The sequence below is a fragment of the Callorhinchus milii genome, unplaced genomic scaffold (genome assembly GCF_018977255.1).
Source record: "Callorhinchus milii isolate IMCB2004 unplaced genomic scaffold, IMCB_Cmil_1.0 Scaffold4, whole genome shotgun sequence".
NCBI classification, from domain to species: domain Eukaryota; kingdom Metazoa; phylum Chordata; class Chondrichthyes; order Chimaeriformes; family Callorhinchidae; genus Callorhinchus; species Callorhinchus milii.
The window spans coordinates 60,592,672-60,826,192 of NW_024704745.1; the positions used below are offsets into that span (position 1 = coordinate 60,592,672).

At 40.8% G+C, this 233,521-nt stretch overlaps 4 protein-coding genes and 2 long non-coding RNA genes across 9 annotated transcripts; 4 read left to right on the forward strand and 2 right to left on the reverse strand.

The window, feature by feature from the left end:
- Positions 1 to 450: 450 nt before the first annotated feature.
- LOC121848925 lies at positions 451 to 29,691 on the reverse strand. 2 transcript variants are annotated; one of them, XR_006085069.1, is made up of 4 exons: positions 29,613 to 29,691; positions 14,659 to 14,755; positions 7,754 to 7,828; positions 451 to 1,058 (listed from the first exon to the last, which is right to left on the reverse strand). It is a non-coding gene; the product is annotated as an uncharacterized LOC121848925 (long non-coding RNA). The 2 variants fall into 2 exon arrangements; XR_006085068.1 differs by lacking the exon at positions 29,613 to 29,691 and having other exon boundaries at positions 14,659 to 14,887.
- A 1,028-nt stretch (positions 29,692 to 30,719) lies between these two features.
- LOC103172583 (neuronal PAS domain-containing protein 2) lies at positions 30,720 to 111,241 on the forward strand. The gene is made up of 21 exons (XM_007885332.2): positions 30,720 to 30,820; positions 62,567 to 62,620; positions 65,978 to 66,126; positions 73,870 to 73,961; positions 75,128 to 75,217; positions 75,612 to 75,732; positions 77,818 to 77,931; positions 84,059 to 84,177; positions 85,251 to 85,333; positions 87,955 to 88,061; positions 90,177 to 90,324; positions 93,118 to 93,202; positions 93,463 to 93,604; positions 93,915 to 94,021; positions 97,758 to 97,847; positions 99,420 to 99,578; positions 102,799 to 102,987; positions 103,377 to 103,558; positions 103,916 to 104,008; positions 105,747 to 105,933; positions 109,971 to 111,241. The coding sequence occupies exons 1-21, from the start codon at positions 30,792 to 30,794 to the stop codon at positions 110,121 to 110,123; spliced, it is 2,493 nt and encodes an 830-aa protein (XP_007883523.1). The 5' UTR covers positions 30,720 to 30,791; the 3' UTR covers positions 110,124 to 111,241.
- A 1,722-nt stretch (positions 111,242 to 112,963) lies between these two features.
- rpl31 (ribosomal protein L31) lies at positions 112,964 to 118,934 on the forward strand. Its single transcript, NM_001292892.1, is given in 5 exon segments — positions 112,964 to 113,018; positions 113,652 to 113,758; positions 115,670 to 115,795; positions 116,944 to 117,056; positions 118,868 to 118,934. Coding segments are annotated over 4 exon segments (378 nt in total). The 5' UTR covers positions 112,964 to 113,018; the 3' UTR covers positions 118,900 to 118,934.
- Positions 118,935 to 119,585: 651 nt separating this feature from the next.
- On the reverse strand, positions 119,586 to 194,358 carry LOC103172556 (TBC1 domain family member 8). Of its 2 annotated transcripts, XM_042333875.1 has the most exons (20): positions 194,002 to 194,358; positions 164,228 to 164,338; positions 159,967 to 160,085; positions 152,131 to 152,359; positions 147,321 to 147,561; positions 143,253 to 143,460; positions 141,792 to 141,986; positions 140,887 to 141,057; positions 139,751 to 139,901; positions 138,520 to 138,734; positions 137,733 to 137,850; positions 135,510 to 135,795; positions 135,264 to 135,393; positions 133,167 to 133,265; positions 131,537 to 131,605; positions 129,378 to 129,618; positions 128,871 to 128,936; positions 127,480 to 127,569; positions 124,120 to 124,220; positions 119,586 to 120,182 (listed from the first exon to the last, which is right to left on the reverse strand). In XM_042333875.1, the coding sequence occupies exons 1-20, from the start codon at positions 194,126 to 194,128 to the stop codon at positions 119,760 to 119,762; spliced, it is 3,390 nt and encodes a 1,129-aa protein (XP_042189809.1). In that variant the 5' UTR covers positions 194,129 to 194,358; the 3' UTR covers positions 119,586 to 119,759. The 2 variants fall into 2 exon arrangements, with proteins under 2 accessions (XP_042189809.1, XP_042189810.1); XM_042333876.1 differs by lacking the exon at positions 128,871 to 128,936.
- On the forward strand, positions 154,489 to 159,035 carry LOC103172546. Of its 2 annotated transcripts, none has more exons than XR_486971.1 (3): positions 154,489 to 154,616; positions 155,275 to 155,394; positions 157,228 to 159,035. It is a non-coding gene; the product is annotated as an uncharacterized LOC103172546 (long non-coding RNA). The 2 variants fall into 2 exon arrangements; XR_486974.1 differs by having other exon boundaries at positions 154,489 to 154,575.
- Positions 194,359 to 211,483: 17,125 nt separating the features above from the next.
- cnot11 (CCR4-NOT transcription complex, subunit 11) lies at positions 211,484 to 228,036 on the forward strand. The gene is made up of 7 exons (XM_042334624.1): positions 211,484 to 212,136; positions 213,744 to 213,908; positions 215,221 to 215,373; positions 216,717 to 216,919; positions 220,859 to 221,061; positions 225,554 to 225,650; positions 227,122 to 228,036. Exons 1-7 carry the CDS (start codon positions 211,818 to 211,820, stop codon positions 227,317 to 227,319), a joined length of 1,338 nt encoding a protein of 445 aa, XP_042190558.1. The 5' UTR covers positions 211,484 to 211,817; the 3' UTR covers positions 227,320 to 228,036.
- The last annotated feature ends 5,485 nt before the right edge of the window (positions 228,037 to 233,521 follow it).

The window sequence follows — 233,521 nt, forward strand, 5'->3', positions numbered from 1 at the left end:
TTATGTTATTGTGAAAACAGTGAACGTGCTGCTTCCACTACTGTTATTATTTCACAGGAGGTAGGCTAGATGGGCCAAATGTCTATGATTCAACGTATGCTTAAAATGAAGAACATCCATATTTTATTACTTTTTGAAAGAAAACTAATAATAGCAACGATAACATTTTATTTTGTGATCCATACACTGAAATGAATTTGCAAAATTAATTTTACTTAATATAGCTTATTTAATAAACTTATTTAAAACTATGACAGAAAGCAAAACCTAGCAATGAGGCTTCAATACTAAAAATAAATGTAAGCAGAATCTTTTAAAAGTGTTGCATCCACAGCATATATTGTGCAATCAACCATTAGTAAGTAGAGGTAAATACTTGATAAAAACTCTTCATAAAATTATTCCCTCAGAATTATTTTTGTTCTCCAGTATGTCGATCGGTGATGTACAGGAGTGCTCTTGAAATACATTTATTTGCAGGAGGATTGTTAACATCAGGATCAAATTAATGGGATTTGTGTTGCATATCATTCTGCTAATAAACCTGTTCTTATTATTCTATACTGTATTGGCATCAAACTATGTCATTGTTAATTGCAAGTTGTTGTTGTTGATCTGGGTAATAACATAAAAGACCCATGACTGAACTAATTGGAATAAAGGAGAATATTATTTATATCAATCGTCTTATGCTGTTACTGATTAAAATGAGATAGTACAATATGTCTTCTTAAGTGAATGTATCCTTTCATGGATATGTTTCTCTATTTCCCTAACCTTCTACCTTGCTTGAGCTGCACAGGCTCATCTGTTATAGCTGGGAGATGTGAATCGCCTACTGCTAACCCACTGCCAACCCTACAATTTAGCTTGTCAATGTTTCATCTTTTCCAGAGTGGCATGGCTGGGATCGAGAAGTCAACCTAGTCTGGCTTGGGTTCAGACTCCCCTGGCTCGGGATCAGACTCCGCCTCTGTCAAGCGCTCCAGGACGTTACCTCACGTGAAGGGTGCTCTATATATGCAAGTTGTTCTAGCGTTGTCTCTCTTATATGGGGTCTATTGTGTTAAAGCAGAAAAATAATACCAATTAACTTTCCGTTCATTGACCGACCAAAACAGCCTTAGTTTTCAGGATCATACACAGAAAGTGAACCCTATTATTAGAATATGTTCAACATGCTTGATAAAATTAGTTACGCTTTTATAGCACTGACGATAAGTGAATTGTCACATAAAGAGGTTGCACTTGACTACACAGTGGGAATATCAATAGCTTCAGGTTGTAACTTAATGGAAGCACAGTGTGTTCTTTCCAGCTATACGGAAAGCTATTGCTTATTTGAACATAAGCTTTCTTGACTTGATATATTTAGACTGACAGGTTAACGAAAGACAAGGTCTGTGTAACTTTGAGCAGCTCTATTGTATATAGTTGTGACAACCTTTTAGATACTGGAATGTTAAGGTTGATATGACAAATTACAGGAATTGTGAAACAGTTTCAGTTGTGGGAATAAATAAATAAATAAATAGGGGATTATCTGCAGATGATACATAGGATTATTTCAGCAGGTGATAAACATCATGCACAACAGATAATTTGTGAAGTCATGTAGCTCAGTGATTAGAGCACTCGCCTCGCAATTGAGTGACCTGGGTTCGATTCCCGGCAGGGCAAAACCTTGGGCAAGTTTCCTTGCTCCACACGCCTGATAATAACCCCTCAAAAAAAAAACAATAATAATTTGGTCACCCAATCCATGACTGTTTGTGGAACACTGCTATACGCAATTGGCTGCTGGGTTTCACCCACAAATATACAGTCAATTCACTTCACAGTATATTCTGTGAAGCGCTTTGAGAAATCTCGAAGACGTGAAAAGTGCTATATCAAATGCAAGGGTTATTATTTATTATTCTAATTAGCCTCATAGCTTCAAGATAAAATTCAACATCAATTAAAGAATTCAGAATATATAAAGTGCTGCCTTGTTATTTTAACAATATTTTTGATGGAATCTGAGTTGTCCTCATTCAATTGTGAAAGCTGAAAGTGAAGATCAAGTATTCTCAAATCAGGTACAATACTGGTAAAAGCTTCCTCTGAGGTATAAAATAGATGAAGGTTTCATGACCTAAATTTCTTGATTGAGGTCTGTGGATATCAAGTTTGACCTCAGTGGATATCAAACAAGAAATGTAAACAGACAATGAGTGTTATTGACTGATTCTGCTTTGGTTGTTGTATTATGGAAAGCCAAAACTCAGGTATTGTTGCTTTTCAGATTTCTATCTTTTATCTATTTCATAAAAACTCATCAAAGTGTTAAAACAATCAAAAGAGCAGATGGAAAAGTTGAGTAAGTATGAACATACTGCATCAATCTGAGATGAGAAACTCAGGAAACGGCCCTTGTTTTATAATGTTGTTTTCCTCTGTGAGTTTCCAAAGCTCAAGGTTCCTTCATCTCGACTTTAAAAATGAATTCTTTCATTTTAAATACTAGAAACTATCATATATGAAACATGTTTTTCCATAGTTAATTATTTATCAAGGCTGCAAAATCCCTCTTCTTTGCTTCTTTATATATTCTCAACTCCTTAGCCACTCACTCACCTCCCAGTAATGTAGTCCTGCTGCTCTTCAGATGGTCACTAGGAGGTGTACAAGACAAGATACATGACAATTGTCCCTGTTATTTTGACATAACAATACTTCAGATATACTGAGAAGCAGGACTAGAGGGTATAGGTTCAGGGTTGTAAAAGGCAATTTCAGATGGACATCAGGAAGCATCACAGGACAGTGGATAACAATCCACTTGGTTGATATTTCCCATACTTGTAGGAGTCCTAAAAATAATAATAATTTGGTCAGTCAATCCATTACTGTTTGTGGGACACTGCTATGCACAATTGGCTGCTGCATTTCGCCCACAAAATACAGTCAATTCACTTTATAGTATATTCTGTGAAGAGCTATGAGACGTCTAGAAAATATGAAAAGTGCTATATCAAATGCAAGGATTATTATTATTGACCTCAGGGTTTTGAAGCCTATTTTAAAGCTCCAGCTGCAGTGCATCTTTGATCACCTAACTGATCACAGATCAACATCCGATTACGGAACTTTCTACTTTGCGTGGCTTATTGCTGTACTGGATGCTGCCTAAGGATTATCAGAGACGCTCGGAATATTTTTCTCTTAACATGTAGATCTCGCGTGAAATGAATACACATGTACTAAGCATAATGGTTATCGAATTTATATCACGAAACCAATTACAGTAGTGAACTTTCCAGGTATTTTTGATGTGATCCCATTGTTAAATTTAACGGCTGAAATAACAAAGGCAAAAATATTCCGGATAAAATTAAGACTTAAAGTGCAAACACTGAATCTTGCACATATTTATGTTCCCTGACAATGCAGTTAAATCTAATGGCAAGTGAAATTTCACCTTTTTTCTTTCCAACCTTGGTGATGGACTTTGACTTTTCACAAGATTTTGCAATAAAGCAATTACACATGCACACCCCAGATAAATATTCCTAAAGATCCATATTAATATATTGGGATGATCATTCAGTTGACTAAACAAAGGATTAAAGAGGTTTTGCACTCCTTCAACTTTCACAGTGGAGTTGTGCCAACTAGGTTAATTTGTGTAATCTATGTGAGACTCTCCTTAACAGCCAATCTATCACACTTGCATGAACAGTAGAGTAATAACAGTACGACAGGTCTATAAAGTGTGGGGTTCATCAGTAATAATCATTGTTTTTTTTGGTCAGCTGGGTATCTGATTAATGCGGAAACTCATCACCATGCTAAAGAGTATCCAATCCAAACTGAGAATTCAGTGCAATCCAACTATACTGGAAATTCTAGAGCTGTTTATCGGAATGGAATATGGACTCTCTCCCTGGAGAGATACATCCTGCTTACCTAATTCCAGAATGTTTTAGGCGCAGGTTGGTGAGAGCTAAGGCTTGGGGACCCCAGAGTGCATGTTGGGGTCCTGCTGAAGTGTCACCAACTAAAAAAGCATGGCTTGCCATTAATAGCACTGCCTGGCAAGCTTTCCCGCTGCTTGTCCAGCAAGGACCTCCAATAGCTTGCAGGATTAATAGGAGTTGAGTGACTGATCTGCCCTCCCTAGTCTTGTCGATGAGCCAGGCTGGCTGTGCTGTCATCAGCAGTGCCCTGGAATACTGCAGCCCAGCCTGGTTTAGTAACTGGACTACTGAGACCGCCACAGAAAGCTGGCTTGATTCTGACAAGCCATTGCCAAACTTGTCACCTTGGAGCCAGTTCAGCTCCGAGGAGACATCGCTTACCTCTCTTCAAGGAGGTTAATGAACGTTGGTCATTTGGCATCCGACAAGCATGAGTTTGAGCCCTCACTAGGTGGGTGGTAGCTACAAGGAGCTCCTTGCAAGCTTCCTGGTGGCCAACACAGCTCAGCATGAAATGCATGAGAGCATTGCCACCATCTTCCTGCTACAACTCGGACACACATCTCTTCCCTCTGAACATTCATCCATGATTCCAGATATCAATAAACATGAACAGTAGAGTAATAACAGTAATAAACTTTCACAATATTTACCTTTCAAATAGTATGATTAAATTGCATTGCATTCAACTAATAGCTGCCTGATACAGAAGAGACAGTGCCAATCTGGCAAATGAGAGAGCAGATGAGGGAAAGATGTATCTGATGATGGGATCAAGTTGTAAGCAGAGGCAGATTAAGCTTTGGTGGGCCTGAATCCCCAATTTTCATGTGTTCTATTTATAAGTAATGGGCTCAGTGGCAGATTGACTCCTGAAAGGGCTCGGGATTGTGAAGTAAAATAGGGGCGGCTATTCGCGGGGGACTTCTGGCAGCCCATCATGAGAGCTTATTGCAGCCAATCATGGGAATGCTTGGGAAATTTCCTGATTTCCTGTATAGCCAGTCCAGCACTGAATGGGCCCCTTCTGAGCCACAGCCCCATTGTTAATTTGCCACTCATTGGAGGTGGTTGAAATGGTAGAATATGATCTGTCAGATCATATTCTACCATATTCTACCAGGGTGGGGTGTACTATAGGGCGTCTGTATTAAATTTATAAATGTGAGGATGGGACCCAAGCCTTGGAATTCCATCTAGTCTTAGACTTTAAGACCATTTGTCTCAAAATTTAAGCAATGAAATTGCAAGCAATTGAAATTAAAATCATGTTTCATTTGGAAGTCAGTTCTTTTGAAAAACTGTGGAAAAACAACTTCCAAATTAAAGCTGAATTTAAGAATTTTCCACAGTAATCTTACAGGGCTAATACCAGGTGATTTTCAGGTCTACAGTAAGGCATACAAATTTTCCAGTTTAGTGCAGTGACTATAAATGACTTTGTCAGCCTCTGAACATAGTATATTCTTCCCAGTGACAAAATGGATGCTGTGTATCCAATTGACGTGATGTAAAGTTCCATTTTAAAAATCCTATAATTTTAAGTACATGTTAAAAATTCAGTCAGAACTTGTGAATCTTAGCTCAGATAAAATCAACATTATACGTAGAAAATCAGAGGAAGATTTGAAAAGGTTGCATTGTAGAATACTATAATAGTAAAAGGTATTAAGAATGACTTATTTCAAGCGAAGCTGCGTAAAAGTATTGAAAATCTGCCATTTAAAGCAATCTTCTTTTAAAAAAAGACCAAGACTCCCAGGTGGTTCTGTGAGTTTATCCAGTGATTTACTGAGTAATGGAAAACAGGAAGCAAGGGCTGACTTTCCTTTTATTAACTAGAGCATCAATAAAAGCACTACAATAGGCCACAAACCTTAATAATCCTTGCATTTGCAGTAATGGAAAGCACTCCGGGATGCTACCCTGCGTGAAGTGCATTATGTAAAAGCAAGCTATTGGAAAGAAAAGTCAGCCATGGCTCCTGCTCCTGATTGCACTAACACAAAACTCCCACAAGTGAAGCACATTTGGTCATTCATTGGGAAAGAATACGATTGGCTCTAGTTGTGATGCTCCGTACAGCAGAGTGACCATATGTCCCCGATTTCTGGAGACAGTCCCTGGATGAGGTATTGGTTCCTGGACAAATTTGCCTTGTCTTGAGTTCAGCAACAAACTGAGCAAGAACAATAACATTCTAAAACAGATGCACTCATCAGAGAAATGTAGCCATCAATCCAATAAGCTTCTCCAGTACTGCCAGCATCAGGAACCGTGGTGAGTTCAACTTTTTTTTTACATGTCTCCAGATTTGGTTACAAAATATGGTGACACTACAGTCAAAAGCCTCACTCCCTGTGAAGGTTCACATAAGAGAAATTTGATTAAAGAACTGAATTATGGTGGCACTATACCCAGTAGAAGAAAAATTGATGCAAGGTATTTTGTTAAAGAAACTCCATCACTCTACTCTTCACCTTTGTAAAAGAAAACATTCAATCATTTAAAACTGTATAATAAGACATTACAACTAGATGATGGTTCAATATACCAGTGAATCATCACTATTCTTTTGTGCTCTTTAATACAAGACACAACAAGTGTGATCTATTAAAACTATATGACTGGCCAGATTGATTGCAACAGTCCTTTCCAGTCCTGCAGATTCCTTGTTCCCTTCGATCTGCAATTCCTAATATTTTTAGACTTCCTGTAAATTTAAGGATTTTGTACAATGTCACTCATACTCTTGAATATGTACTGGCACAGATCAATGTCTATGGCAGGTGTTGCTCCAAAACAGTTCATAGCACTGTCAAATAAATTGCTGGAAACACTCGGATCCCTTCATATTTAAAATGATGAAATTTAAAAATGTTTCAAGACTTGTATATTCTAGCATTTATAAGCAATTGTTGTCAAGTGTAGTAACTGCCATATTGTCATATAGTGTCAGGCTCGGTTATGATGCTCTCTACAGTCAAGTGGCCTGTCGACACTCACTGCTCACAGGTGGCCTCTTGGATAGGGGAACAGAGGGCTTCATGCTCTCAGTGAGTGAGAGAAAAGTCACATATCTATCACAAATAAATTCTCATAAACTTAGTTTGATTTGGAATGAGTAACCCTGAACACTGTATTACAATAATAATAATACTTTCATTTAATATAGCGCCTGATCACTTCTTTGAGACATCTCAAAGCGCTTCCCAGAAAAAAACTATAAAATGAATTGACTGTATATTTTGTGAGCAAAATGTGGCAGCCAATTGTGCACAGCAGTGTCCCACAAACATCTGTGGACTGAGTAACCCAATTTTTTTATGCCAGGAAAAGCGATCTGCCAATTGACTAACAACCTACTTACTGCTTGGTAAACAGGCATGTGGAGTAAGGAACTTGCCTAAGGTTTTCTCCACCCGGTAATCGAACATCTGCCAAAAATGCACCACACTACTAACAAACATTGGACCATGATTAAATACCCCAATGTGCAGTTAGTAGTAAAAATAAAAGAAAGTGAGTTTCTGTATTTGACTTCTGGTTTGTGAATACCAGGATTGCAAAAATTGAGCCCCAGTAATTTACAAGGCCCAAGTGGACAAAGTCCAAAAAAATGCCGGTGAGGAAAACATGAAACAGGTAACGTTAGCCTTTTTGAAATTAGCAGTCCTGGGATTCACAATTCACTGGACCCAAATTTTGAAAACCAATATTCACAAAAGAGAAATTACAATTAATGCAATAAAAGTAGCACGAGGGCTGGTAAGATCAAATTAATTGACAACCATTTGTCATTTGTAGCCATCGGAGAAAACTTGGAACATACATCTTCCCAGGATTTGGAGGGCGGATTAGAGGATCTGCAAAAAAACGACAAGTGACAATGTGACATCACAATCAAACGACAGAACCAGAAAAAAACTTTAAAAAACCTTAAATAAAAACCATAATACAGAGTGAGAGAGAGAGGAGAAAATGGCATGGCAGTTGTTGTGCGATGATTGCAGTATGTGGGAGTTGATGGAGGACAGCCTGAGCCCGGGCGACTACATCTGCAGCAAGTGTCTGCAACTGAGGAAGATCCAGCTTAGAGTACATGAGCTGGAATCTGAGGTGCAGACATTGTGCAGTGTTAGGGAAGGTGATAGCTTCCTGGATAGTTTCATCCAGGAGACAATCACTCCCCTGAGGCTCAGTAAATGTATAGATCCTGCTACTAGTCAGGGACAGGACAGTGTGACTGACCCCCGTCAGGCAGGTCAGGGGACCCCAGAGAGAGTGGTGGAGAAGCCTAAGGCTTTAATCTTGTCCAACAGGTACGAGGTACTTGCAACCTGTGTGGACAAGGAAGTCTGTAAGGAGGAGGATGGGCAAACTGACCCCAGAATCTCAATACAGGAGGCCACACGTGGAGGGAGCGAAACAAAATGTAGTTGTGATAGGGGACGAGACAGTCAGGCGGACAGACTCTCTTCTCTGCAGTCACAAAGGTTCTGTTGCCTTCCTGGTGCCAGGGTTAAGGTCGTCTCTTCAGGGCTGGAGAAGAATTTTAAGCAGGAAGGCGATGATTCAATTGTGGTGATCCACATAGGAACCAACAATATAGGTAGGACTAGTAGTGACGATCTGAGGAGTGAGTTCAATGAACTGGGAATGAAATTAAAAGGAAGAACTTCCAATGTATAATCTCCGGATTACCACCTGAGCCACGGGCAAATTGGTACAGGGACAAACAAATTAAAGAGTTAAATGCGTGGCTGAAAGAGTGGTGCGGGAGGCAGGGGTTTAGTTTTATGGGCCACTGGCACCAGTATTGGGGGAAAATGGAGCTGTTCCATCGAGATGGGCTCCACCTTAACCGAGCTGGCACCAATGTTCTGGCAAAACGATTAAATAGAGAGATAGACAGAGCTTTAAATTATTAAGGGAGGGAGGGGGGGAGGAAAGGTTAGTTACAGTTAAATGTAAACCCAGTAAAGGAACAGAGTAGCCACTTGGGAGATAAAGAACAGAGTGTGTCAAGTAGGGACAAAAAGCTCAACAAAGGAAATGGGGCATTATCGAGTAAGGCAAATAGTAAGAAGTCAAAATTCAATGCGCTATATCTGAATGCGCAAAGCATTCATAACAAGATAGACGAATTGAGTGCACAAATAGAGATAAATGGGTACGTTCTAGTGGCTATTACTGAGACGTGGTTACAGGGAGACCAAGGGAGGGAGCTAAACATTCCGGGGTATTCGACGTATAGGAAAGATAGGCAATGTGGAAAATGAGGTGAGGGGGTTAGCCCTGCTAATAAAGGATGAGATAAAAACAGTAGAGAGGAAGGATTTTAAATCAGAAAAGTCAGCATGGGTGGAGGTAAGAAACAACAAGAGGCAGAAAACACTAGTGTAGTTTATAGACCTCCAAACAGAACTTATAGTATTTGGCAGGGTATTAATCAGGAAATTAATGGAGCATGTAGCAAGGGTAATACACTAATAGTGGGTGATTTCAATCTTCATATAGACTGGGAAAACCAAATTGGTAAATGTAAATTAGAGAATGAGTTTATAGAATGCATTAGAGATAGTTTTCTAGAACAATATGCTGAGGAAACAACCAGGGAACAGGCAATCCTAGATCTTGTGTTGTGTAACGAAATAGGGCTAATCAACAATCTGGAAGTTAAGGTTCCTCTAAGGGAGAGTGACCGTAACATGATGGAATTTAACATTAAGTTAGAGAGTGATATAGTTGAATCTGAAGCAAGGGTCTTAAATTTAAATAAAGCCAACTTTGCAGGTATGAGAGAAGATTTGGCTAAAATAAACTGGGAAATTAGATTTAAAAATATAACAGTAGACCAGCAATGGCAAATGTTTAAAGATATAATACATAATTCCCAGCGATCACATATTTCCTTGAAAAATAAAAATACCATGGGAAAAGTGGTTTAACCTTGGCTAACTAGAGAAGTTAGGGAAAGTATAACATTAAAAGAAGAGGCCTATAATACTGCCAAAAAGAGCAGTAAACCTGAGGATTGGGAGAGCTTTAGAGAACAGCAAAGGAAAACCAAGAAACTGATTAAGAGGAAGAAAATGGAATATGAAGGTAAACGAGCAAGGAACATAAAGACAGATTGTAAGAGTTTTTACAAATACATAAAGAGGAAGAGACTATCAAAAGTGAATGTGGGTCCATTGCAGGCAGAGACAGGAGAAATTATAACGGGGAATTTAGATGAAGAAATAGAACTTAACATATCTAAATTTGCAGACGATACGAAGATAGGTGGAAGAGTAAGTTGTGAGGATGACACAAAAAGAATGTAAAGGGAACTATACAGGCTAGGTGAGTGGGCAAGGTGGCAGATGGAGTATAACGTGGGGAAGTGTGAAGTTATTCACCTAGGTAGTAAAAATAGAAAAGCGGATTATTTTCTAGCGTGGGAGAGACTAGGTAGTGTTAGTGTTCAGAGCGATTTGGGTATCCTTGTACACCAATCACAAAACGTTAGTATGTAGGTACAGCAAGCAACTAGGAAGGCTAATGCCATGTTGGCGTTCGTTGCAAAAGGGTTAGAGTACAAGAGTAGGGAAGTCTTGCTGCAGTTGTATAAGGCTTGGTGAGAATATTGTGTGCAGTTTTGGTCTCCTTATTTAAGAAAGGACATACTCACCTTAGAGGGGTGCAGAGTAGGTTCCTGGGATGAGGGGATTGACCTATGAGGATAGTTTGAGTAAACTAGGCCTACATTCTCTAGAGTATAGAAGAATTAGAGGCGATCTTATAGAAACCTATAAGATTCTTAAGAGTCTTGACAGGGTAGATGCCGTGAGACTGTTTCCCCTGGTTGGAGAATCTAAAACCAGGGGTTATAGCCTCAAGATTAAGGGTCAGCCTTTTCGAACTGAGTTGAGGAAACATTTCTTCACTCAGAGGGTAGTGAATTTGTGGAATTCTCAACCCCAGAAGGCTGTGAATGCTCAGTCCTTGAACATATTGTGGAGTCTTGTAGCTCAGTGGTTAGAGCACTCGCTTCGCAAGCGAGAGATCTAGGTTCGATTCCCAGCAGGGTGAAACCTTGGGCAAGTTTTCTTATTCCACATGCCTGATAATAATCCCTCAAAAAAACAATAATAAATTGGTCATTTCAATCCACGCCTGTGTGTGGGACACTGCTGTGCGCAATTGGCTGCCACATTTCACCCACAAATATGCAGTCAATTCACTTTACAGTCTATTCTGTGAAGCGCTTTGAGATATCTAGAAGACGTGAAAAGTGCTATATCAAATGCAAGGATTATTATTATCATATTATTATTATATTTAAGACTGAGGTTGATAGATTTCTAAAGGATAGAGGGATTAAGGGATATGGGGATAGGATGGGTAAATGGAATTAGGTTAGAAGATCAGCCATGATCTTATTAAATGCTCGAGGGTCCGAATGGCCTATTCCTGCTCCTACATCTTATGGTCTTATGGTCTTCACACCACTGGATGTTGCTTCTGTTATTCATAAGTATATTTTATCAATAGAAGGAAAATATTACCTATTCTTATTTTTCCATTAAGCTTCCCACTGACTTCTTAATTTGACAACACGTTTGCTATTATCAGCAAAGTGCTAACTCCTTTTGTATCATACTATTTTTATGACATCAAAACCTTTCGTTAATACAGTAGTAACACAAATAGAAAATGTAACTGTCTATCTATGCCATTTGTGATCCAGTTGATTTGTAATCAGAGCTATTTCAGAGCTCTAAGGGGACTGCTATTTGCTACTAGAAGCGCATTGTTGACATTGGGATATATCAAATGGCAATCACTAGAAACATTTATAATTTCTTTACTTGCTTATAATTGGAAAGTAATGTATTTTATAATGGAAAATCCCATTATAAACAAGGGATGGGAATTATGACATGAAACTATATTTATAGTGTTCAAAATGGGAAATACTATTATGAACAAGTAGCAAAAGGTTATTAGTCCCAGCATATGATGCACAATAGACCCAGCTAATTAACAGTTTGATTTTTGATTTGTTTCTGTTACCATTTATAATCTGCGAAATGAAAAGGTTCTCTTTTAACAGAGCAAATTTCCATAAAGCAATATATTTCGATCAGATTTTTATTCAGAGTACTGGATTGAAATGTCTAGTTTTGTATAGCTTACATTTCTTGCCATCAAACTTCAGACTGATTTTTGAAGTGCACTCGTTGTGTAACTAGGTAAGTCAACAGCCCTCAGGCATGTTTGCAATTCACTACTAACTAGGTCATTCTTTCTTTTAAAGCCAGGTAAAACCTGTTCTATCTGTAAGCCAGTCAGATTGGGCAACACAGAGATTAATTCAAATTGGCACCTTATCCGTTGGGTACAGATCTGAATGAAGTTGCTATCTATGCATACATTTCCATTAAATATTTGGTGTTATGAAGTGTTTTTTTTAAATAATATGTAGCGGTAATAACACAGGCATGGATTGATTGGGTCAAATGGCCTTTTTCCCGACTGTATAGTCTACATAAATCTATGTAAATAACCATTTCAGGGGCATTGTTGTGCGTAAATTAGCTGCTGCGCTTCACTTACATCTATAGTCACTACAATTTATAGTAAACCCAATGAAGTTCTTTGAGATTGCTTCCTGATATGAAAGGCACTTTAGCAAATGCAAGGATTTTAAAAATTAAACCCCTGTGTATTCCTTAGTTTAATTTCCTCGTTGATTACTAAAAAACATCTAGTCAGTTGAGGATAACTATAATGAGTACTAGAAAAAGTAAGAGAACAAATAAAAAAACAAAAAAACGATAAAAAATAGTAGATGGAATATCTTTAGGGTATAAATGTAGTAAAAATATTATGGAATATTTGAAAATAACAGAGATGATTGTTCAAATCAGTTTCCATTAACACAGTTTGTTGGCAAAGTCCAAAGCAGTTATTGTAGCTCAGGAATCCATAATGTGTCAACATGTTACAAAGAATCTCAGAAACTAAATGCAGTATATCCATACCCTGTATATGTAACAACAGGACCAAATGGAAACACACATCCAAACACACTCAAATAAATGAGACAAGAAATAGTCAAGGCTTTAACGGCTTGAGGTTCCACCTAATCTTACCTGGCAGCCCATTTTTTCGTAAACTAAGACCGTGCAGAATTTTGGAAAATTCTTCAGTTCAGAAAAAACTTCTTTTAAACAAATGCAGAAAACTACTTTCCATATTAAGATTGAATTTAAGAACTTTCCAACAATCTATGTGATCTTAAATTTTAAGAAAATGGCTTTTCAGTTTAAGACTAAATGCAATTTCTGGCACCCCACCTTTCGAAATTCTAAAATCATAGAGCGAGAAATTTATTTTGTCACTAAGTGTAGGGCCTCTTATTAATGTGATCTAATTTGCAATGTTCACAAACTTGATTTGTAGAATAAATTGCAACTTCTGGTTTGTTAAATTTGATTTACAAAATGCAAATCCTGTGCAAATTGTGAATCCCAATTTAGCAACATCTGGAATAAATGGGATTTTCTAACTACAAAGCCATTACTCTTAACGGTAAAAGGAATTTCACCCCCATGAATTGTATCTGACGCCTGGATATTATAGAAAGTGAATAATAATAATAATAATCCTTGCATTTGGTATAGCGCTTTTCACGTCTTCTAGATGTCTCAAAGCGCTTCACAGAATATCCTGAAAAGTGAATTGACTGTATATTTGTGGGCGAAATGTGGCAGCCAATTGTGCACAGCAGTGTCCCACAAACAGTCGTGGATTGAAAATGACCAATTTATTATTGTTTTTGTTTTTTGGAGGGATTATTATTAGGCGTGTGGAGTAAGGAAACTTCCCCAAGGTTTCGCCCTGCCTGGAATTGAACCCAGGTGTCTCACTTGCAAGGCGAGTGCTCTAACTACTGAGCTACAGGACTCCACAGCAATGAAGCATAAACCAGGAAACTATATACAAGCTAGAAGTAGTGAGTGGGAAAAAGCTTTTTGAGAGTTCTAGCAATAAAATATATTCATTTTTTAAAAAATCAGAGATCAGGCGTGGTTACGAGCCACTTATATTAAACCACATCAAAGGATGGCAGAGGGCGTGGAACACATTTATTTAATAATAAGAATACAATACAAAATTACATTTGTATAGCGCCCTTCACGTCGGGAGGACCTCCAAAGGTGCTGGACAATCAGAATGTCAAAAAGATTACTAATAGCAAAGGGGGATGATCATGCTTGGTTGCCATGCCCTTTACAATCAAGTGACTTGCCGACAGTCAGCGCCAAGGTTTTAAGTATGAACAATGGCAAGTTAGGCAGAGTACCAGAGGGCAATCAATACCTGTGGAACCACACCCAAGAAGAGAAGGCCAAAACAGTTTATAATTCTTGCATTTGATATAGGGCTTTATCACACCGTTGATATGTCTCAGTGCGCTTCACAGAATGTATTATAAAGTGAATTGACTGTATATTTTGTGAGCGAAACATGGCAGCCAATTGCGCTCAGCAGTATCACACAAACAGTCATGGATTGAGTGACTAAATTGTTTGTTTGTTTTGAAGTGATTATAACCCCCAGAAAGCAATCTGCCAATCAACTATCAATCCGGGTTCCTACTTGCTGCTAGGTAAACAAAAGGGTGTGGAGTAAGGAAACTCACCAAGGTCTGCCCCCTTCAGGAATCGAAGCCAGGACCCCTTGCTTGCGAGACAAATGCTTTATCCACTACACTACAGGACTCTAGGTGAGACATATATCTGTGCGAAAATATTAGAAAAATAAATGGACTATATAGAAATAGAAAAATGTAAAAAGGAAAACATAAAGTGCTTTATAGAGACAGAGTGGAAGACTGAGCTGAGCGAGAGATAAAGAGGGTAAGTAGAAGCCGGCCAAGCTCAGCATTGTTAAGTTATCTGAACTTCCAATCATTTATTCTTTACATGGATTCATGTGATTTAAAGGCATCTTGCCTCAAAGAATTCATTCTCTCCGTCATTTAATGTTCAGTCAAAAAGTTAAGGTTTTAGATGGGTTTTGAAAGCAGAGAGAGAGAACAAGAAGGAGGGATTTAGAGTTCCAGAGCGCATGGAGTAAATTGGATGAAAGCTTGCCCACTGATGATGATAATAATAATAATAATCCTTGCATTTGATATAGCATCTTATCATGTCTTCGAGACATCTCAAAGTGCTTAACAGAATATACTGTGAAGTGAATTGACTGTATATTTTGTGGGTGAAACGCGGCAGCCAATTGCGCCCAGCAGTGTCCCACAAACCGCCCTAGATTGAATGACCAAATTATTATTATTTTTAAAAATTTTGAAGGAATTATTACCCCCAGAAAAGCAATACGCCAATCGACTAACAACCGGGTTCCTACTTACTGCTAGGTAAACAGGCGTGTGGAGTAAGAAAACTTGTCCAATGTTGTGCCCTGCCCGCGAATCAAACCCAGGCCCTCTCGCTTGTGAGGCGAGTGCTCTAACAATAACAACAACTACTTGGATTTATATAGCGCCCTCCACGCCGGATGGCGTCTCAGAGCGTTTAAACCACTTCGCTACAGGACTCCACCGGGTAGGATGAGGTAGAGAAGCAAGTGACATGAAGAAATCCTAATTTGGTAGAGTAGGGGGAAGAGAGCAGATGAGTGGAACTTTATACAGAGCCTTGTGTGTGAGGGAACGTGGGCAGAGAGAATGGAATTTGGGATCAGGAGCTTGTGGAGGGAAAGCGAGAGTTGGGAAAGCCAGAAACAGGGTATTGGAGAAGTAAGTCTAGAACTCTTTATAAAAATATTCTCTGTATCAGGAGTTTCTCTGCATCAGAAGACAGTTCAAATGAAAATTACTGATTGACTTTTTAATGAAGTAGCGAAAAGTTAGTTCAAGCTCAGTATTGTTAAGTCATCTGAACTTCCAATCATTTATTCTTTACATGGATTCATGTGATTTAAAGGCACCTTACTTCAAAGAATTCATTCTCTCCATTATTTTTTTCTCTGCATCATCTGGCCGTGAACTTGACTGAATATGTACTGCAAAAATAAGGTTTTGATCTTTAAAGGTAGACCTGATTCTGTTTCAACAAATTTCTGATTCACTTCACAACCATTTTGCTCCCATCCATTCCTTGCCTTCTGATCTATTGAATCAATGTCCTCTGTGGTACATTGTGAAAAACTTTACTAAATGAAGTTTTAAACATCGAAAGGTACTGAGTTCCCCTTTCTAGGAGGTTTTGTTTAAATGTTCAGCAAATTTGTCGGGTACAATCTCTCCTCGTAAAGTCGTGCTGACTCTCTTATTAATTCATGTTTTTCAAGGTAGTTCATTATTCCCTCTTCAAGGTTTCCCTCTAATGCTTAACAACCACCACAATAAATTGCATTTATATAGCGCCTTTCAAATTCATGTCAGCCTTATTCAGTTGTTAGCACCCTCCCTTCTGAATCAGAAAATTGTAAGTTCAAACACCATGCCAGGATTTGAGTTTATAGCCTAGATTGATACTCCAATGTCATGCTGGGGAAGTATTGCACTGTCACAGGTACCATCCTAGAGATGACATGATAAACTGAGGTGTTGTCTCTATTCAGGTAGACATTAAAGATTCCATGGTACTAATTCAAAAGAAAAGGAAGCTTCTTCCATTGTCCTGACCAACAATTCCCACCCCAAGATAAAATATTAGTCATTCACTTGATGGTGTTTGTGGAATATTGCTGTCTGAAAATATGCTGCCATATTTGCCTACAAAGATACAATCACTACACTTTACAAAATAAACCTCTGTGAAGCACTGTGAAACATTTTGGCACAATATCAAATCCAACAACAATTATTTACTTATATCAAGTTCACTGGCCTGAGGTGCTGATAATTATTTTCAAAGCCCTTTATAAATTGACTTGTGTCCACCTTTCTCCAAATCTCCAATGATACCCTAAAGAGGGATTAAGACATTTTATAAAGCAATTACTTAAGTACCCTAGAGTGCGCCTGGTATTTAGTCCACTGTTAGTAGTAGTAATTTAAGATATCTGCTGTCCCTTGGTCACTCAGTTCCATGTTATCTTTGAAGTGTTCTAGTGGTTCTACTATTTACCTTTTGTTTTAGGTCATTCGGGTATCTGACACATGCAGAAACCCATCACCATGCTTTAGATTATCCAAACCAAACTGAGAGTTCCATGCATCCCACTTACACAAGGAAATTCCAGCAATGTTTGTTGGAATGGAATCCGCACTCTCTTTCTGAAGGGATGCATCCTTTCTACCTAATTCCAGAAAGTATGAGGCACAGGTTGGCAAGAGCTTGTGGACCCCTGCTGGTTAGATTCCAGCAGTTGGAGTACTGCTGGAATCTAACCAGCTAAATCACATAGCTTTCCATTGAGACACTGCCTCGCACGCTTTCCTGCTACTTGCCCAGCTAGAACGATCCTTCCTGTTAGGGCTTTACCTGATTGCTACAAATATATATATTTTACCGTGATCCACCTTTGTCCATATTTTTTTGCTTCTTCCTTGCTGTGCTTCATTCTCAGTGGTTTATTGATTTTCTGCATTTTCTGCAATTCTTGAAACTATTTCATTTTCTTCACTTCTAACAATGGGTTCCAGGCTAGCTTTCTTAGTTTCCACCTCATTCGTTCAAAATCCACCATTCTAAAGTGTAATGTTTCTGTTGTGCTCATTCCCTTCCCCATCGTAAACCTGAGTTTCAACGTATTCATGTTGTGACCGCTGTTTCCACTATAACATTGTCTATCAAATCCTAGTATGAGAATCAATATCACCTGTCTCCATGTTGTATCCCTAATCTTCTGAGAAATGGAGAAGTCCAGTATCATATCAAGAAATATGTTATTCCTTTGACTCAATTATGGCAGGAAAGTTTATTCATTCATACAGCTAGTAAGTGTATTGAAACACTGTAATAATAATAATAATAATAATAATCCTTGCATTTGATATAGCGCTTTTCACGTCGGGAGGACGTCCCAAAGCGCTTCACAGAACACACTGTAAAGTGAATTGACTGTATATTTGTGGGCGAACGCGGCAGCCAATTGCGCACAGCAATGTCCCACAAACAGTCGTAGATTGAAAATGACCAATTTATTATTGTTTTGGGTTTTGGAGGGATTATTATTAGGCTCTGTGTGGAGTAAGGAAACTTGCCCAAGGTTTCGCCCTCTGCCTGGAATTGAACTCAGGTCTCTCGCTTGCAAAGCGAGTGCTCTAACCACTGAGCTACAGGACTCCACTTTAATATAGTGGAGTCCACTATTATATTATTAATATAATATAGTCCACTTTTATATAAAGTAATATATTTCTTAAAGGCAACTTCATTGTACACAGACGAGAATAAAGAGATAGCATGAGATAGGACTCTGCCCCTGGATAACACAGTGATAGGGAAGAGTGGTAAAGTGCTGATTCACTCATATCAATTGGTTTACCTATTAATAAAAACATGAGATTCACAAGTTCAAAAAACGTTTCTCATCTGTTACTCTGTAACTCAACTAAATACTATTTTCCTAAATAAATTCTTTCCTAGGCAGAAAAGACGAGAACCTGTGATATGAGTCATAGGCTACCTTGAAATTGCACTCATACAGGGAAGATTACTTGACAGGACTCAGCAGTTTACTGAAAAATAAGACGCATTTACCTGAAGCACAAAACTGATGACCTGGGCCAATAGAAAAGTGCGGCCTCACTTTTCCCGCAGAATCCACTACAAATGCACTACAACATCCCCCATTTCCCTACAAACCTATACACACAGTGCAATAGGCCTGCTCCTCTCATGCTGTTTACTCGACGCTGCTACTGAGGGCGGAGTGGCTCCAGTAGCACATGCACGGTGTGGGGAGTGTTAGGATTGCGGTAGCAGCGCGAGCGGGAAATCGGCTTCGCTCGCCACCCAGCCTGAAGCTGAGCTCCTGCGGCAAACTTTTGGTAAGTGCTGTACTATTCACATTAATTTTTTTTGTATTTTAAACTTAACTAAATGATCAGGAACTACATGCCTATAGTTTTAATCCGGGTTGTTTCATAAAATGCATCCCTCAATAGCACCAATCAACCCTCCGCAACTTTCCACAAAATCTGTCAAATGCCCTGCAATTTTTAGCAAATATTTCTGCACTTTTCTATTGGCCCAGCTGATGACCTACACAGCAAATTAGTTACAAAGGGCAATATAAAAAGATAGGAGGCCATTTGAACTACAAAACCTGCTCTGCCATTTTATTAGTTCCTAACTGCTATCTATATTCTTAATCCCATTTCCTTGTGCTTTCTGAATACTTGCCAAATACCCATCTCCTTTTTAAATCTCTGTGCACCATCAAGCCAATTATCCAATGTTAATTAATTGCAATATTTCATATGAAGGGGAAATCAAAATACTTCTTGTTCAAACTATGTCTACTTGGTGTAGAAGCAAATTGCATTGTTGTCGCTCCTGTTATTTATATGATAATAATTCTTGCATTTGAATTATCACCTTTGAGACATCTCAAAGTGCTTCACAGAATACACTATAAAGTGATTAACAGTACATTTTATGGGCGAAACGCGGCAACCAATTGCGCACAACTATGTTCCATAAACAGTCGTGGATTGAAGTGACCAATTTATTATTATAATTTTTTAAAGGAATTATTACCCCACCCCTAAAAACAATCCACCAATCAACTAACAACCAGGTTCCCACTTACTGCTAGGTAAACAGAGGCGTGTGGAGTAAGGAAATTTGCTTAATATGTATAACATTTATAGCGTACTAGAAACAAAATATATAGAATCATAGAATCATAGAATTACACAGCACAGAAGCAGATCATTCGGCCCATTGGGTCTGTGCCGGCTCTTTGAAAAGAGCTAACAAATTCAATCCCACTCCCCTGCTCTCTCCACACAGCCCTGGGGACTATTAATCTCAAAACTGAGATTGATAGATTTCTAAAGGATAGAGGGATTAAGGGAATGGGGATAAGGCGGGCAGACGGAGTTAGGTTAGAAGATCAGCCATGATTTTATTGAATGGGGGGACAGGCTCGAGGGGCTGAATGGCCTACTCCTGTTCCTAATTTCTATGTCCCTATGTTCCACGCATACTTGTCCCTCTATACATATTCCCTCTATACATTATTTTCCTTTTCAGTTAGATCTAAAAGATGGAAGATAGCTCATTTCCCTTATTCCGTGGGGGGACAGAGACAGCTGCTAGCATGGAATGATTGCTCTGGATCCTAAGATACAAAATAATTATACAGATAATAATAATCCCTCAAGAAAAAAAACAATAATAAATTGGTCACTTCATTTCACGACTGTTTGTGGGTCACTGCTGTGCGCAATTGGCTGCCGCATTTTGCCCACAAATATACAGTCAATTCACTTTACAGTCTATTCTGTGAAGCGCTTTGAGACGTCTAGAAGACGTGTAAAGCACTATATCAAATGCAAGGATTATTATGATTATATTGTTATTAATTGCCATCCAATGTGGTCATAGTGTAGCTCTTGAGTGTGGAGATGCAATACTTACTGTGCTTATTGTGGTTATTTGAAAATAGTGGGCAAAATGTTGTTTATTACAAAAAATGTCATTAACTTTTTAAAATATTTTCTAGCAAAAATCAAATAATTGTAACAGACTAACATTTTGGATTACAGGAGGACTGTTTAAAGGTTGCCGAACATCTCCAACGATATTAAACTCATAAAATGGTATAAATGGTACAATAAAGTCAAGTCTGGAAGTTTTAAAATTTATAATACCACTAAACAGATGTGGAGATTTTCAAACAACTTAACAATGAAAATGTGCTCCACTAGGTATCAATATAAATAACAAGTAAATTGCATTAACGTCAAGCTGGGTGTCAAGGAAACTGATTGCATCAACAAGAGCACTTTGGAGGTATTTAAATGTGGGTGCAGGCTCACAGCAGTAACTCTATACAGTCAAAAATAGGGACACACAAAGAGAGAGCTCCAATTAATCCTAGACAAGGAGGCTGACCTGAAATAACCCTCACACTTGGAAATGTAAAAGAAAGTCAGACAAAACTTGAATTGTACAATGGTATGCAAAGTTAATCAAGGAACTATTTCACAACATTCAGTAAATGTTAGGCTTAGTGAAAATAGCGCCTAAAGCTATCACTGCATTGTTCACATGTTGCATTTCTTATATGGGTCAAACTCAGTTATAAATGTTTACAGCTAGACAACTAAAAATACCAACTGAGCTAATTATTAGGCAGATCTCACCACCTACAGCAAGTCTTGCCAAATCTGCCCTTTCCTGAAATTCTCAATCATTTATAATACCACAACTGTAAGTCCAACTTGGACCAAGTCTGATTATTTCCAAAACAAGGCGGTTTAAACATTTACTGTCATTTGTATTTCCTGTTGTAAAGAATTTATTGTGCAAAATTAATGGAAGAATCTCGAAGGGATCCATCAGCACACACTATGTAGAATGATGTGTAACCTGGATGATCTGCAGCTTGTGGAGGGAAGAGTTGGGACAAGCAGGGAGTTTGAATAGTATAACAGGAACAACTACATAAAACTCAATGTCAGGAATGCATTAAGCCTTCCTAAAATCTGTTTAAGCTAGGAGTTTAAACATAATAGTAAAAGCCACTCTGATGAGAATAATGACATTTTTCATCATTGACGAATACAATAAGTTACTGTAAAAATTACAAAATCCAAATTCACTTGCTTATTACTTGAAAGTAATAAAATGACCCCCCTGTTATAGTAAAAATATGAATGTATTTTCCCTGATTGGAAATCGGTTGCTTCTGATTACCTAATCTCATCGTAGATTGACTGATCGTCTTAATTTAAAAGCAATAATTTCAATTCAGCTACAAAAACATGAAGCCTGAATATAAGAAAGGTTATTTCAAAGTGTTTTATGTAATCAGTTTCAGATCAGGCTCAGAGCCTTAAAACGTATTATCTTAATTCGATGATTAAGAATTGTAATACATAATCCTTACATTTGAAGTCAGGAGGACATTTCAAAATGCTCACAAGATATAAGTTAAGATTCAGTCATTATGTGCATTCTGTAGGTGAAAGCAGCAGCCAATTGCACACAGCAATATCCCACAAACAACCATTAAGTGAATGCCTATTTTTTTTTAATTTGGGGGATTGTTGGCAAGGACATCAGGAGAATAGTTTTTGAATAGTGCCATGGGATTTTTAAAGTCCACCTGGATAGGCAGACAGGACCTAGGTTCAATGTCTCATCCAAAGGATGGATTTGTTGATTTTGAATGTCCACAGCAAAGTTCAAGAGGGAAGTAGACAATTATATGAAAGTTAGAAGCTATAAGGGGTATGGGGATAGGGAAGGACATTGAAAATACAGCTTGCTCTGAGAGCTGGTGCAAACTCGATTGGCCAAAAGTCCTCCTTTTGCCCTTGGAATCATTCCTTTTGTTCTGTATAATTTCTGTCTTCTTTAGATCTCTCAAGTTTAAATATTGTTTCGCCCACAAAATATAGTCAATTCACTTTGCAGTACATATTGTGAAACGCTTTGAGACGTCTCGAAGATGTGATAAGGCACTATATCAAATGTAAGGATTTTTATCATTACCATTTGCCTACCAAGAGCTCCACTCCTGGACCTCTGTAATGTCACTCTTAATTTGGCTCCTGGACACATGAGAATATTCTGGAGTACAGTAAACGGTCTAGTGGCCTCTGACCTCCTCTTGCAGGAGGTGAGGTTTCATTGGCACGGATTACCCTCCAGTACCAAAAGTGACCGTTATTCATGTGTGAGCCATGGCAGTGAACGTCGCCAAGCCACTCGACTGTAAAAAATGACACGAGAAGCCTCACCTCTCCTCACCCAACTGCCAACACATGCCACAACCAGTAGAAAGTACTATAGAGGGACCAGGAGCAGGAACACTAGCTGTTTTTCCTCCCTAACCTTGGCAAAGCAAGGGACAATTCAACCTCCCCATGCAACACTTGAGACCAGCATACTCAGAATTGATTTAAACCAGCAAGCTCCTAATCTGTAAAATGCAGCTGTCTGCACTACACCACGGTGCTGCGGAGAGCAATTCTTTAATATTCTAAAGTTTGCTGACAATACTAAACATTTGGTCAGATTCATAATAGAGTAAATAGCACTCACAAAGATCTGGAACAACTTAGCAGATGCTTCAAGACTGTGATTTTAAGGTAACCAAAATAATGCAAATAGGAACAGGACAAAAGGGAGTTTATTAACAGAGATAAAAGAGGAAAAGAATTGGAGTCTGATTGTTGAATCTGCAGTCAACAAAGATTCCATCTTAAGGGCATTTGCCTGTAAATAGAAATAAGTTATTCTAGCCTAATACACATCACTGGTGAAGCCACGTTGGAATATTAATATTAAAGACAAGAAAAAGTCAACTAAGGTTGCCTCTGTATTTTACAGGAATGTGGGCTCTGTGAAAAATGTATTATTTTACTTGAAGCTCAGTTGTCATTTGCTCAGTTTCCTTGATGTGAAGTTAGAAATTACATGCTATTTTTCGTGTTGAAATTTTGTTCTAAATAGCTGATAAACTGCTACGTGCACAGCAGTGATATCCTGTGTTGATTTGTTTATAAATAAACATTTAGTTCCTACAACTATCATTCAACCTTGTTTTAAATATTTGGATTGCACCATAGCTCAGGCAGCATTTTGTAAAATACTTATTTTGGTTTGCCAAGTGTCTGATACATGCTTGAGTATCCAAACCCAACTGAGTATTCCACATATGTATGCAATCTTTACATGGAAATTTCCCTGATCTAGAATAGATTGCACACTCTCTCCCTGGAGGGCACAGCCTGCTGACTTAGTTCTGGAGAATACTGGCAAGAACTGCAGCTTGGGAACCTCAGAATGAGGTATTGCTGATGCTTAATCAGATAAAATTGCATATCTTGCCACTGAGAGATCTGTCTGGCAAGATTCCCATTGCTTGTCCAGTTAAGACCATTCTTCCCATTAGGACTTTGGCTTGTAGGGTTAACAGGAACTGAGGGAGAAGAATCCCTGTCTTCAGAGTCTGGTCTGCCCCTCCAAGAGCTGTGGGTGAGCCAGGCTGGCTGATCTGTCATCAGCGGTGCCCTGCAGTACAGGACACTTTGGCTCAGGAACCAGACTATTGAGTCCATTACAGAACATTGACTCAATTCCAACATTCCAATGCCAAGAATACCACTGTAGAACCAGTCCAGCTCCGAGGAGCCCTCTCACCACACTCCTTGTAATAGATGGCAAATTCACTCATCAATTTGTGGTGGGTAGAGGGGGTAGGAATTATCTCTCTTTCTATTGCCGCCCTTTCACCCCTCCCCCCCCCGACACCCCCCACCCCCAACGATGTTATTGGCAGCAAACCATTCCTTAATCTCATGAGAACAGCCTTATAAACATTTACAGAGGTTATGACTTTGATACTTAAGGGGTTAAATCAGAGCTGCAAACTGCAGGCGGTTCCTGTCAGAAGCTCTGGTGTGCAAAACATGGAACTATTCATAGAACTATCCATTTTCCTGTATTCTAGGAAAACTGATGTTACTGAATTAGAGTCCTTTTATTCATCAGCATATGACTCATTCACTGAACTGTTCTCACCTCTAGGACCTGGGTTTGAAACTGGGCCAGATTTAAGAGATAAAATTCTCCTTTTTCTCTGCTACCTGTAAAACTTCTAGATAAAACCAGTTTAGGATTCTAGCATTTCAATTATCATAGACTAATAATAATAATAATCCTTATATTTAATGTAGCGCCTTTTCACGTTGGGAGGATGTTTCAGAACCCCTGCACCCACAAAATATACAGTCAATTCACTTTAAATAATATTCTGTGAAGTGTTTTGAGACGTCTCAAAGATGTGATACGGCGCTATATCAAAAGCAAGGATTATTATTATTCACAGGATATACTATATAGTGGAGTATTTTGTGGGCAAATGTGGCAGCTAATGTACCACAAACAGCCAAAGAAATTTTAGCTCAGAAGAGTGTTGTTGAGCTCATTGTGATGGTACAGTGCAAGCTCCCCACTAAAGCAACTCTATTCCCCATATTCCTCTGCTGTCATCTTGAAACAATTGATAGCACTCCTGCCAATGGATTAGATCTTGAGCTCCTAATCCGGTCTGACAATTCCATGCAGTACTGCCTTACTTCTGATGAGACATTAAAATAAAGTGCATCAACCTATACAGACCCCATGGCACTATTCAAAATTAGGAGGGAGTTTACCTGCTTTCCTGACCCACAATCCTCCAGATAGGGGGTTCCCTTCATGGCTGTTTATGGGACTCTGCAGTGCATAAATTGACTGCTGTGTTTGTCTAGAAAACACAGTCACGACAGTTGACAACAATTACCTGTGTAGTGCTTAGTGACAGCTCTACATTAAAGGTTCTTTATCAAATACAAGGATTATTATTCATTTATGTCTTTGTTCTTCAAGTCTTTTAAATATTGTAATTATCTATTTAATTATACAAATAACCAATGAGCAGGAATACAGAATCACTTTTAATCTTATTCATTGGTGGTTAACTAGATAATTAGACACGGATAAGCCATGGGCTACTAGCCCAACCTGCATTTTAGACTCCAAACTCATTTTGAGAGTTCATAAGGACAGTTGATATGGGAAATACCAAATCTACATTGGTACAATAAAGGTGTCTTTCTGATATTAGGATTAAGGTGAAATTTAGTAGCAGAGATGGTTTTGTTCTGCCTCTTTCTATGTTATGCCTTACCCAGTTATGCTTGCTTTCCTCTTATGCTGAGTAACAAAAGTGGAAGATGATGCCATTCACCTCCATTGATGTCACTCACAGGATAAGCACAGGTATACCAAAAGAAACTTGAAAGAACTGGAGAGATGAGAGTGTTTGTAGAATATTGATGTAAATTCATGTTCCCCATATAAGTAGTTCACTGACCAAGAACTTAAGTACTGCAGATATTTAATGTGAGACTTCAATCTCTAGCTACCCTGCTGCATGTTATATTTGGCAGCTACCATTGGATATTATTACTGATCCTGTACTCCAATTACTGACTAGGTAGTATTTATAACAACAACAACTTGCATTTATATAGTGCCCTCCATGCCAGGTGGCGTCCCCGAGTGCTTACTAAGCACTTAGAGAAATTTGAGCTGATCAGGAGACGATGGTACATGTCTTTTTCCTGTAGCTTTCAATTTGTCAAAGGTTTTGAACAGTGTAAGGAAACAGATACAAGATCAAATTGTTTCTGTGGTTTTATACACTTGTGGATTTCCAAAGACACTTAGATTGATGTTACTGGGCTTGATCTGGTTTGTGGTGAGGAAGAGGAAATCCACACGGTTTTGTGAAAGGTAGATCATATCAAAGTGACCCAATAAAATTCTTTGACAGTCGTGGTAGAATGTGTGACCAATGTGAAATGGATTCTATTCCTGTTCAATTGACACGAGTGGCATGCAGCATACTATTTTATTTGGGGGCTGATGGCCAAGACACCAGGAGAAACTCCCTTCTCTTTTTGAATAGTGCTATGGGATCTTTAGCATCCACCTGAACAGGACCTTGGTTTAACATCTCATCCGAAGGACGGCATCTCCGACAATGCAACACACCATAGCACTGCATTGGAGCGTCAACTTAGACTATGTGATTCCGATGTGGGGCTTGAACCCACAACGTTCTGACTCAGAGGCGAGATTGCTACCAACTGCGCCAGAAGAGCATGCAAACAAGAGAACAAAGATAGGGAGGGCAAGATCATGAAGAAAATTGCAGGTCAGTATGAAGATCTTGAAGTCCATCTGCAACAGTAGGGAACCAGGAGAGTGAGCCTGGTACAGAACAATTGCATTACAATGTGGCCGCCTAGATGTCAGGCTCCGTATTATAACTAAACTCAAGAAAATGGCAAACTTTCAAGTCACTGCTGACGTCATTTCCTGCACGTTGCATATATCCTTCCTATGCTTAGACATGGCCAACTTCTAAGTCATTACGTTGACTTCACTTCCTGTGTACTGTGTGCACAAAATGCCCCTGACAATACTTCCTTCACAAAGGGATTCTTGTGACACTTCCACTAAAAGCTTAAAGTAGAATGGGATTAGATTGGGCAGTGGGATTGAATGAAAGCTTGCTCTTAGAGCCAGTGCCAGTGGCCAAATGGCCTCCTTCATGGCTGTAAAAACAAACCGCCTTCACTTTGTCTCTTCAAATGGTTTGCCCCTCCCCTCCCTGCCCAATCACCTGTAGTGAACCCTAGGGCTCCATCCTTGGCCCCCTCCTCTTCCTAAGCTCCCTCTTGGGTGATGTCAACCACTGGCACGGGGTAAATTTCCACATGAATACGGATGACACACACATCTACTTCTCCTCCAACTATGACTCCAGACCTGCCGATGTTCTATCAGCTTATCTGGCAGACATCAGGGCCTGGATGAGTGCAAACTTCTTACAACTAAATGTTGACAAGACGGAAACCATACTGACTGGCTCCCATCAATGTCTTCTGTCCTGTGACTCCAAACTCCTCAACCTTCCCGGCCTATCCCTCAGACTTACCGAACCAGTGCGCAACCTCGGTGTCAGGTTTGACCCCTGGCTGTCCTTCCTTCCCCACATCTGGTCCCTGACCAGTACCACCTTCCTCCACCTCTGCCACATTGCCCACCTCTGACTGTACCTTACCCCAGATGCAGCCAAAACACTCGTCCATGTGTTCATTACCTCCCGATTCAAGTTTTCAAATGCCTTCTTCCCGGTCTCCCCAGCTCTCCTGCTAATCCAAAACTCTGCCACCAGCATACTCACCCGCACTAAACTTTGTACCCCCATCACACCAGTTCTAGCCAGGCTCCACTCCACTCTTCCTCTATCCCTCCGTCTTGCCCCTTCCTTCCCGATCTTCAGGTCTCACCTGAAGACCTTCCTCTTTGACCGTGCTTATGGTCACCTCCCCCTCTCCCCAGTTCACCGTTGTGCTCTGCCACTGTCAAGCGCTCTGGGACACTACCCTGCGTGAGCGATGCTATATAAATGCAAGTTGTTGTTGTAAATCTCTATGATTCTATGTCTCCTGAAGTGACGCGAGTCGCATGCAGTATACACAAGCACAGGAGCTGATGTTCCTGTTGTAGTATCATTTTAACTTCAGTTCTCTTTGCTTCCTCCGCTCAGCGGGCTCTGGCCTGCTTCACGGCCCCCACCCCGCCTTCCCCACTATTGGCGGGTGGGCCTTCAGTCACTCTGCCCTCACCCTCTGGAACTCCATCATGCAGTACCTCCACCTCACCCCCTTCCTTGCCTCCTACAAGACCCATATCAAGACCCTACTCTTCAACCATGCCTTTGATCACACTGCCGTCCACCCTCCCCGACCCCCAGCTCGGGTCCAAAACACCCGACTGTCCAGCAGCTTGGGTCGTCCTTGGGAAGGCGCTATCCAAATGTAATTTTTGTTTGTTGTTGTTGTTGTTGACGTCACTGGCAACCTGACAAGCCGGAAGGCTGCCATTTTTTAGCGTACATCAACAACAACAACTTGCATTTATGTAGCGTCCCTCACGCAGGGTGGGCGTCCCAGAGGGTGCAAGAAGCTGGCTGGTCCACAGTATACCCACCTTAAGAACAAACCTGTCTCATAAAAGGGGGTTGGAATGCAGTAACGTGCGAACAGAGCCGTCGGTGTACAGGAGAAACATTTGGATGAGTCGGTTACATCTTCCAACCGTGCCGCTGAACAGACCGAAAGGCACTCGATGAATCATGTTAAAGAAAAGGTCTCGACCCGTCTCCTCAACACGCAAAACTCTCTGCGCTTAACTCCCCGTGTCGCTCATCTCTGGTTCAACACCCGGTGCGAAAGGCGCTTTACAAATGCAATTTGCTGTCGTTGCTGTTGTTGTTGTTGTTGTTGTTGTTGGACTGCCCTTCACAGACGTGAGACCCACTGCCCAGCACCATAACAACCATGTTCTGTTTACCCCTGAGACAGGCCATGTTAAGTGATTACGTGCAGATGCAATCTCTTTGTTTTGTTTACAGTTCACTTCCAATCTGGAGAGCTTTTTTTTAAAAAAAAACATACACATATATGGTGACAGCGAACAGCCACTCTTGCGAAGCGAAACCCTTTGCAAAGCAAATAATAATAATAATAATAATAATACTGTCAACTGCATGGAACAGCAGCCCTCGGCGACTAAGCTGATGATTGCTTTATTATTTTTTTTGCAAATGTCGCAACGTCTTATATAACCACCGGTTAATTCCAGCGGAATGGCGGAAAGGAGAGAGAGAGAGGGAGGGAGAGAGGGAGGGAGAGAGAGAGAGAGAGGGAGGGAGGGAGAGAGAGAGAGAGGGAGAGAGAGAGAGGAGAGGGAGAGAGGGAGAGAGAGAGAGAGAGGGAGAGAGAGAGAGGGAGAGGGAGGGAGAGGGAGAGAGAGAGAGAGGGAGAGAGAGAGAGGGAGAGGGAGAGAAAGATTGAGAGCTGAAGTTGTAAAAGCACTGACCTACTTTCTAAAAGAGAAGAGAGCGCACTTCTCACTGTGTGTACAGCGTCACCGGAGCTGTCATTCCCGGAGCGAACCACAGGCGGGAGAGGTGGGGAGGGGCGGGGAAGGGAGGGGGGGGGGGGGGTGGACCCCGGGTCTGCCCGGGGACCCCGCGCGGCGCCCACCTTCGCCGCCCCTCACCCGGCGGTGGGGGTTTTGATGGCGTGTTTTTTTATTCCACGTTTGCAATGAAAAACGCTTCCAAAGGCGCGGAGAGAGAGGCGCCGTGAAATCCCCGGCGCCGGGTCCAGGCTCTCCTGACACCTCCCCCCCTGACACCCCCCACACTCCCCCCACACTCCCCCCCACACTCCCCTCCCTGCCGCAGTGAGCACTTGGCTCCGCTCCTTGGATCCGCGCCCGTCTCCTCCCCCCTCCCCCCCCCCCACACACACACACACACACACAGGAGCCAGAAAAAGGTCACAGATGTTTGGGAAAATATTTAGGTCAGTGGATCATTTCCTCCACTTCTAGTCGGACAGGTTTTATTTTTTCTCTCTCTCTCTCTCTCTCTCTCTCTCGGGAGCGGGAGGGGGAAAAGAATCAATCCCACATCTGGTTCCAGTGGGGGTGGGGGGGTGGTGGGGGGGAGGAGGGGTGGGGGGTGGGGGGGAGGAGGAGGGGTGGGGGAGGAGGAGGGGTGGGGGGTGGGGGGTGGTGGGGGGGGAGGAGGGGTGGGGGGTGGGGGGGGGTTCGTCTCTCTCGGACCTTCTGAGCGACAAACACACAGAGAGCCGCACTTTACATAAGAGGAGGGAATACGAAAGCAATTGCGTGACTCGCAACCGGTGACCGACTCCTCTCTCTCTCTCACAGTCACTCACTCCCTCCACTCACTCACTCATCACCTCCTGTTATCTCCTGAGATGCGGGTCCGCGACTCGCCGGTTTGTTCCTGCGGTGAGAGTGGCGAGTCCCCGCTCTGACCGACCCGACCCGGACCCGACCCGGACCCCGGACCCCGGACCCCGGACCCCGGACCCCGACTGCGCTTTCTGGGCGATGCTTTTGCAACATGAGATACGACGAGAAGAAGTCATGTAGAAGAGCGCGTTACTACCTGTCCCTTCCCAGCCGCCCGGTGCCGCCGAGTCACAGCCCCCGCATCGCCTCACCCGACAGCAGCAGCGAGTCGCCCATGTGGAGGTACCCAGGAGGTGTCAGCAGGTAAACTTACCCCGACTCCTGCACTCCCCTCCCTCAAACCCCCCCCACCCCCACCCCCACCCCCCCCACACACACACACATAGGGAAACTTTAACATTGACTGGACCAGGTGCGTGCCTTTTGCAAGGTGGTGGGGGGGGTTGTGGTGGGAGGGGGTTGGGGGGTGGGGGGGGGTGGTGGTTGGAGGGGGTTGGGGGGGTGGGAGGGGGTTGGGGGTTAAAAGCAAAAATGGGGAAAAAAGAATCAAACAATATCCGGCCTCGTTCAAATATATAAGTCCATCACTGTTTGTAGCTGTCAAACAACTGATTGTCTTTTAAATGCTTTTGTGTGAAATGTTCACTTTAAATAAATATAACTCAATATACGTATACATTATATATATCTCTATACATGTATATATATATATATATAATATTGACACTCTTTGACGATTGAATGTCCTCCTCGAATTTGCTAACGTGCACCGTGGAGAAGCTCACACTGTGCAGCTGGGTGTCGGATGCTGTGCCTGTCCAGCCCCGCCTGCTGTTACCAACATTATATTAACACATCAAAAGCCCTTGAAGTTTGCATTCATCTTTTTTTGCGTCTTTTGCAATTGCTTTGAAAAATTGGAAATCATATTTTTTGGGTTTTAGATCCCCCCCCACACACCCATTGCTGTTTGTGAGTGATCTGCAATAAATCTGCAGTTTATGTTGAGTGTCCAAAAACCTGTGTGTGAGGTGGCTTTCAGCTGTTTAGGTACCAACCAACCAAACGTACGTGTGTTGAAAATGTTGGGACTGTAGATAGGTCTTTTAAGCCGAGTTAGGATCCCTTACATCTTACTTTCATTTTATAAAAAATGTTACAAGGAAAAAATGTCACTTTAAAACACGCGACTTATCGTACGTCTTGTCTTGCAAATGGAGTTGGCTATTTTAATTGACATTTATTTTCCTATTAAATTGGTTATGACTAAGTGTTTGCAGGAACTGATTGGGTCCGATTGTCGCTCTTTAAGATTTATTGTGTTTCGCTTGGCAGGATTTGCAGGAGTCAAGGAAAGGGGTTTTAACAATTCATTTGTTTCCCACAAACATCTCTGGATTTTACATCTTTATTTGCTGTAGCATTTGCTGAATGTGCACATATTTTCAGGGAGTAACATGGTAGCTGGACCATTGCTTGGTCAATTAATTAACAACTTTTTGTCTGGTCATTTTTAATGCAATGTCTGAATGTAACATACATTTCTCTGTTTAAAATAACCTATAGATTTTCCCCCTGCCTGAGTTGTAATCCTTCCTTACGTTTTTTGCCCTGTTCGCATATTCCTTGATAAAGGAGAGTTTGAAGATCTGCCTCTGGATCTTTTGCTGTGCACTCTTTATCATGCATCGAAATGACTTGTCCTCTCTCAGGGGAAATGAGTTGTCTCTGCTTGAATTTTCCCAAACCGATGAGCAGAGATCAAAGGCTGGGGAACCCACACTGTACTATGTCAGTGCACCAACATAATTACTGCTGGTCATGCACAGTCTTGTTAGTTTGGGCTTGATGTAATTGTCCATAGGATTAAAGTTACCGTCCATTTATTAGTTTATCCACTGTGTTTGGATAAATTAAAACTTACTACTGAATGAACTTGTGGATCTTGTGCCAACTGACGGTTTTATAGTAAGCATAATATTATTTGGGACATTCTAAACTCCAAAATCTGCCCATTTTAGGGCTGTAAATTGAGAATCAGCCAGCTTTGAATTAAAATAAAACATCTAAAATGTGTGTTGTTTAAAACCAACATGAGAGGGTCAAAAGCATAGAACATTGAAATTTTAAGGTGAAGCTAATGCATCATATTAGATGTCATCTGCCTTTCGTGTACCCCACTTCTTCCTCCACAGTTCTGGCGCCAAATATTCGTGACTCTTAGCACTTAATCTCCTTAACCTGGTTGCTACAAGGCCCTCAGTAGCAAGATGACTAAATCTTAGCACTAAATTGGCTCTTTCTCTCAGTGAAGAAAGGTGAGTGTAGAAAGTGATAAAATTCACACCTGTGTCTAGGAGAAAGGAGTGCTCTTCTGTGTTTAGAGTTAAGAATATAATAATAATCCTTGCATTTGATATAGCACCTAATCATGTCTTCAAGACATCTCAAAGCGCTTCACAGAATATACAGTAAAGTGAATTGACTGTATATTTTGTGGATGAAACACGGCAGCCAATTGCACACAGCAGTGTCCTACAAGCAGTCGTGGATTGAGTGACCACATTATTATTATTGATTGTAATTTTTTTAAAAAGGGATTATTACCCCAGGAAAAGCGATATGCCAATCATCTAACAACTGGGTTCTTACTTACTGCTAGGTAAACAGAGGTGTGTGGAGTAAACAAACTTGCCCAACGTTTCAGCCTGCCCGGGAATCAAACCCAGGTCCTCTCGCTTGCTAAGCAAGTGCTCTAACCGCTAAGCTACAGAATTTACTCTTAAGGCAAAGAAAAGAGAATTTTATTTTTGCACTTGGCTCCTTTTCTATCTAGAAATTTCCGATCCTGACAGAACTGGAAGTGTTCCATTCTGCAGCAACAACATCCCAATATGTTGATGAGAATCCCGCTATATTGATGAGAATCCCACTATGTTGATGAGAATCGCCCACAAAATATACAGTCAATTCACTTCACAGTGAAGCGCTTTGAGACGTCTCGAAGTTGTGATAAGGCGCTATATCAAATGCAAGGATTATTATTATTATCCCAATATATTTGGAGGTGGGGAAAGTCCAGACCGACTGATCTGACAGGACTGACCAACCAACCTGAACTAAGGCACTCACAACTAAGAGACACGTTTTCAATTTATTATGCACACAGTTGTTATCTTGCTTGCATTTATCTTGTGCACCATGAAAGTACATTCAAAACATTTTTTTCAGCTATATTGCATTTCTACTTACTAGGGTCTTTCTCATATAAGAAAAATTAATACTTTATGTCAAACATTCAGTGGCGTACCGTAATGTTTGAAAACATAACTCATTAAATTATGTGAAAATGAGTATCTATAAAACACATGACAAATATATACGGTGAATTCTACATTGTAGAACAACTTTGTTAAAGGTAATAATGTTCTTAAAACACAACTTCATTGTTACTTAATAATTGCAGTATTATATCCTATTTGACATTGTCCAGATAATCTCCAGTTTGAATACAGTGCTGGTACCTTTTAATGTTTGTTAGCATGGTGTAAATGGTTTGAATTCCTGAATTTTGTACTTAATAATCACACCAACAGGAAAATCCACAAGTCTAGAGATGCTGCAATGTAAATCACACACAGATTACAAACTGATGTCTATCCCAAATGATGACCATGATTTACTTTAGAGCCTAGCTTGCAGCAGTTATTTTTAACGTTTATTATGTTAAACCTCAATTTCCTACTCCCCATCCACTATGAATCAATTAATTTGTCACACTCTTTACTTAGGGATATATGGCACAGGCAGAAATGGAGTGTGCTTGGTCATACTGTGCATGTATTACTGAAGGCAGCATGGCCACCAGTAATGAAAGCACACTGCTGAGAACCTTTTAATGTAATTGGGGCCACTCTGGTGAAATTGGGATCATAAACATTGATTGAGATTAGATTTAGGATCCAGCATAAATAAAGTATTAGTTTCTCAGTTTAGTAGTCACCAGAGGTATATGTTTCTCCATTCTGCCTGCTGTTCAAATGAGTTTTACCATTTCTTGAGCAGAATGTTAGATTCGCTGATGTCACCAAATTGAAGTCATGGCAAATTCTAACAGGAGTAAGTAATCCATGCATAACATGGCTTGCATATGTGGGACTTTGTATGGTTTGGATCTTTTAAACTTGGTGACAGGTTTTCAAGTGTGAACCATATGAGGGATGTAAATCGTGGTGTCCCCAGGGGTTAGTGTTAGGACTACTGCTTTTATCCATTTATATGAATGATCTGGATTCTGGTAAGAGGAACACAATTTCTGATTTTGTAGGTGGCACAAAAATAGAGAGCTAACAATGAAAAAGATTGTAAGCAATTTCAGGGGGATATAGACAGATTAGTTGATTGCGCAGAGAAATGGCAAATGACATTTAATATAGATAAATATGGGGTTTAAATATTCTGGGAAGAAGAATAAGAGAACACATATATGTTGGATGGTAAAATATTAAAAGGAGAAGAAGAGCAAGGGGACTTGGGGGTTGATGTAAATCAATTCTTAAAGGTGGAAAGGCAGGTGGACAAAGCTGTCAAAAAAAGCTAGCAGAATCTTGGGTTTTATAAGTAGGGATAAAGAATATAAAATCAAAGAGGTAAAGCTAAACTTATATAAATGATTAGTTAGACTGCATTTGGAATATTGTATCCGGTATTGGTCAACCCTTTTTAAGAAAGATGTCAAGGCGACCGAGGTAATGTAGAAGAGATGTACTTGGCTGATACCGGGGATGAATGGTTTGGCCTATGAGTGGAGATTACAGGAACTGGGACTTTTTCCACCGGAACAAAGAAGGTTGAGGGGTGATCTGATAGAGGTCTTTAAAATTATGAGGGGCTTTGATAGAGTTAGCAGGGAGAAATTATTTCCACTGGTCAGTGAGTCAGTAACTAGAGGACATCAATTAAAACATTAGAAATGAGCAAATGGGGAAGTTTGAAGAATTTTTTTCACACACAGAGTAGATAGGATATGATATATTTTACCGGGAGCGGTTGTTGAGGCAAAATCCAAATTGGTTTCAGGAGGGAACTAGAGAAATACCTTAAAAAGAATCCGCTTCAGGGATATGGGGAAAGGGCAGGTAAATGGGACTGAAAGGATTGCTCTTGAGGGAGCCGGCACAGGCACAATACTCTGAATGGCCTTCTTCTGTGCCGTAAAATTCTATGTGTGAGACACCTGACTGACTAAACAAAAAGGAAAAAGATATGCTAGCTAGTTGTCAAATAAACTGGTACAGTTTTGAATTCTATAAATAAGAGCATTGGAAAAAATGCAGTATAGACAAGGACAAGGTTGTTCCTCAGTTGAGGGATTTCAATTATGAAGACAGTTTTAATTTTTCACTGGAGTTGAGAAGGGGTGACCCAATGGAGGTCTTCAAGATTATGAAGTTATTACAGGACATAATGGATTATATCCAGTGATCAGTGAATCATTAATGAAAGGGCACAAATTAAAGATAATCCACAAGAAGAATTAATGGGACAATTGGAATATTTACACAGTGGATGATTGGAATGTGGAATTTGCGGCCACAAACCAATGTTGAACTGATTTAAAAGGAGAATTAGATAGATAATAATAATAGTAATAATAACAAATAATCCTTGCATTTGATATAACACCTGATCATGTCTTCGCGACGTCTCAAAGCGCTCCACAGAATATCCTGTAAGAGGATTGACACAGCAGCCAATTGCGCACAGCAGAGTCCCATAAACATTCGTGGATTGAATGACCAAATTATCATCCCCGGAAAAGCGATCCTCCAATTGAATAACAACCAGGTTCCTGCTTACTGCTAGGTAAACAGGCATATGGAGTAAGGAAACTTGCCCAATGTTTTGCCCATTTTGCAATAGGAAAATATTAAAAATATAGGGAGCAATCATGAAAGTGGGACTTGGATAAGTGGAGAAAAACATTAAAACAATCTTGATGGGCTGCGTGTGGCCTGTTTCTGGGCTGTAACATTCTTTAGGTTGTAAATTACAATGTGTGATGTGATAATCATTACGTGTACTAATTATTACATTCTTAATAAATGTGATCAATAACAGAGTGGGGACATGGTACACCCATAAGCAGACATCATTAACCAGCCTTTGTTGACTGAATTTATCAACTATGTGGTACGTCATTTATTGCAAAATTCATACCTATGATTCTCTCTGACCTTAACTTTTGCAAGCATGCTTCCTGTAGAATGATGGTGACATTTCATTAATTCCCTGACAGTGTTACATGACAACATTACATGAGATAAATGATGGTTAAATAACACAAATTAAGGATTAACAGAAGTTTAAGGAAGACATTTGGTCAGTGAAAGAGTGAGGTAACAGAAATAAGTGGTGAATTCTGGGGAATAGTTTCTGGGTTCTTTAGTCCTATCGCAATGCATACTGTAAATCAAACTGTCAAAAGCTTGCTTCACAATCTGGCAATTTTCTTACTATGAACATTCAATCATGGCTATAACTTCCGCTTGTCAGCAGTATATAAGTTAATAAATAGCTCCAGTGCTGATTATCCAGCAAGGCATTTTGTCAATGCCATAAGCAAGTTTTTGCTGGAAACAATACTAATAAAAAGGAAATTATAGCTATGCTATAGTCTAGGAAACAAGGTTAAAGCTTCATAATGCTTGAAAATTCAGCCCAATTTAAAATCTTCTGTGTTTATTGCAGATTCGCCCACAAAATATACAGTCAATTCACTTAACAGTATATACTGTGAAGCCCTTTAGATGTTTTGAAAACGTGATGAGGCTCCATATCAAATGCAAGGATTATTATCATTGCTTGTAGCATAGTGGTGGTTTGAGATCCTTTCATTTTTAAAAAAAAAAGCTTTTTCATCTTCTACAATTTGTGTTAATTATCTTATAATCTTGGGTAGAACAACTTTCAATATTATTATAATTCTTCATTGTAATTGACCTTCAAATAAGAGGTTCTGGGTTGGATTCCCTACTGATTCCTCTTAGCCTTTATCTTTTCATGGGTGATGGAATTAGTCGATATTCGTCTTGGAAGGGGAGACCTGGGTGATTTGATAGAGGTGGGTCTACCTGGGTTCAACTGGCTCCTGGGAGGCTTACCTGAGAAACCAGGTCTGCAGATATCCAATGGCAACGTTCATAGTTGATCAGCCTGACTCAGAAGTGTAGACATTTTCAAACCTGTAAGTAAAAATCTAATGGGTAGGGTCATCCTAGCTGCACAACCAATGTGAAAATTAAGAGTGCTTTGCATTGGTGAGCTACATGATTGCCATTATTTTATATTTTAATATATGCATGATTTCTAATCTAGTTTTTAGCAACAATATCTGCGAGTGGTGATTATGATTTTTCCGTGTTATTACTGTTATAATAAATGTTCATGACAGTTGTCCATGTTGGTTACGCAGACATATGATCTTTAATGCCATTGAAACAGGCACATAACAGAATGCCATAATCAGTTGACATACAAATTTGGCTTATGACAGATATGTGAAGGTTTGCTCTTCTGATAGTGTCAACATTTTCTGGTTTGTATATTGATTATATGGTCATGTTTTTGTATTATTCTCTTTGAAGTCAATTTTTTCAATATCTACACAGTATTTAGCATCACAATTGAGGCTACGAGAATTTTAATATTCACAGTGTATGCAATAGAAAATACAGAAATCTGAAAGTTGTTTTGAGGACAGTTTACCTCAGTATTACTATTCATAAGGTCCACAAGAGATATTAAGGAATGCAAAGTATGTTTGTCTAATTATATGTTCATGTCCTTTGAATGTGAAGCCTGATGACTTAAAATAGCTCTGCCTGGGTGTAATAAAAATAGAAAAAAATAGCTTTGGCTCCAGCTTCCTGCTTGTGCCCTCCATTCCACCATCAGTGGCCACTCTTTCAGCCACTATGCCACAAAACTGTGGAATACTCCCTCAATCCCTCTGCCTTGCCCCCTTTCTTCCCCATCTTTAGGTCGTGCCTGAAGAACATCCTCTTCGCCGTGCCTATGGTCATCTCCGCCCCACTGGCTTGGCATCGTGATTTGCCACTGTCTAGGGCTATGGGACACTACCCTGCATGATGGGCACCAGATAAATGGAAGTTGTTGTTGTCAGCCTTTCACATCGGGAGATGTCTCAAAACGCCTCAGAGGATATATTATAAAGTGGAGTGAATAATTTTTTGTGCGGGTGAACGCAACAGCCAATTTGCCCAAACAATGCCCACAAACAACCGAGAAGTATATGACCAATTTTATTTGGAGAAATGTTGGCCATGACACTGGGAGAAACTCCCAACTCTTTTCCAACAGTGCTATGGGATCTGTAAACTCTATTGAGCAAGCAGACAGGATCTTAGTTTAATGTTTCATCCGAAAGACAACATTTCAACAATGCAGCACATTCCAAGCACTGTATTGGAGCGTCAGCCTGGATTATGTGAGCTCTGCCAAAATCGACATGTTATAATACCACTTACAAATGTATTGAGTCCTGTAATAATGTTACTCTCAGAACTACAATTCCAGTTTTGCTGATTTATGAGCTCCCTTTTGCTATTCAAGCTAATACTCAGCTCATTTTTCCAATCGAGCAGCTGATTTACCATCTAAGTGTCCCGAGAGAAGATCCTGTCCTTCCCCTTAAAGGAATGCCTCCAATTCATCAATATGGAATGCTGTTGGGTGAAGAGACATGTGACAAGACTGTTTCCGTGATATCCACCCTGAACATAAATAAAAAACGTAAACAATTGATGTGCAATAAGGCTCAGAGACCCAATCTCCAAGCATAGATGGATGATTGGGTCACCTCTGTTCACGACCAGGCAGATCTGCCTTTACTGGCTGTAAATACACTGAGTTTGGGAACTCCAATCAGTTCCTCATCAAGCAAGCATGGCAAAACGCTTTGCAGTGTTGGATAGGCAGTCAAGTTGAGGGTGGGAGCCTGGTGGGGTAGAGAGGGGAAAGATGATTGAGAGAGGATGCAAGTTGAAAGGTCTTTGGGATGGAGTTCTGGGAGGCGGGGGCCAAAATGTCTAAAGGCCTACTTGCTGATTGTGGGGTGGATACAGCAGGGGACATGAAGCAGCCGCTGCTCATTGACTGAAAGGAGCAGCTGAGATGTTGTGGTTGGAGGAGGTCATAGTAGTAATTTGAGGCAACACCGTGCATCTTTTTTTTTGGTCAGCCGGGTGTATGATACATACACCTAAATACGGAAATTATTAGGCGCAGGTTAGCAGGAGCCAAGGTTTGGGGACCTTAGAGAGCAAGAGCCTGGAGAAAATAACTTGAAGACACAGTCCAGGTAGGTAAGGATTTTGACAGTGTATGAAGCAGAAGAATCTAGGGAGAGCGCTCCAGACGGCAGAGCAATCTGGAACTCTGAAGGAAACCAGATTCCAAATTAAGATTGAATTTAAGAATTTTCCAAAATTATGCACAATCTTAAATATTAAAGTAATAATTTTATGGCTATGACCTTGAGGGTCTTTGGTCCGCAGGAAAGGGAACTGTGGCTGTTTTTGATTTCTCCTTCCTAGCAAAGAGCCCTAGCTCCAGGATGTTTGCATCTTTCCATAAATTTAAACTATTCCAGAGATTCCAGGATCATTTTGTATTTCACTAATTAGACCTGAACCTGTTTAATGCTTGTTGGAGAATATGCATGATACATTTTTTTAAAAATCCCTCATTCAAGGTACTGTTGGTGAAAAGCAGTCCCACATGTTCACAGAAATGTACCTTGAATGTGCGGGTGTGGAAAACAATGTATTGTAATTTCAGGAAGATTTACAATACTGACATGTGTCTGAAATGGGATTTTAAAACTTGAGTTGTCTGCCTTGTCATCCGGTGAACAATTATTTCAGTATGCACCACTGTTGCCAATCTATCCATTTACCTGTCCTTTTTGCCGCCCAATGTATTTAGACATGTTTGGAAGTGTCTCATCATATTTCAGTAAGACTTTAGCTTTTTTCAATTATATGTACCTTTCCTGTGATCTCAAGGTAAGGGGAATCTTTGGGTGTAGATAAGGAGATTTGTGCAGGATCACTAGCTTACTTTATTTTACAATTAACCTTCACTGACTTGAGACATAAGAAGGGGGAAACGAGAAGTCCGACTGCATTTGTTTAATTGACTTAGCCTATTGGCTGTAATGCTGCAAGATTTGTGCTATCTTTGTATGATAATTCAGTATTTAGACAATTTGAACAGACCAAATGTATCAAAACCACATATTTTTCCACAGTTGAAAATGTTTTAATGTGTATGTTTATGCTTATAGTGTGTGGTATATGACAAGATTGAAATGCTTTGAAATCGTTACAGACTCCTGTGCAGAATTAGCATGTATTTCATTTGTCAATTGGGCACTATACTGTTGTGCACAACCCAGTAATAAGCATTGGCAAAATCTTAGGAATAAGTAATCTGCCAGACACTTTTAGCCAAATAATGCTATTTGGTGGAGATGGGAGTCTGAATTACAAAATTAGATAGAAAATGTGGCCGGAGGTGGGAGCCATTTCTTTATATTTGTTGGTTGGGTTTTCCTATTTATTTCCTCTTTGCATTGGTTCCCACTGGATAAAGATGCAAAACTTGTTGAATTTATGTTTTATTTAAAAATCCATTTGTAATTGGGATAAAGTGCAACTTGTAAAAGAAATAGAAACAAGGAACTCGAAAGTGAAAGGAACCAGATCAATAATCAATGAAACAGAAAGAGAAACATCAGTAGGTTGAAACCGTAAAAGAAAAGAAATCAGGAATGGAAATCAGACCTAATTATCAAAAACAACAGAATTAAAAATGACAAAAAAGTAGTTTATGCGTTTAGGCTAGAGATGAGTTGGAAGTGGAGATGGTATTCTAATTGATGTTATACACAATAACATTTCGTTTTTATTTATCTTTTGGTCAGCTAGGTGTCTGACACATGTGGAAACCCATCACCGTGATTAAGAGAATCCAAACCAACTGAGATGGGATGCATCCTGCTTAACTAATTCCAGAAAGTATTAAACACAGGTTGGCAAGAGCCAAGGCTTGGGAACCCTAGAGTGTGCATTGGGGTACTGCTGGAGTCTAACCAGCTAAAACCGTATAGCTTTGGCTCTCAGTGGTATGAATGGTTCAAGACCCAGACTACCAAGACTGCAACGGAGGGCTGGCTTGATTCTGACATTCCGTTGCCAGGCATGTCACCTTGGAGCCAGTTCAGCTCCAAGGGAACCCCGCTTACATTTCTGTAACCTTAACAAGGTATGTTCAGGGTGGTGTGGTAGCACATGGTGTTACCATTGTTATTCTCTGTTGTGCCCCATGCTGTTTCTTGGAAAGTCAAAGTATGTGTGAGGGCAAAATGAGTCTACAGAGAGAGTGAGTAAAGGAAAGAGAAAACGCATAAGACAAGTCTACACAGGCTGCACTTTGGCACATCTTTGTACTTAGTTACAGAGCAGAATTAGGCTTGGAGGCAAGTGGCCCATTTTATGAAAAATTTACACTGGAGTTAAGTGCTAAGTTTTGAAATAGCAGACACTTACAGCACATCATTCAGCTGCTACTACGTGCTGCCTGGTAAAATGAAGATTCTTTAATAGCCAGCCATACAATCATGAGTATGGCAGTATTTTGTTTTAGTGAGCACTTTAAACCATTGTAACATTTTGAAATGTATACTTCAGTTTTACTTTATTTTGTTAACCATTTGCACAGTGTGAGTGATTAACATTTCTTCTTGTGCACTGTGAAGTTATGGATTTTTTTTATATAGTCGGTAACAAGAACCTTATTTGATTTTACCAAACTTAATTCCAATGTATTTAATCTATTTTAATTCATGATCAAATCATACAGATCTATAACTTCAGAATGATTAGCAACAAAACAGAATTTGTCCTTGAGTTTGACCTTTTTTTTACCTAAAAACATTTGCTACACTTGACAGTAATTACTCTAACTTACTCTTACTTTGTGACAATTGGATCTGGTAAGGAGCTATCAAAATTCAATTTTTTCTTTCTTCTTTAAAGCAATGTTAACCTTGTCTGACCAAATTGTTCCCTTATTACTTGCAAGTTTAAGTACTATTGCCAGAAAAGGTGAGGCATTCACCCACAAACTACATGGTCATTACAATTTTTAAGTAAGTCCTGTCCTCCTAAAATGAAAAGTGCAAAATTGTTATTATTATTAATAATGAGATATTAAGTTTTTTGTAACAAAATAAATTCTAACTGTTACAAATCTGCATTAAAATTCATTAGGATGTCCTCTATTACCAGCCATAAATTATAGAAATATCAGAGGGGTGAGATCTTAAGGTGATTCAATCTGTGCTTTTGTGCAATTTTCAGGGATACATTCAGAGTAATATTGGGTAAAGTGTATTAATAGATCACTTATGTGCACTAATAGTGAGAGAAGAGACTGGACAGATAGGTGAAAATAACTTGAGAGCCAAAAAAAATTGTACAAGAACAGATGTATTAGCATTTCTTGGTGAGCCAAATTGTTAACTGGAGAATACACAGTAGACACATTTGCTAATTGAATAATGGCTAAATTATCATTTAGTGCTTCATGGAGTAAGGCTTGCAAAAGTGGATTAAGGGCTGGAACATATATAATGTTATGGGGAACACAGGGCACTCAAATGGAAAGGAATTTAGTAATGTAACAGATTATGGTAATACATTTATAGAAAAAAATAGGAATCCGTATCTGTGCAGTGTAAATATGATTTTGTTACAGTGATTGCCCTATGATATGAAATGTTAGGCGAAAAATGTCAATACAATTTCACTGACAATCTTTCAATCTTCCAATGATGGTATTTTGAACTATGGATCTTAGCCCTTTAACTATTTTTTTCTTAAAATGACAATTGGGTGGATTATTTTATATTGATTACATCTATAAAAATTAAATATTGATACAGGGTGCAGCTTTTCATGGACTCCGTAGGTTTATAAATATATGTGAAAAACTCGTAAAGTAATTATGCCAGATTTGTGAGATTATTGTGTACAAAGGTATATTTCAAAACAAAGTCTAATGTACACAACTGTCTGAAGAAATAGTTGTTGAAACCATCAGAGAGGCTGAGCAGGTAGATTTGTGACCAGCCTTCAGGAGTTTTTCAACTTTCCTATCCAGTGTAATGAAATAAAAGTCCACCTCGGGAAAAATATGACACAAGGGTACACTAACCGTCATTAACTTAACATGCACGGTGAGGTGGAAACGTTGCCCTGACTACAAAGATACGTTGGAGATTCTGCAAACATATAGATGGAACTTATGTAAAACGGGAGTGTTAACCCCAACATGCAGACAGGGAGATGCAACTCTGTAAATGAGGATATGTCAGAAGAGCTGCACTATTTGGGGTTGGTAAAGAATCCCTAAATACAGAAAGGGTTCGACAGGCCATGCCTTGGGAGATTTCATGCAGTAGCATTGAATGTTAACAGCTAATGAAACCAGCAGATACATGTAAAGTACAGTAAGGAAAACATGTTCTTGGATACTAACTGGTATACAGAGGAACAGGAGATGGACCACAGCACCTGAAAGTAATACTGTACAATCAGTCATAAAGGAAACACTGTACATTTCTGGTCTTCAGAAATTCTGCATTGTGAGAAAGAAACTAGAGATGGGAAATTACACTACAGTTTCAGGTATGTTTGTCACAGCTTCTGTATCTCTGAACAGCATTGTGGCTTAACATTGTATCTCAAGTGTGATAGATACAATCTACGCAAAACAAGTAATTTTACCTTTACGATATAAGTACAATTTTTTTTGCCACTCTAGTGAAGTGAATATTAATAATTCTTACATTTGATATAGCACTTTTCACGTCTTCTAGACGTCTCAAAACGCTTCGCAGAATATACTGTAAAGTGAATTGACTGTATATTTGTGGGCGAAGATAGCCATGTTCAAATAATTCTGACCGAACTCAATTGCTTTCTCCTCAAAGCAGATACACCTGAGAATCTGGCTTAGGTACAAGTCAGAAATAACTTGAGCTTTCCAAAGCACCCATAGCTGAAGTAATCTCCACACCACCAAACACTGTGAAAGACATTTTGTTTTTATAGCTCCTTATTATATCAAAATGTCTTGAAACACTTGATAAATATGACAATCATGTACAGTGACTTTTATTTCTTTTTGTAAGTAAAGCTGTTTAAACACAGCAGGCATTTACACTAGGAATAGTATGCAAAACACCCTAATAATAATAAACCTTGCATTTGATACAGAACCTTATCAGAAACCAAAACATCTCAAAGCGCTTCACAGGATTTGCTGTTAAAGTGACAATGTATTTTGTGGGTGAAAATAATAATTCTTGTAATTTAGTATAGTACTTATAACTCATGTGCCTATCTATGGTCACCTCCCCTGGTTCCTTCTCAGCCCACAGGAAGTAATGACCTGGAATATGGCCATTTTATCTTCCTATGAGTTGGTCTGCATGTTGACCGCTGATGGTAACTCCTCTAAAATTTGGGATATTGGGGGGAAGTAAATGTCAGGGTACACACTGCAACGGCGCTATAAGTGATCCCATATTATAATGAAGAACTGCTAACAGGGTTCCATTGTAATGTTGTTGGATCTTTAATCACCTGAAGTTCAGGCAGACAGTTTTAAGGTTTATAATATTATAATAATCCTTGCATTTGATATAGTACTTTTCACATCTTCTAGATTTCTCAAAGTGCTTCATAGAATACACTGGAAAGTGAATTGATTAAAGTTTCATCCTCAAGACAGCACTTCCAACAATGCAGCACTCCCTCACTACCTCACTGGCGCGTCAAACTAAACTATCAGTTCTTGAAGTGAGGCTGCAAGTCACATCCTTAACAGCCAGGATCAATTGTGCACCAAGCAAACATTTATCACAAAAGCAATAACCTAGGATTGTCAGCATGTTAAATGCACCTGCATCACAAGCATTATAGTAACATATGAGCCATTAGGTAGCAGAGAGACGTTACCATAAATCTTAGAATGTTCTAGCACAGAAACAGGCCATTTGGCCCATCAATTCTGCACTGGTACTTTTCTTCACGTGAGTCACCTGATTTAATCCCACCCTCCTTTTCTCATGTACTTTAATATTGTTCCTCTTCGAATTTCCAGCTAATTCTCATTCAAAAGAATCAATGGATTCAATTTGTAATTGGGGTCTCGATACATTGTTCAAAGGGATCGCTACAGTACACTTCTATTGCTGAAACCTTGAACAGGATAAGGTAATACCCTTTTTATCTTTTGACATTCTGCTATTTCACTGCAGAAGCCTTACTTTGCGAATATTATTTACGTTCTTTTTAGAACATTTTTAGATGGACCATTTGGAAAAAAAAGTTATGCAGTAGCATATTACTGCAAGTTTACTTCCAAAGGAAAACACTGTAACCAGAGCATTACAGTTGGCCTGTCATCATGTAACCCTCTTGTTAAACTGACCTACTTTTCGTATTTGCCAGCAGCAAGATAATCTTGTTTTATAGCTACCAGAGGGGGATGGGATCAGAGAGAGGTTTTTGAACTATTCAAATTGCAGTTTTGACTGAAGCATGTGACCACAATCAGTACCTGAGGAAGGTGTTGCATTGTACAAAGCTATACAAAGCTGTACAAATCGTTTTTTTTTAAAAAAAGACACATGACTTATTAATGATTTATGATTTGAAAGATACATTTCATTTGGAGTTTATTTTGCAATGGAATTGCCAGATACTGCATTGGAATATATATATTCAAGTCCCCATAGCAACCTAATCCATCCAGGCCACGTTATAGTATTTTTCCAGTGTTATTTTTGTTTCCTGTATAATTTGTATGATGAGTATGATTTGTATGATCATACAGTGGTTTTATCACTGAAGAATAACATCAGATACAATTTTCCTTTATTCTTAATACTGAATGAAAGAAAACAGGAAACGTGGATTATTCATAAACTGCCCTATGCTCAGTGTATTTCTGCTAATATGTTTCCCCAATGCAACGCTGCTGTAAATTAAGTATTTTGTGGAGAAATTCTGCAGATTTCCCAGAGTGAATTACATGACATATTTATATAAAAGAACAAGTGATGAATGCAAGGCTCAGAGCTGGTCAGTAAATATTTACATTTTCGTTTTCAAATGTATTATTCCATACAGTTACATTTTGATAATGGCAAATTTGTGGCAATGCTCTTTGATACATTAATTGTTACCAATTTTGCTCCTTATGTAGTCTGCAATAGTACTATTTTTATTTCCTATTTTATTTTTATTTCCTATTTATGTGCTCTTCTGTTTATCGTGGCCTGTTTATTTTATATGTACAGTATATATGTTGTCGGGAATTGAACCAGCCCTCTGTGGTGGTCTTGATAGTCCAGTTCCTGAGCCAGGCAAGTCCGCAGTATTCCAGGACACTGCTGATGACAGCACAGCAGACCAGTCACTGGGAGCAGGGAGTCATCCCACTCAGCTCCTGTTAACCCTGCAAGCCAAAGCCCTAACCCATAGGGCGATCCAGCTGGACAGGCAGGAGGAAAGCTTACCAGACAGCAATATCAATACGGTTTTAGCTGGTTTAACTCCAGCAGTACCTCAATGCACACTCTGGGGTCCCCACGCCTTGACTTTTGCCAAGCTGCACCTAATACTATCCGGAATTAGGTAAGCAGGATGCATCCTTCCAGGAAGAGAGTGCGCGATCCAACAGTCTATCTCTGGGACTTCAGTGTGTAGGTGAGCTGCATGGAAATCTCAGCTTGATTTGGATACTCTTAAATATGGTGATGAGTTTCCACATGTGTCAGACATCCGGCTGATTACCCCACCCAAAAAAAATTATATAAATTTGTATATAATATTTCTTGTCTTTCTTGTTCTTCAGACTTTTGTTAGGGAAATGATATGTAATGTTTAGAGAGACTTGAGGGGGAAAGAAAATGAACTGTTGTTAGGAATAATAAGGTGATGCACATTAAATCTACTTGAAAATGCTATACCAAACAACATGGACAGACAGGGCACAGAGCTACTGCAGTTTAACTAAATTATGTCTAAATTGTTAAAATTAGTTTGGGGAGGGAAAGGGACGTCCACAAAAGCTCTGTGGAAATACCTTTAAATGAGAGTCTGCTTTAGGGCATCTACTGTTATTTTTTCCTGTGGCGATTGGCTGCATTTGCTATCACTTAAGTGAAATAAACAGATGTGCAAACCTCTGGGATTTCAATCTCGTATGAGAAAAGGTTGAATATCAAGCTGTATTAAGTTAAAAACAAGAATTTCTGTACCAAAATAAAACTGCAAAAATATGTTCCTCGTTTACCATATTTGGTTATCAAAATAGTTGAGTATTCTCTGATAAGTTCATGCTGTATGACAAACTTATAGAATCTCAGTTATTTCCACACATTCACAATTTGCACACTTTATGTATCAGTCTGATGCCTAGGAATGCATTCTTTCAGCACAGAGAAAATTCTTATTTATTCTTAAGGGCTACAAGATATTAGAAATATTTTGTCACATTTAATAAATGAGCAAGAGTGCAATAGCATTGTGGTCAATATCAAATGCACTAAAAATACAAAACACCCACCACTGTTTTTAGTTTATTAAAGACCGTGTTGAATGTCATGAGGAAAACTAAATACAGACCATTAATGCTGAAGTGGCTCCATTGACCAATCAGTGTATAATATCAGGTTAGACTAGCATTAGAGAGTGTCGTGAAGAAGGTGAATTTTGCGTGAAGGAGGCAAAATGTTCAGTAATACAACCAATAAAGTTCTCATCATGAAGGGTGGGGTGGGGGGGGTGGGGGTAAGCAGAGCCAAGCACTGGTAGGTGGCTGCAAAGCATGCTGTGAAGCTGCAGGGAAACAAAGGATAATGTATTGCCTTGAGACTATTTTTGACTTGTACTCAATTTACAGTATGCCATTTTAAATAAATATTGTACTCAGTGGTGTTCACTCATAGAATCTGTTTAAGCAAATTGCCCAGCCTGTTATACTTACATGGAATTTCACAGTACTGTATAACTTTGTTTAAAATGTTATAAATCAAAAGACAGAGTTTTTTTTTAAAAAAAGGCTGGATGTCAGTATTGGTGAATATTTAAAAATATTAATTTTTTCCACTACTGACTCTCTTTCCTTGGCAAAAATATTTAGTAAAAACGTTTAAGTGTAAAACAATAGATATGCAGCAATTTCATTAATGGCTTCAGATGCCAGCAGTAACTGCAAAAGTAAAATGTGAGCTATTTTATAGTCCTGGGGTGTGACTACAGCTTGAAAATTGTTGCCATGCTTTAATTCTGTTATTTTTTATGCAACGGTAAATTGGATGTTCTTTGGAGCTTGTGAGGTTGGTTACAGGGACGTCCTCCTGACGTGAAAAGCGCTATATCAAATGCAAGGATTATTATTATTATTATTATTATATTGTTTGGTTATCTTATGTGTGCAATAGTTGCACCATGACTCCCAAAATGAAGGATTCATAACTAAGACATGATCATTAAGTTTATCAATGATAAACTTGATAAACTGTGAGTGATTATAATCCACAATTGATTACTGGGAAATGGTAGTCAGCCCACGATTAGAGAAATAAGCCTGTTGGGGAGTATATTGTAATAGACAGACTTTCTCAACACAGTTCGAAGGATAAAGTTACACTTAACAGTTACTGTCTTATACTACTGAAGCATTCATGTCCTAACAGTATCTGAGTTTTAAGATGTTGTGTACTTGAATGAAACCAACCTGTGATGTCTCTCATTTTATATGCTTATGAAGCATTAGTGTCTTTTTTGATCTGAATTCAAGTACTGAGTAACTTGAATTGAAGCAATATTACTTCTGGTTTGCTGAGTGAATAGTGTACCAAGTTTATCTTGGAAGAAAATAATTAATAGTGTAATTTGTCCTTCGAACTGTATTGAGAAAGTCTGTCTGCCTCAGTCACCTATGCTAGAACTGTTACTTCTAGCCATTTTTAGCATTAACTTTCTCTTAGGCAAATAAATATGAACAAGAAAAAGAATATCTTGCAGATTCGGAGAAGCAATTAATTGCATTGCCCAATTCTGTTTTACAAATAGCTAAGGGGATCTTCCTGGGCATTTCTAAAGTTGAAAAACACAAGGGCATTGTCCTGAATCTTGGTAACCACAACAGTTTCAGGAGAAAAAACAATAGCTACAACATTTTGTACATCTTATTTATGACTGTATAGATGGTTGCTGACTTAAACTTCTGCAAAAGTTGTAAATAATTAGCAAAATAATGGGGTAAATTGTGTGTTAAATGCACAATCACTACACTTGACAGAAACTTTGCGAGGCACTTTGATAGGCATTCAACTTTATAGGCACTATACTGAAAATATTATTGATATTATTGATTTCTTACATTAAAAATCCAGATGTTTGCAGAACACTCCGATTTGAGCCTTTTTTCTGAGCAGAATTCCCTTGAGATGGAAGAACACCCTTCTAGGGAAGAGTCCCTACACAGATTTCTATGCAAGTTGGGAGGATAAACTCATAATCTATACTCGGACAAAAGAGGCAATGTGAACATTTGCTTACATATTGTGTAGTCCTCTTAGGGGGGCGGTAAACAAAATCCTCCTAGTTTACCGCCCGCCCCACCAAACCTCCTGGCTCCTTCCTCGCTGATATCTCCTCTCTCCTCTCATTCCTGTCCCTCTGCAGTGAATACCTGCTCATAATGGGTGATTTCAACCTCCACCTAAACTCCCCTTGCACCACCTCCTCAGATTTCACTGCCCTCCTCCCTAAACCTCACCCTCCACATCGCCAATCCACAACCGTGGCCACTCCTTCAACCTCGTCATCACACATGGCCTTGACATTTCCGACCTGTCAATCATGGACAAGGCCATCTCAGACCACTTCCTCATCTCCCTCTCCTCCCACATCCCCCTCCCCTCCTCCAAGCCCTCCATTTTTTTCCACACCTGGAAAACGCTTTCCCCTCACAAGTGCCCTCTCTTCTTCGGACTTCCTCTCCCTCTGGCCCTCCCTCAGCTGTCAAGGTGCTGAATGGTCTTCTCTTCACAACCTTCAATTTCCTGTCTCCCCTGAAATTCAGGGTTTCCAAGCCCAACTGCTCCCCCTGGTACAACAGTCATCTCTGCTCACTCAAAACACAAACCTGGATGCTCGAGCACAGATGGCAGAAATCTGGCCTCGTGATTCACTGCCGGCTGTGGCTCGAGCACCTCCACACCCACTGCCTCTCCCTTTTACAGGCCCAAACTGACTTTAACTCTAAAGTCATCCTGGAGGCAAACGACAATAACAATCCAAAGACGCTGTTTTCCACCGTACATCACCTCCTCCGTGCACCCCCTCAAGCCCCCTCTATCCTCACGTCAAATGCCAAGTGCGAAGAGGTCCTAGATTTCTTTGGCTAAAAAATTCAAAACACCGCTTGGCTGCATCGAGCTCCGTCCCCATGTCCCCTTCGACCCCACCCAGACCATCCACACCGCCTTCTCCCTCCGCCACAGCTCCTGCCACTACCCCCTCCTTACACTCCTTTGCCCCATTTCTCCCTCCTCCCGCTCAACCACAATCACCCAAATGAAGTTCACCACCTGCTAGCTCGACTCCCTCCCTACCAGCTGCTGGTCACTCAGCTCCCCCTTCTCTCCCCCCCGATGGTCATCACGGTCAACCAGTCTCTCTCCTCAACCTCTGTTCCACTCCCCCTGAAAACTGCAGTCATCACACCCTCCTCAAAAAACCACCCTCAATCCCTCTAATCTCACACACTACTGTCCCATTTCCAACCTACCCTTCTTTGCCAAAGTCCTGGAACGGATTGTTGCAGGTCAACTTTGGTCACACCTCTCTCTCCACTCTCTCCTCGAGCCCCTGCAGGCTGGCTTTCACCCTGACCACAGCACAGAGACAGCGCTTATCAAAGTCACAAACGACATTCTCTCTATCTGACCAGGGCTCCCTCTGCCTCCTCATCCTCCTGGACCTCTATAGCCCGTTTGATACAGTCGACCACGCCATCCTCCTCCATCGACTCTACTCCTTCATCCACCTTAGTGTTTTGAATCCTACTTGATCAACCGCCTCCATTTCATCTCAGCAAATGGTTTCTCCTCCCGCCCCTGCCCGGTCACCTGCGGTGTACCCCAGGGCTCCATCCTTGGCCCTCTTTTCCTTGTCTATATGCTCCCTCTGGGCGATGTCATCCACAGACACGGGGTAAACTTCCACATGTATGCGGATGACACACAAATCTACTTTACCTCTAGTACTGACTCCAAATCTGCCGATGGTCTATCAGCTTGTCTGGCAGACGTCAAGGCCTGGATGAGTGTAAACTTCCTGCAGTTGAATATGGGCAAGACGAAAGCCATACTCCTTGGCTCCTGTTAACATCTTCACTCCTGCGGATCTAAACTCCTCAATCTCCCTGGACTCTCCCTCAGACTCACCAAAGCAGTGCACAACCTAGGCATCCAGTTCAACCCCCAGCTGTCCTTCCTTCCCCACATCCGGTCCCTCACCAGGACCTCCACAGTTTCTACTTCCACCACATTGCCTGCCTCTGACTGTACCTTACCCCAAATTCAGCCAAAACCCTCTTGCATGAGTTTGTTACCTTCTGCTTGGATTACTCAAACGCACTCCTCGCCGGTCTTCCCAGCTCCACCATTCATAAGATCCAGCTCATTCAAAACTATGCATACTGACCTGGACCAAACTCCGTACCCACATCTCACCAGTTCTGGCCAGGCTCCACTGGCTCCCCATCACTGAATGGATCTACTTCAAGATCCTCACACTCGTGTTCAAATCCATTCACTCCCAGGCACCTCCCTACCTCTCCGACCTCCTCACTCCCCAATCCACCACCCGGCACCTCCGCTCAACTGGAACCGGCCTCCTGCTCGTCCCTCACACCCTCTGCGCCTGGGGGAGGGTGCAAGGATTGGAGGTCGTACGTTTAGCCACTAAGCCTCAAAACTCTGGAACACTCTCCCTCAATCCATCCGCCTTGCCCCGTCTCCCTTCTTTCAAGTCCTGCCTGAAAACGTTCCTCTTTAACTGTGCTTACGGCCACCTCCCCACTCCCCCCAGCTCGGAGTCAGGCTCCACCATTGTGAAGTGCTCTGAGATGCTACCCAGCATGGAGGGCGCTGTATAAGTGCAAGTTGTTGTTGTGTGAGAAAATGTTCACATTCATGAAGTCCTGTAGCTCAGTGGTTAGAGCACTCGCCTCGCAAGCGAGAGACCTGGGTTCAATTCCAGGCAGGGCAAAACCTTGGGCAAGTTTCCTTACTCCACACAGAGCCTAATAATAATCCCTCCAAAACCCAAAACAATAATAAATGGGTCACTTTCAATCCACGACTGTTTGTGGGACATTGCTGTGCGCAATTGGCTGCCGCGTTCGCCCACAAATATACAGTCAATTCACTTTACAGTATATTCTGTAAAGCGCTTTGGGACGTCTAGAAGACGTGAAAAGCGCTATATCAAATGCAAGGATTATTATTATTAATTGTCTGCCGCATTTCGCCCACAAATATACAATCAATTCACTTTGCAGTATATTCTGTGAAGTGCTTTGAGACATCTAGAAGATGTGACAAGTACTATATCAAATACAAGGATTATTATTATAATGCTAACCAAGCTGCGTGCATTATGGGCATTATATAAAAAATATTATTGCCTCCACAGAATTTTTGAGCAATTTGGAAAAATAATTTTTTGTTTCACTATTAAATAGGAAGTTAATTTTAACTTTTTTGATCTCTGTCAAATACTGTTTCCTTTGAGGAAAAGGTTTATTTTTAGTGATTCTGGAAGGGAGGTTTCTTTCCCTGGACTGAGTGCAATCTGCTAAATTGTGCACTATAACTCTTAAGCACCCGTTGGCAGATTTTATTCAGCAATGGGAAGAATACAGAGATTTTTTGTCTTGGTGAGGGGGAGATGGAGAAAGTACAGGAGAGCTATTTTCAAGTCAAAAGTTTTGAACATTGAAATATAAAGTTGATTGGAAACTTAATGGGACAGCTAAAGAAAATGGGATCTATTTTATTTTATGCTCAAAAGGGCACAACTTCTCCATTAGGGCACAACTGGCCCTAATGTGTATTGATTTACAGCCCTCTGGAAATTAGTACACATTAGGGCCATCCACTTTTGGCTGCTGTTAATACTGATTTTTGACTGGAGCATTATTGGGTTGCAACGTGTTATTCCTGGGCCACTCTTACAAAATGTCTATTTTATAGAGACCTGGGAGCAGGTTGACTATCTACACACCTGATCATAATGATGCATACAAGAAAGATCCTGCATATTTATAGTGCTTCATTACATCAATGTCTTAAAGCCCTTCACAAATCATTTCTGTTATATGCATTGTCTATTCCTGTAAGCAAATCCGACAGCCCATAGGCACCAGGAAGGTCCCATGAAAAGCCAATGATTGAATGACTAAGGGTAAGGGTCATCAATTCAAAATTGACTGCGAAGAGAAGGAAGCAGAAGTTAGTTGTGAGGGGAGTTAGGTCATATGGGCAGGTATTAAGTGGGGGGTCTCAGGGTCTACACTGGGACCCATCCTGTTCTTTATATATTAAAGACCTGGTTTTACAGACTCAGCACAAGGTAATTAAATTTGCAGCTGACAACAAGTTGGGGAGAAACTGTCTGATCAGAAGAGGCAGCATTAGGTCTTGCAAATAGTAGGATACGCACATGGGCTGATGATTGACAAATGAAGTACAAGACAGAAGTACAAGGTACTACATATAGGAAGTAAAAGGAGGAGGCAAGAAGTCATGCGCAAATTGTATAGTGCTCTGGTCAGGGTGCACCAGTTCTGTTCATGGCAGCATAAGGGGGCTGCTCAGGTCCTATAGGAAGTGCAGAAGAAAGTGACAATCACAAGGATATGCCTCAATAACAGAGGAATGAGCTATTCAGAATGATTAGATAATCTAGCCGCTTCAACCTTGAAAAGAGACATCTCAGCAGGCACTTTACAGATACATATAAGATTTTAAATGTGATTGAAAAAGTAAACACAAAACAATACTCTTCTCTTTTCAAATAGAGTCATGGGATTGTTAAAATTTGCCTGAACACAGGCAGACAGGTTTTTGTTTTAATAACAGATGTGAAATAAGGTATCTCTGACAATAATAGTCTGGTGTCCAGACAGAATTATCAGGTGCTTTGGGACATCCTCATTTGTGAACGGCACCATACAAGTGTCAATTGTGTTGTAAATTGTACTTTATATTACATGCATTTGATATAGTGCCTTTCACATTGGGAGGATGTGTCAAAGTGCTTCACAGGATTTACTGGATGTATAATGTAATGATTGCATTTTGAGGGGAACGTGGCAGCCAGTTTGCACACAGAAATATCCACAAACAGGAATTAAGTTAATGACCAATCCCCATATAACTTGGTCTACAACATGAATTTGTTGGTTGGCCAACAAATAATCATAGAAATCACAAAGTACTGTAGATTTATGCCATAAATCAGGAAATATTCAATCAAAAAACATTTATGTGGTGTAAAGCTACAACTCAAATATAATTGAAAAATTACCCAATAATAGTACCTAACAATTGATATGCACTGTACATTTTTCTGATGCACAATGACCAATTTTTCCAGTAAGCTTTCAGAGGGCATAAGCAGAAGGACAATAGAAATTTGCAGCACCTAAGGAGGCTATTTGGCCCATTCTACCTACTTGTGAAAGAAATATGGATAGCTCCTAGAAATCCAATTCTCAAATTCTCTTTTGCTATCTGTGGTTTATTTGATGAACACTTAAGAAACCGCAAGTGTTAGTTCTATATATTTGCTTGTTTCTGAGTGCATGCTTGTTTCGGATGTATCAAAATTTGTTGTCACTTTAGATTCTGATCATACAGAAGAAATAGCTTTTGTCCTCCCTGAATAAAGAGCTGCAACAACAACAACAAGATTTCATTTATGGAGCGCCTTTCACGTCGGGAGGACGTCCCAAGGCGCTGTACAGTGGGGTCAGGACCCGAGCAGGGGGAAATGGTCAGGGTGAGGGGAGGGAAGGGAGGAAGCGAGGAGGGGGTAGAGAGTTGAGAGGGGAGCTGAAGGCACGGTCGAAGAGAAAGGTCTTGAGACCGGCCTTGAAGGAGGAAAGGGAGGAGGCGGCGAAGGCACTGGGGGATAGAGTTCCAGAGCCTGGGGCTGAGAGGCTGAAGGCCCGGCCACCGATGGTAGGGCGGTTAGGGCGGGGGATGTGGAGCAGACCGGAGCCAGAGGAACGGAGGGTACGGGCAGGTAGGTAGGGGGATAGTAGGTCGGAGAGGTAGGAGGGAGCAAGGCCGTGAATGGCCTTGTAGGTGAGGGTGAGGATTTTGAAATCGATCCTCTGGGGGATGGGGAGCCAGTGGAGGCGAGCGAGGGTGGGAGTGATGTGATTGCGAAGTCTGGTGCGGGACAGTACACGAGCTGCAGAGTTCTGAATGACCTGCAGCTTGTGGAGGGAGGTGGCGGGAAGGCCGGCGAGGGGAGAGTTCCCATAGTCCAGCATTGAGGTGATAAAGTGTTTCAGCAGCGTGAGGGGTGAGGTAGTGCCGTAGTCTGGCGATATTCCGGAGGTGATGGAAGGCAGTGCCAGTTGTGGTGCGGATATGAGGAAGAAAGGACAGCTCAGGGTCGAACAAAACGCCGAGGTTCCTGACTGGCTTTGAGAGGTGGAGAGTGCAGCCTTGGATGCTGATGCTGTCAGCGCCTGAGGTGCGGAGGCGCTGACGTGAGCCAATCAGGAGGGCCTCAGTTTTGCGCACGTTGAGCTGAAGAAAGTTGTCTCTCGTCCAGAACAAAGAATCTTGCTCATTTATGATTTTGTTGCATCCATCTTTAGTGTTGTCAGCCTGGGTCAGTTGGTAGCATTCTCGCCTCTGAGCCCGACAACTGTGGGTGCAGCCCCAGGTTGGAACTTGGAAATCACACAGTCTAGACTCTAGGTTAACTCTCCAACAGCAAAAACAAATTACACTTGTATACATCAGGGAGACATCTCAAGGTCTTGGTGCAGTACTGGAGGTATTCTGCATTGTTGGAGATGATGTCCTTTGAATGAGACACTAATCCAAGGTCTTGTCTGTCTGTTCAGTAGACAGTAAAGATCCCATGGCACTACTCAAAAAGAAAATTGAGTTTCTCCCAGTCAGCAATCCCCTAGATAAAATTACTTATTCACTTCTTGTCTCTTTGTAGGACATTGATATGTGCAAATTGCCTGTTGCATTTGCCTACAAAATACACAGTCACTATACGTTACAATAAATCCTGTGAAGTATTTTGAGAAATCCGCCTGACGTAAAAGGCGCTGTTTCAAATGTAAGGATTATCATTATGTCTGCCTTCAAGAAAAAACAGGAAAACCTCAAATTTTTCTTCATGCCAAAATAATGGTAAATTAATGTCTTCAAGTTATCCAAAGTTGGAATTTGGACAGATGGCACTAAGTACTATGTGCATAGTTACCTTGCTTCTAAGCATTTGATGTTATTGGTTGCAAATTGGAAAGAGAAATTGAAGACTATTAAGGGGAGCAGGAGAAAGTGCACTAGGGAGGAAAAAGAGTTGAAGTTAACTACGTTATATTACAGAGTAGCATCAAACAAAAACAACATTATGATAGTTCGTCAAAGCCTTAAGGTATTTTAATATGCAAGATCACGCCGGCAGGTCAGCAAACCCTTTTTTGGTTTCCTATGAAGCGCTTTGAGACATCTCGATAACATGATAAGGCGCTAAGTCAAAATGCAAGGACTATTTATTGTTTGCTTTCCTGCCAAACACGTTTTGAATAATGACTATATACATTTTAAAATGTTTCCATTCCACAACGTGTATAAATCCTGGCTAACGCTTTACCACTGCGCTTCCTTATAGTAAGAATAGAGGCAGACTGGTAGTCTGCCAAAGTCTTAAAATAAAGTGTTGTATTTACTTAGACATTTTATTTCCAGTCAAGATCTGCACATAGAAGGGTTTGCTGAACCAAAAAATACCCTATTTAGTATGTTTAGAAGCTGCTGACTATCTAATGGAGTGTAAGCATAGCTAGACATTTCAAATGACCACAAACAAACGAAAATGTATTTTAAAGTAAATGGAAAAATGATCATCTAATATTCTGGTAAAATGAAGAGTATATAAGCTCTTTTATTAGGGCAGTAAAACTTCTGGTGCCATAAGGTTCTGGCTGTTGTACAATGGCCTGTGATTTATAACTTGGTTAATTCAGAAACTTTTCAGCTACTTGAGATCGATTTTATTTGCAGAAATACATATAGCTGGAATTTTACTTTCAAATTACAAGAGAGAAAAAAAGATTGAGAGATGTGAATAGAGATAAATACGGCTTATTGTTGAGGAAAAGTTTTTAAACATATAGTGTATACCCATGAACACTTCATACATTAAAATGCATGTTATATCTTGACCAGAACATCTTGATTAAAATGTACTTTAATATTGTTTATTATGTTAGTTTAATTATCTTCTACTTAGACAAAAAAAACTATATAAATCATTGTAATGTTAAGCTCTCTCAGGTGATTGAGTTATTTTATGGTGAATTTTTCAATGAAGAATAAATTACATATAAAGCAGGTTTTCTCTTCTTTGGTGTACAATGATGTATTTATCGGTGGCAAATGCTCTTTTGGTAATATTCCCATAAATATTTAATCTTATTCCTAAGTATTTCAGATCAAAACTGGTCAACAAATATATTTATGCAGTGTTCACTTAGCTTCAGTGCCTGAGCAGTATTGTTTCAATTATAAATTCTAATGATACTGATATTCTGTTTGTTCAGAATCTTAATAATAATAATAATTATTCTTGCATTTGATATAGCGACTTATCATATTGCCTTATCATATGTTAAGTGCCATTGTTAAGTCAAAGTTTTGTCATCGTCAAAACATCTAAAAGCACTTCACAGAATTTACTGTAAGATGTAGTGACTGTGTATTTGCAGACAAACATACAAGCCGATTTGCACACAATCAATCAAAAGAGCCACAATCAATTTTATCTGGGGTTTTGTTGGTCTGGACACTCCTTCCTTTTTGAGTAGTGCCATGGGACTACCTGTACAGACAAGCAGGACCTTGGCTTAACATCTCATCCGAAGGACAGCATCTCCAACAATGAAGCGATTCCCCCAGCTTTTAAATGAAGTATCAACTTCAATTAGAACCTCAAGGTCACAACTGAAGACCTTCCTCTTCGACCGTGCTTACGGTTACTTCCTCTCTCCCCCTGGCTCAGCGTCAAGCTCTGCATTGTCAAAAGCTCTGAGATGCTGCACCGTGTAAAGGACGCTATATAAATGCAAGTTGTTGTTGTATTCAAACTTAGCAGGAAAATGCTTCTAATAACCTGCCAGGGCAGTCTTTCGGTGTGATTTAGCTGAGTTTTTTTTAGCTGAGTTAGCTGATTGTTGCTGTTATATTCTCAACACTCAATGTGTAGAAAACTCTTTTATTCTCAGCTCACAAGTTACAAATCAAATAATCCAACCAAAAACCCTCTCGTCAGTTCTCCCTTTCCTGCACCACAGCTTCAGAAAGATATATGGGTGCTGGAAGGGATGCAGTGCAGGTTCACCAGAATGTTACCAGGCCTAAAAGGGTTAAATTATGAGGAAAGGCTGTGTAAACTTGGATTGTATTCCTTTGAGGTTAGAAGATTGAGGAATGATATGATTGAGGTGTTTAAGATGATAAAGGGATTTGATAGGGTAGATACAGAGAAGCTATTTCCTCTGGTGAGGGAATCCAAAACAAGGGGCATAGTCTTAAAATTAGAACCAGACCATTTAAGAGTGAAATCAGGAAGCATTTTTTCACTCAAAAGGTGATAGAAATCTGTAATTCTTTCCCCAAAAAAGGCTGTGGATACTGGATCCATCCATACCTTCAAGAGTGAGGTCAATAGATTTTTGGTAGGTCAGGGTATCAAAGGGATTTGGGGAAAAAGCGGGAAATTGGAATTGACAGGATTAGTTGAGGTTCAGATCAGCCATGATCTAATTGAATGGCAGAATGGGTTTGAAGGACTGAATGGCCTACTCCTGTTCCTATGTTTCTACCTCCTGATCCCCTTTCATTGGTCCTAATTAATTGGTCCTTATTTTCTTAAAGGGTATCCAACATCTTCTCGTTTTTGGTTTCTTCTTTTTTTTCTCTCTCTGTGTCTTAATCTTGTTCAATTAGTCTCCGTGCTGGTTTTACTACTCTTCCTACCTGGTGGTTCTCGATGTTTCTGCCACCCTCAGATCTTCCTTCTGCTCTTCTTTTTCTTCCTCTGTCCTTCTTTGCTGTATTTCCCATGATGTTCTTCTATATCACTTTTAATCCAATATGATCTTGGGTTTTTGTCCTTCCAAATTTCTCCTTTCCTGGTTCAATTTGTGGTTTCCCTCCATTTCATTTACGTTGTTCAATTGTTGTGGGATGAGACCTACTCTTAATGATTTATCCGTGTTTTCTACAATTACCATGGCACTTACCCAATCAGTGGGTTGTCTACTTGTTTTTATCTGGTCCTTTTCCATTTTATCTAACGTTTCTTTTAGTCTTTTTTTCAATGCTTCTGGCACTCTCCTAAGCAGCAGTATTACTGGTTTTACTCTTTCTTTTAATCTTATTGTGTATTCACTTTTCATCAGTCCCTTTTTACCAAAAAATTGTTGATATTTTTCCAGTATTTCTTCTGTCTCCATTTGTTTGTAGTCTTCTATCTTCACACTCTGAATTCTTTTGACCAACCCCATTTCAATGATACCTTGCAGTCCGAGTAGAGTATCGGCTTTTAATTTTAGAATGTTAAACTTGTATGATCTGTCTTTGTGCACCACTCTATAGCTACTCTGCCCACTGACTCAATCTGTGCTTTATTGTAGGCCCACAGTCTGCTCTTCCCCTTTTCTAAGTTGTCTTTATTGGGTTCTCCCAGCTGTATATTCTCTTCTAATGACATTACATTGGCCTGAGCTCCTGTATCCAATTTGCACCTTAATCATTTCCTTTCTTCTGTGCACCATAACGATATCATCCACTCATTTTCTTTTTCTATATGCAGTCTCTTAATGACTTTTATTGCATCAATGTTATACTCGTCTTGTTCAGTCACTCCGGATTTCGTATCAGAATTGTTCATTATTTCATATTGCTTTGATCTTATTTGCTCTATTCTACTTCTCTGTGGCTTATTTGGCCTTCTGTAATCGTTCGTCCTGTACGACTTTTCTCCTGGGTTCCTCTGCCATAGCTCCTTACGGATTCTCTTTGTCAATTTCTGCATTGTCTTCTGTAATGCCCATACTGATGACACACATAACACTCTTTTCCTTCTGCTGAACATCTCTGAAAAGGATGCATTAACCCACACTTCTCATATGTTTCCTCTATATTTGTTTGCCTTTTGGGCCTGTATATCCTCCATACTACATATTCCTCATCTGAATCATTCCAGCTTCTTCTGCATTTTTTTTCAATGTCCCTCATGCGTGCTTTGGACATTTCTTCTATACTAACTATTTGCAGAGTTTTTTGCAGCATTAAAATCTCCTCTTTCAAGAGCTTGCTGCGTATTTTATTATCTTTCAATCCTACTGCAATTTGGACCCTGATCATTTCTTCTCTTAAAGCTCCATAATTACATGTTTTACTTAGCGATCATAATACCACTCAGTAATGATGAAATGATTCCACAGGCCTTTGTATTCTTGTTCCAAATTTGTATCTATCTACTGTGGCATTGTTATATCCACAACAGCTTTCCCGCATGATCTCTATCATTGCATCTAATGGCATGTCCACATTTTTCTACACAGTTGCAAAGTAATCCCTTGCTTCTTCTCCTGCCACATTTAGGAAAATAGCCGACTGCTGTATTTGTGGCAATTTCTTCAGATTTGAGGCTAGTGCAAATATTTCAAAATCCCGCTCAAATCTTTGCCAATTATGACTTAAGTTTCCGTCTAACCTCAATGTATGCTGTATTTGCACATATCTTGTCAAGGCATCCAGCTCTGTTTCTCCAACACCCCATTTTGTCTTCTTTTATCATCCCTGTTCAATCGCTTAGTCTTTTACAAATCCATTCAGTTTTACTTCTGCATGTTAATTCGCAACACTCAATGTGTAGAAAACTCTTTTTATTCTTAGCTCACAAGTTACGAATCAAACAATCCAACCAAAAACCCTCTTGTCAGTTCTCCCTGCTTCCTGCTTTTCTACCTCCTACCTCTTGTGCTTGAGCAATTACTAACTTGCAAGGGATATTCAACACTCAAAAGTTTAATCTAACTTCATTGCTGTAACTAAATTTATTCCACTTATTTGTTCCTGTTTTTTTGTTCTTTTGGTGCAGGTGGGGGAAACTGAAAAAATAAAACCCTGTGTAGGAAACTGTTTTATTCTCTATTTAAATTTGACTATGCTCAAGAACATTTGATAATTGTTGTGTAAAGAAGAGGGCATGGTAATGTCATTGAATTAAATTAGTTACTTACATCTTATGCTACAGATCATTTTGAATAGTAACCCTGTTGAATTAAACTGCAGTAATACTGTCCTGTGCACGTCTGCTAAATTTCAACCATTCCCTGTTAGGCAAAATAGGGACAAAGAAGAGTTGATATTGCTGCAGTTTTGGAGAAAGATGTTAGAGGAAATGATTTACGTGAGTCAAAGGGGAGTTCCTGAGATGATGACACATTCTTTTACATCTCTGAACAACCTGGAAGTTGGTGTGTTGGTGAAGCTAGTGACTTCAATAGAAAGCTATAATGAAGCTCCCTTTTATTTTACAGAGAGAGTTGTGCAGAAGAACTAATGGATGAAGATGACAAGGACAAGGCAAAGAGGTGAGATATGTTGTTTTAGTGGAATAAAGTGAAATGAGTAAGGCTTCAAGATGTTCTGCGTCAAACTACAATTGTGGCATCTGTCTGCATTTTTCTCCTCTCCTTGCCTTTCCTGGTCATGTGAAGTTATTTTTGGCAGTCTGTTTGAACGCTTGACTAAGTTAGGGAATATAGTGGTAGAATCATGCAATGTTAATTATTTAATGCAGCCTTTTCAAAGAGGAAATGGTGCTTCAGAACTAATATGAAAAGCCTGTAAAGATTGAAAGGGTTGAATTTAAATCAGATATACATGAGGGTATTTTTCTTTTCTTATGTTCTTATTTCAATTAGGGATTGAATCCCCTAATCCAATACATTCTGTCTCTGGGTCAGATGGATTTGATGGATACATTGGTGACAACTCAGTCAAAATAAAAAGATATGGACTTTTTTATAAGGAATTAGAATTTAATTTCCTTTCATTTGGCAGGTCAGCAGTAGAGTCACAATATTAGCTTATTCTCCCACCGAACATTTGTTCCACATCACTTTCTAAGTAAGAAAAGAGATAAGATGATAAGATAATCTTTGGATTTTGCTCTGTAATGCATTTTTACTTGTATAATTTAACAGACTTGTGTGTTTAGACTCAGCAAACAGAATAGAATAGAATAGACCAGAACACATCAACAAACTCTTGTGCAGACATTGGGTGAGAACTAGACTGGGTACAGCTCTGTTAACCTCCCCAGTGCAATAGGTTGCTAACAGTCATTGGACTGAAAGTTTATACCTATTGCTAAAAATACTTTCTTTCACTTAATCTTTATAATGGGCAATCCCATCACAGTATGTTGGGCAATCCCATCACAGTATAATGCAATTCCCATCACAGCATAATGGGCAATCTCATCATAGTATACTAGAACTATTTTTATAAAGACTTAGTGAAAAAAATCACCATTTTATCAAACAACAGAATTTAGGCTCCCATGGTTAACCATGAAGAATTGCCGTTTGGTGAGGTAACAGAGTGTGGCTTTTGGAATCGTACCCTAACTAGTCAGTACCTCCAGCAGAGGGGTAGGGAAGAAAATTGCAACAAAAGATTATAACTACATTTTAGATTCAACACAATAGTAATCTCTCTAAAAATGTTGAAACTCAATTCTGATTGTTGCATCACATTATTGACGCAGGTTTTGAATAGGATATGGGTCCAACTTGGATTGATCTTATTTGGCAGGACGCAGATGGTCCCTATGTTCCCCTATTGGGTTAGTAACCTTGCACAGGTCAACATTTAGAATCCAGTACTTTTTGAATTCCTTTGGACATAAGCATTCCTCAAGGAGAGCAAGATGTGCTGGCAAAGGTTTTCCAATCCACCATCTGCTAATGATTCCATTTTTACCCGCCTGCCAAATACAGTTGACAGAATTGGATCATCTACCCCCAGGAGGTCCACTGTTTGATTGGTGACTTTATCTGCCCTGAAAGGATTGGCTGGAGAGTGGAGAGACAAAACACAGTCCACAATGGCTATGTTGTTGTTTGGAGTCACTGATAGCTCAAACACATGATTCAGATGCCAAGCAGAATATCTAATTCTTTCAAGTATTGACAGACATCTCCAAGAGCTCAATAGAGTTACATATTTAACCTGCACATCTTGATCTGCACCTAAGTAGCACTCAGTTGGTACCTTGAATGGAATACGAAGCCTGTGGTGTGACTGAAATAATGTGCTCAATTGGAACAGTCAGTCATTAAGTTGCTACCTCGACTTACATTCCATCTACCTATTAAATCCAAGTTTTTATATTGCCTCAAAGCGCATAACTGTTGCCTTTTCTCCCATTTAAGTACTTAATCATTGCCATCGCCATGCAATCCTAGTTTAATGAAAGATGTAGTGTTAGCCAAAATGTAGAAATACTCCACCAAGATAGTGAAGGTTAGGGAAGTAACAGGCCAGTTACTTCTATACCAAGTCTTGCCATGAAATACCCAATTATCAGCTTATTAGACATGGAAGCTAAGTGATATTCATCAGCATAAAGGATAGGTGGAAAGTGGCTAATATGCATCCAAAATTGTGATTTTCAAATGGAAAAAGGCAAAAATTGTACCTATCCACAAAATATTGATTCTATGCTTTTTTTGTCATTTCCCTCTGCTGATTGGTTACTTCACCATCTGAAAATCAAGCTGCAAACTGGATCGCAGACAGATAAGAGATGTGGACAATGGGAGATAAATGATGATATCTTCGGCATTGAGAAGGCTAAATCAATTACCCTTAAAATAGAATTAACTGATATTTCCCACTTATATCTACTTTGCAAGGTTACAAGACTTTGTTCCATTATAAATACTCAGCTCTTTAGCATCCTAATAACATCAGATCTGTGCTGGGGATAATCGTCTGATGACTACAAAAGTTGACAGAAGAAATTCTCTAGAAAACTCTCCTCCGCTTGCTATTGCTAGCAACTACAGATTTGTAATTAAAAAGTTATCAAAAGGTTTAATATCTCTTCACAACAAAACAAGTTGTCAGTTTCACATCTATAGAATCATTCTTAACATTTACAACAACAACTTGTATTTAAAATAAAAATACATTTGTATAGGGCCTTTCACCCCAGAAGGACATCCCAAAGCATTTCGCAGGATACACTGTAAGCTTTGCCTAATCTCTTGTACACTGTCTTTTTGTATATTAGGATGATTTAGGAGGTAATTTTTTTCATTTCTATAGAAAAAACTTTCAGCAAATCCACAGTGGATTATTTATTTCCTGTATTCCATCACAAATATTTCACTTGTGTGTCTATATACATAGGTTCTTTAGCAGCAGCTCAACTGTGAGACAGCCCACTGTAGGATTCAGCTGCAAACCATTGTGTTGATGGTGCAGAATGCAGCAGAATCTGTTCCAGGTGACCTTCAGTTAGATGAGTGAGCACCTAACTGGCTTGAAGATTGTTTGACATTCCATCTGTCAACACGAAGTTTAGAATTGCAAAGGACAACTTTAGGACAGATACCAGGATGTTTTTCTTTACTCAGACAGTAATTAACGAACAGGTTGGCAGGAAGGGTGGTTGAGGGCAGGACACTGGACTCATTTAAAAAGCAGCTTGATACTCTGATGGTAGGCTGAGTATTGTGGATGGATGAGATCAGATGGACTGAAGGTCTTCATCCAAACCAATCTTGTGTGATGATCAGATGTCTTCCAACCCAACATTATTTTAAAAAAATGTGAGAGCTGGAGAACTAATGTTCTCGTTAGTTATTTATTGGATCATACATACTGACCTGTGCTCTAGCTGACATTCTAGATTAAAATATGTTATTTTAATTTAGGGCTTCACGTAACAAGTCTGAGAAAAAGAGACGAGATCAGTTCAATGTCCTCATCAAGGAACTTAGTTCCATGCTTCCAGGAAGTATCCGTAAGATGGACAAATCTACAGTGTTACTGAAGACCATCGACTTTCTACAAAAGCACAATGGTAAGGTAAAACACACCAAGAAATGTGATTCATGCTTGTACTTAAACACTTGGGAAGTGGAGTCCCCAATGTATGGTTCAGTGATTAAATGAATCCTGTTTTGTGATTTATGATTTATGCAGCTTAGAATTGTTATAGTTTAACAACAACAAGATTCCATTTATTGAGCGCCTTTCACGTCGGGAGGACGTCCCAAGGCGCTGTACAGTTGGGTCAGGACCCGAGCAGGGGGGAAATGGTCAGGGTGAGGGGAGGGAAGGGAGGGAGCGAGGAGGGGGTAGAGAGTCGAGAGGGGAGCTGAAGGCACGGTCAAAGAGAAAGGTCTTGAGACCGGCCTTGAATGAGGAAAGGGAGGAGGCGGTGAAGGCACTGGGGGATAGAGTTCCAGAGCCTCGGGGCTGAGAGGCTGAAGGCCCGGCCACTGATGGTAGGGCGGTTGGGGCGGGGGATGTGGAGCAGACCGGAGCCAGAGGAACGGAGGGTACGGGCGGGTAGGTAGGGGGATAGTAGGTCGGAGAGGTAGGAGGGAGCAAGGCCGTGAATGGCCTTGTAGGTGAGGGTGAGGATCTTGAATTTGATCCTCTGGGGGATGGGGAGCCAGTGGAGGCGAGCGAGGGTGGGAGTGATGTGTTCCCGAAGCCTGGTGCGGGACAGTACACGAGCTGCAGAGTTCTGAATGACCTGCAGCTTGTGGAGGGAGGTGCCGGGAAGGCCGGCGAGGAGAGAGTTCCCATAGTCCAGCCTTGAGGTGATAAAGGCGTGGACCAGAGTTTCAGCAGCGTGAGGGGTGAGGTAGTGCCGTAGTCTGGCGATGTTCCGGAGGTGATGGAAGGCGGTGCCAGTTGTGGCGCGGATATGAGGGAGAAAGGACAGCTCAGGAAAGAGCCAGAGGAGTAGGGGGATAGGACAAGTGGTGTCCTTGAGATAAGGGCAACACCACCGCCACGGCGGTTGGGGCGAGGGATGTGGTGGGAGGTGCAGCCGGGTGGTGTGGCCTCCGTGAGGGGGAAGGTGTCGCCTGGGGTGAGCCAGGTTTCCGTTAAGACCATGATATCAACGTTCTCATCAAGGATGAGATCGTTGATGACCAGGGCCTTGTTACAGAGGGAGCAGACATTTTGTAGTCCGATGTGGATGGAGCGGTTGACAGAAGGGTGTGTGGGGGGGCGAGGGGGGTCCAGATTGTGAGACAGGGGTGGGGGAAATGGGGATAAGGGAGGAGAGGTTGGCTCCCCGGGTCTGTGTCCGGGGTGGCTGGCGAGTGTGGTGGGGAATGGGGCAGTCGGTGTGGCTGCTGCTGGACAGCCAACGCCGAGTGCCACGGTGAGCCCAGCGGAGGATTCCCAGGCTGGAACAGAGGGAGGTTGTGGGAGGGTCAAGTGGGGAAAGAAGGCGAAAGGGACGGAGAGAGAGGAGGAGAGAGCGGGAGAGATGCAGAAGGGGGAGGGTTTGGGGGTAGAGAGGAGGGAGGAAGGAGGGAGGGAGGGGGTGAGGGGGCTCGGGTCATAGCGGCAGCCATATTGCGCACGCGGGGACCGAGAGCGAGCGGTCAGGTGGATGGACACATTATCCCATGGGCAGCCAACCTAACAGGACCATGGTGGGCTCTGAGCCCTGGGTGGGGGGGGGGGCGCAGAGGATTTTTTTTTTTTGTTGTTGCGCGCGCACACTTCTGAAAACTACAACTATGACGTCAGCGGTTCCCCCGCTCCGCCCCCACCCATTCCCTCCTCAGCCCCACACGCTGCACACCCTGTCTGGCTGGACTCCCTCCCGCGTCGAGGTTAAATACCTGAGAGGTAGGCCCAGGCTCCTCCCCGCGCTGTCCTGGCGCCGCTCTACAGTCCTGGGTCTGTAGAGTTATGTAATTTTACCCAGAGAAGTGATGTGACCTACAGTTAGCTTCAGCAGCACTGACTGAGAGAGAGAAAAAACGCTTGTAGAGTTGCAAATAGCCTGTTGATGACCACTCCTGCTAAAGAATGGAAACCTCGGCAAGAAATTGAGAAGCGCTATAATACTTTGACATTTGTCAAGACAGCTTCACAGTTGTGGTATTTGATCTCATTATTTCTATAATTCCCATCCCAATATCTCATCACGCTATCAAGCTATTTCTTAAATGAGTCCAACATCCTGGCCTCAACCCATTCCAGTCAGGTTCAGGCTTCCCGCTACACACATAACTCTGTACTTGTCTCCCAGCAATACAAATGCAAAATGAGTCCCTGCCCTAAAAAAGGAGGTGTTCAAGAACAAAAAGGAAAATTTTGCAAAGTTAAAAATGTTTATAAAAAGATTTTTATCCTTTTGGTGATTCATTCAAATTTCTAGCACATTGCCAATTTTCTATTTTTCTCGACTGCAGTTCCATTAGAGCAGACCGTGATCAGTGATTTAAAGTAGATGGTTAAACTACAACTATGGTTAGCTTATTTGTTGCTTATTCAAAGCACGTTTCAGAATAAAGTATTTAAGTCTGTTATGCGATTTTTTTAGAGATAATTAAAAATCAATTGAGTCCCTGATACTTGATCCCTCATGGCTCAGTGAGATTTTTTTTGCTCACTATTTTGTTTTCCTGTCATTATATAGTGTGTAAATGTCCAAGGTTCGATCCCCGATTTATGCTGATTTATGGGTAGCAGTGGGAAGTGTGCGGGCCTCAAATGGCCTTAGAACCTTGTGCTAAAGAAGGAAATATGAACCAGATTTTGTGCATCTCTCTCCCCGTGGTGGAATAGCCTGCCAATTCTCACTATTGAGGCTCACAAGTGAATAATGGTCTCTTGTTCAAAGAACCTGAGGGTCACTGAAATCCATGGAAACATAACCACAGTACAGTAAAAGTAAAGAGGAAACAGCATTGTCAGGAAAGGAGGGGTGATGGGAGAGAATTGGCAAGGAAAAAATATTTATTGCCTAGTATCAATTGAAAATTATACAATAAAGTCCCTTAATAACACCCTGTAATCGTAATTCAAGATCTCTAAAAGTGCAAGTTGTAATATCCTGACTGTTTTATTGTTAGATGATTAGGGTGCAGTGTGTTAGTGCTAACACGAACCACTAACAATGCAAATTCAAAACTTACAGTTCCCTTTGCGAAAAATATCAAAAATTGACTTGGCAAAATTGCCTGCTATGTTTGCCCACAAAACACAGTCACTCTGCTTTATCCTGTGTACATCCTGTGTATATATCCTGTGAAGCGCTATGGAATGTCCTCCCAACATGAAAAGTGCTATACCAAATGCAAGAATTATTAAAAACAATTAAACTGTAATCCCAGTTTTTGATAGAATTAGCATAAACGGTTTAATAATGCAGTTACAAATAGAAATACGAGGGACAGATTGCAGTGGGTGGTATGGGGGGGGGTGGGGTGACCGGAGAGAGAGAGCGATTTTCACCTTGTCAGGAAAATTACCAGAACTTCGTAGCATGCAATTACAATAAGGACGTCAGTTTTCAGTCTAGTGGGATAATTTTCCATTTGTTCCATGAGGTTTAATCTTCCTCAAATATTTTACTTGTGAAATGTTACCCAATAGATTGAAAATTCAAGTGTATTATTGTTAGTGACTCTTTATCCATTATCTTAGTTTTTCCAAATTCTTGTAGTTGCATCTAAAATTTAATTAGGGTTGAGAAACTTAAACCGAGTACAATATTTTACTATATGCCAAGGCAGCAGAACAAGAGGGCAAATATTCAGAGTTGCACACAAGGCAATTTCAAGTCAGATTCTAAGAAAAAAAATGTTATGCAGAAGGCAATTCATGACTGAGTGAGATTACCAGGAAGGATGGTTGAGGCCTGGACTCTGAACTCATTTAAGAAACTGATTCTGTTATAGGAGGGTGGTAGGGTGGCTATTCTGGAAGGATGAATTCAAATAAGCCGAAGCAGCCTTCTTTATCTGAACCTTTCCTGTGAACTTCTGTGAGTCTTTGTGTAATGTTTGTGGGGAACTTTGCTGCTGCTTATGGCTGCTGCAGCTGCCTATAAACAATCACTACTGTGAAGTCTTATAGAACACAGTGGTTGCGATTCATAAAATCCAACCTGCTCAATAGCCAGTTTCACTGGCCTATTTCTCCTACATGCCCAACGGTTCCCACACTTAAATAAGGCCAATTGCTGGGTCATCAGACTGTTGTAATGTCACTTCCTGTGTTGCCCATTTGCAACAAATGGGAAATGACATTGGTGGTGAGTGAAGTTGGTCATTAATGTGAGAGCTGGCCAGCGCCCGAGAATCGAGTGGCCTGGCTGTTGCAAGTGAATGAAGTCCACTTGCAACTGCATTATAACTGCATTTTTTCCCACAAAAACACATAGTCACTCCACTTTATCGTAAAATCCGGTGAAGCATTTTGAGACATACTCCTGATGTGAAAGGCACTATACCAAATGTAAGGATTATTATTAACTGAATCTGCATTTATATAAAAGTAAGTTAAAATAGGGCCACAAGGTGTATAAAATTGCAAATTCTTTCAAATTTTCACTTTTCTATTCATTCTTTGGTACCTTTTCCACTACGGATTTTGGACCAATTAGTTCCATAATTCCTCAATTCAGTTTACTATTCTATTCTATTATTATGTTATTTCAGTTTAAATCATTCTATAGAGGTAGGTTCTAAATGGTTTTCAGACCAGTAACACTTTACATATGAAAGGATGTTACTTTCTTAATATATTTGAGCTTCCTAAAATAGCTATTTTTTGTTCACCAAGTATTTTGTCAAGCCATTTTTGAATAGTGTTATTAACAGTTCCAGTTGCAACGATGATTATAAACTACTTATAAACTAAAACTTTTATATTGTCACGTCCGCATTCAATTTATAGATTGATATATTTCCTGATTTTCTCTAGTTACTTATTATTCACATTGTAACCACTAGAGATAGCCACATCAATAATACTACACGATTCGCCCACAAAATAAACAGTCACTACACTTTACAATATATATACTGTGAAGTGCTTTGAGACGTCTCAAAGACATGATAAGGCACTATATCAAATGCAAGTATTATTATTACATGTACAATCCATTTGATTATTTATGATCATATCTGGTCTGTTACAGCTAATTGTCCTGTCAATGTAATAATAATAATCCTTGCATTTGATATAGAGCCTTATCACATCTTTGAGACGTCTCAAAGCGCTTAACAGAATATACTGTAAAGTGAATTGACTGTTTATTTTATAGGCAAAATGCGACAGTCAATTACGCACAGTAGTGTCCCACAAACAGTCATGGATTGAAGTGACCAATTTATCATTATTATTATTTTTGAAGGAATTATTACCCCCGGAAAAGCAATCTGCCAATCGACTAACAATCGGGTTCCTACTTACTGCTAGGTAAACAGAGGCGTGTGGAATAAGGAAAGTTGCCCAACATTTCATATGCCTGGAATCAAACTCAGGTGTCTCGCTTGCGAGGCGAGCGCTCTAACCACTGAGCTACAAGATTCCACATGTACTTGTGAATCCCAAATTATTGTGATCTTGTTTCTCAATGTCACTTTTGCTGGTTGATGTTCATACCATTTGGTCAATTTGGTTCATATCATTTTATATCAAATTGTTTACAAATTGTCCAGTGAATATATTTAGCTATGATATTATGTCTAATCAGATTTAATCAGACTCCGATTTTGCTAGGGCTGGGCATGTTGACAATATGTGGTCTACTGTTTCTAGTGCTTGATGATATATTCACATTTTGGATCAATTTTTCTCTTTAAGATCTTATTTTCATAATATCGGGTTGTAATAGATTGGTGCTGATATTATGAGAGCTTCTGTTTGGGACTTCAGATCTCCATGGTTCAAAGAGTTGTATCTTTTGTTCATATCTTGGCCTTGTTCTTTAATTTCTTTTGTAAATTGACCACGCATGATTTTCTTTTCCCATTCGTCTTTTTCTAAACAACATCATTTTCTTTTTAAGGAAAACTTCCTTGTCATGTGCCATTTTTGTTGGTTGAGATGAGCTATTTTCTGTTTCTTTTTGATGAATGTCATATTCTTGTTTGGTCTTGATTGCTTCTTTAATGATAGAAAATTTATTTTTCTGGTTTACATGTGTTTCCATCATTTTAAAATTGGGGTTTGTTCTGATATTTTCAACCAAATCCCCAATTGTTGATTTGCAATCTGTTTTAATTTCAATCAGGCCTCTTCTTCCTCCTTTTTTNGCTATATAAATATATTGTATATCAGCTTTTATATTATGTAGGCCATGAATGGTCAACAGTTTCCGTGTTTTTCTATCAATATAGATACTTTCAGATATTTCATCATCCAATTGATTACCCTAAAGCTGTAAGTTATTACCGGTATTGCAATTGCATTAATAGCAAATGTATTATTATTGTATTACCCCTCACGCTGCTGAAACTCTAGTCCACGCCTTTATCACCTCAACGCTGGACTATGGGAACTCTCTCCTCGCCGGCCTTCCCGGCACCTCCCTCCACAAGCTGCAGGTCATTCAGAACTCTGCAGCTCGTGTACTGTCCCGCACCAGGCTTCGCAATCACATCACTCCCACCCTCGCTCGCCTCCACTGGCTCCCCATCCCCCAGAGGATTGATTTCAAGATCCTCATCCTCACCTACAAGGCCATTCACGGCCTTGCTCCCTCCTACCTCTCCGACCTACTATCCCCCTACCTACCTGCCCGTACCCTCCGTTCCTCTGGCTCCGGTCTGCTCCACATCCCCCGCCCTAACCGCCCTACCATTGGTGGCCGGGCCTTCAGCCTCTCAGCCCCGAGGCTCTGGAACTCCATCCCCCAGTGCCTTCGTCGCCTCCTCCCTTTCCTCCTTCAAGGCCGGTCTCAAGACCTTTCTCTTTGACCGTGCCTTCAGCTCCCCTCTCGACTCTCTACCCCCTCCTCGCTCCCTCCCTTCCCTCCCCTCACCCTGACCATTTCCCCCCTGCTCGGGTCCTGACCCAACTGTACAGCGCCTTGGGACGTCTTCCCGACGTGAAAGGCGCTCTATAAATGGAATCTTGTTGTTGTTGTTGTATTGTAATGCCTTTTTAAGGTTAATATTGGTATAACACTTCTTTTACTCCTGGGGTGAAATATGTAACCTCTTTATTCATGAATGCCCTAAAATATTAATCAGAACTTTGCTTATTTTCTTTAACATTCTATTCTATTCTATCGGCTTTGTGGGCATTTTTTTTCTTGACGTTCATCATAATGTGTGCTTTTTTTACCTTAAATGTATTTAGGTCTGTCATTTTCAATGGGTCTGATCCACCAGTAAAATATTGTGTCTGCCCAACCAGTCTCTTAAATAGTCCTTTGCCCTCTGTCTGCTTTTAGAATACAGATTCCAGTTGTGTTCCTGAGCGTAAATGTGGTTTGAATTTTTATGTACAACTCTTCCTCTTAGCTTTTTCATAGATTAGAAAGTCTTATTTAAAAGGACAGGTTTCCCTAACAAGAAAGGATGGATTTCTGATTTCTGATTTCTATAGTTCGGGAATATACTTGCATCAGTGTACTCTGACTTTCACTTAGTGTATGTTTTCTTGTGTCACTTTTTTAAAAAATAAACTCAAATTACATATATATATATATATATATATATGCTTTTCAGATTTTAATATGAAAGCAGTATCCCCCAGCAAAGAGGGTAAACTGGTTGTTGGAGTAAGATCCCCAGAATTGAAAGATAATCATTCTCTTTTCTTTTTCCAGAAACATCAACACAAACTGAAACAAATACTATTCAGCATAACTGGAAGCCTTCATTTCTGAGCAATGAAGAATTTACACAACTGATGTTAGAGGTAATTGCATGAAAATCTACTTTAAGAGTGGTGCTCATTTGATTTTGTTTTGCGCTATGTCAGGTGAAAGGTGCAACCTGTGATTTAACACATCGCTGAATAATAATAATAAACTTTGCATTTGATTTGACATACACCTTTCACAACATGAGGACAACTCAAAGTGCCTCACAGGATTTACTGTAAAGTCTAATGAATGTATTTTGTAGGCAAACGCAGCAGACAATTTGCTCACAGCAATGTCCCATACTAAGCTGCTATCTTACTATCTGTTTGCAGTGGACAAGCAGTGCACTTAGTGAAGTAGCCATCTTAGGGCCCAAGGATTCTGATGGAATTGGGGGGGGAGGGGTGTACATCTGTAAAAGAATCCATAATTAAGACACTTGTCTACATTTTTCAACAGAGTATTAATTTGACAATGATGAATGATGGGTCGCAATTTCCTGTCCTGTGTTTTAATCTTGGGAATCGGGTGTATTGTGGACAATTCCCTAAACACAGTTTTACTTTGGAAGGCAGTTTTCTGCAATTCCTAGAGAACTGGCTTCCAAATGAGACTGTGTCATCTTAACTATTGTGTTACAGGCTAAGACCTGGTAGAATTTGGACTCCAGGATCCTAACGTGCAGAAGTTCATGAGTAGGTCATGTCTCACCGCTCAGCGGATTGCACGTTCGTGCTCCAGGGCATTATATCACACAGTGTTGTGCTCCAGTCTAGGGCACCATGTCAGACAGTGTTTGCTCTAGTCTAGGGCGCTTTGTCACACAGTGTTGTGCTCTTGTCTAGGGGACCATGTCAGAGTTCTCTGTGCCACTAATTTGACAGTGTTTTTTATGCGTTCTTTCCTTATTATACATAGTACATTAAATGTTACTTGTAACTACATTGCAAAATGTAAGTATTCTTTATACTTTGATAGTGTCAAGAAAATGTTTTAACAAAAAAAGCATAATTTGTTACTTTTGGAATGTTTGAGCAAACACTGATTTTAACAACCAACCTTTAAAAGTTGCCCCAAAATGTATCCAACAAGGAACATTGCAGGTTATTTAGATATGCTGAAAATCACTTTCATAACTTTTTTAAAATTATAGTGTTATCCATTTCTGCATAATCAGTTTGGTTGAAGAAAACTGACTGTATTTTCCTCTTCCCTACAGGCATTAGATGGCTTTATCATAGCTGTAACAACAGATGGAAATATCATTTATGTTTCTGATAGCATTACACCGCTACTTGGACATTTACCTGTGAGTAAAATCATATTTTTTCGGAACGCAAATAAGCCAGGTTCTCACACAAGGGTCAATACTAATAATTCACAACATTAAAAAAAACACTTAATGAATCGGGATCCACTTTAAAAATAAACTGAATTTAAAATAAAGAATATGAAAGAGTAATCAATGACTGGATTCAATTTATAATTGTAATTTCTTCACTCTAAAAAAATGCTGCAGATAAAATGCTGTCACACTCACAAGGATAAATATTGATAGCGACACTAGCTGTCCTCAATAATCAGGAGCTTCTTGCCATCAACACATAATGAGGTTTAACTGCATTTTTCTCCTTTAAATTGATGATTAAGCTGGGATAATATTACACCAGAACTGATTTATTCTGCCTTTTCCTCTCTTCCAGTCTGACATCGTCGATCAGAATTTATTAAATTTCCTCCCAGAACAGGAACATGGAGAAGTATATAAGTTGCTGTCCTCTCATACATTAGTGACTGATTCTGTTTTGCCAGACTATTTAAACTGTAAGTTTATATGTACATCAAAAGGCTTGAGCATTATTTTAGTTTTAACACTGAGCTTATCCCTTCAGTATTAACACCATCTATATCTGTCTATGATGTTGGGAATCAGCCTAGCTCAATAGGTACCACTCTCACTTCTGAGTCAGAAGGTTGTGGGTTCAAGCTGTTAATTGGGACTTTGAACTCACAGTCTAGGCTGACACTCTAATGCAATGCTGAAGGTGTGCTGTGTTGTTGGAGGTGCTGTGCTTTGGATGAAATGTTAAATCAAGGTCCTGTCTGCCTGTAAAAGATTCCATGGCATTATATGCAAAGAAAATGGAGTTTCCCCCAATGTCCTGGCCAACGATCCCCCAAATAAAATTGGTCATTCATTTCATGGCTGTATTGGGGACAATGCTGTGTGCAAATTGGCTGCAAATACATTCAACATCAACAACAACAACTTGCACTTACATAGCGCCCTCCAGTAGTGTTTCAGAGCGCTTAACATTTTCGGATCCTGACTCCAAGCCAGGGAGTGGGGGAGGTGACCGTAAGTGCGGTCGAAAAGGAAGGTTTACAGGTGGGACTTAAAAAAGGGGAGAGAGGGTGCAAGGCGGAGGGATTGAGGGAGAGTGTCCATAGTTTTGGGGCGTAGTGACTGAAAGCGAGCCTCCAGTGGTGGGGCGGAGATTGCGAGAGACAAGCTGAGTTTGGTCCGGGTCAGTATGGGGGCAGCAGAGTTCTGAATTCACTGGATTTTTTGAATAGTGGAGCTGGGGAGACCTGCGAGGAGTACGTTTGAATAATCCAGGTGGGAGGTGACAAACGCATGCACGAGGGTTTTGGCTGCATTTGGGGTAAGGTATGGTCGGAGGCGGGCAATGTGGCAGAGATGGAGGAAGGCGGTCCTGGTCAGGGCCCGGATGCGGGGAGGAAGGACAGCTGGGGGTTGAACCGGATGTCTCGATTGAGCACTGGTTCAGTGAGTCTGAGGGAGAGCCCAGGGAAGTTGAGGCGTTCAAATCCACAGGAGTGAAGACGTTGACGGGAGCCAAAGAGTATGGCTTCTGTCTTGTCTACATTCACCTACAGGAAGTTTGCACTCACCCAGGCCCTCATGTCTGCCAGACAGGCTGATAGAACATCGGCGGACCTGGAGTCGATGCTGGAGGAGACAAAGTAGATTTGTGTGTCATCCGCATACATGTGGAAGTTTACTCCATGTCTGCAGATGACATCGTCAAGAGGGAGCATAAAGGTGAGGAAAAGAAGGCGGCCAAGGATGGAGCCCTGGGTACCCTGCAGGTGACTGTGCGGGGGCAGGAGGAGAAACCATTTGCCGAGATGAAGTTAGTTAAGTAGGACTCGAACCGTGCGGTCCCAATAAGGTGGATGAGAGAGGAGAGGCAGTGGAGGAGGATGGCGTGGTTGACTTTATCAAAGAGATCCAGGAGGATGAGGAGGCAGTGGGAGCCCTGGTCACAGATACAGAGAACTTTGTTTGTGACTTTGACAAGTGCTGTCTCTGTGCTGTGGGCAGGGCGAATACCAGACTGCAGGGCCTCAAGGAAGGGTAGGTTGGAAATGGGATGGTAGTAAGAGATATTGAAGGGATCGAGGGTCTTTTTTTTGAGGAGGGGGGTGATGACAGCAGTTTTCAGATGGAGTGGAACACCCCTCCTAAACAATTACCAAATTTTAGAGTAAAATCCTATTTAGAGTAAAATCACTTTGAGACATTTAGACGACAAGGTAAGGCACTGTATCAAATGCAAGGAATGTTATAACTATCCAGTGGAAGAGACTTCAAAGCAATCTATTTCTGGTATTATATCTATTTACTGAGCTCTCTACCTCAGAGATGCCAGATTCTCCTCCTTGCTTGTATACACAAGAGATTGGTGGGAATCTCTATTATGGTAGTATTCCTCTGGTGAGAATCTTTGTTATATTTCAAAATTACATTACTTTGTGCATGTAGCATATTAGCACACTGACTTACATTGCCATCAGAACATTTTTCTAATCATCTGAAGAAACCTTATTTATATGGACATTTTAATAGATACAATGACAAATCTTGATTTTTTTTATTTACAGCTGAGAATTACTTTGAGTTTTGTTGCCATCTGCTTCGAGGGATTTTGGACCCAGAGGAACCGCCTACTTATGAATATTTACGATTTGTTGGGAATTTTCAGTCTTATGACAATGGTAAGTGTTTCTATTTGTAGATTGCTATGTAAAGAGAGCAATGCTTGAGATTTGTATTCATCTGCAAAAGTGTCCACTGGGTCTATTGGCATCATTGGTAATCTAATGTGGAGTTCCGTAGTGAAGAATCTGGGTTTGTTTCCCAGATGGGGCGAAACCTTAGGCAAGTTTCTTTACTCCACACACCTCTGTTTACCTAGTAGTATGTAGGAACCTGGTTGTTAGTCGATTGGCAGATCGCTTACTGGGGATAATAATCCTTCCAAAAAAAAGGCTCCAGTGTGAAAAATGGCTGGTAAACAAAATGTGAGGGCTTGGGGAGATAGCCTGCAGCTCAGGTACAAACCCTTGACTGTCCAGCGCCTTGGGACATGCTCCCGATGTAAAAGGCACTGTATGATCTAGTGAGTTAATGGATAGAGCACCATTTCCCCTTTGGTTATTTTTTCAAGCCAACATTCATTCTGAGATTGTGTGCTATTCACCAACTCATATGTTTCTGCCAGTGTTCTGAGACTGGCCATTTGTGAGGTTCCACTGGCTCCCAATCACAATTTCAAGATCCTCTCACATGTTTTCAAATCACTTCATTCCCTCACACCTCCCTACCTATCCCACCTGCTTACCCCCTACTCCACCACCTGTTACCTCCACTCAGCTGGCTCCAGCCTTCTATTTGTCCCTTGAGCCCTCTGCTCCACCATCGGTGGCCGGGGCTTCAGTCACTACTTCCCGAAACTCTGGAACTCTCTCCCTCATTCCCTCCACCTTGCCCCCTCCCTCCCCACCTTCAAATCCCACCTAAAGATTTTTCCTTTTGATCGTGCTTATGGTCACCTCCCCCCTCCCTCTGGCTTGTTCAGACTCCGCCATCGTGAAGCTCTCCAGGATGGTATCCTCCATAAAGGGCACTATATAAATAAATGCAAGCTTTTGTTGGTGAGGTGTGTGAAACCAGCCTGGAGAAACTAGATCTACCTTTGTCCTTATGGCAAAACAACTATCCAACAGCTAGGACCAGAAAACTGTTATCCCTGGGTGATGCTGGGTTATGTTTTTGCAATGTTGTGCATGCCCGTGTGGGTATAGTGCAGAGACTTTATTTAAGTGCAACACGTTTAATTATTAATACTTTCTTAGAAATGATTGTATGTCATCTCAGCAGATGGAAACGTGGGCGTATTTGAGCAAGGATTTTTTTTACACAGATGGACTTTATTCTTTATTATCTTAAATAAGCTCGACCTATAAATTAAAGTTCGCCAAAAGTAGCTTTGTGCCAGAAAAGGCGTCTCCCTGTTTTATTGGACTGTTGGAGTCTGTTTGTCTGGAATATCTGCTTGAACAGATTTGCAGAAATATCTGGAGAGGTTCCAAATAGGTCAGCATGTTCCAAATAGGTCAACGTCATTGGAAGTTCTCTTGAAATGTCTCTTTGGAAACTCAGCATACAGAGGCAATACTGACACTGAGAAGTGAACGTGCAAATGCCAAGAAGGAAAGTTGTTATGGCTGACTTTTTCTTTAGAAAAAAAAGTATTTAATTCCTTATTTCCTTTGAAGCATACACGTGCATTTCTATTAAGCAGTTGACTTTGAAAACCTACTACCAGTGCCTCATTGTTTTGGTGGTATTTTTGATACTTATAAATCCAAACAGAATCATAGAATCTTACAGGACAGAAGGAGGCCATTTGGCTCATGGTGCCTGTGCCGGCTCTTTGATATACAACTATTCCTACTCCCCGTTCTTACCCCATAGCCCTGCAATTTTTTCCTTGTAGGAAAATGCATCAAAATCTATTCCTTTTGAATTGACAAAACTCCCAAAATGTGTGCTTGTTTTATTAAGAGAACCTATCAACCCGTGAAGGAATGCAGCAAAGCTTAGCATGCAAAAAAAGGCGTATTTTTACAGATTTTAAACAGTGCATTATTAACTGTTGTTCTAATGAATCATACTTACCTCTTGTTGGGAAAAGTTCCATTCAATGTTAGGCATAGCACCATTGGCGATGCACGAGGAATTTCATCAAAGGCGGACATTGGTTTAAGTGATGCATACACAAAATGCTGAATGTCTTACCTTTGCATTTTTAAAACAAAACTTGAAGAGAGCCATGGATTACAAAATAGTCCATTTTGAAATCCTATATAGTGGAGATCACTGTAATGCAATGGTTGTCATCCATACACTCTCTGCATTATACATCAAAACAAAAAGTGAAGTTGGCAGTGACCTAATGATATGGAGTTGCCTGTTTTAGTGCAAAAACTGCCTGGTGTGCAGGCTTGTCAGGAACCTTGGTGTTCTCTTCGACCCTGAGCTGTCCTTTCTCCCTCATATCCGCACCACAACTGGCACCGCCTTCCATCACCTCCGGAACATCGCCAGACTACGGCCCTACCTCACCCCTCACACTGCTGAAACCCTGGTCCACGCCTTTATCACCTCAACGCTGGACTATGGGAACTCTCTCCTCGCCGGCCTTCCGGCACCTCCCTCCACAAGCTACAGGTCATTCAGAACTCTGCAGCTCGTGTACTGTCCCGCACCAGGCATCGCGACCACATCACTCCCACCCTCGCTCGCCTCCACTGGCTCCCCATCCCCCAGAGGATCGATTTCAAGATCCTCATCCTCACCTACAAGGCCATTCACGGCCTTGCTCCCTCCTACCTCTCCGACCTACTATCCCCCTACCTACCCGTACCCTCCGTTCCTCTGGCTCCGGTCTGCTCCACATCCCCCGCCCCAACCGCCCTACCATCAGTGGCCGGGCCTTCAGCCTCCCAGCCCCTAGACTCTGGAACTCCATCCCCCAGTGCCTTCGCCGCCTCCTCCCTTTCCTCCTTCAAGGCCGGTTTCAAGACCTTTCTCCTTGACTGTGCCTTCAGCTCTCCTCTCGACTCTCTACCCCCTCCTCGCTCCCTCCCTTCCCTCCCCTCACCCTGACCATTTCCCCCCTGCTCAGGTCCTGACCCAACTGTACAGCGCCTTGGGACGTCCTCCCGACATGAAAGGCGCTCTATAAATGGAATCTTGTTGTTGTTGTTGTTGTGCGAATCTGCAGACAGTGTGGTTCACACCGACAACAAATTATAACCAAATGCATGTTATAAAAAAGTGCATTATAATAGAAGTGCAATATAATAAGATACATCTCATCTAAATATTACTAAGGAAATGATTATAAAATATGAGCAATGTTGAGATAATGACTAATGAAATATGTTTTTTAAATAAAGGTTTGTAGAGGACTTATTTTGCATTATGTATAACATTTCCAGGTTCACCAATGAACTAAGCATCTCAGGCTATTTCATCCTGTTGTTGGGGTTTACCTAACCGAAATATGACTATTTTCTCAATCTTAGAAAATCAAATCTACTTTTGGTTTTCTGCATCCTTTGTATATTGCATCCTTTGCATCCTTTGTATATTGACGAAATGAAAAAAGGTCGCAAAGTTGTAACTTTACTTGGCGAACTATGACTGAGAGGACAAAAATAACAAACTCTTGTGGAGTATTCTACATATTTCTACTTAGAATGCAGAGAATTATTGTGCATAACAATCTTCTATCCGTGTTTCATGTTACAAACAAAATTTGGTCACTCAATTCCACGACTGTGGGACACTGCTGTGCACAATAGGCTGCTGGGTTTTACCCACAAAATATACTGTCAATTCACTTTAAAGTATCTTGTGTGAAGTGCTTTGAGACATCTAGAAGACATGAAAAGTGCTATGTTAAATGCAAGGATTATTATTATTACATTTTCTGAATAACTGCGTATATGTCAAAAATAAAAAGCTTTAGTAAATAAGGCAACAACTGGTTGAGGTAGCAGGAATAATTGGAACATCTCAATGCTTTCAATCTAAGTCTCTCCACCTCAGCTTGATACTACTTTGAAATTATGGAAACCTGAATGAAATGGTTTTATACTATATACAATACAGATTTACAATTTCAAGCACCTTTTACATCAAGGAGAAATCCCAACAAGCTTAACAGAACTTGCTAGGACCCAAGTGGGGAATGGGAAACGAAGGGGGTGGGGAGAGGAACGATGACCCAAAGCACGGTTAAAAAAGTAGCTCTTGAGACGGACCTTGGTCGGGAAGGGAGGGAAGGAAGGAGAGGGCTGTTGGGAGGGAGGGAGTTAGAGGGTTTCTGGGATGGAGTTCCAGAGAGTGGGGCAAAAGGGATGCCAACCGGCCTGTGGATGGTAATAATAATAATAATCCTTGAATTTAATGGAGCACCTTATCATGTCTTCGAGATGTCTCAAAGCGCCTCACAGAATATATAGTAAAATGAATTCACTGTATATTTTGTGGGCAAAACATAGCAACCAATTATGCACAGCAGTCCCACAAACAGTCATGGATTGAGTGACCAATTTATTATTATTTATTTTTTTGGAGGAATTATTACTCCCGGAAAAGCGGTCTGCTAATCGACTAGCAAATGGGTTCCTACTCGCTGCTAGAAAATCAGAGGCATGTGGAGTAAGGAAACTTGCCCAACGTTTCACCCTACCAGGAATTGAACTCAGGTCTCTCGCGTGCGAGGCAAGTGCACTAACCACTGAGCTGCAGGACTCCAATGGTAGGGGAGATAGGGCAGGAGAAATGAAGCATTCTGGTGCTCACTGGGCAAATGGAGCAGCCTGGTCAGTAGGATTTGAGGAGGTTGCAGAGGTAGGGTGGGCCAAAACCATGAAGGGATTTGGAGCAGAGAACGAGCATCTTGAACTCGATCTGCTGGAGGATGGGGAGCCAATGGGGCCAAACAAGAATGGGGCTGATAGGCTTACTGAGCCTGGTGCAGGAAAGGACACAGGCTGCAGAGTTCTGGATAGTATATATGCTATATGCTGGCTGGGGGCAAAGAAAGGTAGTATGTCTTATCGATTCATATATTCTGATGTATGTAAATCAAACCTTTTTTATTTACAGTCTAATTTTATTGTAAGAGCTGCATAAAATAATTTGTTAAGTTTACATCCTGACTGTTCCTGGAGTGTATTTACAAGGGAATAAATCAGGAATTTAATACTAAATATAAATCAAACATTTATATTTGATCATATATATATTTATATTTGAAAATGCCTCTCAACTGCTAAATATAATTTCATGAAACATAAAATTGGGAAAAAATTGCCAGCATATCCTATGAATAGTGTGATGAACAATCTGAGGTTTACAAGTTTGTGAAGTTTATATTTGCTGTTTTCCATTGGCAGTATTAAACTGTAATTAGCTTTTGTTTTCCTGGGTAAACTCACTTCAACATCCAATATTCCAGTTTATTTAATCTTATTAATACAGTTCATCACAGACTAAAATGAAATATTAAAAAACAATTCAAATAAATCAAAACCCCAGGAGTTTTTATAATATTAAAAAAGGTCCTAAATGATTGATGATGGTTACATTGATTTAGTGATCAGTTGCAAAGAATTTTATTCATTCTTGTCAAATGTTGTAGAAAAAATTGTGATCTTAACCATTCTAGTCTTGTGTTTAAAGGGAGTTGGATGAAATAAATAATGAATGAAGTGTGGGTGCTTGCCTATAAAATACTGGGAATTGAATATGCGATAGAGAGTCTCAAGTTGAGCCTTTCAAGTAATCTACTGTCATCATTTCTTGAGTACAGTAAAGACTGAATCTATTGTTACTATCTGGGCAGTTTCAGCTACCGTTTGACTCATTCTGTTTTGAACCTTTCAGTAAGGTTTAAAATATATTGCTCGGATTTGAAATAGTTTACCAATGCTGCTGATATACTGAATAGTAGTCGTGGTGGGAGGGTGGTTGGGTGATTTGGTGACACTGAGTCATAATTTACAGCATGGTGTGATTGGGTAATTTCAATGTATCTTAAAAATTCTCAACCAGGTTTGAGTAGTCAGGGAGTCAATCAAAATGCTGTGTTTCCAAACACTGTGATTGTTTTTCTTCCCTTTCCTACTTTTACTTTCTCCCAGCCATAACGTTTCTGCTAAGTTCAATTAAATGATTCTCAGTAAAGTAATCCACATTCTGCAATTATTACTACACTTTGCTAGGACCGTGAGATATGAATGCACCTTGTTCTTCTGATTTCAGTGCCTAGTTCGTCTTGTAATGGCTTCGAAGGTGCTGTCCAAAGGACATTTCAATCAGCACTAAATGAACAGATGTGTTTTGTAGCTACTGTTCGGCTAGCAACACCTCAGTTTATAAAGGTAGATGCAATATTCAGTTTGAATTTATGTTACAACTCTTTAAGCATTCAGATTTTTTTTCATCTTGTGTTGATCTTTTTGAATGGTAATCAGGGAACGCGGTGTCAGAGCAGAGGAACTGGTTTCAATGCTACTCAAGCATGGGCCATAGACTTGACCAAGGTGCAGCATGAATGATCATTAAAAACTATATACAGGGGACCTCGCTAACATGATTGGGTGGCTCCATGTCTCATTGATTGTGTTATAAGCAAAATGGTGAAAAAATGGCTGGTTTCTAGGCCATCGGGTTGTTCCTGGCATCATGCACGAGCATCAAATGTAGGCAACATGGAATAAGTGATGTTACCTTTCCTGTGCATAACAGACTGTGTGCAATGCAAATCAGCCAACTTTTGGCACACAAAACCATCAAAACCCAGCAGTAGAAGCTGGGTATGCAATCTTCCAGTTTGTGTGTGATCCACAGGAAACCCGCACTCTAAGATAGGCGACTAAGTGCAGTCAAAGAAGACTAAGTACTTCAAGTGCAATCTGAAAATGGGCAAAGAGGAGCAAGGCAGAGGGATTGAAGCAGAGAGTTTCAGGGTTTGGGGGCGTGATGGTTGAATGCACGACCATCAATGGTGGAGTAGAGAGAACGAGAGAGGTGCAGAAGGCCAGAGCCAGATGAGCGAAATGTAACAATCATATTTAATAGCAGTACGATCGTCACATGCAGAGTTTAAAAAAAACATTATTTGTATTGCTGCATATTCGTTTCTACAAACCAAGCTCAGGGGAATACAATGTTAAACTGTAAGCCACATGGGTGCGATAACTGTATCAAGCTCCACCACTGTTAAGTTCTCCGAAACGTTACCCCGCATAAAGAGCACTATATAAATGCAAGTTATTAGTATATGAAAAATAATTAACTTTATAATAGATTTTTATATTTTTAAAGTTTCATATTTAGTGTGAATTTTGTACTTTAGCTATTAAAATATAGAATTAAAAGGTAGCCTATGGTAAAATACTGCCACTTTTAGTGTTCATACAGTGATGTATTTACAGTGATTTATTTTACACAGGATATGTGCATAATTGAAGAACCTTTAGAAGAATTTACTTCAAGACATAGCTTGGAGTGGAAATTTTTATTTCTGGATCACAGGTCAGTGAGATCTTTTTTTTAAAAAAAGAAATGTAATATTTAGAACTAACCAATGTACTATTGGACAAACCGGGTCTGGCAAAACAGTCTGGAAACTATTTGTTCTTGTTGAACTCATTCAAGGAAAAATAACATTCAATTATATTATTTGCATGGGCACATTTTCTTTTCTTTGTATATTTACATATTGCTGAATATCTAATCCAAATATTAAGTCCACGTATGTTGCAGCCTAATTTCAGTGGGTCAGTAGGAAGTTGGATGGTTTTTGTTAGATATATTTTCTGCCCAACCATCACTTTCTCAGTGCCTCCAATGCAGGTTCAGCATTGTGGAAAACATTTCTATTAAATGAGGGCCAAACAAACATAGGAAACTCAGTTCATAGAAAGCTGATGGTAACTGATGGTGCAAGAACAATGGTGTATAACCTGGAGGCCAAATTATATTTCTCATGCATAATGTAAATAGTACATCTTGTAGCTCAGTGGTTAGAGCGCTCGCCTCGCAAGCAAGTGACTTGGGTTCGATTCCTGGCAGAGCAAAATGTTGGGGAAGTTTCTTTGCCCCACACGCCTCTGTTTACCTAGCAGTAAGTAGGAACCCGGTTGTTAGTCCAATGGGGGATCGCTTTCCTGGGGATAATAATCCTTCCAAAAATAACAATAATAATTTGGTCACTCAATCCACGACTGTTTGTGGGACATTGCTGTGCGCAATTGGCTGCCACATTTCACCCTCAAATATACAGTAAATTCACTTTACAGTATATTCTGTGAAGCGCTTTGAGACGTCTAGAAGATGTGAAAAGCGCTATATCAAATGCAAGGATTATTATTAGAAAAAAAAGTGTTATTGGCAATTTTCTTCCTCTCTGTTAATGTAGTGCACAGATGGTCAGTAATGAGTTCCAGACATATGCAATAAGGTTCATTTTTGTCATCCGTTCAGTCAATTCACCCAAGAAAAGAAAATGTAAAAGTACCGCTACATCCATTTTTGGCTTTTGTGCTTTATTCACATATTACTACCAGAAGAAACAATTGCAATACAGTTCCAAGTGTACAAGCACAAACTATCCTTAATTTAGCATTTAATTTGCAGTCATAGTCAGAGCAGCTACCGTGTGTGTACCTGCTGTACAAATAAAAAGCTTACATTAATTTAGTAGGGACACTCCAAGTTGGAACACCCTAATTGGTTACTTTAGAGGAAGCATTTCACAGTGATATACCTGACCTGGAAGCATTTGATGCACAGCATGTCAAGAATGAGAAAGTGTTCAATTTCCCAGCATTAACATTCTTCTACTTGATGTCAGAAAATGCACTGTTGTATGAGATATTTATTTTTAAAAAAAATTTTGTGTCTATAATTCGGAATTAAAGTTCTGGCAATTGATTTTGTATTGTATACAGATTGAAAAAATATCCCAAATGGCTTAATTGGTTGAGGATTTGGGACTAGAAGGTTCGGGTTTTTGTATCCCATGGATCCACTCAGCCCATCACCTTTTTGAGGTCAATAAAATGACTTTCTTGTCTAAAATGTGTCATTGGGATGTGGAGGTAAATTGGCCTTTTAACAGTGGTGAACTGGCAACTAACAGAGCCAGACAGGTTCATTGTAGTTCAAGGCAGACTTGGAAGTGTAAATGTATATTCAAACCTGTCAGTGTCCTAATAGGATGATTTTACTTGGATAACTAAAATCTGACCAATGGAAATCTTGTGATTTACTTCAGGTGCACCAGTTTCCATGCATTAACATAATAAACTTCCAGTTATCATCAGAATTCACTCCTGTTACAAAGACTGTTTAGATTTCAGTGTTATCATCCAGACTATGCCTTGGATTACACAGAATTATTTGATTGGTTGAGCAGACATTAAGTTGTGGGAAGTATGACTTGCCCATCAGTACCCCATTACAAATCAGAATTTTTTGCTACTAGTAAATGCCAGAATTAAATGCTTAAAACATTTACAGATTGTTGCTGCCATACCTTACTGACTTGTTACCTAATATTAAAAAAAGACTGAAAGTGATTTTGTATTGGTGCTGCATTTTAAATGACAATATAATAATAATATATGTAAATAATCCTTGCAGTTGATATAGCGCCGTATAACGTCGTTGAGATATCTCAAAGTGCTTTGTTCTGTCAGTCTGCACATACAGGATATCTGTTTTTGTACTCCTGTCCTGCTTAGCCCTTTCTGACACAGCAGCCTTGAGATGCTGCAGAGCTGCTCTGTTTGAACTATCCGGCAATCACTGCCAACAAAAACATGGAATGGCTTCAAACGCTTTGAATATTGGGTTTTGACTTTTTTTCAACAGGCTTTTTAAACAAAAATGTACGTGTGAGTGTCAGAAGAGACCTGTGCACATTTTCCTTAACCTTGTAAATTCATCTACATACCTGCAATGCTCATAGAAATACCTGAGATTGTGCTTTGTGGAAATTTTTACCAGATCCAATTCCGAGTTGTCGTATAATGAACCCTGTTGTTTACAAGTCCAGTTGAAAGTAACCTCAATTCTCCTCACCCCTTTTACTTGCAGGTGCACCCTACTGTTAATTGCTATTTGTAATCACACACTTTTTCTAACCACAGGGCTCCACCAATCATAGGTTACTTGCCTTTTGAAGTCCTGGGCACTTCTGGTTATGATTATTACCACGTGGATGACCTGGATCAGCTTGCAAGGTGCCACGAACAGTGTACGTATCATAGAGAAATATAATGGACTCTAAGACAGGGGCGGATCTAGGGTCGAAGGATGGGGGAGGTCAAGGATTTAGCAAACTTGATTCTATCCCTTTGCCAGACTCAATCAGTCAATGCCGTGGGCAATGCCTAGCCTTTGATTAGCATTTGATTAGCATTAACTAGTCATTCAGCTAGTCAATAAAGGAATGAAAACAATAACCCAATTGTGAAAAAGTACAGGTACGTGAGTCAGATATTGCCAACTTTGGCCAATCTCGAAGCGATTGAGTGGAATCATTAACCTCCCTGACCCCCACTGGCTCCACCACTGCTCTAAAACACTTTGATGATTCCAATTATTTAGGGCAAATCAGTCAGTAATGCAGGTAAAATCTGTAACCTTAAAAACAGTACACTTTTAAAACTACAAAAGCAATCAAAGAATTGTTTGCATTTGTGTTCCATATGTTGGACACAATACGGTGCAATTTACATTTATATAGCAACTTTCATGTCAAAAGTGCTTAACAATGCTGGTTGGGTGCTGGAGGTGGGAGCTAGAGGATGGGAACAGATGAAGTCTGCAATTTGTTGTAAGATTTGAAATTTCCAAAGATCTGGAAATACAGACCAATTTGAATAGATTTACCTTATGCTTACTTTTCGCTGCTCTACATTGTAAAATATACAATATTTAAGAACATAAGAAATTGCGAGGCGAAAGAAGACCAAGGTCCACCTAGTTTGCCTTCCACCATCCTGGCAGTCGTTTGACATGTCATGTCCCAAACTATACACTGTATCCCAAGATATTATTTTCTAGCAGAAATCTGTCTAACTTGCTCTTGAAACAAACATTTTCTGCTTCCATTGTCTCCATAGGGAGCCTGTTCCATAGGTTTACTGCTTGGTCACTGAAGTAGTGTTTCTGAAGATTTGTTCTGAATTTACCCCCTTCAATCACAGGCCATGTCCTCTGGTTCTACTGTTCAGTACAAGATAAAACAGCTAACAGATAAAATGGTCTACATTATTTTAAAAGACTTAAAGGCTGAGAAAAGGTCAGAAAGCCAAAGAATGCCTCAAAACAGCTTTTGGAGATGTTTGTAATTGTTGAGGGTTTTAAAAAGCAAATTTATTACCAATTTGTGTATTTCTGGCACAAACAGAAGTCACAAATACAATACAACTTACATTCATATAGAACTTTTCACATTGAGAGAACATGAAAAAAAAGTACACTGCTGGGTGAACACCTGAGCCAGGTGGTGGGAGCTTAAGAGGGTGAGGAGGGGAAAGATGCCTGAAAGGGTGGTCAAAGAGGATGTTTTGAGACCTTAAAAGTGGGGCGGGAGAGGGTGAGTTGAAAAGACTCCAGAATGGAGTTCCAGAGAATGGGAGCAGAATTACTGAAAGCCCACTTACCAGCAGTGCGGCAGATAGCGTGGGCGACGTGAAACAAACAGCATGAAGCAAATGAGATACTGCAGTGCATATTGTCTAATATTGCCTGCAATATTCACAATAAATCCATCTTAATCCATAAATGCCACCGATGAGATAATTCACTTTGAAAGCGCTTACTGGCCTAGTCTGTCAATGGGAAAACTCATTGGATGCTTAAAGATTCTGAGTCACTTTACAAATATCATCAAAGTTTGATTTGGTCATTTTACTGACATGACCAAATTAAATTGCAATGAAGAAGCAGCTTTTGGAGTCAGATTACTAAAATGTGGGCACCAGCTCAGAAATGAAGGTTAGGTCTAACCAGGGACAGGAAGATGTCAATTTGATTCTAAACACAAACTAAGTAAATCAGAATTAGACAGCGTAAGGAAGAAATAATATGAAATCAAAGTTGACATAGTGGAAATAAAAGGGAAACTAGGAAAGGCTAAAGAAATGCAATGTCAGCTTTTATTAAAATATTTTTGTAATATATTACAGTAATATTTTTTGTTTCTTGAAATTTTAAGCATGTGTTATTTTTTCATTGCTAGGCTAAATTCTTCCAGCGACCCAAAGTGAGGTTTGTTAAGTGATTGTGTTGAATTATAAAACTGTGTCTTCTATTTGCATACATTTTTTATGAAAACATGATGGATGCTTTTTCATTTCTACAGTAATGCAGTTTGGTAAAGGAAAGTCCTGCTGTTACCGGTTCCTGACGAAAGGACAACAGTGGATCTGGCTTCAAACCCACTACTACATTACCTATCACCAATGGAACTCTAAACCAGAGTTCATTGTGTGCACACACAGTTTAGTGAGGTATGAAAAATATATGTATTTTGTTTATTGTCTCATTCATTTATTCCATTAAAATTCACAGAAATAGCTCAATTAATTGTTATCACTAAATTGTGAAGGTTTAAATTGCACAACAAATACACTCTCACATTGCTCTCAACATGCCTTCTTCCACCTTTGCCACATCGCCCACCTTCAACCCTATCTTACTTCAAACGCTGCTGAAATCTTTATTCATGCTTTCATCACCTCCTACCTTGATTTTTTTTCCAATGCACTCCTCGCTGGTCTCCCCATTTCTACTATAAACAGAGTCCAAATGATATAAATCTCTGCTACTGTGTCCTCACCCATACCAGGCTCCACATCTCTATCACCTCAGTTCTTCTTAGGCTCCACTAACTCCGTTCCAGAAAGGATCGATTTTAAGATTTTCACTTTCAAATCCTTCACCCCCCATCACTGCTCACACCCCACTCCACAGCCTTTGCTCAACTGGCTCAGGTCTTAAGCACATGCCTTGTCCCCTCCGCTGCACCATTGGTGGACGTGCTTTCAGCCACTATACCCCAATTCTCTGGAACTCCCTGACTCAATCCCTCAGCCTTGCCCTCTCTTTGCTCGTTTGCAAATCACACCTGAAGACTTTCCTCTTCGATCATGCCTTCGGTCACCTACCCTCTCTTTCCAGCTCAGTATCAGACCACACCACTGTTAAAAGTTAAGGAAAAATATAAATTGGTCACTCAATCCACGACTGTTTGTGGGGCACTGCTGTGCGCAATTGGCTGCAGCGTTTCACCCACAAAATATACAGTCAATTCATTTTACAGTATACTCTCTGAAATGCTTTGAGACGTCTCGAAGATTTGAAAAAGCACTATATCAAATGCAAAGATTATTATTATTAATTTTGAGATGCTACCTGTGTGAAGGGTGCTATTTAAATGCAAGCTGTTGTTGTATCCATAAAGATAATTTCTTTCAGCTTTGTTAATTATTTTGTAATAAGACAATTTAAAATAGAAAATATTTGCTGACTTATCAATATCATTTGGAAATACCATCTTTAAAGTATGGTTTGATTTAGCTAAATTGGTGTAGTGCATTTGGGGGGAAAGCACGATATAGTATATAGGCACTTCTTGTGAGAGGCATTATTGTTCAGCATGTCATAGTTGACTCTTTTTGGGGTATTTTGTTTTTCTTATAAATTGAGCTTACCAGACAGCGATATCATTGGCAAGTTATGCGGTTTTAGCTGGTTAGATTCCAGCAGTTACCCCAACGCACACTCTGGGCTCCCCAAGCCTTGTCTCTTGCCAACCTGCGCCTAATAGTTTCCGGGAATTAGGTAAGCAGGATACGTCCCTCCAGGGCGAGAGTGCGCATTCCATTCCAACAATCTATCTCTTCAATTTCCATGTGTAGCTGGAATGCATGGAATTCTCCATTTGGTTTGGATACTCTTAAGCACGGTAATAGGTTTCCGCAAATGTCAGACACCCGGTTGACCCGAATAAATAAAAAATTGAGCACATTGAATGTAATAAGAGTTCCAGTATACTAGGGGGAATTTTAAATGCCTCCCCAACTTAAGCTTCATCACTTATGGAACTTGGTTTATTTGCCAATCTGGGTTCAGGCATTCACGAGGGCGGCAACTACACGGAGATCCAGAGGGATGGTCTGAACAATTTTTTGGATTTGCTATCCTTTTGTGAATTCTGCAACTAGACCAAAGATCGTACATGATGTGTTCATCCTAATAAGTTGGGGGGTGGGGTGTGGGGGTCTGTTTGTTGGGTTCACAGATCACATGTTTTGATTTGACAAAAAATGCCTTGAGGTATTTGATAAATAATGCTAAAAGTATAAAAAGTATTTAGGGAAATGAAGTACAACATCTGTTTCAGGAGCATTAGGGTTTTTTGTAAATGTAATCTTGTTGATCCTTTTTGGTCAATTTATTTTTACAGTACACCCTCTACTGGTAAAAGAATGAGTAGCTAATATTCTAGGAAGCAGTTACTGGCTGCACGATAAACTGAATTGCACATCAGTAATCCTGAAAGCTATAAGAGATATTGAACGAAGTGGGAAAATTCAAGTTTTTGACTTTTTTAAAAAAATCATAATTTTAATTAACAATTGAAGCTTTTGTGCATTGAAACTTAATTTACTGCACAAGAGCCTTTGAATTATCTGCTATTTGTGATCAGCAACAACATGGCTGAAATCAGTAATACAAAACAGAACCAAAGCTGTATTCTGCATTGATGTGCAATGGTGCCATCCCACACTCTAGCCAAAGGCTGCATTTGTTTCAAAAAAAAACTTTGCTGCTGAATATCAGAAAAAGAAATCTAAGGTGAATGCAGATTTTTTTTNCAATTCCTTGTAAATTAAATAATTTTTTAACTTAATTTTTGAATTGACTTGATGTTAATTTGCAGCATTTTTGATTTTGAAACAGATTGAGTGTGGGACAATCCTAATGAAGCGTTCTGGACTTCTTGCTGCGAAAATAGGTGCTAAATCTCACTGGAGATCCTGGGCCAATCTATAACTTGTATGACGATAATAAAATGTTACTTAAAAGTGTCCCAGTGATCCACATGCCTTATAAAGGTACAAAAAACACAAAAGAAGTGGGATTAGAATAGTTAACTCCAGTGGAGGATCTTGGACCAGCAGGGGCTCAATGGGCCTAATGACCTTTTATGCAGTTATTTCTACGATTGCATAAGTAAACTTCAAGTTTCCTTATTTCTGTTTTTTTTAAAAAAAACTTCCTTTTTAAAACTGCTATAGCTATGCAGAGGTTCGAGCCCAGCGACGACAAGAAAACGACTTGGATGATTCTGCTGCCGAGATTGTTGGTTCTTCAACACTCAAGGTATTAACAAAATCAGCCAAATATGGCACAATTGTGATGCATTGTAACTTGCATATTTTGATCAGAAATATTGAAAATGTAATCCAGTTTCTCTTTATTCTACATTTTTCATATCTTTAATATTATTAATACCGCTATTATATAAAAAGCACGTAATACATTATTACCTGTTAACATTATTGTCAGATACTGCTACAGCCATAACAGGAGGCATGAACTGCTGCCTCTATTTCATATTCATCTGCTGATATTCTCCACAGGGCCATGACTTGAGGCTTGATACTCAACAACATTTTAGCACATTTGAAGTAGATGCACCAGTGCTGCGTGGCAGCCCAACACCATCTTTATCATCTCAGAGTTCACACAAGTCCTTTCACACCTCCGTGTCTGAATCACCATGTATGTGACTCTTTCACTGTTTGAGACTTTAATGGGGCAGATCTTTTCTTCGACCTTGGTTACCACTACCAATATCAATCTATAGCATAAATATTTGAGTTTCGATAGGTTTTTCCGATATATAATGTTTTCACTAATAAAAAAATTAATTGTTACTCTGAAGCAATTTATTTAGAAATTCTATGTTTTTATAAAACTGGTGGAAGTCTCGGTACTTTAGTTTCGATACTCCTAAATATGGTAATGGTTTCCACATGTCAAAAAGTTTTTTTTTGTATAAGTTAAATGTTGTTTGTAATCTCATTCACAGCAACTCCAAGTAAACTGCTTTCAGAATCTGGTGCTCCATCTCTACAATCTACACCATCAGCGCAACAAGATATAGCAACACCACAGCATCAACCTGCCTCAAACCAGGTAGGAGTTTAATACTGTTCATCAACATTACCCATTGACAAATTACAACAACTTGGGTTTACACAGCACTCTTCACATAGGTTATCATCTCCGAATGCTTTTCTGGTCCTGGCTCAATTAGTGGTACTAGGAAGCGCATTAATTCAGGCAATAAAATTATTAAATGTAATTAATTACATTGAAATTAAAATGATTGTTTTGGTGAGTGAAGGGGAAGAAATTTATTTCTAAATAATATATTGCAATGCTGTGATATCTTGTGGCAAATGCCGATAATGATTTTATGGCCATCTTTGCAGTTTATAGTTTGTTAACTGTTCTCTTCTATACTGGGCTTGAAAAGCTCAGCTCCCTCTCTAGCACTGTTGTACAATGAAGACTATGACTGAGACTCCAGACTACTGGAGCTGCAGTAAAACTTTTCCCTAATAAAGAAGTATACATGCATACAACCAAAAGTCCATGCGTAGTGGACTATCACTTCTGCAGGAAATGTCTCTGGCTTGACCACTCTGGCTCAGAATCATTGAGCTGGAGTGTAAGTTAGACACACTCTGAGAAATAAGGAAGGGGGAAGAATTTCTGGATAATTTTATCCTGGTCACACCCCATAGGAAACTACAGGAAGGGGAGGGTGCTACTGTCAGTGAACAGAGTAGTGGGAACCTCGGAGAGGAAGAGAAGGAGGTCTCACAGACACTGGTCCTGTCCAACAGGTATGAGGCACTTGATTCCTGTGAGCACAAGGAGAATGACTGTGTGAAAGACAGCCACAATGCAGACCAAGGCACAGTGGAGCAGAAGGCTGTCCGAAGCGGGGAAGAGCAGCATAGAAATGTAATTGTGATACGGGATTCAATTCTTAGGGGTAATAGATAGCATCCTCTGTAGCCAAGAAAGAGGCCTGAAGGGTGTGTTGTCTACCTGGTGCCAGGGTAAGGGACATCTCGAAGCAGCTGAAGAGGAATTTGGAAAGGGAGGGGGCAGATCCAGTTGTCGCGGTCCGTGTTGGGACAAACGACATTGGAAAAAACAGGGAGGAGGTCCTGCAGAGGGAGTTTCAGGAGTTAGGAGCTAAATTAAAGACAGGACCTCGAGAGTAATAATCTCTGGATTATTACCTGAGCCATGTGCGAATTGGAATAGGGGGAAACAGATTAGGAAAGTTAACACATGGCTAAAATTAGGAAGAGGAATTAAAACTAAATTAGAAGAAGAGATTGAAAATAATATAAATACATTTAAGGTACAAAAGGGGAGATATAATCAAAAAACTAACAAAATTCAGAGAGGATAAAATCTCTGGTCCAGATGGATTGCATCTGCATATATTAAAAGAATCGAGGGAAGAGATAGCAGAGGCACTATTACACATATATAATAACTCATTAGAAAAGCGAGTAGTGCCAGAGAACTGGAGGATAGCTTATGTTATACCTATATTAAAAAGGAAATAGAACAAGTCCAGGGAACAATAGACCTGTCAGATTAACATTGGTGGTAGGAAAGGTAATGAAATCCTTACTGAAGGAGATAATAGAACAACATCTAGAAACGGAAAACATAATAAAGAATAGTCAGCACGGATTTCAAAAAGGAAGATCATGCTTAACCAACCTCATTGAATTCTTTGAAGGGTAACAGAAAGAGTAGACAAGGGTAATGTGATAGATGTAATATATTTAGATTTCCATAAGGTGTTCGATAAGGTACCACATAATAGACTAATGAATTTAATTTCAGAGCATATGGAATCAGGGGAAAAATAGCAGAATGGATAGCAAGCTGGCTACAAAACAGAAAACAGAGAGTAGGGGTAAAGGGTAGCTACTCAGCCTGGCAGGGGGTGGGCAGTGATGTTCCACAACGATCGGTATTAGAACCACTATTGTTCCCAATATACATTAATGATTTGGTTTCGGGAATCAGCAGCACAATTTCAAAATTTGCACACAACACCAAATTGGGGAGTAATTAATACAGAGGAGGACTGCAACAAATTACTAAGAATTAATAAACTTGCTGAGTGGGCATTTAAATGGCAAATGCATTTCAATGTAGAAAAGTGTGAGGTGGTACATTATGGTAGAAGGAATAAGGAAATCACACACATCCTGGAAAATAAAAACCTAAATGGGTAGAGAAGCAAAGGGACCTAGGGATACACATACACAGTTCACTAAAAGTAGCAACGCAGGTTAATAAGGCCATAAAAAAAGCAAACCAGGCATTGGGGCTCATTTCTAGAGGAATAGAAATGAAAAGCAGGGAAGTTATGGTAAACTGCTATAGAAACTTTGGTTAGACCACACTTAGAATACTGTGTGCAGTTCTGGTCCCCACATTATAGAAAGGATGTAGAGGCACTGGAGAGGGTACAAAGGAGATTCACAAGGATGATCCCAGAACTGAGAGGTTATACCTATCAGGAAAGGCTGAACGTACTTGGACTCTTTTTTCTTGAAAAGAGGAGGGTAAGGGGTGACCGGATAGAGGTCTTCAAAATGATGAAAGGTTTTGATAGGGTAGACATAGGGAAGATGTTTCCACTTGTGGGGGAGACCAAAACCAGGGGCCATCAATATAAATTAGTCACAAATAGATCAAATAGGGAAGTTAGAAGAAATTTCTTCACACAGAGATTAGTGGGAATGTGGAACTTGCTACCACAAGAAGTTGTTGAGGCAAATAGCATAGATGTATTTAAGGGAAAGCTAGATAGGTACATAAGGGAATAGAAGGTTATGTTAGAAGGCTTAGTTGAGGAAGGACAGGAGACTCATGTGGAGCATAAACACCGGCATAGACCAGTTGGGCCAAATGGCCTGTTTCTGTGCAGTATATTGTAATGTATTCTAATATATTCTAATGTATAAAGTTACATAAAATGATACAGCAAGGAAATAGACCATTCAGCCAAATCAGACTGTGCTGGTGTTTATTGTCCACTTGAGCCTCCATCTCGCCTCCCTTATGGATGCATCGAGTTTTCTCTTAAATACTAAAATAATTTTAGTATTCTCTTAGTATTTGCAATTTGTGTATTTTCTGAGAATCTAATCTTTATTTCCTGGAAAGTTGAAAACATATAGTGGTAAAAATTATCAGGGATCCCCTTAACCTTCTACCTGCTATTTCTGGATTGTAACATATACGTATTTGAAAAACCATACCACTGGATTTCAAGATCTACATTAGCAATAAGTGAAAATGTAGAATGAAATGTACATCTCTGAATGTGATACTGAATTATGTTTAACATGCCACTGGTAGTTGTATTAAGCATGTGCTGGTAGTTGCACAAAGAGTGGAAGGAAATTGTTAGGTTGTTCATTTATGAGCCGAAAATGAGCATGTTTAGTTTTACTAGTTCAAGGCCTCAATAGAGCTTGGGACATTAGACAAGTTTTTTTTAGTATCGCAGGATATGCTACTGGAACAAATCTTTGTTTGTGTAAAAAATTTTTAAAGTTATAGGTGCGTTGTTATACTCCATTTATAGTATGCTGTACTGCAGACCTCTGCAGTAGAATTTTCATTTCCAAAGACTTTGTGTAAATTACTTGCTTAATCTCATTTACTTGCTTATCCCTCAGCTATCCACAAAACCTATAATACAATTTGATACAAAGGGTAGAATGTGTTAGTATTTTGTTTGAATGTATCTGTTTTGGTCTACTCTTGTATTTTTACAATGAACAGCAATATGTTATTGTATCCTGTGGTCTTTACCCAGCCTTCACTATCACAGCCATCTGTTGATCTACTTTCCCAGCAGTTGTTGCCCCAGCCGACTATGACCAGTCAGCCTGTATCAATAGCACAGGTTAGAACCATATATTTCAGTTAATTGTGTGACTGTATTTTGTTCCCTTTCCTTAACTCCACATGTCATTAACTCCCACCAGGCTGATGCTCAATTGTTAACAAAGCATTCAAAATAACTACTTCATTTTTCGCTAGTTATTTTAAATGTATTTTTGTTTTGCCTTATTGTTAATTTTTTTTATCTTCCTGAAATCCTCAACTGAGAGGGTGGATAAATGACTTACTCCCATTTTTCAGATAGTCAGAGGTGTGCCACTAGCCCACGGTGACTCAACCTTATTGGATGTGCCTCTTGCCTATTATTCCTTCACTGAGATCACAAACTTCCCCCGGGGGGAAATCATTGGCATACATCTTTGTCCATTCTCTCACCAATAGAATAATTAACGAATCACAACCATAATAATAATCCTTACTCCACACACTTTTGTTTACCTAGTATGAAACAGTGATAAATAATAATAATAATAATCTTTGCATTTGATATAGCGCCTTAACACATCATCGAGACGTCTCAAAGCGCTTCATAGGCTATACTGTGGGTGAAGCGCGGCAGCCAGTTTTGCCCACAGCAATGTTCCACAAACAGCCATGGAGTGAGTGACCAATTTTATTTGGGGGATTTGCTGTCCAGGTCACCAGGAAAAACTTCTTTCTTTTTTCAAATAGTGTTATGGGACCTTTAACATCCACCTGAACAAGCAAATGGGACCTCTGTTTTATGTCTCATCCAAAGGATGGCACCTCTGACAATGTAGCATACTCCCAGCACTGCATTGGAGTGTCAGCTTAGATTATGTGATTCCAAGTCCCAAGCTTGAATCCACAACCTTCTGACTCAGAGGCGAGAGTGTTACCACTGCACCAGGCTGACACACAATGCAATGGTACTTGTCCAGCCTTATATATCAGGGCTTTGACTTGCATATCTATGCTTTCAATTGGCATAGATTAGTCATTGGATTATTATAAACCTGCTTGGCTATCCCTGGATGTCTTCTTGGAGCAAGTTCAATTCCAGGGAGATCCCAGGACCTATCCCTCCCAAGTGGACAGAAAATGGTGGAGTCCTGTAGCTCAGTGGTTAGAGCACTCGCTTTGCAAGCGAGAGACCTGAGTTCAATTCCAGGCAGAGGGCGAAACCTTGGGCAAGTTTCCTTACTCCACACGCCTAATAATAATCCCTCCAAAACCAAAAACAATAATTAAATTGGTCATTTTTCAATCTATGACTGTTTGTGAGACATTGCTGTGCGCAATTGGCTGCCGCGTTCGCCCACAAATGTGCAGTCAACTCACTTTACAGTATATTCTGTGAAGCGCTTTGGGACGTCCTCCCGACGTGAAAAGCGCTATATCAAATGCAAGGATTATTATTATTATTATTATTATAATGATGGTGATATTGGAATGGTTGTGAATTGAATTTTCTGGCTCAAAAAAAGCGCAGCCCCAATAACTTTAATTAGATTAGTCATGGCCCTTTTACACATCGTCGTCAATACCAATTTTATATGAATCCAATAGGAAGCGTTATTTATAAATTGATTTGCATATTTATGGATTTCAGCCAGCATATCATTTTTCAACGCAGCTTGACATGATTCAGTCTCTCAAAGATCAGCTTGAGCAACGCACACGCATTCTTCAGGCAAACATCACGTGGCAGCAAGAAGAACTACATAAAATCCAGGAACAACTGTGCATGGTAGATGACTCAAATCTACAGGTAAGTGTACAGTGAACTACATCCTCAAAGTCACCATCACATAAACAAGTAACAACAGTAGTTTTGAAAAGGAGATGAGTATGTTGGACTTTGTCGAAGTTAGATCTACTGTTTACATTTTACGAGTAACTATCTGAATTTAATAATAATAATCTTTACATTTAATATAGCACCGTATCATGTAATTGAGGCATCTCAAAGCACTTCACAGAATATCTGTACAGCAAAGTGAATTGACTGTAATATTTTGTGGACGAAAAATAATTTAAGAGAAATTTAATAGAAAGTGGAAAGCAAAATCTTTGTAGTTTGTTGTACATTGTTGTTTCCCAGTTGTATACATACTTACACCATCTAATGGTAAGTAAACATCAGAATCAGTGGAATAAAATGAAGGGGGGAAGGAACTTTAAGGAAAGGGGAAGAAGTTAAACTAATGCTAAATTACTGCATCTTTTTCACTGTTCCTTATTTGCTAATTTCAAATAACTCACTAATGTTTTCAAATGAAGTGTGTTTGAGACTACAAGGTAATTTTAGCTAAACTTCATCCTCACCTACAAGGCCATTCACGGCCTTGCTCCCTCCTACCTCTCCGACCTACTATCCCCCTACTTACCTGCCGGTACCCTCCGTTCCTCTGGCGCCGGTCTGCTCCACATCCCCCGCCCCAACCGCCCTACCATCGGTGGCCGGGCCTTCAGCCTCTCAGCCCCTAGGCTCTGGATCTCCATCCCCCAGTGCCTTCGCCGCCTCCTCCCTTTCCTCCTTCAAGGCCGGTCTCAAGACCTTTCTCTTTGACCGTGCCTTCAGCTCCCCTCTCGACTCTCTACCCCCTCCTCGCTCCCTCCCTTCCCTCCCCTCACCCTGACCATTTCCCCCCTGCTCGGGTCCTGACCCAACTGGACATAAAAGGCGCACTGTAAATGAAATCTTGTTGCTGTTGTTGTTGTAAACGCTGCATCACTAATCAAAATACAACCTCTGTACCATAGAGATTAAATCTTCTGATGAGACATTAAACTGAGGCAACATCTACCTGTTCTGACGGTGCAGGCGGATATTAAGATTGTAAGTCAGTAATTTGAATAATAGCAAGGAGTTCTCACGGTGTTCCTGCTACTAATTGTTTCTTATCCAAATTCATCAAAAAAGTGAGGACAGTTCAACAAATACTACTGCGGTACTATACTGTTACTATGTAAATGCTTATACCAAAGAATGGAACAGTTGCAATTTACATAATAGCATCACAAAGGCCACCAAATGCAAGTTTGTCCTATAGTTTGGGAGTCTTGTCTTGTCCAGACACATGCATGGTTCTTCTAAATCTGTGGTTTGTTAGTAGAAATAATGGGATATATTTGTGATTTTATTACAATACAGTATCGGAACTGACTAACCAAACTAAAAATCAACCCATGAGTGGAAGTTATCAACCAATTAGAAAGGAAAAGTTTACTGTTTGAAACTTGTTCTAAAAGTTAAATCAGAAAAATAAAATTTGCAATACCAGGGTAAACTGATTTTAGAAAAAGAAATAATTTACACCCTTATGCTCAAGCTTCATTTTACCCATCATTAATTGCACATGAAGGAGGCATTTGTTCCATCAAAATTCTGCAAATTTAAACCACTTAAATCTTAAAATCTACAGTGTATTTTCAGTAGCTTTTTGTTTAATGGACTGATTTTGGGAATATATTTGGTAGAATAATTAATTATTGCAAAATATACAACTTTACAACAATAACAACAAAATTGCATTTGTATATCGCCTTTCACATTGGGAGGAAGTCCCACTTTACAGTATATTTTGTGAAGTGCTTTGAGATGTCTTGAATACGTGATAAGGCATTATATCAAATACAAGGATTATTATATTATTATTACAGACTTAACTATTTATCAATCAATTTGGATTATTGATTATTTTTGAAAATGGTTGGGGTGTGCAATTGCATTTTACAGGAAAAAAATTATAAATATTGGTTAAGCATTGGTTTATCTCCTCGGTCATTTAAAAAATATTTCGGGGATTTTCACAAACCTTCATTAAGTGATTTTCCTGTCCTAAGTACTTAATGGATATAATGTTTACTTAACAAAAACAAAGGGAGAAAGTCATCCTATATAATATGATTTATTCCTGTTTTTTTCCTGGCCAAAGACCTTGCTCCTATCATTCATTACGCCTTTGGTGTGGATTAAAATGGTAACATTTCAGCATTTAGGGCAATGATATTGTATGTCTATGGCCTTGAAATTTGTGAGACTTGTGAAGAATTTTCCTACAGACCTGTTACAATTCTCTCAACCAGCTTCCAGTGCTCTGTGCTCTGTGTTTTTGGTGGAGATACTGGAACAATACAACACTCCCAGCAGATTTTTGTTGTCAACCAAAAATAACCTATTTCGGTTTGTAATTGTTCCATTGCATAACAGTTTTCAAAATGCAGTTTTCAGTCACTAGTAATGAAGTAATGAAGTCAACTATACATGAGCCAGTTCCTAGATTGATCTGCTCCAAGGTGACATGCCTGGCAGTGGAATGTTGGAATCGAGCCAGTCCTCTCTGGTGGTTTTGGTAGTCTGGTTCCTGAGCCAGACAAGTCTGCAGTATTCCAGGGCACTGCTGATGACAGCACAGCAGCCTGGCTCAACAACAGGACATGGAAGAGCAGACCAGTCACTGGGGACAGGGAGTCATCCCACTCAGCTCCTGTTTACCCAGCAAGCCAAAGCCCTAACGGTTAGGGTGATCCTAGCTGGACAAGCAGTGGGAAAGCTTGCCAGACAGCAATATCAATAGCAAGCTATGCAGTCTTAGCTGGTTAGACTCCAGCAATACTCTGGGGTCCCCAAACCTTGGGTCTGGCCAACCTCCACCTAATACGTTGTGGGAATTAGGTAAGCAGGATGCATCACTCCAAGGAGAGAGAGTGCATTCCATTCCAAAAATCTATCTCTGAAATTTCCATGTGTAGGTGTGCTGCATGGACATCTCAGCTTGGTTTGGATACTCTTAAGCATGGTGATAGGTTACTGCAGGTGTCAGACACCCAGCTGACCAATAAATAGAAAATGATTTAAAGAAGGCATTTTAAAAGTAATCTAGTAGTGTTGTTAATCTTTAAACTGAATAGTATTAAAGATCTAAATATGACTACAACAAAATGACAACATAATTTAGAATTATTGTGTTTTTTTACCTTTTTAGATATTCCTACAGCAACCAGTGTCCATTAGCTTCAGCCCATTACAGCATCCAGAGCCGCAACAACAGATGGGCCTTATAGTACAGGATCAGGTTCTACCCACACAGCCAGCAGCAGGATCAACACAAACTGGGACTAAGCAGGTGTCTTTACAACAGGTTGCAAGGGAAGCAAGTGCAGTCTCCAACCAGGTAAATTACTTTTGTGTTCACACATTTTATTTCTCATTTGTTGCATTTAGAAATATTTCAAATTGATTAACAGCAGCAAAACTAATCAGTTATCAGGGTTAATGTATTACTATTTTAGCCCATTCTATTAAAATCAATGTTAAGAATACCTATACAGACTGGTTGGGCTAAAATTGCCTGTCTCCAAGCTGTACATTCTTTGTTTAATGTTGTGTAGAAAGAATGGCCATTTGATGCTCAGGGGTATGCCACAAGTCAGTAGCTTGATATGAATCAGAAAACTAAATTAGATACACTACACAAAAAAATGTAACACACCTGTTGTTGAATTAATATAATTAGTGATCTTTGATTTTAGTATTGAAGAAAACCTATATTTTTGTTTATAGGGTCCTAAATCATTAAGAAGTGGACAGATGATACAGACCTCCTTGTCCAACCTGACCTCTGGTAGCCTGGCATTACATTTCAGCAGCCCTGCAATGTTCTCTCAGTCCCCCTTGATGACACTCCAAAGGGATTGCAGTGACAGTCATTCATCTCCTAATTTCAGCCATGATCGGCAATTAAGGTACTTACAACTTTGGTTAGGACAACAACAACAACAATAACTTGCATTTATATAGCGCCCTTCATGCAGAGTAATATCTCGGACAACATTAAAAGTTGCAAACAGGGTGTTTGCGAGACATAAGAGCAATTACAAATGATTGCATAAGTTTTAGAGAATGCTCATTTAGTGTACGAGTTATAATTCAAAACATGAATTCAGACTTGTGCATTAAATTTTGCTTTTAAATAGAGTAGTAAAAGGTGCATTTAAGGGTGCTGACCAAAGGAAGGCTCAAACAAATGTTTTTTTTAAAACAGGTAGCATATTAATGTGATGTGTTTTTATAAAGAATAAAAACATAATTTTCTTTTAAAGAATGCTGCTTAGTCAACCCATTCAACCAATGATGCCCACAACATGCCACACCAGGCAGCCCACAGAGTTCAGTAGTGCTGCTCAACAAGCTAAGTATGTCATCATTGTTTAAGAATGCAAATGTATGTTTGTAATGTCTTGTTTAATACCTCTTTCCATTTATGTTTGAATAATTTAAGAACTGCAATCACATATATGCAGTTGGAATCAATATGATTAACTCTAAATTAGAGCCACATGTGTCAGAAGTCATAATTAACTGTTCACTACCTGTCAGACTGCATCATGTAATATGGGAACCAAGAAATGGATGTAACTTGATTTTATTTCACGTTATGTTTAGTTCATTCTTTTCCTTTGATAAATAACATTCAATATGTTAAATTCCTTGACAAATTCAACTTAAAAGTATAGTCTCTGCAGACAATAACTGTACATATATTATATTTAGAATGCACTTTTTGAAGGGTTGATAAAGTATAATACTTCATCATAAATAAATATTTTAAAATTTCCACAGAAAGAATGGATGAATTTAAATGTTAAGCAATTTAACATATTAAATGTTATTTCTAAAAGGAAAAGAATGAACTGCACACATGAGTTAATCAGCGATAGTCAGTATGGATTTGTGACACGGGATGGTGTTTGACCGATTTAATAAAAATTCTTTGAAGAAGTAACTGAAAATGTAGATCAAGCAAGGATTTTGTATGTTTGGATTTCCAAAAGGCATTTCATACAGTGGTGCACAGAAGACTGACTGGTGGAGAAACTCAGGGCGTGTGGAATAGGGGGAAAATGACTGTTTAGATAGAAAGGTGGTTGTAGGACAGAAAGCAGAGTAGGGCTAAATGTTGATTTTCCCAGTTGTAGGAGAGGTCTGTGCTTGTGCCTTTTTTTTCCAAATAAATCAATGACCTCAACTTGGATATATCAAAGTTTACATATGATACCAAGCTAGGAAATATAGTGAACAGCGATGAGGAAGGCAAGAGACTGCAAAAGGATTTAAACAGATCAACGCAATGAGCTGATCAGTGGCAAATGAAGCTCTGTGAAATGAAATGTAAGGTGATTCATTTTGGTAGAATAAACTGAGGGAAGGGAGGAAATATTGAATGGCAGTATCTTGCAAGGAACTGAGGAGCAAAGGGATTTGCAGGTATATGAGTCATTGAAAGAAGCATTGCAAGTTGCAAAGGCTGTAAAGAAAGCTAATAGTCATAGGGGCATAGAGTACAAAAACAAAGCAATAATGTTAAGTTTGTACAAATCATTGGTTAGGCCACAACTGGAGTACTGCGTCAAGTTTGTGGCACCTCACCTCAGGAAAAATGTTAAGGTCTTATAGGGGGTGTAGAGAATAGTTACGAAAATGATTCCAGGATGGAGGATGATAGTTATGAGAAGAGATTGGAAAAGCAGAGTCTTTTTTCATTGGAGCAGAAAAGGTTGGGGATGATCAGGGACACACCTGATAAGAGGTGTACAAAATTTAAAGGTTTTGACAGAGCAGATAGGGAGAAGTTATTTCCATTGATAAAGGAGTCAGTGGCTTGGGCATATAGGTTTGATAGCCACAAGGGCTTAGGAGGAATTTCAGCACCCAGAAAATTGTTGAGATTTGAAATGCCTTCCTGAGCAGGATGTTGGAGTTATAGACAGACAAGTAGACAGACATATTAAAGAGAAGGGCTTGAAGGGTGTGGGGATAAAGCAGGATGTGGGATTGAATTGATCTTGTGAACCAGTGCAGACTCAATGACTCATATGGCCTCCTACTGCATTGTAGATTTCTATGTTACTATGTTAATATGTTGTTCCACAGATACCCACAAGGGCAGCAAATGCTTCAGAATCTGGCACTGCAGCAAGTCAGCAACACAACACCATTAGTCTCTAGTGCAGTGATCATGGGTCAAATAATAACACCCCCAGGATTTTCCACACCTCAGCCATCTCAGTCTCTGCCTCAGCAAACTATGCAACTTCAACAACAGCAACATTACCTACAGGTATGTAATTGGTGAGGAGCTTAATAATAATAATAATAATAATAATCCTTGCATTTGATATAGCGCTTTTCACGTCGGAAGGACGTCCCAAAGCGCTTCACAGAATAGACTGTAAAGTGAATTGACTGCATATTTGTGGGCGAACGCGGCAGCCAATTGCGCACAGCAATGTCCCACAAACAGTCGTAGATTGAAAATGACCAATTTTTATTATTGTTTTGTTTTTTTGGAGGGATTATTATTAGGCGTGTGGAGTAAGGAAACTTGCCCAAGGTTTCGCCCTGCCTGGAATTGAACCCAGGTGTCTCGCTTGCAAGGCGAGTGCTCTAACCACTGAGCTACAGGACTTGTAGATTCAACAAACCAAAATTATGGTTAAGTTAAAAATTCTGAACAAACATTTCACGAGACTTATTCTGGTTGTTTTATGCCTCCTTGGTTGGCTTACAGATTCCTTTTCTCGGCACTTTGTGTTCAATGGATTATCCACATATAACAAAAAATATTACTTTAGTCAATTTCAGAATCATAAGACATTAAATCACAGTCTTCATTTAGTCAACCACATGAATGATACACAAAACCACTGGGGAGCTTATAACAACAATAACAAAATTATATTTGTATAGTGTCTTTCACGTCGGGAGGATGTCCCAAGGCGCTGGACAGACAGAGTTCCGGACCCAAGCTGGGATTCAGGGTGGGGGAGGGGGGAGAGCAACAACAACAACAAGATTCCATTTATAAAGCGCCTTTCACGTCAGGAGGACGTCCCAAGGCGCTGCACAGTTGGGTCATGACCCGAGCAGGGGGGAAATGGTCAGGGTGAGGGGAGGGAAGGGAGGGAGCGAGGAGGGGGAAGAGAGTCGAGAGGGGAGCTGAAGGCACGGTCAAAGAGAAAGGTTTTGAGACCGGCCTTGAAGGAGGAAAGGGAGGAAGCGGCGAAGGCACTGGGGGATGGAGTTCCAGAGCCTGGGGGCTGAGAGGCTGAAGGCCCGACCACCGATGGTAGGGCGGTTGGGGCGGGGGACGTGGAGCAGACTGGAGCCAGAGGAACGGAGGGTACGGGCAGGTAGGTAGGGGGATAGTAGGTTGGAGAGGTAGGAGGGAGCAAGGCCGTGAATGGCCTTGTAGGTGAGGATGAGGATCTTGAAATCAATCCTCTGGGGGATGGGAAGCCAGTGGAGGCGAGCGAGGGTGGAAGTGATGTGGTCGCGGTGTCTGGTGCGGGACAGTACACGAGCTGCAGAGTTCTGAATGACCTGCAGCTTGTGGAGGGAGGTGCCGGGAAGGCCGGCGAGGAGAGAGTTCCCATAGTCCAGCCTTGAGGTGACAAAGGCGTGGACCAGGGTTTCAGCAGCATGAGGGGTGAGGTAATGCCGTAGTCTGGCGATGTTCCGAAGGTGATGGAAGGCGGTGCCAGTTGTGGTGCGGATGTGAAGGAGAAAGGACAGCTCAGGGTCGAACAAAACGCCGAGGTTCCTGACTGGCTTTGAGAGGTGGAGAGTGCAGCCTTAGATGCTGATGGTGTCAGCGCCTGAGAGCAGGAGGGGAAGCAAGAAGCAAGGAGATCGAAAGCACGGTCGAAGGGGAGGTATTTTGAGATGGGTCTTGAAGGTGGCGAGGAAAGGGGCAAGACAGAGGGATTATGGGATGGAGTTCCAAAGGGTGGGTGCAGAGTGGCGGAAGGCCCGCCTGCCAATAGTGGGGCGAGCAAGGCGGGGGACGTGAAGCAGGCTGGAGCCTGGTGAGCAGAGGGAGCGAGCAGGATGGTAGGGGTTAGGAGGTAGGGGGGGGAGAAAGACCATGGAGGGCTTTGAAGTTGAGGACCAGGATCTTGAACTGTATCCTCTGTGTGATGGGACTCCTTTTATAAATGTGGGTTATAAGCTCCCCAGTGGTTTAGTTGATAAAAGGCATTCTGTATCATTAAAAGGACCGTGACATCTCAGATTTGATTAGCAGTCTCTTGAGTTAGTCAATAATATTTGCATTTGATATAGCGCCTTTTCACATTGTTGCGACATCTCAGAGCATTTGACTACTCTGAAGCATTGTGACTGTGTGCAGAGTATTTTGTGGGTGAACACAGCGGGTAATTTGCACACAGCAATGTCCCACAAACATCCGTGGAGTGAGTGACCAATTTCATTTGGGGGACTGTTGTCCAGACCACCTGGAGAAACTCCTTTCACTTTTCACTATTCCATGGCATCTTTAACATCCAGCTGAGATGAGACCTTGGTTTAACATTTCATTCGGTTCCTACGACATTGCAACACACACCCAGCACTGCATTGGAGTATCAGCATAGACTATATGGGCCCCGAATCCCCAAGTGGGGCTTAAATCCACAACCGCTGACTCTGAGGTAAGAGTCTATCTCACAGCCCGGGTCCACCTCGGCACCCAATTGCTGTCCGGTTAACTTGCATTCTTCTATAGTTTCATTGGTACATAATTTCAGACTCACTTTTGCAACAGAGTAAAATGAAACAAGACAAAGTATGTTCATTTAAAAAATGATTCCATAAGCATTTGCATGTTGCTGCGTGGTTTAATATTTTTAGTTGCATATTATTATACTAAATAATAATAACCGTTGCATTTGATATAACGCATTATCACGTCTTTGGGAGTCTCAAAGCGCTTCACAGAATATACTGTGAAGTAAATTGACTGTATATTTTCTGGGTGAAATGCGGCAGCCAAATGCGCACAGCAGTGTTCCACAAACATTTGTGGATTGAGTGACCAATTTATTATTATTTTATATTTTTGAAGGCATTATCATCCCCAAGGAAAAAGGATCCACCAATCAACTAACAATCGGGTTCCTACTTACTGCTAGGTAAATAGGCGTGTGGAGTAAAGAAATCCGTCCAACGTTTTGCCCTGCCGGGAACGGAATCCAGGTCTCTCGCTTGCGAGGCGAGTGCTCTTACGAACAACAATAAAACTACATTTGTAAAGCGCCTTTCACGTCGGGAGGACGTCCCAAGGCGCTGGACAGAAAAGAGTTACAGACCCGAGTTGGGGGGTGGGGTGCGAGAGGGTGGAGGGCAGGGGGGAGAAGCAGGGAGATCAAAAGCACGGTTGAAGAGGAGGGTCTTGAGGTAGGTCTTGAAGGTGGCGAGGGAGGAGGCAAGACGAAGGGGCTGTGGGATGGAGTTCCAGAGGGTGGGTGCATAATGGCGGAAGGCCCGCCAGCCAATAGTGGGGTGAGCAAGGCAGGGGATGTGAAGCAGACCGGGGCCCACCGAGCGGAGAGAGCAAACAGGATGGTAGGGGGTTAGGAGGGAGTAAGACCATAAAGGGCTTTGAAGGTGAGGACCAGGATCTTGAACTGTATCCTTTGTGATGGGAAGCCAGTGGAGTTGGGCAAGGATGGGGGTGATAGGGTCGCAGAACTTAGTGCGGGAGAGGACATGGGCTGCAGAGTTCTGGATGATCTGGAGCCTGTGGAGGGAGGAGTTGGGGAGGCCAACAAGCTGCGAGTTTGCGTAGTCGAGCCTCGATATAATGAAGGAGTGTATGAGGGTATCGGCGGCCTGCGGTGTGAGACAATGACGTTACGGAGGTGGGGGAAGGCAGAGAGGGTCATAGCACCAATGTGGGGTAGAAAGGATAGTTGAGGGTCCAACAAGACTCCAAGGTTCTGCACTGGCTTAGCAAGGTGGAGTGTGCAACCATGGATGGTGATGCTGTCAGAGCCTGAGGTGAGGAGGTGCTGACAGGAGCCTCAGTCTGTGCTACAGCTCTCCACTGAGCTATTATTGTATTATAATGCAAAAAAATGCCTGATTTGAGCACAGACACCTGAAGGAAAACAAGTTTAAAAAAAGCAAAGCTAAAGAGTACTTCTGTAAATATCTCAAAATAATCACAGAGGAAGTGAATTGTTTTGAATAAGATGAGGCATTGCACAACTGTAGTAGCAGTAGGAGAGCTATAATTGACATAGTCACTCTGAGCAAAGGGGGTGATGAGGATTTGTTAAGAGATTTGTAAAGTGGTTCTTTGATTTTTTTTTACAGCAGACACAGGCGCCCAGTTCTTTGCAGGGTGAGCAACCAGAGCTTCTCCTTTCATCTTATCAACAAGATTCAATGGGATACCACCCACAACCTCAGCAAAGACCACATGCACAACATCTCTCTGAAACATCAAATGTTCAGCCTTCCCGGTAGCCTTTAAATACAAAGAAGAAGTTGATCTTCAAAAACATTTTTAAGAGTGATGCTCACCCTTTCTATTTAATAGTCTATTGTACATTTTCATGCCATGGTACAAGTATGTTGAAAATATGAATATTAAGGAAATATTATTAACATGTTTAGCTTTTTTTGTTCACTTGAAAAGGAAAAAAAAAGCATATTGGAAGTTTGATCATTCAAACTGGCATCAAAGGTTTCTAGATACATGATGGTTTTAACTCTGCACCTCATCTTCTTAAGTTACAATTATTCAATTATTTTCAAAAAATGTCTGCTGCTTTTTGATGTATACCTGGAGCATCACTGAAGTTAAAAAAAAAGACTTGAGTTTGTTGCATAACTCATGATCATGAACTAAATCTACAATAGTTGAACAGTTAATTTTTTAAAACTGACATATATATATATATATAGATATAATATACACAGATAAAACAAATGGACTTATGATTCATTTTGGCCTTTAAAATTTGCCATCATCTGTTGATTGCAAACTATAGCACTGGAGGAATTAAGCACTGCGGAGCACTGAAAGATGCACTTGTCTTTTTGCACAAACTGGGCTTATGTTTGCAACGTGACCTCATAACTGTTATTGAACATATCTTTGAAAATTCCCTGAGCTACACTGCCAAATTGGCGAACTTCCGACAATCCAAGAGCTGCTCTAATACTGGGTCCTCTCAAGAACATATACTTCGGCCAAATCTTTCAAGCCCTATGGGACATTCTTCATTTTTACCTTCAATGGAACAACCATTGATTTTAAAAGGATCTCTGCAACACTGGACATTAAAAAAACTGTTTACTTTGTGGTGTACAATTCTCAGAGAAATGCACTTTTTTCTGATTAGTATGTTTTTGTTAAAGTTGTTGTATTTGTTACATAAAAATCCCTAATTAAAAGTGAGGAAGGAATTATCTATCGTACAGATACTGTAATATATAGGTTATTTCTGTATAAATGATTCTTTGGAAGAAAAGTGGATATTAGTCAAATTTTGTATAAAATCCATCAATCCATTTCATATTCAAGTTTATTTTGTGAATAACCATTTTGTAATAAATAGAAAAAATGTTTGACATATTTTACAATGATAGGTGCATGCCTTCCGCCTTTCATGGCTATGTTCTATAAAATTAGCAAATTTGTCTGTGGGATACGTTGTAAACATTTAGTTGCAAACATTTGGTTTGTAACATTGATTACACTAAATACAATATTGCCCACATTTTCTTCAATCTAACCTTCATTCCTCCCTGCAATGTCAGAATCGGGCCCACCCTCTGTGGCAGTGCTGGTTGGTTGTCCAATTCCTGAGCCAGGTGGGTCTGCACTACAGCGTATTCCTGGTGACAGCCCAGCCAGGCTGGCTCATCAGCAGGACTTGTATGGGCAGACCAGTCACTGGGGTAGCGACTCTTCCCATTCAGCCCTAACAGCAAGGATGATCCTAGCTGAACAAGCAGTGGGAAGCATGCCAGACAGTGCTCTCAATGGTAAGCTATGCTGTTTTAGTTGGTTAGACTCCAACTTACAGTCCGGGGTCCGCAAACCTTGGCTCTTGCCAGCCTCTGGAATTAGGTAAGTAGGATGTGTCCCTCCAGAGAGAGAGTGCACATTTCCGTTCTAATAAACATCCCTGGAATTTCCATCTATAGCTGGAATGCATTGAAGTCTGTTCGTTTTGGGTACTTTTAAGCTTTGTGTTCCACAAGTGTCAAAGACCCCTGGCTAACCAAAAAAAATGCTCTCATGCATTTCATGCTGAGATGTGCTTATTTACCTTTGATAACTCTTACTGCTTGTATGTAAGTGTTAGATGGATCTTGCAGATACATATACATTATTCTTAAATAATTCTAATAAGTGTGTGAGAGACGGAGTGCATTTTGTGTACAGGAGTGGAGTCCTGTAGCTCAGTGGTTAGAGCACTCGCTTTGCAAGCGAGAGACCTGAGTTCAATTCCAGGCAGGGCGAAACCTTGGGCAAGTTTCCTTACTCCACACAGAGCCTAATAATAATCCCTCCAAAACAAAAAACAATAATAAATTGGTCATTTTCAATCCAGGACTATTTGTGGGACATTGCTGTGCGCAATTGGCTGCTGCGTACGCCCACAAATATAGTCAATTCACTTTACAGTCTATTCCGTGAAGCGCTTTGGGTCGTCTAGAAGACGTGAAAAGCGCTATACCAAATTGCCAGGATTATTATTATTATTTGCTGGTACGTGACTGAGTCGAGTATTTTCAGCTTTATCATTGCTGGAGAAGAAATAAATCAGGTTTCAGAGCTCGCACTTGCAGGGAAATGTAAGCCATTACTACAGCTTTAATCTGCAAAAGTGACCCGAACTGCAAACCCGTGTGAGCATCGTTTGCAGAGATGGCTCTGATTAGCAGCTGTGAGAGGCCTGGAGTCTGCGGCACTGCACACGCTCGGGGGGGGGGAGGGGCTGTCACTCAGGCAACGGGGCCGCGCGGCACATCATCCCCCGTCACTGCGGTTCTCCCGACAGCAGAGGGTGACTCGCCCACAGCCATCCTCCCACTCCCTCCCTCCCTCCCTCCCCCTCCCTCTCCCTCCCTCCCTCCTTCCTTCCCTCACTCACTCACACACACAACACCCCTCAATAAACAGCAGCGTTACTCCTTTACACACCCGAAGAGCCTCCGCTCAGAGCAGCTGCCAACCGCCATCTCTCCCTCTCTCTCTCTCCCTCTCTGTCGCGCACGCGCGCTCCCCGTGGTCACGTGCCGGGCCGGGCCGCCGCTGACCCGGAAGCGCTCGTCGCGGCGCTGGCTCGGCCTTTAGCCGCTTCCCACAAGGCCTCGCTCTTTCCTTTGCGACATTGTCCCGACAGAGTGAGTAGCGGCCGCGGCGGCTCCGCGCACAATCCGCCGCCATCCGGACTCCTGTTACCCGGTTCGCGCTGCGGTTCTGCTCGAGCGCGAAGCTACTCGATGAAGGGAACGCGCGCCCGTTCGTATTTTCTCTCTCTCTCTCTCCCTCTCTCTCTCCCGTCGCAATAAAGTCTTGTCCGGCGGTTGGATGTCGCTGGTGTCTGGTCGGGGCCTCCCCCCCCGGCCCGGTGTGAGCCTGGCGGCGGCCCCGGTTAGAGGGCCCGGGGGGGAATGTGCCGCCGCGGCGGCACCAGGTCCAGTGTCCAATGTGACCACCGGACACATTGCGTTGGAAGTGAAAACCCTTTCCCTCCTAAAAGCTGTCCGCGTGTGTGCAGTCCAGGCTCCCGGACCTTATTTACGTGGCAGTGGGGAAACTGCCTTCAGGGCACTGCATAATTGTACCATATTCAATGTTCATTTAGTTTGGGCACTTAAGTGAATACCCGTATTATTTCATGATCGTGTTAAACGATAAAATGCATTTGATATGCACTTAATGCCTTATCACGTCGTTGAGATGTCCCAAATCGCTTCTGTGGGAGAAACAGTGCATCGTTTAACTAAAGCGGTTGCATTTCCGTGTCCTCACAGATGTCCCCGGCTAAGAAAGGCGGAGAGAAAAAGAAGGGCCGCTCTGCCATCAACGAGGTGGTAACCCGGGAATATACCATAAATGTGCACAAACGTATCCATGGCATGTAAGTGATATTTAAGGTAATATTGGTCACGTGGGTGTGATTATGGTACAGTAACATGTGCATAAGTCTTATCTTTATAAATCGTATAATTGTCTTAAGTCATAGATGGAGTCCTGTAGCTCATTTGCAAGTGAGAGACCTGAGTTCAATTCCTGTCAGGGCCAAACCTTGGGCAAGTTTTCTTACTCCACACAGAGCCTAATAATAATCCCTCCAAAAAAACAAAACAATAATAAAAATTGGTCATTTTCGATCTACGACTGTTTGTGGGACATTGCTGTGCGCAATTGGCTGCCGCGTTCGCCCACAAATATGCAGTCAATTCACTTTACAGTATATTCTGTGAAGCGCTTTGGGACGTCCTCCCGACGTGAAAAGCACTATATCAAATTATTATTATTATGTACCCAAGTTTTATTCAGTTTCCTACCAAAACCCACTTGGATTTCTTTGCGCTACTCATATTTTATAAATCGCATAAGTGGCTAAATTGTGACGTGGTCTTGGTCATCCTAAATCCTAACTTGTATTTACCAGCTGCATTAATCATTGGAAATGAAGTCTTGACCAGTCACTGCATGCGCAATTACCGGCTGCATTGAAGTACTTGTGCGCAGTTTAATTATTAAGTCGTATATTATATGACTTATGCAAGTTTGCTTGTAACTTATACTTTGCATAAGTCATATTAAATGTTGTGATCGCTGATACGACTTATGCGAGTTTTATTGTGGAGCAATTCTAGTTATGGTTTTACTGAGCTTAATTCTGACCGTTGAAGTTGATCCTCTGCAGTTCTGGGAGCCAGTGAAGTTTTCAGGGGTAGTAGATGTGCAGAATCTTGTGCAGCAGAGAACTCAACTCTGCAGAAATTTGGATCAGTTATAACTTCTGGACAGTAGAATTTAAGGAGGCTTGTAAGAAAAAGTAATGGTGTTAGGAGTGGTGGCAAGCAGGAGTGGGTGTTGTCACAAGTAGAGATGATGAGGAGCTTTTCCAAAGGTGGAATTTTAGTTAGTTCAGGACTGTCAATGATGAAAGGGTGCGAGTAATTGTGATATTGGAGGCGGCGAGGTTTTGTGTAACTGAATTGGTTGTTGTGGGGTAATGATTGAGACAGGACAAGGGGCAGAGAAGTTAAGACGTGTGGCAGGGTGAACTTATGTGCAAGTTGCTGAGACTGAGGAGGAGAATTAGTGAGGAAGTTTTAGTATGGCACTAGGCCTGATAGGATTGTGGCATATAATCAGGATAGACGATGCTTGAAGATGAAAAAAGAGAGGACATTATCAGGCTGTGATCTGGAGATGAGTATTACAATGCTACAGTGTGATAGAATTAATGAGCGATTATTTGCAAGCTAAGAAAACAACAGTGTTGAATGTTTAAATCAGAATATTAGATCACAACCATGCTGCCCAGATGCTGATGTTGGGCACAAACATGGTAGGAGAATAGTTCATTTCATTAACAAGTTTGTGATTACTTTGTAGTTATTTACATTGCCAAAATGTAATTGGAAAGCTGTAACATTTTGGTGATATTAAAACAATGAAGCTTGATTTACAACTATTTTATTTTGCTAGTTCAGCAGTATGTTACCTTGCTTGCCTGTCTTCTTGGGCTGGTTATGTGGGTACAAGTGTTGGAAGATTGTCGAAAAATTGTGTTTACTTTTAGAAAGCAGGCAACTTCCATAAAACATTTATGGGAAACAATGTTTAACAAGCATAAATATTACTATTGTATGCTTAAATCTGACTGCACTATTAATGTTTTGAAGGATAGTGTGTTTTTCAAAAAATATCTGTTGGCTGACCTGCAGTTTATAAGGTAGACTTTAAGGTTGAACATTGTATTTTCCGTATTGTGACCATGAAACTGTAACATTTCTATCATGTTTGTTTTTAGAGGTTTCAAGAAACGTGCTCCTCGTGCCATCAAGGAAATCCGTAAATTCGCTGTGAAGGAGATGGGTACACCGGATGTCCGCATTGATACTCGTTTGAACAAGGCTGTTTGGGCTAAAGGTGTGAGGTACGTATGTTTAACCAAAGCTAACTTCTTAATTTGAGATTGTTTGAATTTTTGGTTAGGTAAGTTCAGAAAGCGAGTAAGCGGCTTTCTTGGAACAGCTAGTGATGCATGCATGCTTTAGTTGAAAGCAAAGTTAGTTGGTTGTGGAGGTGCTGAGAAAATACTTTGAACTTTTGCTAGTTTGCCTGTTCTTTTGACATAGTGGAATCCATCCCCAACATACATTGAGCAGAACCATACTGTCATTACAATAGAGGTTGTGTAATAAAAATCCAATAATTCAAATTGATTTCCTGTTTTGTATCCAATTAAAGAAATATTGACTATAGGAGATCCATCATGCACAGAAGATTTTTAAATCAAAATAAAGACATTTCCTGTTTCCAGACCAAAGGAGGAGGTTAATGTTAAAATATTTGTCTAAAATGTTAACTCCCTGATAATGTGATTAATTCCAAACAAAGCTGTATTCTTTCGGGTTCATCAGCTAAACAATGTCTTTGACGATTCAAATATGTGTTGTAGTTGTTTTATTTAGTATTGTAGTAGTGATAAGATTGTTCCAAAAAATCACTACTCAATACTAAATAAAAATTATGTGTTGGTTAAGCTTATATTAAATAATATAATCATAATAATTCTTACATTTCATATCAGCAGGACATCTCAAAGCATTTCACAGGGTGCACTAGAAGTGGAGTGACTATATTTTGTAGCTGAATGGAGCAGCCAGTTTGTGCACAGATATGTTGCACAAACTTCCATCCAGTGAATGACTAATTTTATTTGGGGGATTGTTGGCCAAGACACTTAGATAAATTCTTCCAATTTTGACTTTTGCCATGGAATCTTTAATGTCAAATTGAGCAGGTCAATAATTAATTATAATCGATAATAATTAAGACAGTCAATAGTGCACTTGCTCCAAGTAAACAGTATGTCATATAGTCACAGAATTGTACAGTGTTTGATTCCTCAGTTGAATCCCAGTTAAAATAGATTGTAATGCCTAACAGAAATCTTGATAGCCATATAGGCACTTGGCCCAGATTCATATCAATTACTTGATTTGTAATCTTAGATTAAATGCACTAACAGAACCAATTGACATGCCAGTACTTAATGAAAATATAACCTTATTCTTCTAGGAATGTTCCATACCGCATTCGTGTGCGCTTGTCCAGAAAACGCAATGAGGATGAAGACTCTCCCAACAAACTATACACTTTGGTAACATATGTTCCTGTCACATCCTACAAAGGTGAGGCGGGAGTTTGGAAAGAAATTGATTTTGCAGCTGCTCCCAGGGATCACAATTCCTCCTTGATCTTTTGTTGCCTTTGACACTGTCGAATTTGCTGCCTTTGACACTTCTTCCTCTTTTCTGCATCTTCGACAATCACCTGCCTCTGTCACTCCCAAAGCTGTGGAAATCCTCGTTCATGCCCTTCTCACTGGCCTCCTCAACTCTGGCATCCACAAGCTTTAATTTATCCACACCTCTGCCTCCTGCAAGCAACTTTGCATGTCCTCATCTGGCTCTCCAGCTCTCAGCGGATTAACCAAGTTCCTTACCCTCACCTACAAATCTCTACACACCTGCCTACCTCTGCCATCTTCTCCAGTCAGCAAAATCTGGCCTGCTGCATATTTTCTATCCCACTACCGGCAGCAGAGTATTCAGCTACTATACCGCCACCCTCGTGAAGTTCCTGCCTCAATCTTACCTTCAATAGCCACCAGAGAATTGACTGTGCCAGCGATCACCACCCCCCCCCCCCTCACTGTCTCTGCTTGTTATACAGTCCTGTCTCTAAATCCAAGTGGTGTGGGGATCTGAGGCTTGAGGCAGCGAGAGGGCAAGGCAAAGGAATGGAGTTGTAAACTGTAGGGCAGAGTCCTCTGAAAGTGAGGGCATCTGGGGTGAGAAGATGCTGATGGGAATAAGTAGGAGAGCCTCAGTCTTGATAGTAAATGCAGGAACTGCAACCCATGGGGCACAGCAGCCATTTTTGTAGTGTATATAATACAATAATTATCAATTATTATATAGTGTATATAATACAAGCGTTCCGGGACTCTACCCCACGTGAAAGGCATTATATAAATGTTAAGTTGTATATTTTTAAAAAATTAAAACCTCATTATTGTAGTAGGTTTATAGTAGCAACTGGTTTAAACCATATTACCTTCCGCTGTAGTGAAAAAGTTTCACCTGAATTCTAATTTCTATAACCCAAATTCATCATCCTGGCTGCAGTGCCAGTTCTGGGGATGTGTACAAAAGCCTACTAGGAATCAGCAGTGTAGCTAGGTAACTGGCAAGGAACAATACTAGCACACTGTGTGTGTGTGTGTTAAGCAGATGTTCCAAAGTAAATCAATTGATCCAGGATTTTTATATATTTATATTTGATTTCCGTCTGTGCAATACAAAATAAGTGTTAAAAAAAGTGACTATAATGGTCTTTACATATAAATAAGGAACATTGAGTTAAATGATTTACCCAATGACTAGGGGCACCAGACAAAGATCAATCTAATCTGAAGCTTTTATGGGACAGACTGAACTACTGAATCTTGGAGTTACAACTAACCTAATATTGTGAATTAGGAACAAGAGTTGGCTGTTCGGCCCACCAAGCCTCTTCTACCACTTTTGGCATATCTATTTGTTTTTTTAATTCCCCCAGAGGGCAGTGCAGTCGAGTCAAATCAAGAGTGAATTCCACACACCAAACACCAGCTGTGGAAAACATGCTTCCTTATTGCTTGTTGCTCACCCTTCAACTTATCAAATCTCTTCATAATTTTATACACCTCAATCAGATCTCTCCTCAGCCTTCTGAATACAATTCAAGTTTTTCTAAAGTTTAAAATTTGAATGTCCACTGCATCCAGTTTTGCAGTTGACTAAAATGGATGTATCTTGACTGACAAACCAGTTTCCCTTTCTTTCCCTCTTCCTCACTGATATCAACCTTAAAACTCTACTTTTTTAACTAGGTAACTGGTAAGGAACAATACTAGCACGAATGTTTGAAGTCTAAAATCTTTTCTCTTGTTTTGCAGGTTTGCAGACGGTCAACGTTGATGAAAACTGAAATGTAAATTCTTTTAAAATAAACTGCTAAAAGTGATTTTTACCTTGTCAAGTAAATTATCTTACTTGCTTACCTCCGTCTGTACCTCACACCCACAGCAGCCGAAACCCTCGACCACACCTATGTCATGTCCCGTCTGGATTTATCAAATGCCCTCCTCGCTGGCCTCCCGAGTTCCACCATACGTAAAATACAATTAATTCAGAACTCCGCCGCCTGGATATTAACCCGCACAAAATCCCGGACCCCCATCACACCAGTCCTTGCCAGGCTGCACTGGCTCCCAATTTCCGAACGGATCAACTTCAAGATCCTCTTGTTTTCAAATCCCTTCATCCCCTCGCAGCTCCCTACCTTTCCAACTTGCTCACCCCCTCAACTCCACCACCCACTGCCTCTGTTTGGCCAGCTCCAGCTTCCTGTTCATTCCTCGGCCCCTCCACTCCACCAGCGGCAGCCATGCCTTCAGTCACTATTGAAGCTCCGAAGCTCTTCACCCAATCCCTCCGCCTTGCTCCCTCCCTTACTTTCAAATCCCACCTGAAGACCTTTTTTTGATCGTGCTTGCGGTCACCTCCCTCTCCCCCTGGCTCAGGGTCAGACTTAAGTGCTCCAGGATGCTATCTGGTGTGAAAGGCGCTATATAAATGCAAGTTGTTGTTCCTAAAAAGATTTGGTGGTGGACAAAGTATACAAAAGTGAATTTATTCAAAAGTGGACACATACAATTGTAAACCTCACAGTAATTGATTGCACATGAACGTTTTCAGAAGACACATTTAGACAGCACAAAGCAGTCTTGTTTAAATTTTAAAAGTTTTCAATTACCAGCATTGAAACTTCAGAAAGATACAGAAGAACTAATGGATTGCTTGATTAGTTCTTTGTTGATACGGATTTACTTTAGCATGTAGGATTTTGCTCTTTGTATCTATGGCCTTCTCAAAAAAGTTCACCAGGCATTGTTCAGTCAGCAGGGAAGCCAAAATCTGTTCAAAAGACACGTTCCAGGCATCATCTTGGTACTGTGACAGATTCTGCTTGGTATCCTGAGTATTTCCAAACACAGCGTTGCTTGCTGAATGGGTGGGTGTTATGGATTCTCTTGAAGGAGTGCTGGGAAGTTCACCAGATATTCTGGCTGAGTTACGTAGTCTTTGTCCTACTTCTCCAATCTGAAGCAGGAGAGTGGTGACTGTAGCTATGGCCTGGTAAAGATCGTTCTCATCTGGATCTTCTCGAAACATATTGGAGAGTGTCTTGCAAAACTGGATGAATTCTCTCTGCAGAAGATTAGATTTGGATTTAGAATAAATTAGCTTAACTGAGAATGTACAATGAATAGTGCTTACATTTGGTAGTCCTTATATCAAAACAGCCAATCTCAAATTGCCATTGAAGTAAAGGACCAAATTATCTTGAAAACTGTTCATGAAGGACAAGGAGATGCTTCTCTTTTCAAGCAATCTGTCAGCTTGGTTCAGTTAGTAGCCTCTAACACAGATGGTTGTGGATTCAAGCCCCACATTTGTGACTTGAAACTCAGTTTATGCTAACACTCCAATGAGATGGTGGCGGTGGTTGAATTGTCAGAAGAGCTGTGTTTTGGCTGAGACATTAAATTGAGGTTCCATCGGCCTAGCCGGGTGGATGTTAAAAATCCTGTTGCATTATTCCTAAAGAGAAGGGAAGTTTCTCCAGGTGTCGTGCCCACGCCGGCTGTTTGAAAGATTTATCCAACTGGTCCTACTCCCCTGCTCTTACCACATAGTCTTGCAATTATTTCCCTTTTGAAAGCTACTATTGAATCTGCTTCCACCACCTTTTCAGGCAGTGTATTCCAGATCCTGGCTAATGCCCAAAATAAAATTGGTTCCTCACTTCATGCCTGCTTGTGGGACATTGCAGTGTGCAAATTGGCTGCCAAAATACAGTCATCCCACTTTACAGTATATCCTGTGAAGCACTTTTAAACATCTCAATGACCTTATTATTATTATATCAAATGCAAGGATAATTTTATTAAAATCACTGCTATCAGATTTGTAATATCCAAATGAACAACTGATGGATCTTTGGTATAAATGCTCAGTTGGCACCTCTGCAGTGCAGTCCTCAAAGTTCTAAACCACGATTTGTGAGAATAACCTGACCCAGAGGCGAATGCTACTAATTTAGCCAAGCTGACACTCTTCAATATATCCTTTGCCTGAAATTGCATTCATAGATGAAAAGCAGATTCCACAGATTACCTGAGACCCACATCATTATTATAGACTCAATTCTTCCTTTCTGAAAAAGGAGAATTAGTTTGTTTTAAAAAAAATACATCCGAGAGTGGAAAAAGTTTATTCCACCTGCATCCACTTGCTGTAATAACTAGGCTGTTTGCAGTGTACAGCCTGATCCATGTCATATCTAAGAAGTGGTTTACAGCTCATTCAGCCAACATTATTATTCCACCTGCATCCATTAGCTGTGATATTTGTAGTGCACCACAGAAATATATCACTAAAACCAGACATTCAGCCTAACTTTATATTCTGTGTTTATATTCCTCATGAGCCTCCAGCAGAATGGTGAGTGCTATAAATTATATCAAATGCAAGGATTATTATTACTACTGTAAATTATATTGTACTGATTCGATCACAAACTAAACACCCAGCTCAGGAATCAGGTATTTGTCAAACGTTATGAAGTATCATTTAATATCCGACCAAAAAAAATGTCATTTGTAATCAATAATTGCATTTGTAAACTAAACTACAAGGAATTGTGTTCAACAGGACAGAGTGGCTGTGTCAAAACAGTGTGAGGCAGCAATAAACAAGGCAAACAGGATGCTGAGCTACATTGCTAAATCAGTTGAGTTTAGATCCCCAGATATCTTTCTCTGCCTGGATAGCACCCTTGAGCGCTGCATACAGTTCTGATCACCAGTTTTGATCACAGCCCTTTGGAAGCAGAGCAGAGCATGATGACTCAGATGGGACCTCAGATGAGATGTATAACATTTTAATGGGATTGAAAAATTAAACCCAGATAAATACTTGAGGATGCTCCAAGGCAATAAAAAGGACACAGGTTTAGTTTTAAGGGCAATTTCAGGACAGATACCAGGAAGCTTTTAATTACTCAAAAGGTAATTATCATTGGAGCAGGTTGCCAGGAAAGGTGGTAAATACCAGGACACTGGACTCATTTAAAACGCAGCTTGCTCCTGCAGTGATGGTATAGGGGGCTGCATTCCTTGTACAGACTGAACAAATATTTCATTGGCAGGGGAACTGCAGCAGTTTACACGAGTCACCTGCTGGTGGTGCTATTTAAGCACAAAGGCGCAATAACATAATTTTACAATGTTGATTAACATCTAACGTTTGAAGTGCTAATATCGATGGGATTAACAGCAAATCCCTGATTAATTGTAAATACGGGAATTTGTGGTATACAAGCATTATATATCTTGTGGTGTGAGACATTGTGTCTCAACAGATAAAATAATGGTTCCATATGAAATGTAGCTGGGATTTTAGAGCATGTATTTTTAAACCTCCAAAAGGTACAGTGACTAATTTTTCAATCTCTGTTAAAAGGGAGGCGATAATAATAAACAAAAGGCAAAATATTGCAGATGCTGGAAATCTGAAATAAAAACAGAAGTCACTGGGAACACTCAGCAGGTCAGGCAGCATTTATGGAGACAGGAAAGTGAGTTAACGTTTCAGGGTCGATGACCTTTCGTGACCTGCTGAATGTTCCCCGCAACTTCTATTTTTACATTAATAATAATAATGCTTGCATTTGATATAGCGCCTTATCACATCATCGAGACATCTCAAAATGCTTCACAGAATATAGTGTAAAGTGAATTGACTGTATCATTTGTGGGCGAAATGCCAACTTTATTCAATTGTGTTAATTTAAATTTGGAATCCAGCAGAGAAATCCCCTTTTGAACAAAGTATTCCCACCCTATTCACCAATCAGTCAGGTTAAGCGGCAAGATACTACAGCTGGCTTCTAGCTAAAGGTTTTTCACTACCGTTCCACTGTACAATGATTCCAAGAACTTGAACATCATGTGAAGTACGATTGGCTCGATTTGGTAGCTGGCTTTCTGCAGTTCTTAAGAAGACTGCTTCCAAATTAAGAGTGAATTTAAGAATTTTCCATGATTCTAAGCAATCTTAATTTTTAAGACAAAACAGTCTTAAAGGCTAAAACGAGGTAGATTTTTAGGCCTTGTGACTTGGACCGACTGATCTGTTGGATGAATTCCAGAGCTCGACAGAAAACCTCTTAAGAGCGAGTGTCTAGGATAAAAGCTGGTAAAGACAAAGTATATGGAGACCACTGGTCAGAAGGCGCTTTAAGATCCTTGCATTCAGTCAACATGATGGTCATTCCCAGTACAAAAAACAAAAAGTTCAATGAACTGAATCAGATAGGCAGAGAGAAACAATCTGTGTTCGAGCCAATCAGTTTTGTTGCCTTAAATGTCACAAGAGGAGGTTGGCAACATTAACTTGAATAATAGAGCTCCAGAGATAAAGACAAAGAATGGAAACCGGCCAATCGGCCCAACCAATCCGTGCCGGTGTTTATACTCCACCCAAGCCTTTACTCATTCCTTACTCCTTCCTGTGATGGTTCAGCTTCCTCTTAAATGCATCTATTCTATCTGATTCAACCACCCACAAGTTCCTCAATCTCACTACCCTCTGTGTGAACCTGTTCTCTTTTAGATCCCCTGATCACTGTCTCATATTTGTGATAATCCATTTCAATTGGTATTTACGCAACAATGAACAGTAATCTATTTCAGGGTAGAATCATGTGTAAAATGAATACCATTACAATACCGATTATCATGAAATTAGGAACAAATTGCATTTTACATTTAAAAAAAAATTGATACTTGACAGATTCATACTGCTCTACAACGGCACACAAGAAATGAAAGATTGAGGAGGCCTGAAACTGTATTCAGAGATTTTCACAGGGTTCTATCTCCACTCCCAAATTTGGAATCCAAAATTGTCTTTTATCAACTTCAGGAACTGGGAAAATTCTCCCAGATTTCAAGTAAATTACACAATTTCTCATAGTTTAGATAGCTGTATATATGCAGCAGGAATTAACCTCACTTAACAAAGTTACACAAATTGAACAAGTTTGAAATGGGGGAAGATTTTTTTTAAAGCACGACTATACCTGACACATCAGTGGCAGATCTTTGGTGGTTTCCTTTTCTTTTCTCTTCACCAGATCTTCGAGCATCTTTTTCAAATAGTGTTGGTAATCAATTGCTTCATCTTGTTTGGAAAATAAAACTTATGTTTTAGTTAGCCACAACTAGGTAAGAAATCAGCACAAAAGTCATTTCACTGCATTTCAATTAAAACAAATAAATGCAGGGCAACGTCATAATGTTGTATTCCCTCTCTGCACCCACATACACAGTGACAGATTTATCTAAATGCAAGTGCAATACACCAAGGTTAGAAAAAAGTAACAGAGGTAAGATAAGTGGTTAAGAGATTCAAATCTTGGGTATTAAAAGCATATGAATTAAGAATATAAGAATTTGCTAGGCGAAAGAAGACCAAGGACCATCTCGTTCACCTTCCACTATCCTGGCAATCACTTGACATGTTGTGTCCCAAACTACATTGTATCAGAAAGGTATGATGTTAACATATTTTTCAAGAAGATTGAATTAAAGAGAGTCAGATTAGTTTTAACAACCGTATGAGGATGCAGGGGAGGGGAAGAAGATGCATAGGCAGGTACTCTATTTAGAAGTTTGGGAAAAACAGGAAAGTTCAAACAAGCAATAACCAAATAAGTATTGATGAAATGGAGAAAGAAAAGAAGGGTTCAAATGGAGACAATGGAGGGAAGAAATTGGGGAAGAATCACCTATCATACAACAAGGTGTGTCTCACAACCTGTCCAGGTTTCAAAGATATATTTAGAGATGAAAAAAATGGTCACTCAATCCACGACTGTTTGTGGGACACTGCTGTGCACAATTGGCTGCCGCATTTCACCCGCAAATACTGTCAATCCATTTTACAATATGTTCTGTGAAGCGCTTTGAGACATTTCAACAACATTGAGATGTCATAAGGTACTATATCAAACGCAAGGATTATTATTAATATCTCTGCATATTAGAATCAGCTTAAATCAACTGTCTTTCTTAGTTTTACATAGTGTAAATGTTGTTTGAAATTCACTGCTAGTTTTGGGGTTACTACAGGGTAATCCTGTTATCACCCAGTTGCCTAGGTCCAATGTCTCAGCGGATGTGTTGGAACTATGCTGAAAATTAATCAATTAATAAGTTCAATTAATTAAATTGAAATTAAATAGTGCACAATGCACATGACATGAAGTTAGCAACAACCTGACTACCTTTTTAACACAAGAAATTGGTGACAGTGACAGAAGACACATGCTCTAATAATAATAATCCTTGCATTTGATATAGCGCTTTTCACGTCGGGAGGACGTCCCAAAGCGCTTCACAGTAAATTCACTGTAAAGTGAATTGACTGTATATTTGTGTATATATTTGTATATATATTTGTGTATATACAGTCTGTATATTTGTGGGCGAACGGGGCAGCCAATTGCGCACAGCAATGTCCCACAAACAGTCGTAGATTGAAAATGACCAATTTATTATTGTTTTTAAACAAACATTCACTCAACCAGGCCACAGTCTAATGGCCTGTTCGGTATTTACAACAGACAATAAATCAAATTAAATTGCAATTCAATATTGTTGAGATAGGGTTTAAATACTTGAGATTAGATTTAGTTACTTCACTATACAGTAAAATAAGGAGATTGAAAAACTATAAACTAAAATATAAGCTGGAGACCCAAACGCATCAGTGCTCATTATCAGATTTTAGCTTTCTTCTTTCCCAGCCACAAAAACAAATCTAAGCCTCTTCAATATTATTGTTCAGTGTAAACTCTGCTGCTCATATTCCTTTGCTTACCAACAACAACAACAACAATATTCCATTTATAAAGCGCCTTTCACGTCAGGAGGACGTCCCAAGGCGCTGCACAGTTGGGTCATGACCCGAGCAGGGGGGAAATGGTCAGGGTGAGGGGAGGGAAGGGAGGGAGCGAGGAGGGGGAAGAGAGTCGAGAGGGGAGCTGAAGGCTCGGTCAAAGAGAAAGGTTTTGAGACCGGCCTTGAAGGAGGAAAGGGAGGAAGCAAGGCGAAGGCACTGGGGGATGGAGTTCCAGAGCCTGGGGGCTGAGAGGCTGAAGGCCCGACCACCGATGGTAGGGCGGTTGGGGTGGGGGACGTGGAGCAGACCGGAGCCAGAGGAACGGAGGGTACGGGCAGGTAGGTAGGGGGATAGTAGGTCGGAGAGGTAGGAGGGAGCAAGGCCGTGAATGGCCTTGTAGGTGAGGATGAGGATCTTGAAATCAATCCTCTGGGGGATGGGGAGCCAGTGGAGGCGAGCGAGGGTGGGAGTGATGTGTTCCCGAAGCCTGGTGCGGGACAGTACACGAGCTGCAGAGTTCTGAATGACCTGCAGCTTGTGGAGGGAGGTGGCGGGAAGGCCGGCGAGGAGAGAGTTCCCATAGTCCAGCCTTGAGGTGACAAAGGCGTGGACCAGAGTTTCAGCAGCGTGAGGGGTGAGGTAATGCCGTAGTCTGGCGATGTTCCGGAGGTGATGGAAGGCGGTGCCAGTTGTGGTGCGGATGTGAGGGAGAAAGGACAGCTCAGGGTCGAACAAAACGCCGAGGTTCCTGACTGGCTTTGCGAGGTGGAGAGTGCAGCCTTGGATGCTGATGCTGTCAGCGCCTGAGGTGCGGAGGCGCTGACGTGAGCCAATCAGGAGGGCCTCGGTTTTTCGCACGTTGAGCTGAAGAAAGTTGTCTCTCGTCCAGGACTCGATGTCGGACAGGCAGGCTGTCAGGACATCGGTGGTCGTGGAGTTGAGAGTAGAGGAGGAAAGGTAGAGTTGGGTGTCATCCGCATACATGTGGAAGTTAACTCCATGTCTGCGGATGATGTCACCGAGGGGGAGCATGTAGAGGGTGAAGAGGAGGGGACCAAGGACAGAGCCCTGAGGGACACCACATGAGACAGTGCGGGGGGTGGAGGAGAAGCCATTCGTCGAGACGAAATGAAGACGGTGAGAAAGGTACGACCTGAACCATTCAAGGACAGTGCCTTGAAGGTTGAGGTGGGAGGACAAGCGGTGGAGTAGGATAGCGTGGTCGACCGTATCGAATGCTGCCGATAGGTCGAGGAGGACAAGGAGACAGAGGGAGCCCTGGTCACAGATGGTCAGGATATCATTGGTGACCTTGACCAGGGCAGTTTCTGTGCTAACCAAATATTAACAAAGCAAAGTTTACTAATCAGGTACGTCATATGAAAACCTAATCAATACTAATAGTACGTAAATTGTTAAAATAGTTTTAGAGTTATGGCAATAGATGCTTTGTCAAATGTAGATCTTTTCTGGCAGTAAATTTCAGTTAGGAAGCAAAGTTACTCATGATGAATACATCAAAAAGGTTTGTACGTGCCATTCGACTTCCTGAAGTAACTGCTCTGTGCATTCGCAATAAAGGTAGTCTTCAGGGGAGATAGGTTGTCTTTATCATCATCACTGCAGGCTACAGAAACAAAATAGCAAGACCAAAGTCAAACATCACTCCCATCATTAAATCATTATTAATAAAACACATTGCACTGTAAGGACAAAGAAACAAATCCTAACAATATAAATAAATAAAGTAACCTGTAAAGAGCTTTCCAAGATTCACAGCAACATCCAATTGTGTTGAAGAAACACTCTGCATTTCCTCCTTAATCAAAATTCATGGCCACCATTGAACCCTGATCTACGCCGAATACTTACTCTCAGCTCAATCCAGCATCACCCTGGATGGTGAAGAGGAGGGGACAGAGTCACCACTCAGTGACCTCGCTCATTAGAAAATGTATGTGTACAGTCATTCGAATGAGGCTCAGCCATGCGGTTCTCTCCAGCTAACCAACCTGCCAACCCTCACTGTCTTGTGAAAGGTGAAAAGTGGGCACATACCAGATTGAGAGTTGCCATGAAGCTAGATGAAGAAACAAAATGACACAGGCGTATAGGCCATCTTGTCAACTGTATGTCTCACCCATAATCCCCCTCGCCTGCTCCCCATTTTGTCATGGTGCGAGTTGAAAAGAGTAACATTTGATCCATTAGAAATTTTTTAAAAATAGTTTGAAAGTATGATTGCAATAAAGAGTGTGAATTTCTGCAAAGGAGGATGTTCTTCCCTACATGAATGGCATGAAATAAATTCAAGTCATACGTTTATGTGATACGTATAAATGCACAAATAGCGAGGCAATTACACATGTCTTTAATTATGTAATTGAGGAATAAAAAGGATAACAAATAATAAATCCTTTTCATTAGTTCAAACAAAAAAATTTCTGACCAGCAATGAAGAAAAATCATGAGTAATAAATGACACTTTCATTATGATATAATGTCTCATTCGGTAACATTTCAAGGGACTCCCAACAAATGAGCTACTTTGAATAGCAGTGTCTTATCCAGGCAAACACAGCAGTTAATCTGCACCAACAAGGACCCACAAAGAATAAGATGATTTAAATTTTATTTAAATTTCAACACCTTTGGGATGTCCTCCCAACGTGAAAGGTGCAATATAAATGCAATTTGTTGTTGCTGTTGTTTTAAAAATGAACTATGTTTTTTGACTAGTGGAATGCGAAATTTGGTCACAGCATTTATAGAACATAAAAGAACATTGGATCCAGAATCCTTTGGAGTTACTGTCCAATGTATTCACATTGGTGTCTTATGAATAAACACACAACATATATCAAGCATTTTTCCAAGAAAAATACCCAGCATTTGCTTCTCAGCCTAGATTAATGTAGGACATTTTACCTGGTGGAACATGCAGTCTGTACAACAATTTGAGTTTTTCATTGAATTCTCCGTAGTACATTATATCTACAACAACAAAAAATGCCAATTATTAAACAGGTATACTCTCGCCCTGCTTCCCCTTCAACCCTTAAACAACAACAACAAAATTACATTTGTAGAGCGCCTTTCACATCGGGATGATGTCCCAAGGCACTGGATTGTCAGGGGTCAGGACCCGAGCATGGGAGAAGGGTGGGGTAGGGGTGAGGAAAAGCAGAGAGGTGGGAGTGCAACTGAAGGCACGAACGAAGAGGAGGCACGATCGAAGAGGATGTATAAACCCTATACATTTAAACAAGTTGCATTCTACAAAATAACCCCGAACTTAAAAACTTTACAGGAAGTTAAGGGTTAACAATTGTAATCTACGTTTCAGTTTTGCATTGACCAATTATTTCTGAAAGTACAACAGCAAACACACGCACATATTAGTTTGATTTGTATAAGAGATAGAAAAGTAGTTACCTAGGCCACTCGCTAATTCTCTGAAGTCAATGAGAGAGTCTGAGTTTTCATCCAAGACTCGAAATGTTCTCTGTGCCAGTACATCAGTATGTGTCCCCCACATCCAGGGATTCAGTAAAGAGAAGAGACTATGGAACTGAAAGCTATTTATTCTGTATTGTTCCAAATATGGGAGGCTGGGATCATGATTTAGAGCGGTTGTACCATATTCACCCAAATAACAGCTTAAAAGATGTTCTCGCTAAATTAAAACAAAGAAATTAAACATTAACTTGAAAAGTACTGTGATCATACATTTCCACGCAAGAAAGGGAGAGGAAGCGAGCGAGAAAGATGTTTGTGTAATGTTGTACAGTCTAAATTAAATTGTACACAATAATTAACCTTTATTCTGAAATTCATGTACATTTTGGTATATGTAAATGCATCAACAACCATGCATTTATATGTAGTATTCATACTTCACAGATTATGAACATAACAGGGCAAAACGCATCTATCTGTGTGAAACAGAAAATGCAAAGTCACTTAATAAACCTTCCTCAGACAATTTCAATTAGTCCTCTACTCCTGCCCATGTCCACCCCTATTCCAACTTGTCTACTGCTGGCACCATCTGATAAATCCTTCAGCCACTATAAGAGTTCCCTTCCAAAATATTTTTGCTTTGCACCCTCTTCATAATCCTCTTTTTTATATATATAAAAAAAGCTTTGATCAACACTTTTGAATTCCTCCCAGCTCAGGTTTCCTCATTATCCTCGTGCAGCACTTCAAAATCTCCAACCTTGTGAAAGTTGCGACACAAATTGTGAAAAATTTTATTATAATAATGTTTACATTTGGTATAGTGCCTTTTACATCAGGAGAACATCCCAAAGTCTTCACAGGATATACTCTGAAGTGAAATGACTGTGTATTTTATGGGCAAACACAGCAGTCAATGTCCCACAAATAGCCATGGAGTGAGAGACCTATTTTATTAGGGGGATTGTTGGTCAGGTCACCGGGAAGGAGAAACTCCCTACTCTTTTCGAATTGTGCCATGGGATCTTTTATCATCCACCTGAAGAGGCACAGAAGAGGCCTCGGTTTAACATCTCATTAGAAGGATGGCACCTCTGGCAATGCAGCACATCGCCAGCATTGCGTTGGAGTGTCAGCCGAAACTATGTGAGTTACGCCTGTGGGTTCCAACTTTCCTTTGCAGGCTAATAATAAAGTGGAGGGGAAGTGAATGGTCACTGTTGAGTGATGTGTCTACAGAGGTTTGTATGTCCACTGTAACAACACACAATTCAGCGAAGCATTAGTGATTGTGTTGAGACAGGAGGTAACATTTTTTACAGAGTAGCACATGTTAGCATCAATCATATTGCTGGCATTATTAAGCAATCTTTCACATCAAGGTGGAGATATGTTTATTCTATATGGTGTTGTACTGAACCAGAGGACACAGCCTGCGATTGAAGGGGGATAAATTTAGAATAAATCTGCAGAAACACTAGTTCAGTGAGCGAGTAGTAAACGTATGGAACAGGCTCCTTAGGGAGATAGGGGAAGCAGAAAGTGTTGATTCTTTCAAGAACAAATTAAATTCTGTTAAGAAATAATATCTCAGGATACAATATATAGTTTGGGACACATGTCATGCAACTAACAGGAAGGTGGAAGGATGATCTTCGTTCCCCAAGCAAATTCTTATGCTCTTATGTTGTACTGATGAATATGAAGCTTGGCATGCCTTCGAGCTGCTGCTGGCATTTTGGCACCAGTTTACTGGGTGTGAAGTGCAAGGACAAGTCATTTTGCTGATTTGTTAGTTAAATTGGATCACTCACTCTATCATAATTGGCAATTCAAAATCCCTGAAAAACAACTCAAAATGTATTTCTCAACCACACCATGTGAGGCATGCTGTGGTTTTGCTTTGATATTTGCTGGATATGCAAACAGAAATGGCCTAGAGGTTACATTTATCCAAAATGGTCTTACAAATACCACAGGGTGATACATGATAGAATACTGCAATAGTATTCTATCACGCATCACCAATACATTAGAGAATACTATTGCAGAGCTGAAGATACAACATGGATTAATTTTATGGTCCTTTGAAACAAATGAAAGGATTTAAAAAAAAAATTATATAAACTTGCCTTAAATAGATCGTAAAGTTCTCCAAGGTCTTCAGTGTTGAACGAAACATCTGGTGCCACAACTCTAAGCTGCCCAAACAACAACAAAAATCAAACCCTTAATCTTCCATCAGATAAGAAAGAATACAAGCTAACAATAATGAGGTGAAAAAGAATCCAATTATTTGACAAAGCTTATAAAACTTCAATCCCATTTAACACTTCTGCTTCCTTTAGTCTTTTTGCTTTAGCTAATTCTATCATGCTTTCCAAATTTTCCACAGCTTCTGACTATTTTCCTTATTCCAACAACCACAAAAGAATATTTTAGAGACTATTATTTAAAGAACCAATTGACTTTCTCTAGAGAATAGCTTAAGATTCATTAATAGACTAATGAATAAGGTCAGAGCATGTGGAGTCAGGGGAAAAGTAGCAGAATGGATAGCAAGCTGGCTACAAGACAGAAAACAGCGAGTAGGGGTAAAGAGTAGCTACTCAGACTGGCAGAGGGTGGGAAGTGGTATTCCACAAGGATCGGTATTGGGATCACTGTGGTTCACATTTACATTAATGATTTGGACTCGCAAATCAAAAGTACAATTTAAAAATTTGCAGACAACACCCACCAAATTGGGGGTGTAGTTAGGAGGACTGCAACAAATTACAGCAAGACATTAATAAACTTGCTGAATGGGCATTTAATTGACAAATGAATTTTAATATAGAAAAGTATTAGGTGGTACATTTTGATAGGTGGAATAAAGTGGTCACATACTGGCTGGAAAATAAGAATCTAAATGGGGTAGATGAGCAAAGGAACCTAGGGGTACACATACACAATTCACTAAAAGTAGCGACGAGGGTTAATAAGGCCACAAAAAAAGCAAACCAAGCATTGGGGTTCATTTCTCAAGGTAAAGAAATGAAAAGCAGGGAAGTTATGATGAACTTATATCGAATCTTGGTTAGATCACACTTGGGAGTACTGTGTGCAGTTCTGGTCCCCATATGATAGAAAGGATATAGAGCCACTGGAGAAGGTGCAAAGGAGATTTACAAAGATGATCCCGGAACCACGAGGTTATACCTATCAGGAAAGGCTGAACAAGCTTGAACTCTTTTCTCTTGAAAAGAGAAGGGTGAAGGGTGACCAGATAGAGGTCTTTAAAATTATGAAAAGTTTTGATAGGGTAGACATAGGGAAGATGTTTCCGCCTGTGGAACCAGGGGCCATCAATATAAAATAGTTACCAATAAATCAAATAGGGAAGTCAGAAGAAACTTCTTTACCCAGAGAGTGGTGGGAATGTGGAACTTGCTACAACAAAGAGTTGCTGAGGTGAATAGCATAGATGCAGTTAAGGGGAAGCTAGATAAGTACATGACGGAGAAAGGAATAGAAGTTTATGCTGATAGGCTTAGTTGAGGAAGGACAGGAGGAGGCTCATGTGGAGCATAAACACTGGCATAGACCAGTTGGGCCAAATGGCTTGTTTCTGTGCAGTATATTCTATGTAATTCTATGCAATATTATTGATGTTTTTAAGACTCTAAGGGATATAGTTAAATTGAACCCATAAGATGGTTTAAATTGCTGCAATCGACCATTAGAAGAGGAAACCTTTAAAAATAAGAGTATAAAACTTACCACATTTTGTTTAGTCGTATCTTCTAAGCCCTGTAACACTTGTATTCGGTGTCTACACCGCATTTGCTCAATCTGTCCTGCGTGAAGGTGTCCAAATTTCTGGATATGAAGCAAAAGCAGACAATCCAAAAAGGAACATGCACTTGCCATCACATCACACAATGTTTTAATTTCTATTAGTTTAAAACTATTGTAAATTAAATGGAATACTCCAATATGAAGGGCCAGATGAAGGGATCTTTTGAACTATATGGGGCCGTTTAAACTATGCACGCAAAATATGGCAACAATACCTTTTTAAAATACTTTCTTCCCCTGGCTTCATAGTTGCAAACATGTGATACGATCAAACTTAGTGTAAGTGTCAAATCGTGCTGAATAGACAGGATTGTGAGTTCCTTCAATCTATCCTGGATCATTGCAGATCTGAGTGAATTTTTATGAGACTCATCTTTGAGAACCAGGGTTCAACTTCAGAGGCTGTTACTGGTAGCCGAAAACGCAACTGCCACATTTGGAAATGTGAGCCTAACACATAACCGGTAAATGTTTGAAAGAAGTGTGCTATTGTTGCAAATTCAGGTAATAAACTGTCCTTGAGTGCCAAAGTTTTAGCAAAACAGAAACTGGACTGGAGATTACAGGTTAGCAGGGCGGAGGGTGGGGGGATGTGAGGTGGGCCACAGTTGTGGTGGCGGTGGTGGGGGAAGGAAAACCTAACAAAGCCTTATGAAATCCATCCCAGACCAGCAAATAACCAAACTGAACCAGAAGTCCAGTGTCTCAGACTGGTTTCTCAGTGATCACCTTTGAGAACTGTGGCGGGGAATATGGCTTTAGGATGTGTAATGTGATACATATTGAATGTCCCACTACATTGGCCCCAATACCAATGGTAGCTATTAATTACATGTCATCATAGATGTACTTCACTGCTGTTGGAAGCTAAATTCTGCCACAAAAACCTAATCACTGTAACTGTGAGAATGTTTAACAAGGAAGTACTGACAGAAATGCTGCAATCTGAATTTATGCTTTCAACTTCACACTGTCAAGCTCAACTTATACCACAAGAGTGCTAGTAAATATTGGCAGCCTGAAGACCATCCAAACTCGCATTCAAATTAGGTGATTCTGCCAGAGCCCATTATTATGGAGCATTAGCAATCTTAACTTTAATTGCTTGAACATATGATTCATCATGAAAAGCGTTTCAGTCTAAACATTTTAGAGTCTATACACAAATAAATAAACTTTCCAGAAACATCTGGATTCAAGATCCTTCTCGTTCAAATCTCTCCACCCTACTCCTGTAATCGCCTGCATCCCTACCACCCGTCCGCTCCCTCGCCTCAGTGAATAGCTACCTCACCCCCTCTTTTGCCTCCTTCAAGTCCCGTCTAAAGACCTTCCCCTTCGACTGCCTTCAGCCACCCTCCCACCACCCCTACTTTACCGTCCACCCCTCCTGACCCCAATTCCCAGCTCATGTCCAAAAACCCCTGACTGTCCAGTGTCCTGGAATGTCATTCCAACGTGAAGAGTGTTATACAAGTATAATTTATTGTTGTTGTCACCTGCTTCAAATTGTCTGGATGTCCCACTATCAGTCATTCTGCCCCCGCTCTCTGGAATTCCACCCTGGAGTTCCAAACCTCACCCCTCCTCCCCACCTTTAAAGCCCACCTTATGATCTTTCTGTTTAATCAGCTTTTGGTCACCTTTCCCATTCCCACCCCCCTCCACAGCTCAGGCTCTCAGTCACCTCCGTCCTGATGTGATATACACTATATAAAGGTACAACTATTATTTATACTGATGAATAACAATTATACACTACAAATGAACGTGCAGATAAGCTTCATGTTAGATACATAATTAACTCTGAATATGTTTTTCTGTCAATGAATAACTCTCACTGTGTTAACAGTATAATCATTAAAATGGAGAAATCTATAGTTGGGGAATATTCTTAGTAAAACGCATTGCAATGACTTGTGAACATTTTCAAACCAAAAATGTTGCATTTTTATACCTTAAATCTTTCATATGTTCTTTATTTATTACAGAATAAGAAACATAAACTAGTCAGTTCACCTCATAGGAATCTCTAATGAGATCAGATATATCCACTTGTGGAACAAGTTCCTTGTCATCGCTAATGACATGTTGTTGAGCAATTTGTGACAATGAAGGGCTCTCTTTGTTTGTGATATTGTCAAGAAACCTGCAAGAGACCAGAGTTATTTTTTAATTCACTTATGCTCCTGTGGTGCACAATTTTTAATTTTTAAAATTAAAAATAATCTCCATTAGATTCTATGAAGAGCAAACACACTACACCTGCTAAGGATTATCAAAGCTTGTCCATCATCTGTGCAGTTACATAGCTCCTCAGTGTTGGCATCTATTATAGCCAGGCCCACCTGGAAGATGATCTTTATTCCATCATAAAAGAAACAGTCAACAATATTCAATGCACTCTGAAGGGGCATGATATTAAGGAACAGGGTCAGGAACCAAGAGAGGGAAATGGATGCTAAGCAAGATAGGTCTGTCACGTGTTCAGCCAGCTCTGGTAAGTGCTCTTTTATAAGTTCTTCAAACACAGCTTGGTCTACCTGAGCACCTGGAAAGCATGGAATAGGTAAGGTAAATTACACAATAGGAAGCTACAACTAACAAGCTGAAAACAACAACAAAGTTACATTTATATAGCACCTTTACAAAAAGGAAGGAGCACTAGGTTATCTAGATTCAAAAAACTAATGTAACAAAACAGGACGAGCTCAAGAGTCTACAGTTTCCTACATTTACATAGAAAAATCGAACGTTCAGCAGCCATTTAGCTCAGTGTGTCTGTGTCATTGCTACCTCTTTATATCTTGTTAAAAAATCACTCTTTATTAATTACATTTTCCAGTTCTTTCCCCATGTTGTTTCTATAAACTTCTCACATTCCTATCCAGTTCTTTATATGAGAGTTGATGAAATCAATATCAGTCATTCATTCAGTTAATTATATTAGGAGAGCAGATCATCATGATCCATCTTGATAGCAAACTATCTATCATCAGCTTCTCTGTATAACAGAGAACAGCTAACCACCACCAATTACAATAAGATGAGGAATAGACAGTGTCTGATTTGCCAACAGCTGTGATCAACAGGACTTCAAACTCACACTCCAATTAATGTTAGGGGTGAGCTACATTGTCAGAGGGGCAGTTCTTTGGATGAGATGTTAAACCGAGTCCCGTCCGCCTTTTCAGGATCCCAAAGCATTATTTGAAAAAGGAGTTTCTCCCGGAACCGTGGCTAATAAGCCCCCAAATAAAACCATTTCCTCTCTTCGTGGAAGATATCTTTGTGCAAATTGGCTGCCACATTCACCTACATACAGTCACAACACTTCACAATAAAATCCTATAATTGCTTTGAGGCATCTCAAGGCATGATAAGGTGCTACATTACATATAAGGATTATTATTTATCAATGCTGCTCGGTGAATGGGGAGTAAAGCTTGGAGTATTAGACTGCACAATGACTCAAGAACACATCATGTTAGAATTCAGAGACCTGTGGTTCTACTTCCTGGAGGCACCAGGTCACCATTATAACCATTTAACATTACAGTTTTGTCTATATAATAATAGAATAATAATGATCCTTGCATTTGATATAGCACCTTATCATGTCGTTGAGATGTATCCAAGCACTTCACAGAATATATTGTACAATGGATTAACTGTACATTTTGTGGGGAAAATTGTCGGATTGCACGAGAAGCAAGTTTGTAAAGCCCACAAATGAACAATCCTAATGTTGGGCAATATCACAAGTAAACCAATGGGCGGCTGACTCTTAGAAAGGTTTTGTAAAACTCTGTATCTTCACAGAAGAGAATTTAAATAAAAAATAAACCTCAAAGATTGTACAAAAAGTTTGGATCTCCTCCACATCTTAGATGCTGCCCCAAATTAGCTGCACTATGTACCTGGTACCTGTATAAGCTAGAAATATCATCAGATGAAGAGTCACTTATCCACCAAATATAGCTCAACACCTTAATAATAATCCCTGTATTTGATATAGTGCATTATCACATTGTTGAGACGTCAAAGAGCTTCACGGAATATGCTGTAAGAATATACTGAATTGACTGTATATTTTGTGGGCGAAACACAGCAGCCAATTGTGCACAGGAGTGTCCAATAAACAGTTGTGGATTGAGGGACCAAATTATTATTATTGCTCATTCTCTTCACTGCTGTAATGAGTACACTGAGATCTTTTAAATCATTGTCTATTTTACTGAGGCAAAACAATGATTTGTTTATATAAACAGGTCTTGGATGCTGTGGGAGCACATTTAAGATGGGAAAAAAATTATGTGTCACTGCAAATTATTTCAGCTTCCCAATTCCCTTGTCAAGCAGTAACTTTAGCCAAAACAATGGCAATTTCAAATTCAGGACTATGCTAGTTCGAAAGTATTAAACAAATCAAATCCGACTTATTTTTCAACGTGTAGGCAATGAGACAAATGCTCCAGAACATCTTACCAATGACTCTGCGATTGAAGTAGTCTGGGAGCATTCGCTCACAGATAGCGACTAGTAGCCAGAAGGCATCTTCTTCCTTGGCATACAGTAATAACACTGAGGTCAGAATATTCATGGACTGTCGGCAACAAGAGATGAAAAGAGGTTACTTAAGCATGCAGCTTGAGGTGGAATAGCTTTTATGTACCCTAAAGCATTTCTCAGCAGCTTTATATATGCATTATTTTATGAAGATGATTGATAATCAGTAATAATTAGGCTTCGCAGTCAAGGTACAATGAGCACATCTGTGGAATGTTTAGCCTCTCTTTTTATGGTTCTGTCATGCATCAATATATTGCTTTGATATGTGTGTATCTATACTCACCTCACGTAGACACAAAGACACAGCAGACAATAAATTGACCAGCTGATCCGACAGCTTTTTAAATATACAAATGAGTAGCAAGTACTTTTTTTTAAAAGCAAAAATGAATTTGATTCAAAGTTCTAAGATGATGATCAAGAGCAAGGAATTATTATTAGATTATTAACCAGTCTTGGGGCATGTACCTCAACATTATAAATTTGGAGGTGCAAAATAATTTGATGAAATTTTAATTTATAGATTTTTTTCCGGAAAGCGTTTTGGAAATAAATCAGCAAAAACATATTTTTGTCATGGCTGCTTCATTCAATGACATGTTGTTGTGATAGTCTCGAGAATTTTCTTTCATCATTAAACTGTAACCTGTAATAACCAATTTGTAACAATTTGTTATTAGTAAGATGGGGAGCAGTTCTGTACCTGGCAATAACCTATTTTAGGGTTTCTGAATGCGTACGCTGTCAGGACTCTCCTCAACGGTGCAATTCCAGTGTCACTCTGAAATGCTGGTTGATCAGGCAGAGAACGATGCAGATCACGTTCAATCTCTTCAGTTGCCATGCAACACCTGCCCATAGATTCGTCCACCAGATTAGCATAATAATCAGGATGAGTAGCAAAATCAGTCACAGCATCTGCAGATTGAATGTTTACCCATTGGTTATAAGAGGCAAACCGAAGCCTGTCAGGCTAACATTTTACTCATGCAGAGAATACAGAACTGATTGGAATAGACAAGTACAAAATTGATGTTTGTTTTCACACATTACAAAAAGAAATGTTTATAAAATAGAGCAATTGTGCTTCACAGTATAAAGGGATTTGCCATAAATTAAACTTATTATATGGATTAACAAGAAATACATTCTACCAGCTGCGTCTTTCTGATTACATTCAGTTCTGACTGCAAGCAAGGCTAAGTATAATGATTTCCAGCTGTCGCATTCACTAAATCTATGATAAATGTTGAAGATAAGAATGATACCACACCCCTCAGTGTAGCACTAGGTCACACAGAACAATGGCTCCAGGTTCAGACAACTGTTCTGCAGTAATTTGGCTGCCAGACTTGCTAAATATCTGCTTGAGAACAATAATGAAGAATATAGACCGCAATGAATCAAGAAGATCATGGGATACAGGATTTCTACGCTGCTGAAGAATATTGAGGGAAGCTTGGGTTGGGATAGTGGGGGCTGGATGAAAATCACAGCTGAGCCCAATTCCATCCTCACCCAAAATTTACACTTGCCTACCTACACTTAGGGTCTCTAGATTGTGACCAAGAGTGGGAACCCTTACTAACTTCCCCTTCCTAACTGTGCGAAATGAAAGTGAATAGTATTGGCCCAATTGCTGCCCCAACTGAAATTCTTTGAAGACCAAATTCTTTGAAGACCAAAAACTGAACTTGACCTTGCAGTCATAGGCAGCCTGCAATGCCTTTACTCACTAGGCCATTGGGTGCAGCATTTTTCTCCCAGTTTGGAATGACCAAAACATGCAATGCTGTATTCTTAAATCTTCACCACTTCACAGGAATACAAATGATCCCAAACAGGTGAGAAGCTGGTATTTCAGCAGAACATTATCTCCAATACAGACAATGCTAATTCAGCTGAGCACAAATATCAATACCCTGAATCCCCACCTGAAAACAGAAGCCAAAGCTCTCCCCGGAGTGATCCTGGAATTCCCATTGCAACAAGCTTTCTTATCTTCTCGGTCCGAAACATACTGACTGTGCGTCCATATTCCACAAAATGATCGTACCATAAGCGTTTTTTCACTTCCTCCATTCCCTGCAGATAAATATTCCATAACATTAAAAATTCAGTCATCGAGTTTCCTAATAATCTCCTCACATACACACTGTAAAGCTGTGTTTTAATCCTGAAGTGCAAACAACACTTGTGTTGCCTTGTTCAAATGCAGCTTTATGATAACCTCTGAAAACAGTGTAAGTCGATCCTAGCATACATAAGAACATGGAACATGTTAAAGATATAAAAGCACCATAATTTGTGCAACAAAGACTTTTAAAAAAAAGTCTCCCTATTTCTCACTAAAAGGCTGACTGGTGACTATGTCTGAGGCTTCTCTCAGTGCTGCTGTGATATCGTCTGTAATGAGCCATTCAGGTTTCTCAGAGATTATTCTGCTCATTAACAAAATTCCTTCATTTAGACCAATCATGGAGTATTTAATTTTACATGTACAATTATTTATTAGTGCACAGGAAAAGATTTGGTAAGCCTACCAAAGTGAGCAGAACAATGCCGAGCTCTCTCCTCAATGAATTCATTACATGGCTACAAAGTAGAATTAATCCCACGACATCCCACAACCCAGATTCCTAGATTTTGGATAGTTGAGTTTCCTCTTTCCAAAACCGATGGCACGTGATAAGGCACTATATCAAATGTTGACCAACAAATCTCCAGATAAAATTGATCATTAATTTCAAGGCTTTTTGTGGGACATTGCTGTATGTAAATTGGCTGCTGTTTTCACTTACAAAATAGTCAGTCCAATTTACAATAAATCCTGTGAAGTGTTTTGTGATGTCCTCCCAACGTGAAAGTGCTATATCAAATGCAAGTATTTTGTTTTCTTTGCTGAAGACTCTGGTATTGAAAATTGGTGTGTGGGGTGGAGGGGAGAATTATTACCCTTTTATATTTTTCAGCATTCACAAAGAAATTTTCAAAATCACCAGAAATTTATTTGCTCCCCAAGTACAAATTTTATGCTCAGTTTAAACAAACAGGAATCTTGTGTACTTACCATTCCAGAGTCAGGACTTCCAGTTTTTTTCTGGTGAAATTGAATTAAACCTTTTGAATTCAACAAATGTCTACTCTCTTCTTTTACAGTATTTGAGTGATTTGCTTTAGAATCCAGCTTTGTGCCACTTTTACAGGACCCTTCATGACACTCTGAAGAATCTGAAGAAACCTAAAACACATTAGCTTTTATTAATAATGTAATCTTACAAATATTTCCATTCAAGTCACAACACTGAGTGTTATTTTAAAATGCTGTCTTTTGCCATATCGTGTTTTTGAACAGCTCTCTGTTGTAAGCCTGGTTTCTCTTTCAGTAAATATGCATCAATTTAAAACATTTGCTTGAATAAACTGACACATCCTCATTGATCATTCACTGAGTGGTCTACTTTCTCCAGTCTTCATTTGCATGTGTATCCCAAGGCTCTAGAAACCTTCTAGAGGTTTCTAAACCTTCTAGTGTTGATAAGAGATAAATCAATCGCCTTATTTTTTGCTTTACAGAGCAATAAAATATGAATAATTTCGACTCAAGTTTTCAATGGATAGGAACTTTGCATAGGCAGTAAATTCAAAAAGGATTCAGATGTTCTGCATTAACAAAGCGATTTCTACTAAACGGGTTAATGTTTTTACACAAAAGAACATATGGATTTGCTAGACAAAGAAGACCTGTCCAGTTTGCCTACCACCATCCTGGCAGTCAGCTGCACATGTCATATCCCAAACTATACACTGCCACACAGATCCCTAGGCAGAGATAATATGACCTAGAGATTACATTCTTACTTAATTCCCACCCCCTCCCTTCCTCACAGATTTTAGTTTAGCTTACTGGGCTTTAGGACAATTTTGGCTTCACTCATGTAGGAAACTATTAGGTAGCCAACAATTCAACTTTACCATTTCGCCGACACCTGATCTCTCAGGGAGACGAGATTTACTGTTTTTTATAAATTTAAGTTGTTCGGTTAGTTGCTCCAGTAGGTTATCCCGATCTTGAACTTCCGTAAACTGAAAGACACTCTTGCTTCTGATACTAACAATGATTGGATTTGGGAGGAGATTAGTGTCTTCCATCTTCTCCACAGTAACCACCTGTCAATTAGACGGAAACTCATGACAGAGCCATTTATTGCAAAAGGTAAACCCGTTCCTCTATAATGCAAGTTAAAAAGAACAATTTCACTTTGGATCTACTAACAAAGAAGAAGTTTAAAAAACAATTAACCTATACAAAAACATCATTTTTCAGGACAGGAGTCCTGTAACGTATTGGTTAGAGCACTCGCCTCGCAAGCAAGGCAAAACATTAGCCAAGTTTCCTTATTCCATATGTCTCTGTTGACCGAGCAGTAAGTAGGAATCCGGTTGTTAGTCGATTGGAGGATTGCTTTTCTGGGGGTAATAATCCCTTCAAAAACATTTTTTTGACTAATAATAATTTGGTCACACAATCCACAACTGTTTGTGGGGCACTGCTGTGCGCAATTGGCTGCCTCGTTTCGCACACAAAATATACAGTAAATTCACTTTCCAGTATATTCTGTGAAGTGCTTTGAGACATCTCGAGGTAGTGATAAGCACTATATCAAATGCAAAGATTATCATTATTAAAGGAGAGAATCAGATAGAATAAGCCTCTGATTCTAACTTGGTGATTAAGAAGTCACGTTTTTAACTGAAGTCCTTTGGATATCTATGAACAAATAAAACTCACAACTGGTCCAAAAAAAATCAGCAGAACCAAATATCGAAAAACACAAAAATTTAAACTAATGTCCCAGAATACAAAACAAGCACTCTTACTCATACCAGCTCATATATTCTTAGATGTTAAATAATCTATCGCAGCATTTGGCAGGCAAAGAATACATAGCTGAGTTCTTAAATGTGTAAACAAATTTGAAAGATAGGTTATAGTTGAAGCAGGATTTCAATAAAAAGGGAGGCACTTTTCACAACTTTGTACTGCAAATCATCCAGCAATGCAGTCCAAGCAAAATAAATAATAATCCTTGTAAAATGTCCTTTTCAATTTAGTTATGGTTGGCCTGCTTATAGAGAGGGGAAGACAAAAACTTGACATGGTAGATTATATAGTCAGTGCATTCAGATCAGTTCAGTCACTGAGAAACACAAGCGGGTCAGCTTTCAGATAGGAAGGATAGAAGAAAAGCATTAATGGCGAGATTCCAATTGCAAATAAAGTTTAAGCAAATATTCAAAGGGCAGTATAAAGGCATATGTTTGAAACTGTATTTATACAAAACATAAACATATTTAATATAAATTAAACTTTTAAACAGATGACAATATTTGCATTCCAATGTCATCATTGGTGCTGGTATGCAGATTTAGTACCTCCTGGAGTGGAATGATCACATTACAGGTGCCTTCCTCTTTGCTGGCAAAGCAGATGTAACTTTCTGAAGTGTATAGTTTCCCTGCAGTATGGCATTGGCTATATGGTGTCCATAGGAAACAATTCACTATGTGTTTCAACTTCTCCTCCCGTGGCAGCCTGAAGCAGGCTCTGAAATATTCATTCTGCACTCGGTCTTCAAGATCTCTATCAACAGAGTGATGAACATAGTTAGAGGCAAGCTTACATTTGCAAAATTTCAGTGCTGGAAAATTGTCCAATATGGCCCTTTGTATCCTGGACTTTAATAAATATTGGCCCTGGTGATGTATTGGTGATATGACAGCTACAGTATTTTAAAGTATAACTTTTATGAATACTAGAAACAGAATAGTAAATATTATGAATTGTTATTGAAAACAACTCTGCTGGATCAATATACAGTAACCTTTTTTAACATTCAAGTAGCAAAATAAAGTTGAGTCCCCCAAAAATCTCAAACCACATTCCAACAACAAAAAAATAAGTTGCATTACACAAAACCTTGTTCAATTGGTACCATTCAATCAATGAGAAGAAATTTTTTTTATAGCTTATGACAGTATTTTAGATCCCCAGTCTCTCAATTAAGAGAGGTTGCATATCATTGCTAACTGACACAAACCAACACGGTTTCGAGATCTGATCATAAAGATTTTTCTAAAAAATGTGTTATATACATATACACACCCTACAAATTACCATCCATAAACAGGGTATGTCAAGGTGCAAACTTAATCTCAAAGTAACAAAAAATATGATCTGTATCAGCAGTAGGCAATCTGTGGCCAGCAGACCGGAAGTGGTCACAGGGATATCAATAAAGGCTCCATGAAACATTCGCACAAATCTAGGAAAGTCCATGTTCAATCGGTAGCATATCTTCAGTTTTTTCTTGATTGATTTATGCCCAAAACAAGAAACAGTCAATCAAGAAAATGTATTTTGTTGATCATCACTGGCCTTTATTCTCTCCATGAGTAAATGTTGGAACACAGAAAAGAAAGCCAATTAAAATTGACTGGATCGGATTTTTTAGTTTGTGGATGAACCCGGAAAAGGTTTTGAATGTGGCAGTACTACTCTTGAATTGGAAATCCAGTCTTCCTGCAATAACTGAATTTTGATCCATGCTTCCTAGGGGACACTCTTTAAGTCCAATTCCAATTGGGAGACATCTTACCAGGAAAACATCTTAGTCAAATTATGAACTCTCTTATGAGTCATCTCTTAAAATTCTCAGCAATGTTGTTAATCAATTCCCAGGACAAATTTCACAATTAAGATATAGAGACTACTAGTGCAAAGCAGACAGAAACAGTGATATTTTAGGCAGAACCAAAAGACAGAACAAGGCCACAGAAATAGCCAATACAGATTTACGTTATGTACACAAACCATGTTAAAATTCCTTTTTTTTCGACAGAGAAAGAAAATTTGGTGGTAGCCAAGAACTATTTAAAACTTCAGTTGGAGGTCAATGATAATTTGAGAGATTACTGCTTAATAGATTTCAGAATACAAGGTTATCTTCAGACAGCTGGCAAAAAAAATCTATTCAGTCAAACGTATACCAAAAACACATAGTGCAAATTAATCTATACTAATAAAGCCACCTGTCTGTGTGTCAGCCAAGATCACAATAACCGATTGACGTAGAGACATGATGTATACCTCACTGTAAGGGTCTTGCATGGGAGAGTGTCATGGGCATATATATTTTTTTGGGGGGGATCTCCTATCGTTGATGAGCTAAGACCTAAACAAGTGCATCACACATGTATGGCAGTTACATGTACACTGCAGTTACACCTGGTGGCCATGCCGACTCCCAGTGACGCTGTGGCACACACGCACTCAGATGAAGCCAAGCGGTGGGAACAAGATGGCGGCATTCACAGTAGCCAATCAGCAGCTTTTCCTGCTGCTCCTGGGCGTCCCGGCGCCATGTCGGAGTTTGGCCGGAGGTGGTTGACGATTCGCTCGGTTAGGCCACGGAGTTTCCGGGTTCTTCTACACCACGACCTAGCAGCGACTAGGTGGGGAGGGTGAATCTTCGGATTCGAGTTGTGGCCTCATCTGGGGCTGGGATTTAGCCCCTCTCCCTATGTATATAATTTTATATAATAATCTGAAACATCATTACAGTGTTTATGGCATGTTAAATGGTCTGGGAGTGGTATCACTGAAATCTGGATTCCATATTGGATCCTTTGGTTCCAAGCGTAGCTGCAATGGGTACAGCTAGTCCAACATAAAAAGGATCATTAAAAAGGAACATTCTTAATCTAGCTGCAGGCCAGGAGACTTGTGCATTCTCTTATCTGCTGCCAAAGGAAGAGCGAGGCCAGTACCAAACTGGGTCTGTTCTAGAGTTATACAGTGACTGGCTCTAGAAAACATTATCATAAACTTCATTAGGCAATATATATATATATATACTGTATTCAACATGGCTTAGGGAGCCCACTAATGCAGATTTGCCCAGATCTATATTAATTTGGGCAAAGAGTAGTGAAGTCACTCATCTCAGTTTGGGCAATAGGGAAGATGGCTTAGTATTGAATTATTTGCAGTAAGCCCAAGTATAATTTATGTTTTTAAATGAGTTTTGTCTCTGGTAAGTTTCCAAGTCTTAATCACTTCCCATCTCTATCCCCCTATGTGTATCCCATCTGCCTGGGGGTTTGTTCTTTCGGTGTCTGTTTTTGCATGTATCACTCTGACTCTCATCCTCACCAGTCTTTCTCTGCGACTATTCCACAAACAATTTCTATTTCCTCATTCTTCCCTCTTTCACATTCACTCACCATCTCTCTGGTTAATTTACTGTAACTATGTGCATTGCAGTCATGCTTCGGTCTCATAGCTCTTTTACCTCCTCTCACACTCACAATCGTTCCCCTGACTCTCTTCCCTCTCATTGGAAGACATTTCTGGCTATCTCTCCTTTACCTATCATACTATCATTCACTCATTCTTCCCCTCTTATTTCTCATACTCACTCAGTCTTGCTCATCTCTCCATTCACTTCCTTCCCTTGTGCCCTATCTCACATTTACTTGTGAGCTTTCTCCCCTCTGTCAAACACTCACTTACTCACCTTTCATATCAACTTTTCCCTCTCTCCCTGGCTTACTACTTGCTACGCATTTTCCTCCCTCTCTCACTCCCATTTCTCTCAACTTCTAAGCACCTCTCTCTCTCACACACAGGGCACGTTTTGATAAAGAGTGAATATGAATGTGAGCAGCCAATTAAACAGCTGTTTGAGGCCTGGAAGCCAAGGGGATTAAACCTTGAGCAGCAATTCAACAGGGATTGATGTGTGTATGTCTTACTTTGTATTGCTTAGAGTAGAAAGGTTAGTGTTGGTGTCCATCATAAACCTCAGACACCACACAAATCACCAATTCGAACCATTGTATCTTGTATTTTCCAATTGATATCTTCAAGGTACTATCTCAAGCTATAATGCAGAACTTGATAACACCCACCAACATATCCTACTGAGTGGCCAGTGATCAAGATGGTGTGTGCAGTCAACAAAATCCTCAAATGAGCCTGCCAATAGCACAGTATCTGCAAACGGAAGCGTCGCAATTTACGGTAAAAGGTCAGAAAACACACATCATGTCCTCTTCATTACATTCAATTTGCCCTTAAAGTTTCCACAACAAAGAAACAAGATTTCCTCCAAATAGCCCAACATTCCTAATTCATCGTGACCAACTGCCCATTATAAAAACTCGCACCGAGGCATCAGGAGCCAATCAACCCCCAACATCAGCTACACAAACTCTGACCATCCAGCTTATGCTTGTTTGCAGAATGTTTTGAATGCCAATACTTCATTAATGAATAGATCAAATGGAATGGGTGCTTCATCCCCACTTAAGAGAGGTAGGCTCAGTGAGTCTCCCATCAACCGTTAAATGGATTTACCAAATTAGACACCAGATTGTTTTGCTGAGAAATTGAAGCACTTTTTCAACACTATTTTTCACTGCGAGAAAACCGTTTCTTACTTTTTTGTGATTTGAGCGGGTTCCTGTAGAGATGCATCTAACTCAAATGTTTCATTATCCAGCAACCTACGAATAGTTACATCTGCTAGTTGTTCCATCAACCTGAATGTCTCTTCTATGTTGAGAAACATGGAGAAATCCCGCTCTTTATTTCGCGTAGTCACTCGAATAGTTTCTTTGATAAGAGCATTCGGAGTTCGTTCTAGCTTTGTCACATCAGCCCAGGGGATGATAAGTTTCACTGGAATATATAGAGGGTACATCAATCAGGAAACCAAGTTACAAGAAGGATTGATTAAAACAATCCTAGTACTGTACTGACATTTGTAATAGCACAATTAAAAGGTTTGACCAGGGTACGTTTTTCATATTGTACTGAAATCTTAATCACGCCATCCTGGAGATCAAAAATGGAAAGAAAATCAAATCACTTGACAATTCCGAGGTCACCTCCAGAGTTTCAATGCCATGGAGATTGTAATAAATAATTATAAATTGCACACAGTATATCAAAATACTCTAGATATCCTAAACACACTAAGATATCCTGTATAACATATGGGGGATCTTAAATACCCATTTATCACCATAGATCGCACAAGTAGGAAAGGACAAAACAATGGATTTAAAAGTGAGGATGAGGATTTTAAATTCGAATGTTGGAAGATGGGAGCCAATGGAGCCGGGCGAGGATGGGGGATAGGCTTGCGGAGCCTACTGTGGGAGAGGACTTGAGCTGCAGAGTTCTGGATGGTCAGCAGGCAGAGAGTTGGCATAGTATACCCTGGACATGATGAAAGGATGGATAAGGGTCCCAGTGGCCCGAGTGGAGAGGCAGTGGCAGAGGTGGGCAATGTTGCAGAGGTGGAGGAAAGATGAACAAGTCAGAGAGCATGGATGTGAATAAACGACAGTTGAGAGTTGAATGAGACATCGAGGTCTGCACTGGCTCCTCGGGATGGAATGTGCATATCCGTGCAGTTTGATGCCGTCAGCACCTGAGGTCCCTTCAAATCACAGACCTTTTAAAATCACACTACTCCGCAATATTTCTGCACACTGCACATCTGTTTGCAAAGGAATTTCAGTTACCACTTATATTACAAATGTTATACATTTAAAAAAGTTCTTCAATTCTCTTCCCTTTTAGGTCCATGTCATCCTTTGAAATAAAGTAAATTCTAGTAATCATATTTGCCAAAAATGAAGGATATTAGTGCCATTTTTTCCCCTTTTCACAAAGTCAGGAATTTAAACCATCAAACACACATTAACTACAGCAAATGCTCCAGAAATTGTTGAGGGTGACAAATTGCTTGGCTTCTTACCAGGATTCCTTTTGACTCCTAAGCCGCACTCCCTTCCCAATCTATATTCTTCTCTGCCATTTCTTTTCAGATTGACAATTAATGCTAAATAAATTTGTCACAGCTTGTGTAAATATATTTATGTGGACATTAGAAGAGAGGCTTGCAGTTTATCGCAGCAGGCATACTCTGTTTTACATCTTATTGAAAGCCTGACTCAGTAAAGTAAATCATATCAGTATGCCGTTTTCTATCAGTATCTCCCTTTAGTGTTACAGTTTCTCTCTCATGCAGCTTTATGAGAACTTCCATTATTATATTACATTCAGAGCATCTCCTTAGCCATAGCTTATTTATAGGACAAGATATTTACCAGAGTTGAGGAGCCTGGAGAGACAAGGGAGTCTCTTTTCTCTCGGTCAAATTAATGAAATTCAATTAAAATGAGAGTGCTGCCTTATGACCAGCTCACATCTGCACAAGGTTGCCACCTGGCAATTGCTATCCCATTCATATATACATTTTTAACATTTGAATATCAAGCATCTGTATTTCTTTATTTACAACTGTTATTTATTGCTGATTGGAGTGTAATAGACTATGCGAGTTCAAGTCCCGACTTGAGATTTGAACCCACAACCTTCTGACTCAGAGTGTTATCACTGAGCCAAGATTCCACAAACGTAAACAAAAAAACTGTAATCCACTTTAAATGCTCAAGATAAAAGCCCAGAAAACAATCCTTGAAATGTATTCTTTCTACTACTTAATATGGATTATTACTGCACATCAGTTGTAAGTGATTTACACTGAATATAAATGCACAAGTTGTTAGAATGGGAAAATAAGTTAGAACCTAAACTGCAAGGAAAGAAATAAGAATTCTATTGCTACAGTACAAAAGCGAAGCAAATTTTCAACACACAATTCAATAGCTCAGATAATCCCTCCTAGATCCCACTGAAAACATGGCTGAAAGATATTGTAAAGGCCATGTAATCCCAGTAAAAACATTCTTAATGCAACCCCATTCCCATGTTTTTCCTGCTGCAGAAAGACAGGCACAGAACTAGCTCAGAAATCTAATTCAATTCCCCACTTCAAAATTTCCAATCATAACTACAGTAGACCTCAGTCTAGCAATGCATCAAAGCAATTGGTTTAGCAACCAGGCAGCTCCAGATCACCCTCCTGAGGCATGTCAGCCAACATCTGTGATTGCGATCAAAGATAGAAGGCTTACTCCCCGCATTCAATTAATAATCAACTATATTCATTTAGGATGAATCCAAGCTATCGATCTGTTGTTCAGAAAATATTCTTCAGCTTTCAACTTCAAATATACATTACTATATTGTATACACTAAAACACCAGCTAGCCAGACCATGGGGTGGGGGGGGAGGGGAGCTGGAATTGTTAGGGGGGTCTTGCCTGGAATTTCTGGCTAACTGTTATCACAATGTTGGCAATGGCACTTACCTGTTTTTTCCAATGCCAAAATGTGCTAATGCCCACATTGTAATTGTTTAAATATAATAATAATCTAATAATAATCCTTGCATTTGATATAGTGCCTTATCACTTCTTCAAGACGTCTCAAAGCGCTTCTCAGAATATACTGTAAAGTGAATTGTATATTTTGTGGGCAAAATGCGGCAGTCAATTGCGCACAACAGTGCCTCACAAACAGTCGTGGATTGAAGTGACCGATTTATTATTATTTTTATTATTTTTTTGAAGGAATTATTACCCCTGGAAAAGCGATCCACCATTCGACTAAGAACCAGGTTCCTACTTACTGCTAGGTAAACAGAGGCGTGCGGAGTAAGGAAACTTGCCCTGCCGGGAGTCAAACCCAGGTATCTCGCTTGTGAAGTTAGTGCTCTAACCACTGAGCTATAGGATTCCCCCAAGAAGATGCCAAATAAACTATCTTCTGCTCATAGGTTTCAAACCAAATTAAAATCTATATCCTTGGCCACTGAAGGCAGCAAGGACGATGAGGTGGGGGAGCATGTGATGGGAGGAATGGGTCCCCAGGATTATACCCACAGAAAGTTTTTGTTAAAATGTCTTCAGTTTCGGGCCCAGTGCGACTAGGTATGAATTCCGAGTACGCAGAGTCTGGATACTGGAGATTTACTGTAATATTATTACTATACCAATACTAATTTTAGTAAGCCATGTAAAGCAATAAGATGCAGCATGCCTGACACAGATAGGTTAACTCTTAATGACATCCACCTCGATACTTCATGTTTTGTCCGCAGCCTGTGAGAGAGAAACTTTCTGCCTTCTTTTAATTTGCCAATTTGAAGGTTTCGAGAAGCAAAAGTTCCTAGCAGCTAAAGACTCATAGGCCTAGAAGATGTGAAGAGATACGCAGTGTTCGTACAACGTTAACAACAACTTGCACTTATATATCCACGCAGGGTAGCATCTCAGAGTGCTAAACACCTGGCATCCAGTAAAGAGATTTTTACTATAAGTCAGCCACACATAGCAGTGACCAAATGCCAAGATAATGAGCTTCTTCATTCCCTTGATCCAGAATCTTCAAGTGAAGGAAAAGGGGAGAGTATCATTCAGGCAAAGCAGTTCTATGAGAAAGAGCTTCGACTTTTCTTTGTTTAATGATTGAATCTATTATTGCATTTTCCACTTCTTTACAATCTGAATACTAGGATCTATTGTAAATTATATGAACTAAGACAGAGAGGAACAGGAGACCATTATATTTGCACCCCAATATAGATTTCAAAATGTAAATATTGAAACTAAACGGAAACCTTTGTGAAACCCTCTTACAGTTATGAAAGGGTATAGGATTTTGATCACAGTCATCCTGGGAGACAGTGGGGTGGATTTTCTGAAGGAATGGGAGCGGATGGGCTGATTCTGTGAGATTGTGAACAGGAATTCGAACACAAATGTCACAAATCAGACTCATTTAGTGGAACTTCTGATGAAACAGTGCTTCAGATGGAGTCCTGTAACATATTGGTTAGAGTACTCGTTTCACAAACGAGATGACTTGGGTTTGATTCCTAGGCAGGGCGAAACATTAGGCAAGTTTCCTCACTCCATATGCCTCAGTTTACCTAGCAGTAAATGGGAACCCGATTGTTAGTCGATTGGCAGATCACTTTTCTCAGTAATAAAATAAAAATAATAATTTGGTCACTCAATCCACGATTGTTTGTTGGGACACTGCTGTGTGCAATTGGCTGCTGTGTTTCGCCCACAAAATATTCAGTTAATCCACTTTACAGTATATTCTGAGAAGCGATTTGAGATGCCTCAAGGATTGCAAGGATTATTATTTTCAGATAACATCGACTTTACAAACCCCTCCAACAAGTGATGGTGTATAGAGGTTTTACCCTTATTCAGAGAAGCATTAACAACACTTAAATGGGATAGGAGTTGTACTGTATTTGGATCACAAAATGCATGTCCCAATGACTTATCATTTAGATTTGCACTCATTGACTGATCTTACCTTCCTTGCCCAGCAAAAAGGAATAGAAGCAGAGATGATTGATGCTGAGGTATATCCAGCCTTGTCGGGGAACCCGCCCCTTCCAGCAGCAACACGAATAGTAAGTTACCAACTTTTCAGAATCTGGGAAATTAAATCTGTTCTCAAATTTTACCAAAGCCTCACGAAATTTCTCCGGATCTTCCTCTTGCTCTGCTAATTTACTCCTCGATTCTTCAGCTATAAGTCCCTGGCGAAAGACAGAAAAGAATCAACTTTCTAATAGATGACTTTTGCAACATAGCCAATTGTACATTTACAAAAATGGTTCATGTTATCACACTTCATTTTTATTCCACTAACATTCAAGCTTTTTGCATTATCCCTCCTCTTCGACCGTGCCTTCGGTCACCCTCCTTACCCCCCCCCCACTAATACTAACCACCAGCTCAGGTGCGGATCCCTGACTGTCCAGCGCCTCCTAACGTGAAAGGCGCTATTCAAAAGTAATTTGTTGTTGTTTTTGCTTAAACCCTTGCATCACCATACTTCTGCGACTTCCTTCAATCCTGCTGACCCAGCTGTTCCATTCACTCAATAAGCACCAGCCTGCTTCATGTCCCTCATCGTATCCACCCCACCAATGACAGGAAGATTTACAACCATTCTTCCCCCACTTCCGGAACTCCATCCCCCAGTGCCTTCGCCTTGCTTCCTCCCTTTCCTCCTTCAAGGCCGGTCTCAAAACCTTTCTCTTTGACCGAGCCTTCAGCTCCCCTCTCGACTCTCTTCCCCCTCCTCGCTCCCTCCCTTCCCTCCCCTTACCCTGACCATTTCCCCCATGCTCGCTCCCTCCCTTCCCTCACCCTGACCATTTCCCCCCTGCTCGGGTCATGACCCAACTGTGCAGCGCCTTGGGACGTCCTCCTGACGTGAAAGGCGCTTTATAAATGGAATCTTGTTGTTGTTGTTGTTATTGTTGTTCTGGAACTCCTTCCTGGAGTCCCTCTGACCGGTTCCTACCTTCCCCTCTTTCTCCTCCGCACCCCCTCGGCTCCCGCACCCTAAGTGCCCATTCAGTCCTGTGAATGAGCTTTGGAATGCCATGCTGATGTGAAAGGCTCTATATAAATATAAACTGTATTGTATTAACACAAACTCTACACACTATAATTTACCCACTGTAATAAAAAGATGCATTTCTGTATGACAAATGCAGCCTCGAGGTATTGCAATTGTTATCACAAGCCTCAGAATTTCCTAATCAGCTATCTAATGGACATCTGCTTTCAACAAGTGTGAAAAAGGTAAATCTTTGCTTTTAAATATCCCAAGGCAGCAGAACAAGGGGATACAGACCTAGATCTGCGAAGGGCACGTCTAGGACAGACTTCAAAAAGCATCCCTCTGCAGAGTGGAGAATTGACGGCCTTAGCTATCTAAAAGACCAAAGCCAAGATACTGGACCAGCCAATAAACAGCTCCAATAGGAACATAGCAGAGGAGGGTGTTCATATAAGCGAACTAGGTCTGGTGATCTTCTAAACTGCTGATCTTTCAAAAAGTGATTCAGTGGAATTCAAAACAAGGACACAATCTAAACTTTGCAGTTTCAGATCAATGACTGCAGGAGTAATGACCAGAAACACCACAATGATTGTGGTTCTGCAGGGGTTTACCATTACCTTGGGACATCCTCCTGAGGTGAAAGGCGCTTTACAAATGTAATTTTGTATTGTATTGATTTATACAACAACAACAACAAAAAGATTACATTTGTATAGCGCCTTTCACGTCGGGAGGACGTCCCAAGGAGCTGGACAGTGTACAGCATTTCAGCATTTCAGCTTTGACACATCTCAAAGATGCAATAAGGCGCTATATTACAGTGAGTTATTGAAACATAATTTTAAAAATAAAATAATAAAATAATTTCACCCACAGAATAGTCATTCTTCTTTGCAATACATACCGTAAAGCGCTTTGACACATCTCAAAGATGCGATAAGACGCTATATTATTGTTAGTATATCAAATGCAGTATTATTATTATTATGATTATTATAACAGCAATAAACCCTTAAAAAGTACTGTGTTTCGGGGTTTGGGTGAGATCAAAGACAAAAGAGCAATTAGTGCCATACCACATGATAAACAACTGCTACTGTATGCGTACCAAAAATAAGGTCTAGCCCTTCGGGACGTCTTCCCAACGTAAAAGGCCTCTCTACATATGTAATTTGATGTTGTTGTTGTCACTGTTATCAGAACCATCCCTTTACTGAACACGTCAATAACTGGAAACAGATGTCACTCTTGGAAACCACCCAAAGTTCAGAATTTCTCATAGGACAAGGGCACACTGAGACTAGAAATTAAACTCACTCCCACTGACATGCACCACATGCTTTCATAGACAGCACAGAAGCAACTGGTCAAAATCTTCAAATAGTTTTCGCACTTGTGGTAAGAAAACCCATCCCTCCATTTCTGCAGGGGTTTACATTGTGAGTACTTGCATTATCCTTGGTCTTTGACTGTTTGGTACAGAAATGGAGCAGCCTATTCGTGAGGCTGGCTCAGTGGAAGCACTCTTGCCTCCGAGTCAGAAGGTTGTGTGTTCAAGCCCCATATCAGGGCTTCAAATTCATATAGTCTAAGATGGCACTCCAAATCATTTGCTGCAGTACTGCATTGTTGGAGGTATCCTCCTTCAGGTGAGACGTTAAACCAAGGCTCCATCTGCCTGTTCAGGTGGACGTTTAAGATCCATTTAAAAAGAGAAAGGAGTTTCTCCTGCTATTCTGGCGAACAATTCCCCACAAAACAAATTGGTCACTCATTCCATGGCTGTTTGTGGGATATTGCTATGTGCAATTAACTGCCCCATTTAACCACAAAACAAAGTCACTGCACTTTACAGAATAATGTGTGAAGCACTTTTGGATGTATTCCCGATACTTAAGTGCTATAACAAATGCAAGGATTATTATTATTAATCTGATTTGCACCATTTAATATGCTGATATGGTGTACATATGAAGCAAATTGTACTTGGAACACTGGATTCTGTTTTCCAAGATATGTTGAGTTCTAATTCCCAGATGGGTACTTCTAAGGTGTGCATCTTGCTGTTTGTAATAATCTCTCCTCTCTACTGTCTAGGATTTTCTGACCAAATAGACAATGAAGGCACAATATTTCTTTTTTGCTGGTTCTAGTCTGGCCAAAAACCACTGAAGGGGTTGAAATAGCAAATGAAGTTTTGTCGCATATTGTGAACACGTGAGTTACAAAATTAACTGCATAAGCAATATTTCTGTCTTTCCCTTCCAGAAACGTAACGTCTAAGAATCAGAAATCCTTTTTAAATTGTTTAACTGTATTACTTTATTTCACTATATTTTTAGTTACAATGCAACCTTTAAATAGGCAATGTAAAAATTCATACAAATCATAATTTTAAAACAATAATATAGCCAGCAACAAAGTATCTGTGCATGTGTATGCGAGTGCAGTCTTTGTATCTGTGTCTATGTGTGCCTCTGCAGTTGTGTGCCTGTCTATGTATCTGAGTGTCTCTGTATCTGAGTGTATCTGTATCTCAATGTGTCTGGATGGGTGTATGTCTCTGCACCCGTGTGCGTCTCTGCATCTGTGCGTGTGTGTGTGTGCGTATCTCTGCATCTGTGCGTGTGTGTGTGCGTGCATCTGTGTGTGTGTGTCTCTCTGCATCTGTGTGTGTGTGTGTGCGTGCATCTGTGTGTGTGTGTCTCTCTGCATCTGTGTGTGTGTGTGTGTCTCCATCCCACGGTCCCTTCGTCTCGCTTTCTCCCTTGCCTCCTTCAAGGCCGGTCTCAAGACCCTTCTCTTCGACCGTGCCTTTGGTCTCCCTCCCACCTCTCTGCCTTCCCTCACCCCTACACCACCCCTCCCCTATGCTCGGGCCCCAACACCTGACTGTTCAGCGCTTTGGGACGTCCTCCTGCCGTGAAAGGTGCTCTGTAAATGTAATTTTATTGTTGTGTGTGTGTCTCTCTCTCTGCATCTGTGTGTGTGTGTGTGTCTCTGCATCTGTGTATGTGTGTGTCTCTGCATCTGTGCGTGTGTGTCTGCATCTGTGTGTGTGTGTGTTTCTGCATGTGTGTTTCATGTCCTCACAATATGAAAGGCACTATACAAATGTAATTTGTTATTGGATCAGTGAATGTGCCTCTGTATGTTTCTGTATCTGTGTGTGCATGTCTATTTATCTGCATGTGTGTGCACAGTGCATCTCTGTGTCTGTCTATGTATGTCTCTAAATCTGTGTACACGTCTCTGTATCTGAGTGTGTTTGTATCTCAATGTGTCCGTATGCACGTGTGTCTGTTTCGGTGTGTATCTGTGTGTGTGTCTCTGTATCTGTGTGTCTTTGCCTGCGTGTTTCACATCCTCTCGAAGTGAAAGGAGCTATACAAATGTAATTTATTGTTGTATCTGTGTGGTGTGCCTCTGCATCTGTGTGCGCACACTTGTCTCTGTACCTGTGTGTGTTTTGTGTGAAAATGTCTCTGTACCTATGTGCACACACATCTCCATGTCTGTGTTTGTGAGTATCTCTGTGACTGTAAGTGTCTGTGTGTCTCTCTCTGTGTGTATCTGTGTGCATGGCTCATAGGTAGTAGTTGAAGAGGCAGGCTGGTTAATGGGTAGAAGAATTCTTTCCACTCAGCTCCTGTTAACCCTGCAAGCCAAAGCTCGAATGGGTAGGGTTGTCCTTCCTGGACAAGCAACAGGAAGCTTTCCAGACGACAGTATTTGCTGGTTAATGCCAGCATTACCCCCAACGTACACTCCAGAGTTTACAAGCCTTGATCAACCTGTGCCTAATACTCTGCAGAATTAGGTAAACAGGGTTTGTCCCTCTGGGGGAAAGAATGAGCATTCTAATCCAGTCACACGGAAACTTTCATCTGTCTCTGCATATGTCAGACCTATAGTTGACCAAAAAAATCATATTCCAGTGATCCTGCCCTTATATTTACATTTTAGTGATCCTATGATACCTTGATTTGTACAGTCATATGCTCCTACAAACCCATCTTTATTCATGCAATGCTTTTTTTTTAATTCCAGCTTTACCAATGTAGCAGCTGCAGGTAATAGCAACCGGGGTGGTGGACAATTCTCCTTCCTGATTTGGTTAAGTGCAACCCAGTTCACTGGACAAGATAGAAACTTGAATTATATACCCAATAATAATGGCCTCCCTTTATTTGGCTCGGTCCAATTCCTATTCAACAACAATTGCAACTACCTCGCTGTCTACCCCTCTACCACCAAAAGTAACTATGGAAGGCAATGTTCAGAGAGCAAGCTGCTGCACGGTCAACCCAGCGCCGCGAGACGATTTCAGATGTCAATGAATGCTCCTGGGCCAGGCTGCATCATTCTCTACACAACGTACACACCATGCACCAGGACCTGCTTCAGTGATGATCAGAACTGCGCGATTCTGCCAGCCTTAAGCGACGTGCCATTTTCTGACCCTTGGAACATATCAAATGACATTCACAAGTATTTTGTTTTCAGAAAGTTGTACAGAGAGGATCAAAACCGCATTCTTAAGGTCTGGGAGAAGTTTACAAATGTTGCTAATGTGGGCTTTCAAATTTACAGGTGCAGGACGAATAATAACAGGTGTGAAATATGTCAAAATTCCACCTGTCTGTCCTGATATAAGGCACAAGAAACCTGGCTAAGATCTTTCTCTGTCACCGTGCTTTCAGCCATCTTTCCTTCCCCATTCCCCCAGGAACCCCCCACCTGTCTAGTTCCTTGGGATGTCCTCCAAACGTGAAAGGCATAATATCAATGTGATTTTTTGTTTACTGTCGATCGGTGTGTAAACTGCTAGTGTGGGGCAACGGAGAGAGGAACTTACTCTGCTTAACATGTGCATGCATTTTCAGGTTTAAATCATGATCTGCTTTTAGTTTAAGATGAAATGTAACCAAATGTATGGAAAATAATGTGCATATTTATAGTGGATAATGTATCTTTCATCACCAATGACCACACTTGCCATCATTTCTGACAACAGTAACCTCATGCTACAGTTCTAATTCAAAACAAATACATTGGACAATATCCAATAGCTAAACAGTCACATTTTCTTCTCTTATTGCCTGACGCCATTGCCTTATATTCCTGGCCAAGAGAAAATTGCGGAAATATTTGCTACAAATTGTGGGGAAATTTGACAAATTTTGCAGAAAATTGCAGGGGGTAGATTGCTGCTTTTGAAAAGTACATTTTACTGACAACCTATATTTTTTCCACTTTATTGATAAAAACTAAACTTGAAGAAATAAAGCACTATAAATGCCTTCTTTAACAAAAACTGGGTGGTCCACTCACATCATTGACACATACAGAACTTGTACAAAGGTGAGGGAAGCTTATGGCCACATATGCATACAGAAGTTACAAAAGAGATTAAATGAAAAAAGTTTGATTGCTTCACTCTCAAAAGCCCTGGAAACCCAATTAATTAGAGAGGGTACAGCTCTTCAGTCTTGCAAGGAGAATGTCGCAGAGAGGACCAGGGCTGGAAAATTCTAAGTAGGACTGAAAAAGTAACCCAGAATAATATTTTAAGAAAGGCCAAGGCAGAACAAGTGCACAGGTTCGAGGATGGAAAGAGCAATTTCAGGACAGATACCAACAAGATAATTCACAACCGGTTACCAAGAAAGGCCAGATGCTGGACTCAATCAAGAAACAGCTTGATGCTATAATAGGACGGTAAGATGGATGGTGTTTTGGAAGGATGGCATCAAATAGATTGAATGGCTTTCTTCACTCAGCCTCTCGTGATCCTGTGAATGTTATCATGTTTTGCACTCTTCTAATGTAGAATAATAATAATCTAATAATAATAATCCTTGCATTTGATATAGTGCTTTACACATCTTCCAGACATCTCAAAGCGCTTCACAGAACAAACTGTAAAATGAATTGACTGTATATTTGTGGGCGAAATGCGGCAGCCAATTGCACACAGCAGTGTCCCACAAACAGTCGTGGTTTGAAATGACCAATTTTTTTTTGAGGGATTATTATCAAGCATGTGGAGTAAGGAAACTTGCCCAAGGTTTCACCCTGATACTGTATGAACAAAACTTACTATGAAGCCTTCCGCTGTTCTCTCAGACCAAGTACACACTCGCTGGCTCTAAACCATATTGGTCTTCTGACTGTCCTCCTCTTACCCAGCAGTCGTGTTCATTCGGTTTTGGATAAAATAGTTTTTCCAAATATTATACAATAATAAATAACAGAATTTGATACAGCACCTTATATTGTTGATGCATTTCAAAAGTGCTTCACAGTATATTACTGTAGAGTACTTTTGACTGTTTTGGAGATAAAAATTACAGTAATGAACACAACACAATACTGAAGTACACATTTGGTACTCACTTTCTGGATTCCTATTAAACATTGAATATAATAATAGTAATCCTTGCATTTGAATATAGCGCTTTTCAGGGCTTCCAGATGTCTCAAAGCGCTTCACAGAATATGCTGGAAAAAGTGAATTGACCGTATATTTGTGGGCGAAATGCGGCAGCCAATTGTGCACAGCAGTGTCCCACAAACAGTCGTGGATTGAAGTGACCACTTTATTATGGGTTTTTGTTTTGGAGGGATTATTATTAGGTGTGTGGAGCAAGGAAACTTGCTCAAGGTTTCGCCCTACCTGGAACTGAACCCAGGTCTCTCGCTTGCAAGGCGAGTTGATCTAACCACTGAGCTTCAGCCTGCCAAAATATTTTCACCTTAATGAACAATATATTAGATCTCACTTACCTTGACTTTACCATGAACAAAGCTGGTGACATCTTCCTTATTATCAAAGACAGAAAGGGTGTGCAGAAGATTCTGTTCTAGCCACTCCCAATGTTGGCTGATCTCCTCCACTGTGGCACCTTTAGAGGAAGACAAATGTAGTCCAGGTTATGGCATTTGACCATAGGGGGGTGGGTGAAAATATGCTGTTTTGAGGGCACAGGCGGGTAACTGAGTAATACTCAGTTAAAGGGTTGGTCTCCTCTAAGATAGGTGAGCCATTGGCTTCACTGAGAGGTCCATCAACCCATCAGAAGTGAGGACACCCTGATGAACAGCCTGCCAGACCGGAGATCGGTGAACACCACTGATAAGTTGGGAGAGGGGCAAGAGAGGGAGCTGTAAATAGTGGGGGAGAGGTCTGAACCCTCTAGTCCTAGCCACCCACTGCCTATGCATTTGACACTTTTCTAAAATAAAATTGCAACAGGAAATTAGCACAAGATTAGATTTGTACACTGCAATACACTTAAAATTACGTTTCGACAAGGTCTGTCGTTCTACAACTTATATAATATTGTTCACATCATCAGGATATCTTGCTTGCCCTTGTAATGACCATCTAACAGGGTCCATCGGAGGGCCTGAATGAGTTTTTTGTGTGCATTGCACCTGTAAATGCAGATTAAAGTATTGCAGAGCATCTGGTAAATTCCTTGTTTTCCTCTGGCTTAATGAATTTTTCCCCCCTAAAATATTTAGATGATGGATTACACGTCAACAAGAAACAAAATTCTCTGCCCCACCATCCTGGCAGTCGCATCACATGTCATGTCTCACACTATATACTGCATCCCAAGATATTGTTTCCTAACAGAAAACTATCTAATTCGTTCTTGAAAGAATCATCACTTTCTGCTTCTACCGACTCCCTAGGGAACCTGTTCCATATAATAATAATCCTTGCATTTGATATAGCACTTTTCACATCTTCCAGATGCCTCAAAGCTCTTCACAGAATAAACTGTAAAGTGAATTGACTGTATATTTGTGGGCGAAATGCGGTAGCTAATTGCGCACAGCAGTATCCCATAAACAGTCATGGATTGAAATGACCAATTTTTTTTTTTTTTTTGAGGGATTATTATCAGGCGTGTGGAGTAAGGAAACTTGCCCAAGGTTTCACCCTGCCGGGAATCGAACCCAGGTCTCTCGCTTGCAATGCGAGCGCTCTAACCACTGAGCCACAGGACTCCACTTACTTACTACTCCCTCACTGAAGTAATGTTTCCACAGATTTGTTTTTAAATTTACCCCCCTTCAATCACAGGCCATGTCATCTGTTTCTACTATTCAGTACAAGATAAAACTGCTAGAATCAGTGTCTTGTGCAATCTCTTTTTATTTTGGACATGTACAAAAAAAGTTGTTTTTTTTTACAATGTGTTGCCAAGATCAGTGAGCAATTTACAAAGGGATAACACCTAAATTATTTAAGAATTCTTCTCACCCTTTTGGCTGACTCCTTGCTTTAAGATCTGAGAGTTGCTTATATTGAAATGGTCCAGATAGGCTGATTTACCTCTTTTTAAAAAAAAAACAACCAATTCCCAGGAACTAGCCTTCGCGATTTAACCCACCTGTGGGAAAGTATTCACGCCTCCATGTACCACAGCCAGATGGCCTAACTAAGATCTGAAACTTAGCGAATGGAGAATAGCAGGTGTGACTTTCAGAAACTACAAACGCCCAAGCTCAGCGCAAAAAAAAGAGTTATACAACTTGTGTGGTCTTCTATGTCACATATTGATCAAATTTACTCTCAGCTTTTCCAAATATCTCTGAAATCCTTTCAAAAATCCCCTAAGTGGGTGAATCTGTATGAAGCAGAATTGTTTTTGAAAGCACATTATTTTGCTTAGTCAATGTCCTTTTAGGTTCTCTTAGCAGCTTATTAATGTTAACACGAGCATGAGTATGCTATTTACATCAGAGGCAGTGTCAATAACTTGAACCATTTTCATCATGCAAGGAGAGGTACATCATTAGTAAGTGAATTATTATGGAGAGCATTAAAAATCACATGATATACACACACATTAAACAGAAAACAGAGACCACTAACAACTTTTTTTGGTCAGCTGAGTGTTTTACACATGCGGAAACCCATCACCATGTTTAAGAGTATCCAAACCAGCAACAAGATCAATTCTGAAAGGAAACAAACTAGAACTAGTCATGATTTGCCCGGCTTTGGAGGAGGAGATCTCTAGAAATCTTACCCCGAGGGAAAAATTTCTCCAGATGGTAACAAACCTGCTTTTCTTCATGCGTAAAAAATACTTCAGATCTTTAATCTGTCCTTCGCCTATTTAGAGCAGCCACATTTTTACAAGATAAATAACAGGGCAAGATTTTAAAAAAAGTGTTACTTACTTTGTCACCATTGTATTTCTAAATACTAAGAATTGATTATTTTCTCTAAACTGTCATAATATAATTATTTGGTATATTTCCCCCATCTCCTTTAACTGGTCTATTTTTGTTACCATCTAGTCTCTTAAGCAAAATCGTGAATTAGGGGAACTCAAATAGAGATCATACATTTCTGTTGTGTGTCTAATTGTCTAAACTTCGTGCAAAAAGACTAATTGTGAGTAACCCTGGCTGAGTTGGTAGCACTCTCGCCTTTCAGTCAGTAGGTTTTGGATTCAAGCCTTACATCGGGATTTGGGACTCAAATGATATACAGTAATATATAATTTAAGATGATGCTTCAATGCAATGCTGCATTGTTGGAGGTCTGTGATTTGGAAGCAAGGTTAAACCGATGTCCCATTTGCCTGTTCAGGTAAACGTTAAAGATCCCATGCACTGTTCAAAAAAAATTTATAGAGCTCCTTTCACGTCGAGAGGACGTCCCATAGTCAGTGCACTTTACATGATATGCTGTGAAGTGCTTTGAGACATCCTCCCAACAATACCAAATGTAACATAAGAACATAAGAACATAAGAATTAGGAGCAGGAGTAGGCCATTCGGCTGATCTTCTCACCTAACTCTGATTACCTGCCCTATCCCCATATCCCCTAATCCCTCTATTTTTCAAGAATCTATCAGTCTCAGCCTTGAAAATGTTCAAGGACTGAGCATCTACAGCCTTCTGGGGTAGTGAATTCCATAAGTTCACTACCCTCTGAGTGAAGAAATGTTGCCTCAACTCTGTTCTAAGAGGCTGACCCTTAATTTTAAGACTGTGACCCCTGGTTATAGATTCTCCTACCAGGGGAAACAGTCCCTCAGTGTCTACTTTATCCAGCCCTTTAAGAATCTTATAAGTTTCAATAAGATCCCCCTAATTCTTCTGTACTCTAGAGAATACAGCCCTAGTTTATTCAGCCTATCCTCATAGGTCAGTCCCCTCATCCCAGGAACTAACCGAGTGAATCTACGCTGCACCCCCTCTAGGGCAAGTATGTCCTTTTTTAAATAAGGAGACCAAAACTGCGCACAATACTCTAGGTGCGGTCTCACCAAAGCCCTATACAGTTGCAGCAAGACTTCCCTACTCTTATATTCTAAACCTTTCGAAATGAACGCTGACATGCCGTTCGCCTTCTTAGTTGCTTGCTGTACCTGAAAACTAACTTTTTGGGACTGGTGTACAAGGACACCCAAATTCCTTTGAATACTAACACTATCTAACTTCTCCCCTTCCAGAAAATAATCTGTTCTTTTATTCTTGCTACCTAGGTGAATAATTTCACACTTGTTAACATTGAATTCCATCTGCCACTCCCCTAGCCTATCTATATCTTGTTGCAATCTTTTTGCATCATTATTATTAATTAAAATCCATTATTATTAATTAAAATCCAAGCCTATTCCTATCCAATTCTCTCCAACACCAGCAGGTTATCTAAAATGCAAATTTTATTTATTTTGTACCATATAGAATCTGCCGTTTGATGCATTAACTGAAATGTTAAGCCAACGGTAGCTCTCCAGACCACTTAATCTCCTTCCATAATCAACACGAGCCCTACCATAATAAAGCGCAGGTTAACTCTTCCTAAAACCTATTTTGGATGAGAAACAGCATTACAATATTCAAATAGAGCACAAAGGATATTCACATTGGTAAATAGAGCACACAGTAGTAATATTTTGCCTATTTAATAAGGATATTGATTTATTATTTAATTGTAACAAATTCCTGTGGAATAATTATCCTTCACATGAACAAATCGCTGTGAACACGATACAAGCCTTTGTAACATACCACAAGCTATGACCCAATACACTTGTGATCCTGGCATCTGATGCAGAATTCGGAATGGAGTAACACGGGCGTTGGAATCAAGTACTGCATCTAAAGCACCCACCAGAAGACCTGCGAACAACATAGAAGTTTGGTTACATGTCATTTTGTATTACCTGCATTTCAAAACAAACTACTGTAGCATTGCAAATCAGCATTCCATCTTGACAGTGCTACCGATTTAAATTACAACAAATAACAACAAAATTACATTTGTAAAGCAAGCCACACAAGATTATCAAACAAGATTAATCAGTAACCAGGTTTACAGCAAGCGTGACATTCTCTCTCCCTCTCCCAACCCCTCCCTTGATGTTCCTGCAGAGAAGCACAATGTCACCAAGCAGTAAATAATTTCAACATTGTCTTTCCCACAATACATTAAAATGGCTAATCCACCAGTGCCACTGAGGAGCAGCTCTGAGAACAAAACCATCAAAAAAAATCACATAACTATGCAAGAATTATAGTACACTCAATTTCCATTCAGTCAATATCTGTAACCATCAATTTTCGCTCACAAAATATACAGTCAATTCACTTTCCAGGATATCCTGTGAAGTGCTTTGAGACGCCTCGAAGATGTGAAAAGGCTGTATCTCAAATCCAAGGATTATTATTAAATATCTAAACTTCAAACATTCCTACAAGATTTGAAACTACTTTAATTTAATATAAATGTGCATAATCAATTAGATATGACATTTAAATGCTGCAACATTCTTTTTTCCATCAACTTTCCTGCCCCCTCACTCTCTCTCACGCACAAACCCTTCCTGAAGGCAGTACCTCATGCTTATGGTTAATTCCAAAGGTACTGGGTTCCCTCTAGTATCTGATCTAAGGGTCATTCTTCGTAGGAGTCTGGATAGAGAACATCAAGGGAAGATTCAAACACAGATGGACAGGAGCTAATTGTATCATCACTGATATCATCACTAATGGAGACACAGGCAATTTTACGAGTTCTGATGCCCTCCCAGCTGACATCAGCCAACTCACCGCAGATCAGAGATTGAACCTGGAATGTTCGAGAATTCAGTCTGGACAGTTATCTTAAAACCAGGGAGCAGTTTAACTGTGTTGCTAAACTCAGAATGAAACAAAGCTGACTAGATTTGCTAATATTTGCTAAATTAGTACAAGAACTAGAGTACTAGAACAACAATTTGCATTTACATAGCACCTTTCACATATGGGGAATGTCTCACAGTGCTTTACAAAGTCTCAGGGGGGAATCTAAGATAGGAGGGAGACGGAAGATCTTAAAGAACCAGGGAAATATAGGGGTGAGAGGCTCTAGGAGCCTATTGCAGGAAAGAATGCAGGCTGGAGAAATCCAAGTGGTCTGAAGCTTGTAGGGGGTGGAGCTGGGGAGGCCAGCAAGTGGGCATTGGAAAAGTCAAGTCTAAAGGTGACAAAGGCGTGGATATGGGTTCCAGTTATGTGGGGTAGTGGCAAAAGTCAGTGATGTTACAGAGATGGAGGCAAGCAGACGTAGCCAGAGCCCAGGCCAAATGGTTAAAGGAGAGCCTAGAGTCAATCAAAGACCGAGCTTCCACACAGGTTCCGAGAGTTGGAGGAAGCAACTGGGGAGGTTGATACGGTCAGCGGCTGAAGTGAGGACAAGCTGACAGGAGCCTAGCCAGATAGCTTCAGTTTTGACAATGTCGAGTACCGTACATAAATTATATATATTTTTTAATGTACACAGGGCCCTGTCTTGTGTGCTTTCTATTTTAAAAAGTTTATGGCACAAAACCAATCCAGTGACCCCAAACGGATTGTTTTCAGAAAGCATTTCACTTTTTTTCACATCTCAATTGTTTAAGTAATACTGTACCAGCTGAGGTTACCTGGAAAACAAAGGAAGAATGTACTGCTCCAGGCCTTTAAAAGTATACCAATATGTTAAAATGAGAAGACTGATAGAAGGAGAGGGCAGGGCAGGTGGAACTCAAACTGAGGTCAGGTTGACAAAATCTTTTTTGCAAGCGCTCAACTGGTTTCAGGCCATATACTTCAGCATTAACATTTAACCACCAAGTCTATTGCAGATAAAAATGTCAAAGATGTCTGCAGTTTTCAACAAATAGTGTGCAATAAATTGCATTACTCCCATTATTCTTTTTTATATTAAAAAAATGGATATTTATGAAATCGAGTGCAATAAAAAAAAGAACTTGTGGTAACCATTAAAGTAATGGGTCAGAAGAAACTTGCATACACGAGGGGGAAGGTAACAGAGGGGTTTGGGATAGAGATGTAGGAGAGGGGTGAAGGTTGATGTGGAGTATAAACACCAGCACAGACCAGCTAAACCAAATAGTTTGTTTCCATGCTGTATCATTATATGTAATTCTATGCAAGGTTGGATATCTATGAACATCATGGCACGACTTGAAAGAAAAGCGAGTGGCTTCTGGTGTCAGTTTCTATATTTATAATTAAAAAATGTATATTTGAGAGTAATCGGGCCACCCTTCAAAGCAGTTTAGACATGATACAGTTCTAAAAATATGCAAAATCCTTGTTTTCCTCCAACTCTGTTATATTGTCCACCTCCATAACTACTTTACTCCAAACGCAGCCAAAGCCATCATATCAGGCTTTGCAAGCTTATCACCATATCCCCTCTTGATTCCAGTGTGGATTGCCTTCAAGAACCTTGTCCTTACTTTTAAATGCATTACCTCACCCTATTCTGCAGTCTTCTGCAGACCCATCTGGTCTACCCATCTAATTTCTTCACAAAACCCAGCCTTTCCAGAACTCTGAGTTTAAGATCCCCATCCTAATCTTTATCTCTCTCCATGATCTTGCTCCATTCTACCACAGTAATCTCCTCAAACTCAACCAACCGATCACTCCCTCTGCTCAGTGGGCTCCGGCCTGCTTCACACCCCCTGCCCTATTCTTGACAGTAAGGCTTTCAGCACATCTCCCCCACACACTCTGGAATTCCATCTTGGAGTCCCTTCAACTCACCCCTTCTAGGTCCCCCACAATACCTTCCTCTTTAGCCATCCTTGCCCCTCCCCACCAGGCCCCACCTCCAGCTCAACTGCCAACACTGGACTGTCCAGCAGGGACATCCTGCTGACGTGAAAGCCACTATAGAAATATGATTTTTAATTACAAGTATATATAAAGTATACATTACATGTACAGCATTTCTTCATGACCCCTGTCCATTACACATATATTATATATTACTTATATAGTGTATAGTATATAGAATTATATAATGTATAATATATAATTATATAGAATTATATATATTACATATCTGCCCACAAATACAGTCAATTCACACTATATCCTGTGAAGCGCTTTGAGATGTCTAGAAGACGTGAAAAGCGCTATATCAAATGCAAGGATTATTATTATCATTATTACACTCTCGCAGGCAATTTACCCTCACTCTCTTCAACACCCCTCCACCTCGCTCCTCGCTCAATCCCTGTGTTTTCAAAACCCACCCAAAAACCCTCTCCAACTTTACCCTTGGCCATCTTCCTCCTACCATTTTGAGTTCCATGCTTTGTTGATAAAGTGCTGCGAGACACCCTCCCTCCTACTTGAAAGGCAAATTGTTGGTATGTTATAATACATAAATAATAATAATAATAATCCTTGCATTTGATACAGTGCCTTATCACATCATTGAGACGTCTCAAAGCGCTTCACAGAATCTATTGCAAAGTGGATTGAATATTTTATACTGTGTATTTAGTGGGCGAAACGCTGTTGTTGCTGTTGTAACCAGCACTTTGGGACGTCCTCCCGACGAGAAAGGCGCTCTATAAATGCAATTTTGTTGTTGTTGGTGTAACAAATTTCCATCACCCAAATCAGTAAATTAGAAAACAAAACCCAGAATAACCCAAGAAAAAAATGTAACGTTATGATTTGCAGCAGATCTTTCCTATAACTCTTAAGACTACATAAAATACACAAGTCAGCATAATTTACCCAGTCTTATATTACAATCATGTGGTTTATCTGAATAAATGCCCCACCCACAGAGCAATCCCAAGCTCATTGGAGTGAAGCAGGCTGCAGGGTTGGTCACAGTTACACAGCAGAAGAAACAACTCATCAGAAATAAAATATCTCACATCTCAGGTCAGGTAAAACAGCAATAAAAAGGACTTTAAAAAACAAAGGAGGATACATTGCTGTACATTCAAAAGGAATAAAACAGGACTAAAACGCAAAATACTGCAGATGCTGGAAACCTGAAACAAAAACAGAAGTCGCTGGGAACACTCAGCAGGTCAGGCAGCATCTATGGAGAAAGTAAAGTGAGTCAACGTTTCGAGCCACAACCCTTCGTCAGAAAGGGTTGCTCCAGAACGGAGCAACGGTTTCCGACGAAGGGTCATGGACCCGAAATGTTGACTCACTTCCCTTTCTCCATAGATGCTGCCTGACCTGCTGAGTGTCCGAAGCCACTTTTGTTATTACTCTATTCCTGTTTGCTCCATTTTCTTCCCCTTTCGATTATACTAACCGCAAGTTAAGAGAAGGAAAAAAATATTTTGTTCAATATTACATACAGAAATAGGTGCTGGATCCCCATACAGAAAAACAATTTCATGAACCTTAGGGTAATAAACAAGGAAGTTTCTAGTCAAACATAGCACTAGAGGCGTGTGATATGAAATTGTATGGTAGCCACATCAGCCAAAGTGATCTAGGAGGGACGCCAACACAAAGAAAGGGCAGAATGTCATACTCCAATATCACACTCCAAGGGGGAGGAGGGAGGATGTCAAAGCCAAGCCCAAACCTGTCCTCAACTATCATCCATACAAGTACATCTTACTCCACACGCCTAATAATAATCCCTCCAAAAACAAAATAATAAATTGGTCATTTTTCAATCCATGACTGTTTGTGGGACACTGCTGTGCGCAATTGGCTGCCTCGTTCGCCCACAAATATACAGTCAATTCACTTTACAGTTATTCTGTGAAGCGCTTTGAGACATCTAGAAGACGTGAAAAGCGCTATATCAAGTGCAAGGATGATTATTATTACATGTTCCAGCAGAAATAGCAATGGGGAGCAGTAACCCTGGCTAATTTTCCCTCCTCACTCAATTGTACAATCCCCATTGCTGACATAGTTGGAATCAGCGTAACTCGGCACAGACCAGGATATCAAACCTGCAACATTCCACGTGCATTTGGCTCAGTTTCATACTTGCAACAACTGAATAAGTAAGAGTAATTCGAGTTAGACTTCAGTGGTACCCAAAAACATGCTCTGTCTCTTACTCCTCCTCAGCCACCTCACCCAGCCATCAAACATCAATTTATAGTTTCATGTTGGGAGAATGTCTAAAAGTGCTTTATTAAGACAGAGCGAGACCTTCCTGGGAGGTCATGTAGCAGAAGGCACTGTCAAAACAGTAGGTCTTCAGGCGGAATTTGAAAGCGCGGTAGAAAGGGGAGAAGCAGAAGGATTTGGGGAGTGAGTTCTAGGGGAAGGGGCAGAAGGCTTGCCTGCCATTGGTAGGGCAGAGTGGTCAGGGGCACAAAGCCAGCTGTAGTTGGCAGAGCAAAGGGAATGGCTATGGAAGTAGGGTCATCCAAGATTGCACATAGGATGGTGCAAGGCCATGAATGCATTTGAAAGTGAAAATTTGGATCTTAAAATTAAACAGAAATTCCCATATAAATATGGAACTCAGTGGTTTGGATGGAGACTTGCGTAGTAGTCGGTTTCCATGTGTGTCAGACACCCGGTTGACCAAACAAAGAGAGAAAAAACTACTCAGCTCCCAAGTGCAGTGGCCCCAAACTTGGAAGAGAACATTCAATTCAACTGGTGTGCATCATTTTCTATTTTGCACACCAATCACACTGTGATCTCTCGGTTGTTTGTGCCAGCTTTGAAAGATTTGTTAAATCTACCGTGAAATTGCTTTTTGGAACTCTAAACTGGTGTCTTCTTGTTCTGTTGTCCTGGGTGCACCTAAAAGTATTGTTCAAGGTTACTTTTTAAATTCCATTTAAAATATATACACTTCTATAGGGTCCTCTTCGAGACATTAAGTTAGAAAGCACACTTCCCTGATCCATAGCCATCAACAAGGTAAAATTCAAGCTGTAATGTGGAAAAAAAACTGCAGTGGAGTTTGGATAGCTGTTAAAACAGAAGCGATTATGTTTTTTTTCTTTTAATCTCAACATTACCGACAACACACATCCAAATATTATTCTCCGTGATTAATGGAGGAAATAAACAGCCACACTTCATAGTATCTTACAACGCAGGGAAAAAATTACAATTTGAATCACTGACTGTCCTGTTGTTATTCCACCCATTGGAGTGGTTTACCCTAAACCTAATCCATTGATATACCCTTATTCTTTTAATGCATTTTTTTCAAGTAGTTATCCAATTACAATTCCTTTTTTAAATTTGGTTCCTTGCGGAAAGGCTTTCTACATTCTAACAAACCTCTATGCAAAATTATGGTTTGGACTTCTATTGGAAAAGAGAAGGATGCTTCTTTCAGTGTCCTGGACAACAATCCAGATTTATAAGAACATAAGAAATGCTTGACAAAAAAAAACAAGCTCCACCTTCCTGGCGGTCGTATGAACGAACATACATCCCGAACTACCTATGTACTATATCCCATATTTTCTAAAAGAAATCGATCTAATCTGTGTTTGAAAGAATCAATACTTCCTGCTTCAACTCTCTAAAATAGATCTCTGGTACAGTAATCTCTGTACCATCTTATATTTTTCTTGTTTAAAATATCAGTCTGTCAGAGGAAAAAGAATCTACAGGATGAAATATAAAAGTTTCTCCAGAATTTAAGGAGATTCTATATCATTTTAAAAAAACAATACCCAATTTTTAAAGATCTCCTTTACAAAAGCAAAACACTCTGGAGAAGTTAAGTTTTCATTAACCTGTGACTAACGTGCTCCACACCACCTCAATCATACTGAACATGTAAACAATACATGATAATACTGCATATGGTGAGTGCTATCTATAGTGGAGGTGGAACTCAAAGAGCCAAGTCCAATCTTTATTATCAGTGTATTTCCCTCCCCAACAGCAATAAGCTGTGATTTTGTAAAATAAACACTCCCCATTAGGTATTCTGCAAGCAAGAGATAAAGAGCTGAGGATTTGTTTCAGATTAAAACAAAAAGTCAGTGCAAGCCAATATTTTACGTATTAAATGTTTCCAGAGCAACCAGCAATTTCACAGGTGTGACAAAAGTATTTCTTGTTACATGTTAAACCGATTAATGTTCAACCTTAGGAATTTGAGGAGTCTGTCCTCATGTTTCCAAACTGAGCAGTACCTTTCCCAAGTAATAATTCTGTTTGTCTAAACATCTCCAGCCCAAGGTACTTACCTGAACTCTAGTCTTCTGGATTTGGTTGGCTATGAGTATCCAAACTATTCTGTTACACCATTAGAGGCCACAGATCCTTGATCTCTTGAAACCTTTTTCCCCAAAGTCACCTCCCACCTTTTGAAAAAGTTTACTGAAACCATATCTTCCTTTGTACCGCCGTCATCCCTCTTTTACTTTTCGCTTGGTGTCTGCGCTTCCACTAAGTGTTTTGAGACATTCCTCAATATTGTAGGTTTTATTGCTGGGATAGCATCAGAGACAGCAAGAATCCCAGTACCAATCTACACTTGTTTACAAAATCCATCTTTTGGCCACTGATAACCCTACATAGGGTTTTTTTTAACATAAGAAAAAAAAGTTAGAATGCTTCGCAGTAATTTTGTTTTTGTAACTAACGCTTGATGCATGTGCCACGGTGTTGTAGTACACACATACAGGCTTACAATTACTGTCATACTATGCTCTGAATTTCACGTTTTGTTGCTAAGGGAGGGAGAAAAGAGAGAAAGAGAGAGAGACAGAACAAAGCCCTCATGCACCTCCCTTCCTTTCAACAGTTGCAGTGCAGCACTTAGGGAGAGGAAGGGCAAGCAGCAAATCGACTGCCCAGCTTCACTGGGAAAATGGTACAAGGCAAAGGAAGTCCTCATTAATCCAACAATTATTTACATTTATACAGCACCTTTCACATTCTGAGGTTGTCTCAAAATTCTTCATGCAATTTACTGGAGCCAGAGCTCGGAGGGGAAAACCAAGGGGAAGCTAGCAGGTGACTGAAAGTAAGGTCGAAAAGGCCTTAAGGCAGGTTTTGAAGACAGAGGGATGGAGGCAGCTAGTAAATGCCGGTACTGGCATTGTAATTCCACTTAATTCCGCCTCGCCAGACCAGATCTTTACCCTCGCATTAGTCCGGCTAGCTGAGGTGTTAAGTGTTCTTTGGGATTCAAATTTATCTAAACATAGCTCAAGAAAACAAATTTTAATTAGCAGCAATGTTCAGTCCTGGGCGCCTGACCAGACAGGCTGAATCTTCACCGTGATTCAATGTATGTGGGGCTTTTCAGGTACCAAGTCACTGGTGAGATGGAAAAAAATTGCAGGAACATGGAGAGGGGGTGTTCATATCACTAAAGCACATATCTTGACAGGTAGACTCAGAGACAGTGGTGTTTGAATTCATTCATTAGAAAGATGTCATAAGTTGGTCCATCTCACCCACCCATCTTAATAAAAAAAATGCAGAACTTGCATTTCTTCCGCTATGTTAAACCGAGATACCATCTGCCTGTTCAGGTGGATGTTAAAGATCCCATGGCACTATTCAAAAAGTTTCTGCGGGTGTCCTTGCCAACAATTCCCCCCCAACTATTTGGTTACTCACTCCATGGCTGTTTGTGGGACACTGTCATGTGCAACTGGCTGCTGCGTTTTTCCTACAAAATACAATTACACCATTTGAGACATCTCAACAACCTGATAAGGAGCTATATCAAATGCAAGGATTATTATTATTCGATACAGCCTTATTTCATCATTGAGATGTCTCAAAGTGTTTCACAGGATATACTGTAAATGGTGCGACTGTGTGGGCAAAGGCGGCAGCTGGTCTGTGCACAGCAATATCCTTACAAACATCTTGACTAGAAGACATCATATATCCTTATACCAGTAATGTTAGTGTTAAAGGATGACCCAGATACAGCAGTGATTGAATTCATTTGTTGGCAGCTCATAGTAACAATCCTTATTTAAGAAAAAACAAGTTGAAAAAGATTAGGATTGACGTAAGATTAGGCGGCTAGCTGTATCTGGTATAATATTTCACCTGGGTGAGGTCAAATGGTGAAATTGCATAAATACAATCACTGATGGTGCAAAGTTTAATATGCCAGATAAAATAATAACTATTCTTGCATTCAGTATAGTGCCTCATCACATAGACAACATGTCCATATTTCATCCACAAATATACGGTCAATTCACTTTACAGTCTATTCTGTGAAGTGCTTTGAGACTTCGAGAAGACGTGAAAAATGCTATATCAAATGCAAGGATTATTATATATTATTATGTCAAAAGGCTTCATGGGATTTACTGTGAAGTGTAGTAACTCTATTTAGTACCCCATTGTTTAATATCCATCTCGAAAGCAACACAAAGGTGAAATACTATAAAAGGAAAAATATATTGAGCCTTACAAGATAAATGTTGCATTTATAATCAACCAGATGGCCTGGTACCTCACAGCTTTGTAACAAAAGTAAAGGTGTAAGAAAAGTTGAGACACATTAGTGAGCCACTTCTTGTACCTGGTGCTGCTTTTGCACCACTACTTTGTTTAGGAGGTAACTCGAATAACGTTGTAAAATCACCAGTTTTCCTGGCTCCTGATCTGGCTGCCTCCATACACAGGGTATCTGGCTACCTCCATATACAGGAAACCAGATATGGAGCCAGAATGGTGAAAATTCAGCGATTCGGAGGAAGTGCTCACAGCAGTGTTATGCTCATGTGTCGATGTCCTAATGTCAGCCACATATTTCACCCACAGAATATACAGTCAATTCACTTTACAGTATATTCTGTGACATGCTTTGAGACGCCTCAAAGGCATGATAAGTCGCTATATCAAATGCAAGAATTATTATTGTCACTGTGTATCACGATGATGGAAAGACATTTGCATATACGCAAAGCACAGTTATGTTTTTTTTGGGGGGATGGTGGGGCCAAAATCTCTTAATGCTAAATAATCGTAATAGAATTGTGTAAAATAAGGAATCGTACTATTTTAAGGCATTTCTGCCAGCCTTGTCTACTGTTATTTGAGTACTGAAGCTAATCCCAGAATTCTGATAGTGGTTCATGTGTGCACACAGAATGCATTTCTTCTGGGTGGTGGAGGTTGCAGGGTTGAGAAGTGCTACTGAAGAATCGGTTGTCACGGTTGGCGAGTTTCAGCAGTACATTCTGCAGGAAGGCAATGTCATGAGATTTCCTCACATGATCAATCCATGTAGCGGCTATTTGTGGTTAAATAAAATGAGTAATTTCCTTGCCTTCCAAAGAAGAATCTTGCTTTCTCTGAGTTTTGCCCCTTCTTTGAGGACTCTTAAGTGCCTTGACACAGCCCTGAAGAAGTTCCAAATAAAATTCCATCAAAACAAGCACTTAAATTTGCCAATAAAACAAACTTTTAGGAACTCAGAGGGTCAATCTTATCTTTTGCAACATCCACTCAGTCAACTTATTGAAGAGATCATGTTTTTTGTTTTTATAAATGTTCTCAGTTAATATTGAAAGTGTGTACACTTTACTACTTTAACTATAGAAGTTATCTTGTTCCATCATGTTAAGCTGATCACAGCAAGAGCTGTACCACTGGAAAATTTGAGACTTAATTTATTAATGAGGATTATGTTGATACAATACTTTATTATGCTGTATTTTACGGTGTGTCAACATGCAGTTTGTTAATAAAACAAAATGGGTGACAGTCATAAGGTGAGCCAAGTATATCTGTGCAATTGAATCATACTAAAAGATGTTGGTTGTGAACACCCATTCCCTAAAAAAGGCACAACGATTGCCAGGATGCAGTTCCACAGTCAGCAGACAAGAACAACAAAACAAAATTACATTTATATGGCGTCTTACATGTTGGGAGGAGGTCCCAAAGTGATGGACAGAGAGAGTTACAGACCCGAGCTGGGGGTCGGGGTGGGGGAGGGAAGCAGGGAGATTGAAAGCATGGTCGAAGAGAAGGGTCTTGAGATGGGTCTTGAAGGTGGCAAAGTAGGGGGTGAGACAGATAGACTGTGGGATGGAGTTCCAGAGGGTGGGGTCAGAGTGGCGGAGGGCCTGCCCGCCAATAGTGGGGCGAGCAAGGGAGGGGACGTGAAGCAGGTCGCTGAGTGGAGGGAGCGAACAGGATGGTAGGGGGTTAGGAGGTTGCAGAGGTCGGGGGGAGCAACACCGTGGAGTGCTTTGAATGTGAGGACCAGGATCTTGAACTGTATCCTCTGTGTGAGGGTGAGACACCCTCCAGCATTCAGCTCTTTTGGAGTCTTTGTGTTTGTGCGCATGGGGGCCGGTGGGGGGGGGGGGGAGAACGATATGTGGAAACCAATAAACATTCTCAAGCGTCTTCAAAACTGCTGAGTGTTACATGTATGATTTCCTCCACCCCCCGTTTGACAGGCATGGTGTGCAACTCCCAACCCACAGAGAGGCATAGCGACATACCCCACTTAGCTAAACCCAGAAGGTTAGGCACAGTTTGGAAAGAACAAAGGCTTGAGGGACTCTATAGAGTGTGCATTGGGGCACTGCAAGAGTTTTAACAGCTAAAAACACACAGCTTGCCATTGTGAACACTGGCAAGCTTTCTGCTGCTCGTCCAGCTATGATCACCCTATCTGTTAGGGCTTTGGCTTGCAGAGTTAACAGGAGTCGGGTTGAAAGAATCTCAGCCCCAGCCAGCTCTTGCACTTTGCCCAAGTAGCCAGTCTTTATAGGTGTGAGCCCAGTTCAGTTGGTAGCACTCCCACCTTAGAGTCAGAAGGTTGTAGATTCAAGCCCCACATCACAACTTTGAATTCACACCCTCGGGCTTCGGCTAATACTCCAATGCACTGCTGCAGGCACCCTGTATGGTCAGAGATCCTGTCCTTCATATGAGATGTTAAACCAACTGCCTATTCATGTGAATGTTAAAAAGCTTGTGGTACTTCTCAAAAAGAGAAGTGAGTTTCTCCCAATATTTTTATCAACAATTTGACAGATAAAATTGATCACTCACTTCATGACTCTGTGGGACATTGCTATGCACAAATTGGCTGTCGTGTTCACTCTATGTAAATACTGTGAAGCGCTTTGAGACAATATCAAATGGAAAGAGTGTTGTTATTGTTAATATTATTATAATATGTAAGCCCATATAGCAAGTGTTGACAGGCTATTAGTGCCATGGGGTAAAGCAATGGAAATCACAGCCAACTATCCTCACACAACATCCACTCAAATGCTCCCCAGCAGATTTTTTGAGTGCATTACATTCGCATTTAAAAGAGCCCAGATTCAAATTCCAAACACCCAACAAGGGAAGTGGTTTGCCTGTTCACTGTGCTCCACCTAGGAATTTGGCTTGGGGCAAAGCAGAATATTAGTGACCCTATGATGAGTGCCTATAGGAAACCATAGCTATAATAAGCAGCAAACTACACAGCCCAGACCATCCCGTTCCCCTGAATAAAGCATCACTGTAGACAGAGTAACATTGTAGCAGGCCTATGCAGCTAATTGTAAAAATGTTTGTTCCGCCTTTAAATCTATCGCATAATCAGTCGATAATATTTTCTGCCCTGCTGGGTCTCTTTAAATAGTTTAAGCATCATCATTGTATTTTATTAGAGTCACAGGGACAGCAGCATAACAGGCAATTCAAATCAGTTTATCTTTTTTTAAAAAAAACAGGCACATATCCAAATGGTACACACAGTCCTGTTCAAGCAATGCTAAACAATTCCTTCACTGTTTGTTGACTTTAGTGTGATACAGTAGCCATACATTTCCATCTAATTAGAAACAGTACTTTTAAAATGAACACAAATGTAGCCAACAAGTCTGTGCTCACTGCATTACCCAGCACTCTAGGATGCTACCCCACTTGAAGGGAGCTATACAAATGCAAGTTGTTGTTGTATTAACCAGGCCATCAGGAGAGGATCTCCACCATGGACCCTGGAAACAAACTGCACAGGCAAGTCAGTGTGCAGACTCATACAGAGCTGGTTGTGAGATGAGTGGTCAGCTGCTCCTGTGCCTCATCAGTTCAGGAATGTGGTGTCTGCCACAGAAGGAAATAAAAGCCTCATGATCATCTTAGTGGAAAGCCCATTTTGGATCTTCCTATACATAGAAATTCTGCTGAACTAGTACTTTTGTTTTTAAAAATGAGCATTATGAATACATCCCATTTTGTAGAAAAACTACTGAAACAATATGAAAACATGAAGCTTTACACCCATGTATTCTTAGCAGAACAAATACACACTATGTACTTGCCATTGGGTTTAGTTACAAAACATGTCCTGCCTGTCCCAGGCTGTTAGGTCACACAATTTCACTTCAGATGAGTAATTGACACCCACCAAATGTTGTACCCATCCTTGAATTTGATAATGTAGTCTTTGGTGAGGGTCTCAACACAAACCTCTTCAGACCTGATGTGTTCAGTACCACAAGCAGACTCACATACAGAAGATATCAAGGCTCGACTACAGGAACTCCCTCCTCATTGGCCTTCCCAACTCTTCCCTTCACAAGCTGCAGATCATCCAAAACTCTGCAGCTCGTGTACTCTCACGCACCAGGCTCTGTGACCCCATCACTCCCACCCTCGCCCGACTCCACTGGCTCCCCATCCCCCAGAGGATCAAATTCAAGATCCTGGTCCTCACCTTTAAGGCAATACATGGCCTTGTCCCCTCCTACCTCTCTGACCTGCTGACTCCCTACCAACCTGCCCTCTCCCTCCGTTCAACGGGCTCTGGCCTGCTCCACGACTCCCACCCGACCATCGGTGGCCGGACTTTCAGCCTCTTTGCCCCCACACTCTGGAACTCCATCCCACGGTCCCTTCGCATCGCTTCCTCCCTTGCCTCCTTCAAGGTCGGTCTCAAGACCTTTCTTTTCGACCGTGCCTTTGGTCGCCCTCCCACCTCTCTACCTTCCCTCACCCCTACACCATCCCACCTCTTGCTCGGGCCCCGACACCTGACTGTTCAGCGCTAACAGATAGCCTCTCTCTTCCCACCCTATATAATGGAGTGATCCATAGAACTGGATACAGCATTAGTCCCTCTTCTAGGTTGTCATGTCACCACTGGCATCACTTCTGTGCGCTGCATGTGCCAAATGATCCTCGCCAGAAGCCAGATGCTATCAACTGTGTCAGACTGACTTTGTGTCTGCATCGAGTTTTCTCTTCAAGATGTTGATGCTTCAATTAAAGCTTCAAGCAGGGTGTTCAACGTTCTGTGTAAAGAAGTTCCTACTAAATTCTCTTTTAGATCAGTTATTTTATAATCAAAGATTGAAGTGGCTATCTTATATACATAGCATTCTATTGCAGCAGAAATTCAGCTTGGTTATATCTATCTCAATCCAGCACAAATTATATCTGTACAGAATCTTCATACATAACTTTTATTTTTAGATTTCACCCCGAATTATACAGTCAATTCCACTTTACAATATATTCTGTGAAGCGCTTTGAGACGTCTCAAACACATGACAGCTCGTGTACTGTCCCGCACCAGGCTTCGCGACCACATCACTCCCATCTTCGCTTGCCTCCACTGGCTTCCCATCCCCAGAGGATCAAATTCAGGATCCTCATCCTCGCCTACAAGGCCATTCAGGGCCTTGCTTCCTCCTACCTCTCTGACCTACTATCCCCCTACGTACCTGCCCGTACCCTTCGTTCCTCTGGCATGTTCCTCTGATGTCTGCTCCACATCTCCCGCCCCAACTTCAGCCTCTCAGCCCCGAGGCTCTGGAACTCTATCCCCCAGTGCCTTCGCCGCCTCCTCCCTTTCCTCCTTCAAGGCCGGTCTCAAGACCTTTCTCTTTGACTGTGCCTTCAGCTCCCCTCTCGACTCTCTACCCCCTCCTCGCTCCCTCCCTTTCCTCCCTCACCCTGACCATTTCCCCCCTGCTCGGGTCCTGACCCAACTGTCCTTCCGACGTGAAAGGAGCTCTATAAATGGAATCTTGTTGTTGTTGACAAAGCACTACATCAAATGCAAGTTTTTTTTTGTATGTCCGTTCTCTTTAGACTTTTTTCCTCATATTCAGGCATAGTCACATAAAATTACTTCAGACTTGGTCTAATTTAGAAACAATTGTTATAATCCCACGCTTCTACTGATTGGCGAGAGCTATCAATGGGTCTAAGAATGAGTGGTCCATTTTGATGTATTGCTCAATATAAACTGCAAAGAATTACAGTTACCAGCTGACCCATGTCACCTCTGTATAAGAAAATGTATAAAACAGTCACAAACCCAGTAATAATAATAATCCTTGCATTTGATATAGCGCTTTTCACATCTTCGACATCTCAAAGCGCTTCACAGAATAGACTGTAAAGTGAATTGACCGTATATTTGTGGGCGAAACGCGGCAGCCAATTGCGCACAGCAGTGTCCCACAAACAGTCGTAGATTGAAAATGACCAATGGTTTTGCTTTGGAGGGATTATTATTAGGCATGTGGAGTAAGGAAACTTGCCCAAGGTTTTGCCTTGCCTTGCAAGGCAAGTGCTCTAACTACTGAGCTACAGGACCAGTAGGTAATGACATAGTGTGCACAGTATGTCAAGATACCCCTAGGGCCTAGGGAGTTGGCAGCATATCTGCTCCACCCATTGGTGCTCTGGGAATGCAAATATCTAAACCAGGGTGGTCCAACTGGTGACCTGCTGGCCGTGTCCGGCACGGGGGATGCTTTCATCCGGCCTGCAAACCATTTCCAACTTCATTGTTTTACCTCCTGCTCCCCCCTCTTCCAGTCACTCTCCGCACTGCCTCGTGCAACTTCATGAGAGACGGTGCAGAGAATGGCGGGAAGAGGGAGTCAGCAGGAGTATTTTAAAAAGATATTGTTGCATATTTAGCAATTCTAGCTCAGTAGTTAGAGCACTTGCCTTGCAAGCGAGACACCTGGGTTCAATTCCAGGCAGGGCAAAACCTTGGGCAAGTTTCCTTACTCCACACGCCTAATAATAATCCCTCCAAAAAACAATAATAAATTGGTCATTTTCAATCCACGATTGATTGTGGGACACTGCTGTGCGCAATTGGCTGCTGCATTTCACCCACAAATATTCAGTCAATTCACTTTACAGCATATTCTGTGAAGCGCTTTGAGACGTCTAGAAGACGTGAAAAGCACTATATCAAATGCAAGGATTATTATTATTATCATCAAATGCAAGAACTACGAATCTCAGTAAAAAACACAAGGTAGATTGGAAAATAGAGGTGTAGATAAAAGAAAGGTTGACTTCAACTGCCATTTTACACATAGCATTCATATCAAATGAGTCCATTTTGCACCAACAGAATATGCAGCTTGACATTAAAAATTAACTTCTCCAGGCTGTTGGTGCAGAAAAATTCACTTTGAAAATACTTCAACAGTAACTAGCCTTCTTGGTGTGCAGGGGAACAAACGTTATCAATGTTTGAATTTTGAGATGCACAATTTTATGGCAGTATCCACCATACTGCCACAGACCTGGTGTCCTGTAGCTCAGTGGTTAGAGCACTCGCCTCGCAAGGGAGAGACCTGGCTTTGATTCCCGGCAAGGTGAAATGTTGGGCAAGTTTCCTTACTCCACGCGCCTCTGTTTACCTAGCAGTAAGTAGGAACCAGGTTGCTAGTCGATCGGCAGATCACTTTTCCGGGGGTAATAATTCCTTCAAAAAAATGATAATAAATTGGTCACTTCATTCCACGACTGTGTGAGGGACACTGCTGTGCGCAATTGGCTGCCGCATTTCGCCCACAAAATATACAATAAATTCACTTTACATTCTTATTTTATATTCTGTCTCGAAGACGTGATAAGCCGCTATATCAAATGCAAGGATTATTATTATTATGTTACACATGTTACATCATCTAACTTTACATAAAGGGTGCTATAGAAATGTAGGTTGTTGTATAGTTTCCTGCTTTAGTTTGTTCCCAAGCTCAAAAGCATTGGTAGCTAAGTAGAATTAATGTAGTTACAAAGGAACAAGATTGACCGGAGGAGCTAAACCAGATTTGGATCAATTAAAATTAACATTCTTCGGTGACCACTTAAATATGTACGTCAAAGAGAGAAGGCACTGAAAAAATCTGTACTATTTGTTCCCAGAAGCAGCTTCCCCGATTGAAACCAAAGAAACTGCTGTTTCATATTTAACTTCTGTTTTAAAATTCAACAGAACTGAATGTAAAGCAGAAGTAAAGTGAAGGAATAATTTACATGCAGCATTTAACACCCATCCTCCCTCCCTCATTCAGTTCAGCCAGTTGAAAAAGTGAAACAGAGAGAAAGGACTGAAAATAAATTGTCCTGAAGATCTATCTATCGCTTTGGTTTGAAGCACACCAGACCTGTTCAGCCAATATAAGCTATAGCTGCAATGCAGCCCAAAGACAAGATAACCCAGGCGACTTCAAATTTGAAAAGAGATCTCAGAGAGTACTTTATATGGAGTAGAGCAGATTGAGTAATAGAATAATAATCCTTTCATTTGAAATGGCACTTTTCACGTCTTCCAGACGTCTCGAAGCGCTTCACAGAATAGACTGTAAAATGACTTGACTGTATATTTGTGGGCAAAATGCGGCAGCCAATTGCGCACAGCTGTGTCCCACAAATAGTCGTGGATTGAAATTACCAACTTATCATTTTTTTTTGAGGGATTATTATTAAGTAAAAAATAATAATTTTGGATGTCCATCACAAAATGAAGAAACTCTGGGAAATTTTAGGAAAAACATCAGGAAGCAATGTCCCCCTCCCACCACCACACACGAAATACAATCAACAGATTGACCATGTGTCATTTTACATTAGATTGCAATAGATCACCAAATAGACAGCACTCACACCCACATTTACATTTTCATAACTCATGAACATTGAGTCATTTCTGTATTTCTGAGGTCATGGAAATAGGCTAAAATAAAACATTTATCATAATTTTTAGAGGTTTGACATTTTTATCAAGGGTCAGCACAAAACTACAAACTGTAAATAGTCAATCTATGGTTACCATAACTCAACATCAGATACGCAAAAATAGCAACTTGCTTTTATGGAGCACCCTTCACACAGGGTAGATCATTAGCGTACTGATAAGAGGAGTGGGACCAGGGCACCTGCTCTCTGACAAGTGTGGATTTTCAACACATGGGACTTTTTCCAGGTTAAGTTATGTATCGTTAGTCGACAAGACTCTTCCCCGATAACCTTATATGGAAATTAAATTGATTTCAATTTAAAATTAAGTTCCTCTTACTAACTAAAGTAAAGGGCAGGATTTTCCAACAATTGCAGTGACAAATTTCGTCAGCACCCAACATTAAAATCCATAAAAGGACAATTTCTCTATTCACTTAGGACGAGAGTATTAACATGAATGTTTACACAGTAAAACAAATGGCTGTTTCCAACCGACTAAAAAGGGGGTTTTGGAGCATTTACTGGCACTCATGTGTATGACAGCACAAAAACTAGACAAATAAAAATAAGGCAACTGAATGCTGTTTTTAAAATGATACCACAATCACTGAATATTTAACTCTGATGTTGACTTATGGAGGTGCAAGTTTTCTTTAGCTTTTCTAATCATCTGGCTGAGGCAAATACATCTCCAAAGTGAGAAATCTGATGCGTTAAGCCATGTCCTACTATTTTGTAGGCTTGTGTGCTAGTTCTTTTATATGCATTATAAAAAGCGCATCAGAAAGTCCTCTAAAAACAGCTTCAGTTGCAATGGAGATGGGAACAGGAGGTGTAGTAGGTTTTTGGTACCATACACTTATGGTAATTAAAACAGACTTTTATTAAAATAAATTGCTGAATGTACCAGGGGAGGAATATTTCAGTCAAACTGACCTTAAAATATGAGTTCACTCACCTCGAATAAAGCATGGTTATGTGATTGGGATTGAGGTATGCAGTCAATACAGAATAACACAAATAGAAGAGGTAGCACACTCCTCCTGAAATTTGTAGAACAACAAATTGCATTTATGTAGCACCTTTCACGTTGGGAGGACGTCCTAAGGCGCTGAGCAGAGGCTGGTTTGTAGAAAGTTCCAGGAGGCAAGTTTGGCCTCCCTCAAGTTAGGTGCCCACATAAAAGTGGGTTACATTTACCACAAGTCACTCTGCAAGCTTAACGATTCCAATGGAAACATAATACAAATGCAAGAACAGATGAAGAATAATCAGAGTGGAGTTTAAAACCCATACCAAAACAATTTTTAAATGTTTAAAAAACACTTTTTTAAAAATTCTTAGTTAAAAAAAGGAAACTTACTGTAATGAATCTCAGCAGTTCTATTTTAAAATCAAACATCCCCACTGCTGTGCTCAATTGGCTGCTGCGTTTCGCCCACAAAATATACAATCAATTCACTTTACAGTATATTCTGTGAAGCACTTTGAGACATCTCAAAGACATGATAAGGCACTATATCAAATGCAAGGATTATTATTATCTGCTGTGTTTTTCCAGGACTGCATTTCATTTTTATTTCGATGATTTGTGGTTTTCCTTTTAATCACACCTTCCACCGCACTAGAGCATAATACTGTATGGAGTATTACAAGTTAAACAACCCCATTAATATTTATTGCAGCATCAGATTACTCATTACTGCAATCAGAGACACAATCTCAGTATGCTTGTGCAAGTCAACAAATATTCCCATCTAATCAACACACAATGTTGTGCAGTAGTTCATCACTGCCCTCCCCACCCCCCCAACTGCCTTCATTGCTGGACTATCTGCCTGGTGGGGAAAAGTGGAGGGGTTGGAGTAAGATAAGCTGCTGTTTACCAACTAGGGGATCTAAAAGAGAATTTAGGTGGAACTGCTTCATGCAGAGGTTGTATCAAATAGTATAAATGCATTTAAGAGTGAGAAGATAATAGAAGGATTTTGGAAGCAGTAAGGAGAGGGTGGAGACTCATGTGGAGTATAAACACTGGCATGGACTGGTTGTGCCGAGTGGCCTGCATCCGTGCTGTACATTCTTTGTAAATCTTTGTAGGGTGCTAGGCACCAAATGTCACAATTGAATCAACCCTCTGTGGTGGTCTCAATAGTTTGGTTCCTGAGCCAGGCAGGTCCGCAGAACTTCAGGGCACTGCCAATGAGAGCAAAGTCAGCCTGGCTGATCTATAGGACCTTGAACAGACTGGTTTCTTGAAGCAGGGATTCTTCCCACTCAACTCCTGTTAACCCTAAAGCCAAAACCCTAACTGGTAGGGTGGTCCTAGTTGAACAAGCAGCGCAAATTTGCCAAACAGTGCTCTCAATGGCAAGCTATGTAATTTTAGCTGGTTAAACTCCAGCAGTACCCAACACACACTCTGGGGTGCCCAAGCCTTTGCTCTTGCCAATCTGTGTCTCAAGCTCTCCGGAGGTAGCAGGGTGCTTCCCTCCAGGGAGAGATTGCCATTGCATTCTAGACAGGGAAATTTCTATATGTAAGTGGCATATATACTTGTAACTCTGAGTCTGGTTTGGAAACTCAGCATGGGACACTCATTACCATGCTTAAGAATATGTTTGTACATTGTGGTTAGTTGACAGTGAGTAAGAACACAACACTTGCAATAAGGAGGTTTGTAGGCTGACCAAAAAAACCCATCATTGCAGATCTTGAGTTCTTACTCATTATCAACTACAACAATGTACAAGCTTTATAGAAATTAAAGCTGTCTATAGAATGGGAGAATAGTTTGCTTGGTTTTGAAAAGGGATATGAAATTTAGTGAGCAAATCCACATTTCTCTCAAACCACCAAAGTTCCAGATTGCCATAAGACTCAGACCAAGATCAAAGAACAACCTGCCATTACTCAGTGTTCCAAATGTAGTTTCTAGCATAATTAAATTGAGGTTCAATCTACAAGACAGATCCTACAATTGCTTGCTGTCAAGGTCTAAAAAAAGTCAAACTCTCAAGCTGGTTTGTAAATATTTTCAGTGATGCAAGCACTTTCATTTCCTCTCGTGAAAATTAAGATGATCATCATAATTCATCTCACATTCACAATCATCTTTACTTTGTGAAAGGCCATCTTCAACTTCAGGTTGTATCTGGGAAAGGTGAAACCCAGGTTATTTCACTTAATTCCATGTGTAAATTTAATTGTACACATACATTTAGTATCAAGAATTACTGAGAAAATAAAGCAGCGACCACACTGACGTTCGCTGTTGTTTAGTCCTGCCACATCTCAGAGAAAGGAATCAAGTCCATTTCCTTAACTAACATCAAAATAGTTGTGTGTTCGAGCTGTTTCAGACTTTAGCAATGCAGCCCAATTTAAATTGAACAATAATTTAAATTAGAAATTATATCAAATTTGATATAGTTTCCAATTTAAATTGTTGTTTAATTCAAATTGGCAATTAAATAACAATTTAAATTAGACAATACAGTATATTGAACTTGCATACTGTATTAGGACTGAAACTGAACCCCAAATTTTAGTTTAGTCTGAACCCTAAACTGAAACTCAGGCTTCAGTTTAATTGCACCCTGAATTCAGAGTGGAACTAAACTGAAATAACAGGATACCATTATATTTGAGATCTGCAGAAGAGTCAATGAATGCATCTAGAATGCAAATATTACCTTATCATTAAATACCATAAAGTGGTTGTGAGGTGAGGCTTGTTTAGTGAGGCTTGACACAAAGAATCAAAATTCAAAGGATAATCAATCCTTCGAAACACTGTGCTGAAATATGCTTTTAAAATTGAAACTGTATAATATTTTTGATCATTGTCAGAATTTCTCTTTAAAAATATTGCTGGTCTACAATTTAATAGGGAACACAAGAACAATATTTAGAACATTCAAACAGAGGAAGAAATCTCTCCCTTATTTGGCTTTCACAACCTTTACCTTCAGCACAATTGGTAGCGGAAAAGGATGGAAAGGAGTATATATTGAATGGCAATATCTTGCAATGAGTAAAGGGACTCTGAGTGCAGGTACAAGTCCTTTAACGTGGCCACACAAGTGGGAAAAAAAAAGCTACTAGCATTCTGGGTTTATACATAGCGGCACAGAGTACAAAAGCAAATATGCTAGGTTTGTACAAATTATTGGTTTGACTGCAACTGGAGGTAGCAAGGTTGATACCAAGGTGAGGAGCCACAGTAATGAGGAGAGATTGAGGAGTGAGCCTGTATTGGAACCTCTGGTCACTGACTCCTCTACCAGTGGAAATAGCTTCAACCTATTTACCCTGTCAAAAACCTTGATTACTTTGTAACCTCTAACAGATTATAAAGATAAAGGTTATAAAGTGATGAGGGTTTTGACAAGGTAAATAGGATGAAGCTATTTCCACTCGTAGAAGAGTCAGTGGCCAGAGGAGACAGATACAAGAAGATTGAAAGATGAGAAAAGAGATTTTATTTTCCGCGGAGGGATGTGGGATGTCTTGCCAAGCAAGGAGATAGTGGCAGAGTCATTATGTATTTCAAGAGGGAAGTAGACAGATATTTTACATTCCAACAATCTATCTCTGGAATTTCCAGAGAGGCGAGATGCATCAAACTCAGTTTGGATTGGATACTCTTAAGCGTGATGATGGGTTTTCACATGTCTCAGATGACAAAAAAAAGAAAGATAAAGGCTTGAAGAGGCATGGGGATAGAACAGGGCATGGGATTATAATAATAATATTGAATGAACAGCTTGCTCCTAGAGCTGATGCAGCCTCAATGAGCTGAATGGCCCTCTTCTGCATTATAATTTTTTATGATTCTAACTCCTTCACGGAGCTGTGGCCTCTGAAAAAAAATCACAATCACTCAAAAAAATTAACACCTCCATTATATGCCAATCAACACACGTCACCTCTCAATTTTTTCCCTCCAACCCAAGGTCTTATGAATCCAGATGTACAGAATTGTCTAAGATCCACTCATGAACACATGTATCCGTAAAATATTTATTAGTTATACTGTTGAATCCACAGAATGTGTGAAAATAAAATATCTCGAGGAGAGAAAAGGATGTGGCAATTAAACATCAATTTGAATTAGAAAATATCAAACTTGCACACTATTATTACATAAGTAGAACTGTTTTTTTTTAAAAATCCCCTGGAAACTGCAGTTATATTGACACAATACAGTCTTCATGTTTTAGTTCAGAAATCACACAATTTGATGGTGGAAGCTTCCCACTCATTATAAAACATAATACAATAATCTGCAATTGAGCATAACCCATGATCACCTGTTTATACTGTATTATCAATGGACGAAGTTTGGAATATGCTTCAGTCACAAAGGTAATGCAACCAATGGTTGAGATAACATTGATAAAACTATTAGAGCTTCACATGGGCATCTATTTTAAAACCAACTCTGCCTTATATTTTATCCCAGAGGTTCCTAAATGGAAGTCATGGATCACTAAGCTATTTGACTGACTGGACTTTGATCGTCAGACTGGTTATGCTCATGAATTTCACGTTGCAGACCTCGATTTTTACTCTTCTTTTTAAAAAAAAGCCGAGGAGTGCATTTCTGCTGACTTGGTAGCACAGGAGGCTAATTCTCTGCAAGTGGAAAAACAAACTACTTTGAATAAATATTTTCACAAAAAACAATTATAGGAGTACAGCATTTTATAGTTTCTCAAAATATTTTGTAATAACAGCTGGCAGACCAAAATTACTTACTCTATTAAGGGTTTGTTAACCAATAAACCATGGTACACCAGCCACCTCTGCTATCTTAAAGCACAGATGTATGCCGCTGAACGCACCTGGCTTAAATCTAATTTAACGGTCCATTGGCAAATCTGGCTGGACCTTATCAAACCTTACCACTCCGCCCTCGTCGCCGCTAAATCGTCGTTCTGCTCCAAGACAATCTTAGAGGCCAAGGACAATCCCAGGCTCCTCTTCTCCATCACCAACTGGCTTCTCCACCCACCCTCTCATGCCTCGCCCATCCTCACCTCCAATGCCAACTGCTCGGCGATGATGGACCTTCTCGAAACCAAAGTCAAGGGGATTCGGTCAGCAGCCTCGGCCATTCCATCTGCTACCCTCTCCCCATCTACCACTCTCACCCCAGCCCCTACCCATTCCTCTCTTTGAACCCGTCTCCCACTCCTCTCTCGCCACCACTATAACCCGCATGAAACTGCCCACCTGCTCCCTCGACCCCATCCTTCTCCTTACCTGCCAGCTCCATCTCCTTGCCCCGCTATTCATAGATATCATGAACTTCTCCCTGTCCACTGGTACTGTTCTCATCCCTTTAAAAACCGCCATCATCACTTCTATCCTTAAAAAACCCTCTCTGGACCCATTCCTGCTTTCAAACTACCGCCCCAAATCCAACCTCAATCCTCTCCAAGGTCCTGGAATGAATCATTGCTTCCCAGTTTCACTCCTTCCTCTCTTGCCATTTCCTTCACAAACCCCTCCGATCAGGTTTCTGTGCCACCCACAGCACAGAAACAGCCCTGGTCAAAGTGACAAATGACATTCTGTCCATCTGGGACCAGGGTTCCCTCTACCTCCTCGTCCTCCTTGATCTCTCTGCTGCCTTCGACACCATTGACCACTCGATTCTACTCCACTGCCTCTCCTCTCACCTCAACCTTCATGGTTCTATCCTTAAATGATTCAGTGACTCCACTTCATCTCCACAAACGGTTTCTCCTCTAGCCCCCGCACCATCTCTTGCGGTGTTCCTCAGGGCTCTGTCCTTGGTCCCCTCCTCTTCAATATCTATATGCTCCCTCTTGTGGTGACATCATCCGCAGGAATGGGGTCAACTTCCACCTGTATGCGGATGACATCCAACTCTATATCTCTGCCTCCACCCTCAACTCCAGGACCACTGCTGTCCTGACAGAATGTCTGTCAGACATCAAGTCCTGGATAAGAGCTAACTTTCTTCAGTTGAAAATCAACAAGACCAAGACTCTCTTGATTGGCTCTCGTCAGCGCCTCCACACCTCAATATCTTTTGACCCTCAACTATCCTTTCTACTCTACATCCGTTCCATGACCCACTCTGCCCTCCCCCACCTCCATGAAATCGCCCAGCTCCACCACTGTCTCACACCACAGGCTGACAAAACCCTCACACACACACATGCATAATATCCAGGCTGGACTAAGCAAACTCCCTGCTTATAAATGGAATCTTGTTGTTGTTGTTATCGGCCTCCCCAACTCCTCCCTCTATAGGTTGCAGATCATCCAGAACTCTCCAGCCCATGTCGTCTCCCAGACCAGGCTCCGTGACCCCATCAGCCCCATCCTCCCCTGACTCCACTGGCTTCCCATCACACAGAGGACACAGTTCAAGATCCTGATCCTCCCCTTCAAAGCCCTCTATGCCTCGCTCCCCCCTACCTCTGCGACCTCCTAACCCCTTACCCACCTGCCCACTCCCTCTGCTCAGCAGGCTCTGGCCTGCTTCCCATCTCCTGCCTCACCCACTCCACCATTGGTGGGCAGGCCTTCACCCACTCTGCCCCCACCCTCTGGAACTCCATCCCACAAGTCTCTCCACCTAGCCTCCTCCCTTGCCTCCTTCAAGACCCATCTCAAGACCCTCCTCTTCGACCATGCTTTTGATCACCCTCCTTCCCCCCAACCCGCCCTCCACCCTCCCCAATCCTGTCCCCCGCTAGCATCCAAGACACTGACTGTCCAGTGCCTTGGGAAGTCCTTCCAATGTAAAAGGCGCTACACGAATGTAATTTTGTTGTTGTTCTATTCTGTGAACTCCAAGTAGCTAATTTGTAGGTGTGGTGTAACTACTTAGACATGGTTTGGTAGGTTAAGCATAGTATGTCCACTTAAAACAAGTTAATACAATTTTAACCTAAGGGCAACAATATAAGAACATAGGAATTGCTAGGCTAAAAAAGACCAAGGTCTGTCTAGTTCGCCTTCTACCATCCTGGTATTCACTTGCTGCAATAATGGAGATGTTGATAGCAATTAATTCTGCATGGATTAGTCTACAACAGTGTGGAAATCTTTGAGAACTTTTGAACCACAGTTTTGTAGATCTTCCAAGCATACTACACTTACTTTATGTCATGTTTCAAATTACTCATATACTGTATCCCAAAATATTATTTTCTAAAAAATATCTAATTTGCATTTGAATAAATTGACATTTTCTGCTTCCACTGTCTCCCGAGAGAGCCTGTTCCATAGATTTACCACTCGATCGCTGGAATAGTATTTCCGCAGATTAGTTTTGAGATGAGTTATTTCTAAGCACATATAAGCAAATGCCAAATAACGGCAGAGCAAAATAGCAGATAGTCTATGTCGCTATTAGCAATAAGGTCTGCTTACTCTAGTCAGCTAATCTTAATCAACCAACTCAACAGTGTTTTGACCCATTTGGGACTATTCTCCTTGGGGAGGGAAGTAAGCTGAACTGGGTCTAAGATAACATGCTTGGCAACAGAATTTCAAAATTGAGTCAATGATCTGTGGTTGTGTACTGGTAGTCCGGTTCCTGAGCCAGGTGAGTCCGTAATACTTCATGACACTGCTGATGACAGTCCAGCTAGCCTGGCTCAACATTTGGGCTTGAAGGAGCGAACCCATTACTAGAAGCAAGGATTCTTCCCACTCTTCTCCTGTTAACTTGCGAGCCAAAGGCCTAACAGGTAAGGTAGTCCTTGCTGGGCAAGCAGCAGGAAGCTTGTCAGACAGTTCTTTTACTGGCAAGCTACGTGGTTTTAGCTGGTTAGAGTCCAGCAATACCCAAACAGCACACTCTGAGGTCCCAAATCCTTGGCTCTTGCCAACCTGTGCCAAATACTCATCGGAATTAGATAAGCAGAATTCATTCCACAGGGAAAGAATGTACATTCCATACACAAAAATATCCAGTGTAGGTGTCATACAAGGAACTCAGTCTGGTTTGGATATTCAAGCATGCTGATGAGTTTCTGCATGTATTAGACACTCGGCTGATCAAATCTGGGTGAGACAATACCTGGAGTAAACAGGAAAAAATCTTGCAAACATACAGTGACCAGAAAAGTTAAAAGCATCAGGAAGCAAATACTTCCCCCCCCACACGCTTTTTAATGAAATGTGTTACATTAAATCATTAAAAGCAATAGTTAACACTGAACAAACAGGAGCCACTTACCTACACTTATCACAGTTTAGTTGCAACATTCGACATTGCAAAGAAGGAAAAAATGATTGCAGGAATGAACTTTCTTTCCCTCTCTCCCCCCCCCCCCCCCCACATGAAAAAAAACAAAAATAAGTTCAATTCAGATCTAGGACTTTTATCAATCATAGACTGAGGTACAGTCTCTTCTAGTTTTTAAGATTAGATTAATGCAGTAAATAGATCTTAATGTTAATGATAATCCGTGCATTTGATATAGCACTTATCAAGAATAACTTAACTTTGCTTCACTGAGTTTCCCTAAAGCGAAGTGACTGTGTTGTGTGTAGGCTATTGTCGGGAAGTCCTGCTGTTGCTGGATTACTGGGCAAAAGGTTGTGAACAGATCCGAATAGATCTGAGCCCACAACATGGAATTCGGATTAAATGGCCCTCTTTGTAATGTAAAGCAACAACCAGCTGCATGGTCTGGTCTGGACCAGGGACCTCCGCCCAGCCAGGTGAGAACAGCACAGACAGACAGGCCAGCAGGGCCGGGTCCCTGCTCTCCGCAACAGACACAGCTCGGCACACCTCCACCAGGCAAACCACACAGTCACACACACAGTCACACACACACACCACACAGTCACACACACACACACCACAGTCACACACACACACACCACAGTCACACACACACACACCACAATCACACACACAGTCACACACACACACACCACACAGTCACACACACGCACCACAGTCACACACACAGTCACATACACCACACACACAGTCACACACACAGTCACACACACAGTCACACACACACCATACAGTCACACACCACAGTCACACCACACAGTCACACCACACAGTCACGCACACACACCATACAGTCACACACACACACCACAGTCACACACACCACACCACAGTCACACACACCACACCACAGTCACACACACACACACCACAGTCACACACACACACACTACAGTCACACACACACACCATACAGTCACACACACACACCACAGTCACACACACACACTACAGTCACACACACACACCACACAGTCACACACCACACGTGTAGCAAATGCCCAAAGGACCTCTCGCTCCACATCAAAACAGCTTTGGACGATCGGACCAAAAGAAGAAAAAAACACACACACACGAGGCTGAGCAACTTGGGACACCCCCACAGCAAACAAGTGAGCAGCGCTCCTGCCACAGGAGAGGAAAAAACACCACCACCACCACCAGCAGGAAAGCCCCACAACAACAACAACAACAACACATCGTTTAGCCCAACAGCAGCGAACGCCAAATACCCAATTCCCCGCCGGGGTGACTGACACCCGCAACACACACCACACACACAGTCACACACACCACACAGTCACACACACAGTCACACACACACCACACAGTCACACACACACAGTCACACACACACACACAGTCACACACCACACAGTCACACACACACAGTCACACACACAGTCACACACACACCACACAGTCACACACACACAGTCACACACACACAGTCACACACACACCACACACAGTCACACACACACCACACACAGTCACACACACACAGTCACACACACACAGTCACACAGTCACACACACACACCACACAGTCACACACACACCACACAGTCACACACACAGTCACACACACACCACAGTCACACACACACCACAGTCACACACACACACACCACACAGTCTCACACACACAGTCACACACACACACACACACAGTCTCACACACACACCACACAGTCTCACACACACAGTCACACACACACACACAGTCACACACACCACACAGTCACACACACACCACAGTCACACACACACCACACACACACCACAGGAGCTCCGAATTGCGTGCGTGAGTTTGTTTCTTTTTGTTTGAATATAAAAACAAATAACACCCCCACCCCCACCTCATCCTCCCCCCCCCGTCTCACCGCTCAGTTTGCCCCCGCTGTCCCCCCCCCGCCGCTGTCCCCCCCCCGCTGTCCCCCCCACTGTCTCACCGCTCAGTTTGCCCCCTGTCCCCCCCCCCGCTGTCCCCCCCTGTCTCACCGCTCAGTTTGCCCCCCCTGTCCCCCCCGTGTCTCTCACCGCTCAGTTTGCCCCCCCTGTCCCCCCCCCCGCTGTCCCCCCCCCCCGCTGTCCTCCCCCCGCTGTCCCCCCCCCCCGCTGTCCCCCCCCCCCCCCCCGCTGTCCCCCCCCCCTGTGTGTCTCACCGCTCAGTTTGCCCCCGCTGTCCCCCCCCGCTGTCCCCCCCCCCGCTGTCCCCCCCCCGCTGTCCCCCCCCCCGCTGTCCCCCCCCCGCTGCCCCCCCCCCCCCTGTGTCTCTCACCGCTCAGTTTGCCGCCGCTGTCTCCCTGCCTCCGCCGGCGCTGCAGAACGAAGTAAGCGTTGTCCCTGTCCGCCACCCAGAGCTTCAGAGCGTTTCTCAGCAGCACTTCCTCGGGCTTCAGCCACATGATGGGCACAGCGCAGCACAGCGCAGCTCACAGGGGCATTGGGAGATGCAAACACCTTTATTGCCTTTCCCACTCCCCTTCACTGCAGTCCTGGTCAGTTGCAGTGATTTGTGTTCCAGTGTGACTGTATTTATGTATTTATGTATTAATCTCTCTCTCTCACTGCACACACCACCTCCCCCCCACCACCTGCACACCAGCCCTCAATAGCACCACTATTCCTCCTCTCTTGGCTTTTTTTTTATGCTAATATTTCACCTCCAGTTTCCGGATTTTTACTCTCTTGAGTCAGTTTTCCGGTTTTGTTCCAGAGGAAGTCCCGCCCTTATTTTTGCTGCCATTGCACACACTTCGATCTTGTCTTCGTTTGCCACCGGACGGGTGTCCCGTAAACAGCACATCGGCAGCAAGTAATAATAGTGATGATAATCATCCCGGCACTTGGAACAGCGCCTTATCACATCTTCGAGAACGCGTCGAAGGGATTCGCAGAACGTACCGTCAAGTGAATTGACTGTATATTTTCTGGGCGGAACGCGGCAGCCAATGGCGCACTGCAGTGTCCCACGAACGGTCGTGGATTGTCACCGAATTTTTTTTTTGCTAAGGCAGTGCGTGTCTCGTCGCTCGACGGTCTTAAGTAAGCGTAGCTGAGCAGCGCCACGTCATAAAAGATCCTCGTTGCTGCATTTCCAAGGCTTGTTCGCGCTCATAAGGGAAGAATATCATAGAATCACAGAAGGTTACAGACAGAAATAGGGCATTCAGCCAAAGGCTGCCCGACAGTGCTCTCGATGGCAAAGGTTTGTGGTTTTTAGTTGGTTAGAATCCAGCTGGACCCCAACGCACACTCTGGGGGTCCCCAAGACTTATCTCTCACCAACCTGTGCCTTAAAACCCTCCGTAATTAGGTGAGCATTGTATGTCCCTCCAGGGAGAGTACACAATCCATCTCAGACCCAGGGAAGTTTACAGGTGTAGCTGGAACCTATGTGCAACTCTCAGTCTTGGTTTAGACACTCTTAAGCACGGAGATGGAATTCTGCGTATGACAGACAACAACAACTCCCCTTACTTTTTCCATTTGTTCTGATTGTTTCTGGACTGCCTGGATCCCAAATTCGTGACTCCAGATATGTGAGAGTAAATAATTTACGAATTTAAACAGTTTAATATAAAAAGATGTTGATGTATGTATTAAGAAAACTTGACTGTTGACCTCAACTGGGAATCCACATGATTTTTTAAAGATCTTAAAAAGTAAAACTGGTTATAATAATAAAAATTAAGGATATACTGAAACCCTGGCTAGCCGGACTGGGGGGGGGGGGGGGGGGAAGAGTGTTGGGGGGATCGGTTCAGCGAGCTGGAATTTCCAGCTACGTGTAATTACAAAGCCAGTACCAGCATTTGGGATAAGATGTCTTTCTTCTGGTTGCATGATTTAAACTGGGTCAAAGTGAATATCCCTGGTCGCTGAAGGCCAACAAGTACAGTGAGGCAGAGCCGCACAAAAGGAGTTTTCCCACACGTGGGCCCGCAGAATTTTTTCTGTTTTGGGCCTAATCTGGCTTGGTATAAATTCCAGATATCAAAGTGTAAAGCACTTTTATATGTCTGCTTAACGTGAAAGACATTAAATCAAATGTCAGGACTATTATTATTGTTTAAATTCTGATATAGGAACATAAGAACAGGAGTTGGACCATAGAGTCTGCGCCACGATTTATTTTGGAGGAGTATTGGCCAGAACATGAAGTCTGGAACTTCAAGAGTCCGCTAAACCAAGGGTTTGCTGTGTATAATGAAAGTATAACAGATCAACCATAATCTAAGAAAATGATGGTACAAGCTCTATAGGCCAACTCCTGTTCTTATGTTCCTATATCAGAATTTAATAATAATAATAGTCCTGACATTTGATATAATGCCTTTCACGACAAGCGGACATATCAAAGTGCTTTACAGGATACACTGTGAAGTAGAGTGACTGTGTATCTTGTGGGTGAATGGGGCAGCTAAGTGCACGCAGTAATGTCCCACAAATAACCATGGAGTGAATAACCAATTTTATTTTGGATTATTGGCCACGACACCAGAGGAAACTCCATTCTTTTTTCAACTGGAGCCAGGGGATCTTTAATTTGTACCTGAACAGGCAGACGGGAAATCAGTTTAATGTCTCATCCATAGGACGGCACCTCCAATAATGTAGTACAACTCCAGCGCTGCATTGGAGTGTCAGCTCTGACTATATGAGTTTGAAGCCCTGACATGGAGTCCTGTAGCTCAGTGGTTAGAGCACTCGCTTTGCAAGTGAGAGACCTGAGTTCAATTCCAGGCAGAGGGCGAAACCTTGGGCAAGTTTCCTTACTCCACACGCCTAATAATAATCCCTCCAAAACTAAAAACAATAATTAAATTGGTCATTTTCAATCTACGACTGTTTGTGGGACATTGCTGTGCGCAATTGGCTGCCACGTTCGCCCACAAATATACAGTCAATTCACTTTACAGTGTGTTCCGTGAAGCGCTTTGGGACGTCCTCCCAACGTGAAAAGCGCTATATCAAATGCAAGGATTATTATTATAATAATAATAATAATAATAATAATCCTTGCATTTGATATAGCGCTTTTCACGTCGGGAGGACGTCCCAAAGCGCTTCACAGAACACACTGTAAAGTGAATTGACTGTATATTTGTGGGCGAACGCGGCAGCCAATTGCGCACAGCAATGTCCCACAAACAGTCGTAGATTGAAAATGACCAATTTAATTATTGTTTTTAGTTTTGGAGGGATTATTATTAGGCTCTGTGTTTATTATTATTATTATGGGGCATGAGATTGCACATACACTCTTAGACTTGCTATTACTGAATGCAGATGATCATGTACGTTCATTCATCTGCAATTTGAGATCTCATTGCATTCCAGAGCACTTTCGTTTGCATGGCCCTTCTTCACTCTCTCCATAACTGTTTCTCTATGTGTTGACAAGTTCAGTTAAACATATTGGAAACAGTTACGATATAAACAAAACGTTTATTAAAACCCATGAAAACCATGTATTTCACTTATCACATCTTATCACATCTTCGAGACGTATCACAAAGGCTTCACAGACTATACTGTACAACAACAACAACAACAACAAGATTCCATTTATTGAGCGCCTTTCACGTCGGGAGGACGTCCCAAGGCGCTGTACAGTTGGGTCAGGACCCGAGCAGGGGGGGAAATGGTCAGGGTGAGGGGAGGGAAGGGAGGGAGCGAGGAGGGGGTAGAGAGTCGAGAGGGGAGCTGAAGGCACGGTCAAAGTGAATTGACTGTATATTTTGTAGGTATAACCATGGCATCCTATTTGATACTGCGTATATGATTGATCTCATATTAACATGTTCAAGAACCAAACTACTTGAGCATGCTGTAAGTCAGAAGCAAAAAACTCTGGGAGCAGAATACCTAATTGCCAATTATATGACAAGTTGAAAAAAGTTATTCTAACTCCATAGTTCACTCATAAGACCATATTTGAAAAATTACACATTCACTTCCACATGATTTTCCTCCTCTGCTTCTGCTAATGGACATCATCTCATAATGACATATTCTAAGTGTTTAAGTGCTGTGAGATTTTCATCCTACGTGAAGAGTGGTTGTTGTTTTGTGTTTCAATATGCATTACAGAGCATAGCTTAATGAAAGTCAACTGGAAGTCATATGATTTCTCTATTCTTGTGACAATAAAGGGAAACATATTCATTGTCCCCTGGATACCAGTTTTTTGTCTTGTAGTAAGAAACCATTCTCTAATGTGCTTTGTTCGGTGTCTAAAATGTAACTAAGATAAAAACGGATATCCTCACTTCACCAGAGTCTTTATGCTGATAAAAAAGAAAGAAAATCCAACAATATTTTAGAATGTACAGGAGGAATTGCAATTGGCAGCAAACAGATTAATTTGAACATTCCACGCATTTTTTTTCAAGTTCTACATTTCTTATAATTGTATGATCTCAACACTTAAGCAAACTATGAAATAGGCAAAGTAGGTATTTTACAAAAAAACTATGTCAATTATGAGAAAATAATGACATACAAATGAATGGATGTACTCAATATAAGTGTTCCCTGCTATGTGAACATGAGACAGGAAACGGACAAAGGAAGAAGCAAAAACCTAAAAACAATCTTTTCATTTGATAAACATCCTATCAAGTCATTGATACATCTCAAAGCACTTCACAGGAATTTTACTGAGGCATAGTGATTGTGTATTTGTATGCAAACAAGGTAGCCAGAGCATAAAATGTTCGATAAACAGCCATGAAGTGAATGATTCCATACAACAAGAAGATTACATTTGTATAGTGCCTTTCACGTCAAAGTGGAAACGGTGAGAGAGATAGGAATTGAACCAGGCAAGGGCAGGTCCGCGAAGATTAAGGAGGAGAGGCAGTGTATGAGGATGGAGTGGTCGACAGTGTCGAAGGTGGCAGAGAGGTCGAGGAGGACAAGGAGGCAGAGGGAGCGGCCGTTCATCTTCCCTCGTTCTGCGCAGTAGAACTCCACTCGGCACACTCTGAGACCTTGGGGTTGCTAAGTGGTGACGTCATGGCTCGGGCAGGGGTGGGGTGCGGTCTCCCTTGGGGATGGAGACCCGGAGGAGTAGGTGGGGCCGAGAGGTCTCTCCAACGACACATTGGCCTGCACACCCTGGTCAGACCTCCACTCCCGTAGGTAGTAGGAATGTTGCCATCTTGTTTGCATGGCACCTCACTGTCTCAATTAATCAAGCACTTTTTGTGAGTGGCAGAGTATGTGACCAAAAGTATATATACTGAGTGTTTGGGACAGGCAGGGACAGTTGAACCTTGGAGTGACTTCTAATAAGAAGTTGTTCTGCTTGCCAACCCGGCTAAAACGGTAAGTGCCTTTATGTATTATGACTCTGCCTTAATTTAATGCTTTGGGCTGCCTTCAATTGCATTAATGTGGTCAATAAATAGTTTGAATTCTTTTTCATGGTCAGTATTTTACTTGTTATTATAAACGGGATACTGGTTTTGTCTTCCTGACTCAAAAAAACTCGACTCTAGTCACTGGGAGATTGGGTGTTGATATCAGCTCTGTGATATTTGGCGCCCAATGTAGGGCTCGAGTTATTAAAGAGAATACACAATTTAATAAATATTACCGGTAAAAGTAAAACTACTATGTCAGTCCTCCATCCCACAGTCCCTTTGTCTTGCTTCCTCCCTTGCCTCCTTCAAGGAACGTCTCAACCTCTTCGACCGGGCCTTTGGTCACTCTCCTACCCCTACCCTCCCTGCCCTCCACCCTTCCTGAACCCAACCCCTGCTCAGGTCCAAATCCCTGACTGCACAGCACTTTGAATGTCCTCCCAATATAAAAGGTGCTAAACAAATATAATTTGTTGTTGTTGTTGTGCGGGACGCCTCAGCTAAAATTTTATACTGAGGAGAACAACAACAAATTACATTTGTAGTGCCTTTCATGTCGGGAGGATGTCCCAAGGTGTTGAACAGTCAGGGATTTGGACCTGAGCTGGGGGATTGGAATCAGGAGGGGTCAGGACTACATCAAAGTAGACAAAAATGATCGAAAAGGAACAATCCCCGATTCGGTGACCCTACTATGTCAGTCTGCTCAGAAATCAGAAGTGCTTGCCGTAAAAGAGGCCTTGAAGCATGTTGTTAAATGTAATTATGGGCTGACTTACTATATGTCTCCTTAACATACAAGGACATATTAGATCTTTGGAGCTCAAATGGCTGGACGGATTATAAGAGAAAACCCTGATTCAGGGGGAAACATGGAGAGAGATTTGGGAACTCAAACAAACACACCTCAAAGTGAGTGTAATACATACTATGGGGCATCAAAATATGGGTATCGATGCAAAAAGAATGAGTGCACTGATGCACTGGCCAAAACAACGTGCTATGGGGTTAAACCACAGCCGGAAGTCTTTGGTACACAATCAAGAACAGAATCGAGGCAGGATGGCCTATGGATGAATAAAAGGGTGTATCTGTAATAATAATGATAATAATAATCCTTACATTTGATATAGGAGCTCAGTGGTTAGAGCACTCACTTTACAAGTGAGCGACTTGGGTTCGATTCCCAGCAGGACAAAATGTTGGGCAAGTTTCCTTACTCCACACGCCTCTGTTTACCAAGCAGCAAGTAGGAACCAGGTTGTTAGTCGAATGGCAGATCGCTTTTCTGGGGGTAATAATTCCTTCAAAAAATAATAATAAATTGATCACTTCATTCTACGACTGTTTGTGGGACACTGCTGTGCGCAATTGGCTACTGCGTTTCGCCCACAAAGTATACAACAACAACAACTTATATATAGCGCCCTCCACCCGGACGGCATCTCAGTGCGCTTCACAGTAAAGGATCCTGGGACCGAGCCGGGGGAGGGGAGGGAAGGTGACCAAGGGCGCGGTCGAAAAGAAAGATCTTCAGCCGAGACCTGAAAGTGGGAAGAGAGGGACGAGGCGAAGGGAGTGAGGAAAGGATTTCCAGAGCCTCAGGGCATAGTGGCTGAAGGCACGGCTGCCGAGGGTGGAGTGGAGGACTTGGGGAACGAGGAGGAGGCCAGTCCCGGTGGAACGAAGGCAACGGGCACTGTTGTGAGGAGAGGGGAGGTCAGAGTGGTAGGGGGTTGCAGAGGAGTGGAGGGATTTGAAGACAAGGGTGAGAATCTTGAAGTCGATCCTCTCTGGGACAGGCAGCCAGTGCAGTCCTACAAGGACTGGGGTTATCGGAGAGCAGAGTTTTGTGTGGGTAAGAATGCGGGCGGCAGAGTTTTGTATGACCTGGATTTTATGAATGGTAGTGAAGGGGAGACCGGTGAGGTGGGCCCTTGAATAGTCCAGCCGATAGGTGACAAAGGCATGGACCAGGGTTTCAGCGGCTTTTGGAGTGAGGTATTGGCGGAGACGGGCAATGTGTCGGAGATGGAAGAAAGCGGTGCTGGTGAGGGACCGGATGTGGGGGAGGAAGGATACTTGGAGGTCGAACCTGACGCCTAGGTTGCATCAATACAGTCAATTCACTTTACAGTATACTCTGTGAAGTGCTTTGAGACGTCTCGAAGATGTGATAAGGCGCTATATCAAATACAAGGATTATTATTATTATCTGTTACACATGTTACATCATCTTACTTTATATAAAGGGTGCTATATAAATGTAGGTTGTTGTATAGTATACTGCTTTAGTTTGTTCCCAAGCTCAAAAGACACTGGTAGCTAAATAGAATTAATGTAGTTACAAAGGAACAAGATTGACCGGAGGAGCTAAATCAGATTTGGATCAATTAAAATTAACATTCTTCAGTGACCACTTAAATATGTACGTCAAAGAGGGAAGGCACTGAAAAACCCTGTACTATTTGTTCCCAGAAGCAGCTTCACCGATTGAAACCAAAGAAACTGCTGTTTCACATTCAACTTTTGTTTCAAAATTCAATAGCACTAAATGTAAAGCAGAAGTGAGGGAATAATTCACATGCAGCACTTAACACTATCCCTCCCTCCCTTTCTCATTTAGTTCAGTCAGTTGGGAAAGTGAAATAAAGAGAAAGGAAGGAAAAGTTGTTAATTGATTGGCAGATCACTTTTCTGAGAGTAATAATTCCTTCAAAAAAAATAATGGTAATAAATTGATCACTTCAGTCCATGACCTTTTGTGGGACACTGCTGTACGCAATTGGCTGCTGTGTTTTTTCCACAAAATATACACTTTACATATTCACCTTACAGTCAATTCAATTCACTTTATATCTATTCTGACATGGGGTAAATTTCCACATGTATGCGGATGAAACCCAACTCTACCTCTCTGCTTCCACCCTGAACTCCAGGACTACTGGCGTCCTGACCAACTGCCTGTCCGACATCAAGTCCTGGATGAGGGCTAACCTTCTCCAACTCAACGTCAGCAAGACCGAGGCCCTCATGATTGGTTCGCACCAGCCCCTCCGCACCTCGGGCGCTGGCAGCATCATCCACTGCTGCATGCTCAACCTCACTAAGCCAGTCAGGAACCTGGGTATCTTGTTCGACCCTGAACTGTCCTTTCTCCCCCACATCCGCGCCATGACTGGCACTGCCTACAACCACCTCCACGACATTGCCAGACTCCACCACTGCCTCACACCTCAGGCTGCCGAAAGCCTCACCCACGCATTCATCACATCAAGGCTTGACTACGGGAACTCCCTCCTCATCGGCCTTCTCAACTCTTCCCTTCACAAGCTGCAGATCATCCAAAACTCTGCAGCTCATGTACTCTCACGCACCAGGCTCCGTGACCCCATCACTCCCACCCTCGTCCGACTCCACTGGCTCCCCATCCCCCAGAGGATCGAGTTCAAGATCCTCGTCCTCACTTTCAAGGCCATCCATGGCCTTGCCCTCTCCTACCTCTCTGACCTGCTGACTCCCTACCAACCTGCCCGATCCCTCCGTTCAGTGGGCTCCAGCCTGTTCCATGTCTCCCGCCCGACCCGCCCTACCGGTGGTCGGGCTTTCAGCCTCTCTGCCCCCACACTCTGGAACTCCATCCCACGGTCCCTTAGCCTCGCTTCCTCCCTTGCCTCCTTCAAGGCCGGTCTCAAGACCCTTCTGTGTGACCATGCCTTTGGTCTCCCTCCCACCTCTCTGCCTTCCCTCACCCCTACAACACCCCTCCCCCAGGCTTGGGCCCCGACACCTGACTGTTCAGCGCTTTGGGACGTCCTCCTGACGTGAAAGGCACTGTATAAATGTAATTTTGTTGTTGTTGTTGTTGTTGTGTGAAGCACTTTGAGCCGCCTCAAAGATGTGATAAGGCGCAATATTAAAATGCAAGGATTATTATTATACATATTATTTACACATTACAAAAGACTGCAGGAATAGAGTACCCGCAACAATATGTATGTTTTAATAAGGGTTTTATGCCACAGACATTGCTCTCAAACGATTCACTTCCTTTTTATACTCAAATAGCAACTCATTTGCTTCCCTATGTTAGTTTTGTTTTCACTACATTTCCCCCCCTCCCCACCTCAACTAAAACACTACAGAACTTCAACAGTACAATCTTACTGTGTCAACTTCAGGATCCTCTCACGAATTACTGTACATAATACTCTGAGGCAATACTGTTAGTACCTGCTCCAATCTAGGTGACAAGGTATTCATCCTAGCTGTCAAATCTCTTTGGTTGTCTCAGCCTGGAATGAGGTGCTCTATCTCCTTAGTAGTTTGGGGGCAATAAATGTGATCTATCCACCATTTCCGACAGTTTTCTTCCCTGTTTTTTGAGTTTTTTTTTGAGGTTTTCTACTACAAAATGCCTTTGTTTCACTTTATTCAGGTTATGATGAACAATTGCTCTATGGCAGTGTAACAGAACTTACTGCTGCCCTCTTGTGACTGTTTTGCATTTTAGCATATTTATCCAGTAAAAGATAGTAATAGAGTATTGAAAAAAAGAACATGAAACAACAGAAATTTGAATAGAGATAAAAACGAGGCATGAAATTCCAATATTAGTATGTAACAAAAGAAGGCTATCTTTAAAAATCGCTTTAAGAGTGGGGTGGGAAGGAATGGAGCAATAAAATGCCACAAGCCCAGGCCAGTGATACATCCAAATTCAACTTGGGGGTTTAGGCTGGGCTTTTATTTCTCCTCCCACTCAGCACCACCATCTAAGGTGTATCTGTTCCAGGCCTTCCTGTTTGTGGATGATACTGCACTGATGGTGGACTCACCAGGGGACCTTCTGCACTGCACTCACCATCATATCCCCAGTGGGACATTGTGGTGGTGCTCCCAAGTGTGGTGGAATCATGGTTCTGAGCGGACATCGAGGATATTGATCAGAGATACAAGGGAATCAGTCCCAGTTGTTGATTCTTAAACAGCTGGTGCCGAGTAAGGCTGTTAGGCGCTGGACCTGGAGAACATTGAGGTGGCTTGCACTTTGCAAGCTGTCCTGTAAAGGTTCTCCCACCATGTTGAAGGCAGATGTCTGCCAGATAGCTGTTGAGGAAACTCTAGAGGCTTGGGGGGGAAAGCTTCTGGAAAGCGTTACCTGAAGGTCAAGTTTGTGAACACACATTCGTATATCCTGTGCTTGGAATCCACCTTGATTGGCTTGCAGAGCAATAAGCAGCTCTTAAGCTCTGCACCTCCAACTGGTAGAACCAACGCTCAATGTATCTAAGATACAGACAGGAAGATGGTGGCAAGGCTCTCATGCGTTTCATGTTGAGCTGTGTTGTCCACCAGAAAGCTCACAGGGAATTCCTGGTATCTGCCATCCACCTAATGGGGTCTTAAACCCATGCTTGTTGGATGTCAAATGACCAACTAGTGACTATCCGCCTTGGGGGAGGTAAGTGGGGTCTCTTTGGAGGTGAACTAGCTCCAGGGTCACATGTTTGTCAACGAAATGTTGGATTCGAGCCAGTCCTCTGTGGAGGTCTCGGTGATCTGGATCCTGAGCCCTAACGGGTAGGTGGTCCAGTGGGAAAGCTTGCCAGGCAGTGCGAATGGATCAATTTCAAAATTCTCACACTCATGTTCAAATCTACACACTCCCTGGCACCTCCCTACCTCTCCAACCTCCTCACTCCCCAATCCACCACTCGGTACCTCCGCTCGACTGGCACCGGCCTCCTGCTCATCCCTTGCATCCTCCGCCCCACAATCGGAGATCGTGCTTTCAGCCACTATGCCCCAAAACTCTGGAACACTCTCCCTCTATCCTCTCCCCTTTTTCGTCCCGCCTGAAAACTTTCCTCTTCAACCGTGCTTACGACTATCTCCCCCCGGCTTGGAATCAGGCTCTGCCACTGTTAAGCACTTTGAGACCCTACTCTGTGTGGAGGGTGCTATACAAGTGCAATTTGTTGTTGTATTGCTCTCAATGGCAAGCTAGGTGGTTTTAGCTAATAATAATCCCTCCAAAAAAACAAAACATTAATAAATTGGTCATTTTCAATCCACAATTGTTTGTGGGACACTGCTGTGCGCAATTGGTTGCCACGTTTCGCCCACAAATATACAGTCAATTCACTTTACAGCATATTCTGTGAAGCACTTTGAGACGTCTAGAAGACACAAAAAGCCCTATATCAGATGCAAGGATTATTATTATTATTATTACTCCAACAGTATCCCAACGCATACTCTAGGGTCTCCAAGCCTTGGCTCTTGCCAACCTGTGCCTAATACTTTCTGGAATGAGGTAAACAGGATATGTCACTACAGGGAGAGAGTATGCAATCCACTTCAACAAATATCTCTGAAATGGAACTTTTAGTTTGGTTCGGATACTCTTAATCACGGTGATGGGTTTTTGCATGTGACAGACACCCAAACAAAAAAGAAAATCTTGATTTTAAATGAAATAGAGCTGTTTTAAACCCACTTGGTCTTGGTGGGGGGTGGGGGTTGGTTAAATATCTGTGGCACAGCACTGCTGGATTGTTCCAAATTGCCAGTCCTAGCCACAAAACAAGACGGTCAAAAACATTCGGAGCCATTCATGAGGCCTCGAATATTCACCAAAATTTCCAAATTTGAGTCTGCCCCTGGATGAGACAGAAGGTTCCAGAAGTTATGGATGTAAGATTTGAAGGCTCAGCCAACAATGGTGACATGGAGACGGGGGGAGGGGCAAGTCTGATTTAGTCGAACGGGTTGAAGTGCGCCTCGGAGTAGAGTAGAGATAAGAGGGATGGAGTTCCAAAGGGTGGGGGCAGAGAGGTTGAAAGCCCGGCTGCCGATGGTAGGCGGGAGACACGGAGCAGGCCTTAGCCTGCTGAACGGAGGGAGCAGACAGGTTGATAGGGGTCAACAGGTCAGAGAGGTGGGAGGGAGCAAGGCCATGGAGGGTCTTGAAAGTGAGGACAAGGATTTTGAATTCTACAATGTTGGATGTTGCGCAACTAAATTAATATCTTTGCATCTATTTTAAGAGCTTATTGGGACTTTAAAGTATTTTAGAGGTTAAGTATGTACCCTCATTGAATGCAACTCGGAAGATAAACTTATTGCCCTCACATTGTCAATTCCAATTACTGTGGAATTTTAGATTGTCACTGATATTATTAAAGTTCCAGCACACATAATTATGAAATGAACTTCACATATGTTTTTCATAATCAGAGGAATTTCACTTGATTATAAAATCCATTGAAGTCAATGCTACTCTTTTTCTACATGATTAAACACGTAATATTATATAGGTATTATTTGTGCATAAACATTTTCAGATGCTCATCTTGTGCTATCCTTGAGAGGCAAAAATATTGTATAGATGAATTGCTAGTTAGGAATGAATTAATCATAGCAATGGCATGTTACATAATACTATGTAATGACTCCCTTACATTTTTAGGATACTTGAGAGATATTCCCAAAAATCTGAAACCCACACACTTATTCTACATTTAGCCATTTGTATTCATTGCGGAGTGGGGGTGGGTGGGATTAATACTATGTGTTTTGTATTCTATAATTACAAGTGAAAATATCTATAATTTCCAGGCTATCATAATCAGATCACAATGTTCCCATGTTCGCTAAAAATAACGTCATTTATGTAATGGTCATCCCATTACATATGGATAGTATTTCATGATAGTCTGCTGTGGGAAGGCAGAGTGTTTCATTCCTCTTTTTCTATGTACCTTCTATTTAACAAAAACAGTGGTAAAATCTTGGTGAACCAAAAGCCCTGAGTAAAGCTACATTTTATAGAATAGGCTCTCAATGTTCCAAGTTGTTTCATTTTGAAAGGATTATTACCCCCGGTAAAGCGATCCGCCAATCAACTAACAATCTGGTTCCTACTTAATGAAAGGTGAACAGAAACTGTTTGTGGGACACCACTGTGTGCAATTGGCTGCTGCGTTTCAATTCACAAAATGTACAGTCAATTCACTTGTATCCTATGAAGAGCTTTGAGATGTCTCAAAGAAGTGATAGGCGCTATATCAAATGCAAGAATTATTATTATTATTATTAAAAAATTATATTTGTATTTCTTTTTTATTTTCATTCAATCGTAGACAATTCTCTCTCTGAAGGCAAAGCAAGTAAATGGCTAGCAATCTCCTTCACAACTTGAGATACATTTACAAATAGTTACTATCCTTGGGGCAGATGGAGAATTTCTTTGGGGCTATGCTGGTTTGAAGATGATATGTCTGGCAATGGAATATTGAAGTCTAGTCTATTCTCTGTAGTGGTCCTGGTCATCTGGTTTCTGAGACAGGCAGGTCTGCAGTACTCCAAGGCACTGTTGATTGATCAGCCATCATCAACAACAACAAGATTACATTTTTATAGCGCTTTCACGTCGGGAGGACGTCCCGAGGCGCTGAACAGAGTACAGCATTTCAGACCCAAGCTGGGGTCGGGGGTGGGGGGAAGGTGGGTGGGGAGGGGAATGGGGGTGGCCAGCTGCATAGTCGAAGAGGAAGGTCTTGAAGGAGGCAATTCAGGAGGCCAAGTGGAGTGACTGGGGGATGGAAATCTAGAGGTTGGGGGCAGAGTGGCTGAAGGCTCTCCCGCCAATGGTGGAGCGGGTGGGTCGGGGGATGTGGAGCAGGCTGGAGACAGCTGAGCGGAGGGAATGGGCGGGTTGGTAGGAGGTTAGGAGGTCGCAGATATAGTGTGGGGCGAGGCCATGGAGGGCTTTGTATATGAGGGCCAGGAACTTGAACTGGATCCTCTGAAGGATAGGGATCCAATGGAGTTGAGCGAGATTGGGGGGGGTGAGGTCACAGAGTTTGGTGCGGGAGAGGATATGGGCTGCAGAGTTCTGGATTATCTGCAGCCTGTGGAAGGAGGAGTTGGGAAGGCTGACAAGCAGGGCGTTTGCATAGTCGAGCCTGGAGGTGATGCAGGCATGAACAAGGGTTTCAAAGGCCTGGGGGTGGAGTCAGGCAATGTTACGGAGGTGAGGGAAGGCAGAGCGGGTCATGACTTGAATGTGGGGGAGAAAGGACAGTTGAGGGACGAACAAGACACCTGGGTTCCTGACTGGCTTGGTGAGTTGTAGTGTGCAACCATGGAGGTTGATGTTGCCAGAGCCTGAGGTGCTGGCGTGAGCCAATCAGAAGGGCCTCAGTTTTGTTCACATTCAACTGTAGGAAATTTGCCCTCATCCAGGACTTGATGTCCTGGTTTATTAGCAGGTTTTGGAGTAGCAAATCAGTTCCTAGGGGCTGAGTTTCTTCCCAGCTTTTCATGTTAACCTAGATAAGTGGATAAGTGGTCTTAAGTTAAGTTAGCAGTAGTTTAATGCACCCACTGGGGTCACCAACCTGCACCTAACCTCTCTGAGGTTAATTAAAATGAGTGGTTCCTCTGGGGAGAGATTGCGTACTCCATACCAGACAAGAGAAAATGCTGTAAATAAAGCTGACACTTCTATGCAGTCCTGCAGCACTCCGAGACACCGCCTGGCGTGAAGGGCGCTATAAAACTGCAAGTTGCTGTTGTTGTCATTGCAGAGGTGCCGTTCTTTGGATGAGATGTTGTGCTTCGGATGAGGTGTTAAACCAGGGATGGGCAAAATACGACCTGCGGGCCATATCCGGCCCGCCAAATTATTCTATCTGGCCCGTCATTGTATCTAGCAATAGAAAAAATTAGTTTGTTCAATCCCGGAAAGTCACATAAATTTTGCATGTGAATCAGACCGGGAACATCAGCCAATCACACTGCTTAGTTGTGCGCACGTTGTCTTAAGTGTTGAATCAAGCTGACGTCAGAAATGTACGGATTGTCAAATTTTCAAACACACGTGCGGCAACCACGGCAATGCTTTTCGCTGAAGAGGACGTTATTTTGAAATGAGTTTATCAAAGAAGCAGAAAGCGGACACTGAAGGCTGAATATTCAACAAAGAATGGACTTCTAAATATTTTTTTACCAGTGAGGGTGGAAAATAAAACAAATAAATGAAAATAAATTAAAAAATAAAATAAAGAAAACAAAAACAGTGTGCAGTTACAAAATAAAGTAAGCAATGTTGCATGTTTTCCACTGGCACTCAATGAGAGTTGTGATCTCAAAGACATAGCCCAGTTAATAATTTTTATTCGAGGTATTACCAAACATTTTGAGCTCACAGAAGAATTGGCATCAAGGTAGTCAATGAAAGATATGACAACTAGAGAAGACTTTTTGGAAGCAGTAAATAAGTGTATCTTAAAATTAGGAGTGGCGTGGAAAAAATTGGTGAATGCGACCACCGATGGAGGCCCAAATCTGACAGGCAAAAATGTTGGGTTACTGAAAAGAATTCAAGATCAAGTCAAAGAAACAAATCCAGAACAGAATATTGTTTTTCTACACTGCATTATCCACCAAGAGGTCCTCTGTAAGAGTGTTCAAAACTAAGCAATGTCGTGGACACAGTTACGAAAGTGGTCAACTACATTCGAGCAAGAGGATTAAACTACAGGCAATTTGTAATCTGCTTGAGGAATTGGAATCCGAGCACAAGGATGTTCTGTATCACACAAATGTAAGATGGCTAAGTTTAGGAAAGGTCTTGAAAAGAGTGTGGGAACTGAGAACAGAGATTAATTTATTTTTGGACATGAAACAAAATGATTCGGGTTACCCACAGCTGAATGATGTGAATTGGCTCTCTGATTTCGTATTTGCCTTTGATATCATGGACCACATGAATGAACTGAATTCAAAACTGCAATGAAGGGGGTCTTTGTGCACGATTTGTATTGTAGTGTCAAGTCATTTATGATGAAATTATTTCTTTTATCGCATCAGATAGGAAACAGGCAGTTCGCCCACTTTCCAACTTTGCAGCAGATTACTGTTTGCGATCAAAGCCTTAAAAAGTATAGCTCATCACTACCCCAAAGGGCTGTTGACGCTCAGTCCTTGAACATATTCAAGACTGAGATAGATATATTTCGTATTGCAAAAGAGATTAAGGGATATGGGGATAAGGCAGGGTTATGGTATTAGCTGGAGTTAGATTAGAAGATCAGCCATGATTGAATGGCGGGGCAGGCTCGAAGGGCCGAATGGCCTACTCCTGCTCCTACATGTTATGTTATCTTATGACTTACATGCTGAATTTTCTCGCCGATTCCAGAATTTCAATTTGATCTAAAATGACCTGTCTTTGGTCTCTTCATCTTTCTCATTTGATGTTGACAAAGCCCCATTTGACCTCCAACTCAAGCTTATTGACCTGCAATGTGATCCGTTGCTTGCGAGCAATTCAAATCAGTGCCGCTTTCTGGTTTTTACGCCTCCCTTAATGAATATACCTTTCCAAAAATAAAGGCTCATGCCCGGAGGATGCTTGTGCTGTTTGGATCAACATACATATGCAAGGAGACATTTTCTGTGATGAAATTCAATAAATCAAAGCATAGATCTGTGATGACTGATGACCACCTTGCAGCAGTACTCCGCATTGCCACAACGGAGACGATGCCTGACTTCAATTGTTTGGTTAACGCACATCAGGGCTTTCATTCTTCCCATTGAGTGAGCTTCTCACATTCTCATCAATGTGTGAATAAATGAATAAATATCGAATAAATGACGGCTCAATGAGTTGTTTTTATTTAACCTCATTTTAATGAATATCAATTATAGACTTTATTTTATGAATGTACAAGTGTAAGACTTGATTTGGAGCTATTATTAAGCATTTGCATCTATATTAAGTGTGTGGCCCGCGAAGCTTACCAAAACTCGTGAAGTGGCCCGGCAGCCAAAATAATTGCCCACCCCCGTGTTAAACCGAGGTCCTGTCTGCCTATTCGGGCGGACGTTAAAGATCTCATGGCACCGTTGAACAACAACATGCAGTTATATAGCGCCCCTAACGCTGGGTATTCGAAAAGAGACGGGCGTTTCTCCTGGTGTCCGCGCCAACAAATTCCTCCAAAATAAAACCGGTCGCTCACTCCATAGCGGTTCGTGGGAGACGGCGCTGTACGCCAACGTGGCGACCGCATCTCGCCCACAAAACGACACAGTCACCGTCCCCACTGTAAAGTATATCCTGGGAATGGCTTTGAGACGTCTCGACGATGCGATGAGGCGCAGGTAACGTGGTTGTGACTGTTATGAATAGCTGTGGGAGTGGATGTGGTGCGCAGCGCCGGTTGGCAGCCGCCCAGTTCAGGGTGTGTGGTGACCCGGGGGGTGGGGGGTGGGGGGGGGGGTGGGGGGGGAGGTCGAGCAGCCCCTCCCCCCCACCCCCGGGAGCCCAACCAGACCGGACTACACTACCCGCCATGCACCGCTCCACAGCCGGGAAACAGGGCGGAAAGCGCGGAGCTCCGCGCTGAGAGAGAGCCGCCAATCAGTTTAAACAGCAGAGCAGCGCCTCACCACAGGGAGAGGGCGAGAGGATGAGCAGAGCCGCTCCGGGGGAACCAGACAAACCCTGAGCACAGGGAGGCCCCGGCTCCGGCTTAGCCACAGGGCGGGGAGGCCCGGCCAGGCCCCGGGCCCCGGGACTGGGTGTGAGCGAACCCCGGGCTTCGGGCCTGAGCCGGTCAGCGGGCTGTGTGCCGCCCCCCCCCCCCCCCGGGGCGGAGCGAGCGTAAGCGAGTCCCGGGCTTCGGGCCTAGAGCCGGTCACCATGACTCTGGCCCCCAAAGAGCTGACCAACCTGATCAGCATCATCTCGGAGGAGGCGACGAGCACCACCTTCGAGGGCCTGTCCACCGCCTTCCACCATTACTTCGGCAAACAGGAGCACTTCCGCCTGGGCTCGGCGCTGGTCATGTTGCTGCAGCAGCCGGACCTGCTGCCCAGCCCCCAGCAGCGCCTCACCGCCCTCTACCTGCTCTGGGAGATGTACCGCACCGAGCCGCTCGCCGCCAACCCCTTCGCCGCCGTCTTCGCCCATCTCCTGAACCCGGCCCCGGCCGTGGAGGAGCAGGAGAAGCAGCTGCTGGGTACGTGGGGTCAGCCCCGTCTGGGGTCTGGCAAAATGTTAATTAATCGTGATTATTATTATTATTATTATGATGATGATGATGGTAATGATCATCCCCCGCGCCTTGTCACGTCTTGCGCACCTCTCGAAGCGCTTCGCAGACTGTACTGTAAAGTGTAGTGACTGTGTACTTTGGGGGGTGAAAGGCAGCGGCCAATTGCGCACAGCGGCGACCCACAAACAGTTGTGGATTGAGTGACCAAATTTATCATTTGAAGGGTTATTACCCCCCCACCCCCACCCCCAGGAAAGCGATCCGCCCATCGACTAATAACTGGGTCCCTCTTTACCGCTGGGTAAGCAGAGGCGTGTGGAGTGAGGAAACTTGCCTAAGGTTACGCCCCGCCCGGGAATCAAGCTCGGGTCCTCTTGCTTTCGAGGCGAGCGCGCTAACCGAGTGACACTTTGTGACAAACTGACTGCAAAATATTAATCATAATAATAATCCTTGCATTTGATATAGTGCCGGACCGCGTTATTGAAGCGTCTCAAAGCGCTTCCGAGGATGCTAACGATAAAAGCTAACCGTAATTACACATTGTCATTCAAAGTTATAATAAGAATCAGTAATTGGTGCCCTCAGCATCCGATATTTAAGATATTAGTCATGAAAAAGTAATAACAATAAGCCTTCCATTAGTTGGAAATGATTGACAAACTGTTAGTCAGGACCCTTTTTATTTCTTTAATTTCTTTTGCGGTTTGTGTATGTGGGAATATAGGAAATACTGCAGTGTGAATTTTTTCTGGTGGCCAATGCAAGGTTCCTAGTTCTTCTGGTCTGTTGCTTCATTTTGCTGTATACAGTACTATGAAAAGCTAAGCACAATTGAAGCATTGGAAATCTGGCGTTGCTTTCTGAAATAGATATGTCAGTACAGCATAATGGTGAACATGCAAAAGTTCCATGCCACAGTACAGCCATAGTTCAATGTAAAAAAAACTTGCCTTTAATTACAGATTTTTGGTTATTTAACTGCATTACATATAAAACTTGCTTGGTGCCAGAGCTTTGAAATTGATTCCTGCGGGGATTCCTGCAGCAAAACATTCCACTCCTGGAGGCAGTGTCATCACTCAGTCGTACAGTTGGGGCATCATACCTTCTAACTCAGAATTAAGCTGTGTAGCAACATTAAAATATGAAAATAATGGTTTTTTTAAGTATCTGCCAACGTCAGCATTAGTAATGACTGATTAATATTTTACATGGAATGATGCATTTCTGGTGTTAATAGAATTACTGTTTTGTACGCGTATTATAGCAGTAGGATATTATGTGGTAGGAAACAAAATCATATATGACGGTGCGATTTAAATGTATATCTCTGTAAAATAGTTTTGTTTTTGGCAAATTATTTTGAAGAGCACCTCCAATGCAAGTATTACTGCAGAGATTGCAGCCTATAAATATAAAACTATTCACAGAATTTGAGAACCTGCAAATTTCAATAATTACCCATTTCTTATGTCTGCTTTAGTGTATTGCTTGATCTTTCATAGTGGATTTGTCTAATGTTTGAATAAAGTCCATGCTGAAGCTTGATTTATTTGTGCTTTTGACAGGTTTCTTACCACCTATTACTCCTCCAGAGAAGTTTTTTCTGTCTCAGTTGATGTTGGCTCCTCCGAGAGAGCTGTTCAAGAAGACTCCTCGACAGATAGCATGTATGGATGTGGGAAACATGCCTCAGTCTGTAGACATTAGTGGTCTGCAATTGGCTTTGGCGGGTGAGTTTGCTTTAAACTTTCAACAGCATGTTGAGCTGAGGGTACTTTTAGTACAAGAGTTCTGAATTATACTCAGTTTACAAACACAAATGTACCCTTGCAGGTTGAACCATCAGCAGCCGTACCTCCACCATCGGCAGATGTGCTTTCAGTTACTACACCCCAAAGCTCTGGAACTCCCTCCCTCAATCTTGACGCTCGCTCCCCACATTCAAATCCTGCCGAAAGACCTTCCTTTTTGATCGTGCTTATGGTCACTTCCGCCCCTCCCTCTCCCCCTGGCTCGGGATCAGACTCCGCCATGGTCAAGTGCTATCCTGCGTGAAGGCGCTATATAAATGCAAGTTGTTGTTGCAAAATCCAGCCCACACATGGATTGTAGATTATTGCAGTTACACACTCATTTAGGAATATTAGCTGGAATGGAGTGTAGATGTGTGTCACTAGAATAATAGATCAACAATAATGGATACCGAAATTAATTGGCACTGAGTAAGATACAAGAAACAAGCTCTAAGCCTTCTGTGTTCCCTCAGTAAATTTCTATTTTTAAAATCTCGCTGCATTACATCCTCTGTACTTTCCATTTGTATGGCCTTTTACATTCTTCATAAAGTTGATTGCCCAGAACAATCCCCCAAAATCGCTCGCTCCATGGCTGTTTGTGGGACATCGCTGTGCGCAAACTGGCATTACGCCCACAAAACACACTACACTTTACAGTATACTCTGTGAAGTGCTTTGAGATGTCTGGAAGATGTGATAATGCTCTATATCAAATGAAAGGATTATTAGTATTATTTACAGTATATCCTGTGAAGTGGCTTGATACATCTCAACGACGTGAAAAGGCCACTATATCAAATGCAAGGATTATTGTTATTTCAAGAAGGACCAGAATCATGGATTCCGGACCAGAACGACCGGAATTTATACAGGACCAGAAACCATGATTTGTATAAATTCCCATAACCTGAGTTTTAGAAGTTAATGGTCAACACAGAAGTTAGGTTATTATCTTAAAAGGGAATATTGAGTATCAGCCTCCTACATTCACACAAAAAACAGAATTTGAACTCAACATGTTTTATAATTGCTTTATATATTCTAGATAGACTCCTTTTCAATCTGTACTGCAGCTCTAACAATTCTTAAATGTTTTGGTACTGAGGTGAGGTATGAACCAATTGATAACACGAGTAATAGTACACATTTTATATTGCGATGCTGCTGCCGTGTTGGCTGGTTTTTTTTGCGCGATTAATTTTATAGATTTGTCATCATTATGTGTAATATTTTGTTCATTCTGCAGAGCGCCAATCTGAACTGCCAACACAAAGCAAAGCTAGTTTTCCCAGCATCCTTCCTGACCCTGATCCAGATTCCTCCAACTCTGGATTTGACAGTTCTGTTGCAACGCAAATTATAGAAGCTTTAGTGAGTGGGCCAAGGCCACCAATAGAAAGTAAGTACAGTAATTTGTTTGAATTTAAACTGATGTATCAATAAAGCTGAACACTTAGAATGTTTGACTCCCATTCTCGGCACTTAGTTCTGATGCCTGTCTTTGCATTTGTCCGGGCGGCAGATCATGATGGTTGTGCTTAGCCAGGCTAGTTGTACCGATAATACAATTGATCTCATTGCCGAACGGCTATAGTGGGGAAGAAATTGGTATGGGTTCCAGCTTTCTTTTGCTAGCCTGCTGAAAAATGCATGTGGAGGCAGGATCTGAGTTGATTATGAATTGCTTACTGACGGTTTAAGTTTGCACATGAAGACTGACCACTTGGAGATACTAGAGTATCTGTGGAACCGTATCCAGCATGAGGGAGCATGTTTAGAGTGAATCAGTCTTTCCCATTGATTGCTATTCAGTCTCATTAAAAGTTGTACTTAACCGTACACATTATGATTGTGCATTTTCAAGGTGTACACAATTGGAGTCACGTGGAGAGGACACGTGGAGTCCTGTAGCTCAGTGGTTAGAGCACTCGCTTTGCAAGCGAGAGACCTGAGTTCAATTCCAGGCAGGGCGAAACCTTGGGCAAGTTTCCTTACTCCACACGCCTAATAATAATCCCTCCAAAACCAAAAACAATAATAAATTGGTCATTTTCAATCTACGACTGTTTGTGGGACATTGCTGTGCGCAATTGGCTGCCGCGTTCACCCACAAATATATAGTCAATTCACTTTACAGTGTGTTCTGTGAAGCGCTTTGGGACGTCCCCCCGACGTGAAAAGCGCTATATCAAATGCAAGGATTATTATAATTGGCCATTCACACTAAATCTCTCTCTTGTACGCAAGATGTCATTAGCAAGTCCAGCTCCTTGCTATCTAGCAGTTTAATATTGCTTCAGATTGTACAGTGCGTTGTGTGATCACTTTTCTAATACATGTGTGACCTAGTATGTTCTTGAAAGGAATAAACATTAAAACAAATTAAGTGGACCCAATAGAGCTAATAGATTATTTACTGTTAAATGAAAGGAATAAGGAATATTAATTGGAATGTATGGTCACTTCATTGCTTCTCTGTTTTAGTTGAAATATCTTTTTAACTTGAGTGACTACAGATTAAAAATGCTGCATGTTTCTTCAACTCCTAAAATCAAATAATGTGAACCTTTACAAAAAAAACTTGGCAGAACTGTTTGCATTTTATCAAACACCTTCTCATATTTTTAACAAGCAATTTTATTTTCAAGACATGTTTCTTTTGATTGCAGAATATGAAGGTTAGATAACAATTAATCCTCAAATAGACAACTGCAGTTAAGTTCTCATTTCTCTTTCTTCCAGGTCACTTTCGTCCAGAATTTATTCGTCCTCCTCCTCCACTTCATGTTTGCGAGGATGAACTAGCTTGGCTCAACCCAACAGAACCTGACCATGCAATCCAGTGGGATAAAACTATGTGTGTTAAGAACAGCACTGGTGTGGAGATCAAGCGAATAATGTCAAAGGCATTCAAGAGTCCTTTGTCTGCACAGCAACAGACTCAGGTGAATGCAAATTAGTGTTATAAATGATTGCTCTATCAACAGGTGGTATCATACAATTGGTCTCGTAATTCACACGCAGTGAGTTGTAATCTGAGCTGTGCCATGTACCATCAAGGGGAGACTCAGAATTATGACCAGATATTCCCTAACAAGGAGGAAGGAAGCCCTTGCAAACTTTCTTTCAGTGACTTGTGCTACTGGAACACTGCGCCCCTAAACCTTGGAACTCCCTGTCTCAATCCCTCCATCTGCACCTATGGTTAGTTTCCCATGACCCTTGCTTGGCATCCAACCCCACCACTGTGCAGCGCTCCAAGACATTATCCTGCATCAAGGACTCTATATCAATGCAAGTTGTTCGTAAGAAGATTGGAACTGATAGTGTGTGGTATGGAAGTAAAATGCCTTAAATTTGGATGCAAAAAAAGGCTTAGAAATTATTATAATCAAAGGGGTGGTTATTGACATTTTGGTGCAATGTGGGCCATTATAACAACACAAGCGAATATTATTTATTATTATTAATAATAATGAGTTGTTGAATAGTGCCCGGGTGTTGATCTCGGCCTTCTCTTTAGCACCCCTAGTGCAGATTGGAGGAAGTGAAGGACAAGGAAATGTGGGAGTCTCCCTAGATATAGTTGGTCTGTAACCAAGATTAACAAAACACCAAATTCATTCTCTCACTCACAAAAATCACTCCCTTTTGCTGATCTTCTGAACTATTCTTTATCAAGGTTTCAGAATCTTTATCCCTTCATATTGTGAAACTCTTTTACCTTCCTTGGTCTTGCCTCATACAATTTACAGGTATTTCAAGTACAATCTTGGTATCACTCAACAACCCTCTTAACCTTATTTTTCTACAGCTCTTTGCAGCCTTGATGATGGTGTCCATTGCACTGTGGACATTAGTCCATCATGTAGATTTTTAATTTTAAAAGTATAGTCTGTACCTCACAACCAACGCAGCCGAAACCCTCGTCCACACCTATGTCACTTCACGGCTGGATATTCTGATGCCCTCCTCATTGGTCTCCCCAGCTCCACCATACACAAAATTCAATTAATTCAAAACTCTGCCACCCGGACACTCACTCCCGCAAAACTCCGTACCCCTCCACTTGGCTGACTCTGGCCTCCTGTTTGTCACTCGTCCCCTCAGCTCTACCATTGGTGGCTCTGCCTTCAGCCATAGTACGTCCCGAAACTCTGCAACTTTCTCCCTCAATTCCTCCGTCTTGCCTCCTCCTACCCAACTTTCAAATCCCACCTAAAGACTTACTTTTTGATCATGTTTGCGGTCACCTCCCCTCCCTTTCCCCCTTCCCTTGGCTCGGTCTCAGACTCCGCCACTGTCAAGAGCTCTGGGACGCTACCCCTCGTGAAGCGTGCTATGTAAATGGAGGTGGTTGTTGTTGAGTGCATTATAAGACGATGGCAGCATAAGTGAAAGGAAGGTCGTGTGTGGAATAACTGCAGTGATTCTAAGAGTTTGGTTGGCTTTACTTTTGTGGGTTTACTGCTATTATCTGAAATTACTGCTTTAAAATTACTGCCATATATATTGATTGTGTACACTGTTCAAGGAATATTCTGCTTTATATCAGTTAGACCTTTTTGATGGCAACAGATACTGCCCAGTATTTACGAGCATTATGTTGTGTGTGTATTGTCCAGAATGAAGCAAAGTTGTAAATTAGAGACAAACTCCAGAAATGCTTGTCTATTGAAAATACCTCACAACCAGAAATGTAATATATGCCTGTCTTCTCAGGCTTTTGTACAGAGTGCATATTCAGTGAGTCACACAGAGGATGCAACTATATACTCAAAGGGTTTTTACAGATTTCTGTTATTAAGGTGATATCTTACTGAGTGGGTAGGTTGTGAGCATTTTTTGGTTAACTTTTAGGAGTGGGGAATTAAAATCAAATGCCTTTTGATTTGATGTTTTGTTTTCAGGTTTTTTTACCCCCTCCCTTTATTGCTGTGCATTTCTTGCAGCCAGTCTCTTTGAAAATAGTGCAGACTATAAATCAGATCATTAGTTATACCTTGCAAGTTTGCCTACTTCAAACAGCAACTATGTACTGTTTTCCCAGCACCTGATTTCTAAGATGCCACTCCTGAGTGGGATCTCTTGTTGCCTCTGTAAATAATAACAATAATAATACTTGCAATTGATATAGCACCTTATTATGTAATTGATGTGTAAATAATAAATAATCATAATTAATAATAAATCTTGCATTTGATATAGGCCTTATCATGTCATTGAGATTTCTCAAAGTGCTTCACAGGATATGCTAAATAGGAGATGTGACTGGTGAAGTTGCACCCTGGAGCGATTTCCTCTGGTGAATTTTTGCACATGTGCGGATGTATTGACGCCATCGAGCAAATATCAGAATTTTGTTCACACACGAACAACCATTAGAATTTTTATCCGATCTCTGCTACCCAAACATAGGTAATTGCAGAAAAGTTAGTTAATATTTGGATACAACTCCTACCTAATCTCTGAATTTAGATATTAATTTTTAAACCAAAAATCTCTTTAAAAATGTTGATGATCCAGAAGTAAATCTTTCCACTTTGGGAGGCATGGGATACTGTACTGAACTTAGCACTTTTTTTTCTTTTAGGCCTTTATTTGTATATGCGCGAAAGTTTGATGTTTACACCATGATGTTGTGACATCCGGGCATGCAGCAAACATTTGCCTCAAGCAATTAATAAGAACATAAGAAATAGGAGCAGGGGTAGGCCATTCGTGTCCTCGAGCCTGCCCTGTCATTTAACAAGATCATGGCTGATCTTCTAACCTAATTCCATTCACCCGCCTTTTCCCCATATCCCTTAATCCCTTTAGTTTTTAAAAATCTATCGATCTCAGTCTTGAATATGTTCAATTCAGGGACATCTGGATAATAATACTAATAATCCTTGCATTTGATATGACACCTAATCACGTCTTCTAGACGTCTCAAAGCATTTCACAGAATATACTGTAAAGTGACTTGACTGTATTTTGTGGGCGAAACGCGGCAGCCAATTGCACACAGCAATCGATGCTGGCTATATGGGATCTTTGCCAATTTGGTGCTACATTTTATGTCTCTGGAGCTGCATCATTAAATGTTTCCAAGCAGAATAAACACTGCCTTCATTAATGGTATGGCATTCTACATGCATCACATAATAAAATTCATATTATACAAATTTACATTCATACAGCACCTTTCATGAGAGAAACCTGAACAGAAACCTTGTTTAGAAAAATAAAGCATGCAGATGTGTAAAGAGTGGAAGTATTGGAATCAGATGGTGCTCTTTATACTATTGTAACCATACTTTAAACTCAGCATAACTCTTTAATGCTCAATGAATTAACATAAATGCCACTATAAAAGAAACTCTTGTTGCACCCACAAAATACATTTTACAACATATTCTGTGAAGCGCTTTGAGACGTCTCAATGATGTGATAAGGCAATATATATCAAAATGCAAGGATTATTATTAAACATGCAAATCTTTCTGCAAGCTCGTAAATTGTCTTCCTATAAATGTGCACAATGTATTTTGATATAAATAACATATATGAAAATAAACTTACTGAGAATTTGGATTTAAGTAATGTATCCTGTGAAGCTCTTTGAGATGTCTCAATGATGTGATAAGGTACTGTATCAAATACAAGGATTATTATGATTATTATTATTGGGGGAGGGCAGCCTTTATGATTTGTTCGAAGGGACCTGATCCTTGTAACACTGGAAAATATTCTAATTTGATTTTTATCTACGCTGATATTTAGGTAATCTAGAATGCATTGACTACAAGATGTGACCTAGTCAGGATATGTTATTCCTAAAGATATGGTCCCTTTATACAATATAACGATGAGTTTTTATATTTATTTTTCCTTTGTAGCTCCTTGGTGAATTAGAAAAAGATCCAAAGTTGGTTTATCACATTGGTCTGACTCCTGCCAAGCTGCCTGACCTAGTAGAAAATAATCCATTGGTTGCCATAGAGATGTTGCTGAAGCTGATGCAGTCGAGCCAGATCACAGAGTATTTTTCTGTACTTGTGAATATGGATATGTCCCTCCATTCCATGGAAGTTGTAAATAGGTATGTTGTGTGCTTTTTTATTCTTTTCCCAATTTTTCCTTTCCTGAATCAATGACTCATGCCGAAGCACAGTACTTGTGCCCAAATGGTCATTCTTCAATATTCTCCTTGCCCTTGACCAAGAAGTAAACCTTCCACTTTGGGAGGCCGGGGATATTGTACTGAATCTTGCACTTCTTTTGAGGTCTCTCTCCCAGCTGTACTGCTGCTTTCCAAGGTAGAATCAGCTACCTCATAATAGACAAGGGATCAGATAATTAACCCGCACCTTTATGATCTCTGGTGGCTTCGTGTTGCAAATGCGATGTGTTTACCCAGTAATGTATTCGTGAGTGCTAGCTAGGTAAGTTAACGTTAAAAAATGTTTCTTTCTCTTGTAAAATTTATTATTAACTAATTTTCACTGGTATGTTTCCAAAACCAACTCCTTTCCCCTGCTTCCCCAATTGTGGAATTGTGTCAAGAAATGTCTGGGTTAAAGTTTGGATGTGAAGTGGGAGATTACATCACTGGTCCATAAAGTGAAAATTGTTCTTTTCTTAAGTTGCTGTGGTTTTGAATAACTATTTTCGTTTAAATTGGAGTGTCCATTCATACATAGCTTCTGGTCAAAGAACCATTCAGCCCGTTGAGCCTGAGTTTATTAGATAATGGACGACTATTTCTGCACTACTATTTCCCTTCCATTTCATTATTTCCCTTGATCCTCTGCCTAATAAATATTCATTCACTTTCCTCTCAACTATTTGATTTGATCATTACATGTGTGATGATGTTGCACGTTCTCAAATGGTATAACTTTCCGTATTTCAGCACCTTGGGACATCCTCCCGATGTGAAAGGCACTTTACAAATGTAATTTTGTTGTTTGTTGTATTTGTGTTTTTCCCACAGTATTTCCCAATCAAATCACTACCTAAATATCAGGGATAACTTTCCTCCTGAGCTTTGTTCACAGTTTCTGTTTTTGAATTGTTATTTAAGCTGATGTGAATGAGAAATAATCTGAAATGTTTTGTGTGCGTGCATGGAATAGAAAAAGCAACTACTGGCTCTTTTCAGGAGCAGGAGCCAGCAATGACAGAAGAGGCATAAGATAAGTCAAAAGGTTTCGGCCACAAAGTAGGCTTCAATTCGCCTTTAAGTGATTGATTATAGTCCCAATCTGGACTACTGGGAGCTTGAAACAGCTGGATGTTTTGGGATCTAATTTGGATTCTATTGGAGTTTAAATTGTAATACTTGCAAACTGAATGGCATTCATGAATAGCAAGTGAACAAGGAGTGGCCATTTTGGTCATTGGATATTGTAGAACTGGGATTCACCAGATTTTGCAAACTGGAGGATACCATTAATACATGAATGTTGTAAATTTGACCCTTGTATTGGATTTGAAGTTCCATTAGTTTTAGTCCAATTTGCTGTGCAAAAAATTGATTTAAATGGTATATTTCGAAGGTGAGTGAAAAGAAAATTGGTATATCTTGGAACATTTAATATAGAAACATTCAGGCGTGTTACAGTCTGACAACTTTATGTGTTCTGTAATGCATGATGTGATTTAAAATGGAGGCGAATTTATAGCTTAAACGCTGTACTTCAGATAGGCTTATGTAATACAATGACAGTTTGTATCAGTTTTAACGCATTGAAATAAAATTCTTGTGATTTATCAATATGTCAGATTCTGCTACAACAAGTTGCATGTCTATAGTTCTCTTAAGGCGGGGCAGCGTCTCAGAGCGCTTTACGGTGGCAGAGCCTGATGCCGAACAGCGGGAAGGGGAGGTGACCATGAGCATAGTTGAACAAGAAGGTCTTCAAACGTGATCTGAAAATGGGGAAGGAGGGGACAAGATGGTGGAGATCAGGATCAAGTTGGAGGCTGGAGCCAGTGGAGCATAGGCGGCGGGTTCGGAGTAAGCAAATTGGGGAAGTAGGGAGTTGCCAGGGCATGAAGGGATTTATCGATCAGTGTGAGAATCTTGAAGTTGATTTGTTCTGAGATAGGGAGCCAGTGGAGCCTGGTGAGGACTCGTGTGATGGGGATATGGAGTTAGCTTGGTTGAGTATATGTGAGTAGATTTTGAATCAGTTGGATTTTGTGGATAGTGGAGCTGAGGAGGGGATTGGAATAGTCAAGTCAGGAAATGATGAAAGCCTAGATGAGGGTTTCCACTGTGCTGGGTAATGGCTGGAGGCAGGCAGGCAGTGTGAGGTGAAGGAAAGCAGTCATGGTCAACTGGGAATCAACCCTGACGCCAGGTTCAGCAAGTCTTAAGGATGGACCCGGGAGGTTGAGGAGGTCAGAGCCACAGGAAAGAAGATCTTGATGGGAGCTGAGGAGTACGGCTTCTGTCTTGTTGACATACAGCTGCAGGAAATTTGTGCTCATCCAGGGCTTGATGTCTGGCAAACAAGCTGACAGAACATCAGCGAACTGGACTCCCAGCTGGAGGAGGAGAAATAGATTTGGGCGTCATCCGCATACATGTGAAGTCCTATACTGTATTGATTAGAGCATTCGCCTCGCAAATGAGAGGACATGCGTTCGATTCCCAGACAGGATGAAACATTGGGCAAATTTCCTTCCTCCACACGCATCTGTTTATCTAGCAGTTGCTAGTCGATCAGCTTTCCGGAAGTAATAATCCTTTTTTTAAAAAAAATGTGGTCACTCAATCAACGATTGTTTGTGGGACACTGCTGAGTGTAATTGGCTGTCGTGATTCGCCCACAAAATATACAGTCACTCCACTTTACAGTATATTCTGTGAAGTGCTTTGAGGTGTCTCAATGACCTGATAAGGCTTATATTAATGCAAGGATTATTATCAATATATTATAATTGGAAGTTGACATCACCGAGAGGGAGCATCTAAACAAGGAAGAGAAGGGGGCCTAGGATAGAACCTTCTGGTATGCCACCTGTGACTGCGAGGGGGGGGATTTGCAAAGACAAAGTGATAGCGATTTGTTAAGTAGGACTTGAACCAGGTGGGTACAGACCCACTGAGGTGGATGTGAGAGGAGAAGGATAGCGTGAGTAACCATAGCGGAGAGGTCCAGGAGGATGAGGAGACAGAGGGAGTAGTGATCAGAGAGAGAGAGAGGACGTCATTTGTAACAGACTGAGTGCTGTCTCTGTGCTGCGGGCAAGGTGGAAACCGGACTAGAGTAACTTGAATAGGGAATGGAGGTAGAGGTGTGAGCGAGGTTGAATTGCAACAATGCGTTTCAGAACTTTAGCAAGGAAAGGCAAGTTAGAAATGGGTCAATAGTTTGTACGGTTAGAAGGATTGGCGGGTGAGGAGAGTAATGACAGTTTTGAGGGAGAGTGGGTTGGAGCCTGAGGATAGAGACTGGTTGACTATGTCTGCCAGGAGAAGACAGAGAGGAGGGGGAGTTGAGTGACCACCTGGGTTGAGGCAGCAGGTGATGGGCTTCATATAGGTTATGATGGTTGAGAAGGAGGAAGTTGAAACGGGGCAAAAGAGTGTAGGGTGGGGGCATTGGTAGGTGCCATGGTGGAAGGGGTGATGTAGAGGGTGCTGGGGGTCATGGGGGAGGAAGCGGAGGCAGCCAGGCCGATGTTTTCTTAGCTTTGAGACAAAGAAATCCAGGACCTCTTCACACTTGCCATTAGATGTGAGTATAGGAATCTACTGGTATAGGAGGAGTTCCTCCATCTATTTGTGTAAGATCTCATCATTTGTATACTTTATATTAAACTGAGATGGTATGGAATGAGACCCAGTGCTAATGTGGATTTCTCTCCCTTACCTGGATGTTTCAAAGCTCTAAAATTGTGTTTTATCTCGCTCCTAACTAGTTGAAGTCTTTTGTGCAGTTATTTCCCACCACACTAATTTCATTACTGTTATTATTTGTAAAAGCCAAAGTTTAATGTATCTGAAAATTAAGATGTTTGGTACTGCTATATGCAGAATTGTTCCATTAGCAGAAGACTTGACACAGAGCTTTGCCGCTCAGTGTGTACTACCCTGAAAATGTAAATGTGGTATCCTGTTTGCTATTTCCTCGTCTTGCACAAAAAANTCATGGTAGAATTATGTTTTCAACTTGATGGCTTGAGCTGCTACGAATATCAGCGCCAGCCAACTGTAGCTACAGAGGAGCAAATTACAGCAAAGTGACTGTAGGGAATGGTGTATACTCTTGTGCAAGATGCCACTTTGAAGCACTCCTGAAGCCCAAATACAGGTAAAGAAGAAAAATTACACACAGAATTGCCATCACATGGTATGTTATTAGGAAGCTGGATGAGGATACAGCAGGTAGAAACATGTCAGCTGTTTTGAATCCCAACTTTGTAAGGTTTATACCATATTTCTGGCTATCATATGTTGCACATACGCATAAAAAGTTGATTTAGTTGGTCCTAAGAATTTCTGAAATATTGTTTCAAGTGAAACTGATGTCTGTGCTTGAATTTGTATAACCGATTTCTTATTTTGATTCTTTTTGCAGGTTAACCACAGCGGTTGATCTTCCCCCAGAATTTATTCACCTCTATATTTCAAATTGTATCTCCACGTGTGAACAGATTAAGGATAAGTACATGCAGGTAGTTGATGTACTTTGTGCAGTTGAATTGATTGACCTTATGTGACCTTATGCCATATGTTTTCTTATGTACATTGCAGAAACAGTTTGCAAGTTTTTAAACAAACTTCAAAATTGGCTTCTTTCTCACTGTGACAGCACACTTACCGCAAATTTATCTGCTATTTTCAAGAATGGATTGAAGGACTCTAAAATAGCTTTTTAAAAAAACAATGTCACCTCAGACTATCTCTTTATTTCTTGTAAAATAATCTGATACAGTGTGGGATTGATGAAAGAATTGATGCAATAGAATAATAGATGAGAGAACTTTACAATTAGTGAGGTGATTTGATACATCAGGGCTGGGGAAAGGGGGTTCTTACTTCTTTCCCAGTTAATGGACTAAAATAATAGCTGTAACAAAAAACAATTCCAGTAGATGGAATTAAAAAAAATAGTGCAGGTTAAGATGGCAGCAATACGATGCAAAAACCCCCAGCCCTCATGATTTATTTAACTTATTGATTAGCTAAATGTATGAAAATCTCTCAATTGGTGTGGAATCTTAAGTCCTGTTCAGTATATATGTTCCCACCCACCTCCACCTCTGTCTACGTTGACTATTTCTGGAATCATCATGAGAATCTTATTTTGGGCTTTTCAACAAAAAAAAAGTCCTAATTGCTGTTTAGAGTTGGTGGACTCAAATTTAAAAAATATTTTAAAGATATTTCAGTAAAACATGTTTGTAATGTTCCAGGCTGCTGTAAAAATATTTTTTTCTAAAATTATGCTTCAAAAAAACTTCTCATTTCGTTCAAAAATCTGAAAAAAGCCCAGGTGAGCTCCATCAATGATCCAACAGGTTAATTTAAATGGTAGCTGAGCCACAGAGACGAGGAATGCCTCAGGTTTGTGATGAGTTGGTTTCAGCCAGACCAAGAGGAATGGCGTTACAACTGGCCTCAGCACTCAGGTTAGAAAGAACAAAGGAGGTTATTGTGAGGTGTGCAGGAAGTGACATTAGCTGTAACTGAGATCTCTTCCCAGCTTTGAGCCACCCGTATTCTCACACACACTCAACTCCGTACCTCGATCACACCAGTCCTCGCCAGGCTCCACTAGCTCCCTATCACAGAACGGATCGATTTCAAAATCCTCTCACTCGTCTACAAAGCTCTTCACGCCCTTCCACCTCCCTACCTCTCTGACACTGCCCCTATATAAATGCAAGTTGTCGTCGTTAGCAGGATGCACATTTATCTTGGAATCCAGCTTACTTTATGTTTTAGCTATGATGTTTTATATTACCTAATGTTAGTTATGATAATCTTACACTGATGTGTGTGCATTGTGAATCCTAGTTGCATAAAGTAATTGATGCTACAAACAGTTTACCTGTGGCGATAGATTTATGTAATAATGTAGATTTTGTTAATAATGATGCATTACTACATTGTAAACTAATTGGACAATCTCTTATCCCCCAGAACCGTCTGGTGCGCCTTGTTTGTGTCTTTCTCCAATCTTTGATCAGAAACAAAATAATCAATGTCCAGGACTTGTTCATTGAAGTACAGGCGTTCTGCATCGAGTTCAGTCGGATTCGAGAAGCAGCTGGTCTTTTCCGATTACTCAAGACGCTGGACACTGGAGAAAATCCTTCTGAAGCAAAATCGTCAAAATAACAGGAGGCAGGTTCATAGCTCCATGAGACTACTATCACACACCTTTGTCATGTGTTGGAACTTTTTTAGTGGTTTCAGTGATTTAACAAAAATAGTTTTGTTAAAGTGTAAGCCTTTCTTAATAAGCAAGTTTCCCAAAGAGGACCGGATTTATTTTCTTGTTATACAAGCGTGTAAACATACTGATGAGCATTTTGGTTACTGTTTTGAGGGTAGAGTTGCTTATGTAGCAATGCACATCACTTTTGCTAACTCCTATTTAATTTGGTAGGGTGCACTTTCTACAGTATAAAATTGCAACCAGTTTATTTCCATTCTTGCATAACACATGTATATGGAAGTTAGTTTATTCAATGCAAACAGATTGAAAGTTAAATATTTGTGCACCATGTTTGAATTGAGAAGTTGATGGAAGTTGGTTGTAAGGTTTATTTTTAATTAAAATGCTGAAGATTTGAATCAATCAATTTTGTTTAAAACCAGAACCAAATTGAAATCTTTGTCTCTCCCTGTATTTGTGAACTCCATACAAATTGTCTTACTGTAGTATCTGAATCTAACATAGTCTGGTTGGTCATTTGTGTGGTTTAAATAGTGATGTAAAATCCTCAACAAGAAAAACATGATTATAATCTGGTGTCAGTAAGCATGGGTGCTTTCTGGCTTAGTGCCTGTTCAATAAATGTAGGATTTGAGACTGCATATTTTGACATCAAAGTTTCCATATTTTTTTTTCTTGTAACCTTTAGTCAAAATGTGGTGAGTTGGTGCCTTCGTGGAATCCAGAGGAACCCAGAAAGCTTCGGTATAGCCCTGTAGCTCAGTAGTTAGAGCGCTCGCCTCGCAAGCGAGAGGATCTGGGTTTAATTCCCGGGCAGGGCTAAACATTGGGCAAGTTTCCTTACTCCACACACCTCTGTTTACCTAGCAGTAAGTAGGAATCTGGTTGTTAGTCGATTGGTGGAACACTTTTCCGGGGTAATAATTCCTCAAAAAAAAAGAAATTTGTTCACTCAATCCATAACTTTTTGTGGGGCACTGCTGTGCACAATTGGCTGCTGTGTTTCACCCACCAAATATACAGTCAATTCACGTTGCAGTATATTCTGTGAAGAGCTTTGAGACGTCTTGAAGACATAAGGAGCTATATCAAATGCAAGGGTTATTATTATAGATGCTATGAATTGAAACAAGGTTTGTGCTATAGCCTCCACTCAGATATACCTTTAAGACTGGTCAGATTGAAGGGATACTTGAATGTAGATTCTAGGACTTGTCTGTAATAGAAACATTATGAAAATATGCATCCTGATATCTCAATGTGAGATGTAAAATGTAAAAGTCCAAGATTTGAAGTTTCACTTTTTTTATGTGCAGAATTGAATTTATTGGTAGTCCTGCATAATTCATTGATAAGAACATATTTAGGAAATTGTGTGGAAATGTGACTTTGTGTTCAAATTAACACTGAGATAAAGTGGAGAAGTTTCAAAGAAACTGAAGAATTACAGCAATTAGAATACTTAGTTACAAAGAGAAATTCTCCTGATCTTGCTTTCATTGGAGTGAAGACCGAGCAGGGATGTGTTCAGGGTCTTCATATAATTCAGAAAGCCATAGACGCTAACATAAGGTTTAATTTTGAGCAGAAAACTAGGAAATGTGTAGAAAGTGGCCAGGTTTGAATAATGTAGATTTTATTAGTAATAATCCTTGCATTTGATATAACTTATTATTGCGTCTCAAAGCACTTCACATGATTTACTGCGTTGTGAATATTTGTAGGCAACCCCAGCAAGCAATTTGTGCACAGGAATGCCTTACAAACGGCCATGAATTGAGTGACTTATTTGTGGGATGGTTAGCAGGACACCAGGATAAACTTCTCATCTCATATAAAACCATGGGATCTTTAATGTCCATCCGAACAAACAGGACCTCAGGTTAAGGTCTCATCTGAAGGTCAGCTCCTCCAACAATGCAGGATACCACCCTACCATTGCATGGGAGTGTCAGCCTAGATTTGAGTTCTTTGAAGCTTTAACCTGGCATGGAGGAGAGAGTTTCACCAACTGAATCAGGCTCCACCTAAAGGTAAAATTGATATCGAGTATTGCTCGATTATTTTCAGGAACAGACACCTTTTGTAGAATAAATTGGATACATTTGTTGGAATTTCCGATCCTGAGGTTCAAATAATGACCTGACAATCCAATTAAGGTGTAATAGAGATTTATTATCAAAGTAACACATACAAAACTAATAAAATAATATGGCCACTACAAGTAACAGAACTTATACTACCAGTTTTTGAGCAGTCAGTCAGTTGCAATGGTCTCAGCACACCTTCTCTCTGATTGTTCGGCTGCCCTCTGTCTGGCTGGATCTGCTGTCTTACTTGCCTAAAGTCAGGGTAGTTATACTTTTTCCACCCAGGGAATCCTTCTCCAATCAAGCATCTTAGCGAGTACCCAACGTACTCGACCCTTGCACATCCTTGTACCCATATCTTCTAGATAAGCAGACCCTTTTGAGACAAAGCTTGCTCATTATTCTTCAACACAGGACATCTTGCTTCTCCCTTCCAAGGCCGAAGCCTGTCTCCGTCTGGTAGAAACATTTAACATGATCAGCATGTGTTCACAGAATACTGAGCAACTTTACTTAGGTGAGCTCATGGAATGCAGATTTCTTGGGCCTTTCTTGAAGCCTGTTCTATGCCTTCTCTCACCATCACAACTGACTGACTGTTGGCCTTTCAGAACCAGGATGGCTTATTCTGCCAATTCCTAAAATGTTAGTAAAACAGTTTCTTTCTCCCGTTTCCTACCGCAATGCATATATGGGTATTGATATACACACATATATATAATATATTCATTATTATTTCTTCTATTGCTCTTGCAAACTATATTAAAATCAACCTTTTCTAACACATTTCAGCCCTCGAAGATGCTACTCCATGTGAAGGGTGCTATATAAATCCAAGTTGTTAAATTATAACAAATTTGATGTGGTTGAAAAATGTTGAATCATTTTTGTTTTTATAAACTTACTCCATTTTGCTGACTAGCAAGAATGGTGACATACTATAACTAGTCTTTTATATTTCAGTCATCCAGGAGAGGGAGCTAACATCACTTTGCCTTGCTAGCTCTCCTAAAAACAATTGTTCAACCTTCCTAAAGCTCTTATTTCCCCACTCAGAAGCACTACATTTGTCAAGCATTGTAAAGGCATTGTTATAGAATCATAGAATATTACAGCACAGAAGGCCAATCGGCCCATCGTGCCTGTGCTGGCTCTTTGTAAGAGGTACCCAATCAGTCCCACTCCCCCACTCTTTCCCCATATCCTTGCAAATGTTTCCTTTTCAAGTACTGTACCTATCCAGTTCCTTTTTGAAAGTTATTTTTGACTCATCTCCCCTCTGGTTCTTTTGCCAATTATTTTGAATCTATGTCCCCTGGTTACCAACCCACCTGCCAGTGGAAACAGTTTCTCCCTATCTGTTCTATCAAAACCGCTCATAATGTTGAACCTCTATTAAATCTCCCCATAACCTCCTCTGCTCTAAGGAAAACAATCCCAACTTCTCCAGTCCCTTCATGTAACTAAAGTCCTGGATCCCTGGTACAATTCTGGTAAATCTCCTCTGCACCCTCTCCAAGGTCTTATGTAAAAGATGCAATATAAATGCAAGTTCTTGATACCAACTTTACTGGAAGAAATGTCAATCCTGTCAAAACAAGTCTTGCTGCCTGTCTACAAAGGTCATGAATGAAATGGAGTTTGGCAGATCTCAGCATGGTTGTTAAACTAATTCAGCACAAATTGGTAATTTTATTGAGTGGTTCCAATACATCTCAAATTAACAATTTCATTTAGATCTACAATAATTCCTGGTGTGGTAAATGGATATTTTACAGTTGTGCATTAGTGGAGGACAGAACAGGGCATTGGAACTGAGAACGGACATTCACTTATTAGGAGGGTGGATCCTGGTTCTGAGTCTTGTAGAAATTGGTATGAATATGCAGAAAAAAATGATAATCTTACATTCTTATCAAACGAAGACCAACTTTTTTTTCATTTTAAAACAATATGATCATAATATCTCCTATTTTTTAGATACTTTTAAATTCATCTCTAATTAGAGGGCAGCCAGGTAACTTGCTCTACTTTGCATGGAATCAGAGGTCCTGTGTTTAGCTTCATTATTTGTGGACTAGTAAGAGAAAATCACATCCGAGTTTCTGTACTGAATTTCTTTTCAGTGATATTTGCTGTGAGTGTGTTTATGAAATCAATGGGTAAGGACAGGGCTGAATTCAGCCTCACACGTAAACTTCATATCCAAGTTTACATGTAAGGAATGCCCACTAGTTTCAACATCTCTGAACTACAAATAAGAAAAAAAGTAGTTACTATTCGTTACTTTTCAGTAACTTTTGTTGGAAGTGCTATCATAAGATTGGTTGAGAATAAAGTTGAGAACTCAGCTGTGCCATTGCAGCACTCACCCAGAATTGCATTGGGGTGTCAACCAGCTGAAAGTCCCAAAGTGCAGCTTAATCCCACCACCTGACGAGGTGAAAATGTTCTGAACTGAGCCATTATTGCTTGTTGTGATCTAATCATTGAACATAGAACAAGTTTCTTATTCACTGAAAATTAAAATATTCAAAAATGTTCAAACTTCCAAGACTTTTTTGCAACAATTTTTACAGTGAATTTTTAAAAAATGTATAGCTTTCTGGTGATAAGTGACTTGTCTTATAAGTGGTACAATTCAACAAAGTCCACTGGACAATTTGCATCTATCAAGGCTACACAATTTACATATAACACCCTTCATACCAAGGTGTTCAGCTTGTGATGAATTTTGTTGCAGTGTGAATATTTATAAGGACAAAAATTCCAACAAATAAATAATGAGAGTTTAGAAGAATTTTATTTACACAGGTTAGAATGTGGAATGCTTCATCACGGATGACTGCTGAAGCCCAATCCATAGGCAAGGCAATTGGAATAGTAATTGAGAAAAATATTAAATAGTAGGGAAAAAGAACAGGAGAATGGGATTTGAGTAGAGAACCGGTTAGGGAACTTGGACCAACTTACATAATGGGCTGAATTGCTTATTTCCTTGGTGTAATCTTTGCATGACAATCTTGGTGATCTAGTTTTGACATAGTTCTGATCTATTTAAAAGAACTTGTATAATTGAAGTAAACTTTCAAAAAAGTCACATTTTGCAACTTGTTGACCAGCTTTTTTTTATTGATACAACCTTCAATTGCATGTAGTCTTAAAACATCCACACCTTTATCAAGAATGTTATTCAGCTATGGGGAAGGTCAAAGCATTTTAACTGGCTCCATGGTCACATATTTGCAACAGAATATCAGAATCAAGCCAACTCTCTGTGGCAGTCTTGGTAGTCAGTTCCTGAGCCGGGTGGGTCCACAGTACTCCAGGGAACTGTTGATGACAGCACAGCCAACCTGACTCATTGGTAGGAGTTGGAAGGGCTGACCAGACACTGAACAGGAAGTCTTTCACTCATCTCTCATTATCCCTTTTAAGCCAAAGCACTAATAGAAAGCGATGGGGGGGGTCCTAGCTAGAATCAACGGGAAAGCTTGCCACACAGCAATATCAATGGCAAGCTGTGCAGTTTTAGCTTGTTAGACTCCAGGAATTACCCCAACATGCACTCTGGGGTCCTCAACTCTTTGCTGTTGCCAATCTGGACCTAATACTCTCTGGAATTAGGTAAGCAGGATGCAGCCCTCCAGGGAGACCGTACATTCCAAAAAATATCTGGAATTTCCACGGATGGGTGGGATGCATAGAACTCTGTTTGGTTTGGAGACTCTTGAGCATGGTGGCGGGTTTCCACATGTGTCACATCCATTGTAATTCTCAGATAGTACAAATAACAGGTGTTGTGAGCCAAGGAGGAGTGATAATAGTTTATCAATCTTGCATTCACCCTTAGTTGGAATTGGCCTTAAATGATAATCCTAACCCTAAGTGTTGCTCTCTGCCTCAATCTCTCTGCCTGTCCCCCTTCTTGTTCAAGTTGAGCACTCGCCTGGCAAGCGAGACACCTGGGTTCAATTCCAGGCAGGGCAGAACCTTGGGCAAGTTTCCTTACTCCACACGCCTAATAATAATCCCTCCAAAACAAAACAAT

What these genes read in the sequence shown, in the direction of transcription:
- LOC103172583 (XM_007885332.2), top strand. Translation starts at nt 30,792, where the DNA reads ATGTGGAGGTACCCAGGAGGTGTCAGCAG. An exon ending in TACCCAGGAGGTGTCAGCAG is followed by an intron (nt 30,821 to 62,566) that starts GTAAACTTACCC and finishes TTTATTTTACAG; the next exon opens with AGAGAGTTGTGCAGAAGAAC. An exon ending in TTTTCAGTCTTATGACAATG is followed by an intron (nt 77,932 to 84,058) that starts GTAAGTGTTTCT and finishes TTCTGATTTCAG; the next exon opens with TGCCTAGTTCGTCTTGTAAT.
- LOC103172556 (XM_042333875.1), bottom strand. Translation starts at nt 194,128, where the DNA reads ATGTGGCTGAAGCCCGAGGAAGTGCTGCTGAGAAACGCTCTGAAGCTC. An exon ending in TGATCATTCCACTCCAGGAG is followed by an intron (nt 141,987 to 143,252) that starts GTACTAAATCTG and finishes TCTAATTGACAG; the next exon opens with GTGGTTACTGTGGAGAAGAT. An exon ending in AACTTTACGATCTATTTAAG is followed by an intron (nt 129,619 to 131,536) that starts GCAAGTTTATAT and finishes GTTTTAATTTAG; the next exon opens with CGAGAACATCTTTTAAGCTG.
- cnot11 (XM_042334624.1), top strand. Translation starts at nt 211,818, where the DNA reads ATGACTCTGGCCCCCAAAGAGCTGACCAACCTGATCAGCATCATCTCG. An exon ending in GCAGGAGAAGCAGCTGCTGG is followed by an intron (nt 212,137 to 213,743) that starts GTACGTGGGGTC and finishes TGCTTTTGACAG; the next exon opens with GTTTCTTACCACCTATTACT. An exon ending in TCTGCAATTGGCTTTGGCGG is followed by an intron (nt 213,909 to 215,220) that starts GTGAGTTTGCTT and finishes TTCATTCTGCAG; the next exon opens with AGCGCCAATCTGAACTGCCA.